General features: G+C 42.8%; 3 protein-coding genes across 26 annotated transcripts in view; 2 read left to right on the forward strand and 1 right to left on the reverse strand.

The window, feature by feature from the left end:
* Window positions 1-10171: 10171 nt before the first annotated feature.
* On the forward strand, window positions 10172-198237 carry ABLIM1 (actin binding LIM protein 1). 20 transcript variants are annotated; one of them, XM_032115907.1, is made up of 24 exons: window positions 10172-10318; window positions 102885-103019; window positions 114242-114425; window positions 115897-116006; window positions 129476-129602; window positions 130756-130849; window positions 152047-152134; window positions 157161-157219; window positions 159554-159616; window positions 166200-166277; window positions 168368-168523; window positions 173269-173304; window positions 174685-174814; window positions 182975-183079; window positions 185391-185438; window positions 187728-187874; window positions 189581-189672; window positions 189806-189902; window positions 191186-191247; window positions 191554-191614; window positions 192309-192316; window positions 193582-193656; window positions 196376-196456; window positions 197701-198237. In XM_032115907.1, exons 1-24 carry the CDS (start codon window positions 10306-10308, stop codon window positions 197812-197814), a joined length of 2163 nt encoding a protein of 720 aa, XP_031971798.1. In that variant the 5' UTR covers window positions 10172-10305; the 3' UTR covers window positions 197815-198237. The 20 variants fall into 20 exon arrangements, with proteins under 20 accessions (XP_031971798.1, XP_031971794.1, XP_031971780.1 ...); XM_032115903.1 differs by lacking the exon at window positions 10172-10318 and adding an exon at window positions 59274-59427; XM_032115889.1 differs by lacking the exon at window positions 10172-10318 and adding an exon at window positions 72722-73009.
* Window positions 198238-217139: 18902 nt separating this feature from the next.
* AFAP1L2 (actin filament associated protein 1 like 2) lies at window positions 217140-282995 on the forward strand. Of its 5 annotated transcripts, none has more exons than XM_032115684.1 (20): window positions 217140-217267; window positions 257434-257562; window positions 258090-258167; window positions 261193-261284; window positions 265405-265495; window positions 268983-269066; window positions 271172-271377; window positions 271956-272135; window positions 272711-272800; window positions 273559-273643; window positions 274299-274403; window positions 274870-275081; window positions 276740-276885; window positions 277434-277545; window positions 278215-278454; window positions 278538-278715; window positions 278929-279093; window positions 279367-279548; window positions 280156-280284; window positions 280634-282995. In XM_032115684.1, exons 1-20 carry the CDS (start codon window positions 217252-217254, stop codon window positions 280658-280660), a joined length of 2547 nt encoding a protein of 848 aa, XP_031971575.1. In that variant the 5' UTR covers window positions 217140-217251; the 3' UTR covers window positions 280661-282995. The 5 variants fall into 5 exon arrangements, with proteins under 5 accessions (XP_031971575.1, XP_031971573.1, XP_031971574.1 ...); XM_032115682.1 differs by having other exon boundaries at window positions 217141-217267; window positions 278926-279093; XM_032115683.1 differs by having other exon boundaries at window positions 217141-217267; window positions 271175-271377; window positions 278926-279093.
* Window positions 282996-286880: 3885 nt separating this feature from the next.
* The window catches only part of VWA2 (von Willebrand factor A domain containing 2), a 59391-nt gene continuing 57913 nt past the window's right edge, over window positions 286881-288358 (reverse strand). Inside the window, 2 exon segments of the mRNA XM_032115681.1 lie at window positions 286881-287188; window positions 287919-288041. Of these exon segments, the coding sequence (XP_031971572.1) occupies window positions 287055-287188; window positions 287919-288041 (257 nt within the window). The 3' untranslated portion in view covers window positions 286881-287054.

A 288358-nucleotide genomic window follows, 5' to 3' on the forward strand; every position in this document is an offset into this window, starting at 1 on the left:
TTCAATTGGAGATGATGCAGTTATGGATGGGCTACCAATGTCATGTCATGTGCAACAATACATCTTCACCTGCTCATGCTTGATGTTGTTTCCACTGAAATAAACACAAGTATTACTACCTATTTTAGTACCCTTGAGAACGCAGTTCTACTGGCTTGGGGTTGGGGTTGTTTTTTTTTTTTTGGCAAGGTAGTTCTTTTTTTGGAGTAGTACGTGCAGTGAGTTAGTGTTTTGCATGAATGTGAGAAGTGGAAGTGTGAAAATGAGACCATTCTAATTGATAGAGCTTTTGGGAACTCTCTTCTTTCTCACAAATTAATGAAATTGTCTAGATTAAATCAATTTAGATGGTATGTGACAGTGAGATAATGTGCTGGCCTTTCCATCTGAAAATCTCTCTGCTATTTGGATTGATGGCACCATGCCAGTGTCTAATGGATGCATTTGTCTACATTACAGAAGAAGTTCCTGCAGTCTGGACTTTTGCTTCAGAGAGCCTGAAGATTTGGGGAATTTTTTTACCCTAGGATTAAATTTTCCTGTTAGAGCTATGCCCAATATCTGTTGATATTCTGTGCAGGATTTTGTTGTGTTTACAATAATCAGATTGACATCTATGTTTGCAGTGACTACTTGGATGAAATAAAGAATGAAGTTTTAGCAGCTCAGCATGATCTCTGCTTTTGAGGAGGGCTAAGGAGATATTTAACATCATCTTCATAACCTTTCTGATGGTGGGCTTTATTACAGAAAGCAAGCATGCTGTGCATTGCATACTGAAGAGCATGCAGTGGAATTGAAATAATTTTCTGTCAGGAACTTTCTGGTTCTGTGCTCTCAGCTGTGTACATCACCTCCCTCCTTGCTGATTCGCTAGCAGCTCCATGTAATCAGCTCATGCAGTATTTCATAAATCCCATTTTCAGGCATTTCCTGGCCTGTGCATTCTGTTCCGCATCTGCACATCTGCTTCTTCTGTGGAGACATTAATTTGTCTTCTGCTGGGTTACAAACTTCCCAGTCGTTCATCTATTGTCTGCCTGCTTACCTGTCACATCTGCAAGAGTCTCCTGACACCAGCACTCATTGCTACTTTGGAGGACACAACACTGGGCAAATATTGCATGCCCAGCAGCTGCTCCTTGTTTGTGCTTCAATTACACTCTCTGTACCACCCTGCTTTGCCTTATGTAATGGCTTGTAAAGGAGACCACGAGGAAGTCAGAAGTACATGTTGTCAGTGAAATCAGACATTTCTTTTCCAATCACATAATGTTTTCCTCAAATATTTCTATTCCACTGAAAGCACCAAAATCCAGTCTTTCCTCTATAAGTAAATATATGGATGTTCTGCCAGTATCTGCAAGTGCTAGCATAACATAAATTATTGAAAGCAGATAAAATACACTCAGATGTGATCAGTTAGAGCTTAGCCAACTTCACTGCAGTCTGCAGGCTGGCAGGAGCACGAGGATATTTTTCTTGTGGTAGTGGAAGCTGAAGAAGGAGATTAAAGATAAACTACTGGGTTTGTGGTATATTGCAACTGTAATGAATGCAAGGGTCTGAATGTGGTATAAATAAACACAAAACTGGATTTTGCCCTAAAATACTGGGAAAAAATTGAGTGGTCTACCTGATATAAACTGGTTCCCTCAATCTTTCGTCTGAGTACTTGCAGAGAGGGAAGTCTGGAAACCAGAATCTGTGTGTGTTTCTGGGGACAATTTAGGTGCTTAGCCTTGACCCTACTAAGAGATTTCTGAGTCATTTTCAGATCAGCTCTGACTGCATTGTTTGTTTTCTAATGCATAATAAGATTTCATTGTTACTTACATCTTTGGATTAAGGACTATAATCTGTTGATCCCTAAAATGTCATCAGATAATCTGTTTAATCATAAGCAAAAGCTGATCTTGATAGTCCATATGAGTTATGCAAATTAATTCAGGCACATTACTACCGTGCAAGTATAGAAGCTTTCAGCAGAGCTCTCTTTCTCATTAATTCATAATTAAAAGTAGGTTTTTGTCAGACTTTAAATTCACATATCTTTGTCTTGCGGTATAATTGAAATATCTCGTGGAGCCTGACATTAAATTTTGGCATTGTAAAACATCATAATTTTGAAGCAAGTGTCTAAAATATTTATGACGCAAGGCACTCGGTAGTGGCTTCATGATTAATTTTAAATTACTGATAGCACAATTATCTAGGCAGGCCCAAACTGTAGTGCCACAACGCGCTCCAGCGTTCACAATCCATGGAGTTGCATGAGAGAATTCCAGCGATGTTCTCCATGGGTTACACCGGGAAGAGGCCACTGCCTCCCGCCAGTTCCAGCTCTCGACAGCAGAGGGCGCAGCTGACCCGGCCTCACCTCTGGGACACGCAGCAGGAGGATTCAGAGCGAATCCCTCGCGGGATTTTTGGGGAAAAATATCCCTGTGTATTCCGCATGGAAGGAATTGGTATGCCAGCGAGTAATGTTACCTCTGGGCTTAAGTGCTGCGTATTACTTGGCTTGTAAAAGCTTTGGCACCTGGCAGCCCATCATCTTAGCAATTCACTTGTTCTGCTTGGCTCTCAAATGATGTTATTTGAGGCTACAGGACTGGTTTGAGTTTACAAAAACACTAACTAACCCCTGTGGCTGTCGCATCCCACGTGATATTTGCGTCATCTTTACAACAACTAAACCCCAATGAATTTAAGACGGGTCCTGTATTTAAAGACCGGCCCTTCTTGACAACTAGCTGAATTCTCCTGTGGTTCCCACAGAGGAGAGAGTGACCGTGAATATCACCATCGCATTATTTTACCTGTGGGTGGGGGAGCACCGGAACACTTCCTGTTAGAATTTCATGTTCAGAAGCTATACTCTGAGCCAAACTCTCATTTCCAGAAAAATTATGTACAGCTTAATCCTTTGTAATTTCTTTCTGAGTCATCAGCCCTGTAGGAACGAGTGTCTGTACTTGGATGAGGCCTTTAAGGAACTGAGCTGGAGGCACTACTGGCAATAAGCAAAGAAAATGAAGTCTGTAGTAGACCCAGCATCATGTAGGAATATTTTTGTTGCTCATCCCTGTTCTCTCGCCTCAGGCTGCTTTGGACTAGTTTGACATTCAGGCCTCATGTTGTGAAATGCTGAAGTAAGCAGACCTGTGTCTGCAATATAGCTAATACAAAGGAACCTGTACCAGATTAGATCTTGGGGTGGTGCTGTAATACGCTGTACGTGATTCCTGCCTGGCAGCTCATGTGCCAAGTGAAGTATTTCCAAGCGTTTAGTTTCTCTGGTTTTATGTTCAGAAGCTGTTATCCTCTGGGTCTCCCAGGAATTCCCAGGTGGTGTATATTGAGCTGTTGTTTGTACCTGGAGTGCTTGACTGCTGCATCAGACACCTGCAGTCTGCATTTCCTTTTTCCTCTCCAGCAGCAGCAACCAGGCAGCAGAGAGCAATTGCTATATTGGCATTACGTGTACATCATAAATCAAAATTCTGTGTTCAGATGTAGAAATCCTGTACTCACATTAATTAGTTTCTGTGAGGTGTTGCAAAACAGTTTGTCCGAGATCCAGATCCCAGCCCGCAGAGGGCAGCCTGACCCCGTGTTTCACTCCAGTGATGTGCTTAACTTGGGAATTCAGTCATCTGCTGGCATCTCTACCGGTGTGACTTGCTGTGGAATAAACAACTGAATGTTGTGGAGAATTGGAATCTGCTTTAAGCTCAAACAGATTCAAAAGTGAACTAAAAAAAAAAAAAGCATGACTGAATTAAACCTTCTGGTTTGTTGGTTTTTTTGTAACATATTGGAAGAGAAATATTGCATGAGAAAACTCATCTAGGTCTGAGCTTTAAATACATTACATGTATAACAGATAGATTTATTGGTATACGTCAATAGGCAAGAGAAAGAAAATACCCAGAACCTGTTTATATGAACATATTGAGCAAGACCAACAGGAAAAGAAAAATGCTCCTTTTTTATCCAAATATTTTCAGGAATCTTTCAGGATTTGAGTTTATCGTTGCCATGACTGTGCTTTTGGCTGGTTGGCCCATGTTCTTTCCCAAGTATGTCCTGAGCCGTTGTGGAGCAGCCAGCACAATTTCCAGGAGATTTTGTCTAGGAGGGTGTGTCTATGTGCAGGCATTTGCCTTGGCTGTAAAACTGATCAGTGCCAGGTCAGGTACCAGGGGCTGATATCTTGACTTAGTATGACAAGGAAAAAGGCATTCAGTTCCTGAAAAGGAGCCAGTACTTCGTGCTCTCAAATCAAATTGCCTCCACCAGCTAATTAAGGAGTGATCTTGATATGCTCTGAAGGGAGGCCTGTCCAATTCTATCCTTCTCAGCCAGAGGGCCCTGCAATACAGAGCTCAGGATAGAAAGTATGTATAAAGAAAATAACTTGTGAGAAATTAAGACAGTGATGTGTGAATTCCAGGAGTACAGGGAGATATCTTATGATCAGACATCAAATTACACATGGAGGTATTTTCATGATGATTTAGATAATTAATTTTTTTTGGCCCCAGACTTTCTATCCCACACAAGCCTAGCTGTTCACAGCAGAATGTAATGTATACATTTTTCAGAGTTTGGCTCATTGGAATTGCAACCACAGGTGTATTTTCCCTTCTGATTCACCAAACTTTGACTGTATTTAGCAGTGTGGAGAGATTTTGACTCTAGCTTATTCAGAATATTCTTTGCTATTCTTGCCATGTTATTCATAAACATCTTTGCTAAAGTGAACTTTGACCAAGGAAATGCCTGCCATGTTTTACATGATGTAAGAGTTACTCTATGTAAAAACACTTACACATTTAACCAATTCCATCTGCATAATTTAATTCAGTTTGGCCACAGCAAGTTCTTTAGGGTAAAGGGTAAAGCAGGGCACACAGTGAGATAATGCTTTACTTGATGCAGATCTGAAAAGAGTATAATTACCAAAAAAGGCAGTTTGTGGGGTTGTCTCTGTCTCTCCTGAAGGCAGCCACTGATGCAGGTACTCCATTGTAAAAGGCCACTGGGTTGGTCAGGCAGGACCTGCCCTTGGTGAAGCCGTGTTGTCTTTCTGAAATCACCTCCCTGTTCTCCTTGTGCCTTAGCAGAGCTGCTGGGAGGATCTGTTCCCAGGCACAGAGGTGAGGCTGATGGCTCAGTGGTTCCCAGGGTCCTCATTTCTAGCCTTTTTAAAAACTGGAGCAACCTTTCCCTTTTTCCAGTCACCAGGGACTTCACTTGACTTCTATGACTTTCAAATATCATGGAGAGTGGCCTGGCAACTGTATCAGGCAATTCCCTCAGGACTCTGGGATGCATCTCATTACCTCCCATGGACTTGTGTTCACAGCTCTTATTGACAACACATAGTTCATATGTGACCTTGGGAGAACCTGGTGCAAAACCTGATTAAGTTTCTGACTCTCAGCTCTTTGTTGGGATCTTCCTGGTAAGGTTCACACATGTGGGTGATGCTGAAGTTCTTCAGCAGTAAATGCTGCCCAACATTTAGATGATGTTTCCAAAGGTGACTCTCAGAAAATAATTTGGCATTTTGGCCCTTGTGTCCTAAGATCCTACAGGTACAGTGATCATTTTGATTGAAGAGCAATATAGAGTAGGTATTAACAGGCTTTTCCTTAGTTTGCCAGGATTGCCAGTATTTCTGGCTCATATAAAACCTATAGCATTTATGTGATAGCATGATCTTACATAATCTGTGTAAAACTTTCTGGGTTATTCAAGCCCAGTAGTCAGGACTGACTCAGGATAGCATAAGTTAAATATTGTAACTTTTGCCATAAAAGTACATATTCCACAGACAATATGGAGGGTGGAATAACATGCAGAAGAAAGAAATCTTTTAAGAAAACCTGAATAAGAAGAAACAAGAAAGAAGACTCTGGGATTTGTCTCACTCAGGAGAACTTTCTATCTTTTTGCATATTTTGTGGGGTTTTTTTTCTATAATTAAGTCTCTTTATATATATATGTGGGATATGTGGGAAAAAAATTAAGTAAAGATTTCTATTAATATTTGGTGTGAGCAATTTGGAGCTTAGTTCTCCTTTGAAATATATAAATGGGAACTTTCCTCCAGAAAGATTAGTGGGAACTGTCCTGGAAGCTCAGTGTAATCAGTGAAAGACCATGTATTTATTTGAATATCTTGTCCATTACTGACTAATTGCAAATTCTAGTAAGAGTCTTATATTGAAAGTAAGAGAGTTGTCTTCCTTTCTTGTCATTCATGTCAGAGAAAACTATTTATTCTGAGCTTATTAAAATTCTGATTAAATTATCAGGCTTAGTAATGCTCTAGATTTTGTTCCTTTCTAGTATAACTGCTATAGGTCTGATTTCCCTAAAAAACAAGCCAGTGGAATTATGGTGGAATATATGGGAAAATTTATAGAAAAATCCAATCGTTTCCATCATTATTCAGGCCAATCCTGGCCATCCTTGCCCACAGAAGTTGTTATTGGAAACCTATTCTGTAAGAATTTGTCTGTTGTTCCAAAAAAAACTCTGATTTTTCTCACAATGATTTTCAAGAGGAAAGATCCTGCATTGTGCAGAAATAGATATATTCTAACTGATGAGTTATCTGCATCAGACAAAGATGCAATGCTGACTTTTACCTTTTTTATTACTCCCTATGTTATTCTATCTTGATTTTCATGGAAAAAAAATAGATTTACATACAACTGATGGGATCATACTTATTTTTAAAAATACTACTACTTTATACAAGACATACTGGTTCAAAAGTGATGAAAGGAGAACTTTCTGTTTTATACTCACACAATGGCTAAGTGACAGCAAGGTATGCTGCACAGAGAACACAGTTCAGTATTTGGGATACTTTTCTTTGAAGATGCAGGTTCTATGCTTTGCTCTGACACAGATTTTCTCTGTGACCTTGGAGAACGCACTTAGGTCCTCAAGGGCGTTGAGACAGGACTTGGAAACACCTCTTGTTTTGTAATATATATTAATGTTTGGGCATCTCTAAAACATCATGAGGGCTCTCTTGAAGCATGAATACCTTTAAAAATTACCTTAATGGATCTTTTAACACTGTGAATTAGAAGCTTAGGCTGTCTATACAGTCAATAACAGAATGCAGGAGGTAGGTAGGATCCTACTTGCCAGCTGACTAATTCAGAAGCCTCAGGTAGATGCCTGAAATAAAACAATGTCAATCACTGCTCCTTAATGGACTTCTAAAGGAGTCAGGAAATGGCTCAATCAAATAGCTCAACAGCTGCTGCTGCTAGAAAGGATCATCTCTGTTGCCTCTAATGGTTCCTCACCCTCCCTGGCTGTGCAGTTCTGCACTTGCCTTCAGTCATGTTCCAGTGTTTATCTGAGCCTTTGGTTCAGAGAGCAAATGTAGGGAATTTGGATACAGAAAGTGAGCAACTCTTTGTTAATTAATGACCTAAAGTAGTTCTCTAAGGATCAAGCCAGTGCTGCAGTGAGGGAAGCAGGAGCACATGGGTTAGGACTGAAAGAGAAGAGGGAGTGCATAGGAGAGTGAGCAAGCCTTGGGTTGGCTTCCATCTTCTCTGACTCAGCTCCACCTGTAAAATAATGATAATGATAGTGGTGTCTCACTTCTCTGTACTTTCCTTTTCCACCCTCTTCAGCTTCCTTCCACATATTCCCTGGATACTGACAGGATCTCAGACAGCAACTACAGGAGCTGATTCAGCTGTCCACGTGCAGGTTGCCTGACTGGTACTCGTGGCTAATGAAGATGTGGCCTCCAGAACTGGTAATTGTCTCCACTGCAGGTTTTCTCCTTTATTTTAATTTTTCTTTTAAAGTGCTAATTACTACAAAACTTGTAGGGATGTAGAACTCGTTCTGAATTATACCTTTTAGTCAACCTGAATTGAAATTCTCCATATCCAAATCTGAAAATTCCTGGAGGCAACTTGATGGAGGGGACAGACAGGAAAATAAAACTCCATCAGCCTCAGTTCCTCAAGAAACCCAGCTAGAAAATTTGTTTTAATAAATGAGTGCTGTATCTGACCCATTTCAGCCAACATGTCAGTTGAACTTCTCTGCCACAGAGAGTTTACACAATGAATGGAATAAACTTCTTGTGTTCTATAGAATCCCAAGGTACAAATGCCTTTCCCTTCCTACTTCCTAGCAGTATAAAGAAAGGAAGTTCTTAATTAAAAAGCTAATTTCTGCATGTTCCCGAACCTCCTTTTAAAGCCATCTCTTAAGTACCACACAGGAGAACCTCTGATAGTGCTAGTAAGAAACTCACTGAAGGAAGTGCATAGGAAATGACTTAATTAAAAATACAAAATGCTGTCATACTACATTGACTGAGGAAAACCTTGGCTGTTTTGGACAAGAAAGAAAATTTGAGTTGTTTGCAAGTGGAAAATTCCTCTAATTTCAGAAAAGAAGCAGGGAAAGGAGCTGTTTTTCAAGGGATGTCAGATCACCAGCTAAGGTGTTTAGTTTAGAAAGAGAAGAAAAACTTAATATTCATCTTATTCCTGCTGCCAGATTCAGAAACTTTTGCAAGGGGCAAGAAAATAGAACGACTTAAGGAATATGATTGATTTGAAGTGTAGGGGACACTGGGGTAATTCATGGCAAATAGAGCTGGCTATGACTAAAAGTCTTTGCAGTGTGTGAGCATGAGCACAAATTCAGGCAAACAGATGTGCCAATTCAATTTTTGTGCCTGTATCACCTGATGAGAGGGCATGTGAGTGCTGTCCATCCTACTGCTGCTTCCATGCTTCCCTACACAAATGCCTCCCTAGTTGGCTGGCATGAGGGGGGAAGGTGAGCAGCGCCAGAGGGTGGATCTGACAGAGCAGAGGCACTGGCTGGGCTGAACTTGCAGACAGCAGGGGGAATGCTGATACATCTCTTACTGGCATCAATTCCTGACCTGCGGCCGCATGATAATGCAATGTTTACCACCTCTCTTAGATAAGATTCTGGTAATTGTGGGTTATTTTGATAGAAAAATTGTGTAGGCTTCTTGCTAGTATGAAGATGTATAGTGTATGGTAGATCAGAGTGGAGGAGTGTGATTCAGTCTCTCCTGTCATTTAGTTTGCATGTTGGCTCCTTGCTGAACATCACAGATTGGGCTTTCTGTTTTTTAGTTCATAATTGCCCATTCTGAAATTGATAAAAGTCTGCTCTAGTGTTTTAACTGCACTGTTCTGATGTGGTCTTCTAACCTGTAATTCTTGACAAACTAGATTGTTGCTTTGCTTAACTCTTGCCACCATCTAATAATCTGGTGGTGTAGGGGTTTTCCTTTTAGTGTGGCATGGGAATATTTGGCTTTACCAGGCTGGAGGCCAGGCTGCCATGGGTAAAGGTATCCACCAGATACTGATCTTGTTTTTCTGGCACGTTGCAGTTGGTCACCTAGTACTTTTATTAAGATGCCAGGAGGAAGCTGAGTGCTCTTTTCCGTGTGTTAACGCCAAGATCGCTCTGCAGACAACATTACCAGAAATTCTGTGTTTATATACAATTTACATAGAGTTATGCAGGTATATCTTTGCTGTCCGGTGCGTGAATTTCAAGTTGTGCCACAGACTTCAGCGCCAAGTCCCGAACGAGCAGAGCTGCTGTCGCACGGCGCTGTCAGTGACTCCGGGAGCAGACACGCCTATCCAGCACTCCAAGGAGCTGGGGCTCTGCCGCGCTGCTTTCCTTGGCGTTCGTGGCTTTTGCCGGCGGCGCGGCTGTCCCCGACTGTCGCCCTCTGCGGCACCGCGCCCCGCGCCCCGCCGTGCGCTCCTCGCCCCGCCGCACCCGAGCGCCGCCGGGCGCCGCTCCCCGCTCAGTCACCGCGCCCGGGAGCGGCTGCGGCCGCGGTGGCTCCGCCGGCGCTGCCCCGCCCCGCAGCCGCTCCGCGCCGGCACACGCGCACCCAGCCCCGCACACACGCACCGCACACACACCCCGCACACGCCGCGCAGACAGCCGCGCTCCCGCCCCGCAGGGCCGCCCGCGGCACCTCCCCGCAGCGCGGCGGGCAGAGCAGGGCAGGGCAGGGCAGGGCAGGGCGGGGACGGAGCGCGGCGGCGGCGCGGACCCGCCCGCCCCGGCCCGGCCCAGCATCGGCCGCCGCCCCCCGCATCGGCCGCCGCGGCGCGGAGGGCGCAGGGCGGTGCGGGCCGTGCGCTGCCGCCGCCGCAGCAGCAGCAGAAGCAGCAGCAGCAGCAGCAGCAGAAGCAGCAGCAGTAGTTCTGCGGCTGCCGAGCCCGAGCCTGAGCCATGTCTGCCAGAGGTGGGTTCTCCGCCGCGCCGGGGCAGCGCCGGGCTCGCGTCCCCGCGGGCGGCAGGGGCGCGGGCGGCAGAGCCGCGCTGACCTTGCTGCCCGGCCTCGCTGCAGTGCCCCGCACCCCGAGAGTGCGCCGACCATTTCGGGGCAGGGGGAGGCCAGGGGATGACCCCCCGCCGGCCGTCGCCTGTCCGGTACCCTTCTGCAGCTGGGCCGTGCGGGGGGCTCCGGCACGGGCTGCAGCGGGGCTGAGCGCCTCAGAGCATCCTTCGGGGCCGGGCAGCCGCCGCACCTGCCGGCGAGGCGGGGGATCCCGTTCCGCCTTTCCCGGTGCCCGGGGGAAGTGCGGTGGCTCGGTACGCGTTAAGTGACGGTGGGAATGTATAAATGTATGCAGTGAAAGGAGCATGGTGGTGAGGGTGGGTGTAGGGTCAGACCTCGGCGGGTGTTGCTGCTCAGGGAATGGTAACGGATTGGAACTGGGTGTCTAATGAGCGCAGTGAGGCATCCGGCTTGTCCTGTCATTGCAAGAGCTCCTGGTAGGGTGTGGTGGTAAATCCAATCGTCAGATTGTACCTCTGGTGGACATTTGTATCTGGCTTGAAATTAACGTTTTGAGTTTTACTTCAGATTTGAATTTTTTAAAATTATGGCCTAAACTTGAATAGCCTTTGTCTTTTGCATGCATTTGTGTGTAAACTCTGGCTGTGTGTTTGCCCATTTTGGGCTGGAGATGAACTGATCAACCTCATTGACTGCAGATCTCATCTTGTCACAAAGTTCTGCTTCCAGTATGAGAAACTGGCACAGATGTGGCACAAAGACTGATGCTTTAAGGTTTTTGTTGCAGTTAGTACAAATTAAAGGAATGGAAGCATAAGGTTAAGCATTTTCTGAATGTTGTCATAACAAAGCAGAAATACTTGTAAGCATCTCCTGAAGACAGACAATTGTCTGCACAATAAGGAGAAGTAAAACCACTCCCTGGCTATCTCTGAATTGAAACTGACTCTTTATAAAAATTGTGTTTTACAAATTGACAAACCCCTGAATGGAAGGATGCATCTTATTTGTTCATCCCTTGATCTCTCTGCATTTACGTGTATTGAATACTGCTCAGCATGGACCAGCTCTTTCATCTGCTTGGATTCCTGTTGACATCCAAAGGAGCTTCATGCACATTGAAGACATCATGTGACTGCTAAAAGGTTGTCGGCATTTTGTGGCTATGACCATACTCCTAAAGCATCACGCCCATTTTAGATATAAATAATAAATGGTGTTAGAGTGGCATAATTCTTCATGGAACAGTAGATTTCTTGCTTTAGGGAGAAATGGACTGTATTGGTCTCCAAAGAATCCATTTCTGGAAGAACACTAAGTATAGGAGCATCAGTGCTGTACTAAGGCTGCATTAGTACTTGTGGGGAACACCCAGCAAAGCTTTATAACCTGGAGTAGATTTGTTGTAATTGAAGGGGTACCTGGATTTGAGAAAGTGACATAAAAACTTTGCAATTTCAGCTTTGCAGATGACTCACAAAACCTGAACCGTACAGAATGGGAAGCCAGGGAACCTTTACACTGGCCATCTTCCCCTTCCTTCCCCCACCATCTCTCTTTCCCATTCATCTGCACAACACATGATGTTTGATGCCTGCTTAATTCTGCTGGAGAGCTGCCTGGAGAAGGAAAGAGAATTCTTTCTCAGTCCCTCTTGTGCCATCTAGTTTTTTCAAAGTAATTAATTGGAGAGAGAGAGCGAGAGCAAGACAGCCCATAGGACTTTAGGGAAGTAGTGAATAAGATTAATGAAACAGATGAAGATATTAATTTCTATCAATATATCCTTTAGAAGTTTAACAGGTAGATTTATGTGAAAAATATGTGAGTCTGGGCAAATAAATAGATTTATTCAGTGCTGACCAAAGGCTGTTTGTGTGTAAAAAATTATAGACCTTTGTTATTATTAATAATTTTAAACACTACTGCTGTTAAAATTCAACATAGAAACTTACACACTTAAAACTTTTACACACTTAAGTGCTATGACAGGTCTTAATGAGGTTACTCATGAGAATGTAGCACAAGTAAGAAGTGAGTCTTAAAGGAGTTAGGGCTTTGTTCAAATGCCAGATAGGGACCCTTTGCTTCATGAAGGCAGATTACCTCATGCATATGCAGTCTCATTAAAACCACGGTATCATTATGGTCTGCAAGCCCAACGAATATTGATTGTTAATATTTTATGTGGTGTTAGATGTCCAAAGGTGATCATTATTATTCTGAATGCATCAAGCACTTGGAGCTGTCTGCTTGTTGATTATATATCAAGCATAACTAGCATAGCAAGAGTTAAACATTCACCCTTGCCATTTTTCTTCTGCAGAAGATATTCAAGGAATAGTAAAAAACATCACAAAATTATCAGTGTTAAATCTGTGCAGCTCTCTATTCATCTCTTTTGCTCCAGGAGGCAGCATGGTGTAGTAAACTGACTGCAACAGATGACAGAAGAAACTCCTGAAATCCAGCAGTACCTCTCAACTTTTGGACCATTCCTTTTAACTCTTCTGCTTTAGTTCCCTGTTGTTATTTAACCAAAACTACCCACATAGTCACCGAAATTATGACAGATTATAAGTCAATACATAAAGTATAACTAATAGAACAAATTCATGTAATTTTGCCTTAAATAAAGCTCTGGATTAAAGTGTTTTATGCTTCCCTACTTGTACAATGGAAATAATGGTAGCTAAGTTTTTCAGAGGGGTTGATGTGAGGACTAATGGCTCACCTGTGCTGTAAGATGAATTTTCTGAAATTTTTCTTTTTTCCTTCCACTCTTCACAGACTATGTAGTTGCAGTCCTTCACACCTGTCCCTCACCTGCTGTTGTTATGTAAATGGAAGGTCTCTAACATTCTTCCACCATTTTCCTTGTAGTTTGGCTTGAGCAGATGTGTTGAACAAACGCCAGATGAAGCAGCACAGACAAGTATTCCCAGAAGCTTGAACAAATAATCATTTTGGAAATCTTGTGACTGAACTAGGAGCTGAAACAAACTTTGAAAAATCACTTTTCCCTCTCAAGTTGGAGTCCTTCCCAGGGCACTCTCACGTCCTACTCTATAGCCTGTTGGGATCAGTGGAGAGCTGCCATTGACGTCAGTCAGGCTTTTTAGTTTTGCAGTTTGCAAAAGGCTTAATATTCTACTTCCAGCTGTTGTTAAGTAGTTGCTGTTAGGACTCATACATGAGTGAATTTGGGTGTTGGAGTAAGCCTTATAGATTGTTGCTTACCTAAGGGCTTGCTTGCAAAGAGCTGTAAATTCCCTGGATGAAAGACATTTTTCTAAGGCCAAGTATAACTGTGACCTACTTGTGCATGTTATCTCACACTGCTTAAAAACTGTCAAAACTACTTGTTATCATGAAGGTCTAAGTTAATGGAAAGATGGCTATTTTTAACTATTATAATCTTCAGTTACGCTACAGCAAACAGGCACAAATGGGAGTGTTTGGTGTGATCAAATACAAAGATCTTTGCTAATTTTTTTTCTTAAATGTTGAAAGAATTAGCAGGAGCTGTATTTAGTCCAGTAAGCAACTACTTCAGGAAAATGAAGACATGTGAAATAGGAGGTTTATCAAAAGCATTGTGTTTTTTTCATGAAAAAGTCACTGAATTTTTACAGAAGCTAGTGTTGAAGAAATATTATTGCTGTCCAGCAATAACAGGTTGTAACGTGCCACTCTGATGTTGCAAATGTGGATATTGTAGAGAAGGCAGGTGCAGTTTTTAGCCTGCTCAACAGTCAAAGTAGTAGAGTTGTTTAGCTTAAGAACTTATTTTATACGGTAATCCTTGTTTTTTCCTAAATGATTTTTTAACAAATGTAGATCAAGCACTTCTCATTTCAGACAAATAAATCACCATGACAGTGGTGAGAGAGAGGCTTTGTCCTCATTTTACAGGTGAGAAAAGTCCTGAACTTTTTTTTCTTTTCCCTGAATCTGAGGGTCAGGTCAGAACAGGGGAATTTTTGCCTTCTGGGCCTCTTCTCAGGCGCCTCATTTGTTCTTACACTAGTGGATAATAGAGTTCTAACAGCAGATGATAAACTTTGACTCATTATGTTGTGGTCTGGTAGCAGTTCTTTCTCCATGGACACTGTGCACGTTGCTTGGTTGATCTATCTCACAGTTGGGAACTTTTGTGTGAAGAAAACAGATTTTTCAATGAGAAATTTACATACTAAATCTTGAGTTCCTACCATTAACAGTCTTTATTTTTCTTCTCCTCAGATAGCTGTAGACATAGCTGCTGTTGCTGGCAGCGATGGTTTTGATTGAAATCTATGCTGAGTGATTTAAAACTTGCTGCTGGGAGCTTCTGGTCAATGTTTTATTATGGTCTGTGATTTTCAGGGTAATATTGCTCATATCTAAAGGAACCAGCCACTTAAGAGGTGGCTGCTGTATCCTTTCTGAAATCTAGTGCTGTGTTTTTCTATGTGTTGTCAGGGGTATTTCTTTCAGGCATGTCATAATGTCCCTAATTCGTGATGTGACTAGTTCGTGGCTGTCACCAAACACTCTCAGGCCAAGTGACCTGGAGAGTGGGACAGTGGGAGCTGCCTGGACATTTCCTTCATTTTCTAAGTGGAGAATTTTCGTATGTTTATAGTAGTTAAGTATTGTAGTTTTACTGCTTCCAGTCCTAGTGATTTTCCCCATTTTCCTTGGTACAAGGCTCCATAGCCTGAAGGAAGACATTCTTGGCAGGGTTTGGGGCTCTGCAGCACTACCTGAGGCAGGCTGTGTGTGCAGTCATGCCGACACAGCTGTTTCCCTTTCAGAATACCTATGCAGGGCAGGATTTGGAACTGGCTCTGAGAGCTTTTCTCTCCTCAGCTTTTGCCCTGAATTTCTTCTATACTGATTTCATACTGTTACTTAATCCTGTCTGTACTTTCTATTTATTTCTTCTAAATACATGTAATGACTTATGCTTTTTTCACTAGTTACTCATTTTAGGATTTGAAACTCAATTTAATGGTTTAAGTAGCTCAGAATCAGCACCTGGATCATCAAATCACTGAAAGCAGTACGTGTCTGTACATGAGAACCAGTAGCTGCACTTGAATCTTTAGGCCTTGTAGAGCTTTTGTTTCAAGGGGAAAGAAGAATATTTTACAGAGGTATCTGATTTAAACAGCAGTATCTCTTTTAAGCTGGTAATTTTTAAGGTTTGATGCCTTGTCCCATCTTTTTTCCCCCTCCACAAAGCTTAGTGTGTGCTGTTTAGCCTTTGAGATTAATGAAAATTAGTCCTGAATGCATGGAAAAAGTTGCATAGACTAATGGCAACAACAAGAGGAAACTGGGACAATGAGGTAGAGTCTATTTTAGATGCATGGCTTTGAAAGGAATTGCAAAGAAGGAAAATAAGCATCAGCTTATGGAAGGAAAAGCCAGCAAAATTGCTTTTAGTGAAGAACACCAGAACCTCATGTTTTTCACAGTCTCTGAAAGCAATCTTTTGGGGATTTATTTTTTTTATTTTAATAGGTTTGAATTGAATATTTAAAATTATTTTTTAATCTAATCTGTTAGTAATTGAAGATGAAAACCACACATGGTTAGTTCATGTGACTGGTGTAGTATTTCTTAGTTTTGCAGTGCTAAGGCAGAATCACACTGTGGAAAGCAGACTTTTGCCTGTGAGTTCTGAGACCAGCAAGTAGCCTTTAATTCTTTTATCACATGGTGTTTAGGCAACAGTATCTTTATAATTAGGTGTTTTCCTTCATTAAAAGCTAAATAAAACTCCTAAACATTATACAGCAATAGCAGAGAAAAACTGTGAGACATGCTTTTATTTTCAAATACTCAGCCTTTATTGTGTCATGTTTTCAGAAAGAAATGAATTTTCAGAAGCTCACACCCAAATAAGAGTCCCAGTTATGTAAACATTCTTGTGCATTGCATTCTGTATTTTTAGTGGTCCCATATGTTGTGGAGAGAAATCCTTAGTTTGTAAACAAGGTTGGACCAGACAGGCTTCAACAAGGTACACTGGGTGATGGGGTTGTTTTATGTCCTTTTCCTATTTGCAATACAGAATTTAATCTTGAATTAGGGCTTTGGCAAGTCAGTTTGCTCCATGTAACTGATGAAATGCAGCCACATCACAGTGCAGTGCCTGCTGTTCACATGCACGTATTTGAGTTAAGGTGCAGAGCTTTGGTGAGAGCTGAATAGGAGCTTCCTCTGAGTACCTGCCCAAGTTCTTGCGTGGGTTCTGCAGCCTGTGTTGGCTTCTGTGCTGCTGCAAAGTTTGTTGTGGCCAACTTACTCATCCTTGGAGTTATTTCTTCATGGATAGAAAAGATCATATGCACTTCATGTTTGTTGAAAAACTATTACTCTGCTCCTCTGAACTCCACATTCTGAAGTGGAAGGAGAATCTGGTCTCATCATTGTAAAAAAGATTGGTGTGTAAAAAAGTGTGATGAGCCAGAGTGTTTTATGGCACCAATATGCCCTCTGCCTCCAGAGAGGAGGTTGCTGGCATTTTCCTGCTGTGCTGGTAGGATTGCAGGGAGAAATCCATGGGAGAGATGCCTGCTCTGTGCAGCTGTGACTGAGGGCACTCTGAACAGAAGCGTGAAATAGGAAGCATCGAGAAGATGATGTTCTCAAAGGTGAGGAAAAAGATACTTTTATCCCCTGTGGTGTATTTGCAGTTTCATCTTAGAGGGTGGTACAAGAAAACCAGTCCAAGCCAGCAAATTGTGAGGTTCTGACTCCCTGAAGCCTTTAGACCTGTGCTTAGCTCTCTTTGGAGCATGCTGAAGACTGCAGTATGTGTTACTGTTCATTGATGAAGCCAACAATGTCTTTTTCTATTTCTTACTCACAGACTTTTTTCCTGGTAACTTATTGCCATGGCACTAAGAAATTACCCTTTTGGAGGTCGGTCATAGAAGTGAGTGGCCTTAGCACAGTGGGCTCTACAGGAAGGGCATGATAAGAAGTTCTGGTTTACTGCTTCCTTACTAATAAAGGATTTTATTCTGTTTCTGGAATGGCAAAACAGGACATGTATCATCACAGAGATGGACACATTGTAATAAAAAGTGTGAAGCTGAAACAGTTTTTGCAACATTTTTTTAATACTTGTCATTCCCTTTGCTGTACCTCAGCTTAATAAACGGGCTCTTGTTTTAACTACTGTTTCCTCCAATATAAGTCTTATACAAGTAAGGACTCTGAGATTTCACTCAATGAAAGGATTCTGCTTTAATTACTGTTATTATAAATCTGATTTTGTTTCTATTACATCAGGCTCATATGAAGCATCTTTGATCAACAGAGAAGTCAGCAAAACTGCTGTTCAAATTACAGTTTCCTTTTAACTAGTGATGAAAGCTTTCAGTTTATTTTTGGCATTAGAAAGCCTGGGAGACAACCAGGTTATATAAGAGCTGAAACCTAGTTAATGATAAAGAAACATAACTAAGAGCCTTTAATAATAACAAGTCTGAAAAAGATGCTCCAGCTCTAACTCTTGGCCCTACTTAGAGAACATGCAAAACAGTTTATGCCAAAGTAATGGCTTTCTCTAGTGCCCTGCGTTGCCACTTATCTTAATCAACATTTGTGGGAGAGCTGACTCCAGAAAGACTGTGTAAGATGAATGAATTTCATACAATTAGGGTGTAAAAGAAGAGATGAATTTAGGACTTTCTGTGTCACTGAAAATAACAGTAAATACCTTGTTCAGTGGAACAGGAACACAGTTGAACCTGTGGCCAACAGGCAGTGTGGAAATCAATGGTTTTCTCAGAATGAAAACCCAAAGGAGAAAACCATTATTTTTCTGGACTGAAAGCACACTTGAGTGAAACACAAATCTAAGCACCTTTACGATTAAGTTTAGTTGCAAAAAGAATAGTGCTGAGTATTATCCATGTAGCAATATTTTATGCCTGCTAATGAAAGCCAACATAATGTGACTATACCGATTTTCTCTACCTAGGACGTTCCTTATGCCAGTCAGAAGGGCGTGTCAGGCATGGACAGGCTGTGCCAAGGTGTGTGTGAATGCCTCTGTCCCACAAGGGGAGATCTCCAGATGTCTTGACTGGTTTATAATGAGCAGAGATATAAAACCTACTACTTTTCACTGGAAGTGTGCCCAGTCTTCCTTTCCTAATTTTGGTTTCACCTCTTCTCATGAATGTCCTCTGCATATGAACGTAGATGCACAAGACACCATTTGAATGTTTCTGTGGCCTTCTGCCGATAAAATAATTAAATGATAAATGATAATCAGACAATCCACTAAAAACTTGTGGCATATGTAAATAAGAGCAAAACTTATTGCAAGAAGACAGTATTGTTATATAATAATGTGGTTATCCAAAACTGTTTATTCTACTTTATGAGCTGGAGATAATCCCAAAATTATTCAGTCCAGACTTTGATCTAAGAAAGAATAATAAAACTTTGATCATTGTTGAATTGGCAGCTGCTATAAAAAGCCTATGTTATATTTCTCTCTTAGTAACACTAGCTAAATCCAAAGTAACTGATAAAAGATTTTGATGATTGCAGCTTAAGGATGCTTTCGGACTTGACCTGAAGTAATCTCTGTCCAAAAATGTCTATAAATACATTTTTCTATTTTCTGTTGCCAGATGTTTTGATATTTGGGATGAATGACAAAAATGTTTTGTGTACTTAGATGTGCAGTGCACATTTGGAGTCTTATGTTTTAAAGAAAAAGGTTCTGGTTAGCTGATTATGTTCATATATGATTCGATTAATTTGCAACAAAATTCCAATACCTTTGTCTTTATTTCTATCTTTTTGAAAACGCCATTTAAAATTTTCAATTGCCAGTATCTGTGACTGCATTATAGTGGCCACAGTGATGCCATATTTGTTTTCATGCTTGCAACATAGTAAGTGTTTTCCTACATGTTTATGCAGGAAACAGCACTTACGACACCCTTGCTTTAGAGCTGCAGCTGGACAGGGGAAAAATTTCTAGCTTTATTTTTATAAAACTTATAAGAAAATGTAAAAAACCCAAAAAGCCATCTAGCATTTTTTTTCATCTTACATTGGGATTTTTTGAATATTTGGAATTATAGGTGTCAGCAAAGCTTGCAGACTACTGGACTTTCATTGGAACTTTTGAATTTCTACCTTAATACATTCAATTAGGAAAATGGCTGAAAACTTAAACTCAAATGGCAGTTGATTTTAGGTTCCTTAACATATTTTTTATTTTCAGATATAGCATGACCTCAGTCCTTAGGTAGTGCAGGGGTTTTTCAAATCTGTGTGGCAGGGGTCTAGAGAGGTTCATGTAGCGTTTGCTTAATTGTTTCAAGAGTCAAGTGGCATGAAAGGGCTGTGTCCTGCTCTTCCTTCTGCCAGGCTGGCCTGGCACTGTGCATTTGGCTTGTTCTGTACAGCTTGTGGTGGTACAAAAGTTCAGCAGGGCAAGAGCCAGCCTTTCCCTTCCTTTGAGTTTTCCTGCTGCCTGGCTCCCTGCTTGACGCAGGTACCCTGCAGATCTAAGGTTTTCTTTAGGAACATTGGTCTTGTGGTTTGGCCAATAAATCCTATTGAATTAAAAATATTCAAAATTTAGGTTTGGGAGACTTTGTGACTTCTTGCAATAGAAATCTTCCCCTCTTTCTCTTGTCCTCTGCTGACAGCATTTGTGGATAGTGGGAGTCCTCATTTTTCCTTTCTGCAAGGCACAGGCCAAGCAGACCAGTACTGTAAGATGCATTTTATTCTCTGTCCATTGTTGCCACTCCGTATTTATCAAAAGCAAAAAGACTACGTGCCTGAAGGGGGATTAAGAATCCTACCATCTTGCTATTTATGATGCTCAGGAGGTATTTTTAGTAAAGGTTGTTGGTGCTGCTGCTCAAGGGAATGGCTGGGGAGAGGGTAGGTCAGGAGCAGCCAGCCGGAACTAACGGGTCCAGTGGCTGGAACTGCAGGGAAGGGCTAACCCCAGCAGAGATCCCCGTGGTGGCTGTGTGCATGCGCAGGGACATGCACACAGACAGGTGGGGAGTCTGTGTGTGGAGGACAGCTAAAGAAACTGGAACCACCTGTGCAGCCAATTGAAGGAGGGGAGGAGATTAGTTCATGCTCCCTTCCACACAATTTCTCTTCCTGAATGATTATCAGAGTTACGTGAAATGGTTTTTCTGTGATACTCAGCTTCCACAGCTGAACCTTTCCTCCAAATTTACAGATCCAGCAAGATCTGTACGTTGCTATTAGATTATGACTCAGTTTTCCAAGGAAGCAAGGTCAAGATTGAGCCTTCTACCCTTATTAAATTTGCTTCCTGCCCTTTCCTCTGGAGGTTGAGAAGCTGTGAGTGCAGTGGGTGAAGGAGATTGCATGAGCTGTGGAGAGTGGAAGAGCTCACCCAAGAATGCTGAGGAAAGAGACATATTTAAAGCAAAAGAGGCAAGAGAGTGTGCATAGAAATCCTTCAAGCTGGTAGAGAAGCAGAACTGACACAGATAGAATGGCCCTGAATCTAAAAAATATTAAAAGAAATGGGAATAGAGAACATTTAGAGTTACAAAAAGGAATTATAAGCGCCCTAGTGTCAAAAAGCTTTTTGTTTTTATTTCTTTATTTTTTGGGCCCCCCAAGTATCCTAGCAGTCAGTCAAGGGGAGTGTGTGCTGGAGCAACTGTCTTTGGAATTGCTGCAAATATTTTTGTGATTTTCTGAAGGGAGTGGAGGGAAGTATTGGAATGTAATAGCCTGAGGAAAAACTCTTTGCTGCCTAAAACCTCTGAACGCTTCACAGACTGATCTAGGAGCTGATGCTCTGCCAGATCCTATTTTAAGCAATTAAGTTTATGAAGTTATGCTTCTCCAGCAGTATCACACAAGCATAGGGCCTGGAAAGGGAGTGGGGAACATGTGTGCAAGCATATGACTTTTGGGGGGAAAAATAAAAAATTAGGTGCCATGTTTCCATGTTTCCTAGCAAAGGGCTAATTTTAAGTGAGACTCAGCAGCTCCAGCCCTGGTGTGTTTCCATCCTGCCGAATTACACGGTCTACTTAAAAGTAGGATCTGCTGCTTTCCCTGAATACATACTTAATTTTTTTTCTACTAATGCTTTCATTGCACTGCAAGTTGGTGTTTCAAACAGAAGTATTAGTAGATTTCCTAGGGCAATGAGGAAACCCCATCAGCTGGGGCCTGTAAAGAAACCAGAAAATATGCCAACTGAAGTCCTGTGTTTACTCACTGGGAATGGGTTAATTATGATGTACTTTAGATTTCTGACCTGTCTAAAGGCACCCAGATGTGCAGGCAAAACTGATCAAAAATGTTTCCATGAAGGTAACAGTAGTTTTTCTGTTTACAAAATACACTTAATGAAATTGGGGAGACAGAAAAAATAACAGGAAGAGAAAATAAATTCCACAGGGCTCACTGCTGCTGCCTAAACACCAGTAATATCGTTAACAGTTCAAAATTTAACAGTTTTAGACAGAATCTATCTTCCTTCTGGCTGGAAATTTCAGTTTACGTAGTGTGTTCTCATTTTCTGATTTCCAGCAACAAATGTTGTTTGTCTGAGATTTTTCCAAATTCTAGGATAAAAAAATAATGTTTTGACGCCACTCTGGGAGAGCATTGCTGCATTTATAGTGTGTGTTACTGTGCCTACTGAGAATTTCTTTAAAGTGTGGAGTCCTTAGTAAAAGATTAATTGATGTTTCTTCCCCAGATTGAATTCCAGAAACAATACTCATCATGGACTGAAATAGTTTTTGGACTCTATTAAGTTTAATTTTCTGCCCCACCCTTCTTAATTTCTGTAATGCAGAATAATCCAGTAGGAAATCTTTCATTCATCTTTTCATTCTGTCCAACATTATTCACCACCAGTATTTATGGGTTCTCTAAACATTCTATTCTTAAGAGTTGGTCTTGGGACCACAAATGTTTATTATCAAATTCATTTTCCACTAGGAACTGGAAGTTAAAAACCTTTCTAAAATGGTTATTTTCCTGTTCTGAAAATGTCCAGCAGTACTGTGCTTACACTTGAGCATACTCTGCAGTATCAGAGGGTGAGGCAGGCATAGAAATTTGATCTTTCCTGAGAGTTACAAAAAATAATCAGCATGTCTTTTATTTCTGGTCTGTTTCTTGCCTGAACAACTGTTTAGAAACTGCAGTGTTTATTTTATGGGCAAAGAATATATTGGCAAAAAGTAATTTTTGGTAGTGGAACTCTTGGAAGACAAGCTGTATTCTCTTTGATTGTGTAAATCTGGAATGACTGGAGGCCAGCAGAATAATTCCAGATTTGTGCCAGTCAGAGAGAGGAATTGGTCCGATTTTTGGTGTGATCTGAAGCAGAGGAAGATACTGAGCATAGGACTGGTTGTAAGGACACAGCCTTTTCAAGGCACTTTCACCATCAGCAGTTTGTAACTGCTGTGGTTTAACCACAGCCAGCAGCTCATCCCCACTCATCCACTCACTCTCTGCCTTCCGAGTGGGATGGGGAGAGAGTCGGAAGAGGGAAAGTGAGAAAACTCGTGGGTTGAGATAAAGACTGTTTAATAGGGAAAGCAAAAGCCACACACACAAGCAAAGCAAAACAAGGAATTATTCAGTGCTTCCCCTGGGCAGGCAGGTGTTCAACCATCCCCGGGGAAGCAGGGCTCTATCATGCGCAATGGTGACTTGGGAAGGCATCACGCCACCACTCCAAACATCTGCCTCTTCCTTCTTTCCTTCTTCCTCCTCAGTTTTCTGTACTGCACATGATGCTGCACGGGCTGGACTGTGCCTGTGTTGGGGTCAGCTGTCCTGGCTGTGTCCCTCCCAGCTCCTTGTGCCCCCCCCAGACTGCTCACTGGTGGGGTGGGGTGAGGAGCAGAAAAGGCCCTGATTCTGTGTAGGCACTGTTCAGCAATAATGAAAACATCACTCTGTTATCAACACTACTTCCAGACCAAATCCAAAACAGAGTCTCCTCCTAGATACCATGAAGAAAATGAACTTTACCCCAGCCAAAACCAGCTACACAGGGTTCTGTGCTGTAGGACACACAGTTTTGTTCAGGTGTGTTTAGTCTGAACCCCTGTTTTGGAGACTTCAAAACAAGGGGAGTTTGCACATTCATTATATATGTAAGCAGAACAGAGAGCCCCAAGAATACATAGTTCTTACGAAATTTAGCTGATAATGAAGATAGTTATACTTTGGCATGTTTAAAATAATTTTAATTGTATACAGTGATTCATAAGCTACATTAAGCTGAATAAGCATTCCCCTATTTGAAAGAACAACAGTGGGCATTGTGATCTTTGGGGAATCATTCATCCTGGCAGTTACAGGAGTCTAGGTAAAATCTGTATTTCATATAGAATCTGCTTTATCTGATCTAGGACATGATGTCCTAGAAGGAAGGTGTGAAAATTAAGCTGTTTCTGGAGTGTCATGACTGATGTCAGATGTAGGTTAGTGCAGAGAAAAGATGCTGTATAAAACTTGGAAATTGATCCTAATCTTAATGAATTCCATTTCTGTATAGTAACCAAAATATTGCTGTCCCTTCCTCCCTCTCTCCTTTCCTCTCTCCAGGCTAAACACTGCATTGAACTGAGTAGCTCCAATGAATTCTTTTGGCAACCTGGCATACTGGAAAACTGCTAAAACCATGAGGAACTCCCCAAATTGTATATAGATGCTTTTATTCACTTGACTAAACCACGGGAAACTCCTTTTTTGTAGTGCATAGTTCTCTTTGTAGTCGGCCTCAGCTTCTTTAAAGAAAGCAGAGTATCTGAATGTAGTTGTTATTTAGGTTTAATACTTTAGAATTTCTTGTGTGCCAGTAGGGGCATGGAGGTCTTACCCCTAATGTAGAGCATGGTGGCTTTTTGTCTTGGAGGACATAAACACTGTCAGCAGGATGAAGAGAGCTGAGATGCTGTTCAGTAGCCAGGGGTAGGGATTTATTGCAGGTTTTCATGACCTTTGCATCTTTTCATTACCTTTTACAAAGTAAATACCTTGAGCTACAAAATAGAAGACAGCACGTTGCATTATGTTTTCTGATGCTGAATTAGTGATCCCTCTTTGATTTCTTCTGTATATATATATATATTTTTTTTTTTTTTTTTTTCCAGCAGAGATTTGGCAATCACTGTTTTTCTATTTCTTTGACGTTTGGCCATCTGGAGCTGAGCAGAACTTTAGTCACACAAGTTAGCTGTGTGAAGTGGAGCAATGTAGCATCTAGGGGACAGATTCAACTCTAAAGTCAGCACAGTGGAATAAGCAAAGTTACATCAGGGTTGCACTGGGTCAATCAGGTGTCTGTTTGCCATGCAGGTGACTGAGAAATGCCACGGTGTTTTCTCAGCACTGAGGGAGCTTGGTGTGAAGATGCCTGGGGTAAATCACTGCATGCCAGTCAAATAATTTCCAGTTTTGTTTCAATCCTGGTTAAACCAAATAATAAGTATTTCTCTCTTAGTAATGCTCTGTAGGGCATTTGGGACCTGCAAATGGCCCAGAGCTAGTGCTGATTGAGCCTATACTTTTAGGCTGCGTTTAGGGTACATTTTATTCCTTAGATATCTCTCCAAGCATTCCTGTAGCTCTCTGCCCCAGCTTTTCGACACAGGATAGCTCCAAAAGCAGAAGTTAGTGAATACAGTGGCATTAGGTGATTGTTTGATTCACTTGGTTTGTGTGATTACTTTAATTGTGTCCTGAGTACAGGGGATGGCATTACATTCAGTGGATAGGTTTCCTTGTGTAACAGTACCTTTTTTTCCTTGAAAATGAGGCTTCACTTCTGACAGAAGTGTGAGAACACACTTCTGGACAAAAGCATATATTCCACAACATTATTGTTGGTGAGATTGCCTTCTTCCATGACCGTGATGTCCAGCTTTTCTCTGGGTCACATGAACAGCCCAGAAGTGCTTTTTGTACCTCCTGGAATAAGGCAGCAATGGGCCTGTGTCTCCAGTCTGCTGACTCTAAAGAATCTTGTATTCTTCTCCATTTTGAGTTTGAGTTGGGCTGAACTATTTGCGATCACTGCTGTGTTTCAGTTGTATCTCCATGTAAGGCGGAACATTACTTTCACTGTGCTTTACCTCTACTATTAAGTTGTCCTCATGAGTGTTTTGATAGAACCAGAAAGAGGCTGTTGGGGTTTCTTGAACGTAGAGTCTGATTAGGAGGCTGGGAATGGTGCCATTTACGGGAGTGTGAGGTACATTTCTATTGCTGAAGTCCAGGTATGCAGGAATCAAAGCCTTCTGTTGCTGCTGTCTACACATCAAGGGTGTGATTGTAGCTTACCATATGTCATATGACATAACATCTTTAATTGGGATAGTTCAGGGAACAGTACAAGGGAAGTCACAGTGGCTCGACTGCCAGCAAAGAACCTGTGTGTTTTGGTGAATAGACTGAGATGAAACCTCTATCACCATGACCTAATTGCTGTTATTTCCCAGGCTCCTTAGAAGTTTGGGTATGGCTACTGCTGCCATGGTTATGCCTTTGATGTGGTTTTAGACAAGCCCCTGAGATTAATTTCAGAATTCCTCTATCCTTCTTGGTTACATTCTTGCAAATTGCTACCCAGTGTGCTGTCCAGCCTGTCATCAAACATTTTCTTCATGTGTGGCATAGCTGTACAGAATGAAAACCAGCAGGATTATAAATGTATACAGTGTCAGGTGTTACCTCATTTTTGTTAACATGTAGTTTAGCTAACACCTGGTGACTTTCTTTACTCTTGGCTTTTGGTTTCCCTGCTGAAGACAGCTGCTCACAAACATCTGTGTTAGTCCATTTTACAGAGCTTTGAGGATTAATGACTTTAATGCACAATACAGTAAAGGGACTTTGTTAAATCAATGTCCCCACATTTGGCGACCAGGCTCTTTAATAATTAAAATGATTGCCCATAGTGGTTTTCTGCCTTTCCTGATGTCCAAAAGAGCCATTCTTGACTTGACACAGGTGCTTCTATTATTGTGCAGATGATCTGAGGGCTGAGTTTAACCACTGCCATATGGTGGGGTCAGGAGCTGTGGAAAAACTTCCCTTTTCAACTGCTCTGAGAAATGTTCAGGGACATCACACAGGCTGCTCTGCAAAATCACCTCCCTGCTATTTTCAAGATTTTCAGGTTTGCTATAGGAGAAATGTTAAGAAGTGCAAATTATGGGAGATGAAGAATCCCAGAGGTAGTCCACATACAAAATCAGAAAGAAAACATGCTGACACTTGTGCTCCTGTTAGAGAAATCCATTGTAAAGTATCTGGTCAGCAGGCATTTCCTGAGACTTTTGTGTACCATCACAAATACTATTGTCAGACTGGGTAATGGTAATGACCTCAGTAAGTTGGGGAATGAAAATAATTTGAGACAGCAGTCGTGGAACACATTTTGAGCATGGTCTCTCCCCATTACTGCCATCTGTTGTCACCTGTAAGTTGGCCTTTTCCTTTTGAGTGTGAAGTGTCAAGCCCATCCAGTGAACAGAACTGCCTGCTGAGCATGTGGCACAAATGAGGTGGCTGAAGGCCTTGTCTGGCAGCATTTACTCTCATGGTTTAAACTCATACTGGAGCTTGCTGTGTGAAGTGGCTTGCATCACTGGATTTTGGGGATTTTATTTGAGAAGCATTTATTACTTAGTTCTGTCCACTTCCTAAGTGAGCCTGAATTTGTGGTTTACTAAGTAAGTAGGCAATTTAAGATAGTGAGGTCTTTATAGCAAGTCATTGTGAATGTGTTTAACAGGATTCAGAGCACCACAATTAGGAAGTTTTGTCTGTGTAGCCACTGATGCCAGTCAGAGCTGACCCTAGTTCTGTGATGCTCCTCTCCTAAGTACAGGCCAACTTAGCCTTTCCTCAATGCTACAGCTTCTCTCCTGCTCTGGGATTCAACATTCCAGATTCCAATGGTTAGCATGATCTATGAGGGCAGGTGCAGGCCACGATGTAGGAGAGGTTATATAAGAAGACAGTGGTGTATCCAAGGGGGTTAGAAACCACAGGTGATAGCATAATCTAGTAATGCTATGTTGTTCCTTCTCTGTCATTTAGACCAGCATACTAAGCATGTCTCCCATTACCTAATCCAGAGTGGTGTTGTCTTATTTATGTAAGAAGAATGTTAATGATATTTTGAATAGGCTTAAGTAGGATTGAAGTGTCATACAGATGTGGGCTGATCCTTTGCATGGGGTTTTAGTCAGTTTTTTATGCAAACACATAGGGAGCCTTTTTGCTCAAATGTAGATAGGTATAATAACCTACACTTTTGAATTAGAAGTACAAATTCTTCTAAGTCCACTTATTAGCCTAGGGAATGTCACGGTGTCTCTAACACACTGTCCTGAAAAGATACGACAGATATTTAACCACAGCATTTCATGATATAAGTCTATTTCTAGCAAAGTGCCATGTGGTTATAGGGAAGAAGAGATTTTATTTTTTCTTTGAACAGTGTAAGTTAAAAGACAAAATTGAGTTTTCCACATTTACTGCTTTAAATGGAGACATAATTAGGAAAATCTCTGTGAAAGTATTTTTGCTCTTATCCACCCAGTCATAAATTGATATACCAGATGATCAACTTGGAGGAAAAGAGCCTACTAAGGATAACTTACAACCAGACACTTGTATGGAGGCTACGTTAGGGAGCAAAATAGAGCAGGTTTAAAGCTGTGTTTGGATGACCTTCAAATCCCATCTGCAGCTTCAAGTTTCAAATGTCAGCTGCAAGTAGATCATTGCACCAGAAACACTTAGGCAATAAAAGATCAAGGATGTCCTCTCTTTGCATTTGTTTCAGAAGAGAGAGAACTGTGTTGCCTCATTAGAAGCTGCTGTCTGTGGATAGACTGATGTCTCTGGGAAGAATTGGGAAATCTTGCACTCTGGGTCAGTGCATTAATCAAGGGTGGAAAAGGGAGTATCTCCACTAGATAAGACAAAAATATTAAAATCCACTATGTTAATATAACTGCTTCAGTCTGGTGTTTGGGTTTCATGCCATGAGGTGTGAATATCCACAGCTCAGAGCTATGAAGTTTTAGAGAGTGGCAGAAGAAAGCCAAAACTCCACTGGGGTAAAGCTAAGTATAATCAGACAGCTTTATGGCTTCTTGCCTCCTTGAACTAGAGCAGCAAATCCAAAAGACAGGCTGAAGAGAGAAATCTGCCTCCAATTCCCGTTTCAGTTGTGCACTTTCCTCTTGTGCTTTCATTGCTTACATGAAAGAAATGGGGATAAAGGGGAAGTATAATAAGGCACTGTTACTTTAGAAGCAAAACCTTAGGTCAGAGGTTTCTGCTGGCCAGAATGATCTTTGACTCGAGTGAAAACAAACTGAGCCGTAGCTGCCTCCAAGAGGCATTTGGCAGAACTGAACGGTTGCTCAGAGAAGAATAAGCTGCTCTGAAGTGCTGTAAATCTTCAGGAGCTTTTAATTGTTACTACTGATGTCATTCAAGCCTGATTCCCACTGGAACTTCCTCTGCGTTAATTATGGTCCTGAGGATGATAACTTGGCAAACGCAGCTGCAGCATTGCTGTTGCATCAGTTAATTAATCATCCAGGCTGGATTGGAAAGATGTGTTCCTTTACTCTCATTATAAACAGCTGTAGAGAAATGGAAAGGTTTTGAGGACTGAAAAGTCCCTTCCAGCTGTTTCACAGTGTGGGGGCTGCTGGATCCTCAGACTAATGTGCAGGTCTTGTATGTCCATGTTTTCAAAGGCATCGTGGTGCTTGTTCCCAAAAAAGAAACATGAAACACATCAAACCCTGCAAAAGCAGGTCATCTTTGTCTCATCAGTACAGCTGTAAGAAAAGGCCTTATGAGTTAAATTAATAAAGCTTTAATAACATTTTTTAATAACTTTCACAGGTGGAGCAGACAGATTCTGTTAGGAATAAATTGAAGATACCCAGAGTGGCTTTCTTAGGCAAATGTAGAGGGATTATTTCTGGGCTGGTTTGGGGAATAGCTTGCACACTCTGGTGATGCTGATTTCACTGTAGGTTATTAGCCTTTCCTTAGTGCCTCTTGCTGACCTGCTGCTTGAAGCCATGCAGACATCTGAAATACAGCTCACAGGATTCCCTAGCAAAGCCTCAGCTATAAGAACGAGGCCTTTGGAGTGACCTCTGTCAGTTCACCCTTGCAGTGATCTGACTGTCAGAACTCTACCCCAGCCAAAACCAGCACACTGTCTCTTTATCTGGTCCTGTTAATCATAGGGAATATTTATGGACTTTGCTGTCTGAAGTGCAGGCTGCAGCATCTGAACATTATTTCAGCTACACTTTGAAAGCCAGTGAGGTGTACTTACGTTGCTGAACTGGGTCACTCTTTTTCTTAGTTTCTTTGTAATTTGCTTCTGAACATGCTTGGGAGCAGAAAAGACACCTTTCTAACACCATTATTTGGTTGTTTAGGCAGATAAAAGCCTCAAGCTGTTATGTGTAATGTGCTTCACAGATCCTCATGGTGACGTTTTAAGGCAAAAATAACTTCTAGAAATGTCAATAGAGGTGAGAAATTATTATTTTTGAGCTTGTAAATTAAACTAACTGCACTAAAGACATGTTCTTTGTATGTGGTGACAGGAAACAGTGATAAATATGCTGACATATTCGTAGGGATAAAGATACCCTACAATCTTGTAATTATGTTCTTCCTCATTTGTTAATTATCTGATTTCCATGGAATTCTTGTGGGAAGGGGAGAGCTGTGTTTTATTAGTAGGGCATTGCAGAATTTGGTTTATGTCCAGTGATTTTTCATGACAGGCTTGTGGCTAAAATAGCTGCCTGCATTGTCTGTACTTGGGAGCACACCTGAGTCTGGAATGACCTTCCTGGTCTGACTTGGCAAAAGCTCTTGCAGTGCCCTGTGCTTGGAATATTCCCCAAGATGTACTTAACCATGCTACAGATGACCTGCATTTGTAGTGAAAAATTAAAATAGAAAGTGACCTGGCCTCCTGCCTTGTAGGCTGCTGTGGTATCTGCTGGAAGGGCCCTGGTGTCTGTTGTTGCAAACCCAGTAATATTTGTAGATCTTAGTAAGTTCAGACTTCCAAAAAGATATTGGAGACAACTGGTGCTGCATTTCCTGAGCCTCTCGTAATCCAGAGCTATCTTCCTTTGCAGCTGTATTGCTTTAGATATGTCTTTCCTTCTAAACAGTAATTTCACTTTATTAATATGAACATGATCAAGGTCAAGAGATTAAAAATAAAAAAAAACCCCAAATTTCCAAACCATTGTCCCTTCTTTGACAATAATCTGATCCATGAAGGCAGTGATTTTCTCAGTACTGCCTTTTTGGGCTTGTTTGGTTGCATCCAGTTTAGGCCACATACAGTGAAATTGTACTTTATGCCTGAAGGAAACCTGACTCATAATGTCATGGGGATTTTGATGGTGAGAGAGCACTTGCCCAGCAGGTGAAGACACTGAAGATTCACACAGTGTGAAAATGCTGCCCAGATACTTCCTTTGCAGCCAGACCACCTCAAGAGCCTGTGTCTGGCTGTGCTCTATGGCAGTGCTTTGTCTGAGCAGAGCAGGGGACCACTGGCCATGGCCAAAAATGTGCTGCCAATCTGCCTTGATTCCTACAATTGTTTTTTTATCCCACCTGCTGTAGTGTGGTAGTGAGAATTAAAGATAAAATGCTTTTCCCTTTGCTCCTTGTTTTAATCTTTTACTGTAGACTGCTTTATGGTGTGTTCTCATTCTCTGCATTAAAGTTTGAAAATGTCAGTTGCTGAAGGGAGGAACAATTTTAGTCATGAAAGTAATAATTGCAGGCTTTGTTAAAGATCTGGATTTTGATTATCAGAAATACACTTACCATGAAAAGTTTGCCATGTGAATTTAAGAACTCATTACAGAAAATTGGGTAAGAATAATACCTTTTTGGTAATGTCACAGGATTTCATTTTTGAGGAAGAAAAAAACATGATAAAAAGTCTCATTTATCCTAAAAGATATATTACAAGGCATATAAATTGTTTATAGGTAGTTTTTAATGTTAATTGGAGAGAAAGCTTTGATGATTTAGTGTGGAGGAGATGCTTATCTTTTGTGCAACTACTGATAGATAAGGTGAATCTTGCTCTAAAAAAAGCCTTTATATTATTAGATTTGCATTGGGAAGCCCAGCAAGGCTGGGGTGAACAATGGGCATTGTATCAAGCAACATTTACCCACTGTGAAAGATCAGTGCCTGCAGCCTTGCTAACCTAAATAGCAGAAACAGAGAAACAGTTTGTAGCCTTTATTTCTTTACTTATATTAATAAAGCAAGCTATATAAAGCCTTTTTACTAATTTGGACTCCAAGAGGTTGTTGTAAAAGATGTGTACTGGCAGGCAAATTGCCAAGAGTTCATCAGAGAAGCACAAATAAACACAGTCCATCAAATGGATTAACCATGACATATATTATAGGTACATGTAAGATGTTGAAAAGTGAGTGACAGACTCTGAATCGAGTTAATCAAATTCACTTTTCATGGCAGAGTAGTTGGCTCTTTGTTGCAGATAAATGGAGCTGTGCATACTTCAGGGAGTGCTTTTAATCAGAGGTATGTGCTGGTGGTGTGCTGCACCAGAAGGGTTGTGAGATACACCTTAATATGTCTGTCACGTTTTTAATTTTGGCTATTACAGCCTGGTACATAGAGAATCCATGTAAAACCAGCATTTAAATACATTTCTTTGGTTTATTCAGATCACAGTGTTGAAATAAAACTGCACTTTGCCTGATTTTAGCGCTAATGCTCCTGCTGATCTTTAGCAAAAGAGTCAGAATCACTTAGAACATCAGTATCTATCAGTCTATTGATCTATCTATATTTACCTCAAAAACTGAAAGTAGAAACTGATGTATGGAGGCCATTTGCCATCCTCAGATGGTGGCTGTGAATTTAGGTCAATTCTGAGTGTAAGTACTAAGGCTGTCAGATCTTAAATATGACTTAGCCGCTGGCAGAACGCGTCGAGGCAGGTACGTCTGAACAGAGAGCCCCACAAACAAGCCCCCCTCGTCCTCAGGCACAACTGCTGGTGGACCTGGGGCAAAAGTCACACTGGCATTCATAGAACCATGGTATGTGAGGCTGGGAATTACCTATAAGATCATCAACCCAGCACTGCCACACCAATCACTAAGCTGTGTCCTCAAGTGCCGCTTCCACTGGGATTTTAAATCCCTCCAGGGATGGTGACTCCACCACTGCCCTGGGCGGCCTGTTCAAGTGGTTGACAACCCTTTCAGTGAAGAAATTGTGCCTAATATCCCGTGTAAACCTCCACCGCTGCAACTTGAGGCCATTCCCTGTCGTCCTGTGAATTGTTACTGGGTAGAAGAGCCCGACCCCCATCTGGCTACAGCCTCCTGTCAGGGACTTGTAGAGAGCGATCAGGTCCCTCCTGAGCCTCGTTGTCTCCGTGCTCAGCACCTCCAGCTCCCTCACCACTCCTCCTCAGACTGCAGCCCCTTTCCCAGCCCGTTCCCGTCTCTCCAGCCCTCCGGGTCCCTCTCGCAGGGCCCGGCCCGGGGCGGTGCCCGCTGCTGGCGGGGGCGGGCGCTGCGCTGGAGCGGTCCCCGTGTCCTCCCGGGAGCGCTCGGCCGTCCCGGACTGGGATGCTCCCACAGAGAGCTGACCGGAGCCGTGCCCTGCCTGGGAAAGGGAAAGGGAAAGGAAAAGGGAAAGGAAAAGGGGAGGTTCAGCGCTCCCCGGCGCTCCAGGCAGTGCCCCGGCCCCGGAGCCTCCCGCTCCCGTTCCCCTTCAGCCATCACCGCTCATGTTCTCTGCGCCCAGAACTGCAGCCAGAAGGGTCGCAGCTTTTCGTTGCCGTTCATCTCGCGCACCCCTCTTTTGTGGAACCTCTTGTTCTTCTCTTGTAATCGATTCCTTTTTCACCTGCAATTTTCCCATCGTCTCCAAATTCACTCATAGTTTCCTTTGTGGCCTCATACAAAATGTTATTGCTAAACTGCATGTACTGAATTTTCCTCACCTAAAATTAATTTTCCAAAAGAATACAGGGCTACAGTCTATTTTTTATAAACTTTTTTCAAAAAGATTCTGCATTTAGATCCGAAACCAGGGTTTAGAATTGCTTGGATCTCTGTTTTCTGTTAAGAATAACCACAGTTAGGATGTTTCTTCTTTCATATTCTTATGATACATCTCATACTGAATAGATTATTAATGGGGGAGATTCAAGGTAGTTAGGGATTTTGATGTGCTAGTGCTTTCATTGTTCTAAGATCACTGAGTTCTTCTAGTTTGAGTGCATGCATTGAATGTAATGTGCCCTGGTTGGTGGGAGTTTCCCATTTTGTAGCCGTATCCTGCTCAGAGCTTTTCCTGTGTTGCCTGTGTGTTCAGCAGTGGATATCAGTGACAACTGACGTGAAGGATTCATGTGGATATGGGACTGCACACACTGACCTCTCAGAGTGTTGTACCAAACTTTCTGAGCCCTCTTTGCTGGTTCTCTCTGATTACTCTGAACAGCCATTCAGGGTGAGTGTTTACCAGGGTAAGGTGTGGAGCCTGCCCACATCACTGCAGAAAGCTTTTGCATTGAATCTCAGCCTCCTCTGTGTCAATCTGCAACGTTTTTGGATCTCTGGACATCTGTAGGTACTGGTTCACCAGGTTTGAACTTGTGTCACTAAATAGTTGCAGTCCTATGGTTGTATTTTCACTCAGTTTAATCACCCTGCTTTCATGCTGTTCTTGTGTGTAATCACTGCACCCCTTGGTAACAAAATAATGTCTTTTGTGACTTGTTTGTAGATACTGATTTGATTGGCAGTAGCCATCCCCAAACTCCTGCTAATTTTCCGTTCCTAGCTATAAAATGGGTTTGAGTGATAGAAAGGTGAGGTGATGGCCACTGTCAGACATTCTTGTGTCCAGAGGAACTTGCTGCCTGTGATTCAGTTTCTGAAGTCTTTTGGAGCTGTATCTACAAGTGGCCTAGCCCTGGAGCAGGTAAGCTTTGGTCTTTTTTGACTCCAGACATCACAGGATTTTAATTGCTCTGTGTGAGCTCCTTTGAGCACCTCTGTTCTTCCAGCTGATGTCTCTGGAATTACAGGCTTCACCTGTAAAAGAAACAGGCAAGTCAGTTCTAGCAATAGGCTGATTTTATTTCACAGTGTAGTAGATATAAGCAAGAAGTTTAGGCTCTACAGATCTCTGCACAGTTTTTCACAAATTCAGTTTAGTCTTGGAGTGGGGAATCCACATCCCAGCTATTTTTTCAGCATTGTGCTTTTCTTTGACTCTCCCAACTCATTTAATCCCTTTTCCTTTCCCTTGGTGAAGAGGGTCAGTGTCCCAGCATAGGAGTCATTTTCTACAGCATCTGTGTTTCTTCCCAGTTAACACTGAGGTGTCAACGGTGAGTGTCTGCCTGGCTGGGCTGGGCTGGTGCCCTCACTCTTCCCCTCTGTTATGAAATTGCTCACGATTCCAGCGGAGAGAGTAAGGAAGCTGCAATGGAAATTAAACACTGATACTTTGCTGGACTTCCCTATCCTTTACCCATTGAGTTAGGCTTTCCTTTGCTGAAATTGTTCTGAGATACCAGATAGTGACATACTGAAGCAATAGGATGGGGAGGGTATCAAAGTACTCGTGTCTCTGTTGCTACAGTGGTATTTTTTTTCCTTGTTATATTTCCTTTTTCCTGTTACTATTCTTTGGTGTAATAAAAGCAGAAGAGAAAAAAATTCAGAGTTTCAATAAATAATTTATAACAGTTACAGGGGTTCTAAGTGCATCCTGTTTCTATGCTTGTGGCGGAGAATAGTGTGAGAGGGCTGGTTAAAATCACTTATATTGCTTTTCCTGTTGTCAGTGTGAGTTGGTGGCCTGCTGAGATCCTTCTTCCTGTGCCCTCAGTTCTATGTTAACAGGAGAGAAACAAGCAGTATTTTTTTGGATCTCTTGGTTTGGTTAAACACTCTGGCATGGATGGTATCCCTTTGCTCTGTCGTGCAGCCATTTAACAGTAAATTGTTCTTTCATTCCTCTCAGCAGTGCAGTCTGGAAACCTCCAACTGATTTGTTCTATTTTCCTGCCAGTGCACAATTTCAGTGGCAGTAAGGGAGCAGGTCCCTTTTTGTTTTGGGTAGAGAAATTTAAACTGCAAGACAGTTTCACAGCAATATGTTACATAATACTGCGCAAAGTGAAAAGTAATTAATGTGGAGGTGGAAAAGATACCCTTACTACTCAGTGCAAAGCTGGGTTGCCTTTCTGACGAAGATAGTTACCTCCTACCTCTTCATTTCCATGAGAGGCTCTCTCAGAATACCAACAATAAGAAAAAAATAATTGGAAAATTGTCTCTAATCTTTAGCAGAATCTGGCAATGCAAGCAAAAGATTGAAGCTACGTTATTCTGTCATCTCAGCTGCTTGATGTTTGGAAAGAGTAAGGAAATAAACAAGTGAGAAAATACCCAATACCCCCTCCTCAAAGCTGCAGAATTCTGCATTTTTCCTCAGACCAGCCACATTCTCATCTCATGCTGCACTGGAGAAAATTTGACATAGCCTTGTGAAACTAATGAATTTTTCCAGTATGTCTAAAATATCAGTGTTAGAGTTTATGGAACATCAGTCCATCTATCTGCAGTTACTATTGAGTTACTGTTATTACTGAAGGGTAAAAGAGATGAAACTCTGCTGAAGATGTTTCCTGCCCAAGAAGTTGCAGGACTGCTTAATTTTCTCTGTTACACACTTTCTTAAGCAGCCTTTCATACAGATTTGGTTTGAAGTCATCTCAGGTTATATGAGGGTATAACAACAAGAACAGAGTCTGGCTAAACCTCCTAACTGATGCTGATCTGACTTAGACAATGTATAATCATAGATTAAAAATACTCTCAGCTTGATTACATCCTAAGAATACTCTTCAAAGTTCTTAGCAGCTGTTACTAGAATTAGTTTACTATTGCCTAGGCGGTGCAGTAGATAGACTAAGCTGAAAATATAAAAACTAGGATTCTTTTTTTCTCTTAAATATTCATCATGACTTGAATACTCTGTGTTCAGATTAATATCTTTCAAGTCCTTTCTTCTTAGGCTGCTTAGAAGGACCAAAGTGCCAGGTGAAAGGGAATAGGGAATATGACATACAAAAAGTGCTGTTCATTTCTATTGGTTGGTGGTACATATTTTCCTGGAATATTTTGCAGTTCCAATTCCTGTGACTCAAACCAGAGAGTTCAGAAAAGGCAGGCTAACATGATCTATGCTGGAAACCCATGATGCAAGCTTAAACCCCCTGGGATTATTGTCTTAGGCACCATTCTTCATCCTCTTTCTGTGTCATATCAGTTGCTAAAATTATAAATGGTATAGGTGAGATAGATAAGTAGCACCTATTTTTTTCCTCTTAAAATTATCAGGGCACTCAGTTAAATACAAATAATGGGAAACCTGTAGAAGGGAAAATAAGAGTGCTCGGTTAGACTTTTAAACTCCTTGCAACATGCTTTTGATAAAATCACTAAATTAATGAAGTGAATGAAGAAATTGAGTTTGTGACACTAATCCATCCAAATTCCTAGTTCTAGTGAAATTAGAAAATTATTGGTTCTGATGTCCTGTATATAAGGTGAGAGGGTTATGCTTACTCACTATCCTGAGACCATTGTAAGACTGAGGAAAGTAAGGGAAGGTGCTCTACCTAGATATGGTATTGCACCACATATATGTAGGTTTTTTTAAAATTAAAGCAGTATGTCCTAGCAAACAGATTTTTGATTCCTGCACCATTACCAGCCTTGGGTATGGCACCTCAGCTTCTAGGACTGTCCAAACCTGAGGTGCATTTCTTTCTGAAATAAACACCAGTCCATAATCTCCCCTTGGGTAGTCTTCAAATCAGCTTTCTTTGTGGAACCCTGAAAACTATGTAACTGTCTGTGTCATCAGGAATGCTGTCCTAGGAGTTTGCTTTTCTGCAGAAACACTTGTGGTGTCCTGTTAAAAATTAAAAGCATTATCATTAGAGAATATTAACATCAGTGCAGTGTTTTTTGGTCTGAAGAATTCTGTACATCTCTTGCTGTTCTTCCTAAAGTTGGAGGCTTTCCTTTTCATTGTAAGAATTTACTGTAAAATCCAGAAAGGCTAAACATTATGTATTTATATAATATTTACATTTATAAAGCAGCATTTTTCTTCTTTTATTGTTCCCCTAACACCAAATTAGTGTACATGGTTTGGAAATGTCATTTACACAATTTTTGCCTTATAACACATCTTTTAAGATATCATTCTTTTCACAGGCATGCATTCCAAACACAAATCCAATTCACTGCTAGGCATCCCATAATCCTCTCATTCACCAGCCCTCTAAATTCACTAAAATAAACTGCATTTTATGGAAGTCTCTGTGAAAAAAAAAAATCCCTGTAGTATACAGTAAGAGCAGATGATGGCCATCATGTTAATCACCTCTAGAACACATTGCTCAGTCTGTGGTTTTGGGGTATTCCCAAGGAACAGCAGCATTGATTTTGTTACCATCTTCCAAGTACATTCACCCTTTGCCTGTGGAAAAGATAGTTCTGTTTGCAGAGCACAGACATTTTGTGGACATGCCTGCACATGTGGGTGGACATGAATGTGGCATCCCTGGCATGAGGCCCCGAGTGGCTAAATGTGCTGTGACTGCAGCTGCCACTGCCTTGTGTGCAGGGGCTGGCAGAGTGTTGGTCTAGCAAGTGCCTAGGAGTGGGATGCACAGGGCACTTGCTGGAGGTCTGAAGTGTCTTGGCAGTGTGAATTCTTCAGTCCCCTCCTGTCTCTCATTTCTGTTTAGGTGTTCTGGGCTACATGAGACCTTTAACTTGTATTGCCTGCATTCTTTTAGTAGGGTTTAAAATTTTTCCATGTAGGGTTTCTAAGCTTGCAAACATCATGAAGAATAACTGTGAGCAGAGAAGAGGAAAATGCAAAGTGTGTTTCATTTACTTATATGTTCTTCTAGAGGTTAAATCTTCATGGAATTCTCTTGTGTGAAACAATTTTGGAAACTTCCTTTAGCTGTTGATCTGTACATATGATAATGTCTGTGTCAAATAATTGATGTTGACAATACTAGAAGTGAAATGAACAGGCAACAATGTGAACAATGTTGGCTTGCCTTTGATTTTGAAAGTAATTTTAATTACACAAATTAATTTAATTAATACTATTATTCTTTTATTACTACTATTTATTACTATTTATCTAAGGGGCCTCAAATTACAGGCATGTAGAGCGAGAATACATTTTCTGTAACCTCTTATTGACCTTTGTCTGATAGAAGGGAGAAGAGTGTTCTTTTCTGGAGTATTTCTGATGCATAACTATTTATATATTCTTTTCAATTCTCTTCCCTAAATACTGTCCAGTGTTCTGATTGATTTTTTTTAAATTTACTTTTATATATAAACCATAAGTACAGCTTGCCATACTGCTCTAGCCCAGGGAGAGCTGCCTGTAGTAGCAGTAGCATCTTTGCCAAGAGATGACTTCCCTGCTAGCAAAATATTTGTAAGATTTGGGACACTTTACAAATAATTAGTGAAGTTTGTAATGCTCTCTGGGATTCAGTGGAGTGAAAGAGTATAAACATTACATCTGCCATTTGCATCTGCTTCTTCTCATTGCAGTCTAAGTTTGCAGCTTCTAAGTAGAAGCTTCATGAGACTTGGTACCATGGTAGACACACCTCACTACAAGTAGCTGCAGTTGTTCTCTAAAATATACAGTACATTAGGTGATCAATAATATCTGATGTGTTCCTATTTTTAAAAATATTGAGATTCTGTTTTCCTAAACCATTGTGTTATATTTCATATTCAAATGAGAGTAAGAAGCTTACCTTCTTTATTTTTGCAGCTGTATGCAAATGAATAGCATTTCCTTTAGTAGTTATAAAAGGGATTTGGCAAAAGGCAGACTGTACAGAAGCTGCATGGTTAGGTGGTAGATGAGACTGACATTAGGAAGGTATTTTATCTTTTGAAAGTGTTTTTTTTGTTTTAGATCTTGCATCACTTCTGCCCTCTTTATTTTATGCTTCTGAGTAATCATCAAAGTCATACCTGAAAGAGGCCCAGACTTTTCTAGATTCTTTGCAGCAAGGACTCCATAGCCCTACAAATTAAAAAAACAACAACAACTTGCTTATTTAAAAGAGAGTAATCTTCATGCAGTATTTTTTTAAATGGAAGATTTACTGCAGAAAATCTTCTTTTCCATTTTGAAAGTTCAAAAGCCTGAGAGTTACAGGAATGATGTGTTTAATAATTTAATCTTTTTGTTTTGAAACCTATAAAGTGTTACTGCCATTTAAAAATCAAACAGAAAGAGTAGACATCTGTGTTTTGCTACACAATTAAGTTTTTAAAAATGGCAGAAGAAGCCAAGGTAAAACTTTACAATTTTTATAGGAGAAAGAGGTGGTAAATAGGCAAGTTGATGGGGTCAGCTAAGAAACAGAAAACCAGAAGGATTTAGGAGAATTCCCCTGCTCTCAGCTGTCAAGTAAAATTGGGCAGATAGTCCTTATGAGGCTTTGTGTGTGTAGTGCCTAATGTTATTTTATCATGTCTGGAAAACTCACCTGATGAGCGAAGATTTACAAGTCTAATGCCAGATTTATAAGACTTTACTTTCTGCTGTTATAATTCCCTTGCTGTTGCCCTGCAGAGTTCCCAGGATGCCTGTAACAGGGAGGAGGATTAGATGGTTGTTAGCATCACTTTTCTTCCATTCACAACTAACTTACCATTGTTGATGGCTCTGACTTCTCTCTCATTTTAAAAATTGTGTCTTTTAATTAGAAGAAATGCAACTTGCTTTAATCCACTGCTACTGAAGCACGTAGCTGCCATCAAGTGTGTGGCTCTGATATGTGTATAATAGTACAGCATGGGGCTGGGACAATATGGATAAGCCTGTGTCTATTTTCTCCAGAGATTTCAGGGTATTTCTCAGGATTTAGATTATACTACTGAAAGCTGGTTTAAACAAATTTGGGTACTCTGGTAATTGGATCCTTCAGTGACAGTGCTATATGAAGTTGTAAGGGAGTAGAGTGGCATTTTACAAATGAAAAAGATGGAGTACTGAAGTGTTTAAGTAAATACTCTCAAATTATTTTTCTGTCCAAATGTGAGGCTTTTATCTTGAGTGTTGATTTAACAGGAATGGAATGGGGAGGGTGAGTCCTTTCTGTTCCTTAAAAAAGACTTTGAAAAATATTTGGCTAATTTTTTTAGGGTACCTAGTAAATTTGAGTACTGTATTTTTTGGGTGCAAATTTCAGATAGTTAGAATTTGGTTTTTGAGAGATTACACAGAGACCGTCTTTAATCAGATAAAGCAAGAGATTCAGTTATTTGCCTGGTAATTCTGTTTTCCATTTCTGTTGCTGTCCCTGTCTTGTTCCTTTACCACACTGCCTTGTCTGTTTTGAGCAGTATCATGAAGAGCCTCAGAAATGTGAATATGGTGTTTGACTCGGTGAGCTTTCTAGGCACACTTCTCATCCAGTCCTGTAAAAAGGTTGATTTACAGAAAAAGCAGTTTAAACCAAATACTTTAAAGAGGTATGGACTATGTATCTGTTCTGGTCAGTCTTTGACACTAACTTTGCCGTAATTATGCCTCTCCTGATGGGAGTGATCTTTCAAAGTCCTTGCCAGGAGTTCGAGAGACAAACGGGACTCTCAGCCTTCGCTGCTTCCAGATAGTTGTTTATGAGGTCTTATCAGAGAAACAGAGTCACTAGTGTGACCCAGACATAGCACAAAGCAGAGAATGCAGGAGAAAGCAGAATTATCAAGATTACATCGCCTTTTTAAAGGTAAATCAACCAATGGTTGCTAAAAACGTACATTATTTTTACTTTTCTACCAATTATTTAGTAACACAGCCAGGAACTGCGGAATTCTTTGTCCAATCATCCCAAACTACTTTTACGGCAGAATATGGAGTAGTAGAAGAAGAAGAAGAAGAAGAAGAAGAAGAAGAAGAAGAAGAAGAAGAAGGTTTGGAGAAAACAACAATCCTCCATTTTGATGTTTTTGCTTTTATCTATTTACTACATTAACAAACCCAAAACCCCTAAAATTTTCAACCTGTGACAATCTTAAAAAGTAGTCTACCACCTAATTTACACCAGTGTAGTTTCTAATTCTTCTCTAAGAGTAGGCAGTTTTTTCCAAGGACAGAGGTCAAAACCAGTGTTGTTCAGGGGGGTGAAATCCTTCAAAACAGGCAGAGAAATATTCTCTGCACTCTGGGTTCCCACAAGCCTTTTTTATCTGAATAAATAATTCCTATTCAACTGAAACTGTCTCTCAGAAATATCCTAAAATGAATCTGTACCCTTGAGCAGGGTTCCTTATCAGCTTTACCTGAACACTTGCTGCCTGCTGATAAGGTGAAAGGAGGAGCACTGTCACATGTCTTTTCCTTAATGCAGATGTACCCCACCACCTCCCTTTTTTCCAGTGAAGGTGATAAGTATGTGCTTAGAAGAGCTTTTAGAGTTTGAGACTTCTAGCAAATTACTGATGGAACAGAGTAGAAGAAAATAAAACTGTTTTCTCTTGAGGCCCCATGGTGACAAATAGCATTTTACTTTCCCCAGGCTTGCTTCTTTCCTTCCTTGTTTAGTCTTTTCAAGAGGAGAAAGTTATGGTAAAGTAGTGGTGTACCAAAGCCAGTCAGTCTGGAAGCAGCACTTGTAACAAGTGTTTGCTTGCCCGTTGACAATGTAGAAACACACACTTATGTACAGGAATAAACAGATGTGGTAGGGAAAGGAAGACATAAAATTCATTCCATTACACAGAATATATTACTTTTAGCTTTTTGTTTCCAGCTCTCATCAGGGAAGTTCTGTGAGGAAGGAATATGACAGATTCTTGGCCTATCAATTATATTGGCATTGGATATTTGTCAATTATACATTGCAGTGCAGCAGTGAGCTCCTTGGGAAGGTGCTGGTTAATACCATGTGAAATCAAGATTCTGACTGCATTGAAGTTCCTGAAACAATTTCAGAGATCCGAGATCAATTTATAATGCCTTAATTGTTTTTTGTCTTCATAATCCACATCTACCTGCTTGCTATATCTTTAGATGTATCAGTGAGTAAGTTACTTAATAGAGTTAATAGGCTGGTTACTTAATTATGGTACTTTCCACTTCTTGTCTCAGTGGTGCAAGAAGTTGTATCCCATGTAATAAACAGCTTCTAGTCTTAAGTGTTACAGTTTGCTTATACAGTTACTGCATTCACCAGTTTGTTTCCTGTTGTTTTTTTACAATTTTACTGGTAGAAGCCGTCCCGCACAAGGCTGCCTTCCTTGAGCCTGTCTTCATTAGGCTGTGGACTTGGAAGTAGAACACTCAGAAAACTGACAGGTCACTTCTGTTTTTACACCTCTTCAACTCTGCTTTTTCTCCCTGGTCTGTCTTCAGGTTTTTTTGTCTTGAAGAGGATAGGAGTACAGACATGTTTCTGAAAGTCAGTATTGGACCTCTTTCCATTCTATTACAAAACGTAGATGGACAGTAAAACAAAGCGAATAAGTTGTTCACAGTTAAAAGTAATTCTTTTAATCACAGGATGAAGTTCACAGGCTTCAGATAATCTGCTGTGCTCTCAAAGTCTGGATTTGCCTCTGGCAATACTGCGTTGGCAAGTCCTATCCAACAGTCTGAATGTGGAACCCCTCCTGCTCACCAAAGTGGGAGTTCTGTGTGTCAGGACTTTGTGCCAGCCTACTTCATAGTCCTCTAAAGGTTGTAAAGTTCTTTGAATTGTTTGGGACAAATGGTGTTATATGCATAATGCAGAGGACAGTGTGGATGGCTGGCATGTATTCTGTAAGGCAGCATAAAGTCTGGTCTGTTCCTCTTCCATCTCCTGCATGAGTGTTACATAAGAGCTTTCAGGAAACCTACAATTAAAGAAGACAAAGCACTTTAAGTATTTATAGGTTTTTGTCAGTCTTAGTGTTAGACCTAAGGCAACTAGAAACAACCATTATTTTCCAGTGCACATTCATTTTAACATTTTTTCATGGTGTGCCCAAGATTCTTCAAGAATTCTGACACAGGTGGGATTTGAGCTCAGACATCTTGGATGTCACTGCAGGCATTTCATTACCGCCTCCTCCTTGCTCTTTCCTACTTCACTCCTGCTGCCTTTCTGCTTGTAGCTGTGTGCTGGTAATGTTGGCACTTCCACAACAACACGTAGTGAGCAATGCTAAAGACACACAGAGAGAATCGTGGTAACCCCCTCCCCTCACACACCCTCCTCGTGCATGCATATTGCAAACCCATAGTAACTGAATAGGTGGCAACACAGGGACAAACTCGCCTCGGTTTGTGCTGTTTCAGGTTTCACTGACAGTACAGCTCAGTCTCTGGAGTCCCAAAGGTTTATGCTCATCTGAATTTCAAAGTAACTGGTGAAGCCTTCAGTTAACACACTACCACTGGGCTGATTTTCTTTAGGAAGTCAATGTCACACTGGCTGGATCGGTGGAATGCTGCTCAGTTTCTCCAGTGCTCATTGCTTTAGGTACATAAGAGATAAATACAGAGTCTTGTCACATATAACAAAGCTCTTCCTCCAATTTGGCAAAAAGGTTGTCTGATTAATTCTGTTCATTTAGTAATGCAGTAAGAGAGTAGAAGGTGACTTAAAAATCGTGATCTTAGGGAAGATGTGACATTTGAGAAAGTGGGGAATACTGCTTACAGCTTGTTGTGGAAAATATTAGGAAGATGCTTGGCAAGCAGCATGAGTTTCTTTTCAGCTTGCTTCGCCTCCCATCTGTCTGACTTTGTTCCACTCTGCAAATGTAACTTCCTTGCATTGTCAACTCGTGAAAGGGTGTTTGAAGGAAATGGTTCATAAAAACTTCATTGAAGGTTTCAGGGGAAATGGCAAGAGCAGTAAATCTGTCAAAACAAGTTATTCCTGTCCACAAGTGAGGTAGTGGGTGACCCTGGTTATGAGGAAAAGCCTCAGTGCTCAGCGACTGCTACCAGATCCTTGAGCCTATTTCCAGCTCTGAAGACTTGTGTAAAATGCAGGGTGTTTTGGTTCATTGCTTTGAGCTCCTTCAGTAGTCTCTGTACATAATCTGCACTTGAGGAGAAGCTGAGGGCTGTCGAGTGCAGCTCAAATCACAGTTGGCAGCATCCACAGCATTCCGGCGCGATTGCCTTTGGAGCGAGGCCTGACAGATGCGTCATTTGCTTCTGCTGCTTTTTCTGATGCGAGGGAGTGGGACCCTGGCACTCCTGGCACCCTGTGTTCCTCATTGCTCGCTGACCTCCAGCCATAACCTAACCTCAGGGGACTGGGGGTGGGAGAAAAGCTGCCCCTAGCTATTCCAAGGGGTGCTTTTCTGGAGTACACAAGGCTTTAAAGCTGCCAAATATTTGTGGGAAATACTACACTTTTCTGTACCGCTGTAATTGCAGATGGTACCTGGCTGTGCTGTCCCACGTGCATCAGTATAGTCACCAATACAAAAACAGCTCTCTGGCAATGGGATTTGGGGAACAGTGAGGTGGGATGACAGAAGGATTTGAAATACGACAGATTTACCAGTTGTTTGCTACTCCTGTCATTGGCCTGAGTCCTTCTGGGGGAGTTATATGTGCTCAGAACTTTTGTGGATGTCAGGGCCCTAGAGAAGAAGCTAAAATATATGAATGAAACAATGCAAGTGGTGTGTCCAGACAATCAATGCCTATGTATCATTTTCAGATATTACTAGGATATTTTCCCTTTATCCAAAACAGTGAGTTTTACAGCCCACAGTTACTTTGGTGTTAGAAGCAAGAATGTAACAGCCTTATGTGGGAACATGTTATGTTACAGGGGGCTTAGTGTAATGACCAGGAAGATATTGCAGGAATGTTTGTTTCTTTCCATTTGTTCTCCAGCCTCATAGTTTGACACGGTCTGATGGAGAGACATAGGAACAATTAATCCAAATTAAATAAAGAAGTTAATTCAGAGTTAAAGGGCCTCTGATTGATCTTAATTTATTCTTGTAATGAGCTAACTGAAATTGATAAAGGTCACTCTTATTTATGAATGAGAGTGTCCACAAAAGGCTTTGAAGTAGTTTCTGTAATCCATTTCAGAAGTTAATTTGAATTAATTTTCTGAAATGTCTGCAGGCACAAAACCCATTACAGTCTGTGTGTAAAGACTGCCAGCATTCAAAAATAATTCTGCCTGTCTACATCCTCAGTGCCACGGTAGGTAATGATTGTGAAGAGGGACCCACTGCAGCATCCCAGTGGGCCATGTCCCCAGTGTCCAAGTTTCTCCTCTGTGGGAAACCATTGCCTCAAGCCTGCATCAGGGACTAAGGACTCATTCTAAATCTGGTACATTTTGCCTACCTCCTACTCCCAGTGCAGTAATTTACATTTGCTTTACCCTGGCTCTGATGTATGCCACCTTCACCCACAGCTGAGAGAGCAAGTCTTTAAACACTTTTTCCAACACTTAAGCCAGAATTATTCTGTGGTTCAGCTGCTGGGTGAGACTAATGCCAGGTTCCCCAAGGAACGAATGCACCACCTGGCCAGTGAGCTCCAGCTGTCTGGCTCTGTGCCTTGAGGGCCTCCTGTACTGCCAGATCTTGCCAGTTAGTCCCAGCGTGTAATTTTTTGTTGTTGCTGTTGTTCTTATTAGTGACTCAGCCAAGATTGTTTTAAAAAAAGCTGTGTCTCCCTTTAAATTCAGGAAGGCTGTAAAAAAGGAGGAAAGGATGAGTGCATGGGAACTGCTCTGAGCTGTTTGTTATGTTTGCTCTCTAAATTACAGCTTGAATACCACTCTTATGCTGTGCCTGTGCCACTCTGCCACATGGAAAAATTAAGAATATTCTGACAGGCTCCTTTCTCTGCTGGTTGAAGAAGGATTTTTGTTTGAACATCTCTTCAAATTCAGGGCCCTGTCATAGGGTATTTTTAAAGGCTTGTGCTGGTCACAGGCACTAATTCAGCATCATAGGAGATCTCTTTTATACTCAGAGCTGCCTGGAAAGGGCCTCTGCTTTTATGGGGTAGTTGTGAGGGATATGCAGAGGTGATTTTTTTTTTTTTTTTTGGCTTCTCTGTTGCTAAGTGCACTGACTTCCCAAGAGTCTTAGTCCCTTGCTATTGAATCGATTGTTTCCACAATAGTACTGCCGTGGATCTGAGAGATCTGAGGTCTGCTGCAATGAGATGGTGCATTAGGGTCACAACTAAAGAGCTGCTCTCTGTTGTCAGAGGCGCCACAAAGCCATCAAGTGCTCTGATACCTTGGTGCCTTGCTTGTGAAGCCAGGCTATGCCAGGCTAAAGGCTGAGCCCTTGCAGAGCTCTGTGTGGATGCTGTCCAGGAGCTGGAGTCGGTGCAGGCTGTGAAGCCGTTCCTGTGCCCGCGGTGCCCAGCTGTGGTGGCCAGCTGTCAGCAGCTGCTGTGTGCCAGCAGTGGGCCAGCCTGGCTCACGCCTCTCGTTTCCCAGAGTTCTCCTGGAGCATGGCAGGGCTTCTGGAGGTGATTCTCGTGCTGTTCTGAGGACACACAGATCTTCGCTCACGTGTTTGGAAGGCGGAGGCATTTGTCCCCAGTTCTGGAATAGATACCGTCACCAGGGAACACAGTGCTGTGTTCTAACCCCAGTGGGGCAACCAGGGACATAACCTGGAGGTCACTTGGACAGGCAACAATGCAGGTTTGTTTGTCAGTCTGTGGGTATTTGTCTGCAGAGACCTTACTGCTCCAGAGGGTAATGGGACTTACACAAGAAGTTTAAGTGAAAATTCATTTAAGGAAAGATTTGGAGCCATCCTCCCCTCAAGTAGATTTTTCCTTAAATAGAACTTCTTTATTCTGAGCTGCAAATAAGAGTTTCACTGCAGGCAGTTCTGAAATATTCATTTCAGCTTCTGTATTATTTAGTTCTAAGACAGGACAGTTAATTACCTCTCCAAGGCACTGGAGCTATTTAAAATATTTCCAAGGTATTCCCAACTTGTCTCCTGTCAGCTTGCCTTATGGTGGTTTTATTCATAATGTGTATTTAAATTTATGAGAAGATGCCTTCACATTTGGGTGTGTGTGTTTGTGTTGGAAAGGAGCATGTGCTCTGGTATGGCAGAATTGAGCAGGAAGCAGTCTCTTCTAGATATTCAGGATTTATCATCTGCTTTAACTGTATTATATGCTAGAAGTTTTTTATTTTTTAAACAACTTCAATGGGACAGAAACACTTAGGCTTTTTTTTCTCCTGATTTTGGTGTATCTTTACCCAAAAGAAACATCATTTGCATAGAAGAGCAGTGTTTTTTAATTTCTGACAATGTAAAATGCATACTGGGCTGGAGGTACTGCTGATTATTTCCAGGATTAGATTTTTGATTTTCTTATGTGGTTATAATTGAAGAACAGTAAGAATGACTTCTGTGATGACCCAACTCATTTGTTTAGTTTGGAAGCTGCTTGTACTCTCAAATTTGCTAAATGTGACTTTTTGGAAAATGAGACTTCCATCCTAGATTTCCAGGAATTTCTGCTTTGCAAATTAATTAATGATCATAGTGAAGAGTATGTCTATGTTTGCTGACACAGATGACTAGGAAATGTGGGGGGGGTTTGGTATGGCCAGATCAGAGGGAGATTTTAAAAGACAGTTCTTAACATATTGTGGTTCCTCTTAGAATAAGGTATGAGTGGCCTAGAGATGAGGAGAATGAAGTCTCATATCTTTGATATAAAATGACCTCTCTTAAGTGTGGAGTCCAAGACTATAGAACATTTAAGGGCTTTGATTTCTTTAGTTTTTGTTTTTATTCATTGTTAGATAACACCATAGTTTCTTATTATTTTAGTATTTTAGATTGATGAAAAAAGAATTGTAATAATAAATTTAGCCCAGATACCACCAGGATAATTTTCTTGCCAGGGTTTAAGTTTAAAAATAGCTTTTAATCTGAAGCTGAAAATAGTTCCAAGCTGGAAAAATTAGTGACAGTGTAATAAAGTTATCTGGAAACTGAGCTTCCGAGAATATGTGATCCATGTAAAGGTGTCTACATAAAAAGCACAGTTGCTCAGAGTGGAACAAAGGATTTATGTTTCCATTGCAGATGTCTTTAAGGAATGTGTGATCCAGCCTTTCCCACTGCTGATGGCAGACAGGTACTCCAGGTGGAATTTATTTTGAACTGCCTGCTTTGGCAGCACAGCTGACCTTGAGTGCGGCTTCTGATCCCTTTAGTGCACATAAACAGCCTGCTAAAAGGCCAGCTATTTGTTGGGTGGGGTTTTATTCACTTTTGATTTGTCATGGAGCAAATGTGAAACTCATGATAAAAATTAATAGAATTGGTGTGTGGGTGTCACCAGTGTACATAAACTGCTGACTAAGTGCTCAGTTAAATGCCATCTAAATTTCATTTGCTCATATTAATTTTTCTTCTTAATATTGTTCCAAGGGTTCTCAGAGGCTGAAGGGTAGAATTGTTTTCTGATTCATCTGGGATGGATGGCTGACTATAACAGTGCATTCTTTAAATGGAAAGAACAGACCACATCTTAGCTGCTTCTGTTCTTTGCAGGAGAGCAGATTAATTAATAACAGGAGAACGAGGTGTTAAAAGGCCTTGCTGGTATCCCTTCAGTGAATATAATAGGAAAAAGATGGACAGAAGGAGTAAGTTATTGTAGTAATACAGGGGACAGGGAGGAATTCTCAGCTGGTGACACAAGTGTAGATTGTTTCCATTTCTGCCTGGACTTTGGTGTGTAGCAGGGAGGCAAATTTGAGATGTGTGTTCACTATTCTCCCAGCCACTGCACAAAGAAATCGATATCACAGAGCATAATCATAGTCAAACTGGGGATTATGGACCAGATGGGTGGACTGCACAGTTTGTGGAAAACTGGTTAGACCTTCAGGCTTAAAGCATCAGTGTCCAGCTAACAGCCTGTGACAAGCAGGGTACTTAAGGGCATGATGCTGGAGCTGCTCTGTCCAACATTTTCATCAGTGGCCTCGGTGGTTGGGCAGAATGTCCCCTAAGCACGTTCACGTGTGACATCAGGTTGGGAGAAACAGTCAGGGCACTGCAGGAAGAGCAGGACTGCCGTTCTGAGGGACTTCAACAATCTGGAAGAATGGGCCAGCAAGGAATGTGTGATGGCAAAGACAGTGGCAGTCTTGCACATTGGATGTGGTTGCTGTTCTGGGAGCCGCTGGCCGGGTGGCATCTCTGCAGAAAAAGACTGGCAGGTCCTGAGGGGCAGGAATGTGAGTCAACAGTGTGTCCTGGTGACACTGAAAGCTTGCTGCAGAGTAGAGTAAGATTTACAAGATTTGGCAGAACATAGCTGGCAGATAGGGGAAGTGATTGCTCCTCTATGTTCAGCACTGAGGACTTCCTCTGGAATAGTTTCCAATTTTTTCCAGTTTTACACTCACCCTCCTATGCAAAAAAGATGCTGACAAATGAGCAACTGCAGCAGAGTGCTGATTAGGGATCTGGAGCTTGGGACCTACACGGAAAAGCTGAAGGCACTGGCTTTGTGTAGGCCTGGGGAAGAGAATGCTAAGGGCAGGTACAATTGATGGTTTCAACTACCAGAGTGGATCATGTTTTCTGTATAAACCCCTTCCCACACTCTCCTTGGGGCATAGTGGAAGGGTGGAAAACAGCAGTCACAAAGTGCACCAAGAGAAATTCCAACTAAATAGAAGGAAATCTTTGTTCACAATGCATGTGTCCAAATCCTTGATAAGATTGCACAGAAGAGCTGTACAATCTCTGCAGATTTTCAGACATCGATGGAAAAAGGCCCTGAGCAACCTCATCAAGTTTTGGAACTAGCCCTGCTTTGGGCAGAAGCTTGAGCTAGAGACTTCCAGAGGTCCCTTCCAGCTGGATTTACACTGTGATTCTCTTTTGAGGCTCTAGGAATCTGATGACAGTAGACTGCTGAATGCAGGGGCTCCTGCCCTTCAGCAATCCGACCTGCACACTGTGGTCTGCACTCAGTAGGCACAGGCTGTACTTTTTTTAGGCTGAAATCTTACCATTCTTGCTCATATCTTAAGTGACAGTAGGGCTATCAGTGGGCTGCTTGTAAAAGCAAGCACAAGCCATGAGGTAGGATCTCACATCACAGGAGTTTCAGCATTCACGTAAGCAATGATTCTCCTTCTCCATCCCCCTCCATTGCTCTTGCTTGTCAGGACTCTTCCTTTTAATCTCTGTCCTCCTTGTGGTGAATGGCCTGACAAATGAGTGATGGTCCACATGAATTTCAATATTTTTGGTCTCTTGTCCCACGTGTAAGTCCTTGACAGATTTCTGCTTGCTGTAGCAGAAAATTTGGGCAGAATGGAATAAGGAGTTGCACTCAGATGAGCTCTCTGTGCTCCGAGTGTGTGGTTTATAATGCATGGGGCACTGAGAAACAGGAATAGCAATGTGGAATTGCTGCTTAGATATGGCAGGTAACAGCGGACATGGTTCTCATTTGCTGTCCTTTGAAGCACAGGTGCTAAATAAATAAATAGAACCACTGAGTCTTTGAGGAGTCCCTTGTGTGTTTTAACTAGAAGCAACTGCCATTGCCCTACTTCTAAAGAAAACATGCAGGTATAAAAGCCTGTGAATGTGAGTTAAAAGTAGAATAAATCTTCCTTTCTTCTGCCTTAACAACCTCTATCAGTTTTAATTCTGCTATCAGTTTTCTTAATCCTGCATATTTCTACTGTTTAACTTTACTGCTTATTTGTTAAATAACTGAGTGCAGATACTCCTGAGGTCTGTTACATTCACATTTCCCGTTTTCTCTGCTTACCCTAGCAAAATAGGAGGAACAACCAAAATAAACAGACAACACTGCCCCCCAACATTATTTACTCACTACTGATATTTCCACTGAGCCTATTAATGAGACATATGTTAAATTTATGGTTGTAAAAACTCCTTTTGTTTAGGTTTCTTTATCACCTTGCTTTAATCCCACTGAAAGAAAGAAATTTCTTAGTCTAGAGTCACATCTCATATGTAGAAATACCAGTGGTGGTAAAAATTTAATGAAAACATTTTTAACATAATCCAACAGGCTGATATAAAAATTGCCTTGCAGCAAAGAAAAAAAAGTTATAAGGCATTATTTGAATTCTTCCAGTATTCTTATCTATTAACAGTGCTATATACTTAAAGCAAATGTAGGACTATAAAAACCTGTAACTGTTTGAGATGTTTCCCTTCTAGCACATTTTTGAGCCTTGGTCTTCAGATGTATTTGTGATCTATCTAAGCAATTCCAAGTTATTAAAGAGGCAACTTCTTTTTTCTGTTGGACTGTACTGTTCATTTGTTCTCATTTTTTAATTTTCCCAACATATTGCATCTGTACTTAAACCAAGCAAAAACTGTCTTGTGGATTCTAGCAATTGGTTGAAATTCAATTTTACCTAGAAAGAGACCTTTATGTGCTTGGGGACTAAGAAGAAGGATTTTTGCTGTAAAGTTTGAGTTTACTGGGGTGTGAATGACTGTAGAGAAGAATTCTGATGCCTTCGTTGATGACAGGATGGTGATGGGTAGGTCTCTAAACAGGGATGCGTTGCTTTAGTTTAGTCAAGGAGAAATACACCTGTCAGGCCATACATCAAAAAAGTGTATGATACTTGTGAAGGGAGAAGAAAGAGCTGTTTTAAATAATGAATGAAGTTGTGACAAAAGAAGTTTATGAACACCCCATAAATAAATTTAGTATAGGAGCTAGAGGAAAGTTAAATCCCTACACCAGCTTTCTCATGGAACTTGTAAACGTTACATAGAATCATAGAGTCATTTATGTTGGAAAGGACATTTAAGATCATCAAGTCCAGCTGTTAATCCAGCACTGGCACATCCACCACTAAACCACGTCCCCAGGTGCCACATCTACAGATCTGTTAAATACCTCCAGGGTCACTGACTGCACCCTTTCCCTGGGCAGCCTGTTCCAGTGCTTGACAACTCTGTCAGTGGAGAACCTTTTCCTAATCTCCAGCTGAAACCTTCCCTGGCACAGCTTGAGGCCATTTCCTCTTGTCCTATTGTCTGTTACTTGGGAGAAGAGTCCAGTTCCTACCTCACTATACAACGTCTTACAGAAGCTGATCAAGTTAAGCTGGAACTCCATCAGGTTCTGTAGGGAGTTGTGGGATGTTACAGTCTATGGTTGCTGACAGACAGATGTGATACACTGGGAAGTTGCATCCATTCCTTCCCTCTCGGTATGACACTTTTCTTCTCAGTCCCACACCTCATTTTCTTACACAAAAGAACAGTGAACTCTTCACTTTAGAGATTACATTAGCATACTCTTTTCATTCTTGCAAAGGATGTAATGTCACAGAGACACCGTTAAGTTAAATAAACTTCCATTTTTAAGACTCCTGCCATGCCATGTGGGAGGCTGACTGCTGAGGATGGGCACAGTCTCAGGAACCCACAACACTGAGTACTGCTCACCCCCTGGTGTATCATGTCACAGCCTGAGGAGCCCCTGAGCTGACAGTTGTGGGTGATGTATTGTACTAAAAATCCTGACACAGATTATGCCGCCTTTGTTAAGGCTGAAGAAGAACATTTGCAATATTGACTTTTGCCTATCGCTGCTTATGCCGTGGGCTAGAAATGTCTACATTTTCACAGAGGATTTATAGAGAAAGCCGGCTTTACTTCCCTGTTTTTCTGCATCTCTTTGCAGAGCATAAACAGAACCCTGCCTCACTCTTAACAATATTCAGGGCATAAGAAAAGTTTTCACTGACATTAAAGAAAACAGTGGAGGCACTGTTTAAATTGTCTTTTTCAAAACTATGCTGTGCTCATAGTGGTGTATACTAAAAGAAGTATTCAGCATTTCTGGTCTGGTTTAACTTGCTGTAGCAAATATTCACATGTGCAAAATACCTGTGGGAGCATCAGTAAGCTTTTTTTCATGGACAGTGCTTACAGACCTAGGCTTTATTTTAATGTAATAAAGACCAATTTTTTGTTGTCTGACGATCGTTACAGCTATTACTCATTGCGAATTAATCCCTCAGCCAGGCCTTTCATTTAGGTCTTAGCTGACTTCTTGAAAGGTTGAGTTCTCCTTGGAAAACAATTAAGGATGTAAACATTATTCTGCCACTGACAGAATCTGGATAATTTTATTTTCCAGGAGGATTGTTTGGCAAGTGGATCACAGTTGCAGCTAACATGTATCAAAGTTAGGAGCATTCAAAAAAATCTGCACTCAACTTTTTAAAAGCAATTAATGAAACAACAGATCATTTCAGTCTTGTAATAAATCATTTAGTAACTCCCTGAAGCTGAAGAAAAAAAGATGGCAGAAAATTAGGATTCAGATTGTGAGCTGATGTAAACTGATCCCTCCACTAACCTAATATTTTTCAAAAATAAAGGGGTTTGTTTTAGTATTAGGAAGCAAAATCAACTATAACTAGCTGAGGATCTGGCCCAAAGTTATTTATTGTAAAGATCTGTTAAATGCCAGCCTCTGATGTATTAAAAGTACCTGTTTAGGCTTCACACGCTTTCCTTCTGAAAGAAAAACCATTTGCTTAACCAACAAGATGCCAATAAAAAATAGAATTACAGAAAAGTTAATTAATGAGATAATTCTAATACATCCTGTTTTGTTTCTTGGCAACAGAAAGCGTGTGACAGTCGATTGTCTGCCAAATATTTTATCTTCATGTTATCCATTTGTGATCCGTTGCCTGGCGCCTGAATTAAAAGCCAGGTCAGGGGAAAGCAATCAGTATCAGCAAGTTTCCAAGCTACCTTTGAGCATGGAAAAGCAGAGGAAGGTTACATGTTACATGTTGTGGCTTTACAAACACTTAGCTTAACTTAGGAAAAGGCAAGTTGTTAAGGAAATCTTGAAATGAAATGTAATAGAAGGCTGCCATTTTAGTCTAGGAGCTATTTAAAGCTCAGTGTCTCCCGACTGGAATATCTGTATTTCTAACAAGCGTAGATTGAAATCCCAGTAGAATTGACTCAGTCTCCTTCCTTCCTGCGTGGATATGTTGGGGAGTGTGCAATTTACCCCTTCTCTTTGCCTTCTGATAATGACTGTGAGGAGAAGGATGCCTGGGCTTTTTCATCAGGGTTGTCACTGCCTCAGTTTGTGACCTCGGAAAATAACTTGGCATCTGTATGGGTGGAATTTTTAAAATGAGCTGCCTAAAATTAGGCATCTAAAAATAAGCAGCTTGTATTCTTGCAGATGTGAAGCCTTGTTTCAGATTATTTTGCTGGAAAAAAATTAGTTCCTATGTTTATTTACCTGTAAAACTGAGCACTGTTGAGAGACATGATAAAATATTGTAGAATCTTTGTGCAGAAAAAGCATGTTGAGAATTTTTGATTTTTTTTTCTTTTTCCTGAGGTTATAAGAATTTTGGCCTCAATCAAATCAAACCAAAAACTGTTTTGGAAGCATTTCTTCATACAGCACTAGAATACAGAATGGAGCTCACTGCTTCAGAGTGTAGATTAATAAAAAGCATGGACATATTCCAAAAGGAATTAGAAAAAATGTGGAAAATAGGTGCATTAGTAGCTGTTAAACACTGATCTGGAGGTAGTCGAAAGCTGAATCAGCATTTTTTTGCAATGTGAGAGAGAATCTAGAAGGATCTCTGAGTATTTGCCCTTGTTCTAAAGCTTTTTCCCTTAAGCACTTCCTGTTGCAGGTTTTAGATCTTTGTTTATGCCTTAACTAATTAAAATACTGTACAAGTTAATTAATGTTTTTAAAACATTGAGATCATCAAATGAAACTGATATGCAAGAATTTCAAATGATGTCTGAAGGGGGAGGGAGGGTCTTTATCTAACTACAGAGATTCAGTGTTCTGCCGTTGGCCCCAGTCTCTCTCATAATGAATTTATCTACAGGCTGCTGCACTGGATTCTAGAGATATCTGGCATGAGTAGCTCTGGGTTAATATAGGCCTCCTTTTAAAACCGTGTGACAGCTTACAAAATGCTCTGGGATACCCTAGGATGAAAGGTACATAAATGCATGTAAAATGCTATAATTAGGATGAAATTAGAAATGCACAAGAAAGGAGTGTTTGCTTGGCTACACTTTATATGTCTGTAAAGTTTCATTTTTCTGGAGCACAGGAGACATGGCATAATAGTTGTTCTAAGCAGTTACACTTGAAAATAATTGCTGTGTGCAAACACAGAGGAAGTTATTGTATATTTGTTTCTGCTGCAAGGCAGAGACAATGACGTTGATGTAATAATTTCAAAGAATGGAGCAAAAAATCTGGAGGAATCACTCCTGGAAACTGTAAATGAGAAGAATTACCAGCAATCAGGAGTGTCAGCCTATATTGGGAGGTGAGGGAAATTGTTTGCTGAAATAGTGAGGAAGAGTCTGCATGTGATTTTGCTCCAGTGATGTGTTGATTGTGGCGCTGCCACTTATGAACCAGCTCTGGTGAAAAGGCTGTGGCACCCACAGGGACTGTGTAAGGGCATTTTCCACTACATGGGGCTTGAAGTGAGAACATGTAAGGAGATAAGCTATGAGGGAACAGGGTAAGTTCATTTCCTTTGGTAAGAGCTTACTGGTACCCTTTAAAGTCCCTGGTTGTTTTGTGTTTTTTTCCCCTTCTGTGGTTTGTTTTTTTTAATAAATAATTTTCTTTAAACAGGAGGTGTGGTGGCTGGACCTTTGGGTTGGGATTCACGAGACCTCGATTCAGTCTCTAAGCTGGGCACAGAGATTTGTTGTCCTGGAAAGATCACTCAGTTTGCCCAGTGTTTCCTTCATCTGTAGCATGGAAAGAATATGTCAAGAGAGATAAAGTCTTCCAGGGAGCAGGCTGAGCTAACACGGTCCAATGTCATCTAGGAAGAACTCCTTTTGAATCTTGAAGGAAAAATTATGATGCCTTGCCTGTCTCCCACTAGATGCCATGGGAATGTGCCCATTCATGGATCTGTGGTTTTCTGAAGAGGCTGATAACATTCTTGATTAATAGTTTTTTCTGATAGTAGGTAGTTTATGAATGCAGGAGCTTCTGTTTGGATTACATGAAGTCTGGAGGGGAAAAAAAGGCAAGTAAAAAAATGGATACTGTACAAACAAACTTTTAAATTCAAGGAATGTCAGATTGATGGTTTGTGTGATGGAGTCATGGAGAACACTGTTGTCTTTTTTGTTTTTCTGGCACCAGTGTAGTTCTGTGTATCCCTTGCAGCACAGGGATTGATTATTCTCAATCACTTTGTAGGAATTACAATAAGCCTGAGAACTGTGTAGGATGGAATAAACTAAATCCGATGAAATTGATGGAGAACTAACAGCCAGAAAGTCTCAGCTGAGCTTTAATAGCCAACAAAAACATCTCTCTGCTGAGCATAATAGACTGCAGTATTTCCAAGTCTTGTCACTTGGCAAGATTTACATGTTCTTTTTTTCATGAGAACAACATACAGTGTTTATGGCAGCACACTGGCAGATTTCAAACAGTCTGAATTGCCTGGAGACTGAACCTTCAGCTTTAGGAAGAAGAAGGTCCTGAGATGGAACTCAGAGCTTGTACAATGAGAAGCAATCATGGTGTACAAAGCTACAAGGTATGGTCAGTTAACTGACATAAATGAAAGTGAATATGTAATCATATGTATTAGAGAGGTGATGTTTATGTACGTAAATGGCCATATAGATGACTTATATTTGTACCTGTCTTGAATATGGTGTCTAATGTTGTAGGTACTAATAATACTGAGCTACTGAGAACGTGATGACTTGTACAAAGTAGAGATGTATATTGAATCCTTTCATCTTCCTTCTTCACCTCTTCACCTAAGCAAAAAATACATAAATGTGGTCAACTGAAGAAACCACGCTGGTGAACTTGAGGAACTTGTCTTTTAAAGAGGACAGAAGGACTTATTTCTGGACCCATGGAGCTCCTTTTCACCATTTTATCTGGGACAGAAACACAATACTCAGTTGTATCTAGGATCAGAGTAAATAAAATAAATAAATTTTAGTGGTCAACACTTCCTGGGAATATAGTAGTTTAAGTTTTTGTCTGTAGAACAGGAATAATTGTATCTGCTTATCACGTCAGAGGATTAGTAATGTTAATTAAAGTGTGGAGTGCTTTGATTATTAAAAAGAAGAATGGGGATGGAAAGAAAAGAGTGTTTCTGATGAGCTATTCATTTTCAGTCAGGCATGTTAAAGTCTAAATGGAGTAAACACCCTGTCCTGCACTCCACTTAATTTGGCAGCAAATAAAATTTATAAAACCAAAGGAGAACAATGTCAGGCTGAGAATAAAGGTAGAGAGACCAGGTTCTGTGCCTGTGTTTACATTTGTGCATCTGAATGACTGTGTATTTTTAACAAGCTGGCTGAGAAGATGACAATTCATTGTGGGGAAAATGAAGTCAGGAGTCCAGGAAATGCAGGATTTAGTGTTTGAAGGAGGGAATAAAAGTACTTGGCCAAAATTTGGTCATATTTAGCAGTTCCCAACCAAGAACCCAAAAGTTTTTATATGTTTCTGGCATCTTTTCATTCATGTTTAGAGAAGTGATATTTTTTGGTCATGTAAAGTGAAATCTCAATGATAAAGTGGGATTTTGTTTCAGCAGCATCTCTCAGTCCCTAATAATATACAGAGGAGAGTAAGTGTGTTCTAGAGAGGCCTTCAGGTTGCAAGTTGTCCATTTCTGCACCTTGTGTTTGGCTGCTTTTCACTCAAATTTCCTAGGATGAGGATTAGACAATTTCTCTTTCAGTCTTCTCTCTCTCTTCCTTCCAGGGGAACAGAACTTTAAGGTACTAACCATTAGTATGGGTACAGGGGAAGAAGAGTGAAAGAAGAGAATGTGCGGCTCAGGAGGTGTAAGCAGAAATTAAAGAATCTGAAGCAGTTAAAGACGACAGCTTAAGGGTTCTATGGGTGATTTAATGGACATGGAAAGAACTGGGAAAGCAGACAAGTGGAAAGGAACTGGAAGTAATTCTGGGAATGGTATTGCCAAGAGGATGTTACAAGGAGGTACGGCAAACCCGGTGGGTGTTGAGGATGTTGGACGCAAATCAATCAAAGCAAAAAGATTCATTAATTCAGCTGCTCAAGGAACAGTTTGTCTCTGGGTATGTGCAACTGCGCAGAAGGAAATGCCTGGAAGTCTGCACTTACCAGTCAGCCTAATTGCCTCTGTCCGGGAGGGGTGTTGTGGGAACAGCGGGAAGATGCCTGGGACTTCAGCTTTCCCTGCTCCAAGTGTGTGTGAAAATGGATAACAGTGCTTCTTTCACAGGCTCTTCCTCCTTTGTTTAGGTGCAATATAGCCATGAAACAGCAGCAGTGCAGTGGAGATGAGATGCAGAGTAAAACAGACAGAAAAACAGTCTCAGGACAAAATCAACTCCGTTTGCAGTCAACCTTTAAGGCTTCTGGTTAGGATCCTTTTGTGTGAAAAAGAAAGTTATCAATAATATCACCTGCTTTGAGATGGTCAATACATTAAGACGTCACTGTTTGAAAGACAGCATACCAAGGTCTCAGTTAGTAATGGAATAATATCTAGAGGAAAATACTTACTCTTCCTTTAAACTTTTGGGAACACAGACACACCTATTCTGCTTGGGCCACTCCCTTTCATGCTGTTCAACCCAGGAAATAGTAGGAGTGGAGCCATAGAGTGAGCCACCCACCTCTGAAGGCTCTCACTTGTTCCTCCAGCTTGCCATCCGTTCTCTGCGAGGCTGTAGCTTTTGAGGTGCAGGAGCAATACTGCCTGCGAGCCCAAATGGAACTAGAAATACATCAGAGCTCTGCAAACGGCAAAGGTTTGTCCTGGGCTAATGCTCTGCTATGTAAATCTCTAATGATAAATGACAGGTTAAGCCATCTACAGGACAGTGGTTCTTGGATTTACAGAGGGAAATCAGGCTGAGGAACTTCTGTTGGACTGAAATTGGGATCTTTCTGATAAGAAAAGCAGTTTCTTTATTTCAGTTTCTTTTTCTTTACTGATTTAAGAGTTAAACTCCTCCCTCCAGCCTGGTGTGTTTTATGAACAGTGGACTTTGTTACTTGGCTGAACAGTGTGTGCATGTACCCATGTGCTGCTTCTCTGGAATGGATATCTGAATGTAGGGAGCAGAGCACAGCTCAGTGGAATTAAACAGGCATTTTATCCAGCTCTGGCTCCCTGTGTATTTTTGTAAGAGATAATTCACTGCTGTCTTTTGAAGTTTCCCATCTAGGTAAAGATGATGACAACATGCTGTTGCTGTGGGGTGAGTTCTGCAAAAAGAGGTTTTAGAGTTCTGTAGTGGCAGGTGGCAGAAGAGTTCAGAGTATTGCTAATTGATGCTTTGAATGAAAAGCTGATAACCTGTCAGTGCTAGGGTGCTTTTGAGGGGAGGTTTCTTTGGTGTTTAACCTGACGAAGCCTTTTGCAATCTGTGTGTTACTGACTGAGCACACCTACAAATTCTTGTCTGTCCTGCAGCCACCTGTCACTTCTGCTGTCCCTACACAGCAGACAGGTGGGGTGGGTGTTCAGTTCCTGTTGCTGGTGTGTGGTGCCTTTCCCTGGTGCAGAGGTGCTGCAGGTATGACTGTGCAGCACGGGGTGCCAACGTGTAGCAACCTGCAACGAGGTGAGACTCAAGGCACTTTGCTTCTACACACCGAAAGCACATTCAGCACAGTTTTGCTGGTGAGTGATACAAAGTGAATGCTCTTTGCATCCAAGAGGCATGCAACTCTTAGTTTGCTTAGTGAACATTCCTCTTTTTTTATACCACAGTCTCAAATAAAGGTGGGGGAGGGTGGCATAAATATAAAAAATATATTTAGCTTTCCTGGTAACTCAAGTGTGGGTAGTTGCTTTCTCTGTAATGCTTGGACAGATAAATAAACCCTTGAGGTGCCCATTTGATTTCAGGGGTTAGAAGTGGAAGAAGTAAAGTCCTGTTTTCTTCTTTGTATTGTTTAATCCAATACTTGTCTCTTAAAAACAGGTATCATCTACCTTTACGGGTCTGGAGATGAAAAAATGTACAGATAGACATATTGAAGAATTGTGTACACCTATCTATGAAAAGCATCACTTTACCTTAAATAAAACCCAACAAAACAACAGAAAAATACAACCCAAGTTTTCTACTAACTTTTTATAACAACAAAAAATTATGTTTTTTTCCATTACTAGTTAGTCTTCATAGACCAAACACTTAACCTAATGTTGATTTAGATATAGCAGTTTTATTTCTGTTCTTTCTCTCAATGGGTGCTGAATCAAGTGTGCAAAATTCTTTTTTCCTGCCTTATTTCTTTCTTACTTTGTTTTTAAAATCTAAAAAATATTTAAAAAATATTTTTTCTTTATTATATTCATATAAATTAATCCCAGCAGAGTATGCATTTGGTTAGCATTGAGCATTTGGTTAAAATCTGTTGTTTCTGTATATTCATATAGGCGGCACTTGGGGACATGGTTAGTGCTGAGTTAACAGTTGGACTCCATGATCCTGGAGGTCCTTTCCAACCTAAATGATTCTGTGTTTCTCTGATTCTATGATACTGCTGTGATGTGGGAAACCACCACATCATTATGTGAATGTAATCAAATGAATATTTGATCCCCTCGTCCTGTGGGGATTAATTAGAGTGAGGTTACACTGAATCTCTGGTTCTCCATTCCTGACCAGATACACTGAGAACTGGGAAAGCCTTGCTTGTACCTCTGCCTGCTTTGGTTGGTGCTGGTGATCTCCTGGATGGGGATGGAAATCTCCCTGCTGGCTCCTAGTAGATAAACTCTGATTGCCACACTGAGAAAGCACAGGGGAGACAATTGATTCTTCTCCCTGCTGCTCTGTAGGTGTTTGCACTTTCCCTTCCCTAGCGTTAGTAGGGGAGTCAAGCTGTCTTGAAATCTAATATACAGAGAGATAATTGTTTGTCATTTTATTAAAGTGGGTAATGAAAACAGGTTGTTTAGTTTGACTTCCATTTTTAATCAGTTTCACATGCTGGCTTTTCTCATTCTAGAAAAATGATCCCCTCATTCTCTTTGTAAGCTGTCTATTTTGAGGTGGAAGGCTTGACCTCATTCTGATGATAACCCAGTAAGCAGCAGGAGAACTGAAATTTTTTCCTTATTCAGAATCAATTAATTGACTCCAGGAACAGGACTGTGAGGATCTGGATTTCAAAGAAAGCATAAATGTTGGGGGGAAAACTCAATCAGAAAACCACTACAAAATGATGCATTATCTTCTAATTCATTCATAGTTAAAATGGAAATAACTGGGAGCTGCCAGCTAGTTTCAGTCTAAAAATATGCACAACATATGTTTACAACATAAGGTTTTCCACTGATAAACGCTGTTGTGATCAGCACCTGTTTTAACTGATTCATCTGAAAATTTTGCTTAGTGCTGCTTGAAGAAGTTCATCAATCAGTTTTTATTCACACAGCCTGACACGTTGGCTGGCTTGCCTAGTTTCTTTTAATTATTTTTATTGTTGCTTAGCTATTCTTAATTGCAGAACTATTTCTCAATCAAATCAAGGCAAAACTCTGACCAAAAAACTTGAAGATGCCTAGAGAGTGTTAATACCAGAAGGGATTTTGAAGCTGAGCTGCATGGAAAAGGGATTTTTTTTTTTTGGTCATTGATTTGTGTCAGTGGTAAATCTGTGTATTAAACAAATACCACAGTGGTAACGTCAACACAAATAAAAGGAAACTTAAGTTTTGCTCTAGGCTGAGGGAGTGTTTACACTTAAAAAACCCAAACCAACCATCCTCCTAGTATGTACTATTAATAGTTGTTTACATTCTACAGAAACTGAAGAATCAGGGATCTCATGAAGTAACTGTCTAGATGCAGTATTTAATGTATTTTTAATACCAGGAATTACAGAGTCTCCGTGTTGATGGCTAAAAATGCAGCAGAAGATCCTCAGAGATGGCCAGGGCCATCTTGACTTTACATTATGCTCTAGTTAATTTAAAATTAATTTAAATCCCACACTTGTGTTTAAAGTTCAGCTGCTGGAAAAATGACTTTTCTTAGTAGCCCATGACACGTAAGACCTTAAAAAAACCCCACCTTAATTTATGGCATTTGGTCATGAAGTAGAAAGATAAGATCAAGAAATTCTTGCTGAAGAAATACTGCTGTAGATCATTGCTGCAAATACAATATGGTAAATATCAGTCAAGCAGTCAAAATAGTGGTCTTAAATTCTTTGTAGGTGCTTCTTTTGACTCATTCACCATTCCAGTAGTTTATGATACCACTGGAATGATTTTTCCCGCTATTGTAAGACCTTATTTCCTACTTCCTCTTTCAAAATTGTAGCTTGCTAGACTGTGAGTGGCCTCCACTTCCACTGCAAGATCAAGACTCTTGATTTAATGCTATCTTTGAATAACTCTCAAAGGATTTGATAGGCACAGCTTCACAACGTGGTACATCAGGGAAGTATCCTAAACAGCTTGTCCTGAGTGGAGGGGCACTGGTAAAGAACAAACCCAGCTGTACCTGTTGTCAAATCAAGAGCGTGTTTCGCCTTTTCAGTGTACTGTCAGCTCTGGAAGTTTGCCGTGTTTCTCTGACTGATGCTTTTCCTGATGGTGCCGGATTACAGCTCTTGTTTGAGGAGATTCCACTAAACTGGCAGTAAAATACAAGCAAACTGTTTGTGCAGCTATGAAATACCCAAGGGGATTAAAACTTCTCTATCAAATACTAGTTGGCATATGCTATATGTAATATCCTGCCATTAATAAATGGAAACAAATTCCAAGTGTTTTGTCTGCACCATCAATGCATTTTCAGATGTGTCCTTGCCTCAGTTTTGCCTGTACAGAATGTGATCCCTGTGTGAGAAGTGAGCTGCTCACAGAGTGATAATTTTGCTTAACTGACAGTTTCTTGGTTTTTAACAGGGCTCTTGATCACTTGTGTGTGTGTGCAGCTGATTTAACCAGAAGATAGTGCTGACCACAAGAGGAAGGGTTCAACAGTGCAGTAGGATTTATTTAATTAGAAAACAAAGGTTAGCCAACACAGCATATTTGAAGCTGCTTTTATGAGGAATGTTGGCAGTGGATTAACTGATCTGATGTCATTTCTGGCATCCTGTAGCAGTGCCATACTTTCCACTATATAGAAAGGTAACCTCCTATTCTTAGTTGTGATGGACATTGACAAACAGTTTCTACTGGCGTCTGATAGGGGCTTAAATTAGTCTTTATAGTACAAAGAAGGAATCTCTTTTAGAGCTTCACTGATGCTAGAACAGGGCAGTGTGACTGCAGGAGTTATCCTTTTGGAGTTATGCCATGCTCTGAGAATGGCTATGATGTTGGAGAATTTGGGAGTTGGATGCAGCAAGAGAAATACTCAATTCTTATGATCACATGTGCTGATGCTACATCTACAGCAGAAGATGCAGTGTTAGGAGATAAGGGGTAATGTTAAACTAGGATGTTCAGGGAGCCCTGCAGTGATCTAGAGAAGACTTTCTTCTGGTGTAATTCTTTGTTCAGCATTTGAGTAAAGTTACAATGTATGTTTCTGTAATTATGTGACATTTCAGAAGAGAGTATAATGATATCCAGTTTATTTCAATATGTAACAAGAGGAGTGGTGCTTTCTTTGATGTCATGCTTGTAACACGTCACTCTTTACAAAGGTACAGGAAATAAACTGAGGACTGAAAGAACACCGAGGTTTCAACTTTGATCTCTTTGCTTCCCAACATATTTCTGTCTCACTTACTATGAAGTCTACATTGTAAAGAGGATGTTACAAGGGATTTCTTCACTCAGCTGGAAGAAAAATGTCAAAGTTCAAGAAAGGAAAAGTAAAGAAAAGAGTATGATTAAAGGAACTACATTTATCTTGAAAGTCTTTGCTCTTTTTAAATAAAAGACACCTAAACATTGCTGAGGAGTAGGAAAAAAGCTTCCTACTGAAGATCTGAAGGACTGCCAGCTTCTGCCAGGATCCTTTTGGCTAATTGTTCCCTAGAGTGGCTGAGGCACCTCTTTGACTTCAAGCATAGAGGTCAGCCCCACAGAAGTCATGGGATTATTTGTAAGCTTTAGGATAGGCAAGCACTTGGATTGTGTTGTTGAGTCAGTTGTTCAATCATACAGAGTCTTGGGGGTGCAGCAGTTTTGTATTTATATTTCATATAGCTTTCACTATATCTTGCTTATGAAATTGCATCAGTTGTCAGAAATTGCTCTTGTTTTTTTTCTACGTGTAAGTTAAAAGGATTGGGTTTGCTGTAAGAATCCATAGTGCAGTGTTCTTGACATTGTAGATCAATAGATTAGCCTTGTACTGCCAGGAAATAAAATGCTGAGCCACCTCATCTTCTAATAATGCAATAGACAGATCCATTAATGCATACACTGTTATTTTATGTCTGAAAATAGATGTGAACAGAGATATATTTTTCCATGACTATTCTGAAATAAACACTGGAATGGATAAAGTAAGGTAGATATCCTTTGGTTGAATCAGGCCGTTTGTCATAACCTGATAACTCTTCTATTCACAGCAACCACAGTAACAGTGATTTTGCTTATTTGGGGGAGAATAACTAAAAGTGGAATTTTCAGATCGGAGAAGATGTACAGAATTAACTCTTTGCCTTTTTTAGTAACGTGATTTTCCATGAAAAATAAGCACTTTTAGTGTTAAATAAGGGATGCTATCTATTGAAAAAGCATTGAAAAATATGGTAATGAAGTTGGAAGGTGATGAAGGTCAAAGAGAAGCACTCAGCTATGCTTTACATGACCTCTTTTTTTAATGCTGACCAGTTAGTCCCTAGTGTTATTCTCTGTGGTACTTCTATAGTTTCCATTATCACAGAATCTGAAAACTTCAGTCTTTAATGTACCTATTGTTACAAATCCCTTGTGAGGGGGAAAGTGATAGGGGGAAATACAATGGAAGAGATTAAGGGAATGGCTCAGGGTTGAACAGCAAGTCTGTGGGAGTGCAGAGACAGCATATTTCCCAAATCCCACGTTAAGGCTTCCAGAGGTAGTAGACAGTACTTCACTAGCTGACTTTATTAGGGCTTTTTTTCCCTAACGTCATTCAAATATTTCATTTGGTGATTGATTTTTCTATGTACTCTTTTTCTTTGTACTTTTTCAGCCCAGCTAATAATTCCACGTGGAGGTAGATGGCTGGTGTTGCTCTCCTTTGTCCAAGAAAATGATCATTAGATATAATCTCAAGCATATTGTTTAGATTTTTTTGTTTGTTTAATCTTTCTGCTCACTGCTTCACTGAAGGATAAACTTGGTGGTTGTTGGGGATTGGGGAAGTGAGTCAGATTCAGCTTCTGAGCATACAGCAAAGGGAAAAGCATTCCCAAGAGTTTGTTATGCTGCCTGTCCAGCGTTACAATGCACTGCAAAGCTGGGCTTTTGTTACCAAAGGCTCATGTGCCATGGAAGTTATCATACATAGTTGATAACAGGAAGCTGAGCACAATGCTTTAATTCAGCTGAAAGATTTTGCAAATGTCATCAGTTGGGAAAGGAAATTGTCACAGTGTGGTCTTAGTTAAGTCTGAGATAGAAATGCAGTTGTGTTTTCTCTTGCGTTTTTTCTCGGTTACAAATGGTAACAGGAGAATAAAGGGCAAAGTGATGTTTCATGTATGTTTTGGAATGAATACCAAGAAAGCAATACATAAAATAACATTTGCTTTCTTATTTCCAAGTTAGTTTAACAGAATGGCTTGTGCATGCAGATCTTGCTGTTGATGTATAAAACAGGTCTGATTTTCAGTGTGCCACCTCCAGAGATCCCCAGGTGGTTTTTCAAAGAAGTTTGACTCTGTATGATGATACAAACGTAGCTACACCCTATTCAGACTTGAACTTGATACTGTCCTTTCACACAGATATTCACAGACTTCATGGACTGGACAGACTTTGTAGCAGTGCTTCAATTTGCATGTGTGTGCTGCAGAAAGAGGCGTTTGATGGAGTTTGGCTAATGATTACTTAAAGGTCAGTTATAATAGCAGAGGAAAAAAAAATGTCACATGGCATGAGATAAGAGGCCTGTATGGGACACTCATGCTTAATTGTGTTGCTCAGCTGAGTTATAACACAAATCCTTTTACCTCTGATACCACTTTAACCTAAGTTAGCTCTTTTCAGTTAGTCACTCTTTTTGGTTTTTGCCAGCACAGAGAAGCCTTGTGGCTTTGTGGTCTTTCTGTTCCTCCTGCCATAGGCAGTAGTACAGCTTGCCTTAGAGAACCTTGTGTGGCTTTAAACCAGTAAACTAACTTGGTAGAGACCTGTGGACTGTAGAATTCCTACCTCTGCGAGTTCTTCATAGCCTTTATCTCAATAAAAGATACCAAAGTCCCATAGCTGTTTTTTAACTGTATCTTATGCTTTTCTAGACAGTAAAATGTTGAAGTAATATTAAATATTAGTATCTAGTAATATGAAATATGAATATCTAGGAAGTAATAATAAATATTAGTAACTAGGTTCTTCAATCTGTTGTGAATAAAATTTGCATCTAGATGTACTAACACAGGTCTCTTTGAAGTGCAGCAGTATCACTGCTGTACCAGTGCTTTAGATGGCCATCAGCCATCAGTACCTATATGAGCTCTACTAAATGTTTTTTCATGAGTGGGTATGGTCTCAGTGAGGAAGCAGCAACTATTAAGTGAATGGACAGAAAACAACGAAGCATATTTGCTTGTGAGGAACCCCTATTCTTCACTGGTCCTCACCACCTGAGGCAAGAGACTACAGCCAAAGCCACTCTGCAATATTTAGCTAAGCAGATGTCATTGACATCGGTGTGATTTGTAGTGGATTTTCTTAGATGAACAGAACAGAGACAGGTATGTGTGGCCACTGCAGCTGTCTGCCAGCAGGACTGCTGAGTCTGCTCTTGTGTGTTTTCTTCTCAGCCAGGATAACGACGAGATTAGATGGGCCTCATGCTCCAGTGAGAGTGCTGAGAAAATACCTTCTTCCTGTTGCTCCTGGCTGTGGTGCCTTAGTTCTTCTGAAATGTACCGTGCTGGAAGTTACCAGAAAACACCGTGGTGTTTGTAGCTGGGCTCTTTTGGGGTTTTCAGTCCCCAGAAAATGTATAGCATTGAGAAGTGGGGCATGGTAGTATGTGATGAACTAGTGGTGTTCTCATAGCAGTGGACGTGTCCACTTGCAGGAGTATCATGGAATCATAGCGTGGTTTGGGTTGGAAGGAACCTTTAAAGGCCCTCTAGTCAAACCCTTCTGCAATGAACAGGGGCATCTTCCACAAGATCAGGTTGCTCAGAGCCCCGTCCGACCTGGCCTTGAGTGTTTCCAGGGATGGGGCATCCACCACCTCTCTGGACAACCTGTGTTTCACCACCTTCACCGGGTGCACTTGATCCCACTGTCCATGTCATTGGTGAAAACCCTGAACATTACATAATGACACATTTTAGTAGTAGTGGTAATTCTCTTTCTGGCTTTGAGCTAGGGGAGTATTTAAATGTCTCACTGACCTGAGCATAATCCCCACAAAATTTCCTCTTGTGCAGCAAGGGAATGGATTTTGTTTCAATTTGAAAATACTTTCTGTAAACTATTGGAATATAATAGCTGAGACTTTTTAAGGACTAAAACATGATTACTTCAAAAGCCACAAAATAGCTTTGCACTACCGGTTTTTAAAGCTCAGCAAATTTTATGTAGTACCTGAATTATTAATGGAGATAAATTGGAAGAGGAAGATCTGTCGTCTTATCAGTCTTAAACAAGCAGTAGTTGGTTGACTTTGCAGAGAAAGGCAGCTCCTGCTGAAGCCATGAGTGAGCAGGTCCTGAGTGAGGAGCCCTATGGGGTGAAGGCCTTGTGTCAGTATGCCCAGAAGATGACTGCCTGTTTTGGACATTTAGGTAAAGAAATTAAGATGTACATGTGGATTTTTTTGGACTTCATTATAGGGATGAAGTGTTTCCTCAAGTTTACAGTAAATAACTGAGTGTTTGTACATCAGCCTGCAGTTTTGAGTAAGTAAGTAGTGGGTGTCAAAAGTGAAAAAGCTGCATGTGTGGAGTAATTTTACCACAAGTAAAGTTTTGCTTCTTTTTTTGTGTGTGTGAACTTGAATGTTGGATTTTTTTTTTCTTCTATCATTTGCTGGTTTAGTTGTTTTATTGCTTAGATAACTATGTTTCATGGTAAAAGAAGATAGAGTGCTTGCTCCTTTTTCATTTAGATTAAGGCCCTTTTTCTTCTCTCCTTACTCTCAATATCTTTGAGAATTCTTATATGGAGAAGGTAATCCTGATAATCCTGTTGCCTTGGACAGATGTGTGAAACATTATTTGGGGTTGTCTACCTGTGCAATAGATGTATTATCTTCTGAAGTGGTATGGTGAGGGAAAAGAAAAATTTCATTTTGTTTTACCTTGTTTCCTGTATTTTTGTTTTGATTATTTTTTGCAGCTAGGTTTTGCTGAACCTAGTGTGACTGACTTCAGTTTCTTGGGTTTCTGATTGGGCTTTTTGTTGCTTTCCATGTAAGACTAAAGTCACACTGAAATGCATTTGCAAGAAGTTTAACTCTGATGGCAGAAACAATTAAGACAGCATTAGTGCACTACACATTTCTGCTGAAGGGCAAGTCTAATCCTCAGTGTTTCTCTGAAACACAGAGGGATATTTCCTCTTCTATGTATTTAGCCCTTGATGTCTGGTTTTTACTATTATTCACTGCTTGCTATTCTGTTTTGTAATTTATTTGTGGATTGCAGTCCAATTTTTTTGTTACTTGTGTTCTCGGAGCATTAGTAGAGAAGCTTCTATTCCTGGTTGCATATGAAACATGCATGTATTTTTATCATCCAGGCAGCCAGTTGGTGTGGTGAATTCAGAGGGGATTGAATAGGAAATGGTCTTGAGATGGCTGGAAATACTTATAAATAAAATATTTATAAAGTTGGAAATGAGATAAAATATTTAAAGTAGTTATTCTGCATAATTCCTGTCTCCTATCCAGCCAGCCCCCTGTGAAAACTGTCAGCCTGGAAGGTGCCCATACCTCACACTGTGCTCTGTGAAGGCTCGAGATCCCAGCACTGACTACTTGGATTAGACACGGCTTTGAATTGGCAGTGATTTAAACAGGTTTTGCTACTTGGCAGATCCTGAGAATGTTTCCTCAACGGTAGTTCTGAGCTAAGCGCCCTGGATTCCTGAGACTTTCTTTCATGAAACATAAGGACAGAGTTGTGCCCCTGTGATTCGTGCCTTTTTCTTTTCTCTTCAGCAAGAACATCAGAAATCAATCTTTTCCACTTAATTGAGAGCTTGACTTAAGTGGTAGGAGATTGCCATTGTCTTTTTGATTCAGACTGAGGCTAAATCCCGGTGTTTAGTAACAATGTGTTGTTCAAGGCTGTCTCAGGCCTTGTCCTTTGCCTTGGACACAAGGATGTGCTCCAAACAGTCCTTTATCTGAGTCGGGAAGCCACTGTGATGCTTCCTGGACTTGTTTTGCTTGTTTCTACTGCTCGTCCCCTTATCTTATATATTGACAGGATCGAGGCTTTTGAAGACAAACAGTGTACTTAAAAAAATAAAACTATCCAAGAATCATATTGGTTTGTGTTATTAAGCAGCAGCTGGCATGTGGTCTTTGAAGGTGCAGTTCTCAGACAGTGACAGCAATAGCCAGGGCTGGAAAGGGGCAGCATTAAAAAAGTCTGTCTCAGGGGAAGGAGGATCTTATTTTTAATTAAGCAGGATGCTTCTGCTGTGACATGGTAGGGTCATTAAATCCTGGTTCATCGTCCCCCACCGGTCCCATGTGTTTTGGTGCTGGAAGGACACTGGATTGTGCTGTACTGTTTGATGTAACATCAGACTCTTCTACAGCGGGCACAGGCTGAGTGCTTCTGTAGTAGATATACAGGTCATACTGGTTTCGTTCTTACTGCAAGTGCTGGTGTAATGATTGTCTTGGTGAACAGAGCTGGAGGTTGGACTCAGCATGGACACAGCAGAAAATGGGGAGTCAGCCTTAAACCAGTGTTCAAACTTCAGTGAAGGACAGACTTTTCTTCTGGGTGTTAGGCAGCCAAGCTTTACCAAATGTTGCCACAGTTGGAACAGTTTCTGCAGGGCTCATTTTCTGCTCTCTGAGGATTAACTTCTGCAGCAGAGTTAATGCCTGGGCAATGTGTGCATTTGCCTCACCTTCCTCAAAGGGCGAAGTCCACCTTGACTGTGCCCCTGGGGCTGGATGGTTGGCACTGCTGTTGTCAGATGTCAACATCCTTCACCAATTATCCAGTAACAAGTGCCATTCTTAGCCTGAGAGATACTTGTGTTGACTCATCCAGTGTCTCCTGTGAGTCATCCCTCTGCTTCAAGCACTGAATGGGGATCCACCCTCAGTGGTAGAAGCTTTTGAAATTTCAGAGCTGTCTCTTCCACTGAGGGGCTGTGCTGTGCAGGTCAGTAGGTTGAGAAATCTGGGAGAGATTGAAAAATTGCTGCAAAGCTTCAAATCCTAGGAGGAATGCTTAAAACATGGCATTTGCTGAGATCCCTGATCTGATACAAGATACTCTAAGGCAGAACTGGAGTTGCTATATTTATTGAGCCAGCTCTTCTCAAATATACATTAGCATCACCCCATTAAAATTAGTACAGATTTATTCTAGCTTGTCCTACTGTGTCCTCTATTGATTAGAAAATCCAGGAATGTGGCTGTTTAAGGGGAACTTTGACTGCACACTTGTTTTCAAGATGATACAAAAGTCATACTACTTGAAAAATATGAAGTAATTGACCTCATAGAAGATGTGTAAAAATAGATGATCAAAGTCTGGATTTATGCAATGGTATTTTCTCTTTGAAACAGTAAATAAAGCAGTCTTCTCTTCAAAGCCTATCCCCATCTGGAGTTAGTACTTGAGCTCTGAGTTTTGAGGGAAGCATTAAGCGACAGTTTCTCACTGTGCTCAGTAAATCTATAGAGTTTTTTTCACCTTTTTCACCTTCTAATTTAGAAAAAAGCCTTCCTGGAAGCAGTGCAATGATTACACCAGGTCATTTTGCAGCTGTAGCTAACTTCTGTTATGGGGAGTTGAAAGCCTGGGCCAGACACTGGTTGCACAGTTGTCTCTGTGAGTTTCACTGAGTGGAGAGTCTGAAGTTGCCTCTGAGCATGTCCAGGTCTGGGGTCTACCTGTAACTTGCTCTTACAGATGATGAATCTTGTTAGTTTGGGGTTTTTTTATATCTTTCACTTTGGAATTTCCTGTGACTTTCCAGTGCCCTGTTGATGATTAACTCTGCCTTTACCCAGGGAGAAATATTCATTAGATGATTAGATTAGCAAGTCACTGGAATTGGATTAATGTAAATACTTCTTGTAAGTGAAGCAGGAGGGGTTGGCACAGTATCTGCAAAGCCTCTGCTGTCAGCTACACAGGAAGGTGGAGAGGAAGAGCAGAAGTGAACCAATCTTTAATGGTTAGGGGAAAGCTTAAGTGCTTTTGTTTGCAATAGGCAGTGAAAACTGCAGAAAGGATTTTTCCAAAGAAATCTGCTTATGAAGTAGTGCTGGCCAGTGCTTGTACATTCCTGAAAAAGGAGGACCAATGTGCTCTACCTTTGCTACAGCCTTTTCACCGTAGCACGTGGACAGACCTGGCATGGAAGAGGGCCATGCTAGATTAAATGCACAGATGTGCCTTTGTAGCTTATGATGATGATGATGATGATGATGACTTTTCTATAATATTTTTGACACAGCACTGTTTTTTGATGTTAAACTAATCCTCTTACGTAATTCAGTTACATTCTTTCTCTTGTCCTGAATATTAATCTGATTTTCAGATACTCTTTATGGTTTTGTTTCTGATTTTTGCATTCCCAGGGATGAGTTTCCACTGATTACAATAGTTTTAGATGGCAATCACCTGATCAAGCATACTGTTCTAATCTCTTGAAGATAATCACTAAAAATATATCTTCCTTAATCTCCTTTGCTGGATAAGAGAAAAAGAGAAGGATTGGAAAGGGCAGTGTGCCGTGAGTAGTAGACTGACTGCGTGCCCTACAGGTTGCTCTCCTTAGCTTCTTCTGAATAGAAATGCCATCTTTCCCCATCTTAAACAGCTTTGGGAAGCTGTGTGGCTCAGGTGAAGAACTGGTGCTGGAAAAAGTGAAATTTCGAAATTCAGTCAGAAGGATGTCAGTAATTGAGGGTGGAGATATTGCAGATGTCTTGTATCTCGTTCCCAAGCAAAGCTTGCTGAAGCAACTGCCCTACTTGAATCCAGATGACTACTACTTGTGTGAGCAGTTATTTGACACTCCTGAGCATCTGGGTAAGTGAGGACTGCCATCAGATCTTGATTTTTGATTGGTGAATAGGCTAAACTGCTTTACAGATACCTTGTTTAGTGTAGCGGCAAGATGCTGTATGACAGAAAGTGTGTTCAAGTGTGGAGAAATACTTTATCACTGACAGAGAGGAGGGAAAGAAGAATAAAAAGCCAAGTTAGAATCTGAAAGTAGTTGGTGGATATAGGTCCAGCTCTCTCTATATGTCCATTCTGGGACAAAGGGGACCTTAATCTTCAGAAGTAATCAAGCTGGAAAAGTACCTTTTGAAAGCACAGCGTCCTGTAAGTAGTGTGTTCAGAGCTTTCCAATGGGTTACATGAAACTGTGTCCCCTTCTGTTTGTTTTCATCCTATTGCCAAGGAGTATTATTTGAAGCTGCCTCATTCTTGGATTGGAAGAAGTGATTAAAAATCTTTCTATGTTCACGTCCTTGTCATTTGTGAATTTATTAGGCTTCTGTTGTATCTTTTATCCAGGTGCCTCCTTTTTCTGGATAAGAAGTCATAACTTATTTAGATTCTCTTTGTGCAGGAGCCAGTCCATGCCTTTGATTATCCTTTCCATTTATTTTGCTAATTCTACCATAACTCTTGAAAAATTGGGAAATAAAACTGCGTTCAATATGTAGCATAATGTGGTTATATGCACGGAGTCATAGCGATGCTCTTTGTACCTCCCAGTAGTTTCTAAAACTTGGTTTGTGTTTTAATTAACCTTAGTTTATTCCTTAATAGAGCTATCAGTGGTGGGAGAACTTATATCTGGAATTCACCAGCTTGTTACACTGATTTATTACAGTCCATTAAAATTTTTTTTAAAAAAAGTTTTCTGGAAACTCCTGTCTGTGAACGAGAAATTGGCAATGAATGTTAATCTCTTTCAGACAAATTTTAAAGATTTTATCTTCTAGGACTTGCTTTATAGACCTCAGTTTTGATAACCTGAAGTGCTTATGTGTTGGAATTTTGTCTGTACTAAGCAGATGAAGAAAGCTGATATATGCTTGTCACTCTGTCCAGCTCCTCAAAATGTTAGTACTGAGTGATTGTATTTGGTAGGCAAGTATTTTTCAAAGATCTGCTTTGGTATATAACACTTCTTCTTCTGTGCAAATAGCTTTTTGCTAGTCAGCTCTCTTACCTAATGAACGTCACCTTGTAAGAGAACTGTCCCAAACCCACATGCTGTTGCAGATAGTTACTGCCTCTGAGTAATCACTTATTTTAAAAGTAACATTTTAATGAAAGCGATGCTAAAACATGGGGCAAATGTGTAATATAGCTGTGAAATGGAAAAAGCAAATATCATTCTGCCTTGCCATCCCCTGCAGTGTTTCACATTGGTATTCTGGAGAAAAAAATCTACATACAATTAGGCATTTTTATAAATCACAATTTAGAATTGAAAATTATTTGGGTGAACAGTGACCAGCTATATGATCAATCCGTGCAGGACTGCAGTGAAATTCTTGCCATCATAGCAGGCTGGGAGCTGCCTTCTAATTTGTATGGGGCTTAAATCAATCTGGAAATCTGCAATTTTGCACCTCTTCAGTCATGTGTAAGCAATCACAAAGATAGTAAGACAGGTTCTGTTTAGCATTATGCTGCAATAGATAATGCAAATAACCACTATGGATTTTTTCCCTTCATCCTACAGTATGGGTGCTACTATTCAATAGGATGGGAATTGTGGTCCTGCTTTCCAGTGCCATGTATAATACAAACTGAAAGGTTGCAAGGTGTCTGATGCCTCAGCTTTACTTAAATTGCAACAATTGGGCTCAGAATCACACCCACTTAGAATAAAAGGAGTGGAATGCCTTTTGAAAACAGCCTGGGAGTAAATCTGTATGTGACTTTAAGATGCAAAACACGTAAGTCTGTCTCTTAGGCCATGTGCTGCTTGGGGATTATGGTCCCTCAAGTACTACAAGATTTAGCAGCTTATAAACCCTGCTGAAGGACAGTTTGCTGTTTCTATTTGGCCTTGCAAACAAAGATTAGAAATGACACTGTTCAAAGCATTTGGAAACTCAGTAATTATTTTCCTTGCTAATCATAAGTGGAATCATAAACATTAGGAAAGGCCCGTATTTACGTCAAGAATTATCAACAGGTACAGAGCTATTTAATATTCAGGAGGTGATCCTTTGGAGTATCATCCGTTTAACCCATGACTTGCTTTTACTTAGCACTTGCATCCTGAAATTCCATCCCTTTAATAATGGGAACGTGGGAGGTTAAACTTGTCTCACAAAGTTAAATGGTGGCATCATACTGACAGTTAAAAGCACCCTAAAAGCTGAAGAAAACTATTAAAAAAAAGGAGTTCAAAAGTGGCCTTGAATCTCTGAAAGGACCTTCATTCTGCATTTCTCTCGAGTTCATTTGGCCAAAGAATGATGAGCCACCTTTCCTTCTGTGTCTAGGGGAGGAGGTAAGGGTCCTTCCTTGGGAGAGAATGCCAGTCACATGGTTTGCTGCAACAAAATCTGTCTTAGCCTAAGTGGCCTGGTTCAGCACAGGGCTTTGATTCTCTCAGGCCAGCCCTGATATAAAGGGTTCTGTGGAAAAATGTCTGATATTCAGGACTAGCAAAACTCGAAAGTTGCTGGCGAAAGAGCACTGGAATTTTGAAGAGAAAACAGTCTTGGAACTGTGTGATGTTGCTTCTTGTATAAGATACTGTCGCCTGTGACTTGTACCAATGACACCTTATGCAACCTAGCAAAGTGGTCACTCTTTGGCTGTGACAGTGGCACACCTGAGGGAAAGGAGATAACGCTCTACATTACCTAAGTGACCTCTTGTATGAGGTTAGTAACTCTTTATGTAACCATATTTATTTAAAGCATCACTTGTGAGAGTGGCTGCTTCTGTTGCATCAGCTGGATGTAAAGGAAGGCAGAAGCAATCTAAGAGGATGAGAAAGGCATGGGGGGAAATGCTGAGAGCATAAAAACAGTCTAGTGATGAGACAGAAAGTAAATCAGACTGGTGGAGGAAAATTTATGAAGCACCAAGATCTTATTTACTCTTAACTGGGTAAAAGAACTGGCTGGGTAGCTGAGACTAACCAGCAGTGGTGAATGGACTTGAGTCCAGCTGGAGCCCGGTCACCAGTGGTGCTGCCAAGGGCTCAGTACTGGGCCCAATCCTGTTTAATAACTTTACCAATGATCTGGATGAGAGGATTGAGTGCACCCTCAATCAGTTTACTGACAACACCCAGTTGGGTGGGAGTGTTGATCTGCTGGAGGGCAGGAAGGCTCTGCAGAGGGATCTGGACAGGCTGGATCGACGGGCTGAGGCCATTTGTATGGGGCTCAACAGAATGCATGGAAATGGTTCCAAGCTGTGCTAGGGAAGTTTTAGACTGGACATTAGGAAGAATTTCTTCACTGACAGTGTGGTCAAACACTGGAACAGGCTTCCTAGGGAGGTGGTTGATCCCCAAAGCCTTTCGGTGTTTGAGACATGGACAGTGCCCTTAATAACTTGGTCAGCCCTGAATTGGTCAGGCAGCTGAATTAGATAATTAATTGTAGGTTCCTTCCAACTGAAAGAGTCTTTTCAATTTTATTCTGTGAGAAGTGGAGTTCTGAGGAAAAAAAGGTCTGATTTTTTTGTGTGTATGTTTGCAGAGAGGAGTCCAAGAGATCAACATGGTGATGTGAGGGAAGACACAGAGGTAGAGTCTTCTCGAGAGGAATGGGCTTTGCAGATTTGAAATGAAAGGTCCAGTTGTAAAATACTAGCTGCAGCATAAAACAGTTGAACTTTTGCCCACTGTTTTACATCTAAGTTCCCACACATCAGCTTCCTTGCATTAGTAAGGTTTTCTTGCTGTGCTGTGGCAAGAAAGGTAGAGCTTCCAGTTAGGGAAACAACCTCTTTGTATCCCATTGCCATTTTCCATTCTTACTACCCAGGAGTGCCCAAGATCACCCTGAAGGCTGCAGTTTCTTTAACACCAATCCCTGCTGTTACTTGGACAGAAAGAAGGAAAAATGGAAAAAAAAATAATGCCTGTTTTAATCTTGGGTCTTACCTGCTAATGGTGTTTGTAGTAGTTCCTCACAGAATGGATGCTTGATGTGGCTTACAGCCATAGGATTTTAATGGTGCTGTGTAAACTTATCAAGTGTCCAAAGCTAAGCAATCTCATATGTGACAAGTGGTGATAGGAGAGAGAAAAATCCAGGTTCTCTTTGGATTGTAGTAGGTGGTACTCCTTAGATGCTGAGAGGTGCTGATCAGACTGCTCCTGTCCTTCAGATAAGGTAAATCTTCCTTCTGATAGCTTTTCAAATTGATTCCTTCAAGTGAGCAATCTCTGCTGGCCTCAGTCCCTATATATATTTTTTAAAGATTTAATAGGGAACATACTTCTAAAATTTGTGAAAATCCAAGTTTAGAAGCATTATTTCATTCTTCTGCAGGACAATGTCTTAAATCAGAATAGTCCTGGTAAGTCAGCTATATGATTTGAAATTATGCAGTTGAATTTCAGAGTCTAGAAGTGTGAAGTCTGGACTTGCACAGATAAGAAGTGGGAACTAATACACACTGATCCTGAAAAGCACATGGAGAATAATGATACTTACTATAATGTAAATATAGATTGTATAATACTGCTGCCATTCTTTTTCTGGGATATGTTAGCAGGAGATACATACAGCATCTGGATAATTTTTCTCTGTTCCTGTTACTGAGGAGAACTCTGCTGGATATTGTCTCTAGCTTTGGACATTGTATTTTTGAAAAATACTGATAAATCGTGAGGGAAATTAGTAGAAGGCAGTGGGAATGGTATTAGGAAAAAAGCTTTATGAGAAAAGATTAATGGAATTAGGTTTGCTCAATCTAGAAGAGTGGTGATAATTGAGGGATTTAGACAATCTTCAGCTGAGTAAGGGATTCTCAAATGGAGATGTTTTTTGTATTGTCCTGAGAAGCAGAGAGAAGTATCCTTGTGGAAGATACTGAGTAGTGGTTTTGTGTCGAGTAAGAAATATAGCTGAAACTTCATCTGTGTTAGCTTGTAATAATCTTTGGTTCTCAAAGTATGAACAGTTAGCTTGATTTTTTGGTTTTTAATGAAATGTAAAATGAAGATTGGGTAGGATCAGTTAGGATCAGTTCAGCCCATTTTCAATATCTCTACTGTAATTTAGTCACTGCCACATTTTTACTTAAAATATTAGAACAATTAACAGCTTCATAGCCCTTGGCTCCTGTTTCAGAATTCTGGCAAGTGGTTGTCAATGTTCAGATCAATCTAAGCTAATTGGCTTAGTAGCAAATCAGTGGTTTAGCATTAATCTGCATTAAGGTAGCATCGTTTAGAGCAACTAAATTCACCTCTGTAGGGTTCCCTGCTCCTTCTCCTAAATTCTTTGTTATCTGTAATCCAATAAACAAGAATGAAATTGCAGTTCCTACTGTTAATAGGCGCTAGCAAGAAAGGTGAGCTAAATCAGCTGTAAATTCAAAGAAATAATGAAAATGTTGTCATTTCCTCTGTGGTGTGTAAATTGGCAATAGCAGCAGTGTGAAGATTGTAAGGGAAATTGAGGCAAAGATCTCCCCTGCTCTGTAACTCCATAATGCCAGTGGGTGCTCTGGCTGGAACGGGCACATTTTGGCTACTTCCCCTGTGTTGTTTATAGGGAGTCCTGCTTTTGTTCTGTATCTGATGGAGACTTCCTCTCTTGTGTCCGTCATCTGCAGTTGCATAACCTTGGTATTTTAATCAAACAACCCAGAGAGAAGTGCCCTCCCCTTCCTGGGCAGGGTTGCAGCAGGACAGCAGGGGTGGCTCCCCTCCAGATCTGCAAGGGGCAGGAGAGAGGGGTGCCCTCCTCCTGTGGTCTGGGGTGCTCAGAGCCAACACGGCCTCTTGCAGGCAGGACAGATTCAAGTCAATCTGAAATGGAAGCTGCCTCCAACCTGAAGAAGTTCTAGGCTTTCTGACAGTGGATAAAACACTGGCGGCACTGGGGTGGGAAAAAGAGAGGTGGAAATCGTTTCTTCTCATCTGAAAGCTGTTCCTTGGTCTTGCTCTGCTTATCCAAAAGGTGAAGTTGTGGCAAAATTTCTGAGCAGAGAGAAAGGTGTAGGAAATGGCTGTTCTCACTCACTGCAGCTTTGACTTTGCAGCATGGAGGGAGTGGAATAGGAGTGGGAGAGAGGCTTGGTATCTGGCTTCCCTTGCTTAATGCGCTCCCATACGTCCCTCATGCATGGGTTGAGGAAAAGATGAATGCTAATGGTTGTTGGCTCCTTCTTCTCCTTCATGCCTGAGAGGTGGGGTTGTCTCTTTGTATACAGAGATCTTAGAAGTGGCTCTTAGTTTGAGATGCTTGGTAGATCTCTGTGGTCAAATAGTTAATGGGAGGAGCAAGGAGGAAAGGGAATCAGGAATGTTCTTCACCCAGGTCATGCAGACAAAGGGCAGCTGAGAGGAAAAGAAAACAATATTAAACAAATAATTGTGATTACAGTTTTTGCGTTACCCTGCTCTAAATTTTTTGGGTTATTTTCCTTTAAAGAGTGAGTCTTTATGGTGGGATGCAGAAACATGTGGGACCAGGGGATGCTCATCGCTGATTTGTTACCATGTGAATTAGATGGTGCAGCTGTCTGTGGAGTTTTCAATGTAAAACATGGAAACATTAAACTGTAAAATGCAAAAACCACAAACCATACTAGCTTATCCGTATACATCGGTACTTGGAAGATGCCATATTGTTTATTTTTTAAGTTGGCAAACTCGTCTTTAAAATATGTGACTCTTTCCTATGAAGCAGCAGCAAAACAGCTTTTATAGTTGTCTCAGAAATTCCAGTTGGTGCAGAAGTTGGAATCAGTTATGCATACTCTCAATTTGTTGTATGTCTGCTTAATACTTTTATGATGATCCTACTATTGAAATGGCAACAAATAATTTAAGAGAAAAGTTCAAATATGTAAAGTTTTTCCATGCTGAAACAAGTCACCTCCCTAGCTAGCAGATAGAATCACAGCCACAAATAGAAAAATTCCAGAAGCTGGAGTAAGGTGATAAAAATTTATTTGGTGTAAAATTTTGTTGGAATATATTAATATTACACTATGTAGCCAAATTGTATTTACTTAGATAGCATCTTTTTAGTTTTCTCTGAGGTCCTTTGTTGTTCATTTGATAGGACACTGGACTGGCAAATCCTTGTTGGGAGAGATACATCTGCAGGGCAGATTCAGGTGCCTCTTTTGAGAGTCCTATTTATGGTTTAGTATGGAATCAGAAGAGGAGGAATTTGTCATTTGGCACAGTGACAATTGATGTAAGGGTGGTATGTCTCCAATGCCCACCTCGTGGGTTGCCTCATCCCAAGGCACCATGGACTTGTGGCCTGCTTTGCTGGATGTCATATAGTTGAGGCAAACACTAAAGGTTAGTGCTTAGTGGAGAGACTGTCACATCTCTCAGCACTGCAAAACAAAGAACTTGTTGCTTTACTCTGCAAATTAACTGATTGGCAGGAAGCTGCTTCGATCTGGTGTTGCATGGACCTCTCAGGGAGAAGTTCTTAAGACTAGAGAGTCTTTACAGCATTCCTGCTGATTTCACTGAGCCAAAAAATCCCAAGACAGGCTGTGGGGTTTGTTCTGCATGGTTAATCCAATTCTGAAGTGGATTTTCAATATCAATCTCCTTAACCTTAGACATGCACAGTAAAGGATGACACTTTCATGTGTGCTTTCCTGTTGGGGATTCCTGCCTTCGTGCAATTTTCAGCAGTAACTGTGGTGACTGTCAGTGAAGGTTATAATATTTTTATCAGCAAAAGTATTGGTTGTGATAATGATTTAGCTCAATAAATTCAGTTTATAGCAGGTGAATAGTGATGATTTTATATGGTAGTTTTAAAAAAATTACAAAGTTTAAACCACTGTCTGTACTCATCTTACTGTACCACATCTCAATTTAATTCCAGCTATGTCTGCATACTGTAAAAGTTCACAGAGGTGTGAAGAAAGCATGATCTTCTTTCTGAGCATTAGCAATAGCATAAGCTGTTTGGAAGCCAGTTGTTACATCAATAACATAAATGTATGTTCAGAGATAAATGTTTATACATACCTGCAGTCAGAAGATTTACCCATTTGCATATTTTTGGAGTATATTATATTATATATACTGGCAAAGCAGTATAATGTAACCATTTTTTTCTCATCTGTTTCTAAAGATAATGTGAAGGTTTCAGGTGCTTTTTTACATAACTGTTTGTGTTAAGCTTCTTATTATTTAGAACAGACAAGTATGCTAGTTTCTTATTTTGTTTTGCAACAGATTAGACTAGTTTTACTATTTATATTTTGCAGACTATTACTGTTCTACATAATAGCAGCCTATTAAGAAAATCCTGCTTTCAAGAATCTCAGAAAATCAGATTTTGTTTTAAGAGATCCAGACCTTTTAATAGATCACAACCTCACAAATGTTTTATTCCTGAGGAGTCTGATTTGAAAGAACACAAAATTATTCTATTTCTAAAAAAAGCACTAAACCCCCAAATCCTGGCAAATCAGAACGATTACACTATGCATTTTACTGAATCAAGTGATTGATGTATTTGCTGAATTTTAATTTTGTTTACTCTGAAAGAAAGATGATGTGATTTTAAACACCAATATTACCTACTGATGATGTTGAAAATGGCATGACACAGGTACAAGGAAAAGCCCAGCACAGCAGAAAGGTAGTGGTTAGAATCCAGGCCATCAGGCATTATTTGCTTGAAGATCAATCTTATCAGTAGGGACAATGTGATCCCAGGGTGTAGGATGGCAGGACCATAGTATGTGCTGAGAAAGAACCATATTCCTCTAGACTGTTTAAAACTTGTGATAGGGCAATGTAGAGGGTCTGTGGTGGGGAGGTCAATCTGTGGGGCCTTCACAGCTCCCTAACTTCCTGCTGGTTCCACACAGGGCAGTGTGATGATGGATGAGGGTGAGGAGGGCTTGGCAGCCTCAGGCCATTGCACAAGCTGCAGGATGAAGTTGTTACAGAGCAAAAACTGTGTGGAGGGTTGGAAAGGCTCAAGGATGACTTACAGAAGAACTTCTCCTGCAGGCTTGGAACACTCGGGGTACACCTGGTGTGGGGAACAGTTCTGTCAGGTACTGCCTGAATTCTGCTCACTGAGTTCTGGTGAATCTGGAGAACTCCACCAGCACCATCAGCTTTCCCAGTCAGTTGCCTGCCTGGTTCTTTGCTGCAATCCTGCAGGAGCACTGCTGCTCGAGCTGATTCCGAAAGATGGAAAATGGGCCAGCTGTCTGAGTGGCTGAAGGAGAGACATCAGGTCGCTGGAGGAGGGTGTGGCCAGGAGAAACAGAAGCCAGGAAATACTTAATATGTAGCTTTTGAGAATGCTGAAACTGGGATCTGTAGGCTTGCCCATTAAGGTACTGGGACCACTGCTGGGTCACAGGGCTTTTGCAAGAAATCCCATATTGACATTATTGGTTTTTGTCTGAGCAGGCACGGTAAGTCAGGGTAACAATTAGAGCAGGTCACAAGAGAGTGGCATTTCCTTCCTGGAGAAGGGAACATTTTGCAAAATGCTGTAATTGAGACTTCATAGAAGTGATGGTTCTCAGTTGACCTAGGCTGGACAGTGGTTAAGCTGTGGAAGCCTGGGGCAGCCTTTCTTGTCAAAACTGTTTGTTCCAGGCTTTTTGCTGGAAGCAAGGACATTAAACAGATAATATTTTCCTGGATATTATTTAATGGAGCAACTTCTCCCCTTTCCTGTTCTGTTTTCTACCTGCCTTTCCCCCTCATTTCTTTCTGAACAGGAGATATCAGTCAGTTTTGAAGAAATTATACAAAAACTGTGTGCTGATACTTCTAAGCCATGATCTCATCTGTGAAGAATGAATGCAAGATAAAAATATGAACACCAGCTTTTAAAATGAGAATAACAAACCTTAAATCGTAGCTAAACTGCTTAATATCTTACTCATACTTTTTCAATACTATCAAGGTACAATAAAAAGCAAAACAAATTGGTTTAACTCTTTCCCCTTGTGGAGTGATCTCCATATGGCTCTCATGCCTCTCGCTGAATGCACAAGATATTTTTCACCAGCAACATGAGCATGTTGTTTAGCTGTAGTGTACTCTTTGTGACTCTTCCACCCACACTGTGCTCAAGGGAGACTCTATTTAGCTTGTACAGCGCAAAAGGTATTTAAAGAAAAAGTTATTTTGCTTTCCTTTGAAATAGGCACTTCTAAATAACAATAAGTGCCAGGGGATTGTTTCTAGAATGCTGTCTATTCCTTTTTCATCTCTAGTTTAGGATATCTGAGTAGATTCTGAGTTGTACAGCAGGGTAAAAATTTTAGCCTTGACTTAAGACAATGAGATTAAAACCAAAAACCATCCTGGTGTAAAGAGATTTTATTCACAATACTAAGGTCTCCTCTTCATATGTCTTTACTCTGGAGTAGATTATATTTGACTCCTAAATCTCCAGCATAATTTACTGCAGCCTGTATTTTTAAATTTCATTTTATGTGCATGCTGCTGTAGTCTACCACTGCAGCTCTCCTGGCTGAACGATGTGAGATACAGCAGTGCTAATCTCTAGCACATGTGAAAAATGGAGGAATGTACTCAGAGAACAGAAAGTCCACATACCAACAAGCAGCTTCTGTGCCAGCAGCTGCTGGAACAGAAAAATGAATGATCATCATTGCAAGCCTGTTGAGAGTGTCTGAGGATCACAGGAAGGGGTTAACAGCATCCCTGGGTATGTGTCCATAGGCACACTCTGCACATCCAATCAAATATTTATGAATGAAGGTCAGATGTGCCCCTTTCAGGAGGCTGTCCCCTAACTGTTTACAAAATACAGCTTGAAAAAGAACACGGCCAGGTTGAGTTACAACCTGACATCTCTGATGTGTCAGAAATGTGACGTAACGGCTTATGCCTCCGTGTTGGTGGGGTTCAGCCCAGCTCCCCACTTGAGCCTCAAATGCTATTAATAGTAACACACTGAGTCATAGAAGCAAGAATGTCAGACTGCCTGTGCTGTGCTGCTCTTACACATTGGACTGCTAACAATAGAAATCCAGCCTAGATTTGTCAGAATAGAATAACTATTTTTTTCCATGCATGTGCCTGTATCTCTGGTGCTCTCTCTCTCTCACTCTCTTAGTGATTTATTTATTGAAGAATGTCACTGAATAAGAGATACCTTACGGATGAGGCAGACTGACTTGTTTAATTTGCTCCTGTTATTCTGGGTGGCATTTGTACAAAACATCTAGAATTTATTTACTGCAAATATTTTTAACACTGTGTGCATGGTCTGATTTTTTTGCAGCAGGTATCAGCCATCTGCTGCTCTGTCTGGCTGATGCCTACAGCTTGTTTCTTTACATTAATATCTCTCTCCCTACGTAGAGTAGCATGGAGAAGGAATTCCCTTGTGGAGGTGTGAGCACTGTAAATATAGAGTGCAGTATTAATGTAATTTCACTTCCATCATGTAACATAAAGCACATTTTGCACTGAGCTGTGGTCAAGTTGAAGCTTTTGCTCAATGAGTCTGTCCATAATTTAGCCCAAAATATCTTTATATTTGACCCAGTTCTCTGCTACTGAGATCACCTCTGTCTTTGACAAGTCAGTTCATTTCCATTTGCCATTTTCTCTGCCTTTAAACCACAAATACTAAAATTTACTCTCTAGGCAAAGGCATGAACGACATAGGTTTAGTTTGGGGAAGTCACTGGTGGCTAGCTAAAATGAGGAATTAATAGTAGTAGTGATAGAGGTTCTCCAAAATCTTGATGCTGACAGTATGTATGTGTCATTTTGTATTTATTTGTGGCTTTTAAGGGGTATTCAGGATTTTGATTAGTCATATTTCCAATCTTTTCTTCATAACTGGGAATAAAAGTATGCTTGTAAAAGAAAAGCTTTGTTTCTCCTGACTCTGACCTGCATCTTTTAATAGAAGGCAGAACCTTGCTGTATGATGATGAGACTTGACAATATTCTAAAGGGTTGGTTTGTTTGTTTTTCAGCATTAGTTTATTGACCAGTCTTTTCTCAGTAGAGTTTAGTGCCTGGAAAACCATAAATTGGAAGGTCAGTTTGATGCCCAGATTCAACACTGGTGCTTTGTCTTGTTGGGGATGTGTTGGGGGGTGAAATTCCCGTATCAGTGCTGCTGTTTACACTTCCATCTTCTGCCTTCTCAGTTCCATGAGTACCTGTGGCTATCATCTGCAAAGGAACAGCTTAGGAGGAGTTATAATTTACAATTATTTAGTTTTGCAGAATACAGCACTTAACTTTGACTCACAGCAAAAATTTGTCTGTGGCACTGCCTGGCTATGCTTCAGAACCCAGGTGCTCACTGAGCAGTGGCAGTTCTTTTTATTATTTTTATTGTTATTTGAAGTAGAGAATAGATAGGCATTCCCATCTTCCACAGGCTGTATGTTACCCTCATCTGTTCTATGGTCAGTAGGCATTGAGAGACCATTTATTAGCATGTTTTGTGGTCTAGTAATTGCTTTAAAGCTAAATCCGGGAGTGGATAAACTGCTCACCACAGAAAAGCCACTGTGCTGCAGCCTGCCTCAGCACTTGCCTGTGCTCATCTTTGTTTCCCCTCTTGATCCTGGCTTAGTTTGAGTAAATAAAATAATAGGAAACTCATAAATACCACTTTATCTTTGTGTGTGCGTTGGAACAGCTCTCCTGCTCTCCCTCACATCTCCCTTGCAGCCTCTTGCCAGTCATTCGGGAGCAAATTACAGCGGCAGCTCGGCTGTGCGAGGGCAGAGGAATGCAAGGTGGTGTCAGGGGCTGGAGATGAGGGACGCTGGAATCCAGCATTTGTTCCCCAGCGGCAGCTGTAGCTGGTTCTTTCAACACAAGGGGCAGAATGCACGGGCAGGGGATGAGCTGCCATTAGCCATCGGAACAGACCACAGTGGAAGATAAGAGGCACAAGAAGGAAGGAGACAGTGATGAGCAATCGGACCTGATCAGACCTTGTGGGAAATCTGACCAGGGGAGATTATTATCTGGAATAAGCTGCCTTTTTTCTTTTTCTTTTTTTTTTTTTTAAATCCACCTCAGCCAAACACTGCTGGAAAAGAGATTGTGTTTAAATTACTTAAGCTAATTCTTGCTGCTTCCACTACGAAGAAAAATTGTTTGCCATGGTGAAAGAAGAAGGTAATTATGTTTATTGATAGACTGGAGCTGAAAGCTAATGTGCCAGCCACAGTCACCTGAGGTTTAAACCTTCACATTTAAGATGTGCATGCTGTGATTGGCAGTTGTTGTTTTCCTTTCTATAAAAATGGTGTGTGAAACCCTGCAGTGGATTGCATTGGTTATCCCTGTACCTGCTTTAATAAGGGTAGAATCTGGAACACACCTAATTTAGTGTGTCTGCACAGCAGGCTCCCTTCTGTGTGTACATGTTTGTTTGGGGTTTTTTTTCTGTGATTTAACCCAAGTTGACAGTTCTTTACCTGTATTTGCTACAGTTCAAGTAGTTTTGAACACTGAGGCAGCTAGTTTAACATTTTAAAGATAAACATTGATATACTCAATTGTGGACTTCAGAGGGCATATTTTAAATTTTAATGGATAAATGGATTATATGAGATTTTGCAAAATGCTTGAATTTTGCAGCAGTAAATTAGGTATCAGTTTCAGTTGCCTGTAAGTAACATTTTAAGACTCCTACAGAAGAATTTGCTAGTTTAAAGAGTTTAGAAATGGTTGTGGGGTCTTTCCTTGCAGTAATACTGGTCTGTGTCATTTATTGTATTATTAAGATGTGAGATACATTCTGAGTTGTATTTGAGTGTACTGGATGTGGTTTGGGGGCATAACATTATCACAGATAGATTCAGACTCAGTCTCTTTTTCTGTGAAGAGGGGCGTCTCTGTTCTTTACTTTGGAGGACTCTCTAAAAATAATGTGGAGTAAATTCAAACCAGGGAAGAAACAGAAATAAGAAGTAGTAATGCTGAGTAAGAGTGAGCAGTTTTGCAGCTTTGAACACCCATGCTAAGACTTTTTTTTAATGTTGTAAATAAAAAGTGTGTGCAATTAGCTTCACAGATGTTTAGATTGAGGAGAGCAGGACAAATGCCTCGTATATGACAAATGCCTGCCACAGTGTGTTGTTCATATTAGGAGGATTGTGGTCATAACCATTGTCCAGTCTATTGATAATTTTTGTTGATGAAAGGCAGTGACCCAGCATAAATTTTATTGGCTACTTAGTAGGTTTGGGATCCCTTATTTCAGATTTACAGGATTATTTTTATAGTGTCAGTCATGAACTGATGACCCAGTATCAGTAAGCCACACCAGGGATGGTTTAAATAGGAATTTCACCCCAAATCCTGGAAAGTGCAGGTTTCAGAATCATTTGAATGAACTATGTCAGTCATCTTTTCAGAAAAATAAGTGTATTATCATTCAGTTTATCATAACTGGTGCTTGTTTTCTAAGATGCATTTTAAAACAGGACTGCTGGTTTTCTTGAAGTGTACATAAATCATGGGTAGCATGTGTTGGTTGGTCCTTTTATATGTTTCTGTCTCCTCCCCCAGCTGATGTTCAATTGGTTGTATTCCCTGTGTTACATGGGGCTGTACCTGAGGAATACTCAGTGAATTCAATTTTAGCATCTTACACCATGAGAGCTGTCATTTACCTGTAACAAAATTAAAACAAGCCCATCGTTTTTGTAAAAAATGGGAGACAAAAAAATTCATAGAATGGCAGGAAAAGTTGACAATGAATGGTTGAAAATCTGCAAAAGACTTGTGTTTAAATTGCTTCCTTTCCCCCTCCGCACCAAGTTTAATGCATTATTTACAATGGCTGTTTGTATTGACGTTGGATATAAATATTTTTTTTCCTGTTCACAGAGATAATGGACTAAAATAGCTAAATGCTCTCTCTAGTTTTGGAGTGCAATTACTGATATTTTGTATCTCATGCCTGCAGTGGGAGAAAGGATGGTATCTGTTAAATATTTTGATTTTACACATTATTACTTTCGTAATTTCCCCAACTATTTTTTTAACTCTTTTGTTTCTGCCTCAGTTTTCTTTTTCCTGTTTCTTGGTGGGCTTTTTTTGTTGCTTCGTTTCTTTCTTTGGGTTTTTGTTTTGTCTTGGTTCGTTTTTCTTTTTTTTTTTCTCCTCTGCTTTAGTCAGAAGGTCAGGAGTTATTGCTATAAAAGTCACTCTCTACGGTGATACTCTTGCAAAATGCAGTCAGTACAATACAGCTGGTACCCTCCCTTCCAGCCACTGCCTGAACTATGGTTTGAACAGGCTGAAAATGTAGTTCAGTCCAGTGTGATTTCATAGACATGTTAAGTAGGCACTGGAAGGGCTGGTTTCAGCTAGAAAAATGCAACTCCACTGAATTGCAAAACGGTTGGTAACAGTTTTTAGGAAATTAGCATGCTTCATTATGCTCATATTGTGTCTGCCTGGTTAGTTCATACACAAAAAAAATCCTGAGGCCAGGGTGTTTTCTGCTGACACCAAACGGCGCTTCCTAAATTATGTCTGATACCACATTTTCATGTCCCTGTGTACTTAGCTATTTCCAATTATGAGCCCTTATTATCTAGTTACTCAGCTAAATTATTATCACTGTGCTGCATCCAAGGGCGACTTTCTCTCTTCGTATCCTTTAACAGAAAGAAAGTTTACATGTGCATATGTGTGTCTTGTCATTAATTCTCTCTGGCAATTTAAAGCCTATGTTGGATAATCTGCATTCTTGCTGCTTCTATGTTGAGGTCAGTGTGTGGGTTGTGAGCCTGCAAGCCAGGTTTCTGTGTGATACAAGTGTTGCAGCTTCATTTTTGCCCCCATTAGTTCACATGAGCTGAGGATTTTGCGCTGATTCTTGATTTCTTGAGTAGTTAATGAGAAGGCTGTCCTGGCATTCAAGTGCTAGTCTGTGAAAGCATATTGGTAATCAGCTTTGTACCTGATGAGATCTTGGGCAGGATCGTCCATGGGCAAACCTATGAAAGTGGATTAGTAGCTGCTCATGCCATGCTGCTGCATGCTTGGAAGGATAAAAGGAGAAAAGATGAAGGGTTGAAGATTTTTTGCATTAAAGAAGGGGGCACAGAGGCTTAATGATTTCTGTTCTTCTTACACTGATTCTGCTGAAGGGAAGGTGCTGGCACCTACTGGGTACAAAGTTGCAGTGAGCTTGATCATGTCTCCATGTTCTCACAACTTCTCTGTAGGTGTTCACTGGTGCTGGCTTTCCCAGGAAGCCACACAGAAGGTGCAGGTCACCGAAATGGTATCATATTTCCTGTATCATTTGGCCCATGGTCTAGTTCAGGCTTGCAGAGAGATTTTGTCCTCTGTTGTTTTTATTTCGCTTTTGATAAAGCATGACAGTGATACATCTTCAGGTTGTGACCAAGAGGACTGGTTTTATGCTTCCAGTAGCTCCAACCTTCTTCTCTTCCATTTGCCAATACCAAGAGTTGTGAGTCCCCAAAGGAGCTTTTGGTCTTTTTCTTTTGTTGTAATGGAACTGCTTTAGATGGGATTTTCCTTGAAGAGTATACAAATGTTACCTGTCTGCTAATTTCAAGGTGTTCTCTCTTGGGAACTTTGTGTCTCCAGTGCTCTGTGTATTTGTAGGCTTAACATTTATTCCCTGTGTTAATCAAGAAAATGTTGAGTAATGGGACTTGGGTCCTAACACCGTCTCAGTGTCGTGGTTGATAAAGAAATGTAGTCTCGGTTTGAACTCATGACTTTGGAACTTTTTAACCCCAGGTGACCTGGGAAAGTCTCCAGGTTTGTTGCTTTTGGAGCACATGACAAGATTATGCAATCACACATTGGCAGGGGGAGGACTGGGGTTTTCTTTTTGCTTCAGTTTACTTAGTTTCAAATTTGGTTCTGCTTTGCAGTTTGCTTTTGGGGCTGGGCATTTGGGCTTTTTTTTTTTTTTTTTTTTTTGGTTAAGGGCATGTGCTGCCTTGTACAAGACGCAGAAAAGGCTTTTTTTAAATATACATAATAGTAGATGTTTAAAAAAAACCACTTGTAGTTAAAGTACTAAACAACAGAACAGTTTTGTGTTAGAGGCTCTTAAGGTGACCTTGGGGAGGTAATTTGATCTCTCCTTGTGTTAATCTGTAAAATGAGGGTAAGAACATTCCTCCTGTCTCCCTTGATTATTTGAATTAGAGGTCTTTGGAGCAGAGAGTTTCTTTTACCTTGTTTCACAGCTCTGACAAGGCAATCTTAGTGTTGTGATTTCACTACTTCAACTTGTAAAAAAAAAAAAAAAAAGAAAATCCAGTGTTATGTGATTATCTTGTAAACATCTTATTACTTTTTAAAGGCAACGGAATTGTAAAGGAATTATGTTTCTATTGGCACATTTATGGCATTGCTTTTCTGTACTTTCTCTTTCTAAATTTATTTTTAATATTAGGTTTCAAATTGCAGTTCTGGTGTGCAGCATTGATACTGAGAGAAACAAAAATAACCAGGGAGGTGCCAGCTCAGGCACTGCATGTTTACTGGAGATTTTACTTTTTTTTTTAAATAGTGCTTAGTTCACATGAGGGTACAAATACTCATATCCAAAGAGTTGGGCAAGCACAGTGTGCAGTCCTACCATGCCTGACCACTTCCAATGTTTCCCAGTAGCAGAATTCCATACATTCCTTGCATCCCAGCTGTGTGTAGGAGCCAGCTCTCTGAAGATGTGATGGCAGATATTTTATACTGAGAAATGGAAGAACTTTTGCTATTGATCTCACTGGAGGGGAGGGCTTAGAGGGTTTAGTCATTAAATTTGAGACCATGGGAGTTCATGGGTTCAGGGGGTGGTACAGGCAGCCCTTCCTCCAACTGAAACAGTGAGTGGTGTGAGAAAAAAACCCCAGTTTCGAGAAGGGGAGGTTCAATCAATTTCATTTTCTCACAATTAACAAAGTTCTTATCACTGATTCTGGTTTTGAAGATAAAAGCAAGCAAGCACATGCTCAGAGAAACACACCTGAGGTTCTCTGTGGAGAGTTCTCCTTCCCCTTGCTGGTCTCCAGTCCCTGTCACTCACTATCCTCAGCACCTTTGGTGAGGCGTGGGTGGTGCAGCAGACTGGTACCAGTCCATTGCTGCTCCTTTCATTGTGTTGCTCCTTTTTCCTTACCCAGTTATTTCCACATGGCCACAGTCCTTTTGGAGTTGTACTTCCTCCTGAGTCTCTTCTTGGGGCAGCTACTTTGCCTTGACATTTCTCCTGCCCTGCTGACCTTCCTGCCCCAGCATAATTTTTGTTTCTCTTCCCTGTGCTTTAGTGTCTTCTCTCTCCTGGGCAATCTGTGCCAGTGCACAGTGAAGTGCTCTGGTATCTCTCTCATGTCTCCTGCTGTTTGTCCTTTCAATCTTTACCACCTGTTGGTATGTCCGTGTTTTTGCAGAGGTTCTCTGGGCTCCTCTGGTTCTGTTTTGATGTGCAATGGATCAGTTTTATCGTTTGCTGAACTGGTTGGACCAACAGTGACCTGCACAATCCCATCCTTGGCCACCTCCTACACAAGTCATCACTGCAGCACCATCACTACCAAAGCCCTGCTGGTTATGGTGAATACAATTGAGTGGAATAAAAAATTGTATGGTTGCTTCCCTTGGATGAGAATTCAAAAGGCAATGCTTTTATAGATAGAGTCTTGGCATAGTAAAATTGTTTAAAAATACATTAAGCTAGGGCAGAGAAATGTTTTTCCAAAGGGGAGGTAGGAATCTTGGTAGAAAAGAATTTGCAAGGTAGGATGATAATTTGTCCTGCTACTGTAGGAGAGTCAATTATTTTTGTAGAAAAATTAATGGATGCCATGGGAAAAGAAGAAGTTCCACTAATCAAAATGTCTTGTGCCCTTTGGGTGGGAGAAGCCAGGGAACAGGATTTTTTTTTTTTTTTTCCTGGGGGCAATCCATAACTAATTTAAAAAGGATTATTTATAACAAAATTGGTTTTCCACCTAGAGGACAGTCAGTATCCCCAAAAGAATGATTAATCCTTGCCTTCGTTGAGCCTGGATAACTTTCAGGCTCACTAGGGATCTGTCTAAGGAGAACACTTAGGCATTGTCTTAAGCCTGTTCTGTTCAGCAGAGTGTCTTGTTAAGTCTAATTGAATCACTGGGATTTAAAGCTAAGTAAGTGCTTCAGTGTTGCCTCAAAGTTGGACCCAATTTTTGGAGGCTGTGTGACGTTTTTGAAAAAAAATCATGTATTTTATTAATGGTGGTCATTTTGTGTTGTGTGTTAGCTACACTGTTCTGTAAGATAAAACAATGAGAGGAATAATTCCAGATTTTATATGGGCTGATCATAAAGTGATATGAACCCAGCAATGATAGAAGCCTTGTGTCAATCAATCATGTACATTATCTGCTATTAATGCCAGCTGTTCAGAAGTGAAAGATTGTTGCTCTTATGCTATACAAGAGAATAACAGGCAAGGTTCTATAAACAGTGTCAGCAGGGTGGGTAACTCCGTAATTCCCACTCAGTGCTGTTAGTAGCACTTCAGTATCACACATGTCAGTATAATCTACATAGCAGTATTGTGGAACCTTGCTTTAGTTGAGGATCTGGTTCAGAAGCAGGATCTTAAGATGATATCAAATAAAGAAGTGATCCAAATAGAAATGAAGCCTTGCAGAACTTATTACTGCTGGATCGAACAAGAGTTGATGAATTACTTGTGTGTTCAAAGAAGCCGTTGCGTTTGTATTTTCTTTTCTCCAAAGGCACCTCAAAACAGGATTTGATGGATTTGAGGATTTGCTATCCAGCAGTTAAAATGCTAGCCAGAGGAACAGGCTATGTTTAGGGGTACTGTATTGGTCAGGGCTTTCCCTGTGATAGTCCTATTACCATATAATGGTGACACTTGATGGTCTTTAGGAGCACAGTTATTTATTGTTGAAATAACACACCTCAGAAACTGACTTCTATGCTGCAATGTTTTTAAGGTCTAGGTGCCAACATGGGCAATTCAGCACAGGGCAGTGCCTCTGAAATGTCTGGTTTATCAGCTCTGTACGTGGCAAACTAACCCGGGAGTCAGGAGCCCTGTGAAGACTTATGTTGCTCATTTCTGTGGCTGTCTAGTTTTAGTCTGAGGCTGTGCAGCTCAGTCTTTAGAAATGCCAGAAGTGAGGGTGGTACTGAATGATGAGCATTTACAAGATCCTTGATTGAAGGAGAGTTTCTAAGCACGGGGCACAGAGCTTCTGTGGTTTAAAGGGGTTGGCTGAGGACAGGTCTCTGCGAGGATCTTGTGCAAAACCCTTGGGGAGATTCCTGGTGGCAAGTGAGGGGAGATTTTACTACAGATTCTGTTTTGAAAGCATCTGGGAGACCACTGACTTAAGTAGGTCAGTGTTCCTCCTCAGATAATCTCGGGTAAACAGTGAGGGAATTGATTTTTTAAATTAGCATTTTTATATTGACTTACTTCAGAAGGGAATTTAATTCATTTTACTGTATGGAATACTCATGCAGCCTCAAAAAAGGATGCATAGGGGAACTGTGACAAGTTTATTGCTGGAATCCCTACATGGGATGCTGTTTGGGTAGCTGAGAGGCCTGACAGACATTCGAGTGCTATTGTGGGTAACCACCACTCATCAGTAAGCCAGAATTTCCATGTTGTCTGGAAAAAGCAATTGTTTTTTCTGCTAACTTCAGCAACTTGCTTTCATGTAGCCTTGAGGATCCTTAAGGATTTGCACTGAATAATTTGACACTTCTGTTTTATTCATTGTTGTGAGTAAGGTTTTGATATTGGACTTGATGATCTTTGTGGTTGCTTTCCACCTCAGACTATTCTGTGATATTTTTTTTAAGATAGAGACATCAAGTGATGGGTATGAGATGGTTGCTCAGAGTATGCTGAGGAGCTCTTGAATTTTTAATTACCTCTATCCTATGTTTGAAAAAAAATCACTCTTTTGAAATAGTGGATGATCCTCTTGTGTCTGTCAGATGTGTTGAAGGCATAACTCAGAATTTTCTGCCATTTAAAAGGCTTACAAACAGTTACTACATGTTAGAGACTTGCAGATGTTGGGTGTGAGAAGCAGATGTTTAGCATGATCTTCCAGCCCTTCAGAAAGGAGTTTCGAAGGGTCAGTTGGTTATCTTGAGATACTGTCCCTCAGTAAGTTGGTTCTGGAACCAAGTGCAGAGAACCTTTGTGGATGTGATGAAGATCAAGAAAAGCATTCTCAGAACATCAGATAAGAGAGTCTGAGCTCACTCCCTCTTTATCACCCAATTTTTATGGTGATCTGTCATGTGAAAAATTACTCTGTACTAATGTAGAAATATGGCAGACTAAATTCACTTTGTGCTTCTTCCCTTTGGCTTGCTAACCACTAATCAGCAATCCATCTGTTAACAATCATGTTGAGTAATGCAGGAATGCAGGTTTTGATTCAAAGACTGGCTTGGCTTAGTCAACATTTGTTTGATCATCATCTGTTTCTCAGCGTGTCTTAGTTTGCTGCATACTTCATTGCAAGATTAGTGCCTTTTCTTTACTGAAAAGAGTTTTAAAACTCCCTATTGCTTTTTCTGTTTGAGCTTAAAACAACTCCTGACCATACTCAGTTAAGAAGCTGTTAATGACTCTTCTTTGAAAGGATTATAGTTTTTCTTGAACAAATATAAATGTAATAATTTTGTCAAGTCCTTTTGTTCCTGCTAAGTATAGATGATGCTCTAGAATGTGCTTTTGTTCACCTGCCAAGTGATCAAAGGCAAACATGTGGACAGACATGGCAGAAGTTCCTCCTTGCTGCTATTTTAGAGAATGACAAACTCTTCTAAATAGGCTCTGGTGCTTTTGTGTTGAGAAGAGCGTCAATAAAGCTGCTGCAGTTTCACTGGATTGCAGAGCTGAGTTAGCACTAAGGTGTGTTTCCACCTGACAAGCTGAGAAAGTGCTCAGGCTCCTGGTGGGTCCAAAGCAAGAGTAGGATATCCCAAGGTTCCTATTCAGCCATAAGGGCCTACCCAGTCAGATTCATGCATTGTCATCAAGAAACTGTGAAAATTTTACACTAAGGCTATAGACTGTCAGAATCTGTGGTGAAATCCTCAGTGTGTCCAGGTAAGGATGTAATCCCTAAATAAACACGAGCAAATTTTCTTCATCTCTCAACCACTATCAAAGGCTTGGAAAACTGGATCCCCCAAACACATTTCTTTTAATTGCAGAACCATCACAGTTACACTGTTTTATTTTGTATATGTGGTAGAAGGTGATCCCTTTTCAGATAGGATCAAGCAGGTGCTGGTGTTAAATATTTCACTTAATACTGAACCATTCATATGCATAAATCTTTATGGGGCTGAGGCCTTAGGGCCTAATCTTGCATGCTGTTCTGTGGGGAATTAATTGCAGTATCAAAGCTCTAGACAGCAGAAGAGGGATGGGAGTAGGATAGGAAACAGCAGAGAAAATACAGAGAAAATGAGCATGTTTTGCACTTGTGTTCTGAAACAATGAAACAAATGTGATTTTTTTCATGCTGTATTTTAAAGCTCATTATTTCCTCACCTTTTTACACATTTGTGTGTGTGGCATAAAGCTTTTTATTTTTTTTTGTAAATAACGTAGGAGTTGTCTCACATTGATTTCAAATTACAGTTACTAATATTTTGAGTTTCTACCTAGCACTCATATCTCTAAATTTTTATATTTCATCCTGTTAGCTGCATTAGCTTTATCCATGGGTTATGTTACCTAAAAATAGGAAGGTATTTAAATACTGGTTTTCTTACTCAAAAATAATGTATGCTTCATCTTTTATTTTTAAAATTTGCTTTCTGGTGTTGAAGCCTTTACATCCTATTTTCATGCAATAAGTTTGATATCTTTGCTTAAAACATTTTCTCAATTTTTTTTTTAGGAACTACCCTAGGTTACCATTCTAATTTACTAGTTAAACTTGTAAATGTCTTTATAGGTTATTTTTCCTTTGAAAAATCTATTTTTCAAGGAAGCAACACACCTGTTTTCTAGGCTGGACATGGTGCCACATCTTCTGCTTAGCATTTTGTGAAAATCTTTTAGTTGCTGCAGAACCTGCCAAGAGATGTGGAGGATGGGGTGGAGGGAATGGATACCAATCTGTTCATTACTGTCTTGTAGTCAGCCCCACATCTGGCCTTGAGATGCTATTTTGAAGATCGATAGCTCTGGTGTACTTTGTTTATTGCAGCTGAAGAACTGAGGCTGAGAAGCATTGGTTGTGATGAGAATTGAATTGGACACATAAGAAAAGTGTCAGTTTTTCTTAGGTCTTCTCTTTATAGAAGAAGTAGAGAGTCAGACCAGAGACAGAGGACTGGGGGATTGGCAATAATTCTTTCTGGATCTAAACCAGAGCAGACTTGGGCTGCGCTATCCCTCTTTACATGACTTTCTCTCGTAATCCTTCTTCCCTGTGCTTCCCCTTTTCTGAGCTCTTAATTCTATCCTGCCAACACCCCCGAAGAAGGAGTGTGAGGTAAAATGGGGGAGAGTGTCTGGAGCCTTGTGCTGTCACTGGGCACACTGGGCAGCCCAGCGTGCTCTCACGTGGGTGTGAGTGCCACGCATCACCATGATCAGAGCACTGACTTCTGCAGAAAGAGCTGCTGTGCTGCCATGGTCCTATTTGCATCTGCTGTTTGCAGAAGCAGATGAATTGTAAGGGGAAAATGATAATACTTTTTAGGAAAATGTAAGAAAACATGGCAAAAAGCTACCAAGTTTAAGATTTTTTTTTTTTCTGCCTTGTTTTAAAAATAGCTATTCTGGATATCTATAGACAGCACAAATGGTTTTAAGACAAACTGGCACACTGTAGGAGTGATACAGATAAATTTGCAGGAAGAAAAGCTTTATAATGATTCTTCAGATCTGATTTGAATAGCAGTAGTATGAGCTATCTACAGCCTAGGATTTTCCCTTAGGCTTTCTCATACATGTGTAGGCAAGCAGCTCACAAGTATCTCTTTATGGGAGTGCCTCCTTCCAGGATTTCCTGGAATTCCTGAAGATCCCTGACAGATACCTGTGGCTAATGGCTGCAGTAATATCTTTATCAGTCCCTGGCAGCTGGGAGGTTTGATTTTCGTCTCAGTCACTGCTTGGTCACCTTACCTGATAGGATTCTTATAGATTTGAGATTCAAGAACTGAGTCTGCAGATAAGCAAAATGACACTGCATTTTTCACCCCTTCTTTTAAATAGGTATTTCAGCAACTCCTTGAGTCTCCACTGTGCTGGGGTTTTACAAAAGAGGAATTCCTTGGAGACTGTATGGGCTATAGACAGACAGGCTTTACAAACCAGGGGTTACAGACAGTTATCTCAGAGAGAAGCACAAAGGATGGGAGAAAATTACTTCTCCTCTCTTTACAACAGAGCATGGAGAAGAAGTGATAAGGCAGATTCCATTCTTGAACTTGATTCTTTGGTGTCCCTCCAGCATCTCTCAGCCCAGAACACACTTTTTCCCAGCTTGTCATCCTGTGCACAGTGCCCACCTGCCTGCCTCTATCCTGTCCCAAGCAAGGGGCTGCACAGTTGGATTAACAGTGGAGCTGCTTGGCAGCATCAGACAATGAGGAAATTTTATTTTTAAACTTTCAAGTTTTGAACTGCAAATCCTGTAAATTAGTTTAAGAAATAGTAGCCTCCAAGGCCATATCAGGTAATACAGAGGAGGGCAGAGAGAGAGTTGTCTTGTAGAAAGCTTTGATTGCATTTACTGCCTTGGCAATCTCTAGCACAGTCATCTTACTTTTATTCCTGAAAGCAGAAAGCAGTGAGGAAATTTTAAAACTAGGCTGGCAAAAAACTGTTTCACACCATTACATCTGTGCTTTATTTTTCCTCCTTAATAGTTCGGTGTTCAGCCAAGAAAACACAGCAGCCAGTTGAAAATAAGCATTTCAGAGCATGCTGTCTGTGTCAGGCCACTCTTAAAGATGTAAGGGACAAAGCTGTGACATTCTGAGAATCCCCCTGCCCAGGCTGCAATGGGCACAGACTGTTCTCAGTGCTCTGCAACAGAGCCCAGAGGCTGTGGAGCTACAAGTCATAGAGATTCTGTATCCTGGCACAAAGCTTGAAGTTACACATTCTACAGCATGGGTAGTGTTGACTGAGCATTGCTTCAGGTTTATTTGTGGAGGTATCTGTGCAAATGGAAAAATGATAAAAATTCCCTTTTAAAAGAGCAGTAGCCCATATCCTCTTATTTAAATAGAGGAAGCTCTTTTTTTTATTGCAGTTTAAAGTAGAACTGAACTAAAAATAATTTTTGTGACTCCACCTTGCAGCATTCCCATAGCAAGGTGTTTCCCAGAAGCTTTTCTGACTTCCAGTAAAAAGCCAAGGTACTTCCTGGCTTGCAGCAGATACGTGGAGTCTTGCCAGCAAGAATCTGCAGCTAAGAATCCCTTAGCCTGAGTCTTTGATTTCCTAACAGTTCTGTGTTCAGGGAGAGAATCATCAATAAAGGCTGCAGTATTTATTTTCATTGTTTTCTTTATTTCATTATTCAACTACATACTCTTCAGGTAGTTGCTGTAATTTCCATTTCAGAAAGGTTTGTTGAGGTCTAATTTCTAGCTGATGCAACAAAACATAATTGTTTTTAAACCCTCATACAATGATCTGCTCTACAGAAAACACCGTGACAGAACAGTTTTCAACTTTGCACAGTGAACTAAGTCTTTAGTTTTGCTCAGAAAATGCCTTTGGTTTCTCATTTGAATATTGGGTTGTGGTATTTTTATATCTCCTTTCCAATTATTTCTTTGCAGGTCTGGGATTATTTTGAGATGTTTAGATAAAATGCAGTAACAAGTACTCTCAAGCTGTTAGAGTTGCTTTGAATTTACATCAATACAGTGCAGTTGCAAAACGTAATGAAATCGACATTGCATGATTCACAAGGAAACATAAGGAATGACAAATATAATGTTGATATGTCTGCAGAGCGATGTGAGCACAAAGCAACACTCCAGTGACAAAGACTGTTTTCCTCACAGATGAAGGTGCTATTGATTTTTTTTTTCTATTCTTTTTATTTCTCCCTGACTTAAATTATGTAATCCAGACTGCCCAGTTGTCCCAGTCAGTGTATGTGTTACTCTGGGTAAATGGGATATTTAATGGGACATCGATTTGTCTTATTTGAAACCTAAATGAGTTTAAGAAAGCATTAATTATTCATTGATTATTCATTTAAGCTAGTCTTGAAAGCAGGAGTGGAAGTCAGCCTACCTTGTCTTGAAAAGTTCTTCTTTGTGTATCTCTGACCAGAGATTTTGTTCATTAATTTTAAAAAAAGTCTTCAGGCAGTTCCCAGCAGTCTTACACAAAAGCACCCATGCACCTTGTCCTACTGGTTGGGCTAAACTGGGATCTGACAGGCTTTGTGTGGAGACAGGTGTCAGTTCACATCCATGCATTGGAACTGGCAAACACTTAACCTGTGTTTATGTTCCACACCCATGCTGTGAGCATGCACTTTGTGGTGTGAAGACAATTCTGAGCCCTGGTACTGAACCAAGAACATGAGTGACTCTCTTCGGTGCTTCTGTGACTCTTTCCATCCCAGTACCTGGGAACCTTGTCACGGTATTTATTCTCACAGTAGGCTGAGGTTAACATTGCTGTTGCACCCAGTTTACAGTCACAGACACTGAAGACAGAGAGAAACTAAAACATTCAGATAACTTAATTTTAAGCTGCTAAGTCCCAGGCTCAGTGACTTAGCTGAACTCAACTGTATGGCTTCATTCCTTTCGGGTTAGGGGATGTCATCCAAAGAGCCCAGATATCTGTCGTGGAGCAGTCGTTGGACTCTGGGTTATCTGGATTCTTAATTAATGTCCTATCACTGATTATACTGTCTGGAGTTTGTTGTAATTGTCTTAGACATGATCTAGAGTTGCCTTATTGCATCATATGCAGTCCATGATGCCTGAGAAGATATCCTGTAGTTGATGTGGGGAGGGTTGGTGCAGGCAGAGCCTGAAATATGGACTCTCTCGAGGTGTGAAATCCCTGAACCCAGCTCCTGACTCACCTTTTCAGACCCAGAGCAGCTTACAGTTGACATGTCCAGTGAGCTGGCTGGACTTCAGTCAGAAACATTTCAATAAGCTGCTTGTAAAGGTATTTCTCTTTCTTTTTCTTTAATTCCCTGTTCTGTCCTCACTGGTAACTATAAAAGGTCACCTCTGCCACTGAAAAGCCTTGTGTGTATTGCATATATCCAAAGGAAAAAGCTTACAAGCAATTCCTTACAGGAGGGCCAAAGTCAATTACTCAGTTTTGACCTACAATGCCAAATGGAGGCCAGTAAGACAAGGCCCATAATTAGCTTCACTTAAGAGATCAGCCTGGAAACAGCAACTAACAGTATTTGTATTAATTTAAATGGCTTAAAAGGCAGAACTGGAAAGAAGGTGCATCATTGGACCAGTGTTGAAAACAGTTATTGACTGTCTTGTAAAGAGCAAAGGCTTTTGTTACAGATCAATACCAGAAGATCTGGAACTTGGTATGCAAAATGTCAGGGTGTCCTACACAAGTGAGGTGGAAAAAGCAGAATGTTGCAGGTACAGATTTCACATTGCACCGTATAAATCCTAGGCAACGTTTTCCCAAATCCTTGATCCAGTTCCTCTTGTGAGCAACTTTAAAAGTCCATACTGTGAACTTCTCTTCAGCTGACACCAGGCCCATTTCAGGGTGTCTGGATCTGAGAGGGAATTTTGCTCATAATAATTTAATTTGTTTGCACTTATCTCTATGTTTGTCTCTCATTCTTTCTTCCTTTCCTTCTTTCTTTCCTTCTTTCCTATGTGTGTCATTGGCTGCCAGTTAATAGTTTTGTTTGTAAGAATAATAACTGCCACTCCAGAAGTAGTATTGCATTGCAGACTATTAGATGAGGTTCACCCAAGGTAAGGCATTCAGTGAGCTTTTACTTCACTGGAGCTGCTAATTGAAATACTGGTTGGCATTACCGGCTGAATTCTGTTCACCAGGATGGGCTGAATAACTGCTCTGGGGAAATAGTTTAAGTGAGGCTACCAGAGAAGGAGATATTAAGAACTTTGAGCTTGAGTAGAGAAGAATTCAGCCATTTTCTTTGAAGTTTGGGGTGGGAGATGTGAGTGGTGACAGCAGGAACTAAATAACAGTTACCATATTAGTTTGGCTGGATGCATAAGAGAAATTGTTTAGAATATTTGCTATTCTCTGTTCTGATGCTGTTTCTCCCCTAAACACATATTTGGCTTTTTTATTATTAATCTTGTATTTATGTAATGCAAAATGATAGCAGCATTTCTTCAGTAAGGCATTTATAAAGGAGAGTAATATAAAAGGACTTCATGGAGAGTTGAGGCTTTTTCCTTAGAAATCCATTGAAGAAGGGGAGGAATCTGGTGCAGTGAATATGAGCAAGGTATCTGTTACACTGCTGCATAAGCGGTAATCTGGAAAATAGCGTAGTCCTGGCTGGAGTGATGCCAGGAACTGATCAGAAAAGGAAAAGATCTCGAGAAAACTCTGAGATAAAATAATGAAGATGTTTCCCAGTGACAGTGAGAGTGATGTATCAGCACTCAGTCCTTTGCAGGCCAGGAAAAGTAGGACAGGAATGGTAGGTAATGTAAAGACAGAGGCGTGGGTAGAGGTATGTTTTCTCTGAAATGTTCTGATGAGCACCACTAGTTTGAGAACAGTATTACAAGGAGGAAAGCTTTCTACTGCTAGAATGGGATGTGGGAGGGAGAATTGAAGGAACATAGGTTTGTTTGGGAACATTCTGGGTAATACTTTCCACTTCAAACAGTATAGTTGAGATTAAATCTTGCTCCAGCTTATACCTGTGCACTTCTATTAGGGCTCCAAGCTGCCACATCTGAAGAGAAAGCTAAACATGTTTTACAGAAGCCAAATGTGGAGCAATTAAACTTTTATTACGACAGCGAAATCCACAAACTTTTCCTGTTCCTATCCAAGCTCTGCTAAGGGTGGTGGGATAGCTGATTAACTCTACCTGGAATTGTGTCTCCCTGACAATATTGCAAATACATGGGTAGTTTCTGCCTACACATAGTATCTCTAATTTGCATGCAGAGAGTAATTTCTGCTAGAATTGATGGGAGTAGAGACAAATAATATTAGTGTCTTTTCTCTTCAGGAGTTCTTTCTCTGCATTAGGTATCTGCTGTAGCAAAAAGGAGATGTTTGTAGTTTATTTTTAGTGTAGTCATTTGCATACAGACTATCTTGTTCATCTGGTTTCCCAGAACTTGATTCAGAATTGCTTTCCTTCAATCCTTTTTGCTTGGATTATATTCTTTCTTGGATTAAATCAGCTCAGTTTTTGTTTCCTTGTGTGCTCATCCAGTGATTTGCACACACTCATGTACTTAGAAAGAAAATGGCAGGCACTCTGAAACACTTTGTGGGATGGACACTGTGGAGGGAGTTTTTCCTCCTCTTTCTGTAGCAGCCTCAGTGGAAAGACATAGTAGTTGATGTGAATGTCTTAAACTATTGGTTTATGAAAAGACTATTTAAATAAAATGGTGATAATAATTAGTATTGTGATGAAAAGTGTCTCAGAACACAGAGTTTTGTATAGGAGAAAATATTCTTTTTGTTTGGCTTGAAATATTTTTTGTTTGTTTGCTTTACAGTGGCCCATCCTCAGGAGCCCCACCACCCCTCTGAAAAGCCGGTCATCCACTGCCACAAGTGTGGGGAGCCTTGTAAAGGTGAAGTGCTCCGTGTTCAAGCCAGACACTTCCACATCAAATGCTTCACCTGCAAGGGTAAAACCTTCATAATTATCTGTTAGAAATTAGTCCATTTGTGCAAATGTGCCTTGAACCACTGACGGGAGGTTGTGCTTCCTGCCATCAACCGATTACTAATACTCTCTTTGCTCAGTACCTGAAGGTTTTGAAGATGGGAAGGGTAAAGAAAGGTGCTGATACTTAGGAAAATTCTGTCTTTTTGTAGTTTTTGTTCTAAGTGCTTTTTCAAGGATCTGGAAATTTTTTTAAAAACTCTTCATAGCAAGACTGCCTTTCATTAGGGATAGTTATGAAAATTAAGGTCGTTTGTTCTCAATTGACTGCTGAAAGTACCTGCTTTCAAAAAACCCACCAAAAAGGTTCTGCAAAGGTGTTCTAAGGCTTTATGCCATGGAGCTGCCTTGGGAATGGGGATAGTGCTGCCCATTCCACAGAGAGAGGATCTGAGGGGCTCTCGGCAACTCCAGCTCATGCCACTGAACCCTCTGTGACCACAACAAAGAACTCACTGTGGTTTTTTTACAAAACAGAGGTTTCATGAAGCGTTAAATAATTGTAAAACTATGCTTTGTGAATTCATTGCCTTTGAAGATGGGTGTTGTGGAGCAGGGGGCAACTGTGGCTCCTTCATAGAGTTTCTGTTTAATGAACAACAATGCAGAGTTGGCTGAATTGAGTAACCACAGAACGTAGGATGAAAGCTGAGAGTAAGTAGAAATACATAAGCCCATGTGCAAACAACTGTCTGCCAGAGTCAGTCCCAGCTTAGCACGGGGTGGATACAGCACAGAAAGGGATTCAGGCTCCAGGTGAATGTGGCAAAGCTGGTGGCAAACACGGAGAAAGGTGCTGGAATAAATCAGAGTAACTGGGCAACTAAAACACAGCAGCAGAATCAGTACCACTGATCAGTTTTTCATGTCTATTGAACCTAAGTTATCTCTTCTGAAAGCCCATATCTAGCATGTATACTGCAGATTCAGACTTTGAAAAGTGCTTCCAGCCCAGTTCCTGAGTTTCAGTTATATTTTTCATGTTCCAAATGTGGGTGGAATAGTTGTGTGGTTGCTCTGTTCTTCCGCTTCCTGAATATATGAAATATAGCAGAAAATAGAAAGAGTTGTTTTCCTATGTTACTAAAGGTTTTCTTTAAAAGGTCACTTATTTGTATGCTGAAAAATCAATGTCTAGAATCTAATAAATTCTGTTTGTTACCTGTGGTTTTTGGTTAAATACAGCTAGATAACTCAAAAAAATGCTTACTTTTCTCCTAGATGTTAACATTTTTTGTCTGTGCCAAACCCGGAGTGGCATCAGCCCATCCTACAGGGCAGCAAGGAGCACTATCTGCACTGTTTCTGGAATGCTTGGCGAAAGGCTTGTCTCTTTCTCTATTACAGTTGCTGTATTTCAAGCAGCACTTGATGCCATATAATCCCTGAGCAGTTTAAAACCAGCAACTATTTATTTATTTTCTTGTTCCTGTCCATAGTGAGTAGTGGTCTCAATTTACAGAAGGTACTGGATTAGGATATTTTCAGCATCAGGCTGCCTGGGACTCTTTGAGTCACGAAGGAGAATGGTAATTCAGACCAGGCAGCAAACAGTGTCCTCAGGACCTCCTGATAAAGAAGGTGGCAGATGGAGCAGGGGTTTGGAATTGTTGTCCTGATGAATGCACCACATTAATCTTGCTTTTTTTAGGAGGGGTGAGGTCTAGTTTCTGCTTTCACTGGTGTTTTAGTTACTTACTCATAAACTGCTTTTGTGCTTTGACTATTCTGTTGCAAGACTGGATTTACTATTACACTTTTTTGGTTTTTGCTTTTTCCTTCCCTAGAGGAATGTCTAAACTTACTGTGGCTTCTGTTTATGGAAATATTTCCAACCTGATGAGAGTTAAAGATTCTATAATGTTGTTGACCTTATGAGTGCTTGCATGAAGATCACCAGAAAAGGAAGAGCTGTAAAAATAACTCTTGCTGGGGGAAATGAAACTATGATTATTGCCATTAGCTTGTTAAGGAAACTGAGGAAAGTAAATCCAGTTTGAACTGAGAGGGCCAGAGCTGAATGTTAGAGACTTTTCTCATGCTGTTCATTCAGTCTGTGCCTTATTAGTTGGGTTTGCCAGCAAGTGAGTGTTATCTTTTTAGAGTTCATTTGTCTTTCACAGAGAGAGAAGAAAGGGGTGTGTTTGGGAGGTTGCTCCAAGTCCTGTTTTGAATCTTCTACCTGAGCTGCAGATCTTGTTTGCTGTTAGCATCTGTTATTTAAGTGAGTGCAGTTTTTGTTTAAGCCATATAGTTATTTACTCACATTGCCTGTTGTCTGACCATATGGTTTGTACAAGTGGGACACAGCTGTTAGAGTAAGTGGGTTTTTTCCCTCTTAGTCTGATGGGTTTTTAATTTGACATGACTGCAACTCTACAGAAGGTGGAGTTAGATCCCCCTCAGTTTATAAAGTATGTTGTTAGGAAGCAAAACCAACAGATACTGGAACCAGGATGTATCAGCTGCATCTACAGATGGCTTGGTTATTGTTTTCTTTTTTTGTGTACTAAACTTTGCTCTTGAGACTTCAACTCACATCTACATCGTGAAAGACTTGAACAAGCTCACACTTGTCTTTCTTCATACCTGCTGGAAGTGTTTAAACTTTTACCCATAGACTTAGAATATGTGGAAAAAATCCATTTCCTCATAAGGCTGTCACACGAGTTCTATAGTCAGAGTTTCACTGTGATCCTGTTCTTTGCTCTGTATGAGATTCCTTTTTATTATTGCCCTCCACACTCTCAAATTTGTGTTTACATCATACTGTTAAGTATATTTGATATGTTTGTAGTCCTGCTTCCCTAGGTTGTGTCAGAGGCTCTTAGGCACTCCATGACTGCTTGGCATGTGTGTCAGTGGTGGCTGTGGCACTGCAGGAACATGGTGACTTACGTCTCTATGTGCATCAGACGGCTCAGGACACGCTCATGCGTCATGTAATGTGATCAGACAATCATCCTCCCCAGGAGTTCGGTGCTCTGTCCCTCTCTGGAATCTTCCTACAAACAGAGGAACTGCTTCCTGCCAAAGATGACAAGTAAAACCTCCACTGACTGACGTGTTCCCATGCCCCTATGATAAGATGCAGCTAGCTGGGACTCTGCCTTGGAGAGCCACACGTCTCCAGCTGGTGTGTTCTATCTGCCTGGCAGGGCTGGCTGGTTCTATTTGTGGCTCCCGATAAGAGCTGATAGGAAAACAAAAAGCTGAAAATGGTGTGGCTGCCCCCAGGAAGGTGAGCTCTGCCGGCCTCCCGATAGGCAAAGAATTTCAGGCAGGCAGCAGCTGACTCAGAGCTGGAGTTAGCAGGGGAATGATGAACAGGGGAGGTATAAGAGACATTTAGGAGTGCAGCTCCAGGAACACCATTCAGAGCAGTTGTCTTTGGCTTTTTTATAACAAAGTCACTTACCTTGCTAGGCATTTACACTGGTTTGTGTTACAAATGCAAATCTAACAGAATTCTGCATTACCTCCAGGTGTAATAAATAAGCTTTAAGTTCTGTTTTAGCAGGAGTACACTACTCTTAGCATAGCAAACTGTTAATCTTTACCAGGCAATGGAAGCAGCAGGCTGAGAGGAGGGAAGCTTAGATGAGGAGGTTGAGCTGGAGACATCACTGGGTTTGTCTCAAATAAACATTAACATTAACAGGAATTAATTAATGGCTTATGAAGAAGTAAAAGTTTTTCCTGTAAGCATCTTTATACATGAATAGCTTTTCTGGGAAAACTAAGACTACTCACTGCAATGCTGTTCCATATGTAAATGTGTGTGGGATCAGGCCCTAAATTACAATGTGCATGAGCAGAGATTTTAATATCTCAATTTAAATTGTGATCTGATACAAATGATAATTTTATACCATTGTCAGTTGATTACAGTTCATTTTGCCCTATTGCATGTACTAGTAGAGGAAACTTTGAGGCCAGCAAAGTTGCTATAATAAGGCTTAATTATTAAGCCTGTGATTCATCTTTTGGGTTAGAGGGAAAAGCTGGTTTCAAGACACTTATTGCTTAACAGAAAAAGCTTTAAGCTTTCATAGTAACAATATAAAAGTTTACATAGCTTGATTTTGGTACATGTAGAGATTGGTTGAATTATCTTAGCAAGATAGTGCAGTATTTGTGGTAGGAGTGTTTCAAATAGTAGAGAGCGCCCCTGTTCATGATGTCGAACATGAACTGGAAAACTTAGGTTTTTTATGGTAATGTAGACTAAACAGAAATTTAATCTCATAAATCAGCAATCCTGCCATAAGAATATGGGTGCTGTCCTTAAGATTTTTAGTCCTCACTATCACAGAATCATGGAATGGTTTGGGGTGGAAGAGACCTTAAAATCATACAGTTCCAGCCCCTCTGTCATGGGCCAGGTTGCTGAATCACTAGACCACGTTTCTCAAAGCTCTCTCCAGTCTGGCCTTGAACACTTCCAGGAGTGGGGTATCCACAATTATGTGGCATAAAGGTCAGATGAAAATGTTTCACTGTGCATCAATGTTTCACAAGCTATAGTGATAGCAAATATCAAAAGGCTATTACCTGCTAATAGTCTTTCTAATTATAAGGCAAAACAAAGTCTTGGCATCCAGGAAGCATTCCACAAACCTAGAGTATTCCACAGAAAAAAAACTTTTAGCTTCCATTAAAATATTGTTATAAATCAACATAAAGCAGTTTCTTAATTATGGAATAAATGTGGCAGTTTTCCTCCCTTCAGTTGGATGTCTCTCGAGCTTAACTTGCAGAATCCTCTAGGGTACGTTTGGGTTCCAGGCACAGGTCTGCATTTTTCATGGGATGACTTTTCAAGGCTACATCGTCTGTAGTTTAATGAGCCTGACAGGGAAGGGGGAGGCTTCCTAAGTTTAGATTTTGGGATGCTCTGTAATCCTTTGACTTTGAACTGGATCTTCCTCCCTTGAAGAACTGGGAAGAAGTCAGGGTCATGTAAGCAGACACTATATCAACAGGTTGGAATGTGTTTTAAATCATTAGTTCTTTGACCTTTGATCTGTCATCAGATTCCTTCAGTGGCAGCAGGAGGAGGCTGCAAACAGGCTGCAGGGTAGTGCTATAAATAGTTCAGTGTCAGTGGATGGAAAGTTTAAATATGAGGCCATTCTTGTAGTAGATAGCCAGTGCAGTGTTTGAAAATATCTCTGCATTTCCACAAATTCTTCTGGAACAGAAAGTGATGTGTGGATGTGATAACATGTGTGGGTAGAATGTGCTCCTTCCTGAGCATCATGAAATTATATGAGGTCACTTGAAGCTCAGAATCACTGAACCAAGATCCAGCTAGAAACGGGAGTTTGTTGTTTCTGGGAAGCTAACAGAGGTTAAAATGTCTCCCATGATAAGGAATAGAATTCAGATGTGAATTCATGCATTCAGGTAGCTTGATGTGAAATCAAACCTCAGTTGCAGCTGTGAGACTAATTGCCATTTCTGCATTGACATAGCTGCTGTGTCTTTAAGACTGTTCTTCTTGCAGTGATTCCTACTGGTATTTCACTTCAGTATCTTCCCGTTCTGAAGTGGATCCTTACTTTTCTATTGGGGTTAGAATACTATTAATGACAAGTGATTGATACCAATCTTAGTTTAGTTGGGCTTGAGGTCTCTTCAGGGACCAAACATTTGACAGGAAATGAAATTAATTGCACTGCTTGGCTGATATTGATGAATGCTGACAAATGCCATGCCAGATTTTAAAAAGCTACCAGATCCCTTTGGAAGTAGAGGAGCAGCAGGATGCTTAACAGGTGCCTGATGAGTGGGTCAGAGCATCCTTACAAGAATACAGAAGGTTTCTTGGGTTTGTGGTCAGTGCATCCTTCATTTGCCTGACTTGGATGATGTTTGGTTTTGTTCCATCCTTAAATTCCTGGTTTGTTTATTTAAAATCCTTTTAGAGAAATCTTTCCTCTAGATAGTTACACTCAAGCCATCCGAGGCTAAACTTTGACATTTTTCCACTGATTGCATTTTCTTCAAGGTTCATTTCCCACAGACCTGTAAATGACTTTGATCTCCACCTTGTGCTTAGTTTAATGTGAAAGGTGTTTTAAATGCTTGAATGATTCCTGCCATTGTTTCCATCCTGGTGCACAAACCACTGATATTTCAGTGGGGAAGTGGGGAAGCTGTCACATTGCTACACTACATACAGCTGTTGTTTGCTTGCTGTTGAGCTCAGGTATGAGCTCTCGGCTGTTGGATTGCTAGAAAGACAGAAATTCATGCAAGTCAGGTGCAGACAGGAACAGCTCCCTGTGCAGCATTGTTTGTGTCTCCAGTGTTGGAGGACTGAAGGCAGTGTCATGGCATTGATTGGGAAGTTGATAAGTTAAAACTGAGCTCATCTGAGACTCAGAATTCAATTTTGGCTTCAGTTGAGTGAATGCTTGCATTAAATTCCCAGGGGTTTCACTCAAGTGCCCCATTGAGAATTACTTGTGTCACAATGACAGCAGCACTCAGCAGTGGTGCAGGCAGGATACCTGAAGTCAGGTTTTTTCATGGGAAGAGGAGAAAGGCCTGACTGGAGGCTAGGGATACTTCCCAAGAGGGATCTCAGACCAGTCCAGGAGAAGAGGGGAGAAATGCAATCTTGCCTTTTGCTGAGGAGGTGTTTTAGCTTCTAAACTTTTCTTCTTCCTGATGTCAAGATATCAAAGCAGATTTTAAGGTCACCAGTATTTGTTCCATATTTATGTGGTTTGACTTCCCAGCATTGTTTCTAATGTCAATCTGTTGAAATGAGAAGAGATTCCAGAACCACTGGGAATGCTGGATATGGTTCCAAATAGCTTCAATCAAAATGCATCTCTCATCAGTGTATGACAGAAAAAAATCTCCAGTGACAGGAGTGTGACAAATGGTCATCAGGATCTCTGTTACAGCTTTTGCAAATTGCTGTATGCATTTCTTACTGGTGCCTTGCAATCTCCCTGCCATGGCAGTGCTGCAGCACAGCTTCTGATATTTACTGTTCTTATGTGCTCTTCTGATGATACTTGGATGTATATTCCTTCTTTAAATGTCTTATGTCATCAAGAAAAGTGTTGGTAAGAGGAGTAAAAGACAGAGAGAGACTTGCTTCATTTGAAATGCAGAAACTTTAAAGTCTAATAAGAGCTTGAACCTTTCTTTCATCAATGTGGGATTTGTTGAACTCTTACATGAAAAGAAAAAAACTGATTTTCCCTGTATATTTGTTCGGATGTAGGTGATGAACTGAAACATTTCCAAATTCCTTTCTACCTTCAAACAAGAGATCCATTATGTCCTAAGAATAACTGTTGTATGACTATTTCCCTGCTTGAAAACAGCACCTTTATTCTATGAAGCTGAGAAATACAAGAAAGAAATAAAACCCCAACAGGAAATTGAATTTGCACCTTATTTAATGCACGGTGAAAAGGTAGATCATTAGCATTTTATTAATGAATAGCATTCACTTCTGCAGACTGAGAGCCCACATTCACAGACTCTCCTTGTGTGGTTTTTTCTTCAGTGCTGACACAATTTTTACTTAACATCAACATGGAGTTCAACTCTCCCTGAAAATAAAGCTATGGAAATCCTAAACAATGCTCAGTAGGATCAAAGCCTGCTTTCATTCTCTTTGAAAAACTCTGATCTCTTCATTTTTATCATCACCATTAAAAGCTTGGAAGTGACTCAGCTTAAGAATGGTCCTGGTCCCTTGGATGCATAGGGAGCTGTCTTGCTCTTGGACAGCCCAGGTTTCCATAAACAGACCCTGTAGCTTTGGGGGCTGACAGCAGCCCTGACAGTATCTCCAATCTTTTTGTGCTCCAAGGATGCAAAGTAGAAGGTCCAGAGAGTATTTGAAGACAGAAAAAGCTAGCAGGTGGGTGTTTTCAATACAGTGGGAGGTAGAACTGTATTCCAGCTTATTCTCTTCACAAGAGAGGCAGGATGGTTTATTTGGAATATGAAATTCTTTGATATACAGACTCTGAGAGAAAGGCTGAGTTCCTCCAGGAGCTTTTGAAGATAAAGGTTTTCTTTTATCATTTAAAGAAAAATAGTGACTTTTTTTGTCTCTATGCTTGTGGTACCTGAGGGAACAGAAATGCTCCCCAGTGTCTCCTGGTTCAGGGTTTTGGTCATGTAAAACAGAATTTCTTCCATCATATTGAGCAGGAAGGATCTTGGGGAAATGTTATTCTTCTGTAGAATTATTTCTGTGTGATGGATGTTTACAGACCTCTTGCTTTTTTCCCTCTGAAACACGATTTGTGCATCACTATTACCACAAAGTAATTCTTTCAAAGTCATTTTTCCGACCAGTATAGGAAAGAACCAATAGTTTCATGTTTACAGTTAACTGCCATCATTTAGGTATAAATTTTTCTTTGATGACATGGTATGTGCACCACAGCAGTTGCTTAGATGACACCATTAGAATATATTGTACATATGTAGAGGTCACAGCTGATTTCTCTTCATTGCCTCTGCTGCTTGTGGCAGGAACAGTGGTGGGCATATGGTGTTTCTTTTTAATAAAAGACAATCACAGTTTGTCCCATCTTTTTTGTGTTTTTTCTACAGTGGTCATAAATAAGTGTGCTAAGGCAATATGTGTCAGCTTGAGGGGATATCTTGTCAGAGCCGTAACTTCTGCACAGTTGCAAAAAGCAGAAAAGAGAAGAAAAAAGAGCTGTTCAAATCCCTGCCCTGTTACACACCACGTTGTACACCAAGTGTGGGTACAGTCATGTTCATCCTTTCTGATTTGATCTCTGACTCAAAGTGAAAGCAGCCGGCTGGAATAGCATTTTTCCAGCCATGGATGTTAACAGTCTGGGTGACCCTTGTTTTTCCCATGTAGCTTAAAGCTGTGATTAGTGATAGGAACACATGTGCTAAACTGACTGCAAAAATCCCTTGTAATGTGGGGTTGCCAGGGCTTGTTTCTAATTCTTGCAGATTGGTGTGTGCTTCCTGCTGTGCGTACGCCAAAGATGATGAATCTGCTGGGGGCTCACATCATGAGCAGTTCTGCTTGGGCCTGAATTCATGGCTTGCCAGTGTGAGAGAATTTAACTCAGACATTCTGGGTTATTTGCAAAATGAATTAGAGATTGGAGAGAAAGAAGACTTCATAAGGAAAAGGGCAGTAGAGGGAGTTTCTTTTCAACAATAGCAATTACTGTCTCTAAAAGACTTGCCAAATATTTTTAGCCCCCATTTTTGTTGATAGGCTTGAATCCCTGTGGCCATGCATGCCAAGGGAGTAGACCTTTATCAGCTGTGAGTGCATGAACCCTTTCCTTCAAAGTCTGTAGTAGTTTTTGCAAACGATGATCTGCCACCTCTTTATGATATGCTGAAGTTGGATTTTCAGAGTAAGATAGAATAGAGGTGGTGTTGAAAGTGAGTTTTGATCATCCCAGCTTATTAGATCCTTGCCTAGGCAGGTAAAGGGGGCTGCAATGGCCAAATGAGTTCTTCAAAAAGTGACTCTTTGGTAGGACTGGGGATCATAGTAAAGAGCCAGAGAGTTCATATATGCAGCTTCTGAGGCAGACCCAGCAGCGTACTGAGCACCTTCAGTTTGAGACTGAAAAATATATGTACTGGGATGTTTGAGCTACAAGGTAAATTACAGACTATAATTTAAATAATCCAACAGACACATGAGTAGTCCATGGCTCTTTAGGAAATTTAGCATCTTCTAAAGCATCTCTTAAGACATTAAAGCAGAATTCTCAATTTCTACATGATTTAATTGTAAGGATCTGCCCAAAGTACTTAGAGAAGCAAACTTATTGTAAGTAGGCTGAAGTTTTGCCTCTGGACCTTCAGTGGAAAATTACTCCGTGGTCCCCAACCCAGGAAGGGTCTAAGGGGCTGTGGTGTAGAGGTCACCTGTATTTTCTGCCTAACAGGATATTGTACTATTAGTTTGAAAAAAAATATTTTAAACAAAATGGAGATCAATAGAATAAAAAGAAGGAATGAAAGAGTTCGTTTTTTTCTGGAGGTGTACCTAAAAACCAGCCTGGAACATTTTGCAGCACTATAACAGAGCCTTAACAGTAGTTCTTTGTAATTCTCCTCAGTCACTGATAATTGAGTTTTGGCTGCTTGTGGATTTAATGCCACTATGAAATTTAATTTGTTTGCACATGGAATATTATCACTGTTCTATGCAGAAATGTGAAACCGGAAAAATGCTGGTACTGATACTGCTTTCCTTCTAAGCTGCATTGTAGTACTGTTTATTACTGTTCTATTAATTATTGTTACAGCAGCCATCATTAGACCTCCAGGACTGGGCAAGAGACAAAGAAAAATTGCAATCCCTGCCCCAAATGCCTTGCAATTTTAATTTTTAAGGCAGGTAACTAAAAGGATATTAGCCCATTTTAACAGGGGCAAGAATGAATGTTGAGCAGAGTACTGTGCTTGGGTCTCATGGCAGAAAGATGAATTGAACCCAGTTCCCCTGACAATCTTGCTGTATTTCATATTTTAATTTTTCAAGGATTGTGTAACTGCAGGGACCTAGTTTGCTGCTTATTTGTTTTTCCTTAATAATCAGAATTTCTGATATTCAATATTTCTGATATTTGATCTGAACATACTTGAATCTTATGAAGGGGGATGAGATGGAATTGCTTGCAGAGTTAGGTTAATGTGCTAGACTGCTGTGAAGAGTGGTTTCTCTTACTGAATTACACACATACAGCAATATACAGAGGAGCAGGAGGAGTGGCTGAAACCAAAGTGCCTGGGAGCAGCTGGGTATAAATTTTTGTTGATATGGGGGAACACTAAATAGGTAGTTTCAAGTTCTTTGTTCAATCCAAGCTAAAGGCACAGTGTGAAATTCAATCTCCCATCTCCCATAGCACTTTCTCTTCATGGAGTTTGGCTGTTAGAGGTAGAATTGCTTTCTGTCTCTGTGTTGACCAGAAATGCCAATGCAGGACTCTGAATATTTCCTCAAAGCAAAAAAGGCACCTGGTTGTGATGTGTTCTGGTTTGGGTGAATAGGCATTTTACAGTGGAAAACTGCCAAGTCACAGAAATCTTTGGCTGGCTCTTCCCCCTTTTACTGATACAATTGATCAGCTAACATCCTTAGTAGTGATATTTTTCTGATCTGTGTGGTTTGTTTTTTTCTGCCAGTGTGTGGCTGTGACCTGGCACAAGGAGGTTTTTTCATTAAGAATGGCGAGTATCTCTGCACCTTGGACTACCAGCGCATGTATGGCACCCGCTGCAATGGCTGTGGGGAGTTCGTGGAAGGCGAAGTAGTGACAGCCCTGGGGAAAACTTACCATCCAAGCTGCTTTGCCTGTACTGTTTGCAAGTAAGTCAACCCTTTAGATAACATGGTGGGAACCCAGTTCAAGGCAAACATGAAGAAAGGTATCACCATGAGACGCAAGTCTCAAGATGTATTTCTCTTGAGGATGCATTTATTTGGTCATAAAAGATCTGCTGCAGGTCTGCCTTGAAGAGTCTTGAAAATGCCACTCATTTATTTGAGGGACACAGCTTTTGTACCACATGTAGTTCCCTGTTCTCAGAAAGTAACTTTCATATCTGAAAGAATTAAGTGTGAGGCTTACACGTTGAGATAATGGACATGAGTTGAGTTCAGGTGATCAGCCCACCTTGGTGGGAGAAATGAAGTAAAGCAAAATTCTGGATGCTACATTTGGGTTCTGAGGACAGTCAAACAATCATGTAAGAGCATGTAACTTTGGGACTACTGGGACTACCCCTCTTCCCAAATACTCTTTCTTGCCCTCAGTAAGAGAACTAGTCTTCAGTTCTACAGCAAGTAAAAAGAAGTTGGCTAAGGCTCTGTGGATAGGAGAAAGGTAGCATTTTAAACTCCTATCTCTGATGAGTAGTTGAGGTACTTTGTCCTTTAGCCTGGTACATTTTTCAAGCCCTTTTCTATTGAAAGAATTTTAATTGTTTTCTGTTTTTAAATAGTGTATGAATTTACTGCATGTTGGTAATCATATAATGTGCATGTTGTAGTTTTATTTCCCAGGGACAGTGTGAAACATGACATCAATTTTCTGTACATTGACTTGCATCAATTTTTTTATGTTGAATGAACAAAAGATGAGTCATTGGAATAGGTTAATGAAATTCAGTATTGCTGCTGATTTATTTTTGGCCCACTTAGAGATGGCAGTGGAAAGGAAACAATGCCTGAAACATTTTGTTTTGTTGAAATCAGCAGTTGTTCATTTGCTAAGCAGTTTTGGAGTGAGGTGGGGTGTGGCAGGGGTCTGCGCTCAGCAGCTAACACTCCTTATTAAAGATTTGGAGTTACAGAATGTTGCTTATCCTCTGGTTCAAGCACCAAATAAGAGTTAACAGCAATGTCAACTTCTGCCTAACACACATTCTTAACATTTACGAGTGACTAGCTCCACATTCCTTCACCAGCCTCAAGAACAGTTCTGATTCTTTGAGTTCTCTTCTGTATCCTGTGCTGTCCACAACATCACGCTGAGACCATCATAAATGTAGCTGTTGTGTCTTGGCAGATTTCACTGTCTCTACTATTTAGATATGTTTGATAATCTTTTTAAAATGAAAATACAAGGCAAGTCTAACCTCTGCTCTGCTTGCATCCATGGATTGGATTTCTTCCAGTGCCTGGCTTTGCCAAGGCCACATTGCAGAAACTATTTGGCCTGAGTTTCAGTAAAATATTGATTGCACTGGAGGAAGGCAGGAAGCTCAAGGCATGGGGAACAGAGGAAAATTTCTGGCATAACCTTTGCAAAAGTAAATTTTTCTCTTTAACTTTCCAGGCGTCCATTTCCACCAGGAGATCGAGTTACCTTTAATGGAAGGGACTGTCTCTGTCAGATGTGTGCTCAGCCGATGTCCTCCAGCCCAAGAGAACTGTCTGCCTCAAGCAGTAAGTTGCCATCTCATTTCTGAAGCCTCTCACTTTTCCAGGCTCACTAACATTTGATTGAAACTAACACAATGCAATCTTCTGGTGTTTTTATTCACATTTGGAAAAGTGAACTATCTCTGGGATTTTCTTTGGTTCTTTTTTTCTTCATTAAAATGCCTGTTACTGCCGGTGGGAAGAGACACTTAGGCATTTCAATGTGGAAAAATGACTTTTCCCCAATGACTGGATTTTTTAGAAGTTTTATTTTTTTTTTTTATTTTGCTTTGGTAGGCACTGGAAAGCTATATAATTGATAAAACCTGAGGTTTCAAAGTCGATAGATTTCATTTCTTTAATGTATAATTGTGCAGGTTTAAGTATTCAAAAGGGGACGAGGTCAGAGGAAATTAATTTTCTTCTACTATTTAAGAATTCAATTAAATTATCCTTTATAAGGAGTATTCCCAGGATTATGCTTCCAGTAGACTGATGCCACAATGATACTGTGATTAGAACCTCAGGAAACCATTACAAAAGACACAGAAAGCATGTTAAAGGGAAAGAGAGAGAATAAAGAAAGTTTGGGAGGGAAATTAAGTTGGCTTGCTGTTGGGTTTTAACACTTTTAAAAGGTAATTTGTAAATCACTGATATTAATCTCTGCCTTTGGTAGTTAATTCTTTCAATCTCTGGGGGTTTCTTTCTCTGACTGCTGGATTGTACTCAGCACTCCCCTAGTGTAGTTTTTATACATCAAAATGGCTACAGCTTTCCTTGTGACACCGGGGAGTTTTCCTTTAGGGAGACACTCTGTATTTTGTCCTGGTACTTGGCTCTGAGATCCTGGGATTATGAAGTGCTATGGAAGGCAAAGATGGATAATGTTTGTGCTTAGCAAATGACTGAAGTGAATCTCAGGTTATCTGATTTGCCTGAGAACATGTAATCAAACCTTTAGACAAAGGGAAAATAAGAGACTTTTTTTGTTTTCATGCCTCTCTGTCTGGGAAGCGCTGCTTTTCCACTATAATTGTAGATTTGCAGCTGAAAATGCACAGGCCTAATCAGTTAAGGAAGAATTTAGGAACCTGAAAAACACCTCATAAGACTTCAAAAAGCAACATAAAATTTATGAGGGACTTCAGGCACCCAGAGAATCCTTCTGGGACAGAGAAATTATGTGGAAATTGATATTTAGGAGGCATAATTGGCAAGGAACTGCAAGACATAGGGACCTTGGACAGTACTGACATTCTTTTTCTAAGCATGCCAGAGCATAGAAGAATCTGGATCTGGCTCTCCAAAGGTGGCACACCTGTCCAGCAGTGTGGCACTCGCCACATGCCTGACTCCAGGTGCCAAAATGCCCCTAGAAAATGACAGGTGAAACTTGTTTGATACTGAGCAAGCCAAAGAGCTGGATAGTCACTTCCCCACAGCCATGGTCTCTATTGGAATTGGTTCTTGGCTTCCACAGTGAAGCCACAGGTAGCAAGGATTATAAAGCAACGTTTCATATCTCTTGTGATGAGATTTGTTGGGTTTTTAAGTCACAATTGGGTCCTGCTGACAAGCTGCTTTACCATTACACACAGCTCCTGCTCTCAACAGCTTAGAGTGCACTACTTCAAAATCTTTAGGCACCTGCCATGGTGCATCTTGTTCTTTTATGGACAAAGACTTGTAGAAATGTATAGTATAGAGTTTTAGGTCATTTTAGTGCAATAATCTCCAAAACAGACAAATAAAAATGAGAACAGTTTATAAGTTCAGAACTAATCAATAAAAAAAAAAATCAATGAAGCATCCTCTGTCTTCAAAGATACTCCAGTTGATGCTTTAGCTTTGTGCAAAAGTTGACTTAGATACAGAAAAGTCTTTCTTGCTGGCACCAAAGAGTTAATTTTAATTAGTGTAAAGTGTTTCAGATTACTTCCAGGTTTCTCCTGCTGGCTAATACACATATAATTTTTTTTTTCCAAATGCTTTGCCATTTTTTGAAAGGATTTTTTTTAATACAAGTTCTTTTAGGAGAGACTGATTCACACTATGCATCTATTTTATATCCTATACTGCTGTCAGCTTCCCCTGGTCACTTTCAAGTAGGTCACTAGAGGAGACCTTCCTTAGAACAAAGAAAGTTTGTGGGACTTCAGTAGACTGCAAATGTATCAGGTTTGATTGGCTTGTGTAATGTAAAAGGAAGCTTTCTATCCTAGAATGTCTGCATTAATGCTGACATGCCATTTTCTGGTGTCTGTTACTTCATACAAATGAAAACCTACCGACAACTTTGCTTGGATGATTACAAGGAAAATCAAATGCCTCCAAGTACAGGGGTTAACATCTCAAATAACATGGACCTGAATATTGTTACACTCTATTGTAGTGTACACCAGTGAAAATAAGATGGGAAAATACTAAATAATTCATTTTCCTTTTTTTCTTTAGTATTAGTTGGGTCCATAGTACTTATTTACCTTATTTATATTAATATTTCTTTCATTGCACATGTGTTACCTGGAGTTACAGCTATTTTCTTGAAGAACCAATTCAGTGACTCCATTTTTATTCTAAATTTTTAAAACAGTCTCCTTCAGTATTCAGATGCTATAGAGTAATCATAATTTATAATTTAATCAATCCTATTCCTTGGCCACTGCTAGGAATACACAGTGCACAAATTTTGGGATCTTCCTTCATTCAGCAGGAAATCTAATATCAAATACGTGTAAATAACTTTGCAGACAAATGAAATGAGTGGTGTTTGTTTTCTTATTGTTTTATTTCGTATGACAGCTTGATAAATGGCATGTGAACTGTAAAGCAAAGTGACTGGGACAGATGTAGAGCAGCACAGAAACAGGGGACAAGTAGATAACACCAACTAAAAGTGTGGTGTTGATGCCTTGGATGGTTTAGAATTTTCAAGATTCTGTCAAAGACATAAAGTTTTTTCTTTGGACCTGATAAAGGAGTAATGCAATAATGTATCCCAGTAATTGCTATTTATGTTTTAAACAGTGTCCAGGTTTTGTATTCAGCATCATGATTGCCTGGTTTTTACTGTCTGAAGCTTTTTCTACGCTCTGTTGTGTTCTGGCTGCATGGTAACACACTGTGTTTAAGGTCCACGTTGTCTCTCCAGAAAAGCAGTTGTGCAGGCACCTGTTATTTCTTAATTTTGGGCAAAGCTGCAACTGTGCAGTTGCATAGTTGTATAAAATGCCCTCCATTAGGGCATTTTATCAGTGAATTCTCCCCAAAGCAGCTGGTAAATGAACTGATGCAGACTTTGAATAAAAATCTCTAGTTCAGTCAGACCTTCATTTTAAAGAAGTACCACACTCTCTTGCATTTCTTCTTGAACTCACAAGAGGTGGCGTGAACAGTCCAGCTGAGAGCAGAGCAGGTGTACAGAGATCCCCCCACTTGGGACAGGCACAGGAGGTGGTGCCAGCAGGCTGTGGAACTCGAGCCAGAGCTCTTCTGGCTCAGGCATCATCTCTGAAATTCAGAAGAGACTACATGTCTTTGAATATAGTTTAGTCCTTCTTCCTTAAGCAGAGATTTTTTTTCCTTGGGTAATTCACTGTTTCCACAATAAAGCACTTCAGTAATAAGAATGTTACACCATTTTCTACCTGACATTGAGCCCTTTCTCTGTTGGTTCCTTGTCTGTATGCTGGTCTGGAAGTTTTAATTATTTCTGATTACCTTTTTGCTGAAAGGTTGGATCATTTTAGTGATGTACATTAACTAGTTGAGAAATTGCATTTCCAGTGAAAAGTGGGTTTTCTGGGACAAACCTCTCTATCCAAAAGAAACTTAAGCATTACAATCACCTAACAGGAGTTTTCATTTTGAAAAATTCATCTTCTGAAATGGTGATGAAGACTTTCACTATAGTTTCTTTTCAGTGAAATAGATCCTTGTGTCCTATAAATGCCGAGGTACCCAGTGGTGATACAGTTTGGAAAGAAGCAGAGGGAAAATATTTCAACTTCCCTTTCTTTGTAACAGTCTCTCCTGGGAGTTAAGAGCATTACAGTACAGCCAAGACGTGGACCAGAGTTTTCAAACTGACCAACAAAGTGTTCCATGTGCATGAATAATCCTTGTGCAGCTGTTCCCCAACCAGCCAGCGTCCACGTGGAGATTTCACATCATGTTTTGTGTGCTTGCCCTTGTCTGTTTTGCACATTGTGTTCTGGCTCAAAGAATGTCAGTTTTGTGGGACAAATGCTTTCATGCCTATCAGCACAGAGTCTAACAGGGTTGGATTTTGTCTTGCAACTGGGGATCTTTGCTCTATTGTGATATAAATAATAAGCTTAATGCTTAATGAACTTGTGGGAGAAAGATATCTTTGTTAATTATTCAATAGCCTTATCTCTTCGAAAAAGATGCAGGCAGTAAATCTCCCAGTAAATATTTGAAATTTCCAATAAGGTTCTGGTCATACTGAAGTAAAGCAGAGCCAACATACCATACCTGCTGAAGAAGGAGGAGGTGGGAAGGTAAAAATAGGAGTCATCTTTTGCCTCACTGCCCAGGAAGTGTCAGAAAAGTGAGGTTGTGTTTCAAACAACAGAGCATCAAAATGGAGAAGAAGCAAATTTACTTTGCAGTCCTCCTTTAAAGGCTCTCTAATTCTCAGTGCAGTCCTATAGACAGGACATAACTGTCCTTTCATTAGATAAAAATATAGGTGATTGCTGCCAATATTCAGAAATGTCAGAGCTGATGTATAAACATGACAGACTTCTCCATTAGAAATTAGCTAAAATGGATGCAAAATTCTTTTTTATCATAGTTCTTGGAAAAGTCTGCAGCTTGGATTTGTAACTGTTCAGCCACATTTGACTAATTTTTCATTATTTTGTTCTTTATAATTTTTTTCCATAGCTCTCTGAAAACTCCTTCAATTCCATAGGGAATGTAAAAGTGAAGGGGAAAGTTGGCTGGCTGTTAGTAAGCAAGATATCTGCAGTGATTTGTGGCTTTAAAGAGTGTTGAGCAACATCCAACACATGATTTTGAGCTTATTCTTAGGAAATATTCTCCAATTTCACACTGTGTCAAAGCTATGCAGGTACTTGGCACAGATGGAGATGGGCCTTGTGTGCGAGACACTGAGTTTGTCTTAAGGAATATTCACCCACAATATCCATAACTTCAGTGAATGCCCTGGGGAACTTAGAGAGACTCAACAGTTTTGGTTTTAAACATGCATTTTTAAAATTTTAAGTTTTTAAAACTTTGAGCCTTAAGGGTTTAATATTTTTTGTGTGCTGTAACACTAAGATTTTCTCATTTCATTCTTGGCTTGTCTGCTTGCATAAGCAGAAACACTCCCATATCTCTGTGGCATTCAAGCCCGTGTTTAGCTGCTGGAGATTCAGTTGAGGGTTTTGAGAATTTGGCAGAATGGGCTCACGTAGTCCTGTATCCCTTCTTTTTTTAAATTTAACATAGAATAAAGGCATACCATGGACATCACTGCTGATTGATTTCAAATACTGTGATTTAAATCATTGATTTTAATCATGGTTTGTTCAATAACTCAGGAAACCTTGATTAGTCTGACTGATTGTAACCTTGGTTTACATTTAGATTTTTAATTATAAAATACTAATTGATAAACATGAGGGTACTTCATAACTGGACACATCTACTTAAACTAATATAGCTTTGCATAAAGTCATCATATTATTTAACATCTATATTTTTCCCTAACAACTGTTTTTGCTAATGAGTTGTCAAGCTCTATTTGAATGAAAGTTGAAATTTTATTTAGAATGCATGAAGTATCTGTGGATATTTTTTACTTTCAGAAATATGCTAGACATATGAAGAATGTAAATGCATTAAAATACACTTCAATTTTGGAATTTACATTTTTCAAAGTCTGTAGCTTATAAAACTATTTACTTTGGATCACCATGTCTTTAAAAATTTTAAAAGTGGTACATCTTATCATACCTACTTTTTCTCATAGATGGGAAAAGGAAAGCAAGTTTATTCCCGGTGTTTTCAGATCCCATGATTTAATTAAAACTTTAAATTCTGATTATAAATGAAATCCTTTATTTTTTAATTGTCACTATTTAATTCTCAATTTCTTTAGTCTGAATTTGATTGTAATAACCTTGCAGGGCAGCTACATTTATGACTTAATATATTGAGCATACAGTGGGTCTAAAATTTTACCATACCCCCCTTTTTAAGAATAAAAGAAGCAAATCAATGTTCATGACATGATAAAAGTTCAAAGAAATTATGCAAATCCAAGCAGAGTTCCTTTCTGGCAAAAGCCATTAGACTGTGCCTAAGAATGTGCAATTCTTCCAATGACACTGGCCCATTTGTATGATTGTTTCAAGATGATTCATTCTTTTCAATAATGCTTGCAGTTTTTGAGGCATTTTTGTAATTTGAATTACTTTCTAGGATTAATTTTAGTCCTCATTTATGTCCTCACTCATAAAAAAGGGTAAATTACTCAAGCAGCTTCCATTTGCTCAGCTATTTCCTATTTTAAGAGGACTGGTATTTTAATGCTGCTTTATAAATTGCCTTAGCTCCTTCTCTAGAGGTGTAGAAGCTTTGTTAGAAACTTCTGGGTGATAGAGCAGCAACTGGATTTAAAATACAGTTGTGGCAGGGCAGGAAGTTTCTGATTTATGAGTTTTCTGTCAGAAAATTCCTTTTAAAAAATAACTGTTCTCCAGGAAGGTGTTTCCAGTCTGGTTTCCCCATTTCTTTTGGATACTTTTGTGTTACAGTAAATTGGACAAAAACATTGTGAATGGACTATACAAGAGTACTAAATATGTATCAGTTCTTATTTGCTTAAGTGTAACCCCATCTTGAACTTGGAAATCAAAACATGTCCGTCTCCTTAGCTTTTACTGGAGGAGTGCTACTCAAAAGCTGATTCCAAAGGAAGTTCTGGGGGAGGTGCAAGGAATTCCTCAGTAAATGGGTGTTGCATGAGGAGGCATCACTAGCTTGGAAAACACAACTATAGAGGAGATCCCCAGGGACAGGAGTATCTGGGAATTGTCATGTTCAGAAAGCCTGCCAGGTAGTAAGTCAGGAATCAGAGGTCACTTCAAAAGAATGTGAAAAGTGAATTAGCTGTTAGCAAGACCTTAGTTTGCCATATGTTATCCAGGCATAAAAACCTTCCTAAAGGTTGTCATAAGTTTCATTCCTATTTTGAGGAGGTTTTACCCTGTTGGAATTGCTTGTTTTCCAAGAGTAACAGTTGAAAATTATCCAAAATAGTCTGCAAATGAAGAGACACAATGTGCTATCCATGAGCTGGGTATTAAACAATGAAGCTCTGAGCTAACGATGCAATCCTTGGGGTACTGTGAGTGGGAACTGTGACTTTGAATTCAGCTGGAACTACCTGAGTACTGAAATATGGTAAAAGAAATGAAAGGATAAAAGACTGACCTCAGCTTAGATGTACCTGGCCCTGGTTTATGCTTCAGAGTATTTTTACAGGTGGGACTCTGGGAGTGCTGGGATGGGAAGAAACCCAAAAACTTTATACATCTTTTGTAGGACAATTAAAAACTCTTCTCTTACATAGTAGGTAGTACATTTGCTCTTTCTTCCTCCTCCTATTTCATTCACTCTCTTGTTCTCAGTTCAGACACCTGTATAAAAGATTGGGTTGAAGAAGGGACTGGGATTGATGTAATGGAAAAAGGTTAACTTGGTGATATGATTTTTGCAGGGACAGTTTGCAGGAGTGAGGTGCCAGAAGGTCATTTGGTTTGGTCTCCTTTGGGAATAAGGTGTAGAAAGATGTGGAAATAAGGAATTGCCTTTCTCTGTTAAAGACTTAAATCAATACAGACCAAACTGGAGGTGGGGAAGAGCATTCATCCTTCCGAATCACTTTAAATTAAATCAGGTGATGAAAGAGCAATTTACAGTAATCGCAGAATCACAGAATCATTTAGGTTGGAAAAGATCTCTGAGACCACAGAGTCCAGCCTATGCCCCAACACCACTGTGCCAACCACAGCACAGCACTGAGTGCCACGTTCAGGCTTTCCTTGAACAGCTCCAGGGATGGTGACTCCAGCACCTCCCTGAGAAGCCCATTCCAATGTCTAATCACCCTTTCTCCAAGGAAATTCTTCCTCACGTCCAACCTAAACCTCCCATGGTGGAGTTTAGAGCATGAATAAAGATATTAAACAGGACTGGGCCCCACACTGGTCCCTGAGGGACACCACTAGTGATGGGTCTAATGATATAGTCAAGATGTACAATAACCTTTTTCTTAAAAAGGCAAGTCAGTTTTGGGCACTCAGATGGTTACAGGGACTTGTGCTGCAAGTAAAGAATGCCAGTTCATGCCATTGTGATTTCTTTCCCTATTTTATCAACTAAAATAGTTTTACTTTCTTTACTTATTTGTTTTGAAAATATCAGTTTTTCCCAACTTGCCATTTATAATAAACTATCAAAGCTATACTGCACTTCCCATGGGAAATTTATTTCCCTCCATTGTATGCGCCCAGCCTCTTATTGTTAGATTTCGGGAGCACAAGGCTGCCTGTGTGGGTTTGTTTTGCCTTCAGCAAAAGGGCAATAGCGAATTTGTTCTGACAAACATTTCCCATCCTTGCAGTGGCAAAGAGAAGGGGGTTGGCAGCAAATTTCTTGAGTTACATGCTCAGATTTAAATCCTGCATGTAAAATTCCCAATATTGTATGTCCTTCTCTGACTTCCAGAACTTATCACGGTCTCAATGACCAAGTGGTTATGCTTTAAACTTTGAAAACATTTGTCATGCTGTGAACATAGTGAGTTTGTATTTTTAGCTTTGTCAGAAATATCCTGAAGATCTGGAAAAGCCTGCATGATATCATCAAACCTTTCAATTTTAAAGCAAGGCTTTAGAAGGCGTTGCCTGATCTGTGGTTAAAGGGTGACTGAGAAAAACCTCTGGTCTCTCCACCTCTATGAGAAATTGTAATTGCACAGCCTTCAAATTGCCACAGAAGAATTACTGGGATATAAGTTCTTTTTCAAGGTGACTAAGAGCTATTTATACTTACAGATTTCTTGACCTTGACTCCAGTGATAATATTTGCCTCTTTCATCACTTCCAAATCACTTGCTGTTTAGGTCCAGCTATGTTTGACAATGTATTTCTTTGTAATTCCAATGAAAACTTGTTGTTTCTTTTAAGTATTAAAATAATAACAAAAATTCCCCCCAGTTCTGCCCTGCTTTTCCTGTTTCAGAGCAGAAGCCTACTGGTGCTGTCTTTGTAAAACTCACATATCAGTGTTTTATGAGGAGGGGAAATAGTTACAAAAGGAGTGTAATAAGAGTACAAAATACCTGTGACTCGTGGGGGTTGTGGCAGCTTCAGACTTTATCTATTAGACATGTGCTTCTGATGGCCATCAGGATTGAAATGAACTCTTTGGTGACTTAATTATTAATCATTAAATCAGACTGCTATTAGCTTTGTTCACAGAGCTAACCCTGCATGGAGCAGAGTTGGTGTAATCATTCACATGACTTTGCATAACCCTGTTTATTAGGACAAAAGCACATAGAGATGGTTTCTCTTTCATAAATCATATGGGATGAGCAGAGAATGTGGGATAAAGGTATATTTGCTATTAAATTTTCAAAGCAATCCAAATGGGAGTGGGTAAAAGTCGTACTCTGTGTGCTGAGGGTTAATCCAGCTGTATCAGCCCTGAGCTCACCTGTGCACTATTGGCTGAGAGCAGGGGAGGGAGGCAAAGGCAGAAAATCAGCTGCTTAATTTAGACAGTGACAAATGGCTTGCTGTGCAGGATGCTTCACTCCTGGATGTCTGGGGTGATGCAGATGCTAAAAAGGGAAACACATTTTCTCGTATCTTTACAAGCAAGGTGTCATGGGTGGCAGCTCAGCCTGACCTGCATCTTTTAGTGGGGCTGCTAAAAGTGGTTGGAGGTCTAAATCATATATTGTATTATAGTGCCATGCTCTGTCCCCCCCCTTTTCCCATGCTTTTGGGCTGGCTGGCTCCACATCATAGTCCTTTTGTCCAGGCATTTTCTTTTGTACCCAGACATGTCAAATACGACATATTTGTAAGTGCGTAGGGGAGCTGTACTGCTCACTCTGCATTTTAACCAGCACACTGCACTGTCCGCCTCCTCCTCTTTGTTATCTTGGCACTGCTGAATGTGTGATGTGCAAGGAATGGGACTAAGAAAGAATCCAGGTTATATGGCAGAAAGAAAATTCAAGGAAGCTCAATTTCAAGGGCTGCAGTCTGCTAGACCCAGGTATGAAGCCAGAGAGAACCATGGTGAGAATCATTGTACACAAATTTGGAAAGGATTTTCAGATTTTTCAGTCTGCTCTGGCATATGGTTGTGGACTGCAACTCTTACGTCCCAGCCCTTTTATTTGCAGCATGTGCTGGTTATAGGTTAGACAGATACAGATTGTGCTTAATGTGATACTGAGATCCTGCCTGCATACACTGATGACATTCAGCCAAAGGCTTAAATGTGCCTGATGCAGGCCTGAGATCATAATGGCTTTTATTTGTAGAATTTGGATGAACAAATGGTCTTTTCTTAGCCCAGCCCAGCCCTATTCACTTTCTATTTTAGGAGATAATGATAATTGCTAGCTTTTCATGTATATACCCAACAGTTTTTCCAGAATTAAAATCAGGTTTATTTAAAAGCCATCTCAGCCTAACACAACAGTACTGGGCTATTAGTTTCCTTTGATTCTAGACATTCCATGTGTCTGTTGTATTAGCAGAATGGAAATGATGTTAATTTCCTTTTGCAAAACACTTCAAGGAGCCCAGGAAGAGTGTAGATGTCATTGGTGCTATGGAATAATAAAAGGGTGTTGCCAGCCCCTTGTATTAAACATGAGCGCAATAGTAAGTCTGGTGCTCAGACTTACTGTGACTTTGGCTTACAAAGAAGCTATTAAACAGTCAGAGGTACTTCATGGATCCCTATTTCCCCGCGTATCTGGTTTTGGCATCACTAAAGATAAAGATGCTGGGCTAGGTAGACCTTTTGTGTAAAGCAGTTTCTCTATTCCCACTGCCTTGGAAATTAAGTGTTTTAAAAATCTCTTTATTGATTCCATTTCCGAGAAACTTCAGCTTCACAGAAGTTTCCCAGATAAAAATGAAAAAAACATGGAAAATATAGCAGGGAATGTATCACAGTGTGACTGGCCCCAGGTCAGGGTTGTGGAAGCTGGCACACTAGGAAGAAGCAGGAGTGCTAGGGAGCTGGGAAATCTGGGAAATGGGCTGTTTTAATGCGCTGTTTTAAAACTGCTGTTCAGCACACACTGGGACTGGGGGGAGGATCTCATTCGTTCTCACAAAGTCACGTTGCATGGCTTCAGATTTAGCTTTAAGACGGCTGGAAGGGACCTCAAGAGATGATGTAGTATCCTCCCCAAACCAAAGGCAAGATCAGCATGCCAAAGCCACCCTGACACGTGTCTGTCCCTTCTTCAGCCCTGTGCTGAAAATTCCAGAGCCTCCCTTGGTGACCTGTTCCAGCCTTTGCTGTCATCACAGACTGGCATGGAGCCTTCAGCTGTCATGGCAGAGCAGAGGGATACATTACATGGTGTCACTCCTTGTCATTTCATGATTTCAGCTTGTAACATATGTCCTCTAGAGCAAAGTCCTGGTATGAGGACATCTCAGGGCTGCTTTTCAAGTCCAAGTTGTGTCAACCGTCTGTGACTTGCATTTTGTCACAAGATACCATGGTGCTTAGTCCCCCTCCCCTCCTTTTTTAAGGGATTTGAGAAGAAGAAGAATACTGATAGAAAGAGGGACATACAAATGGTGGATTCCTGGATAGCAGGAATGTGCAGCACATACTTGGGGTTCTTTTGGCCCATTATCCAACAAACAAAAGTCATGCCCTTTAGTCAATAGGACTGACTCTGCTCTCATTATCAGTTGTGATAATAAACTTGCACTTGCCCTTTTGCAAGGCATGGTGTTGCCTGGCTTAAACCCATGAGGAGATGAAGGTTTTTGGGCTGTACCTGTTCAGTCAGCTTGAGTGTTGGAGCCAGGCTCATCTTTTCCCCGCTGCCTGGGCTTTAACAGCTTGGATTGCTCAGTTCTGTTTGTCTCTATTTGTTGTTATCTGTTGATGTTTCAGGCATTCACCAAAGGAACACCAAGTCTGGGGATAATAAAATCTGGAAAATCCTTTGTTCGAGGCTGTCTCCTCTGTGGCTTCCCTGTGTGCCTCAGCTGATGGGCATTCCTTTTCCACTTCACTGGGTTTCCAGGCCCTCCCCTCCCTCAGTGCTTCTGTCCCCTGAGGCTGGGCACAGAAGCACAACCCTTGCAGTTCAATGTTGTCTGCCACATCAGTCTCTTCAGATCCTACCATGTGCTGGATTGCCCCTTAACAGGAAATCTTTTTGAGTATTTTATGTTTGAAGGGAGAGGACTGGAAGCTTGGGGCTGAGCTAGAGATTTCTGATGTAACATGAGATATTGTGCCACCCCCTGGGACAGAGTGCTCCTGGCTTCTGGTTTCCATTCTGCCATCAGAGTCCTCCAGGACTGGGGTGAGAAGTGAGTGTTGACGACCAGGGAGGTACCAAAATTCCTGAGCGAGAGTCCCTTTGCCGATTAGAGACCAGGAGAACTTCAGTTTCCCACACCTGCAGGTGGGAGACAATATGCGGTCGCTGCAGCCTTCACCGCAGTCCCAGGGCTGTCCCTGGAGAAAGGTCTCGGCAGTCACCGGGCTGTCACGGCTGCGCCGGGCTGTCCCTGGAGAAAGGTCTCGGCAGTCACAGGGCTGTCACGGCTGCTCTGGGCTGTCCCTGGAGAAAGGTCTCGGCAGTCACCGGGCTGTCACGGCTGCGCCGGGCTGTCCCTGGAGAAAGGTCTCGGCAGTCACAGGGCTGTCACGGCTGCTCTGGGCTGTCCCTGGAGAAAGGTCCGTGCCCTGCTGCTCCGGGCTGTGCCACTCGCGGGGCTCTGCTGCCGCCCAACGGGGACGTGCAGCGCCCTTGCTGCTGCTCGCTCGCCTCGCTCAGCTCCGTGAAGCGCTCAGGGTCTTGCTGAAAGCAAAACGAGGAACGCCGATTGCTTTGGAAGACAGGAGCTTTCTACAGTGAGGGTTTTTTGTAGCTTGTTCCTAACAAAATCTGAAGTTTTTACAGAGTTTGCCAGGCGGTCTTTGAATCATAAGCAGCATGAAAAACAGGAGAAATACTTTCCCTCTTCTACTGAGTATGTCTGTAATGCCAAAGATTGAGTCTTTGTAGAGGACCCAGGAAGGCTTTAAGGAAAGGAAGATGTATCTTTGCACTGCTGTGTAGTTCATCCCTTTGGCTACCAAGTGTTGTGATGGGGGGCAGTTAATGAAGGGTAATGAACCAAGTAGCTAACAACAAATGCATCTGTTTGTTTGCTTGTTTGCAGATTGTGCTGGCTGTGGAAGAGACATAAAAAATGGACAAGCATTGCTGGCCCTGGATAAGCAGTGGCACCTGGGGTGCTTTAAGTGCAAGGCCTGTGGGAAGGTCCTAACCGGGGAATACATCAGCAAGTGAGTATTCTCTTCTGAATACATCAGCAAGTGAGTATTCTCTTCTGAATACTCTTCTCTGCTTCTCTTCTGAACTCCTGGCACAGTTTTAGCTGCTAGCAGAGAAGAGCTTGCAGCAAAATTCACATCTAGAAGTCCTGTTTTGACCACCTTTTCATATACACCAAGATCTTTGTTCCCAGTGAGAGCTGAGCTGGGAAAGTGAACTGCAAAGTGTAACTGAAAGGTGATGTTTAATATTGAAAGGGGTATAAGTCCGTGTTCCCACAGAGGATTAGGTGGATTGTTGCATATGTTTTCTGTAGTAGCTGAATAAAGCATTGTGTCATTTTGCTTTCCACATGTGATTTTGAGAAAAAAAAGTAGGAATTCATTCATTTCTTACCTTTGCTAGAAAACAGAATAAACATGATGATGTGATTGACCTGACACTGTATTTCTCATCTCCATATAAGAAACTAATGAAGAGGGTTTTGAGTGGAAGAAAGTGTAGAGAAAGGGAATAGGGAAATTATAAAAGAGAGAGAATGAAGATACAATCTCTTTTTCCCCCTTCAAGCATATAGCAAAAAAAAAAAATAGGGAAACAATGCATGTTTTGTAAACCTTCCATTTGGGTATGTATAATATTTATAAGAAGTAGCATCTGTAATTTCTCAAGAAAAAATCCAGTGCCTGAGGCTGACTAGTGTTTCCACTTTTACTGTATGTTCCTTGTTCATACCAAAAAAATACATTATCTTACACTTAAAAGTAACTGCTTATAGTCTTGCAGACTATATAAGGGTTTTTTTTCTGAAGTGAGCAAAAACTGTCTGCCTGTGATAGACTGTGATCTCCTCTCCTCCCCAGAGACAGTGACACTGATTCCCTGGAACTGCACCACCTGTAGGTGTAGAGAGTCTGCTCTAAAGAAGGAGGTTTAGTGGTTTGTACTGGATGCCTTGTCTTGATGGGAATTTAAGGAATAATTCTAAGAGGCATTAGTGAGAATATGATTTTTGTTTCTACAAAGTGTTTCCCTTGAACTCTCCCCATTTACCTCTGTCTGTGTGTAGTTCCAAACTGAAGACAAAGGAAGAGAGTAACTCATGCTGTAACCTGTTTAATAAGAAGTGGTTTGTAATTTGTGAATTTGTTAATTGTTTTTCAGAGATGGTGCTCCTTACTGTGAAAAGGACTACCAAGTTCTTTTTGGAGTCAAGTGTGAAGCATGTCACCAGTTCATTACTGGGAAAGTCCTAGAGGTAGGTGTTGTGTAAACTAGAGTTTATGAAAAATTGAGCCATGTCCCATTATGTCCTCATGTAACTGCAGAGAATACAAAAATTCTCACAGAAAGGCTTCCTGCTGATTTTAGAACAAAGTTGCTGATTTTCAGAATTATTTTCAGTGTTTTAGTTTTGCAGTCATCAGGAAAAGTATCTGATATAGAATTAATTGGACTAGTTTCTATGGATCTGTGGTTTCTATTTTTCTCTTTCCGTGGTGATCTGCAAAGTCTATTGCACTGCTTATTCTGTGTCAGATTTAATATATTTACAGAAGTAATTTGAGTACTGGAATCACCTTTGACAACCATAAGTTTGTCAGAACTTGCCACGTGAGATTTACACGTGATCTGAATGATGCTGAGGAGGTGAGAGGGAGAAATGTGCTGGAGAAGTAAATTATATGTTCAGAAGTGAGAAGGCAGAAACCATCTGCATAATCTCCTTTGCTGACTCTTACCTGGAGTCCTCAACATTCTCATTGAAACCAGTCAAATCTTTTTAGAGATGTCAGTACCAACCTCCATCTCTCATGGCTCTGGTAAGTCCCCTTTGAGCTGGAATCCTTGAACTGTGCATGGATTCCTCTGTGTCATTATTGAATTGTTTAAGGGGCAAAAATGCAGAGGACCTTCCTTGTTACTGAGATATGAGAAGCAAAACTGTTATCTCTTGTCCCTGTAGGAAACTGTTCAGTGGAAAGAACCTAAGCTGTGAGCTCAGGTCAGCAGCTGGACTGTATGTTTTTCAGTGAATAACTGAAAATAAACCTGAAAGTGTCACAGAAAATAAAAGCAGCTGGAAGTTGCTAGTGAAAGTGTGTTACAGCTTTCCTTCTTTTTGTCCCATCTACTACAAATGTAAGACTGTGTCAGCCCTCCTGTGAGAAGGTTCGGGTTTGGCATGAAGTGGTATTGTGGTTTTAGTTGTGGAGGTTTCTCTGGTCCAGCATTCAGAATATTAACCAGTCACCATAAGAGACTCAGAGCTCGTGTGGACACCTGGTGCATTTGTCACTGCATGCACTGGAAGGATGTACAGTTCTTTCATTAGCCAGACTCATAGCCTGCCTCCTTTGAAATGTGTATCTAATTCCTTTGGAGACCTGCACAGATAATTACTGCGAGCAGCCTGAGTTTTCCCTTGAGTAGGAAGGCTGTGTCTCTTCTTGCTTCTTCTGGTCTGCCACCATCTGCTTATCTGTTCCTCTCCACTGATGAGTTTTGCAATTTAGCATTATGTATTGGAGACACCTTAGTTGCCATGGAAGTTGCCACAGGAAGCACTTAGGAGAGAAATAATTGGATTTGTGAGATTGGGTAACATAAAATAATTCTAAAATTATTTTAGGTGTACATGACAGTTGGCTCTAACCTATAAGCAATGCAACCTATTCAGATGAAAATGACGGAAGAGAGGGTTATTAGAGTCTGTGGAGAGCTGGATGGAAATAAACTATTTCTATCTGGAGCATTTTGTGTAGTAGCTGTGAATATGGCAAGGTTGCACTCATGTTACACTTCCTAGCATCAGTGAGGAAGAAACCTAGCTGTTCAAGGGGTCATGAGCTGTGTCCTATCAGAACTGGATAAACTGAGACTAAGGAAAGATTGGTTCAATTGACCTGGAACTTGCCTGTCCATCATCATTTAAGCTAAAGTTCATGTTATCAGAGATGTATCCTGGGCAGAACCTTGGTGCTCATTCTGGCCCCAAGGTGAGTTTCTCACTTCACAGTTCTTATTCTTCTATGGTTGTTTATTATCAGAAGATGAGACAACACTTGCTGCAGAAAGGAAGCATGTCCAAACTCTTGCAATGATCTCCCTCTTCTAGAGTCAAAATCAGATAAAAAAGATCGTTTTTTCTCTTTGACCTGGCCCCTGCAGCATCAGACTTTGCTGATGAATTAGAAACAGAGCTTTTGAATGATCTTGTCAGCAATGGAAACATTAAGCATGCTAAGTTCTGGTTGAGACTAGAAATTTTGCTTGAATATTTGTGGCTCTCACTGGTTATCAGAGACACAACCCAAAGTACTGCAGCAGAGGGCAGCAGTGGTTCTCAGTACATAAGTGACACCAAACTCCTCGAAGGCCTGTAGAAGTTGTGTTGCTCTGACTGCTGTCTGTAAGGTGTAGGCTGGCCAAATTGTTAGAAATTTTCACCAAAAAAATTAGCATTGTGTAGCCAGGGAGGCCATTCAGACATTGGCTTAACTGAATTGCAGTGTATTAGCAGCTTGGATAGCCCATGGTTGAAGTTCTCCGGGTGTCTGGGAATGCAGATGCAGGAGAGACATTCCAACACTCTGTGTCTTTTACGTGGTGCTGGAAAAGTTTGGAAGATACAGGTGAGCAGCTGCTGTTCAACAATCAGAGCAGTTTATCAGAACTGTGGGCTTGTTTTGTGGCTGTCACTGTCAGAGCTGCACAGTTCCAAAGGGAGAGTACTGATGCCTCTAAATATGACTCAAGGAACTAATAAGTTGAAAGCTAGTATGAGAAAATCATGTGTCAGCACGTGTGTCCCCTCTGGGCAGGAGAGGTCGTCTGAAGGATGGGGTCAGAGCATGACATAAATCCTCTGGTAATAACAGAGACAAGAGATCGGAAGCAGCCACAGGGCCACAGGAGATAATTCACAGAACAGGATGCCACAGTTCAGAGAGGGCTGCAGACCTGTTTGAGGCAGGACGATGAACAATCTCCTTATCCCGTACTGGGAATCACCCACAACCTTTCAGTTCACCTGAAGTTTTAATTTAGATGAAGCTTGAGATTCTCACAGGAGGATTACTGTCTTCCCTCTTCGTTTTCTTTGGCAATATTTCTTTGGAAAATGTGGGTATTTTTGATGATTTTTATCATGTAGGTTGTCTCTTGTCCTGCTGTTTCCCCCTTGGGAAGGAAACCACATTCCTGGTGTGAAGTAGCACACTTACAGGAATTGTTTAGGTAGAGGTTATAACTGCCCAGCCCAAATTATACCTACTAACATGCAGAGGGAAAAAACCTCAAAACACTTTGTATTTTGCCTTTGTTAATAAAAACGATTGTAGCAAATGCCCTGTAGTAAATATACTGATCAGTACATTCCATTTTATTTGTCATTAAAGTAATTCATTATGTCAGAAGCAGAGTATACTATCTCATCATCTTCATCCAAAGAAATTATTAGAAGAGATTGAAGGGAATTTTATGGTACATTGTGTACAAACACTTCCCTCTAATGGATCAGAAGTGATTAGCAGCAGTCCATTTTGGTGCTATTTTTTTTTCTGCTTCTTCTTATTACATCTAGGGCAGACTGTAGAAAAACTGAAGGGAGACGAAAGCATGAAACTTATGTTTGGGTTCACAGAGGCTGGTGCTGTCTATTTTACCAGTAAAAGCCTATTTTACTTATTTATTTTTATTTAAAGAGAGATTGAGATTCTTTGCAACATTCCAGACTTGCAGCTCCTGCTTATGTTGTCCCCCAGTATGGCTTTAGCACCTCTGAGAAAGTCAGATTTTTCAGTCTCCTACAATCAACAGCCAGCAAGAGAGACAGCCAGTCCTAAAGTGGACCTGAGAGTCTTCATCTCAGAAACAGCCATGCTGTGGCCCTGGTAGCACCCTCAACAAAACCTTTCAGAAATGCCAAGGTTTGGGTTCAAACCTTGAGATCCAAGGACAGACTTCCTCCAGTCAGTAGAGGTGACCCCTTTGCTCAATTAAGAAATGCACTAATAGAAAGACAGGACTTATTTTGCTAATATCCACAAATCATGGAAGAATGCTCTTTTTTTCTAGGCCATAGATCTAAGAACTTTCAGTAGCCATGGAAATATTCAAGAAAAATCCCATGCGCATTTAAGTCAGCTCAGATATTTCTGATGTATTATTTGGCACATTGCTCTCTGTGACAGATACTCACAGATGATAGATGAGTGCATGCCAACACAATAAATGTGGTAAATGTCCAATATGAAATAGATATTGCAGCTTTCCTGAGCATACTGGATACTTTAATGCTTGAGTGTTTCGGGAAATGTTGTCAAGGCAACAGAGATCACTGTCTTCCTTGGGCTTCTCCAGCAGAAAGGAATCTTTAGTTATGAAAAATTATTCATTTCCCATTAACTCTGGTAAAAAACGTTTTTAGCAGGCAATAACAGCATAGTGAGAGTGAGGACTTCTACACAGACTTTCCACTAAGCAATGGTTTTCATAGCTTCAGGGCTTGCCTATTGAAACATGCCCTTCTGGTCCTAAAACTCCAAATTTCTGTGCAGACATGTGCAACTTCACAAATGTAAGTAAACTTCAGCATATATTTAGCCATTTGAAAGATGTCGACCGAAATGATTTTTGTCTAATGTGTTTTTCATACACAGTATAACTACTGCTCCAGGGCTTAATTCAAAATATGTTAAATCATTGAGAAGCTTCCAGCTGACTTCAGAGAATGGTGGATCATGCCTGTACCCATGTATTTCATCTTTGCTTATCTAAAATGTGTTACAATACTCCTAAGCAGTATCCTTTTAGATCGGCACAAAAAAGACATGAGGGCAGAAACGGGTGAATATTTTGCATGAAATCATATGAAAAGCCTGAGAATAAGATCCAGGTCTTAAAATTTTCACCCTTTTTTGGCTGTAACTGATTGAACAGGATTTGATCTCATGATCTAGAGATGTATATACCTGTTCTCAAGTGCCTTAACCATCTTGCTACTCCACACATTTATTTTTATAATGCTATTTGCTTAATATTAATTGGCAAAACAAACAAACAAAAAAGCCATTGTGTGATTTCTCCTGGCTGTGCATAGCTCTAGTTCATGTTTGAGGGGCTGCTGCCTGCCCTGGGTTTGTTTCCTGTGCACTGTTGAATCTTGCACCCCACCTTGTAAGCAGTGGCACAGTGCCATTTTCACAGATGGACCTGAAAAGGGAAATGCCAGGCCACCAGAAGGTTCCCTTGATTTCAGATTGCAAGGTCAGGTCAAGTTCTAGATATGTTTGTGATGTTGTAATTTATGCTGAGCTTCCCCTGATTTTAAAGAGGAGTATTAATTCAAGATGTGGTACTTAACCTAGATGAAGTTTAGTACTTGTAAATACTGTTACTTTAATTGCCAGAATTTTAAGATTCTCATCTGTGCTGTAGCTAATTCTGAAAGATGTCAACTCTGAGACACCTTGACTTCTGAAGATAGAAGGAAATAGCAATAATTATGAGAGGGAAACAGCAAACAAACAGTGAAAGCTGCTACATTTGTCTAAGAAAATTGTATCCATATTTAAGAGGCAAGGCATGTAACCCAGAAGAGCCTTTAAGTTTCTTCAGATGTTTTCAGAGCTAGATTTAGAAACCTGTGCTGTGAGGGGTTCATAGGAGTTTCTGCTGATTCTTTAGATGTGAATGGTTCTGTTCTAAATAATAAATAAACAAATAAATATCATGACAGAACAACCTTGCTGGTTCCCATACAAACTGTAAGTGAATTATTTGAACAATGCCTGTCAATGTTGTTCATGTGTTGCCTTATGCAAACACTCACCCATGTGAGCAGCTTTGCTCATGTGAGTATTAGCATTCAGATGCTTCAATTGATTGACTTTCAGAGAAACTCAGCAGCCTGCATGTTTAACTAATCTATTTTAAGGAGACTTAGGCTCATAGCTTATGTGAAAACATCACCCTTCTCTGCAAAGGCCCATGCAGTACAGAGTTTAGTTAGGTACTGCAGTACCGTTATGCATCTGGTCCTGTGTTCTTAAAACACTTTCTAGACTGAGGAGCCATGTAGAGAATCTCTTAACCTGAGATTTATTTCAATTCTGTTCAGAAATGTTAAATGAAAGAGTAGCATATATTCTTCTACCTAATGAGGTATTTAGGAAGACTGTTTTCATAGGAATTATTCAGGAAGTTATCACAAAATATGTAATTTACTGGATTTTAATGATGCAGCCTGTACTGATAATATAGGTTGATGTGAAGTAAAATTTCAAACACTTTTATAAATGAAGCAATTAATGAACCGAACAGAGACTGATGATAGGATGGATCCAAACAGGTTTGGTGCTATGTTGAAGTTGTGGTAAAATAATATCCCTGAAGAATGCACTACCATTCAGTTTTCATAGCACTAAGTATCCACTGCTTTATGTGTCTTACAGGCTTGGGAGAGACTTTGCTCTCAACCAGTATCTCCCAGTCACTGCTGTAAATCTTACACACCCCACAATAATCCAGAGGAAAAGGCCACAGAGCATATGAGAAGCAGCAGTGGAGTTCAGTGCATGCTTTGATACTCCTGTGATTTGCTTTGTTTGTGTTTAATTTTACTGCCTTTAGAATAAAGGAGAAAACATGACCATGTTGCTTGAACGTCCCAGGTAGATGATAACAAAAGCAGAAGCACATACTATGGTTGGTTGTCAGACAGGTACATACAGAAGAGCACAGGACCTTTTTGATTATGGAAGATACCTGGGAGAGATCAAATAGGCTCGGAGCACAGAGCCCATTGAAGACTCATCCAGTGTTCCTAGGGTGTGACTGAAGCATGATCTTGCTCCAAAATGTGCAAACAGGATAACAGGATACAGGTGCCGGTGTGAGAAGTGGCTGCAGCACTTTGGCTGCATCAGTCTGAATTAGGCTAGAATACCATCTCGGTGAAACTGTTTCTAACAAAACTAGACTAGCACCCAGGAGGCTGTATAAATTCTTCAGAAGCTGGAGAAGTAATATTTAATAACTTCCAGAGGAGGAGAGTGCCGAGTTCATACTCAGCAGACGCCTCTCCCCACGGGAAAAATGTTCTGAATTGTGTCGACATCAAATAGTGACACACAAACGTGATGAGAATGGTCCTGCCCCTGCCTGGGCCGGTGCTCTTCCCCTTTTCCTTTCCCAGAATGGGATGGCCGGGTTGCTGCCCGAGTGGGTTTAATGTGCAGGGAGGGTTATTTGCTGGTTTTGGTGGGTGTGTGCAGGAGAGGGCTGAGGGAGGAGGAGGAGGAGTGAGGCTCCGGGCTGGCTGTGCAGCTCCAGGCACAGCCGGGCGGGTTCGGAGAGAACAGAACCAGCGGCACAGCGCTGCTGCTCCTGCCTGAGCCTCAGCGGAGCTGAGGAGGAAATGGACTTGGACTGAAAAATCCCTATCAGAAGGTAAACCCCTTCCTGTGAAAGCAGAGCTGAACTGGAAAGGGTCATGGCTTTCCTGGAGGAGGGAGAGGGGGGTGCAGCTTTGTGAAGTGACTGAATAGCTTGCCAGTGGGATCATAATAGGGTACTTGTACTTTTGTTCCTGTGCACCAGAAGGAGGTTTTTTTTAAAGGCTGTGTGTAATTCTGTGGTTTAGATAAAGAGAGTGCAGCTACACATGTTTTTAAACTGCCAGGAAGAGAGGAGAATGGCACAGAGCTTGGGCTGTTTCTGATTGCGACTGATTGCTGCTGTATGGAGGAACAATACAATTCTCTATCTTAAATAATTCTTGATAGAGTTTCTTGGTTCTTTTGATCACTTTGGAGATTTGTACAGAGAAATATGGTTAGCATATGTTTCCAGTTTCCCTGCCTTTTTGCTGAGAAATGTGTTTTATCAGTTAACATGGAATGCTAATTTTTTTTTCTTAATGTGGGGTTTTTTGGATAAACACAGGGAAACGAAAAGTTTAACAATAACTCAGGATATGGGTGAATGGTTCAGACAGGTTGCCTATGTAGCTGAGTAGCACCATAGATTTAATTTAATTTAGACTACATTTCCCTAATGAAAAATACCCTGCTGTAATTGCTGAGAACACCACACCAGAGACAAGATCAAAAATCTAGAATAAATATACCTGCAGAAAAAGAACATAAAATGCTTGGTTTAAAGATCTTTCTAACAGGATTTTAGTGATTTCCCCCCTTCAAAAGACAGAATTTGGCAGGAGGGGTATCTGTAGTTGGGTAAGAGTTGATATATAAAGATGACAAAAGAGTATCTGAAGTTGACAGAGCCCTAACAGAAGTTCAGTTGCTATGGCAGCATAATCACAAGGCATTAACTTCTCAGCAGTGGTTTGGAAACCATCCTTCAGTCAATTTGAACATCAATAGGAAGGGGAGGAATGTTAAGAGGATGTAAAGATGGTGAACAATACGAGCAGGTTGCAACAAGTAATTTGAAAAAATAACCAATTAAATCCTCCTTATTGCCACAAAGGGATTTGTGAAATCTCTCAGGTGCTTATAAAATTATGGCTTATCTCTATAAATTGCTTTTGTGAGTACAATCTTGCTGATTAGGATCTATGTTTCCTAGCAAAACATCTTCAGTGTTTATCTTTTTAATTTAGTTAAATATTCTCTAGTGTGCTTCTTGAACTAAATATTACCAAAAAAACTTCAGCAGACAGGTCAAAATTATTTAAAATGACATTTCAGTAGAGGCATTTGTATTAGCACAAAGTTTCTTGCCACCACCAACAGCCTTTGTGACAAATAGCCATTGCATTTATTCCAGTAGGATGGAACAGACAAAATAAGTAGCTTTTTCATGTCTTAGAGGTGCACAGAACACATAGCAGCTTTTAGCAGAAGAGTAATTTAGCTAGATTAATGTATTATTAGTGTTAGTTAATTGGATTAAGAATTCAGTTTCTTGGTTGTAGGGCAGAACACATCTTGTTCTCTTGGAGCAGACTCCTTTAGGGAAAACATAATTCTCTAGTTTTATTTTGTAGCCCCCATTGCTTCTTCTGTCCATCTCTCAAACCTTTGCATTGTTCTGGTGCTACCTGCCACAATCACCCACAAGAGAGAGATGAAACCAATCATGATCCCTGCACCAAAATGCTTAGACTGAACCCAGGAGTTCCTCCAGTGTTGCAGCCCCACTGGCAGGTGGGATGTGGTGACAGGGGAATGTGGCTGTGCACTCTGCAACAATATGAAATTATTTCAGGCAGTTACTTTTTGCTTCTCCTGGACAGAGATCACACTGAAAAATGGATTAAATGGTAAAATATTTTTTTGCAGGAATCTGAGGTTTCATTTTTAAGTCTTCCTATCAGTGAAGACTTTATGACCGACTTCTGGAAGACATGGGTAGAACTTATACCTATCTCCCATAAAAAATAATTGTTGAGAAGAATGCAGCAATAACGTGTTTGAAACTTGAGAAGTGGAGAAGAGCCTGTTGGGACAAGTCTGTAGCTGTCACCTGCTTGCAACAGGCTCCATCCGGGTATTGTGCTCAGCACTCACTTTGTGAGGACTCAGCCACCTCTCTCTTTTGTCTGCTTTGTCAGGGTGTTTTCCTGAGGGGGGAAAAAAAGTTAAGAAAAACAAATACTAGCCCAAAAGACATGTTTGGAATCTCTAGGGACTTTGAATTCCACAGAATTAACACCTGTCTTTATTGAGCAGGTGGTTTTACAGATGAAGAAATATGATCATATGAGTATTTTATGGGTATTAAATGTTTGAAATGACCACCTGAAGTGCAAGATGGGTAGATTTTAATTACATGCTCATGCTACATTAGAAGATCATACAGGTCTTGTAGCTCTTTGGATAGATATCTGGGATGTGTGACATTTATTACAAGTCTTTTTAAGAGGGGAAAATAGCACACAGTAAGAGATGCATCTTTTCATCACTAGAAATGCAGATACTCTGGCATTTAAACTGTCTGTGAAACTAGTTTGGGATTTTTTGTGGTTTGCAGAGGTCAAGGAAATACTGTTGTAAATCATTTAAGCATAAGTTAAAATGTTAAGCAATTGACTTTTACATGTAGGATTTGGAGAGAGAGATCTGTTATGCATAAAGATGGATTTGCTGTTGCTTAGCGTTCTGTAAAGCAGTTGCATCTTGGCTGGGTAATGTTTTTTCCTAGCAGTGAGGAGAGTAAAGAGTGAGGCAGTAAGAAACTTTTAGCAGATTTATCTCACCATCACCCTTGAGCTACTGGCGTTGAGGCAAAATCACGGAGATGCTGTAGTCAGTTGAAGATCAAATGGCAGCAAATGTTGTTAGATATCCTTTTCTGCTTTATGTCCACCAGCTCTTTCCTGCTCATCACTACATTAATATGTGGGAATAGTTTCTCTGTGGTAACGAGAAATCTTGATTTTTATATGGAGCTGAAGTAAACAAGACAGGGAGTAAAATCCCTGTGTCTTGGCTCCAACATGCATACTCTGATTGGATATTCATGCCAGCAAGGATTCAAAAACGTACTTGCATAGTTTTGCCGCTGTAATTGGAAATCATGTATATCAGCAGTTAGAAGACTGACAAATAGAAAAAAAAAAAAAAGGACTTCTGCCAAAAAGCAAAGGCTCTGCTTCTAGCAGAGTACATGTTGATGGTCTGACATCTATTCAAAGTTGTTCTTTTTGAAAAAGAGACAACAATTTCTTTACACTAACTATCCGCTGGTTACCCTGATGTCCTTTCTTATTTCCATTTTAAGTTTAGTGTAACATAAACACTTTGGCTGGAATCACAAAACAAGGATTCCTTAGAAATGTCTGTATGTAGTCAAATACAGGCTCATAACTGATATGGATGACTGTGGAGTGACTGGGAAGAAAAGTATTTGAAGCAAATTTGTCCTTTCCCTAGGTTGTCGTCTGTTGTTTGTTGTGACCTCTTGCTTTAAGAGATTTCCAAAGGTAGTAGGTAGCATTGCAGTTACTCAAGGATAAAACCCATTCTTTAGACTTTTTGAAGCATTATCAGATCAGACTGGTTTCAATAGGATCATTTTCCTACACGAGCAGGCTCTAGTCACTAATAGAAAAAAGTATTCCCTGGACAATTCCCACGTTTCCCTATCAGGACAATCCATGAGTCTCCATGGTACAAACTGGCATAAATTGAGTGTTGCATGTCTACTTTGTTTCTTACACGCTACTTTTGTTTTATGTTCTCTGGTTATTTTCTATGGATGTACTGAGTCTGACCTCATGCATAGTTGCCTTCTCCCCTCCTTTGGCCCTTGCAACTCTTGTTTCTCTGTTGTTTTTGGGACACTCCCTCTGAAATGAATGCAGATACCAGAATGGAGCCCAGGCTTTGCTAAATCACATGCCAAAGCTTGCATGGCTCCTGGATCAGCCTTCTGACAGACAACAGGAAAGGCTTTTCTGCGTGAGATGAACAAGAAAATTGGCTACAGTTACTTAGATCTAGCGCCGGGCTACACGGAGGTCCAGCAGTGCTGGGACTCTGAGGATTTGAGTTCTCTGCTTGGCTGTGCTGCAAGCATTAATTTTGGTCCAGGGTGAGTTGCTTAAACTTCCAAGCTCTCACTTGTTTCATCAGCTGGAAAGTGGTTTGCACTTGCCCACTGAACAGTTTAACATGAGTTTTATCTTGAGCTGTTCTCCCAGCCTTCCCCATAGCACCAAGCCCTGTCACAGTGCTGGGCTCTCTGGGTCAATAGAAATTTTGGGGCCGATGCAGCTCACCCAACCCCAGAATTTCTGCTGGTCTTGCACTTGTACTGTCTCAGTGAACCACAGGTCAGATCAACCAAAGCTGCCTTCTAGCTGCAAGGCCCCTGCTGTACCAGGAATTTTGCTGCTTAGCCAAGACAGGTCTCAGTAAACTGATTTAACTCTGTTGGAAATTTTTCCAGTATAACCCGTGCTCCCTAGGAGCTGCCTGATGCATTTGTGAAATCTTCTTTCTTTGTCATGTCCATTGGAATGGTTTTTAAGGTCAGAAGAACTGCTAAAGTCATTTTGCTTGACCTTCTCTTTTCAAAATCAGAGCTTTTCCCTAGAAGCCAAATGAAAGCTTATCCTTTGGGAAATTACCCAGTCATGAAAACTGCAGAATGATTGCAAGGCCAAACGTTTTCCCTCATGCTGCTTAAATTACCTTTGCTTTTTAGAAACTTCACCTTGTTTTGAGGTTAAATTTGTCTAATTCCAGCTTTTTGATGTCACAGAGTTTTCAATGGGATTGAAAAGCTTCTGCTCTTTCCTGCTATTACCTCCTTTCTCGGCTTTAATCACCTGTCATTGTGATCTAGTCCCCTCTGAAGCCTTTATCTAAGTAATGATTTGACTTTGAGTCCTTCAGGATCACAGCTAAAAGCTCACCTTGTGTTGATGTTCTTCACTGAGTTCCCTTCTGCAAATCCACCTGTATGCACACACCAGGGTTATAAATTTTTTTCTCCTTTTCCTTTATATTCTTTGTATACATTAAATGATCAGAAGAGCCAGCCCTTTCAGGTCCTCTGTGACAACCTTTTCTGGGAGATTTTGATGATGTTCCCCAACTGCCTCTGTCAATTGCTCTTGCCCAGAACATGGCTCTCAGTCTCACAGGCCCTTGCCTTCTCGATTTGCAGGCATTTTACATCAGTCTGTTAGAACACACTTGGTTGGTTTAGATGGCTTAAACAAGCATTGCCTATGAGTCACCAGCACATTCACCAGGGAAGGTTTTATATTCTTGTCTTGGCCAGCGGTACCTCATGCTGTGGGTTGCAGGAAGTAATCTCTGAGGTATCTGGCTCAGCAGAGCCTCCCCTGCTATCAGGGCCATCTGTCTGAGCAATGCCTAGATACAGTTTTCTTAAGCCTCTTTGAGTTCAAATTATTCAGGTCTTGAATAACTTGTAAATCTTGGTTCATGAAAAACACTATTAAAAAAAATCTAGCTCAATAAACAGTATCAAACAAGAAATTGGCATCATCAAATACAGACCCTAAAGATACACATCCTGAATACTCCTGCCTTTTCTATGTCATCTTTCATCATTTTTCATCTACAGCTCGCAAGGGAGCTTTGCCTGATCTGCTTTTGGTTTTTTTATATCATGCTCTAATAAAGATTTTTATTGTCTTTAAACATACTGTTTCTAGTTATTTCTTTGGTAAATTTATCTTTCTTATTAGTTGTGTTTATTTATAATGTAATGACTTAGTCATTGCCTTTTTTTTTTCTCTTTAGTTAATATTATCTCAGTTCTTATGATTGGGACATGCAGCAGAATGTCTTAAAGATTGTTGAGTTTTCCTTTTATGGTTGCTTTAAGATCTAGGAATATGTATGTTCCTTCTAAAAGCCACATGCATGTATAATTATATATCCGTATCTAACACTGCTTGCTATTTTTGTTTGTCCATGCATGCAAACAAATCATGATTGGAGATAATTGCTAATTCTTGAAAATGATGAAAAGCTTTTTATATTAGGATGAGGTCCAGTACTTATTACCTGCTGTCAGGTGCAAAACTTTCTGATTTACGAAATAATTGTACTGCGGTTTTTTTAAGATACAAAGGAAGTTTGTTACTGGCTTTTCTAGCTAAACTTCAGCAGGTTGGAGTCAGCTGTATTTCTACTGTCTGAGGAAGTTATTTCCAGTTCAAGTTACTTCCCATTGTTTCAGAGCTATTGTTGCAGCATTGCAAGTACAGCTGCAGTGGATGTGACCTGCTAATGCACAAACATCAGCTCTGTTACTCGAGGTCCAGCCAGAGGAAGAGGTCGAGGGACCAGCAGTCACTTCATGTGAAGAGCTAAAAGGAGAAACAGGGTCGTGTCTCACTCCTGAACTCCCATATTCCTGATAGCTCAGTGGTTCTGTCATCCCCTAATGAAGGAAAACACGAGGATGACTTGGAAAGTGGGAGATTCCCGGTGTTGCGGAAGATCGGCTCTTGTGTGTATCCGGTACAAAATCCATTCCCAGGGCTCCCTGCTGTCCCTTCTCTTGTGCCACGGAACGGGCACTCGGCACTGAACCAAGCCAAGGGCTTTGCTCTGCTCTCAGCAGGCTGGAAGCTGGGGCTGGAATGGCTTTCCCACCATGCTGCAGACATGGGTCACTCAGTACAGCTCAGCACACCTACACTGCACTCTTGCAGTCAGCACAGGCTTTTCTCTGGCTGCTGGAGTCAAAATTGCAGTTATTCCAGCATTAGGCTGTTTGAAAAGGCCCTTGGCACTGTGGTGGAGTTACTGTAAAGTAGCTTTCCTGGTTAATTCTAATTGCAAACTAATCCAGAAATATGAATGTGGCTGTAAGCAGATCCCTCAGTTTCTGAAGTATCTTTTCATGTCAAAAATCGTGCTGGACAAAATGTATACAACATAAAGGAATATTTAGTTATCTAACTCTTTCTGAAGCTTATAGATTACAGAAGATATAGGAAGCCCACACCTATACTTGTAAACTGGACCTGTTCCAGCATTGTTGAGAAACAGAGAAGGGATTTGTGTCAGATACTTGCTGCTGAGGAGTTCAAAATTTAAAAAAATCTTTGCAATAAATGGGGTTTAAAAGAAAATTAAATGGCGGGTGCTGGATTTTACCTTCATATGCACCTAAAATAAGGATAATGAAGGCAGTGAATCACAGATTCATATTACAGTTAGATAGAAATGTAACTTAATAAAGTATAGTACATATATTTCTGCTGGATTGCTTCTGATTAACTACATATTCGGTTAGTGGGATTAGATTTCTCTGTACATAAATCTAACATAAGATCCTAACAGAGGTGATGCTGAAATCCTGGCACTAGGCCATAAACCTGTGTTTGCAGTTGCTTTGCTCCTTTTTACTGCCCACAAGATCCTAGAGAGCCACTTTGGCTCCTGTGGGTACTTCTCTTAGTTGAGTGGAATTCCCTTTTTTGTACTGACCTCCTTCTGTTAACTGTGTAGGTAACACAAATTCTCAGCTTTGATCCTGTGTGTAGCAATAGGTGGATTTGCCCCTTAAAGACAGAATGAACAGCTCCATAAAGACCATAATTGATAGTTAAACATCTCACCTGTGTGTGCACCTTGCTCAACTTTGGGTGTTGCAGGAAAGTGAGAACTCAAAGCAGAGCTGACAGGGCAATCACAAGTGACTCCTAGGATCTTACTAAAGCAAGTCCAGTTGGTGTTCAGCTGCCACGAGGGCTGTTTCTTCATGCCAGCAGAGCAGTTGCACAGCTGGGGATTTAGACTGAATGATTACTCACATCTCTGCTATAAGGAAAAACTGTATTCCATGCAGTGAATAACTGCACTGCTGTCAGCAGCAGCTGATGGCTATAACAATATTGTGTGTCGATAGAATTAACATTAATAAGTTACAAAGTTTTTTACAGTCCATCTATTAAGGAATACACTGGCATGACATTGTCAGTCACTGTTGTAATGCCGAGAAGTATTTTTGTATAAAATCAGACACTGGGCATGAATTAACAGTGCAAGTGTTCATAACAGCAGAGCAGCTGGGGTTTTGTCTCACCCAAGGCAGCACAGCAATCAGTGGAAGACTCTGAGGGTCTCCCATGTCTCTTCCATGCATATTGTCATTCAGATTTACAGTCACAGCCTCACGCTCCATTTCCCACTTTTCCCCAGTCCTGTGTATTGCAGCTCCATCAGCTTGGGAACTGCCAGTGTGAGCTCTGCTTCCTGCTGCTCCATCCTCTCGCAGGTTGAACAGAGGCAGAAGCTGTGCTGAGAGCTGTTTCTATTGAGATGTTGTGACAGTAGTGTAAAAAACAGCTTTAGAGGGTCCAAATTTTAAAGATGTGTATTAAACAAGAATTAATTAAAAAAAAGTTTATTACACTTTCCTTCCATCAGTAGTAATAAAGAAACTTATCATAGATTCTGAAATCCTTTGGAAGCAAAGAAACTGCACTTTTTTTTTTTTTTTTTTCTGAGCACAGATATTTGTAGTGACTTGCTAAACAGATAAGAGCCTGGGAAAAATGAGTGGACAGTTTAGGTCAGGATGTTATTAGAAGCAAATTTTGGTCTTCTCAGTGTTTATGCTGTTCCAGCCGCTTGTGAGATCACAGAAGCCTGCAGAGAAGGAAACAATGGAATTTGGTGTTACACCGAACATCAAACAGGGTTGAAGGTTCTGTGACCTCTGCAAGTAATTAAAATAAAGCTTCACTGGAAAATGGTAGGCTACTGCCACAGTTCCTGTTTTACAATTCATGACATTCCTTAAGGGGTTTAAAAGATGAGTCTGGATTATTCTTGTGCTGCTCCTTAGTCCTTAAGAGAGTTAAGAAATCAAGTCATTCTCCTCAGTTGTGGTAGGAGTAAATATTGGATAGGTTTGTCCATCAAATGGGCCTATTATAACTGTTCATAAAAACTTTAAAAAAAGGGAAAAGGGGAAGTGCTTTTACTCTCAAATGTACTCTTTCAACTACATAATAGTTTTTGTAGTATTTAAATAGAGAAGTTAAGCTTTCTACATGTTTAATAGCTCTCTGTCAGGTGACTGCTAGGTTATCTCTGAAAGGAGAGTGAGCGAATGCAGCTGTGCAAATGTAACACAACAAATATGCACTTAATTGTGTCCTTTGGCCAGCAGAACATGTCTGTTGGTAATTAGTTCTTCCTCTACCAGACCCACTGGCATGTGAGCTCTCCTGGTGGGATTCTTGTTATTGTTCTCTCTGGCTCTTGTTCACTGTTGTTCTGGAAGGAAGGACAGAGCTGAAGGCATGAGTAATAGGAAATCTTAAGCTCTCACGTTCACCAAAGAGGAAAACATTTATTTAATCAGCCTAGAGCTTTACAAGCACTCAGAGAATAGAAGTTAAGTCTTGTGGGAAGTGGGGGCAGAGGGGTTGGACTCAGAAAATACAGCCCTTGGCTTTTGAAGTGCTGTTACCCTGGGGTTAATGCTGTACATGAGCTCAGTGCAGGTACTTTTTCAGCTGGGTTTTTGGGACATGTTGTGTCAGCTTGTCTGCAGCTGCATTTGCAGCTCCTGGGTTGGAAATATTTCTTCCAATACCCACCACTGCCTTCCTTGACAGCTAGGTGTGACAGTACATTTCTGGCTTCAGGAGGTCCCCAAACAAGTGACGTTGAAAAAGTGAAGGTAAATGAGTGTGGTGCACGTTGTGAAGAGGTTGGAGCATCAGCAGGGTGAGAAGGTTGGACACGACCTCAGAGAACGGTGTTCAGCTGGTGCTTCAAATACCTCCCAGCCCTTTAGTTTACCTTTTAAACTGGTAAAGGTCTCTAAACTGGGTGCACACAGTGTGTAACCCAGTGCCTCTGTTCTGCCACCTCTCTCGTTCTGGACAACTGAGCAGGGTCATTACCCCCCCCATTAGAAGGAGCCTTCAAAGCCCTCTGTAAACAGCCCACAGAGGCTTTTCAAATGGCTTAATCAGCTAAGGAGGATTTGTAACGTCCAAGTCGAAGTCATTCGGGAGAACAGCATGCTGGAAAAAGGCTGGAAATTTATAGCTTCTGAGTCTGAAAAGGTGATCTTTGAAAAATCTGGTATGAAAAATGTGGTTTCTCATTGTCAACTGTTATTATAGGTCTTGGTATTGTCATAATACATAATAGCATTTGTACTTTTGCTTGTGTCACCTGGGACATGTCCTCTGCAGAATAAACACATCCAGCTCCCCTCCGTAGCCCATCATCCATGAATCCTGGTCATTGAGCCTCTGACAGTCCTTCATAAGCATTAGAGATGTGATAACATGATTTTATTTTTCAGACTGGTTATGAAGAATACATTTCTATAATGGTTTTCCTTGGCAGTGTTTCTCCAAAGTACTTCATGTAGGACACTAAATGTAATTTAACCTGCTTTGTAGACTGGGAAACTGAAGGTCAGTGTTGATACAGACTTGATTCCGGTTTAAGTCTTGAAATTACCAGAATAAATAGAGCCTTAATACTACTTAAAATAATGTTGTATCTATTTCATTAACATGAACATGCATATAATGTGTATATTATGTATAGTATATTTCTTCAGTAGTATATAGAAAATAACTAAAACTCTTATATCATTGATTAGTCACCAATCAGTGAGATTTGCAGAGCCATAGAAAGCCACTCAAATTTAGCATCCATATATTTATGTTTATAATTATGCTTATAGAATTCCTTTGGTGACTGTTTCTTCACTCTGCAATTTGAAGGTTCTGGAAGTATTTGGTAAATGAGAACATACTTCTACTTTTTTAAATTTAATTTTTTCTGTCTACTGTGTTCAAATGGGATTTAATCTGAGAACCTATTTTAGATTTGTCAGTGTGGGTAGAAGATAAATAGGCAAGTCAGAAGAGGTTGTATGTTGTCATAAATTGATAACTGATGTGCTTTGCTTTTAGGGCAAATGCAAGTGCCTGATGATTTAACAGAGACTTTACAGGCAGTGACAGCAACACATAGGTTTAATGTTTCATTTGACAATAAATTGCTGTCAATTCATTCAATTCCATTTAAGAATTTGTATGTGTAGTAAAAATGTTAAATATTATTTTGGTTGGTTTTAGCACTTCTAGCTAAGCAAACCAAGGTATTTACAGCAATTAATTTAGCTTACTCCGTCTTACTTTAGGGAGAGTCCTCTAAGATATGGGTCACAGTTTGTACTTGGTGGTTTGGATGGTCCTGACTACTCAATCAAAGTGAAATAATTCAGAAGGGAGCATAAGCAGTGTGGTTTATCAAAACCCAGTGGCTGCATAGCACAGAGAACTGCAAAGGATTTCTGGATGTGAACTTGGGAAGGGGCAAGGAGAACTCAGCATAGTGAGAAGAAGAAAGCCTTTAACCCTCTCTCACCTTGACTGAAGAATGTTTGGGGCAAATGTGCACTTAATCAATGTTACCTCTTACTGCCATGAGGATTGAGATGCAAACCTTTTAATGCACGGCACAGTAGCATAAGATCCCAGGAAGCTGCACACTGAACATACTGAATGAGGATTTAATAGCCCTAAAAGGGCAAAAGCAGATGTCTAAGAAGTGTGAATATTACATTGACTTGCAGATGCAAAAGGTTTTCCTAATGCATTATAAATGACTGATTTTTAGCAACCATTTTCCCAGATGATCACAGCAAGTCAGGCACATTAAGATGAGTCCTGAATTAGTTGAGATTCAGAATGTTTTCCAGCAGATACTCGCTGTAGAAAGGATCCCACTCATGAGTTGTAGAAACATTACAGAGGCAGAAAACTCAAACTGTTTTGGAAGTGTTTAACAACAACAACTGCAGCTGCTCTGGTATGTGACTTCCCCAAAACCTCTCCAGTGCAGGGTGTGTTCACACTTCAACTTTGCAGGGTTGTGTTATCATCTGGGGTGTGGTGTTCATTCATCATCACTCACACCAGGCTAAAATTTGGCCAGTTGTTTCAGTCTCGGGGAAAGACCTGATAAACTTGAAGTCCATCCCTTTGGCTGTTTTGAAGAGGCAGGTGTACATGGTTTAAACTATATTCCCTTGACAGTAGCTTATCAGAAGTTTGTCCAGGAAAATGAAACTTCAGAGAAGCCACAGGTCTATGCATAATAATGTGATGAATTCTGGATTTCTTTATCCTATAAATTCCAGTCTTGAATGAAACTAGTGGGATACCTCAGAGGTTAAATAATTGCTAGAGAGAGTCAGAGATGAAGAAGACAGCCAGTAATGAAAATGATAGAAAATGAGCATTAACTGTGTTTTTCTCTCTCAGTTCAATATTGGCTTTGTTGCTGCAAGTCAAACATCAGTTCTGCGTTTTCTCCCTCATTAGCTTTTCTTTCTTGAGTAGACATATTTTGTAGTGACTTTTCATTTTCCCCATTAGAAGAGACCCTGTTTTGCCTGATGGCTCTAAATCTGCTGTACTAAAAACCCCTAAATCCCATTACTCTCTCTGTTTGGAGGATTTTGCCCCTAAAGAGCAAGAATCAACAGTAAATGCAGGATCTGATTAAGAGAAGTGCAGGTTTTTTGCAACTGAACAGTAAAATATATAACTAAACTAACAGCACACCGAGTCGTCTTCTGTGGACTTGTATTGCTGAAATTCCTGGATGGGAGTTGTTCAAATTGAATGGTGCAACTTTACCTCTAGAAGATCTGGGTGGTAGAGCTGGTTTTCTGGTAGCTGTCAGGTACTTTAATCCATGTACTTCATCATCTCTTTTAAATAGAAAGCCTGTGTGATGAATGTCAAATGTGAACCAAAAAAATGTTATTATTCTTCTCAACAGACAAAAGGAAAGGTTGGATTTATTAATGTTACGGTCTTAAGTATAATGAGGTAGGAAATGCTTTTGATGACATTTTACAAGTCAGCTATAAACAGGTACTCTATGCATATAACATCTCAGTGGATGGGGAATATTTGTGAAAAAGGACTTGAGGTTAATTGGTTTGGAAAGCCAGATACAAATTTAAAGACTTTGAGAATTCTTTACTTGTCACTATGAAGGGTCATTTTCTAGGATTAATTATTTTTCTATTTAAAAGCCTGATGTGGACACTGTGTGCTTAGTTTATGATGTAAGGAAGCTAATGCACTGATTGCTTCTCCTAAGGAGAAGAAATTGCATTAATATTTGTGCCTTGATCTTTCCTGTCCTTATAGTCCTGAAATCTGATCAGCTTTGCCTATTATGGGTATCAATGTATTTAAGAGAATGAGTGACTCAGTGGATTTGGATTTGGGAAACAGGATCTAGGGTACTTAGGACCTTTACATCAGTACAAATTCAGCTGAAGCTGTCTTTGCTGGTGTAGCTTCTGAAGTCAGGCATCTGTGAATTGAATTAATGGTCCCAGAAGTGGCTCTAGAAAGCTCTCTCCACTAACGCCCGTATCAGCAGTGTAGGGAAGAAGGCCAAGGAATGAAATGGCAGGTTGAAAACTCATTCATTGACTAAATCCTTCCTTAACAATGGATCAGTTGAGAAAAAGGTGTTGCTTGGCAAAATGAGGAGGTAGCAGGTTTACACAAATTAACTGCAGTGTGACATTCATTGCCTTGGACTGTTAGATAGATGAAGATTTAAAAAGATGTTTGTCAAATCTTGGGGAACAGATACATTATGATGTAGCTCCTGGCCAGGAAGACACTGATTACTTGGGTGGGAAGGTGTGAAGAGGAAGGGCTGTTCTGCATTGTCTTTCCTCTTGCAGACTTTTCCCCAAGCAGTCACTGCTGGCCTCTGTTGAGGACAGGATAGACCTCAGGACTGAAGCAATGTGGCAGAACTTACATTCTCCATGCTACTGTCACATCATGAGGGCAGTGTTGCATCATAACAGGTGAACTAGAAGAAAAAGGGCAACGGTCAGTCAGCATATGATGAGTGCTCACAAGCAGTGCAATGCATTTGTCCCTCATGTCCCTTTTTTGTTTTTGTGTAGGCAGGTGACAAGCATTATCATCCAAGCTGTGCACGATGCAGCAGATGCAACCAAATGTTCACAGAAGGAGAAGAAATGTATCTGCAAGGTAAGGATATCTCCATTCCTAAACAAGAAAATCAGATGTGATTTTTCTGTCACAGACCTCAGGATATAAATCATCCCCATGTAATATGGCCAAGGAGGACTACAGTCATCCTGTCTTCAGTAGTGTTCTCATATTTTTTCACTTGATTCTTTTTTGCTCTATTAGGTGGCCATAACTGGCTCTGCAGGGATTCTGCACCCTTGCTGAGGCAGCCTGTGCTTGCTAAAAAATGAAATTTATTTACCCGTGAGATGCCTCTGAATTTGGCATCTCATGGGCGGCTTAGCCCCAGAATGGTGTATGAGATACCAGACAAAGTGAAGGGATTTCCCCTGATTTCTGCTGATCAGTTTCTCTGCTCTTCTGGACCACGCTCCAAACTGTAAAAGGCAAGGGAAAATCTTCCAGAACCTGCAGTGAGTTTGTTTTGAACCATGTAGACCTCATTCTTCATGCACACTGGCAGAGTCTCTCCTCTGGTTCTTAATCATATTTTCTTCCCTTGCCTACTTCCCTTTTATCTGATCACATCTCTCTTTTTATTCCCATTTGCTTTATTTTTATATCTTTCTATAGTCACCTCTTTCTTGTAGGTTTATTTTTATCTCCCCTTTCTTGTTGACAGTCTAGCGCTCCCAAGAATTGCCAGGCTTGTTTTTTTCATTATCTTTTCACATAAAAAAGAATATGCTCTTTTCTTTGATTAAAAGTAGCCTTGATCTGAATCCCACCTACTCTCTGAGAGGGTAGCATACTAACTATTAAATTATTTTAATTACTTGCTGTAGTATTACTGTTGGTAGAAGGACGTATAATACCCATTTATGTAAGCCAGAAATAAAAGTGAAAAAGGCAGATACATGTTGTGATTTTATATATTGCACTTAGGTTAGAAAACTTGATGTACTTGAAAGGAATGTAGAAGAATAGGGAAAAAATTATCAAAGTGTGGTAACAGCCATCTCTTGAAATCCTGAGGAGAAGTTCTTACTGGAGGAGTTCCAAAATAAGATAATATTGTTAAGGCATTCCTTTGAAGCTAGCTTGTTTTATTTTGTAGTTTGTCCTTCCTTGCAGTCCCTCTCTCATCTCTCACTGACCTTATACCTCAGTCATCTTATTCCAGCTGTGCACAGAACGGGATGTGAAATTGTGTAGCAGCTCTGCGTTGCAGGAGCAGGGAGAGGCTGGAAGAGGGCTGGGTGGGAGGTGCTGCTTTCTGATGGCAAATTGGAAGGACTAACAGGAAAGCAGCAGTTAGAGCATCTGGCATATCTTAGTTTCCTCACATCATGGTGTGATGAAGTACAGGCAGAGTTCAAGATGAGCATCAGTTTGTCCTTTGCTGTCATTAATTAATAACGACCATTTCCAACTGGTGCCATTTGCACCAGTCTAGCAGAGAGTGGGATTTTGGGTTGATTGAGCAGGCTTTGGTGTAAATTTCTGCAGATCAAAATAAGACAGAAGGTATCACTTCTACTTAAACTAGGCAGGACTTTATCCTGGACAAGTTCAGGTGATATGAAAGAGGAGAGGAGAGAAATCTGGCTGCTTGATCTGCTGTTCTCAATGTATTTCTCTTTCTGTGGTTATGAATCAATGTTCCTTGTGTTTACTCTGTCTCAAGGGAGGAGCACCTCAAATTGCATTGCTTTATTGTTCATAAGCTGCTTTCTGACTAAATAATGTAATTGCTGAGTGTGCTCCAGACTGTCCTGCCAAAGCTTTCCTTGCTGAATTCAGTGTGCTTGCAAGAGTGAAGACCTAAAAGCCTTTCCTGTGCAAAGCTCTCAGCTGAAATGCATACCCTGACTCCATCCAAATCACTGACCCTAGGGTGCAGAATAACAGCATTCCAAGCATTTCTCTGAAAATAAAAATACACCGCAACAATAAAGCTAGAACAAAAATCAGTTGTTGATAAAATATACGAAAATAGGCAGCTTCCATCTCACTTGTAATTGTCCTCTCCCTAGGATATGAAAGCAGTCTTGGTGTTACTTTGTATAATAGAGGAGCCTGGCAGGATTGTGGTAGAAACTTGTATTAGAAATGTGTGGGAAACCTGCAAAAGGAGAACATGGACAAACAAGCTGTCTGTCTTGGGGCTTTCTATGTTAGGGATGGTTGGAATAATGCTAGCAGAAGCACTCTGGCTTGGCACTGCTCCAACAGATGAAAATGAAAAGGAAGCAGCACCAGAAACTGTCTCTTTCCCACTGACTTCCTGGTAATACATTATTATATGGGCTTCCCCAGAAGGCTGTTGCTGAGCTATGATTGCCCAGTATTTAGAGGGATGCTGATGTTGAAATAATGGTATGTGCAAAGTGTAAAGCTGAATAAATGAGCATGCTAGTTGGTGTTTGCCAAGTGAGCAAACATACATATGTTAAGAATGGGAATAATCACAATTTGCTGAACTGTCCCCAGCAGTAAAAGAGAGGAGTGATGCAGCTTGGGAATTTGCACCCTTAAAAGCATTTCAAAATAGATTGGTCTCAAAGGCCATGATTTAGTAACACATCACCATAACTGCAGACAGTCATGAGTTTCAGAGTTACATCGCAATTTATAACTTTTTGATCCAATAAGCAATTAACACAAAACTTTGTTTTGACTTTATAACCTATCACCTTTGGTACTTTTTACTGCATTGTGTCTGTTCCACAACCAATAACTTGCTAGCTCACATACACACATATACTTCTATTATAACACCTAAATTCTTAACTATAAAATCACATTACTATACTTAAAAAACCCTTCACCATATTACCCAACATATTTTCATACTTATAACTATAGAAATTTAGGTTTATAATTCTTCTGCTTAAAGTCTGTATAGCTTTGCTACTACATCAACCCAAGCTCTTTCCTGGGCTGTAAATCAAATTCCTTAATGCCTGTGGAAGTTTCTTCTTCTCTGTTTCCCACAGATTGGCATGTTTGGATGAATAGTATCAACAAAATATAGGTGGCTTGGAGTTCAAGATCACAACAAATATTTCCATTTAATTTCTTAAGCCTGCTGTGTCTGATCAGGATTTATAAATGTCACATCTTTCAAATCTCTTATCGTTTTGTGAAAGAAAACCCACAACCCTTAGCTAAGTTTCACCATGAAAATGGCATCCTGCATCTCTTGTTCACTTTCAGCATTCTCACAGGCTGTCCCTAAAATTGTGCCAGTTTGTGATAAATACTGCCCCAAATACAGTGATACCTTTCTGTTTGATGGTAGGGAAAGTTTAATAGAAAAGAATCACAGAATTGTTAAGGTTGGAAAGACCCCTGAGATCATCAACTCCTATCATTAAACTAACAGTGAGGTCCAGAGGAATAGGGATCATTTTTCTCAGGGCCACACAGGAAGGAAGCTCACAGCTGGATTTGAGACTTGAACCAAAATCTTCTGAGTCTTAGATCATCCTTGAGCAGTAAGTGTCATATTCAGAGAAGTACTACTCAGCTCACTTCTTTTAACATGAACTTACAGCCTTATAACCTGAACTTTCTTCCTCCTGCATGATGGACAGGGCACGGCTCCCTCCTGATCTCGCAGGCTCTGTGGGGTCCTGGCTCTGAGGCTGCTGTTTGTTTACAGAGAAGGCTGTTGGTGCACTTCCCCTGTTGTCTGATGGTTTCCCTCTGCCAAATGCACAGTTTCTTCTTCCTCGGCTTAGACTCACAGCCAAACATCTCAGACCCTTGATCCAGAGTCACAGCATTCTGTCCTGTCTCCTGATGATGACTGTGCTGCGTACTGCTGGGAAGTGAAATGATTCCTGCAGGTCTTTACTTCTGTACCAAGCCATGTAAGGGCTTGTTAGAAGAAAGTTTCCTGGGGCCCTGACCCATCCTTCTCCTGGGCTCTGAGGGTGGGTTTCCTCTGGCTGCTCTTGAGCTAATAGTCACCAGCAGGAGATCTGGACTTGGCTCTGTTTGGTTTCTTTGTGGACAGAGTGAAGAGGTGATGTTCCCCCCTGCAGATAGTCAGGGCTCTGGATTGGCTTTGTGGTGACTGGAATGAAGGATGAATTTGGCTGCAGCTGCAGTCAGTGTTAAAAATCAGTGTTAGTTTCTGCTCTGTTTCAACTTGGCCAATACCTGCCAGCAGCTTTCCAGCAGTGACCACAGTTTACACTCCGTTTCAAAGGACAGCTGAAATGGGATGGAAATTCTCCTTGCCCCTGACATTGCTCAGTCCTTGAGGACAGCAGGCTATTCCTACTTTACAGCATAAGAAAGAATATCGTATTTTGGGAAACAAACAGCAGAGGACTTGACTTTCTTAGTAGAATGCGTAGCTGGAATAGGCCATGTGGAAACACCAGTGCCACGCATCAGAGCACGGGGTGGAAGTGCAGTGTGTGCCAATGGCAGGTACAGTGTGCTGGGATCCAGGGAGAGGCTCTCTCACATGCTGCTTTGCACCACCTGTCATCCTGGCCTCTCACCCACTGCCAGTGGGTCACACACAGCCCTGGCTCTTGCACTGTCAATTTTAAAATTTTGCTTTTCCTTTTGCATTTTGCATGAGGGAGGATGTGATCTGAGTAGTACTTTACCGTAACTGAGTATGACACCTATTGCTCAATCGACTTATCATCAGAGCTTCCTTTCTATGTGCAGGGCTGTACGTAAGGGGAGAACAGATCAGGTAACCACGGCCCAGTTCCTTTGCTCTTACCCTCCATCCTGCCAGAGGAACCCTCTCTCTTTCAGTTCCTCCAGCTGGTGCTCGCTGACTCTGTTGCTGCTTGAGGCTGCTTGAGTTTTAATTAAGAATGTGTGCAAAGTGCTTTGGCAGCCTCAGGACAAAGCTGAAGATACACCAAGGATTTGAATACTTTTTTGTTTCCCTTGTATTTCCCATGAGCTAGACTTCAATGTGAATACTCTCATAGTTCATACAGATTCACCATCTGATGCAATGTAGAGATTCTCTTTAATAACTGACTTGTCATGACCAGAAGTCATCTGCTTTGCTCTGAATAAAGATGTGTTTTTCCTCCCTCAGGTTCCACTGTCTGGCATCCCGACTGTAAGCAATCCACTAAGACTGAAGAGAAGCTCCGGGTAAGCTGAACTCCTGGCTCAATGACACACCATACATTTTGCACACACAGTAATTGAATGTTGTTTTTAAAAGAGTGACTTTTTCCATGTTTTTTTCGCATAGCTGTCACAACTCTGGCAGAATATACAGTGGAGGCACTTCAGAGGTATTGCTCTGATTTTTAGGCTTACCACCTTCACATACCTGTCTCAGTGCACTGCCTTAAAGATAGTGTCATTTACTGACATACAGACGTGGCCAAGTATCTAAGACACTTCATTTCATATCTCAGTTGTTGTGAGAGAGACTCTTAAGGAGAAGATATGAACAGGGCAAATGCTATCATATATTTTAGTGGTTTTGCACATCTGTGTAATTGCTCTATAGTTATCCCCTGTTCTGCGTGGTTATTTGCAGCATTTAGACAAGATGAACTCTTCTTTCTTTGCCATCCAAGTAAGCCTCAACCTAAAGTGATCCTGATTTGAATGCCAAAAAGAGCCACAGTTATCCTTGGAGTCACATCAACATATTCAGACAATCTTTCTGGGTCAAACCCTCAGTGATAATAATGCTGCACTGATAAATGCTAGAGCCTGGCTTTTTGCATGAGCCAGGCAATTCTAAGCCCTTATTCACTGATTCATCCTCTGGACAATTTTCTCTTTTTGATGTCCCTTGAATTTTGCTAATTTGCCAGGATATTAATATTAGAGACTGAATACAAATAAATTGTCTTTCGGATAAGGAAACTAAGAGGTACTGGTATGAAGATACCTATGACATCCTATGGGTTGTATTCTATGTGGGTCTCATTCACAGGAAGCCACATCCTTTAGCATTTATTCCAGTACACTGGTCTGTAAAACATCCCCCCCAGAGAATTTATTATGGTCATAGGTAATGTGCAGATAAATTCTTGTTGAGGGGAGTTCATGTTAGTGTGGGCAAAAACATAACTGGCCCTAGATGGGCATGTGGTCTAGAATGGCCAAACCTCAGTGCAGGTACCATCCAGCATTCACACATTGTTCTGTCCTGACTTTTTGTAAGAAAACAGAAAATGATGCCAGACTGGATTTTCTTCCTCATTTAACAGTGTGAATGTAAGACAGTATTTTGGCCATGCTTAAGTGTCAGAATGCTTGTGCCTTCTAGTACTTGGTTTCAGTACAATACTTCCCTTTCACTTGGACCCAGGAGTCTTATCAAAGCACTCCTGACTGACTACACTGTGGCCCTTATTAGCCTTCTCCAGCTGACCTTATAAATCAGTTGGCTGATTTCCATTCCCCATGGAAATGGCTCTAGTCCTCTTCAAGTATTTCCCTTTTTGTCAGCATTTTCCCCCCTCAGCTAATTTTAATTGAAGTGAGAGAAGTAAATGGATTCACTCACCTGCAAGGCTTTGCCTAAGTGAGTTTTTGCAGGAAGATGAAGTGAAGCTCAAGAAGGCATTGAGGGAGCATCTGAGCAATGTCACAGCACAGCTATCCGGCAGGACCGTGCTCCTGGAGGAGAGCTGCTATGCAGAGGTTTAATATGGCCTTAAAAGGCATTGATAAATGCACCATACTGAAGCTGGCTGAGAGATGCACCATTCTTAGCTTCTATGGTACATCATAGATAGTCTCTGTCTGCTCTGGTGCAAAGTCAGGCACCTTATTCTAAAATCAGCTGGAGTTCACTTTGATGACTTTGACACATGCTTCATCTTGTTGACCCAAATGAAGGCAGTAGCAAACAGGTAGGTACAGAAACAAACAAAACTGGGGGAACTATGTGCTATTTGAGCATGTCAGCACTCAATTGGGATCTGTACTTTGATTGAATTTCAGTTTTTTATTCAGGGTCAGGCCTAGATTTTCTGGTGGTTCTGCAAAAAGCCAGTGCCATTGCCTATTTGCTTGCTGGGTTTCCTTTCCCTATAGAACAAGAGAAAACAAAAAGCCCTTTTATCACTGAAGTCACTTCAGAAGTTTTCAGCAACTTCTATTTTCTCTCAGTAACTGAATTGTGATATAAACTAATCAGCATTCGAGCTGGTCAGGATCTGAGAGGGAGTTCATAAAAGCAATGGTTGCTTTAGATCTTTTCCCTACGGATATTTGTGGAAGTTTACAAAGACAAAACAAGCAGAAAACAAAGCAACCATATGCATGTTACAAAAATATATATTATTTAGGTGTTTATTTACAACTGTCTGGCTGTTCGTGATTCTGCAGCAGTCAGTAAGTAACAGATATTGTAACACAAGTAGATGATAATAACTTGATTGAAAAAAGAGCTTAACCACTGAACTGGGGAAACTGCTTTCCTTTTCACTCATTTTTCCCTTTTGTGTTTCATGACAGCATTCCTCATCTGAGTTCTTTTATCCAAAGAGTCTGGTTCTGCGCAGGCCACGCTCTGCAGAGGTTTGCTGTTGTGTTTTCATAGTGTTGATAATGATCTTCTTTACTGAGAAGATTCTTTATTATTGTCATTTGCTGCGCTTGCTACTACTCCTGCCACACAGCTTTCCTGCTATCACTTGCCACCATGGGCACTGACGCTGTATTTTGCATCACTTGTTTCAGTGTTGCTTGTTAATTCTCACATTTTTTATTTTGTTTAATGAAATGCTTAAAATTAACTTTTTTATTTTAGATTCAGATGAGCTTTTGGGGGCTGTAGTATTGGTCTTGCAGTATTCCAGAAAGTTTTCCTTCTGAAACAAAAAAATTAGAGAGCAAATATGAAGCAAATTAAAATGGTGAAAAATATCTGACTTTAAAGTGATGGTTAAAAAGAAATAGTTTTCCATGAACAATGACTTATGTTTTTAGAAAAAAAAAATGCCATCAGTTAAGTCACTTCCTTTTTTGTTTATATTGACCAACCACCCATGAATACTTTAGTTGAGAAAATGCTTACAAAATCCCAGGTTTGGATATATTCTATGTGCTGCCTGAGTGCATTTGCCTCTCTAATCTGGTGCACATCCACATGTGAGTTGCAAGGTCCTCTCTGTCCTCTTGACCCTGGAGTAGCCTTCTACTTTCAGATTTTACGGAGTTTGCTTTGCACCTACAAATACCACCCACTTCCACTTCTTCTCCTTCAGGGCAGTGTTTATTTGTTGGTTGTGTCTGCTGTGGGACGTGTGGCTGTGCTGATGCAGGTGCACCTGAGGTAGTTTTCAGCTGGTGATGAAGTCAGAGCGCACTGGTGTGGACCTGGTCCAGGCTGGCAGCAGGCAGACAGGCTGAGAGCCCGTGCCACTGGATTTCCTTGGTGTTGGTTTGTGCAGCCTTCTCATCTCTAATGGCAGAGTAGATGCAGCCATATGTCAGCCAGGGCAGGGTGTCTGTGTTAGATCCAGCCTGCAGGATGGGGTTGGATGGTGGAACCCAAAGCTGTGATTCAGTGAGGGTTAGCACAAGCCCTCTACCCTTTGTCCTGCACAGCAGTTTAGTTACTTAACTTCTCTTGAACACCTCTCTCTCTGTTGGCTACAGATCTGTGTATCAAGAAAATGCAGCATAAAGATGTGTTATCAGCACTCCTAAGGAGAGCAGTGTCTCTTCAGTCCTAAGCTTTATGGAATAAAATGTTGGAGTCTGAGAACAGCAAACTGTGGGCCATATCACTCATCTTTTAGGCCAGTGTAGTGACCTTTTGCATTTAGCTTAGCAGGCACGAGTCTGAGTTTCCAGTGTTGAAATCCAGAAGCCTTAGGATTAAAAAACCAAATCCTATTCAATGTATTGGAAAAATACGCAGGGCAAAATAGGAGCGGCCCACATTAAAATAAAGGTATGTTCTCCTTCTTGCTTTGTAGACTGTGTAGAATACAAATAGCTTAGGTTGAGATGAATATCCTCTTGCATAAATTTGGTCAGTACTAAATTCTGTTTAGATTTACATGTTGGTTCTACAAAGTGTAACTCAAGGCAGATTTTGGCTTCAAGGCTTTTTCTACAGAGTAGACACAAAGGTACTGTCATTGGTGTTGCTATAAAAGTGGGCCTTGAATCTACATGACAATTGTAGTTTGAAAATGGTTGGGTGAAATCCTCTGAATTCTCTGAGAAGCTTGTGTTGAATTCAGTGTGTTCTGGACTTCCCACTTTATTTTCTTGTTCTTCCCACTTGCTCTTGATGAAGGCTTAGTTTGCATGAGTAGTACTGTAGAAGTTCTTTTGGTACCAACATACCTTCAGTCATTATGTGCTGAAAATTCATTCTCCCGTCTGGCCTTTGTGTCCAGAAAGGAAAGAAAAATTAGTTGTAACCTATTAATATCTGTGTCTGTGTGAGTTTGAACTAAACCTTTTCACTAGTTTTGTCTTCATGCATATTTAGTGCAGAGAAATAAGGAATGCATGCATTTGAAGGAAACACTCTTGTAAGGAGAAGGGTACAGTTAAACCAGCAGAGAGGCATAAAGAATGCTGACATTGAGGGGCTTTGTTGGTCTTGTACAGCCATTGAAAATTACAAAAATCCATAGGAAATCCACACTTTATGAACCCTGGTTCCGAATCCTAATTAACTGTAAAACCTCCCAATTGATAGAGCAGATAGTCAGTGTAACAAGTGTTGTACCGAGAAAGTCAAATCCCTTACTGTTGGAAAGTCTGCCCAGTAGAAGAAATTCCATCCTAATCTTCTATTAGTTTATTTATAAACATGCTTCACTTAAAGTAGCTTCTGAGGTTTAAAGAATTTGCTTAAGCTCTAATGTTAAATGTTATTAAGTGAAAACATATTCATTCTTCTGCAGCTATTATCACCGCCTTGCATAACGAACTCTATCAAAAAATTAAGGCAGGTACTGTAAATGGTGACGATGCCTTTGTTAAACGATAGTGCATCCATTTGGCCAGATGTTCTTGGGATCAGTTTTGATCTGGTTGCCTGCACCTGTAAGTTTTTACAGAGCATGATGGTGAACATCTGTACTTGAGAATGCCAGAGCCACCACATTGTAGCAGCACCTGGATGATGTGAATGGCTCTAGTGGGGATTCTTTTATTTTTTTAAGAAGTTATTTATTTAGATGATGTACCATGCATGATGACATGATAAACAGGGGTAAATGCAGATGAACATCTTAAGCTTTGTAGTCTAATATTAAAATACCAAGTTAATCAGTTTGGGGCATCTGCATGGGTGATGTGATAACTGAGCACTCAATTCACGGTGAACCTAAGAGGATGAGCATGACAGTTGGTATTACCTCTATCAGTCTGCAGATTAAACTGGTAAAGAACTTTTGTGTTGAAGGCAAATGCATGGAATGAAGAACAAAAACATGAAAATAAGAAGTCTGTGATAAAGTGGGAAATACTGAGAAGCCTTGCAAATACTTTAGATGCTTTGTGATCTTTTTTTTCCTTTGGCTCCTTTAATGACATGCATGAATTTTACTTGACTCAATTTCTATTGATTTTTTTTTCATATACTTCATAGACTTTCTGTATTTGGTACAGACATCCTATATTGATATATTTACTACCGTTACATCCATTTGCGGGGAAGAGGAAAGGAAAAAAGCGATGACTCTTCTACTGTCAGAAAATGTGGAGAAGCCATGTACCACCAGAAAAGAAAAAAACTATTAGCTCTTCATAGAAATTTCCTTTAAATTTCTCTGCACAAAGATGGCTTTATATAAAGCTGTATTTGAATCCTTCATGGAAAAGAACAATCATATAAAAAATGTTTCAGATCTGTTTGCAGAAGAAGTAAGGCAGCTTAACTTGTTTTGTTGCTCGGAGTGTACAACAAGTGTTGCAGGACTATTGTGATGGAATTAAATACCTCTAAATTAGTGCATTCATATTAAATACTGTGCCCTTTTTCTTCACCTGTTTTCTTTGAACAACGTGTGAAAGAGATGCTCTCGTGTTATCTCCGCATCTCCAATGTTAAAGGTTACATCAGGGCCATTCCTATTCCTGTTTTAGCTGTGCTCTGATCAGCTCCCCTCTAAGGTGGAATTTACACCCCAGTGCAGGTACATCAATAGAGAACTTGACCTCCAGTGTGTCTCTTGCCACCTGTTTAAGATACAGAGTCACAGTGGTGTTACACAGGGTCAGGGATGAAAGTGGAACATTCAATCTAATAAAAGCCATACCAGGTCACAGATTTTCAAATGGGAGCTATTAGAGGTCTCTTAGGAGAGGAGCCAACCATAGCAACTAAAAGTATGCCAGAGGAACAGCTTATATCAAGGAATCTTTGGTTTGTTAAAGCAAGCAGCATGAATGTTTTTAAGTGGAATGCAATTGTCTTTAGGGGAAAGTGCAAAGCTGTGAAGGATTCCAGACCATATGGGAAGAAGCAGAGTAGGAAAGAGCCATCTGTGATGGAAACAGCCTGGGTAACTCAAAATAAGAAATAGGGCAAAGTGAGGCAGGAAGGGTGAGAGTAGATGTACGAGTCCTTTCCATGCACTGTCTTCAAGGGTATGTTTAGACATAAGCAAGGTACAGGCCTGGGAGCTGCTAGAGGAGCCTCAGAGTTCCAGGTCTGCTTGGATTCAGCTCCTCAGGAAAGGAGCAGCGTGTGCTCAGGCCGTGGCTGGCAGCAGGGCATCCTGCCCAGGCAGCAGGGAGCTTTGCAATAGGCAGAAGGTAAAATTGATGTACGCAGAAAGAGTTACAGAAAATACAAAACTGGTTTAAAGGGTGTCATATCTGGCTCATGGCCTTGTTAATGGGATGGTAAAGAGGAACTTGGAACAGAAACACAGTGAGGAAATGAAGAACAGGTGCTACAACTTACCAGTCCATCTGACAACTCCTCCTGTACTCCAGGGCTAAGAGCACCTAAGAAATTTATTATCAGGATATGGCTGAAACTATCTTCTTAACGTATCTAACTAATAAATTCACTGAAGTGATAAATGCAAGTGAATTTTCCTTAAATGATAAGATTTTTAGCAGTGACACTAAGAGATAAGTCTAAGGAGCTGGAGTGAGGACTAAGAATTCCTTGTTTTCTGAGGCAATTATAAAAGATCCAAAGGGCCTGCCAAGTGGGAATAAGCCATAACTGCCTCTAACACTTGTTTTCCTACAACAGGGAAAATTGAGCAGACTAAACTCTCAAAGTATGTCTGCCAAAAGCCAAAGGTAACAGAAAAACCCCTAACAGTACCTCAAGTACTTCATACTGTTCCCTATGTTGTAATGAAAACAGTTGCTTTCCATAGTAACTGCAGCAACATGTGACATGTGTCTCCACTCAAACAGAGTGAAATGGAGGAATAGAAGGGAGAATAAAGTGTTTCTCAACAGCAGCTAGATTTTCCAGCTCAATTCTTGTAACATTTCCATGAAACAAGTGCTTGTTGTTGGGTTTTTTGGTTTGGGAGGAGCTTAAGGGCAGATGAGAAATTTCTGTTCCCTTTTGAGATGTAGGAATTTGCAGCTACAGAGTGAAAAGCAAAGAAACATGTAAAGGTCCAGCTGAGAAAGTGTTCTCAAACATGCTCTGGAGAGGATTTGTGAAGGTGTCAGTCCACAGCTACATCTGCTCTCTGTTTGATCCGAATCTTACATTTTTTGGTGGAACATATTTGAAGCCTTTTGTTTCTCTGACTCTCCCTGAATGTGGTGACTTCATTTTCAAAAGCGAAGTCAGAGAAAGCCCACTGTATGATCCATGACTAGTTTTCAGCATTTTAATTACAGATGGTTCCAATAGCTTCTCTGGCTTTGAAATTAAAAGTAGAAAGTCTCTGGGGTCAGTTGAAGGGTTCTTCAGGAAATGTATGCTGAGAGATTAGATAGGTCCAGTAGCCTTTTTGTGTTCACTCCAGTATTTCCTAAGAAATAGTGAGCCAGGCTGTCAAGCCTTGTTTCTCTTCAGGTGTGCCTGAAGGTCCCTTAGTCCAGGGGGCCTAATGTCACAAGCTGATGAGGTAAGGACTGTTACCAGGGTTTAATTTTAAGTGACTTGGAAGTATCCCACTGCGCTGGTGTCATCAGAGTCATCCTGCTAACATGAGGCTTTGTGATGGGATTTGGTTCTTTGCAGTCAATGAGGCAGCAAAAACTGTTCATGGTTTCTCAGTTGCAACTGGGATATGGTTGACTACCTTTGTGTGTCTGCTGCGTGCCAAGTTTAGGAGTAATCTTCAAAACAGCCAGGGTGACTTTTGATCAAATAGAATACTTTTCAAATGCATCAGGTTTTCAGGATCCCCACATCCTGGTCATCAGTTATTTTGTCTCCTCTCACAAAACTTCCTCCAGGGCATCAGTGTCTATTTAGTCCTAACAAGTGTTGGAAAATGTACTGAATGGAGCAGCTCTGGTTCTGTAGGGGTGAGAGTGTTCTCATGAGTTTTGGTTTGCAGGACATTGTCATTAAACATCATGACTTTTGCAGTGTGAGGAACTATGACATTTCAGCCAACATTTGACTTCCCTGCTGCATCTTGGTTGTGCTGTGCAGATGTAGGGAACAGCTCCAGTCAAAGGACTTCAGGTCCTTCTACGTAGGAAGGCTGAATTCAGTTCTGATGATTTCATTCCTAATGGAAATCCAGGGATTGAACACGTGGAAAGAGATAACATGTGTGCTGTGCTCCTCACAACGGTTTTGTCTGCTGGACTGCTGATCCCTACAGTGGTTTGTGAACTAATGTGTTGCTAAAATGACCAGCAGGACTATCCTGGATGGTTCTTTGTATGGCTCCTACAGTGTCTCTGGCAGGTGCTGTTTGATTTTGTTCATTATTGTTGTCAGTCTAGTCTTTTACACTGTATGATTTAGAAAACTCTCTTCCCCTCTCACACCACTCCTTCCCCTACCAAAAAAAAAAAAAAAAAAAAAGCCCACTTGCCTCACAAGATTGTGGAATTTGCCAGAATGCTTGCATTTGTGTTGACATTTTTTCCTAAATTCAGTTATTTTCAAGATGTGTGAAGATTTCTTCACTTAAAATTGCCAATGTTAATGGCTTCAGATTGCTCTCAAAAGTTCCCTTTTGTTTTTCAGCCTACAAGAACATCATCAGAAAGCATTTATTCCAGACCTGGTTCCAGTATACCTGGCTCTCCAGGCCACACTATCTATGTAAGTATTCCTTCTGATGAATAAGCTGCTGAGCCTTTGCTTGCACATGAACTGCTCATGTTGAAATAAATCACTTTTATACTGCTGCTTTATTTTAGTGCTTAAATTGTTAAAACTGTTGCCATGTAGCTTTTATAACTACAGGATTTGAAGAGCAGGGTAGGCCTTTTCCAGGTCACATTTCTCTTGGAAAGGTACAGTAAATCTTTTGATGTGACTTGGTGGTGTGAAGAGGGACAGAGAGCAGAAGGGTCATTCAACTTTGTAAGGATTTTGTGAGGAGATCTGTGCACTTTGATACTCAATTTTTGAGAGATCTGCTCTCTGCACTTGGGGAACGTGGGGAGCAGGATCAGCTACACTGAAAGAAGCCTGCCTGATCCAACACCTTCCATTTTGAAAGTCGGATTTTTTGGTTGTGAAAGGAAAGGTGTTTTTAATTTAGGACAAAACTGTTATTAAGCATAATGCTGAATCACTGATTTTATAGATAACCTTGAGATTATATAGATGAAAATAGAGAGTAAAACACAGAAATTTGGCAGTTACAATAATGCAGGAAAAATGTCCAAAACTATGAATCTCACGTCCTGAGTTAAACTCTAGTTCTTCTGTGCATTTCAACAATCACAAAAATAAGCTGATATGTGGAAAGTGTTGACACTGCAGATATCAAAAGACAAAGCACGTCCTGAGAACTACCATTCTGTGGGTAATATCAACTTCATAAACTGTAGTTTATGAAATTTAATTACTGCTCAAAATCACCATCTGTAGAGCAACGTGGTGGCCTAGATCAGGGTCTACAAAAATATCTGTAGTAATTTATATTGGATTAAGAGTATCCAGACATATTTGCAGCTCATTAACAGACCGTGGTAAAAATACTACGTCATATATTAATATACCTAAATATTTTAAAGGTTAAAATGGCTTAAGGCATTTTGTTTTATCTGGTAATTAAAAGCTAAACAGATTTGAGTCTATTTTTAGACAGTGATTGTCCTAACTATTTCAAACCTTTCTTCTCTAGCAGGAAATGTTTTGTATTGTTTCTAGTTTAAGGCATTGCTTAAGAACCACCAAGACCAGTGTTTGTTAGAGACCTTAGGAAGGCAAATGCATGTTAATCTGAAGTTACTAGGTGCTAGCACTCAGCAAGAACAGAACTGAATGTGAGTTCCCTTATGCAATCTACTATGAATAAATAAGGTATCTAGTAGAAGTGTTGGAAAACAATTTGAGTATCTTCTTTCACTTTTAGTCAGCAGTGTATTTCAGTAAGGTAGGTAAAAAAGCATGCTGATAACTTTTAAAATCTTTCTGTAACTGAAGACATATATTAGTTATCTAAACTGATTGTAAGACCTCTTTCTATCTCCCTCTAATGGGTGCAGCTGACTTTGGAATTTATTTCCTACTTCCTTTTTTTAACTAGTCAAGATCTCCTTGCAGTCTTATTGGAAAAAATAGTCCATGCTTGCACCATATAGCTGGTAAGGAATGGATGCTTTAGTCAGAAGCTTGGGTATAGGATGAGTGAGGAATGCAGTGTAATAATTTCATTTGGGAGTTTAGAAACCCAGTCCTGACAGTCCTCCTTGTCTTTTTATTTCCTTCTAGTAAGTTCTGTTTCCTCTTGTGTGCACAGTTATAAATTGAGTATATGTCTGTGGTCTTCAGCATGAAATCCTTTTGTAATCTCTGTAATCTGCAAACTAAATTGATGTTATCACCCATTTTACATATGGGAAAACAAGAGCAGAAAGGTGAAAATACTTGCCTGAGGCCACAAAATGAGTCATTTGCAGAGCTGAAGTTTCCAGCTCACTACTGGGGATAAGAAACTTTTGTAAATAGATCTATATATGCCATGTTCTTTCTTCCCTAAGAGAAGAGAAAACACTGTGAGCTGCTGTAGAGGAGGCCTGCTGAAGAAGAACAAGAAGCATTCACTGCACATGTAGGGTGCCTAAAAGGGGTTTCCATAGCAACAGTGTGACAACAAATACACAAAATCGTAAATTGTGTAAAACAGAAATTGCCAGTGCATTTTTTAAGTTAATTTGTCTTCTGTCTTTGACCTTTAGGCAAAAGTAGACAATGAAATCCTTGATTACAAGGATTTAGCAGCCATTCCCAAAGTCAAGGCCATTTATGACATTGAACGTCCAGACCTAATTACTTATGAGCCATTCTACACCTCCGCCTACGAGGACAGACAGGAGAGACAGAGTCTTGGAGAGGTAATGACCCACCAGCACCTCATTCCGCTGTGCACTGCATCCAGAGCCCGCTCTGCTTCCCATCGCACTCCTGGAGATCCTTGCTGCTGCTGTTCACACTGCTTTGTGTCTGTCTGATCTGGGGGTACTGGGAACGCTCATGCTGCTGCCTCAGTGTGAAACTGCAGCATTAGACACCTGCACTGACACCAGCAGAGGAATGGCAGGGGGGAGGCTTGCAGGCTTGCATCTCTGTGTGCTTCCTCGTAACTCCCAGGGGTATCCTAATCTTTGGGAATGGCAAAGTCCAGAAAGTGAGGCAAAAGCCAATGTGCTGCTGTGCTGTGCAGCACCAATATTCACAAGAGAATAGGAAGAATACCATGATGTTCTATGGACTAAGATAGCAGCAGGATACTTATCTCACAGATACTGAAGGGAAGTATATATCACCAGAGCACTTTGCCAGACATACTGGATAAAACCGTGTGAGGCTGAAGTGCTCTTCCACCTGGGAAAGCAGGTTAATTATGTTATAGACATACCTGCCTCACATTTTAACCTGCTGGCATTTATTAAGAATTCTTGTATCATGCAGCAATAAGAAAAAGCTATGTCATTTATTCTTCTAAACTTGTGCATAAAGGTATCTTTTAGATTGTCGGTCCCCAGTTTCCTCAGGTGAATTTCCATAGGTGCAATTACTATTTACATGATTCCAGTGCAGTCTGTGAAGCAGGTTTTGTCATCTAATACCATCTGTCTGTGAATCAGCCTTCCTGAATGCAAATCTAAATGGATGTGGAAATGGATTTACTGCTGCAATCTCAGTGACCTTACTGACTGTAACTGAATTGAGTATGAAGATAAGTTGAAGAAAAAAAAATTACAGCAAATCATTCAGGCACCAGTGGTCTGTAGATGACCAGATCAGTGTGACTGATAATCTGCTTTCTTCTCAATGTTCTGCCCACCAGCAGGTCAGAACTGCATCAGTTTTTCTCCTTTGTTCTTTAATGTTTTATAGAGTTATTTTAAATCATGAATTGAAAATTCAGCTCAGGAATAAAATAAGAGATTAACAGGTCAGAACATTACAGAATTTCTCCCCTGCAATTTATGTTGGTAGCAAATCCAGCTTGCATCTGGTTCAAAACCACTGTGAGATGCATTGGGGACCTCTGACCAGTTCCAACAGGCCTGACCCATTCCACAAAACCTGCTACAAACACAAGTCTCTTGTTGGTCACACAGAGGGAGCTAATCTCACTAGAGAAAGTGAACCATTTGTTAATCCTTAAAGGGAAGCTTCTTACTGACAAGGAAGCATGTTGGAAGCTGATAAAGCAATATGGTGTAAGTTGTCTGCTTTTATGCTTGTTCTGGGAATAAGCAAAAGCCTTTGGGATTTTCTTACACTGTATTTTCACCAACATTAAATTCAGTTAATTTCCAGTGACTACAGAAATTTGTTCTGGAAACAGACGGGGCTCTCACTTTCTTTTTAGAAGGTCTTGGGTTTTCACCCAATGCTGCTGCTGACTTCTGTCACCTTGGGCAAGTTACCTCACCTCTTTGTATCTGTTTCTCGTCCCTTCCCTTGCCCTAATGAGAACACAAGCCCATTGGGGTGGACTGATCCCTTACCCTGTGTTTGTTTTGTGGTAATCGAGTGACAGCAACCCTGGCACAACATACATCAGTCCCCATCATCTTTAAAAAGCAAAGAAGGTGACATGTTTAATCTTGCAGACAGTGATTTATCCTGCATTCTCTTTGCAAAAGGTGTGTATGTGGTGGTGTTAAATAAAAGGGTACCCTCAGTTTACCCTTGTACACTAGAAATGCCCCTCACGATGATTTAAAGAGAACAAGAAAAAAAAAAAAAAAAAAGCAACCCAGTCTCAGCAGAGAAGGATTTTTGGGTGTACAAGGGGACAGGTGCAAGAGGCACCGAACTTTATCCAGAGATGGACACAAACCGTAATTCTAGGGGATGGGCTACAAGAGAACAGTACACTTTAGCCGCAGAAAGCGAGAAACCTGCATGGCAGTGAGCAGAGCCGGCGTGAGGCTGCTCTCAGTGCAGGGCCAGGGCAGTGCCCGGGCGGGTTTCCCACTCGCGATCCCGCCGGGCTCGATCCCGGCGCTGGAGCCGCGCTGTCCCGGCGCCCTCTCGCGGGGAGCGCGGGCTGGCTCCGCCTGCCATCGGCCTCCAAAGAGACAAACGAGATTGGAAATTAATTTTCTGCTACCGAGGCTAGCCCGCAACAGAGTGAGAAAGTTTCCAGAAACTGTCAGGTACTCAGGTTCTTCAGGACCTGTCAGTTCTGCCCTGTGAGCAGCAACCTGATGAGCACTGAAGTATTTTCTCAGCTCCAACTTTTGTTGGGTATATATTGAGAAGCAGCACTTTACCTCTATGTCCTTTATTTCAAGTATTCTGTTTGTTGAAAGCACTCTTAAACACCTTTCTCTAAACAAACGGATATAAATTGAGAAAAGGATTTTTCCAAGTATGATGGATGCTTCAAAATGGAGCAGAGATCCCACCTGGTAGTTCAGTTAAAAGACAGCTAAAATGGCATCAGGGTGAAATGCTGGAACTTGTGTTGCAGAATGACACCTGTAAAAATTAGCAGAAGTTCCCCAGATGACAAAATGACCTGTGTGGCTTCAGGTATTAAAGCAGACTCTCAGATCTCAAAGCAATAGAGAATTGAGCCTGTTGTGGTAGAAAATTTTATGTAAGTTTGGTCAGAACGAGCCCTCTTCCCCTTCCTCTTTCTCTTCCCCTTCCTCTTCCCCGTCCCCTTCTCCTTCCTTTTCCTTTCCCTCTTCCTCTTCCTTTCCCCCTTCCCCTTCCCCTTCCCCTTCCCCTTCCCCTTCCCCTTCCCCATCTGGAGTCATCACTGTATTTCCACTGGCTTGCTGTTCTGGAATGGAGCTGCCTTTCTCAGTCACCTGCACAGTGTGTTTCAAACGGACCATAGTGTGGCTGTCTGTAATAAACCAGGTTTTAAAATACCCGGAGAACCTAATATTCCTTGGCAGCCTCAGAGTTTGAGATCTGACAGTTCACCTGTGCATGATGAAACAGTAACTTGGCTGCAGAGTGAGGTTCCATTTCCCAAAAAGCAGTGAGATGATGTCAGCTAGTGATGGAGTAAAAATACATGAAAGGAAAAATACCTGGATTCAGCGCGCTGCATTTTAGGCTGCCTTGCCAGTCTTAGATTCCTATGACCACCTTTTACTGTAACTGCTACCTCAGCATCCAGGTAACCCCAGCAGATGATAGAAATTCATCTATTTAGAGTAACACATGAATTGCTAGTAGAAAAAGTGTGGGAATGCACCTCACAACATCTGCTTCTTTCATTCATACTGAGAGTTTTAGGTTAGCTCTCAGTTTTTGTAGAGAATGTTGTTCCAAAGCACTGTGTATGGCATGTTTCATGTGGAGCAAAGTTTTTACAGCTGCTGCTGTTAGATGATAGGAATTAGGAAAACACGAATATAAAAGACTTTCCAAGGCTTTGATGGAAAGTAACAAAAGCAGTCTTTAACAGCACTATGGAAACTTGATGAAAAGGAGACGTCCTGTATCCAATAAAAAACATTGCTCCTTTGTTTGGATACTTTGCATTCCCAGTGTCACCATCTCCATGAGAGTGAATGGTGTCTCAATCCAAAATGTATGGATATTTACCAGCTGGATATTTATTACCAGAAACTCTGTGCACATTTTACACTACTGATGTTGTACATTAGTGTAGTAGTTAGACCAGAATCAGCAGTTTTGCTTCTGAGATATTATCTTAATAGCTGTATCATTCTATAATTGTGGTCTTATTTAAAAGCATAATCTCTTGCCCATTTTATTATGACAAATAATATTGAAGTTTTGTGCACAAAGGAAATAATTAAATCCTGCTCTCCCAGCTTCAAATTGTCTGGTGGTTAAAGAGCACATAACTGGTAATTACACATAGCCTTTATTCTTGTTTGTACCATCAGCATATGCATAATCATATGTTTCTTCTAAAGGTATTTCTTGCCTCAGTTTCCCTATCTGTGTTGCAGAAACTTTTCATAATATTGTGCATATTTCTGCCCACTGGCCTTTGTGCAGTTCTTTCACTACACATGCTTGTAATTCCTGTCTGTTCTCCTTACATCACCAAGGAGCAACACAGAGATTTAAAGGAGGTTATATCAAAGAAATGTTGATGACGACTACGTGCTCCTTTGCATGGGTATGACATGTAAGGCCTTGGGGAGAAACACATTTTTGCCAGTGTGTGCGCATTGGAGGGAAACCAGGCTTCATCCTGAAAGATATTCTGTATTTTGATTTTCCATGCAAAGCTCTGAGTTAAGTTTATTTACTTTTGATTTCCATTTTAAAGATTTCTTCATAACAGGCATGGTTGTTAAATTAATAACTCTTTCTGATTTTGATCTTTACAGCTATGATTTAATTACCACAATGATTAGATGGCTGATGATCTTGCATGATATTGACTGAATTATTCACACTTATAAAGATTCTCCCAGAAACTTTAAACTTCAATGATTCATGGACCGGTCCCTGAGCGATGTGGAAAAAGCAGGTTCCGGTGCTGGGATGGCCTCAGTAATTTCTGCATTGCCACTTTACATTGCCATTATCAGAGTATCTGCAGCAATGTTTAGATTACCTTTTTCTGTCCCAGTATATGCAATGGTATGATTTCATAACCTTATTTTTTATGTCTTTGCAGTCTCCAAGGACATTATCACCTACCCCTTCTGCAGAAGTAAGTTTGGTGGAACCTTTGGGGGCAGTATCCTACTGTAATTAGAATTATTCCCTCGAGCCAATGCAGGCATTGAGTTTGTTATCAGTCAGATCCATCTCTGTTTGCCACACAGGCATGTTTTCTTGATGTTGAAACTTAACAAAAATTATTTCTAAGAAGGAAAAATGAAGCCCTTATTGAGCAATTGTACAAAAAGTGGAGCTACCACTCCTCCTGATTGCTGTCTGTAAAGCAGAGCCCTGTGTCCAGCAGGCGTCACTTCTGGTACATTCCTGCTCCTTGTGGCACAGGCGGATTCAGATCTCGAGAGCTGCAGGATTTACAGGAGATAAAATGCTGCTCTAAGCATCTAAATAATAAACCGTGTTTGCTACTGAAACATTTGCAGTTTTGTCTTGAAGAAAACAAAACTATGGTCTGCTTTGGTTTTGCTTTGCCAGAGGAGTTAATTTGAACATCATAATAACAGGAAACATTTGTGACATCATTTGTCAGGATACAAGAGATGCTCTTGCAGAATCATCATCGTTGCATTATCATGTTGCTTATTTGCAGTGTAAAAGTTGTACTGATTGCTACTAGTCAAAAATTAAGGGACTATAAAATTTCTTGTAAATCTTCATGCATTAACATCAGTCCTTTCCCTTTTGTCCTGGTTTAGTTTGCTTCATGGGGGGGATTGGAGGGGGGGGAGTGTGTGAAGGTGTTGTCTGTTTTGAGGTTTTTTGTCTGTTTCTTTTACTGACTTTTTTTACCCCCAGGAAACCAAGTAAATTGAATTTTGCTATACAAGGAGGTGTCATGTTTTCAGATGCACGGGGAATCTGATTTGGATATAAATATCTGCTGATGTAGCTGGTTGTGACACATGGTAAATTTAGCCACAGAGAGCTCTGTGCTACACCTTTTGAATTCTTGCTGGTCTCCAGGTTAGCTCACTGATGGCCAGCTCATGTATCTGTCTTGTGCAGGTCACTACTGGACACACACACTCTGGATGCAGCTTCCCTTATGGAGTCAGGGACTGTGGGCAAATCTAGGATTATATAGAGTTAAATAATGGAGTCAGGGACTGTTGGCAACTCTAGGATTATATAGAGTTAAATAGTGGAGTCAGGGACTGTGGGCAACTCTAGGATTATATAGAGTTAAATAGAAATTACTGGTGGTGTTGGAACCTTCCAAGACTGAACTCTGACTATAAAAATGGGTTGGAGCAGATCCTTGGAGAACAGTGCTAATAAAGTAGGTTGAAAGCTTAAGGGATGTTACTATTTCAGTCGCTTCTGCTGATGCCTTCAGATCCATGGAAGTTAAGTGCTGCTAAGAATGTGTAATGTGCATTTACATTTATCAGTGGATGCCTCTGTCCTGCAGGGCTATCAGGATGTTCGGGACCGCATGATTCACAGGTCTACCAGCCAGGGCTCCATTAACTCTCCCGTGTACAGTCGGCACAGCTACACCCCCACCGTGTCACGTTCCCCCCAGCATTTCCACAGACCTGGTAAGGGCAGCTGCATTACAAACACATGAAAAAATATTCTTTCTGTATTATGCCACTCAGTGGTGCAGTGAAGCACTTGTTTCTCTTAGAAGTTTAGGATTGAAAAATTGTGTATTTTAATGTCTCATTTTCTACCTGTTTTCTTGTTCTGGATTGACATAGTCTTCTGCACTAGGCTGGCTGTTTCTTGCATCATAAATATAAATCTTCTGGTTTTGTTTCCAATCAATTCTTTTTAAAATACTTGTATGTTTCTGAAAGCAAGGGAGAATTTGCAGCAGTGAATCGCAAACTTCCTTCTGGAATTTGGGAAAAGTATCACATATTGGAAACAAAAATTACAGCTTGCTGTACAGAAATTAGTAATGTAAGCTAACTCCCTTGGAAAAAATTCCTTTAAAGCTTGGTGCAGCCATAGAATCTCACATTCAGAAGCAAAACACCCATATGCTTCAAATTGCTAGTAATTTTTTAAGACATGGACTCAGAAGGTATCTTTTTAATTAAAGCCATAGGCAATTGCCTGGGAACACTTGAAAACACAAACTTTACTTTTTAGCAGTGATGTACAAGTTCTGTGTGCAATATAGAAAATGTACAGGTCATTCAGGTTCCCAGTGCCTCCAAAATTACTGGTTATGTATATAAAAGCAAGATATGAAAATGAGCTATTCATCCACACCCAAACTGCATAAAAATGTATTGCTAAATGCTATTCATTGAAGACTCTTCAAGACTGATTTTATTGTGTATGGTAATGAATTAAATCTTTGTGATCTGTTTTTAAATTAAGTGATACAATCGCACGGTTTCATCTTCCTTGGTGATTACAGCTGAACAGTTGGGATGCCAAAAGCCCATATGCAATAGGAGCTGCATTTTTAAAATTAAAGATTTATAATAGAGCCACCACTGTGGAACTTGAATGCTGTAGCCATTTCCTAGTGGGGGTGGGCTGAAAGCAGCCAATTGTGTCTGTCAGTGAATGCCTTATTTAAGGGACCCAAGAGAGGTGGGACAGAAGCAAATTGTGTCTGATACTTAGTGCTGACAACATGACTGTGTTTTAAGATAACGTTACAACTGAAACTGAAAGAGACTTGAAAACGTGAAAAAGCTGCAAACTTCTGTCCCTTGATTCTCCAGTTCTGAGGGGATTTTTCCATTTTTATCTGTTGTCTCAGGCATATGAACAAATCCAGGCCCTATTCCAGACTTGACTGTGATTGAGTTTTACTGTCTGTGTTCAGTCAAAGACCTTCCCCAGAAGCAATCTCTGTTTATGTAACTCTTGTGATGGGCAGATGGGCTCAAGCCAGAGTTTGGATCCAAATGTAAAATCTTCCAAAGTCCATAGCCTGAATGATTTTCTGAGAAGATATTTGTTCAAACTTACCTCTGTTCAGATAATCTCATCTTGGGCTCACCTGTTACTGATCCTCATGTGACACAGAAGTAATTCTGTACAATTCATCATTTGATGTTTCCTATGCTGTTTTGGGGTAGCTGTTAAAGCTACTTCAATAATTTTCCTACGGTAATTATTTTCCTACAGTGATTACTCATGTTGAATAATAGCAGTTGTATATGTTCGGTTTTTTCCTCCTAATGGCACTTCTTTTCACCACGTTATTTTGCAAGAATAATTTCTCTCTGAATAAACCCAGTGGCCCCAGATAACTTCTTTTTTGCTCCCAGCTAGCCCTTGAGAGAGAAGTGAACTGCTGCACTGACGTTGTCAGTATAAGGTTCTTCAAAAATCAAGTGCTACAAGTTCTGAAAAAGTTTGCAGCCTTTTCTTCCCGCAGTGCCCTAGCTGATGTTGGCAGCATTTTTGGAATGTCTTAAAACAATAGAAAACAGCTTGCATGCCTCTTGACTGACATTTTTTGGTCAGGCACTTTTCAAACCAGCTGCTTTCTTAACTAATTGGGCGTCAATGTTTGTGATGTTTGCATGCTGGTAGCAGGCTACTTTCTGGTAACAAGGCATAGGTCAGAAGCTCATTAAGCCAATGATGTTATGCTAAATTAGCGATGCAGTTCAAAGCTAAGCCTCTCTTCTAATACTTCCTGTAATTTTGTCTTAACATTTACGGACCCTTTGGTGCATCTTTAACCGTTCTGTTTTCTTCTCCTTCCTTCTTTCCAGAATCCTAATTGTTCAATGCCTTTTTTTTCTCCTTCCTTCGAAGCCTCCTTCCCTGCCTGTCTCTTATTGCTTTTCTTTGTCTCCGTTCTGTCCTGCCCCCCGCCTCCCCGCTGCCGCAGAGCTGCTGGCTCTGGGTGCGCAGCGCGTGGCACCCCCGCGCACGAGCAGCCGCGGCCCCGCTCTCCATGACTCCCGCCCCAACTCCCCCTTCCGACACCACTTCATCCCCCATGTCAAAGGTAAGGAGCCAGGCCTCTCTCCAAGGAGTATCCTCCATGCTGGAGATCTGTTAGCGTTCTGGCAGAGCTGATAAGGCGTGTCTCCGGGAGGTTGCCTATGGCTGTGTAGCTGAGCATGCCTCGAAATGTGCTGTTGCACTCGAAACTACAGTAGAATAGACATAATGTCCTTTTTTCTGGAGGAAATATGTCATTTCTAAGGGCCCTAGTTGAAGAGTCACCAAGCATTTACCTGGTAGAAACACACAGAAAAGCATTGTCATTTATTGCCTAGAACCTGCATGTGCCTAATTTAGCTTCTTTCTAAAGCAGTACACAACAATCCCTCCAGCAGTTAGCTTATCAAATTTAATTACTGCCATGTTCTTAAAGCATGCATTGAAAAAATTGATTACAGTATTGCCTGAATGAGAACAAGGTGATCAAAAATACGGAGAAGAAAAAAAAGAGATGATATAAAGATCAATGGCAACAAGGAAGTTAATCTTTGTTATTCATATTGGCAATAATTAGGGCTGAACAAAGTAAAATTAAAATCTCTAGGCCTCTCCTCAACTAATGCAAATTGGCAGGCTCTGCTGAAAGCAGTAGCATTGCAAGGATTTACATTATTTGAGGATCTGGTCCTTTTTTCAGTCTTTTATTTTCCATGGTTTGATTTGGAGGAGGATTATTCTTTCACTGTGTCTCTTCAAGGAACTCACTTAGCTCAATGAGCTTTTAGTTTTGTTTCTTGCTTTTTGTGAATGTTTGATTTCTGTTGTAGCACTTGGCTGGGCCGTCTCTTCTCTTGGGGAGAAGGTCATAGCTTATATCACCTGCAAGAGCTCAAAAAGAGAGAGCTGAGTAAATTGAACATAGATCACAATCTGGCACCATTGATTAATGTAGATAATCTGGAGATAATCAAAATCAGTTGCAAGAAAGTTGTTGCCATGAAATTTCAAGAAATGTTAATAGATCTCAACATCATGGCTCTTTAAGCATTCAGATCACCAATTCTAATTTTATATTCTTGCCTTTTTTAGATGATTTTTGATAATCTGCACTGTCCACTTTCCTGCTATGTCACTGTTTTAAAAAAAAATCTCACTTAAAAAGATTGGGACCCTTAAAAATAGATATACTGCTCATTTCAGCATGCAGTTAATTCATAGTCCTTGCAATTTCAACATTTCTTTGCTGTAAATCCAAATTAATGCTCACACTCTTTCAAGTGGCATTTTCATTCTTTTTTCTGTTGAGAAAATAGCTTCTTCAACAGAGAAATGAGAAGAACTATTGGAAATCCATGCTTATTGTTTTCAGATTTCAAAGAATCACCTGGCATGTAGATCAGGTATTTTTTTCAGTTATTGGTAAAAAAGGCCAAGTGGGATTTCAAGTGCTGTAGACAGAGGGGTGGGTATGGTTTTTATCAGATATGTCCTGGAAGATGTTGTAAGAATCCTCAGTTTTCTGAAGGCCTGGACATCATTTATGTGTCATTACTCAGCAAAGCTCCTGAAAGCTCGAATACATATCACTGTGACAGAAGAGGCACCATGTGATCTTTTTACTGACTCAGCCTTTCTCGCTTGTACTTTTAGCAAGAAGGTGAACTTGATGTTGTTTTGTAAGAAAGATTTCACAAAACTATAATTTTGGGGTTTTTTTCCTTTAAGAGTCAGAAAATACAGATGGTGTCTCAACTGCTTTGGTAAAGGGACATGATTTCTCAGCAGCATAATGATAACTGAAGTGTCATGTGGCACATTACACCTGTGGTTTTTTGTATGCTCAAGTCAGAAAGACAGACATTTAGACCAGTTTCAGTGTGTTTTCATACAACATAAGGCTTAAAGAAGCATAATGATTAAATCTCATAGACATAGCCAAAAGTAAAGAAATTGGAGGAGTGAAAGGGGCTAAATACGCCTCAGAAAGTCTTAGTGAGAGGTTGTTGCTGTAACATATAGGTTGAAAAAGCTGGAAGGGTATGTAATATGCATCAGCCTAGGCTTAATTTAACCTAATTTCCATTGAATTTGGTCTTGTCTCAATAAAGTACTGTCTTTTCTATGAAAGAATCAAAACAAGTCCACGAATGAAAGAAACCTTGACCCTTCTGAAATCAGAGACAAAACTCCCATTGAGAGCCAGGATTTCATCTCACATGCCTAGAATTTTTCAGAGGCATTCAAGAATATTGCAAAGCCCCCGTAAGAATTCCATGTAAGAAGAGTTTCAAAGTAGTGTGTATTCCTTTGCTCACAGACCTTCCCAAGAGGAATCTACCCACCTTCATAGAGAATTTGGACCTTGCTTATCACAGGCTCCCACTTTCCTTCCCTGAGGCAGGTCTCTGAAATCAAATGCTTTCTGTACCTGGTAACTATTTACAGGGTTTTGTGGATGCAGATGAAAGTTCTGCTCTGGAAAACAGTTGTGTTTTGGCTGTTTCATGATTTTCAGTTTTGTGTGTGAAATAAGGGCTACACATCTGGACAAGAGGATGAAGGATTGTTTGACAAAACCTGATTAGGAGTAAGGGTTTTAGGTACTGTTGAGCTTGTTTTCCTGTGTCTACTCAGAAATAGAGCAAGTAAACTGGAAGCTGACAGAAGGCTCGGTGTTGGTTGCACATGGGTTTTTGGCTTGATTCTGTGAGCTGAGCTTGTGAATCCCACTGAGCCCAGTGGTGAGCACTTCAGAAGGCAGCAGGAACCTGCATTACACTGGGCTGTGTGTGGGCAAGCAATTCTATTCCTGGCTGCTAGGGCAACCTGCCTAACAAATTCAGCTGTAGAAAACAACTACCCGACGGAGCAAAGAGAAGGGAAGGAAAAAAAAGCCTCTGAATTTCCCTTCTGCTGCGCTCTAGTGATGATTTTTAGATTAAGCTTGTTCCATTATCTCTTAACATCCCCCCACCTACACACAGACATATTCATCTTCATGCCAAGGGTGTGAGAATTAGTTCTTTCTACAGTGTTGGTTAACCGGAGTGCTCTTGTTGCTTTGGGGAGTTAACAGTAGTTACAGCATATCTGACACAGTAAGAGAGACTTTTCTGTGCAGGCAAGGAACCCAAATTTAATGGGTTTTTATGTAAAGCTGCAAGCAGGCCGGCCATGAGGCCCTGGGAGACAGGTACAGGCAGCCAGGAGCTCTGCTGTCCTCTGTGCGTGTGCACATTCCACAGATGTTGGCACTGCTTCCATAAATTGTGGGTGGTTTTGCAGCTGCATCCCCAAGCACTTAAGCCTCGTTATGAGAGTGGGCTCCTCAGGGATGGCCTAATGGGAATCTAAGTAGATGTACCATTCCCTCTTGCAGAGGTTGGAGGTAATGAGGCTGCCATCCTAGGAAGTGTAAAGGGGAGTTATTTGTCACTACTAGCAGGAGTCATTAGGTACCCCAGGAAATAGAAGCCAGCAGAGACATCTGTAAAGCATCACATGCAGGATGATACCACAGTAATTACCTGCCTGGTAGTGGGTGCATTATACATCACCAGTTCTCTCTAAACAAATTATCTGTGTCCCAGATGCAAGACCAGCCAGCATACATTTATGGGTGTGAGCACACTTAGTTGTGTCTGGAGGTGGAGAGGGCTCTAAGAAGGGTTTCTTCCCTGTATTTGTTGTGTTGGTGACAGAAGCACTGCAAATTGAACACACCCACATTTAGACTACCAGTTCCCAACAGTTAAAATGTATTTGTGACTCCTCTGTTGTGACAAGTCCACAGGTCAATAAATCCCCTTTTTTTTTTTCTCTTTTATTGAGTGTAATTGCTAAGGGAAGCAGAAAAACAAAGTGACATGTTCTGTATAAACAATTAACTGTATCTCGAGACCTATCAATATTAATGGCGTTTTTTTCCTTATAAAACAATGATTTTGCTGAAAAGTAACTCATGATTTCTCAATAGGAACAAAAGACATAAGTAAAATAAAGTGAGGTGTTCCGCCATCACAATATCTCAAAGGCTGGAGAAGTAGAACACGATATTGGAATTGCTAAGTAAAGAGCCATAGCTTGAAATATGACAATAATGTTTAACTAATCATTCATGCTGCTTTTCAGAGTTAGCAAAACTAGCCCTTACTGTTACCTTGCAAGAAGCTCAGCATCGCTGCACCCTAAATAGAAAACCACCATCAACTCATGTGGTTGAAAGAGCATCATGTCATTTAGGGCTGAAATGTCAAAGGGCTAAATATAGAATTTTGCACATGCATTCTTCTGGACAAATTTTGTACAGCCAAGGCCCCTGAACTGTGCATGTAATTTTTGAAACATTCATATGCAGTGGGTTAACTTGTATACTGGCTGAAGCCTCTGTGGCACATCTCAGCAAGGTTTGTAAAGAGCATTTTTTTTTCCCTTTTAGTGCCTTTTAGATTGGCAGATGACTGTTCAAGTAAAAGAGGATTTTTTGTGTAAATTGTAAAGAAGACTTCTTTTTTCCTTCTCCCACACCTATCTCCCCATCCCAAATATATAAATAGCATGCTGAGTCTAAGATTTTGGGTCCTCTAACAGGACATAAGAAACAGGTCTGCAATTTATTTTTTCTTATGTTTTATAACCCTCCTGTATTTGTTATCATTCCCTCCTCCACCTTCCATTTTTTTTCTTGCTTCCTTAATCAGCATTTATAGGGTTTTTTAAGCCATTGTGCATTCTTTAAAAATGGAAGGGGTTTGATGCTCCCCTACTTTTCACTTCTGGGGTCACTCTCCCCCCCCATGTAAAATAAGCATGTGTGGATGGTTTTGCCTTGTGGGAGTTTGCTCTAGTGTGAAGAATGGTACAATAAAAGAGGCAGCTGCATTCCTTTAAGGTACACACACAGACATGTGAATGGATATCTGGCTGTTAAATGTTGATTCTTGGGGATCCACCAAGGGCTGTGCAGCAGCCCTCTCTCCCTGACAAGACACAGGAACTTTCAGGGCCGTTGGATTGCTGTGGAGCATTGTCAGGAGGCAAAGGGCTAGTCCCACCAAGAGTAATCCTACAAATAGAACAAACTGTGTGTGCAAACTAGAACTAAGGGTTTTAGGTATTAGATTCAGATTTGCTAAATCGGCAGTGAAGTATTGTCATCAGAGCCAAATTTGGCATTGACAGAGATTTGGAGCGGCACGAATAATGTGGGTGCAGCCGCCTGATGGGCTGCACTGCTTTACAAATTATTTTGCCATATCAGAATTTTCCTAAACCAATGAAAGAGTGTGTAAGGAACAGTTATGCCTCTTGATATGGGCCAAGTGACCTAACAGCTGTTTTCTGTTTCTGGTTTCTGTACACTTTTGGTTTAGTGAACTGTAGTAACTGCCAGCATCTGCTTCTATCTGCTTTGGGTTTGCATATCAACTACTCTGCTCCGTGTTGGTGCCTTTTACTTACAAATATCAATCTCCATACTAAAACATCATTGCCAAGTAACCTTCCATTCTTCTTTTCTATACTGCCCATCTAATCACCAGCTACGAACACACAGCTCCTGCCTGCATGCCGTCAGAATGAGTCTGAGCTGCTCAAACCTCAACTCCAGCCTGAACATGAATTTTTGTCTCTGCAGGAATAGCAGGGGGGAAAAAAGTCACCAGGGCTACTACCAGTCCTCCTCATTGTTTGTATTTATATTTTGGTTCAACTTCTTTTCTCCCTGGAGATTTTGATTCCACCAGTTTTGTTTGGGTTTGATTGGGCTTGCTTTTTTTTTTTTTAATTGCTGTCCCTCTTCTCATTTTGTTTTCTCCATTCTTTCATTGGAGGCAATGAGCCGTCCAGCGGTCGGAACTCCCCTGTCCCCTATCGGCCTGACAGTCGCCCTCTCACTCCAACTTACGCTCAGGCCCCTAAACATTTCCATGTTCCAGGTAGGAGCTGGCACTGTGTGTGTCTCACTGTCCTGTCACAGTGTAGAATGTAGCCTTTAATGTAACTCCTGTCTTGTCTCCATCGTTTCACACCGTTTACCATGGGTTGCACCCTCAGGGTTTGGAACTGCTTCTGGGCTCGCTGAGAGGAGTAGTGCCTTAAGAACGTGGGGGTTCATTGTGATTTTTACCTATTCTCTTGGTCAGGTGTTTCACTGTAAGACTGCTTCATTTTGCAGGGTCGGTTGATGGTCTGTGAGCTGTATATGAGCTATGTAGGGCTTGGTTTTTCTCCCAGTTGCACCAGCTGAGCACCAGCGTAGCTCTGCTAATTTTAGAGGAGTTGGTTTTGATTCACATGCAGAAAAGAGGTTGAGTGATGTAATGGCCAGTGAGCCATTACATGTGTTGTTCATTCAGATTGTTGTGACTTGTTTCAGTCTTGAACCCAACAATTCTAGTTTAGTGTTCCTTTCTTTTTAAAGCATATGAGCTTGTTTCTTGTTTTGTGCAATGGCTTGGTGTCCTCAGAGAGATCTGCAGATCCACAAGAACATGTGTGCCTTAGGATGTCCTTTCTGTAGAGGGCAGTTTCTGTTTTGAAGTCAGCTGCACAGTTGTTCCAGCATCTGAGAAGCCCATGTGTCTTGAATTTTGATGGGATGAGCTGTGTGTCCCTAGGGTTTGGACATGCATCTGGCTGCTTCAGCACTAGCTGAAAGCCTTGTTCTATCCAGTTATTTTCAGATTCCCTTCAGCCTAGTGTTCCTCCACAGTGCAAGAGGTTACTGCCCTTCCTGGTCTCCTCAAATCTGGCAGATAAACATTTTGTGCACACCCCCTTTCCTTCAGGGTGACCTGGCTTGGCTGAGGTCAGCTCTTTAACTGCTTAAGCTCACCTGGCTCTCGGTGCCTCGCCTAAACTCAAGCCTAATTGCATGAATAGCTATGAGAAATGACCTGGAGCATGGTGGGGGAGCTCTCCTCTCCAGCTGGCATGGTGCAGCCACAGAAGGAGCTGTGCTCCCATTCTCCCTGGAGCTTTCTGGTGTCCATGTGCGCAAGAGGACTGCATGACTACCCTTGTAATGTTCATGCCTGTTTGCTGGTCAAGTGGCCATAACAAATCACACACAGGAATGAAAGACCACAGTGTCTTTGTGTGCACTGAGTTTGCCTGTTTATGTAAGGATGTAGGGTTCTGCAGGGTACGATTTGCCTCTGTTTCAGTAGGTTTTTAGGTTTAGCTTTCCTTCACGCCAAAGGCAAAGTTGTCCTGTAGCACTTTAATTGGATCTGTGATACAGTGCATGTGTTTCTGAAATTCCTTTTCATCTTTCATTCTAATGTAACTGAAAACTTTTTTCAGGCAGAATAAAGTAGCAAAATGGGTTTCTGTCATTAATTTTCTAGCTCCCTGCAGCTCAATTTGCTCTTCTAATAAGATTTTGGCACATTTTTGCACTGTAGTGCTGATTTTGGATTAGCTTTTGTATTTGTAGCTGTGCCGAATACACGAAGTGTTGGCTGGGGTGGGAAGGTAGTTTAGAACAAAATGGTTCCTGTCTTAGATTATTATTTGTAAAAATATGGTATCACTTAGACATGCTGTAGATTTACTGCATTCGAGTTCTGGGGAGTGTTTTTATTCTGATTTACTTAGGTAATATGCAATATGGTGAGCCTTGCATAAAAAAATGACCAAAAAAAGAAAGAAAAACTGTCCTTGTGGTTTGAGAATTAGTAGCATATCAGTGAACACTGCATAAAGAATCCCTTTGACTCACTGAAGTGTGGCTGTTGTTGCCTGTTGAAAGCAGTGTCCTAGGTGTCTATGTTGTTCTCTGGGTTTTGAAGTGAATTGTAGGCTCGATGCATTCTCCTCTGTTCCATCCAGCCAGTCAGCTGGAAAGAAAATTGAGCTGTTCTGACTGAAGCACAGTTTTCTCCAGAAGTCATTTGGGGTGGTTTTCCCCAAATGGCTTGTATCTTCACCATTGAAATGTCTTGCCTGCTTACATTTCCTCTCTTTTATCCCACTTAAAAATTAATGGTTCATGAGTTGGTGCATCCACATGTTACAGAATCAGCTCCAAAGGACTTCATACCACACGTCTTTGACTTTTCACTTGTTCTTATGTTTTCTTTTCTTTAAATAATCTGGTTTTGTATAATACTAGAAATAGCTTTCTGGCTTTTTCTTGTGCTATATCCTTGATTTGGTCTGTCTATTGCTTTGGTGGTGGAGTTATCTTTATCTAAAACTGAAGCAGTTTTCACATCCCCTTTTTTCTGTTTCTTAATATCACAGATCAAGGTGTCAACATTTACAGGAAACCGCCCATCTACAAACAACACGGTAAATGACCTTTCCCTTTTTATTTCAACATTGGAGTGTCAACTGAATTAAAAGGTGTACAATTAGTGAAAAGCATTCAATTTTTACTTTGTAAGCCTAAAAATTCAGTAGTCCAAGCTTGAAGTGGCTGTAATTGCATGTCCTGGAAAGTGATTATGTTTTAAAGCATGTTGTTGTGTTTGGATTATAGGGCTTAATCTTGCCATGTGGATATTAATGGCAAAATTGCCATTATCTGAGATTTTGCTGTTTGCATTATGATACCTTCCAGCATTTCTCTTCTTTAAGTCTATATTTTAAGAGTATAGGTACTGGTCATGTTAAAGTGGATTAACAGTAGACTGATCTCTGACAGGGACTTCGTGAAATATCCTTATTTTAAACAGACACAGTACAATAATTTATTTCAACAGCAAAGATGGAGATGTTATAATCAGACTGGAATTCCACATGTACCTGTGGCTTTAAATAAGAATCTTTAATTAGTGAAGATACTGTAGGTGACTTATCACTGAGAGGGCTAATTTGACTCTCAACCCTATGATACAGCTCAGGTAGTTTGCTGTACTTGTTTTTCCTGGTGTTTGGGTTCTGAGTTGGACAGCAGTGTTAGTGCTCTAAGCTTTTTGGTGTTGGTGTTGTTATAGCAAGTCTGAAATGACAGTGATGGCAGGAGCCCATGGCCTTGCCTGTCTGTAATCCCACGGGGAAGGCTGCATTGTAAAGGAGTGTGTTCACTTCCCTCCTGCTGTGAACAGAAAGCTGTGCATAGGAGATGTTTTTTATTTACCTTGGTGAAAGACAGATTACTCCACTATTTATAGACTGAACTTGCATCCCTTTCCAGATGTTTTATCCAGTGGAATGTGTTTAGGGTTAAGTAGCAAATCAGCAGCACTACAGGGCTTACATGAACAGTTGGCTGAGAGCCATTGAGCTGGGATGAGCAGGAAAGCACACAAGTCCATTCTGTAGTCAGGAGTGAGCGCTGCAAATTACACTGCTTCAGTATCACATCAGGGTTTTCCCTCTGTCTTTTTTAAGTTTCAAGCCATATGCTCATTTTGGAAAAAGTCTTAACATTGTTTCTGTTTATTTTTATGGTTTTAATGTATCTCCTCACCTTCCATTAACATGTGAATGTTTAACCACTGACATCACCAATTCTAATACGTAAGTACTGTTTGAAGTCATGCTTTCGTAAACTCTGACCAGCTTCCTCCATGCCTGCAATTATGCTTAGAGTTTTCCAATTACCAAATGCTCAGAATTCCCAATGATATCTAACACTGATGTTGCTTAACTACCTGGAACATGTTGGATGAGCAACACAGTGCATCACTTTGTTAAAAGATATCTTTCTGTGTAAAAAAAAAAAAGAGAAAAGGAAAGAAGGGTCCAGAACCCTTGCTTCTAATACCATAGTCTCATATAGCAAAGGTGATTTGAACTAATGTTTTCCAGCTCAGAGGTAGTTAAGGCTGGGTTTAATGTAGACTGAATCCTATCAGATTTTTTTTTTTTTCTTTTTTTAATGTCGAGAAGAGAAAGCCATAATGCACAACCTCACATGCTTTTACAAGGCTTTGGCTTAAAATGGAATTTAAGTGGAAGCACCACTACTGAGCTATTTTATTGGTGAGGTTCATTGCTTTGCAAGTGCCTTGCCCTGCAGAGGTGATCTTAATGGAGTTTAGTATTTATTAATAAGTTCAAGTCTGTTTTTTCTACTACTGCATGCTCCAAGCAAGGGCATGCAGCATGAAAAAAATCCCCTAGTTAAACATATTTGTTTCAGGTTTCTTTTCTTCTTTGTTTTGCAGCTTTTCACAGATAAAATAAGAAATAATTAGCATCAGTAGTGTTAGAATTTGTACTGTTATTCTAAATTATTTATTTTCTTGCCCTAGAAGGAAAACATAGTAGTACATAAATATGAGTTCATCTTCATAAATAATCAGCTGTCCTTAGGAGATATTGGCAAATACTGTTAGGCTGCATTTTCTTACTCTTGCCTAATCATTCTTACACCGTGAAACCCTAGTAAAATCCAAAGCTGATTTGGGGTTATTTTGGAGTGGGGTTGCGGGAGGAGAGGAAGGTTTGATTCCAGCCTATTGGCAAGAGAAAGGCATTGCTTTCCTTCAAACTGCAATTGAAAAAGCAAAACATGAAAATGTTTGCTTTTGAAAACTAACTTCTTGTAAAGTATAAAATTTTGCCAGTTTAGGGCTGACCTTTGTACTGCTCCAGATTATTACATAGCTAAGTTCCCTGATTGCCATCTAGATGCAGCTGCCTTGGCAGCACAGAGCAAGTCCTCCGAGGATATCATCAAGTCCTCCAAGTTCCCAGCAGCTCATGCACCAGCACCCAACGAGATACCAAAGATTGAGACTGACCACTGGCCAGGCCCTCCCTCCCTGGCTGCCGTAGGTATGCAAACACAAACCATTCAACTCTGCGGCTCGAAAGGTACCGGTGCCCAAGGACATGAACAGTGCAGCTGGAAAAACGTGTAGGAAAGGTGGTGTCCACAAAGGTGGTGTCCAGATGCTCACCATCAAGTGCAGTTCTCCTGATGAGACCACTGAGTGTCTGAATCTAAAACTATTGAATTGCACTGAGAATAAGGGGTTTTGCTAAAGGACTTTGGGATTGATCACACAGATATTAACCCATAAGCAAATTTTTTGAACTCTAGTGCGGTAGCTTAAAAAGTGTGGTGTGTCACACAAGCCTGACTTCTTTCAGTTATTCTATTTAATCTTTTAGTCCTAAAGTAATAGCAAAAATTGCACAGAAAATATGATTGTCTCCAACCACATGACTAATTTCATGGCAAGAAGCAACAACTGAATTGGAGCTATTAACAGACTAAATAATTCCTGATTTTCAGAGTTACTGTTTCTACAGACTTTGTAGTTTTCTTCTGTGTTTTAGCACTACACATATCTTATTTTCTTTTCTTTAATCCATGTGCATCATCAATTAAATTTTTTTTTCTTTGTATTTTTTTCCTCTGTTATTTTTTTTATTGACCCCTATAGCATAAAATAAGCTATCTAGCCCGGTTCATTCCTGAAGTCATGTCTGAAGCACTGAGGTGTTGCTTGTTTCAGGTCTCTGTGAGGGAATGTATGGCTTTCCTAACAGTGGGATCTTCACAGAAGTTCTGGGAGAGGAGACACAGGGTGGGAGAACTCAGAAACCAATTGAAGGGGCTGCACATTCAGCAGCAATTTTTGGAAAATGTCCTTTAATTGGGATTGCAACCTGACAAACATGTAGAGTCCCTGAGTCACAGGGATAACATCAACATACTTGAAGCTCTCTCATCTACATACTTGAAATGTGCACATACTTTAAACACTGAGTTTGTCTAGCACAGGGTTGGTAAATAACTATATCAGATAAAGCCCTGTGCAGAAAAAAATAAAACTGCTGTCTAAATGCTTGCAGGAATAGCACATCCTGTGTATTCATGGAATTGTCCTGGCATCCAGACTGGGTTATTTCTTAAGAATATTTAAAAAAAAAAATTATTCAATAAAACTAAAGAACTAAAATGTACAACACCTGTGCCTTAATTTATTTTAGCTTTATCCAGTGGATTAAATTAGTTTATGTCATTTTAGACTAAGCCAATGCCTTGTTTATTCCAAATACGAGCGTTCATTTAGGAGACAAATGTAGTTTAATTTTCCATTTGAAATGTTAATTCAGATTTGCTTCTCTGGGTCTAGATAAAAGTGTAAATGTAAATCAGACTTTAGGTTTTCAGCTGTGATCCAACTGCTGGTGTTATTAAACCCCATGTTTCCAGAACCAGCAACATGAACTCCTTTCCCTATTACATGGAATCCCGGCTTTTGTATGCAGGACAGCTGCTTGTTTTGGAACTCATGTGCAGTTTAAGTTCTTGTTTAGTTTATAACAAGCCTGATAACCATAGGGTAGGCTACCCAAGTGAGTTTTATTAAGAGGGAGTTATGAAAAAGTCTTTTGAGTTTGTGGGAAAATGTTGCTTTGTTTATTCAGCAAATAAAACTGACCAGTACTTTGAACTAGCATTGAGATCTTTGAGCTGCAGTTGAACTGATGCCCAAAGCTCTCTCTGTGCTGTGGTTTTGTGGAAGCAGGAGCTGACATGAGACGCAGATCAAGTGGAAGGGAGGAAGATGATGAGGAGCTACAGAGACGCCGACAGCTGCAGGAGGAGCAGCTCATGAAGGTGGTTATAAGCTTGTCCTCATGCTGTTTCTGAACACCATCCAAAAAGTGCCCCTTTGCTTTCTGTAAGCAATTTCTACCACTGTCTTGGTCAGCTTTGTTTTATTGATATGATTTTTAATTCCCATTTGTAGCTCAACTCTGGTCTGGGACAGTTAATACTGAAGGAAGAGATGGAAAAGGAGAGTCGCGGTAGGTCAGCCCTTTCTGCCAGTCGTTACGATTCTCCAGGTAATTCATGGAGACAATAAAGCTAATCATGAACAATGAATAGTAAACTCCACGAATACACATATCAAGCAGTGTCTCAGAAGAGAGACAGCTGGGAAGACTGCTGGATATGTCTGTATGTGGTGATCTGCCCTGAAAGAGTGGCCTAATTCGTCACCTGGTTTTGGTGAAGGGAGGACTGTTGTGGTTGTTCTTAAATTAGAAGAAATACAAGGCTGACGATTTTCAGGCAATTTTGAGGAGAGAGCTGTTTTAATATGGATGAGGAGTGGGGTGAAGTGTTCAACTATGACATCACACACATGCTAATAGGCTGGGTTATTAAATTACAACAACACATTTTGCTTAAAATGGTGGTTCCTATCCCTGTTTAGCCTCTTCTCCTAGGGAAAGAAATTCAGCAGTATTGACCAATGGGGCTACATATTCCAAACACAGCCAGTGTTTTGATCTGGGCTGACATTTTGATTGTATTTTGTTCCAGAGCAAAAGCACAAAAGTTAACTTTGGTTAATTGGTGACTTAGATTCTTTGCCTCATTGCACATTTTGATGTACAGCTGTGGCCTTCTCACATGTCCAGAGAACGGTTTGGGGGTTTTATTTCACTCTGTTCATTCAGCAGCCATTGTAACACAGAAGCTGTACTTTGAGCCAAGAAGGGACAAGATGGGTCTCTCTGGAGTCATCCACTGGAGCAGCTGCCAAGCAAACTAAGATTTCCTTGTGTTCCCTGTTTTATAAGTGTGTTGCCTTGATGGCCTTGGAGAGGATTCCTGTGGCTCTCCCTCACTGTCTGTAATTTTTATGGGGTGAGAGTCTACCTGCTCAACTCAGAGCTTATGATTTTTTTATTAACCTTGTAGCAGGTTGGAGAACTTTATTTGAGATGTGTCCATCCCTCTTTGCAAGGATGATCAGTGCAGTCATCAACTGCCTTTTGGAATCTGGGGTGTCTTTCCCAAATCTGATGTCATGGCTGATCAATGAGCTTTTTTTTTAAATCCAGTGGAGACCACCTTGATTTTGAGCCTAGAAAAATCAGTGTCCCTTATTAATGGCCTGCCACCATGGCACGAGAAAGCTGTTTGTAATTTACAGAATGTGTGGAAGTTTCTGTTGAGTTTGGGACTGAGTTTCTTGAAGTCAGTGTGTCTCAGTTAGTTGTGTATATGCCTGGCTCTTTTAACTGTGTATTTTGTACTAGGTGATTCCTCAAGTGTTCAGGTTTTTAGTTTCCATGGGATTTTTTGAGTAAAATATTTTCCCTTCCTCATTCAACAGCACATGCTTCAGCCTCCAAAACCTCTTCTCTCCCTGGGTATGGAAAAAATGGACTTCACAGGGTAAGAAGATGGTGATTTTGAGAAGTGAAAGGTGGCTTTAATTATCCATGGTATTTATTTCCATATCAACTGTATTGGATTTTCAGTTTGATAAATGTTTCTTATAAAACCACCTGAACCCAGACCAAACCTATTTTCCCCTCCCACAAACTACTTTGCTAAAAAGGCAAGAAAGCAATGCAAGAAATGTTGTAAAATTGAGGGGGAAATTAAAAAATTAAAGCAATTTATTTCTCCCCATGTACCAACCTGCTTGTAAAGTCATGAAGTGTGAATTTATGTGCTGTCCCTCTTTTCCTGTTACAGCCGGTCTCTACGGATTTTGGTCAGTACAACAGTTATGGAGATGTGAGTGGTGCTGTAAGAGGTAAGGATGAGGAGCCTTTTATAGTCTATAAATGTAAAAATGTTATGATGTTTGATCATTTCTGCTGTTTTATATTAAGGCTGTGGATGTGATTACTTTGTATTTGCTCAGTACTTTTTAATTTTCTCCTCAATAAACTCAAAACATTTCAAATACCTGCTAAAAATGTTGGGTTTATTTTGCTAAATCTGCCATGTGGAACTAATCCTTGTTTATGCCAAGGGACTGCTTTAGCACTGGATCAAATGGAAAGCAAGTAATGTGTATATTATCAGGAATAAGACCTTCTGTGACAGTGTTTCCTTTCTCTGAAAATGACCATTCACTGTGCAGTCTGAAAGAATGTGCCACAGTGAAGAAAGGGAGATCATGCCCTCTAATCCCCATTGCTGCTCATGATCTTCATTATGACTTTGAGCTGGATGTGATAACAGTCACTGCTAAATAAAAATTGACAATATTATTTATGAAAGTTACGAAACTTGGGAGAGTTAAGGAAAAGGTCTGCAATACTTGGAGACTTGACTCTACAAACTAAGTCCAAAATTAGAAATGTTGCTGGCCTTAGAGAATCAGATGGGATTTTGGAAAAATCAGGTAGACAAGAAAACAGAGAAGGATTCTCTGGTAGATTGTGACTGATTCCTGTCCCTCCACACTCTAAACCTGATGAGATTTCTCTTTTGCTTTTCAGATTTCCAGGTAGAGTACGGGTTTTCATCAATCAACTGACAACAGAACTTAAAGCAGCTACTTGTTGAACTCTGAGTTTCTGCTACAGGGAAGGGTTTCCTAAGACAATAGCTTTGATTTTCCTGCATGTTTATGCATAATCACCAATGTAGAATCTTATCAACAAAAAACAGGCACAGCCTCGGATTCCTCCTTGTTACCTCCCCAGAGCTGAGTTGAGACAGCTCACACCAGTTCTGTGACTTGCTCTGTAAAATCCACTGTCTGTTCATATATGAGTTATCTGTAATAGTCTCCTCTGGACACGTGAGGGGTGGATTTATTTCCAGCCTCTCTAGTACTGTCCCCAGAGACACATAGAAAGTCTCTTCTGGAGGCAATTTTCTCTCATACCAGGAGTTTTGAACTCCTCAATTTCACCCTGGAATTTGCTGTCCAGACAAGATGGCTGATCAGTAGTTTTCTACAGTGCTGCCATCACAGATGAGCCAGAAAGAAGTGTGCTTGCAAATACAAACCTTTTAACTTCAATTACTGCTTGCAGGCGTTTTTTCACAATGGTTTGAGTCTGCCTGGCTCCTCAGCATAGTCACAATATGAAATGGCAATTTAAGAAAGAGTTTCATTACTTGGATAATTTTGTTAATGGCATATCAAAATCATGATGATTGGAAAGAGAATAAGATTATGGGAAGGGAGCAGAACTGTCCATGTATTGTGCTCCAAATGTTATTTCCTTAGATATAGTACCTGTGTCAAAACAGCACCTTTTTATCCTATCCCTGTTTGTGTTCATAGTAAAAATTTCTCATTGTACAGACAAAAAAAAAAAGAAGAAATCCCTCAGCTGATACAGTAAATTACAAGAAGGAAAGCCCAGAGGTGCAAGACTGTTTCTGTGCTGTTGGATGGGATCTGAATTAATGCTAGGGAAGATTTAGAGAAGAACTTTACCTAGTCACTGGGTTGGGAGAGGGCCCAGCAGTCTCTTGGAGTGGCCAGGTGCCCCTGGAAAGTGATACTGGTGAGCTCAGTGTAGGGCTGTCACCAGCCTTAGCAGGGACAGGAGCTGTGGTGGCTGAGAGGACTGAAGGATCCCTGCCTCAGAGGTGTAGTGAACAGTAGCCATGGCAATGATCAGTACAGTAAGACCAAGAATTAAGGCTTGAAGGAAGTCTCAGGGCAAATTCACCTTTGTCTTCACCACTACTTGAGTGCCTTTACCCTCTGTGTGTGTAACCTTTGTGTCTGATGTATACCTGTATCCGATGCAGTCCCTCCCGGATGGTCATGTCCCTGGAATGAGAATGGACAGAGGAGTATCTATGCCTAACATGTTGGAGCCAAAGGCAAGTGCAGATGTTATTCGCTTTCCTTCAAGACACTGAAGGTTTTACTGTGAAATGCAGATAAAATATGGGAAATGTCTTAGTTCCCTTGTTTTCCTTTACTTCACCTCAGTCCCTGCTCCTTATGTGCCAATCCTCTCCCTTTGTTTTGGGCTTTGTTCTGCAGGTGTTGGTACTCAGGCAGGCTGAGGGCAGCCCAGGTGTGCTTCCCGAGTTAAGGAAGCCTTTCTAGGGACAAAGTGACAGATATGGAAGGTGCTCCATAGCTGGTTCTCTGTCAGGCTTTCACCAGCCAAAGCACCAGGCCAAACTCAGTGGGAAGGTCTCAGATCTGCCCAGTTTGAAAAGGGCTGCAGAATATTGTGGCTCACAACACGCTGCTGAGGCTGTCTTAATGTAACAATTATGGAAATACATGGATCTTTGACTGGAAGTAAGGTACCTAGATGTCTGTCTGGATCTGTTCCTTAGCTCTCAGCACTGTTAACCTGAGACCTGTCCATAATGTTGAATTCCCTATACGAGAAACTCTTCAGGAGATTTATTGGAAAAAGAGACAATGTCTGCTAATTATAATTTAAGATACAAATTAAAATGCTTTTACAGCTATGTCTGAAGACACCTGAGTCAAAAATGAATATAATATGTAGAGGGAATTCAAGCAGGGCTGTGTTTTAAATCTTACAACTTATTGCTGGTGAACCTTCCATGAAATCATGATTTTGCCAAAGTTACAAGGATCAGAATTCCTGCAGTTAAGTGAGGAGCTCACTTTGCAAACCAGATTACTTCTTGTGCTTCCAAGTCACCTCCAGACAAACTGTACAAGGCAATAACCCTGGCTTTATAAGCTGAGACCCCAGTGCGCTGTGCAGTTACAAGTGGTTTTATATATTATATAAATAAGACCTTGGGGACTCCTGAGATACTACTTTTTATTCCAATTAATTTCTCTTTCAGTGCAATAGAAATTCTTACAGTCACCACTGCTGTTGATGTACCCAGTGATTTGGGATGCTATTTTGGGTGACAAATTCTGTCAGTATTATTAATGACAAAATTTAATTATTATTTATTAATTATTATTTTAATGATAAAATTTATGGGAAATTTCCTGAGATAATATGTGATCACTTTCTGTTAATATTTAAAAAGGTGATGCCAGACACTCAGCATGTGTGAATTGGCACTGTTTTTATTCATGTCAGTGGTTCAACACTTACTTAAACCTGATAAAGCAAAATAAGCCAATTCAGAGTCAGCATGAAACACATGAAAAGTAAATAATAATCCTAAGAATGACCAAATCTTACCAAATGGTTCTCCAGAAAGGACAGAATTTGTGCATCTTGCCAGCCCAGATTGAGACATGCCTTGTTATGAATATTTAAATATAAAATGTACTTATGACCATAGATCTTGACTTAAACTCTGCCTGTTTAAATATGAAAAGTTACGTTTTAGTTTCCTATAATGCTGTTTACGGTAGCCATTTCCAGTATCAAACATAAACAGTGTAATTCCAAGTATAGACTTAATTGTACAATTGTGACAATGTCAGAACCTCATATAAGAATCATATCTTACAGTTGGTATGTAAGCATACATTATTTAAATTATTATTACTTACAATAAACTCAGTGGTGTGTTCATTGATGCCTGAATGTTATTTATTATGTTTTTGAAAAGTTCATTGGGATAATTGTTAACAATGGAATGAACTTAATTGCTGAGTACTGCACAAAAGTTGATTAAGTCAGACTTCTTCTGATGTTGAAATAATGTAATTAATAGCACTTGATAATAGCTCAGCTCTCTCCAGGAGAGCTTTGATGGTCTCACTCGTGTTCCCAGTGGGCAACTAAGACGAGACCCATAAATGACAGTAAAGGCTGAGCCAGTTACCACTGAAGTTTTCAGAAAAACTTCATTGACTTCAGTAGGGCTTGGATGAGGGGTCTGGGAATGCTGCTTTCCTGCTCTGCAGAGACATGCAATGAGAAGGGCTCTAGAGACGCTCTGGCAGACAGAACATGAGCTCTCCTAAGTCATTCCAGGCATGGAAGTGTCTATCCAAGGAAAAAAAAACCTTAGAACAGACTTTTATTTGCCAGGGATGATTCTGGAAACTGATTTTGAGATTTTCTAAAATCCTTTCCAAGCAGCACTGTTTCTGTTAGTTGTTCGAATTCTTTAACTGTCTAAAAAGGCAAGGAAAGTCATGTGATAAATTCTACTGAATGCAGTGGCCCCCACTAATTAATATCTTGCTTATTCAGAGATGCTGCTTTTTTCACATACTTTCATGTTTTAGAAGTCCACTCGCTAACTGTGTGTCCTTAGGGCCATCCACACTCTGGCAACCATTAGTCAGACCAATGAGTGACGAATGCAATTACCTTAATAAATTTATACATTGATGGATGAGGAAGTATATTGCCTAGAAAGGACTCTGCCTGACCAAAGCCAGCTGATGTGTTATATACACAATAAAAACTGTGGCTTTAAAATACAACGCAGTTCAACGCTAAACAAGTTCTGGCTCTGTCCAGATCAGCCTGTCTTCCATATAAATGGTAAGAAAAAAAAACCCTGATATTTGCTTTGAAAAAGAAAATGAATATTTGTGTGTTTATGAAAATTAGACACATTTTGTTCTGTCTGCTTTAGAATATAAATATAAATATCTCTTTTTCCCCCTTTTATACATTGTTAACAGATTTTTCCATATGAAATACTCATGGTGACCAACAGAGGGCGAAATAAAATACTAAAAGATGTAGACAGAACCAGGCTGGAGGTAAGAGAAGCAAGTTCCTAAATGCTCTTTCCTGCTGAAGTTGTTTGTTGTTTGTGAAAGCTGAAACACTGAAATGCGGGTCCTGAGAAATGTGGGACGATTTCTCAGCACTAATCAGGGAAAGGTGAACCAGACATTGGGAGGAAGCAGCTGCATCTCCTCGAACGATCTCCCACACCTCTGTCTCCCTGCTCATAGACTGAGCTTTTCACAATCCCCTTAGGTTTTCAGGCATTTCATTATATACTGCTGGATTTGCTAAAAGCCCCAAATTGCACAAGTTTCACAGGATCCATATTGGAATGGAGCAATACTTTGTTCGATCTTGGATCATCTCTTAGCTAAGAGTCTGTGTCAGCCATCCTTGAGGATCAAAAGTCTAACTTTCTTTACCTCATCATGAGTCCTGTGACTTAGACTGGCTGATATCCAAAAATACGAGGATCTAAATCTCTGCCAACAAACAAATATAGTTTACAACTTTGTGGATTAGGAAGACTTAAGCAGCCCAGTGGAATGCTGGGGACGCTTATGTTGTTTGTAGTCAGTTAATCTTCTGTGGAGATGAATGGGAGGAGCCACAAAAATGTGGGTAATTTGGGTAATAATTTGGGTTTATGCCCATTTTTATTATTAGGTATGTGGTCACTAATCAGAATTCAGTGCTGCATTAGATTAGTGCCGCAGGGAGACACTTTCCCCATCCAGTGCACTCCAAAGTGGCTGAACAAGAAGTAACTTGTGCACAGGACAGCACCAAAAAGTGTTTCATTAGCAGTAGAGAAGTGTGCTGAACAGTTAGGCTGGCCAGACATCTTCCTTCTCAGAACTTGGAGCATGTCAACCTTCAGCCCCTCTGCAGAGCTCTCCTGAAAAACCCGGGTCTGTTCGGATTTCCATAGGCAGAGGGGACTTGCTAAAGCTGGGATGGGAGTGCAGGAGCTGGTCCTGTTCTCTGGTCTATCACTGCTTCTTGGATGGCTTCAGACCAATCATTTCTCTGTCTCTTGCTTATTCAGCAAGTGAAATAGTTCCCTGGTTGATTCCTTGGGCACCCAGGTCCATGAGGACTTGGATATATGTATTGCCAAAGCATTATTTTTTTCCAGCAATGGCTCTTACACAGCGACATTAAATCCCTAAGGCACTCCAACCTCCTGTTGTGTCTCTTTGGCTTTGACTGACCATTGCCTTTTCTCCTTTCTTTTTTTTTTTTCTTCCCTCCTTTTTTTTGTTTTTTAAAGCGTCACTTAGCACCTGAAGTTTTTCAAGAAATATTTGGCATGACAATACAGGAGTTTGACAAGTTACCTCTCTGGAGACGCAACGACATGAAGAAAAAAGCAAAACTCTTTTAATCTCCCTTTAAACAAACCAACAACAAATGATGCATAGAATATTGTATCACACAGTCCAAACTGTTTGGAAGCAACTACTTATCCACCAAAAAGGGAAAATCAACATAGTGGCACCTCTGTACACATCAGTTGAACAAGATGAACAATTGCCCTCCTGGAATGCAGGGAGAAAATACCTGGGCTCAGAAACAGCAATGATAGTTTTCAGAGGTGTCAACCTGTTACCTGTTATTATACAAGATAGAAAACTGTTCTGTTCTTCTCCCTCAATGATACTCCCTTTACTTCTCTCCGCAATGCGATGGACTTTATTGCTAGAGCCAGGAAGTGCCCTTAGGATGCCTTGTAGACTAAAGTAGTTGTAACCACTCCAAGAACTGGAAGAGAATATATACATATATAAATATATATATATATATGTATGCGTGTTTGCCTGTGTGCGCACATGTATTTATATCTCTCCATCTATCTCTGTGTGTGTATGTGTGTATGTGTGTATATGTGTGTATACATGGAGAGGGACATAGGTAGGTCTGTAGAGAAGGAGAAGCCCCTTGTAACTTATCCACGTGGTCACATTAAGGCTTTCACCCAACTGTTTCTTACTTGGCACTCTTTTGACACTTCTTCATGTAACACAACCTGCAATGGTGGGTGCTCTGCTCACCTGCAGGACATACCACTTGGATTTCTGGAAAATGGACTCCTTGTAAATATTTGCTAGGGTAGAGGAAGTGAATTGCTGTGTGCGTTGTCAGTCTTCCCTCTTCCACACTTTCTGCTTGAATTAATAAGGCTGGAGCTTAACCAGTCCTTTGAATAATTTAAAATCATTTAAGTAATGGGAATGGTGGAGAAGAGTCAGTTTTCTTGTAATTTACTCCAGGAGGTGGGTGGATGGGCGTGGGAGTGACAGAGTGAGAAAATGCTATTTTAAGTGTACCCTGGTTTGCACCCAGAGATTTTAGGACAAACTCCCTGCTAGTAATTACTAGTACAGCTCATCAGACTGCAGTGGAGTTGTAGGATTTTACAACGGCAGGGAGGATGGTTCTCTGCAAGCTAACATGCAAATTCATCCCTCTTAGGGAGGAATGTTTATGAATTAAAAGGTACCATCAAGGTGCCAAGCTCTGCCAATAGAGGCTTTTTGATTAAACTGCAGTAGCTGTTCTCAATATGGCACAGTGCATGGGGCCAAGCACTCATTTTAGTTAATTTAGGTTTTCACTTGTGCTTGGAAAAGAGGGCACAGACTTTTTTTTTTTCTTTTCCTCTGTTGAAGCATAAAAGCTCCAGCCTTGGTTATTTTTATTTCCCTTTGTGCCTGACTTGGTTTTTGAAGACAGAGTAATCATGCAAGACAGTTTCTGAGCTGCATTGAACTCCTTATTGCTTTCAGTCTTCTTCCAATATGCTGGAGCTTGAAAAACTGCCTGTATATATCTTAACTGCTTCTGGGCAAGTCCTATACAGAGGAGGACATGAGCACCAAAGTAATTGAATGGATGCATTGTGACTGCCAGGTCAGCTTTTTCTCTTCCTTGGTGCTTAACTGCCAATGCGTAACTGCACTAATGAGCCTGTCTCCTGATAGGAGAGGGACATTGAGGTTCTGTGTCTGTCAAAGAATATCAAGGTTTCCTTTTTAATGCAGAAACTTCAGGCACTGGAGACATCAGAACCTTTGTATTTTCTGTTATATGAGACATTGGTGTTAAAATGTGGAAGTCAGGAAGGGGAAACAGTCCCGTGTAGTTCTGAGATTCAGTATCACTGTGTTGAGTTCTCTGTATCACCAAATTACATTTCATCATGAACTGTGCAGGACAGCCCAAACCCTGCCTCTTCTTTGCTGGTTTAGGAAGTCCTGTTGTGACAGATCACTGTGGTTCCTTTGATAAAATCTGAGATGAAGATTCAGTGTGTGAGAGACAGAGACTAGGGCACAGCACCTGCTCCATGTCCCTAGAGCTAAGGGAATTTGGGTCTGTGGGACAAGCTGGAGAACATGCCACCATGGAGATCTGGCATCATCCCCACTGAACAGAAGTCCCTGGGGACACTGTGACACACACACTTGTGAGTGAGCTCTCTGGGTGGTACGAGGTTGCAGCAGGGATCAGTGTAAGATGTTTCACTCCATTTTTCAGAACATGCATTTGAAAGGTTTTTAGAGGAGCTCTGAGAAGTAAATGGGAGTGTTAGGGGCTTGGGCAGGTTGAGATGCATTTCTGAGTGACTGCTGAAGCCAAATCCATATGATGAAAGAACAGCAGTGTTTTACACTCACAGACTTCCTGAATGCTGTGGTCTCAGAAATTCAGTGTTTGGTCACCTGCAAAGTGTGGCTTAACTTTGAGATGAACATTTGTTTTAGTGCATTTAACCTATTAAAATTCTCCACATTGTCATCCCACATCCTATAGACACTGAAACTATTAGGCATCACAGGTATTTTAGTCCAAGTCACCTTGACCATACCCCTTTTAGACCTGAAGAGTTGCTCTCTCAAGGATGTGAGCTGCCAGTCTGCATTTTTCTGTCCCCATCTCTAGGTTACTACTGAACTTCTCATAGCACATCCAAACACACTACCCAGTCATTTCAGAAATGACTAAGCCAGGTTGTTTTCTTACCTCTCCCTCCTATGCAAAAAAAAAAAAAAAAAAAAAAAAAAAAAAGGGATGAAAAAAAAAAAAAAAAAAAAAAAAAAATAAAAAAAAGGAAATTAAAAAAAAAAGGTAAAAAAAACCCCTCAGCTTCTTAGGCTGTGAAGGATGGCATGGTAATTTGGATCTGCCTCATCAACTGAGAATTTAAAACTGCAGCTGAATCTTGGGAAGGAATGAAGAGAAGCCAGCTTAGATGTTGCAGAAACAATTCATCTCTGACTGGATTTTTGGGCCACTGCTGGCTCCCATCTCACTGGTGTGGAGCAGTCAGTCAGTTCACAGCCCTCTATGCTAGACTTACTACTGCTTTATTCCTCACTGAGAACATGAAGGGTTTTCTGAGCTTCAGTTTCATGCCTACAGTTAATTCCCAACCACCTACATGTAGACACACCCCAACAGATCATCTGTCCACAAAACCCACAGCTGCAGCCAGCCATGGGGCAGGGAAGATTTCTGCAGTGGGCTCTTAGTGATTGTCACTGCAACATTTTCTGTTCCTTCCTCTGGTCTTCCCACCTAAAAACAAAATGTAGCCCTAGGGAGAATTTTCTTTGTAGGCAATTAATCATTCTCCTGGTATCCATTGAGTAGCAGTTCTTAGTAATTCGCCTCTTTGATGTTCCCTTGAGACATGTCAGGAGTTGGACTAGATGGTCTTTAAAGGTCCCTTCCAACCCAAATCATTCTGTGATTCTATGAATATGCCTTAAGTACATGCTTGTGTTCTTCTATCTCCTGCAAAGCATTTAAGCTTCTGACAAATTCCCATCCCATCAATGCTATCAACAGAATGTCATTACCAAGATGACTGAAAACTGTTTGCTTTTGTCTCCTTCTTTCTCCTTTTCTGCTTTAGGAGCAATGTAAGAGCAAGGCCCAGTCAAAGTGTTGCAGAATAACCCCACGTGTACACATGGGATGATGTACACATGGGATTATGTACACATGCAGGTCCTTGAGCACAGGTGCACGTGTGGCACACGCCCTCCCCATTTGGAGCCCATTAAATATCGAGTGTGGTGTGTTGTGGATGTACTGCAGTGTGCTGTGAAAGGTTAGGCTGGCAGAACTCAATAGCTGTATTTGGGGTAAGACATCTCTGTGGCTCCAGTAGTGCTTTTACTTCTGTGAAGATAGATGTCATCTCTCCTTACGAAGTCCTATAGTCCCAAGTCTGTGGGCCAGGCACTGAAGTGCTTGCTGCCCTTTTCCTGTTGTAGTTGGGAAATCGCTTCTCAGCCATGTAGTTCATATGTCCTGCTGCTCAAGGGAGGTCATCAGCAGCCTCTTTCATAAGTTTGCTACACTGAAGTTAGACATATTTTGAAGTGAATCCCTTTCCACAATCCGTTTGTCTCTCACAGGGTAATATTGATGGACAGAGAAGGGTTAAGGTCTGGGAAGGAGGAGGGCTGGCATAAGCTTGATTTCTCCAGGGCTTGCCAGGGTGATGTTTGGCAGGATTAAAGGAAAACACTGGCATGAGCCTGTAGTACCTGTTTCAGACTGTGGGGAAGTCAAGTTTGGAGTTCATAGCGTGTGAGCACCCACACTGAAATTAATGGTATGAAGCTGTTAGAACAAGCAACAGGAAAATTAGGCCCCAGAATGGTAAAAATATGAACATCCTCTAAACTCATCTTGGAATGACTTATTTTGGCTCACCCTGACTTAGGAGGAGATGTTGGCATATTTGGACCATAGCCTCGTAGAGCAGACAGATGAAAACCACCCTTTCTCTCTCTCTGTGATTCATTGCTTTCCTCTGGAATGTGTTTGTGGAGGAGGATGTCCACATCCTGAATGTTACCTACAGCAGTGAGGAACACCAGTCAGTGATAATGACAATTCAATAAAACACTTGCAGGAAACCAGAATTAAGCTAATCTGTCCCAAAATGCCACTCATCTTTCCATGCCAGAGGGACGCTTAGGGCTTGTCTCCACTGCCCCCTTCCCCATTCAGTTCTCCCCAGGTCATGGTCTGGTTTGTGGCCCTGTCAACACACCCACTAGAGTCCAGCACAGTCTTCAGGGTAGATGCTTAGCAAGGGCTGGTCTTGACAATATGTGGTACATTTTTACCCCATTGCTGCAAAATGAAGAGCAGGAGAGAGCTCCTGAGCACTGTGACAGTAGCACAATGCGCCTTTTCCCTTTAGTGTAGAAACACTCCTATCACTATGGGCTGCACCACTGCTCTGGCTGATCGGTTTTGCCTTGTGATTTCTCCCACACACCTTTTTTGTGCTTAATAAAAAAAAGAAACAACAAAAAATCCATTACAATGCAAAGATACCGAGTTTTCAGTGAGACAACTCTGCTGGCAGGAGCTTTGTGATGCCCACATTTGGCAGAAGTGTTATTAATTTTAATGTAAGCATCAGTGCAGGAAGTGGGAATGTAATTGGCCATTAATGTTGTTTGCCTGTATGCAAAATAAATTATTTGTTGCCCGAAGGGCTTCTAATAGGGAAATAGATTTCTGCTAATGAGTTGCTCAGAAATGCTCGTCTTTGTGAAGAGGGAGTACTTCCATGTGCACTGTGGTCCTTCTTTTGAGGTAAAACAGAGATGACAAAGGCAAACAGTAACCTGTTCTGTCAGGATCACCACAGTTAGTACAGGTGTTGCTCCCAGGACTTGCAGAACCGAGGCCCACAGGATCTTGCCCCTGGGCGTTAGGAAATGCAGCATTTCAGCAGCAGAAGCAGCTGTGGGAATCCCAGCGGTGCCTTACCAGGCTGAGTCTCTAGCTCCCTTAGGATGCTTTGACAGGTCCCACTGGACATTTGCCTGGGCTTTTGTCACGGAACACCTACAGAATGCACTTCCCCCCAGATGCAAACCCGCTGGCAGCGGTGGAGCCTCTCGCTGGCACCGCACCCCTGGAGCCAGGGAAGCCTCTGGCTGCTGTGTGTGCCCACAGCGAGGAGCTCAGTGTGTCGCTCCCAGATCAGCCCTGTCCAAGCAGTGAGGCTTGGTCGTTGTGGACAACTCTTCCTGTAAGGGGGCCTTACAGCTGGGGGCTTTTTTTAAGCTTTGGAAACTGAAACTAATTTTTTAAAGGTATACTTTCCTTTAAATCAGTAGATTTTGGCAATAGAATTTTTTTATTGTTTTATTTTTCTTTTCTCCTCCCTCCACATGTTACAAACCAGCGTTTTGGGGAGGTGTACCTGTGTTTTCCATTCATCTGTCTCTTTTTCTGAGTCTCTGTAAAAGTGAATCAATGTCTTGTCTGTACAGTAAGTCTGCTTGTATGCATAATGAGAAGTTGAGCTGGGTTGCTGTTCCGTACAATTAGTGTTTCCACTGTCATACTGCAAACAGCACATACTGCACTCCTGTGCCACTGTAATCTGCATCACTGTTGTACTCAAGTCAATGAATAAAGTTTGGAGCTTTATTCTTAATTTCTGGATTCATGTTGCCTCATTTATTTTGGTTTTCCTTTTTTCATTTTGCAGAGTTATAGCAAAGTTCTCTTACAAAATAGGATGTATGCTCAAGAAGAGAGCTCTCAGGTGAGATATGAGTGATCAGAGCAAGACAGATGACAGTTACAGGTTTGAAATTTGTCACAAGGCTTCTTGTAGCTAATCCACTAGAAATAGATACTCAGTAGAAATAGATATTCATGCAAACCACATAGAAGTGTTACTTGTGTTGTCAGTTGTGGTTTAAAATGACCTGAGATACCAGCAAGGTCAAATAGGCCATGCTGTTGTGTCAGCTTCAAAGGCTAAATGGTTTCCTTTCTTGACCTTTGCAAATTCAGCTACAATGTTAGTCCCCATCTTGAAAATGGTTTATATTTAAAGTGAGGTGTTTGCTCAATCATCTGGAGTTTAAACCTGCCTACCCTTGGTGTGGGGTGGAAGGTGGGGGATGATGCCATCCAAGGAAATCGGGCGTTTATCACACCCATGATGTGCCGAACACCTGGGCCCAGCAGACCATCGTGGCAGCACAGTTAAGCGCGTGGTGCTTCTGAGGATGTGATGCAGCACAAACCCTGCACAGTCCTTGAGCCTCCAGAAAGCCCCTGCAGCAGCAGGATCCATGCCCTGCAGATACCAGGTTCTCCATCTTCTCTCCTACTCCTCAGCCCTCTGAGACTCCCCCCCTTGCCCTACCTTGATGCTCTCCACAGGTTCTCTCTCATGTCAAAGGTAAAGCTTCCCCAGGGTTTTACTTCAATGTACTGTGTTGAGAGTGTTTAAGGACTGAGTCTCCGATGAGATGAGGACTCAGGTTCCTGCTTGGAGAGCAACAGCTGGAGGATTCAACACCACCAAGGAGTTACTCTTTAGGAAGGTTCATATCTGCCTGGATTTTTGCTGTGTTGTGTGTGTGCTGAGACTTGCACAAGAGAAACTTCTCTGTGAACAAATCCAGCAGAGCAACCTGGTGGCAGTTAGAAATGTCCTTTCTTTGGATTGCATCTCGGGGCATCTCCTGTTAACCTCCCTGGGCATCTTCACTCCTTTAGGAAGTAAGGAAGGTCTGTGCATGAAGTACCTGCTTAAAAAAACACAAGTGAAAGTCTATGATTTGGCCTTGGGACTTTTCTAGACAGTTTCGCAAACATAGAAAAAACTCAAAACCCAAAGTCTCCCTTTAGAATCACTCTGTCTCTTGAAAATCCACCAGCTGGCAGTCAGCTCCCTCCCTCAGCAGTTACAGTGCAGTGCCAGCCCTGGGACATGTCCTGCCAGCCCAAGCTCTGGAGATCCCAAGCAGCAATCCCAGCTGGGGATCATTGACCTGGCAGTGTCATGGAGCAGTTGCTCCATTACAGCCTCCCCCAGACCAGGGAACATTATCCCTGACTGCACTTCTGTGTGTCCAGCAAATTCACAAAGATCCATTCCAGTCATCGGTCCCACGGTGTGACAGTGCCAGCCCGCCTAAGCACATTTTAAATTTCCCTCTGGTTAAATACACAAGCCCACTGAAATCTAAGTCTAGGATTGCTTTTTTTTTTTAAATTGTTAGCCCATTTCCCCCTGCTCCCCTCCTCCCCACAAGTAATGTGAAGTTTATGACCCCTGAGTAATGACTGTGGAATGCTCTGCATCCTACAGCCATGGCGAGGCATCTGGCAATGGGAATCTTCACAGCATGTAAAAAATACACAGATAATACCATTGTAAATAACTCAGATCAAAACAAGTCAAATGTCAATGCTAATTTGCTGTCAAGTATAGCCCAAGACCACTTCCTCCTGCAAGAGGAGAGACCCAGTTCCCAAGTGTGACTTGCTCCCCACCTAAAGAAGCTTATTCTCCACCAAAAATCTCTCCAAACTTAACAAGAGTGGAGTTTTTTCTCCTTAATGTTTTATTTTTTCTGTAGCTTTTGTGCCTGTCTGCTGTGGAGTCCAAGGCTGGGAAATGAAACTTCAGTTTTGCCTGACATTTTTCTATTGTTAAAAAGGACTCTTGGGAGAGATATTTACTGTTTTCCATGGCTCAGTCAGAGGGCAAGGGAGAAAAGTTGTTCCAGGAGTCCCCATTACAAAGCATTTTTTCACATAGGCTCACTTTTATTTTTTAAAGGCTGGGAGATTAAAGAGCCGGCAGCCCTGGAACAGGAAGTTTGCTGTACATCCAAAGGTCAGGTGGGTCTCAGACAGCCTCTGCTTCCAGCTCTTTTATATACACACTGCAGATTAAAATGTACATCCCAGGCTGGATGTAGCCATGGCAGTGATGGGGGCCCAGGGGTTTGGGGGAAAGGAAGAGAGGGGAAGCAGGAAAACAGCAGAGTGCAGCCTCTCCTCGGGCTGGGATTTCATAAGACAAAGCACTGGGTGGCTGTTCAGCCAGCTTAAGGTATTCCCACGCCCCCACAGCTTTTTCCTGCCATCAGATATGTCAGCATGACTGCTTGTGGGGTCGCTCTCAGTGACATTCAGGAACTAATCCTGCTTAAAAAAACATTTTTTACTTTTTATTTCATTGCATAGCATCGTTGGGGTTTTTTTGTCTTCTTAAACCGAGTCAGTTCCCTGCTTTGAGTTAACCTCCCAAAATAGTTGTGCTGGGCATGAAAAATGGGGTGGCCACAAGTGAACAGTGGGATCTGAAGGAAGAGCAGACCACATTAAACTGCCAGTGATACCACACTCTGTGTGTCATGAAAGCTGTCTCAAGTCCATGGCAGAGAGGGCAGCTGGTGGCATTCCTTCAATTCCAGCAGTACCACCACACCTCCTGTGACTGTCAGTTTAAAAGGGTAGCGTTGTCTCCAAGATGTTTGAGGGTCACACTGCTAGAGTTAGGTACTTGTACAAGGTGAGGAGTGTTTCAGCTGCCACCCCAGTATGAAAGAGGGAGGCGAGGGGGTGGACTAAATCTCATCTCCAACGTGCACCTTCTGGAGGAGGTGGCTGTTCTGCTGGCAGAGGAAGCCAGGTGCAGACCCTGAGAGCTCTGTGGTCTGTGTGAGGTTGGGTGTTTCGGGGCACAAGCTGGGACAGAGCCCTGCCAGGCACTCTTGTTTGGTATTGTAATGTCTTTGCTAAAACTATGGCAATACTGTTTGGACCTAAGTCAGGAGAAGATGATCTCTACAGAGTTGAGCTCCTCTTAGTGAAATTCCTGGCCTTCCAAGTTGGCAAGAGCAAAGGTCTGGATGTAAATTATCAGTGCATCCCTGGGCAGCCAGTGAAGAAGCATCAAAAAGTGAGCCAGGTCTGCCAGGAACAGACTGACAGATCTGGAGGCTGATTTTGCTGCTTGGGGTCTGCCACACCTGGGAGTCATCTATTTCCCTTAATTTGGGCTATCCCAGCCCCCACAACTCCAGGCTGTGGAGGGAAGAGTCAATGATAGAACCAAACCTCTTTGTAGGAATAGCCCAGTAAAGCTGCCAGAGGGAAACAGGGCTCCCCCTTGGCTGCCTCTCCTGGATTTAGGCTGGATGCTGCAGAGGAGACAAAATGCAGCTGACTCCATTCAAGGAATTCATTGACAAAGGCTCTGAGGCTTTATGTGAACCAAAGCATTTGCTGTGAAACAAGAGACAAGGTAATAATTGAATCAGGGTTCACAATGAATGAACTGCTGCTGAGAAATGCCTGCTTCACAGCTTTGATATAGTCAGGATGTTCAATGACTGCCAGGGGCAAACTCTGTGGTATCTCAGTTAGCTCTTACCCTAATTACCGTTTACAGAGAAGTTGCTGCTAGATGAATGAGGACTGCAATATAAAGGACTTTAGTAAGATTTATTGATGAGACTACATGAATAATTTCCCTTGCAATGATGCATTTAAGACCACAGATACTGTGGGAGGAGGAAAGCCAGTGTTTGATATTTTGAATGATTTTAAAGTGTGTGTTTTATTTTTATGTTTCAGCTATTGCTGTTCCCTCTAACTGTTCTCTTTCAAAAAAAAAATTAATCCTCCTGCCACCTAGGTTTGTGAAACAATAGTAGATAATTGAAAATAAGCTTCTTCTGAGGCCAATAAATATTGGATAAATGACTCTATGATAACTGGTCTGCCATGGTGCTCAGGCAGCCCAGAATATAACGCTTCAGCACTCTGATGTTGCTCTGATCTCTTGGCACTCAAAGTTTGGGTTTTCCGTAACTAACTAATTGTTCAGCTTCCTGAAAATTACATTTGTGCTCTTTCTCCCTTGGGAGCAATCCCAACAGAGGACCCTTTGGAGAATTTTCCTGGGCCTAGCCAGTTTGAGTGACAAGGGAGGTACCACCAGGGCAGGCAGATAACCTGGGGGGAAAAGCTGGCTGAAAACTTGACCCTGTGAGGAAAAAATGAGTAACTTTTAATCATATCAGCAAGCCTGTCAGCCTCGACAGGCAGCCAACCCATTGCCAGTGCTGAGATAAAGGAAGGGATGAGAGAAGGCATTACCACTCAGTGGCAAGTTTCAGCAAAGCAGAATTGACCCTCTGCCCAGGTCCCAGGATTTGACTTCTTCTCCACATGGGGACACTCAGGAAAGTTCACTCCTAATTAACTAAACTTAAACCAAATTTACTAATCATCACCCCAAATGTCTTTAGTTAGATTAGCTCACTGTGGAATGGAGTAAACCAAAACAAATTTAAGGCACTTGAAGTCTGAAGGTTTTGTAGGATGTTCTGCAAGTCCCTTGTGAGATACTAAAGCTGCTGTAGCTCACCAGTTCATCACCACTCCTCTGCTGCATGTCACCTCCTAAAGCTGCAGCACTGAAGCCTCTGAAGGGGTGAACACTGCATGCAAACACCTGCAGGTTACTTCAAGAGATGTTCCTTGGTGGTGCCATGGCTTTGTGCTGAAAACTAAGTGCCACAACAACAATAGTGCTTGGTGAGTGGCCAGTGAGAAGCAAGCAGGGGACAGAACAGGCAACATTTCTTGAAACAGCTTCAGTTCTGAGAATTGCCTATCAGCAGAAACCTCTTCCTGTAGCAGGAACTCACTTGTGACCTGTGGCCTGTCTGTGGGGAGACCAGAAAGGTGCATCCAGGCTGGACCACGTGCAACTGTACAGTCCCCTTCTGCCCACACAGTCTGTTGTGGCTGCAGCTCTTTGCTCCCTAGGGATGGGCAGATGATGGATTGAGTGTGCAGGGGCCTCAGGCACTGCAGGACACTCTTCCCTCGTGCCACTTGTACACGAGGTGATGCACACACCATTCCCCAGTGTAGCCGGTGGCAGCCCTAATGGCCCATGGTCCTGGGCGACTCTCCCAGTTGCTCCTCTCCTCCAAAAAAACCATTTCTGGGCACCTGGCCTGCAGTGTGAAACAGCCTTTGTGTGATATTTTGTCAGCTACAAATAATTGAAAAAGGCCTACATAAAGTCCTAATTGTGTCACAGAACAGGCTCTTCAGTCATCCATCTTCCTATTAAACTTGTGAATTTCAGCTACTCAGCCCTGTTGGAGTTATTTTCCCCTTCCCCTCCTTCTTCTTTTAAGCTTCTATTTATATTCTCTCAGTTGTCTCTGCCAGAAGATCTCATGTGGATACATTAGGCCTTTTCAAAAGGAAAGTTGGATTACAGCGATTTTTCTCCCCGTAGGACACAACAGCTTCATCATTCATAACAGAGCAATACACTATAACTTCATTATAGATGGCATGAAGCTGGCCTATTTAAACAGAATACTTAATGATGGTTAGGAAGGCAGGAGAAATTCAGCTCCACAGCTCTGTGTGTGAAAAGAGAAACAGCATTTTTTGGTTTTTACTGAGGCGGATTTCTTGATTCTTAATTAAATCTCTTTTCACAGGAACAAAAAAAAAAAAAAAACAAGTGGAAGATTCAACTGACATAGGTGAGACCTATTACCTGGCAGTTAATTCCACTTTGGCAGGTAGTTTGGCATACTCTAACGTATAATATTTATAGCAGGGAAGGAAACTTGGACTCCTCCGTAGTACTCAGCCTCCACTGAAACAAGCTGCAGTTTATTGGTGCCGTATGACCACAGGTTCTCATTCTTTCCCCTTGCCCACCTCAGCAGTGCTGACCACAGAAGCTCTGCTCCTTGACTTCGACTGAGTAGAACTGGTTAAGGCCTAAAGAAAAACTGCAGGCTGAAAACCACTCTTTTTGGGAAAATGCCAGAATAAATAGCCTTTTGCGAGCTCACAGCTGACATGAGACCACAGTTTGCAGTGATGACGGGGGAGGCTTAAAAAAATCCCAGTGAAAATGTAGCAAGATGTAAAAATTAATGTTTTCCCATATTTTGATAAAATTAGTTTTTCTTCTCACCCGGGTAAGCTTTCTTGGTGCTGAAAGGTGCCAAGAGTTCAGCTCTGTTCAGGCAAGTCCTCCATTTACAGCTTGAGAATCCACACAGATTTTTTTCTTCTAACTTGGGAGAAATTTTGTTCAATGCTGGTTTACTGGTAAAATCTGTAAGAGAGGATGAAATTTCTAATATTTTCTCAGCTGTCCTTAATGGGAAAGCCATGATTTCCTATCCTATCCCCTCAAAAATAGTACCATGTTGTCATGAATGAGTGTTTAGGTCACTTAAAGAATTACCAGCAAAGGCATCAGCAAAAGCAGGTTTAATATGGAAGAGAAAGTGCAACAAAGTTCACTGGCAATGTTTATTCTACTAGTTCCTAGGTGATTAAAGCACACGGAGAAAAAAGCAAACTAAAATCTAAAATCAATTCATCTAAAACCAAAATCAATTCCAAAATTATCCATGTGGAGCCTGGGAGGAGGGATTGGGGAAAGTGTAAGGATAGGAAAGAGTAAAAAGGAATAAGGGACACCCTTCCCAGGTTCACAGTGGACTCCCTTGCCAAACTGAGCCCCAGAACTCACCAGTGGTTTAGGTCTAGAGGTTTAACAGCCCTTAAACTTAAGAGCACTTAATCAATAGCTTAAGTTAAACAATTTAACAAAGCATTCATATAGAATTTACTATAAGCACAACAGCAACTCACAGGCCTAGCTTATTTGAAAATCTAAAGTACTTAAGAGTCGAGGAGAGCAACATTCCCAGTACATTTGGTATGGCATATTCACACTTAAACACACGTGCATCTAAAGGAGCCAGTACAAGGCGTATATACCCATGAAAAATTCCCCTTGAATTCAGGGAAGCACTCATGTTGGATGCCTTTACATCTTCTCAAGAGGTGACGGGTTGAGCCTAGAAGATTTGGGGGTATCAGCCCAGGATCTGTCAGTGTTTGGCGCTGGTCCTCCCGAGAACAGCAAATGTGGGAGTTTGTGGCTCTGAGAGGCCCCACTCCGAGGGGGGTGCTGGGGCAGCCACTGCACTCCAGGAGACCTCAAAGGGCCTCTCTTTGGACTGCTGTTTATAGGGTCACAAGAGAGTTGGCTTCAGCCATATAATATTCCATCCTGGCTGCAATTCAGGTCAGTGGCTTTCTTTGAAAGTTCAATTACAAAAATGCTGTTCCGCTTGGGCTGTTATTCAGGCAAGAAAAATAAGTTTCCAAGGCTGTTTGTAAAAAACAGGAGCATGTTAGACAGCACTAATTCCTGGGAGCAGACAGTGTTTCTGATAAGCTTGAAAGTAGCTCAGCCCAGCTGTTCTTCAAGGCCAAGACCTAAGGAACATCGCTGAGATCATAGGCCAGGAGGTTCATGGGGGGATGATGCACCACCACACAGGGCTAACTACGCATCAGGACTTTGTATCAGAAACTCAGGAAGTTGATGGCCACGTCCTGTGGTGCCTGTGAGTGTTACAAGCTGCAGTACAGTGCACGGATAACCGGTGAGGTCTGCTGGTGTGAGCATCCCCATGTGGAGTTTGCAGGGAAGGGGAACAAAGAATGCCTGGGACTCCTTTAACTGATACTGAACGTTGTCAAAGGAAAGCTGAGGGGCTTCTCGGGAGGGGATAGTGGGTCTGGGGTGAAAAAAAAAATACAAGGAAGAAATGACTCCAGGAGGAACAAACGCTGTGGCTGTTGAGCACACTGTCTGGTCAGCATGCCTCATACTTTGGCCACAAGAAGGTATTCTATCTGTCAAGGGAAAGAAAACAATTCAAGCTATTAGGACTCCCTGTAATTTGGCCTACAAGCAGTTTGGACTTAACAACTGAAAAGGAAATGTTAAAGAATGGGAAGCCAAGAGAAGCTCATCAGAAAGACATCTGGTCCTGCTGTCCTTAATGGGAAATCCCCCCCTCCCTCCAGCCACCCTCTTCCTAGCCACGCTCTTTTGAAACAGTTAATGTCTGAGAGAATCCAAAACATTGCTGGAATGTATCAGTGATGAAGCTTTTGTATAGCTGAGCAGCTAAACAGCTTGGTTTTGTTTGTGTTAGGGTTGATTGTCTTGCCTTTCATCGGTGAAAGTCAGAAATGGCTGGACAGAAGTTAATGGAGCAATAGTGGTCGAAGGCCAGCTTCAGCTGGGGGAGAATCTGGTCACCTCTTTTATGGCTAGAACCATGAAATGTTTCACAGGGAAGCAAAAAGACCTCAAAAGAGGCACCCATAGACAGCATACTTGCAAATCACCCGAGATGAAGGGTTCATGCTCTCCAACAGAGCATTTAGTTCTCTTCCAGTGAGCAGCTTTGCTTGGAACAACTATTCTGTCCCAGTGACCCATCTGCCTCTCTGTTTCTTCTGGCCCTTTCTTCACTGACTGAACCCTGGCAGGCTCCCAGTGCCTTTCTGGAACCAAGGAACTCATCTGGTCTGCTATAAAGCACCCACAGAGATTAGTTATGGGGAAGGATTGCTGCTCATGCTCCTGAGTGGGTAGCCCAGGATCTTTAACATGTTTCTGCACTCAGCCACGTGGCAATGCCATTTATCACAGCCTCTCACAGAAAGTTGTGTTCCCAGGGCCTGGGTGGCTCAGAGTTTCTGCACAGGATGCAGAGTGTTTGATCACATGAATCAGGACAGCTGGCAGAGTCCAGCTATTTAGACCTCCTTAAGGAATGAGCAGAGGACTCTGTTCACAAATTCCCAAAACCAACCATATTCCCTTCATCCCTTAAATCAGAAAATCTGGAAGACCAGTGGGATTCAGCAGATCAGCATTCAAAGACATTGATGAAAGCTCTATAAACGTCCTGAACTCCCACCAGTACTCCCACCCAGAAGGAAGATCAGGGGGACTTTCAAGGAGACAGCTGAGCTGTGACTGATGATTGCTCTTATCCAGTCCCAGCTGTGTGTTCCCACCTGCTCAGTGGTCTCCTCCTTCCATCCAGCTGCAAGTGCTTGCCATTTACCTGGTACTGTCCCAATCCTGCCTGGCTCTACTGCAACCCAACTCAGGTTCTCAGGTGGCAGAAGAATATGCCATTTTAGTTTTCTGTCATTTCAGCATGGAAGTTGGTCCAATAGCTGTGAAGTGACGCTAGGAAGAGAGATCATTTGGCCAGAAGCAGGGAGAGGACAGACTTCTCCCTGTCAGAGACAGCAATGTTGTTTTGCTGGCTCAGATGTCCATAGGTCCCCAGGCTTTGTTGTTGTTCAGAGGGATCCACCAATAGACAAAAGGAATTCTCCCACCTCAGATTATCGGCAGCATTACAGCCCAGCACTGCAGACAGGGACCCCAAAGTGAAGAAGTCTTTGGCTTCCTCATTTCTTGGCATTTTGCAGGACACACCTCAGCTTTAAGCTCAGCTCAGGTCTGCCACAAAACCCACCTCTGCTCAAATCTCTCTGAAAAAGTTTTATGTCTGCTTGACCACAACTGTCCACAGAGATAACACACCCTTATCTAAGTAGGTACCCAAGATGATGTTTGGAAGGAAAGAGGACACAAGTGCAACACCACTGATCTAAGCAGATCTCCCTGCTAATCCCAGTCTGCCAAGCCATCTTATTCCTCCATCTGTCCTCCAGGTGCCTGTACAAGGGGAGTATTTGACACAACTTCCCATCTTTCAGGAGCTGAACAAAACCCAGTTAACTTTACCTCTGACTGAACTTGGTCTTGCTGAGTAAACTCCTGAACTAGGCTTTTACAGCATTGATAAGTGCATGGGGAAGAGAGAAAGAAAAGCCTCGTGAAACAACAGACAAACTTATGTGTGGAGGAAATTTCTAGCATTTGTTCTGCCAGATGGACTATTTTCCCTGAAGAAAGGAAGAAGTCTGACCACTAGGGACTGCTGCAACTGGAATGAGCAAAGTCTGGGACAAAGTACCCCAGAGAGCAGCTCTGCACTATCCAGGTCAGGTGTGGTTCTTCCTGACAGTCTCCATCAAGCACAACTCCCCTGAAGTCAGTGGAGGGCACCTGCACACAAGTTCTCATGGCAGGGTTCCCTCTGGCTTTCACCACAGAGAGGTCAATAACTTTCACCACACTTTGAGTTATTCTTAAACCAGAGGTAAAGCAAAATAAATGCAAGCAAAGAGAAAAAATTCATAGCAACGATTTAGACAAACAGACATTAAAGACTTTGCTGATGCAAAAGGTAGGTGTAACAATCAATAATACTAATCAAAAACATTAATGAAACAATGCACACCTGCTTAGTCTACTTAGGGACAAATGAAAAGTGTTTAGCATTGCCAGGGGAGAAAAGAGAGGATCAGGATTATGCTACTGCGCAAGGTATTTAGCAAATTGTTGTAATTGTTAATAGGTTTTGTTTAGGCTTCTAAATTTCTCTGTTTCACAGGAAGCAAAAGAGCTTAAAGGCAGTAAGTCCGGAGAAGCAGAATGACATCAGTTGACACCACAGAACAGTACAGGAAAACTTTAGCCAAAAGTGCCAGTTTCACTAGCCACCAGACTGCCTATCAATACAGCATGAATATGCAGGGAAAAAAGAATTAAAACATGTCAACGATAGTATGAACCTCTGCACTGAAGGACAGGATGTCAGCTGCATAAAAAAGGAATTAAAGAAGATGAGCTTGGCCCTCCAGGCTTTTCACACCTGAGTCATCATTAATAACAATAATAATAATCATCAATAATAATCATAATCATAATTAATAAGCATTACTAATAATAAGAAGGAAAAAAGCAAGGAATACATGGGTGTACAGGTAGATGGCTGTTATTTTATTGGCTCCAAGAAGCTCCACCAGGAAAACCAGTTTGCAAGTGTTTTGCTCTACCTGAGCACAGTGGCAAAACATCTAGATTTCAGCACCAACACTGGGAACATTAATTCCTCATGCCAAGCAGGGTCTGAGTATTTCCCAGTTTTATTAAACCCCAGAACACAACAGCCGGTTGGAAATAGAATACTCCAAAGTATTTTAGGTACTTCCTACTGCAAGAGGAAGAAAAAAAAAAAAAAAAAAAGGAAGGGGGCAAACAGGAAGAACTTGTATTCCTCTGGCATTACTATTTGTCCCATTGTCACCTGTCCAGCAATTGCCATGGGTCTAACCAGCAGTCCTGGAATTCCAGAGCATCCTTATCATGGCAGGGGAAGGAAGGGACAACCAGGGAATGTAAAGGCTCTGGGTCCTGAAGACAGGAATCACAGGTATCTGATGTTTTGATCTTTCAAATCATCTTTAATTAGTTTGTGTAACTGGTATTATCCTTAATTAGCCTTGCTCAGTTCAGAATGCCTGCTCACCTGCTTCAAGATAGAGGCACACCTCAAAGGTTTGCAAGACCAAGGCCTACCCTTCTAGATTTTGAAAGCTATAGCCAAGAAGCAGCTGGGAAGAGCTCTAAGAGAAATATTCCTCCATGGCAGGCATAGTTATTTATTTATTTGTTTTTCTCCAGTCATTGCAGACTGCTATCTGCTTTCTGGATTTGATGGTTCAGGCACCTGGCTTGCCTGTCTCTTTGTGTGGTGGGTATGCACTGGCAAGAGGTGAGAGATGCTCCAGCCTCAGCTTCCTTGAGTGGCAATAGCTCCTTAGCCAACCTTGTTCTTGCATGGAGAGTTCCCACGTGGCACAGGTCACTTTCTGGTTCCACAGAGATCCTCTGAGAGGTGTCACCCCTGCCAAGCACTGCCTGGGAGGGTGGGGACAGGAGGGACACACAGGGACCCAATGAGTGTCAGGACAGTGCTCTTCCAGCCCAGCTGCTTGCATTCCATGTGACCCAAGAGAACCTGCTTATGGCTATTTTCAGAAAATGTAAGGAGGCCATATGATGGAGGCTTGGAGTTTTTCTACACAAACAGCAGTGACATTTCCCAGGCTACCTTGGACCATGGATGTCAATGGACTGTGGGCTGACAGCTCCAAACCCTGGGAAATACAGATCCTGTGAGCCCTCTGTTGGCTTTGTCTAACAGGTCCCAAGGAGAGCAGTTCATTTTCTAGGTTTATGGTTGGGTATTTTTCCACCCGCACACCCAGGTCAGGCACTCAGCCTCACCTCTTGCTATAAAGGACCTGTAATAGGAAGGTATGGTTCCCTTGTCCCCACACCAATGTTACTTTTGAAAATTTCCCCTATAACCCTCGGAGACTTTGCCTACTGTTACTTTCAATGCTCTCATTATTGATAAACATTAAATCCCTGCAGTGTCTCCAAAACTTTAGCCTGAGGACAGATTCTCGTATTGAGGCCAGACTTCTCCATGTGTTATTATTTGTGCACTTTGGACATGATAGTTCTGGCTGCCGTGACAGAAGTCAGGCAAAAATGTCACTGGGACTCAGGGAGAGGAACACATTCCTGTGAGATTGGTTCTGTCCAGGAGCCCGGTTCTATCAGGAAGCCTCGCTGAAATCACTGGAAAGAAGAGTGCAAATTCAGGGGCTGCGGGATACAGCTACCCCGGGGTGGAAGGAGAACCCAACTCACCAAGAGCAGGGAGGAGGTGGGTCTCTGGTAGGCTCCCACCTGGGCTCATAGCACCGGGACCACACACGGCTATCCCGGGATAACCAGGGCCGTTCTCTGAACGTGCCCAAAGCCCCACTGCAGCCAGAGGTCACCATCCCAAACACGGGGCACCCCTCAGGAGCCCCAGGAACCATCCCACGGTCTCATCCCCCCGGCGCCTTCCTCTCCTGCCCGAGGCTCCAGCCCGGCGCTTCTCCCCGGGGACCGGCCGCCGAGGGGCCCCACGCCCGCGGGGAGGGTCTGCTCCGCGGTCCCAGCTCCCCATCGCCGAGCCAGGTCTCGCTCGCAGCCCGGGGCGCCGATCCCGGCCAGCTCCGCGGCTCCGGGGCGGGGCGGGCGGCGCGGGCGGGGCGGCCCGGGCCGGCCGGGGGAGCCGGCGCTGCTGGGATCAGAGGCTGCGGAGCGAGCCGGGTGCGGGCAGCGTCGTGTCCCGGAGCCCTCGGCAGTCGCAGGGCTGCGGCCCCGCTCATCGCCATGGAGAAATACAAAGGTGAGGTGAGGTGAGGGGGGCGTCACGCGTGTCCGTGTCCCGCGGCAGCCCCGCTCGGGGACCGCCGAGGGGGCACTGGGGACCTGCGGGGACGGCGTTGGGGGGTGGCAGAGCCGCTGACACGGGCCCCTGCGGAATGCCGTCCGCCCGCGTGGGAAGGCGGCGGTGGGATGGGGGGGCAGCTCCCGAGGCGATGTTTCCCGAGAGTGGGACCGGGATCAGCTGCGCTGAAGGGGTCCCTGCGAGTGGGGCTCGAGCCCAGTTCCTGGCGCCGGGAGGGCTTATCCCGCGAGTGGGACCGGGCGGGGAGGGCGGCGTCCAGCTCCGCGGAGAAGGCGGACGGATAGTGGGGACGGGAAGTGGCTCCTGGGGGAGGCGATCTCCGCGAGTGGGGCAAGCGATCGGGGTCCCCGCGAGTGGGGCCGGGGTCGGCTCGGGGATGGAGGGGAAGCGGTGCCCGCGAGTGGGGCCGGAGCGATGGGAAAGGTGCGGGGCGGCGCGGACAGGTCCCACCCGGGGATGTGAAGTCCCTGCTTACCTGCCCCGGGTACTGGGTAGGAAGGGCAGGAGAAGGAGGAAGAGGTAGGGAAATTTCATGTTTTACCCGATCCAGAGATCGGGACCTTTTTTTGCCACTTAAAAGCAGCGTCTTGTTGCGTTTTCTGCAGCCGCTCAATTGTCTGACATTGCCTGCTCCGTCTTTGGTTCTAAACCGCACATCTGCGTGGACTTCCCACCCTGCCAGGCTGAACAGGCACGGCATTGAGTGTCCTGTTTTCTAAGCGCAATTAGTTTTGGTGGTTAGGGAGAGGGTAGGTGAGCAGCTCCCGGCTTTCTCCCTGGCAGGTCTCATCCGGGCTGGCTGTCACCCACGGCCCATTTATTTCCTGTCAATCAATGGCTCTGGCGCTTCCTGTGTGTTGCTGCTTGGTCATGAACACCGAGACTGGCACATCTCGGGTCCGTGCTGCTATGGGCGCTCCAGGACACTTTTCAAACACGAGCTCTCCTTTCCAGCTGAGGAGGGAGGAGGTGGGATGAGGTGCCCAGGCATGGGGCATTTGGATATGTGCGGGTACTCTGATTTCTGCTCCTGCTGGTGTGTAGAAACCTCCCCTGGAGGAGGTGGATCCAGCATTTGTGTAGCACGGAGTAAGTCTGCAGTAAATTTTACCTGTTGAGAGGAAATGTGACTCTCCCTGTAACTGCTGTCCTCCTCATTGAGCTTGAACATTTAAGTGGGGAACTTGGTACTTAACAAATGTATTCCTGCCAGACCCCATTTGTACTTATTACTGTCAAACCAGAAAGGTTTGCCTAGACCTCAGTAGATGCATTTTAGCTAATAGCTCTCATTCTCTAATCCTGCTTTGGTGAGGACTCCATATGTTGAAGTATCATATTGTGTGAAGTTAACTTTTGCCAGGACTGTGTATTTGTTTCACTGTGCAATACTTTAGCATTCTGACAGGGCTGGCACTGTGCTGCCTGTTGCATTTTGATCCTTTTCCTCCTTACAACTGATGCTTTACAGGCCTGATAAGCACAATAATAACACACTGCAAAAGCGATCTTAAGGATTATATTACAAATCAAATATTGTGTAGTTGGGTTTTTTTTTTTTCCATCCTGGCAGGGTCTGCACAATTCTGTTCAGTTCCAGTAGCAAAGCAGTAGATTCATTAAGATTCAGCTATGTTTTGTATATTGTCTTTTTAAATATGCACACTGCTCCCTCAGAGCAGCAGGGATGTTCTGCACATGTGTGGTGAATAAATAGCGAGCGCAACTGATCGCGGAGCCCTGCCAGTGCTTTTTGTGTTGGTGCTGACGAGAGTGGGAGCGGGGGTGGTAATGAGGCACTGCCAGCCCTGCGGGGCAGCCACAGGGGATGGCACAGCTGGGGCAGTGCCTGGGGGGTGTCCCCAGTGTGGGGGGTAACTGGACTCACCTGGGGCTGGTGAGATGCGGGGGGGGGGGGGAGGGGGGGGAAGGGCTGGGCTGGAGGAGAACCTGTGGGAGTTGGGAGCCTTGAGGAGCAGCTGGAGAAGGCAGACAAGTGAGTTTTTATTAATAAGCACGGGGATATGTGCCCGTTCTGGTGGGGATAACTTGTTGATGCCTTGCTATGGGAAGTCTTCATCCTTTTCACTGGCCAGGCAGAGTGCTTGTGCAGGGAAATCCTGTAATGATAGAGATGGATGGACTCAAAGAGGGCTGTTGAGCAATGAATTGGTGTTCTGGGAAAAGGAATTTGACTACAGGATCTGTCCTATTACTTACGAAATTAAGTTTGCAAGCATCAGCAAACAGGAGCATTTCTTCCCTTTAAACATGGGCAGGGATGTGCACTAATCCAGACTCTAAGATGGCATGTGCAAGAGGTGTCTCTCGTGTTTCAATGACAGGTGAAGCAGCCACAGAAATCTGGCTGGGTGGAGCGTGCAGAGCCGGGTGGGGTGGGAGGCTGGGGCTGGTGGCTGGCAGGGTGGCACTGATGGAGTGGGAAGAGCTTGGGCTGCTGGACTCACATGGTGGGAAGTGAAGGAGGGATTGTGAAACTCTCCTGGGAATGGGTTTCCTTTCCCAGCCACTGCAAATGAGGTTGCAAGGCCAGCTGCCTCTTGACTCCTCTTGGGCTGTTGAAGCTCTGAAGGATAATCTTGATGTGCACTAGGGTTTTTTTTTTCTGCCAGGCTGCCCTAAAGAATGTCTGCTGTTGGTGAAGATGCTGTTTAAAAAGGCACCTTCTCCCTGTGATTAGGAAGTGTGTGTGAGGCATAGAGAGCAGCAGTCCCAACAGCCCAAGGGAACAAGAGGGAGACCTGCAGAGAGCAGGTGTGACCAAGGGTGGTCACTGTACCACAGTTGTGTGGTGACAAGGACAGAGCTGCTGGTCTCTTGCTCTTGCTCCTCCTGTTTCCTTCGAGTGCTCTTTCACCCCCTTCTCATGTGTTTTGCCTTTGAATATGGCAACTGTCCCAACCTGTGCTCCCTGTCCTAGGCGCATTATGGCTTCTTGCCTACTCCTTGCCACACTTATCAGATATGGCTGGTTTGTCTGTGACCAACCATCTGCAGACCCTGGGAGGGGAAGAGGTGCTGAGTGCACTGTTACTGATGAGGGATGTGTTGGTGACACCTTTATTCACCTGCCATTTCTGTCAAGTCCTCTCAGACTGACACCCTTGTCACCGCAGTCACGGCTGATGCAGCCCTATGCTCATAGTCTAAAATGTCAAGTGAAGTGAGCCTGGAGAAGTTTTTAAGATTATTACTGTATTTTTAATGTATTAGAGGTCTGTAATGGAAATCAGAGTAACTTCCAGCCCAGTTCTTCAAAGAGAAGTGTTTGGCATTCATGTTTTACTGTCTCTGTTGAGCAAAGATTCAAGCTTCACATTTCTTATCAGAGGGTCCTTGGAAGTGTTTGTAGTGCTCCCCCAAGGAGATGAACATTGTTTGCCCATGGAGGAGAGGTTGTCATCTTAACAGAAGCTAACAGGTTGGTGTTGATAAGGAGTAAAACAGTGACTTGGTAGAAAGAAGTGTTTGGTTGCTAACTTAACATGTTTTAATTGGGAGGGGAAGGGGGGTGCGTCTGTTTAGGACTAAGGCACGTGTTCTTTTCCACGTGTTCTTGCACATACAAAGGGATATGCTTGGGGTTAGACTGCGAAGTGGAGACATGAATGAAAGACATGAACCCTGGTAACAATCTGAGGCCCTGTATAATAATCAGAGTTGGAAATGGATTGATTCATATGAGCAAGATCTGGGCTCCATGCAGACGTATGTGGTTTTTCCTCAGCTGATTGTGCACGCAGCTGTTGTGTTTAACTCATTGTCTTGATGTGGCAACTGGAGAAAGCAGGGCAATGTGCTGCTCTGTGACAAATCCAATACAACTTTCAGCTGCTGGGCTGAGCTTTCTTTTAAATGCAGATGAAAATTAGTGTCATGCGTAACCTCAGAACATACACAGTAACTCTCACTTATGTGAGAGGAGCCCTGGTTGGTTTCGGAGAATGGAATGGCCTTGGTTGGGGAATAGGCAGCAAGAGTGCAGAGTTATTTACTCTGCAGGGATTGAGGACATGAAACCTTTTTTTCTGCAACTGAAACCACAGCCTTTCTCAAACATCTGCCATGCCCACCCTTCTAAGCCATCCCACACTGTCACCTGTGCCAGTACAGTACTTCTGTCTCTTCTAGTTCAGATGCATTTCTTGTTTAAACAGGGCACATGAGGATGCTCTGAGTTGTGTTAAGCAAACACAGGGCTCTCCAGTGCCTTCCACACCAGGACAGGCTCTCTGCAGATGGGCTGTAGGGATGCTGGCTTCAGCCCCATTTCATAAGCAGTGATGGCTCTTGGGAAGTGTGCATGTAGCTGCCAGGTTTGGGGTGCTCCTTTTGCTACCCCTGAAATGATCACTGGGGCTGGCTCCATCTTTTGAGAGTAAGGCCAGGGGAGCAGTACCCCTGTAGCCCTGCTGCTCTGGCTTCTGTGCCCCATCTGTGTCACTACCAAAATTGCCAAGAGCCCTGCTCCTAAAGCCAAGAGAGAAGCTTTCTTCCTAAAATAAGAAAAAAAAGAGAATAAAAGCTAGTTCACAAGCTCTGAGCCTTTGGGCATCTGCTTTTGGAATGTTCCAGACAGGGCACGAGCCCTTCCTTTACCTTTGTGTGTGAGCAAGTCTCATTCCCTTTCCTCCCCACACCTTCACCTCTCCTCGAAGTGGGCCCTGTGTACCCTGCTGGGGACTGGAGACACTGCCTGAATGAGTTTATTGTTCCTGGGTTTTCACTGATGGCTTTCACTGAACGCCCACAGCCAGGAACACAGGGAGTGTCTATGCAAAAATGCTTGTACTGCTTTATTCTGGAGCATGGCTGGCTCTTCCAGCTCCCAGCAGCGGCAGTGGGCTGGGGGCAAGCAGGGAACTGGGCAGCTCGTGTCACCCAGGCTGTGCAGGGCTGTGCACCAAAGCAACACAGGCTTTAAAATCTGAATTCTGGACACCTGCTCAGCTGCATACTTGCTCCTCAGTGTTCCCATCTCAACATACAGCCCATATGAAGGATTCAGTGACTTGACTGAATCCCTAAAGATTTCATGGCAAATTCAGGACCTGAATGCCAAGCTCCCTAACTAGTGGCCAATGCTGTCCTTGCAACCATCCTGCCTGGTTCAAGGGAAATTAGGGATGCTGTTCTCTTGAGAAGTCTTTGTAAACTCTAATTTGCTGTACCCTCTGGAGAGGCAGGATTCACCTAAGGCAGGGAAGTGCATCTTCAGGCAATAGCAACCAGAGAGCCCAGAGCTGTAGGGGACATCTTGGGGAACCAAAACTAAGAGGTGCACCGATCATCAAAGGGGATGCAGAGCATGTGCACCCAGGGCATAGGTGTTCCTCTCTGAAGCTGTCTGGCTGAAGCACAGATACAGACCCAACAAGTGTATTGGGATCCTACAGTCACACAGCCAGTTTGATGACCTGCATATTATTGTTTACCTCATCTGGGAAGTTGAGTCATTTGTACTTTTCTTTTGGGTCAACAGACAAGACAGACTGGTCCAGTCTGTGCTGCAGCCTGTCAGCACAGCTCTGTGGGTCAGAGATGTGTCTGACAGGGCCTTGCTCTGAGGAACTGCTGGTGCAGGTGTCGATACAGCCACTTTCTGGGATGGAGCTGCTTATTTGGTGTTGGTTTGGTGGTGAATAGGGAAGTGAACAGGCGAGTTCCCTGGCAGTAGCTGAGAGAAGGCAGTTCCATTGTAAGAGCTATGCTGCACTGTGAAAAAGAGGGGTTAAATTTGGGAACTTCTTGCTGTGTGCTACGGTGCATGGCTAAAAGCCTTGTGTGAACTGGAGGAATGACTGTAGAAGTTCACAAAAGAAAAATCCATTTAGAAGCGTTCAGTAGAAAGCCACCGATCTCCTGGTACCCAAAGTTCTTTTTTTTTTTTTTTTTTTTAATAAAATTACTAAACTTACTTGAATCCAGGGAGCAGAGCTTTAGGAGGGGAAAGCCTCCAAAACAAACACGAGTTGCTAAGGGTGGCCAGAGGAGCCGAGCCCTTTGCGAAGCTCAGCGGTGCTGGCGCTGTGCCCACCCGCGCCCCTTCTGCAGGGCCAAGCCTTCGCTCTGAACCCGGCTCCTCGCTCCAGCCACAGCCTGGACAGGCAACAACCAGGCCTGGAGCCACCCAGAGTGGTTTGGCTTGGGGCTGGTGGGCCAGGCTGGGAGAGCAGCCCTTGCTTGAGGAGGTGAGAGCGGGGCAGCTCCTGCCACAGGAGGGATTGTGTCCCCATCCAGAGGACCTGTGCTGTATCTGGGTTGTGGAGGGGAGGCCTGGGAAATGTGCTGGGTTGGTCTGAAGTTCAAAGGACAAGGGCTGGGACTTACTAAAATACATTTCCCCTCTGCCCCACCGCTGACCTGTCGCTTTCTCCATGGGCAAAATTCCATAGAAAGCAAGCCTGAGGATGGTTTGGAGCATGGCAGTATTGTGTTTGGTTGTAAACAGCTCTGTCTGGAAGTAAATATCTCAGAATTATGCGATCAGACTTAAACTCCCACGTAACATACAGACTTGGCCGCTTGCAATTTAATAAAAGTATTTCCCTCCTTGGGTGGACTGTGCTCTGTGTTGCATAGAGATTTTCTGATTTTTTTTTTTTTTCTTTTTTACCCTTTGCATCTGCTTAGGATAAAAGTATAGCACAAAGCTTACAAAAAGCCTGGGAAATAGGGATTCACAAGTCTTAGATGGCAGTTTAGCCTGTGGGCTTCATATTTCTGAGTGTAGGAATCTCTTCCAGGGATAACCAGGAGCAGTAGCTACCCCCAGCACTGGTGTGATGTACGTGTTTTTTTTACTTCCTTTTGTGCTGTAGGAGACTGAATCTTTTGAAAACTATCTTTAGATTCCCAACCTTGCTAATAATTAATGAGGCTTTCAGAGCTGGCACTGAGGTTGGGGTGTAGAGGTGGGCAGCTAAGCAGTTGGGATGCTTTTTGAAGAAGTTTGCCTAACACTTTGGCAGCAGTGATTTGAAAGATGTGGGTCTGAGCCAGGAGATTCTTATAGTTTGTGCTCAAGTTGTGGCTGGAGCCCTTCCCTCTTGGACTGAGTGACGTGGGGAGAAGGTCTTGGTCTGCTACAAAGAAGGGATCTCTGTCCCACAGCCTGCCTGTGTTCTGAGGTAGCCAGCCCAAGCAGGTGGTGAGGGGAAGCATGTGTGCAGCTCTTGTGAGATGAGATAAGGTATCTGCAAAGAGATCTCTGATCCAAAGTTGCTCTGCAGATCTCATCATTGCTATTTGTCACTGCAAAGTATGACAACTATTAAGGCTGGGAAGAAAGAGCTGGCTCGCGGAGAGCCCGAGTTGCACAAGGTTACGTGATGTCACAAGTAGCTTTTGCTGAAAGTCCTCCATCAGTGTGTGTGAAGTTTGGGGCTTTCTTCTGCTGAGGAATGCAACCAAGCCAGCTGCAGCCCCACAGCCTTCCAGTAGCACTGTCAGTTTGTCATCTCTGGAAGGAACCCGTGTATTTGTTCAGACGGTCCCCGTGCCAAACAGCTCTGACTCCTGATAGTCCTGCTGTGAACGAGCTGAAATCAGTAGAATGCAGAGATGCTTTTTGGTGCCTGCTGGTAACAGGTACGTGGTTGCAGCAGTTAGGGGGCCAACACTTGTGGTAGCAAAATATCACAAGTCTGGAAATTGGGGCTGACTTTAAAAGTGGAGATGTGGCCAGCCCAGACTTTTGCAGTGGCTTGTGATAGCTGGAGGCCATCCATCCCATCAGCAGCTTCATCCAGGCTGCTTGGCTGGGGAGCACGTCCTGTCTCCTTTGTATAATCCAGCATCTCCAAAGTTCTTTTGTGTTCTGCTGCAGTCTCTAAATATGTGCCACGTAGTCTTGAATGGTGGGAACGTCTGCTGTTTTTATTGTCGTACTTTTCAGACTTCTCTATGGCTCTGGGGAATGGAGAATCAGCCAGAGAGCTGGGATTGTAGTGTACAGTTCCACATCTGCTAAAGGGTTGCCTGATCTTGGTAGCTGCTGAAATGTGATAAAGAAGAAGAGGGCACTCAGACTAAATGAGCTCAGTTGGCAAAGCAGCTGAGCTGTCTTTACCTCGCTGTGGTTACCTGGGCAGAGGGGTGGGATGTGCATTCATATCACCCAGTCACAGCCAGGGTTTTGGTCCCTGTTGGGAATTCAGTACACATGCACATGGATGGAGGCAGTTCTCTTTGCTAAGAGATGAGCTGTGCGTGAAGTTGTATAAGCTAGGTCTGAGTGGAGGTGCCAGGCAAAGGCAGGCAAGCCTGGCTGCTTCCTGTGGTCCAGAGCCCTCCTCCCCAAGCCTTAGGTCACAGACAGCTGGGGGCACACTGGGCAGGGTGGCTCTGGCTTCACCATCCACTGCTGCAGGGGTCTGGAATCTGCTGGGTGGCATGGTGGCTACGTGCTTTTTCTCCTGGATTTTTTCAGCCCATATGGGTTGTTTACCTCATCTGGGGCACGGTGCACTTGGTGCCTGGGGCTCTAGGTGTAGCCAGTGCTGGGCCTGCAGGTACTTTTGGAGTTCAGCAACCTCGCCTCTCTTGTTGGAAGATGGTCACAAGTGCCCCAGAGCCGTGCAGTCACCAGTGAAATGTGCGTGTGACAGTTTGGGGTGGTTTTGGTTTTCTCCCATGCCAGTGCTTGTCCTCCACACTTATTTGTGTCTTGCTTCTCTGAGCAGCAGTGTCAGAGCTGAATGTGGTTGTTGGTGATGCTCAGCCTGTGTGGGGTCACAGTGACCTAAAAGCCAGTGACCTCTGGAACCAAGTCAGTCATGTCTGTAGAGCAGCTTCTTCACCCTTCGCCCACCAGTTCGTCCAGTGACGCCTCCTTTGGCCGGGCTGTGAGAAAGCTGTAGGAAGACATGAGGACTAAACTTCTCTTGATGGTCCTAATCAAGTGTTACTGGATTCTGTCTATAACTTAATTAATCATAACACTGAGGAGTTAATAATATAATCATTTTCTGCTAGCAAGGGCCTGTCTTGTTTCAACAGAAGTCAGCTACCAAACTATTTAGCAAAGCAACTCTTGTAAATGATTTACTCTTGAGTTAAGCATGGTATTATTTTATATAAACACAGGTTTTCATTACTGCTTCAGCTTTATTCCATTTTCTCTCTTCTAAGCATGTTACAGGATACACACACGTATCCATGCACAGAGTCTCTCGCCTTTCTCTAGTGAGCAATGCTAGCGGATGATATTACCTAGTTGCCTATGTGCCACATCAGTTTAACTTGCTACAGCTAGAGCTTTGAAATTGTCCCCCTCAAGAGATGATGCTTCTTGGAAGCTAGGTTGTCTTCCAGGTGTTGAAAGGAGTTATTGACTTGTTTGGTGCTGGCTGGCCTAATGCAGTTCTGTACAGACCCTGTAACTGATTAAAGCGTGTCAGAAAATTATCAATGCTCCAAGTGTGGTTTGGCTCACGTTTGAGTCCATGTGAATTCCAAGGTCTGGTTCTAGGAAAATTCACCAGTAAATCAATCACGAAGTGTATTCATTATGCCAACATATACTCTTGATTTCTGGGATATTGAACTGTAATTCTGTCTCTGACCGTGATCCGCAGCTCTGGAGACACTGCTGATGTGGCCTGTCATCTGAGCACTTGGATCGTGGTAGCTTGTCACACTTTCAGCTCAGTGGGCTCTTGCTTTAATCACCTGTATATGCCAAAATACCGATTGAATCTGTTTATATGGGTTACACTGGTCTATACTGAGCCAGTGTAAACTGGCAGTGTGTGAAGCAGAGCAGACCTGGGCGAGGATGCAGTTGCTTGAAGCCTGTGCCTGTTGGCATCCTGCACTAGTTAACTTCACTGAGTGTAGTTTTCCTATCAGGTTGTTCAAACAGATGCTCTCTGAGTGTAGAAGAGATTTATTTCTGGAAATTGAAGTGGGAGTTGACAGAGTGGGGGGAAGTGAAATGGCAGTCAAAATTCCCATACTTTATCCTAAAGGCTGAATTCCCACGTCTGGCTGAGAAGAGAAACAAATGCTTCCTAGACCCAGGAGGCTTAGCATTCCCCGAAACAGAATGATTTATTTTTAATTCTTATAGTTCACTGGAGCTCTTAAACCAAAAGAGCAGTGACAGCTTTACTGTACTACTTAGAAATAAAGGCAGCAAGCTTTGGGTGATGCTGATGTTGAAAAACCTGGAATGCTGTAGGAAAGGAGGGCAGGTTCATCCAGACATTTGACCCCTGCCGAGTCCAGCCCAGCCAGAGCATGGCCTGAATTGCAGGGGCAGCACCCAGAGGCAAGGTTTGACTCTGGCTGGAAATCTGTGTTGAACAGCACGGGATTTCACATTGGTGTTTCTTTGGACTGGCTACGTCAGCCTTCCTTCAATTCTTTGGCCTAAATAATGACATCCCCTAGGCTTATATGCTGGGGTTTTTTTCATTTGCTGCTGATACCATTTCAGCTGTGGTCAGTCTTTTATTCTTGTGGTGGTTGGCTACAGCTCCCACAGGAATGCCAAAGCCATGGGGACTGACAGGAGCACAGAGGGGTTGAGCACAGAGAAGGGTACTCGTGTGAGACGGATTGAAGATCATAAATAGGGTGTCCTATTAGTGCTGTGCAGGGGTTAAAATGGACTATCCTTGCAGTTAATGTAGGCTGTTGGCTGTCCCTTTGAAACTGGTGTTGCCCCGAAACCAGGGTAAGAGCCGAGGACTTTGAGTACTATTTCCAGATCACACATTCCTACGCCTTTGACTGCTCGGTGTCTCCGTTAAGAAATGTGTAGGTCTGGGTGAGCTCCAATGCTTTCTTTAAGATATTCTTCTAACATTTAACTCTGAGCAGACAACCTCACACTGACACTCCTGGTTAGCTATGAGATCTTTGCAGTTTGCTTTTGCTCCCATGCTGGATTGAGGCTTTTGTTAGAAGTGCTCTGTTTGCAGCATATGTTCTTGTTTTTCCTGATAAACATGCATGTCTGTTGGCCCACATTTAGATGAGGTGGGAAGGGCCAAATTAGTTCCTCGTGTCATTCCAGCATAGTCAATGGGCTGACCACAAGGATCAGACTGGGTCTAAGATTTACACTGCCTTGACTGCAAGTTTTACCAACTTTTATTGATACATTACTTACCCGTATTTCTGGTGCAATTGATAAAGATGCCTTTGAATTTAATATAATAAAAGCTGATTTGTGATAGAGGAGGGATGTAGAGCTGACAACTCCTTAGCCAAGCAGACTTGCTCACAGTTCCAGGTGCTAATAGCAGTGACGTGGCTGACCCTTGCTCCAGACCAGGGTCTGGACTGCGTTAGTTATTTGGACCATGAAAGATGAGGAGATTCTACCACACTGGAGACGTGCTTTATGAAAATGCAGCCAAATCATCTGTGGACACTTCAGCAAGGACATCTTCACCTTCTCTGATCCTCTAGGCTGAAGCCTCTCCAGCTGCTGATGAAATGGTGCTCCTGGGAATGCTGGCTTATCCCAGATTCTGGGATGGAATTTCAAATTTTCTTTCACCCGTTGATTGTACGATTGCCTTTCCTCATTCATACAGTTGCTTTCTGTTGGTTATTCACAAATGTGCAGGACTGCTCTGCCGTCATACTGACAGAAGGAAGGAAAATGTTCCGTTTTGAATATGGAAAAGGAGTTGCTGCTTAGCACAGATGGAACTGGCTTCTAGATGAAAGAGTCTAGATGAAAGTACCAAACTGTTATGTTTCAGTTTGAGCAGGGCAAGCTTTGATCTAGAGGAGATGACTCAGTCAGTAGCAGGGAACAATTAGTTATAGTAAGTTTAGAAATAAACCCTGAAGATTTAGGCTATGATGGCTTTGACACGTCAGTCATAGCGTATATTACATGAAAATGAAAACCATAAACATCTGAAATTAAGTGTGGAGGCTTTTCTGAACAGAGAAAAAAAAAATTTCTGATATTGGTTACCAAGAGTTTTCCTCAAGTCAGAAAGAACTCGGGGTGGGGTAAGATCATTCCTATTGAGATAGGAATAATGAGCAATGTGGACAAAGCAGGAAGGGGAAAGACTTCCTGCAGCGCAGCTTAAGCCAGAGGTGGGGCTAGGATGAAAATTGGGATCTTCTGGCCTCAAGTCAGGCTCCATAATCCATCTCTGCTGCCCACTGTTCACCCTGCCTCAATGCATCATCCCCTTTGTCACCTCTCACAGCACTCTGGATCAGAAGGCGGCCGCGGTCAGGCCCTGCTCGGTCACTGGGCTGGCTCCAGTTGCACAGAGCAGGGATGGCCAGATTCCTGCTACTGAGCTGCTTTTATCTGGAGCCAGGTGACCGGCCCTGATCAATGCAGCTGTGTTTTGTGGCACTGCAGCTGGCCAAACAAACACAGCTGGAGCACTGCTGGGTCCCTGCGCCTGCCGTACTCACATCCATGGACTGAGAGCTGTGTGCCATGTCCTGGGGACGTGGTGAAACACATCTGGCTTCACACAATGGGCTGTTGGCAGTCCCCAGTGTGGAAGGAAAGTGTCACTGGTGCTCATTATTTCTGCAGCTTTATGCCACATCCAGCCCCCAACCTTTGTTTTATTCTGTGCCACTGTCCTATGTAGGCTAAGAACAAATGGGTATCTACCTGAAGAATGTTTCTTGGTTCCTTTTGGTGGCTGCATGCAGGAGGTGATGGGGGCTTCTTTGGCACAGTTGCCTTGTGAAGTATCCTGCTACTAAGTTTGTTTCTCCTCAGTCTCACAATCCCACCTCCTTGCCTCCACCATTTCTGGCATTAGTTCTCCTTCTCACCAGCTGACAGCTCCTGACTTTTCACAAGGTTACTATTCTGCTGGCTTGGCTTGATAGTCTGGACAGTGATGGGAGCAGGGTGCTGGGGCAGGGAATCAGTCTGTTGGGTAGCAAAGCTCTGTCAAGTGGGCTCCCTTGGGATGCTGAAGATGTGCAGGTCCTTCAGGGATGCCTGGCAGCAGGACTCACCTGGTCTGTCTTGTAGCCCTGGTCACAGAATTTGTTAGAAAATAGAAGGCTGGTTAGCTGGTCCAGGCTATACAGGTTTGGAGGTGACATGCCTCCTCATAGAGAGGGAAAAGATCCTTTATGTCATCTAGTTCATCCCATGGCCTGGAGAGTGTTCATCTCCTGGGGTTCTCCCCGTCTAAATGCAAAATATTCCCAGTGAGGTGACTTGCCTCAGTTCTCCTAAGGATTATTGCATGGTCAGGAAGGTCCTGTTACTCTTATGGCTGTGATGTATAAGGGCATCAGATGACTCATATTGGATGTGTATAATGGAAGAATCAGATGGTTTCCTTGCTTGGCATGGCAAACAAAAAGCCATTTTCACTGATGCCAAAGAACAGCCAGTGTTGTGATGTGAGAACTGGAGACAGCGTGTCTGTATCAGTGGATGTGCTGAGGATGCAGCTACGCACATTCCATGCTGTCACCAAATCAGAGCTGTCCTGGCTCTGGGTCGCAGCCAGACTGCATTCAGCAGGCAGTGCCTGTCCCACTGTAATGTCACCATGCAATTTGTCAGACTGGTGAGAGTGTGAGAGCAGAGGTTGTGCTTGGAGAGGGGTCAGAAGCTCAAGGCTTGCAAACAGAAAGTGTTGAGAGTATGGCTGGAGGGCAGCAAGGTGCTGGCCAGGCACTGGCCGAGCTGCAGGCAGGCACCAGGGACCATCCATGATGGGAGGGCTCCCTGCTCCTTCTGGGGATACATCCAGGGCAGCCCCACTGGCCTCTGGCAGGGTGTGCAGGTGAGGGACTGACCTCTGGCAGGTGGGGAACAGGGCTGAAGGATTGTGTCCCCTCCTCAAGGAGAAAGGGTCACAGGTGCTTTCATCCTGGGCTGTGTGGGAGGGGGATGGCACCTGCTGTCCATCCTACAGCAGAGAGGGCTGAGAGCTGCCAGATGTCTTCACATTCTTCTCTTCCTCTTCCAACTTCCCTTTGTGCATACCATTATGATGATTTGTTTTGCTGATGCATTTCCAGGAACTAACACCCATTTTCAAAGACCTGCAGAGGCAGAAGGAGTTCCTTTCTGTGAAGGAGCAGATGGTTAATTTTATTTTTTTTATGGTTTCACTATGGGCAGTGGCTCTCCTGCCACAGAAAAGACTTCTTCAACCCAGGGATCCTTCTTTTAGATTGTCTTTCCCCTAAATCCCAGTTTTTTGAGTAGAGTAGTTTTAAATGTGTTTTTGATGTTCGCATGCTCCAGTTTACTCCTGTCTTGAGGGCACAGAACTGCCTTTGCTTTAAAAGAGAATTGTGAAAATGAATGTCTTTACCCAGTGGCATCGCATGAATGTTAAAGGAGAAACATTTTCTTGTGAGTAGCACTGGAAATGTGTATGTTCTCAAACAGAAATGTGGGCTCCAGTCGTCCGGGAAATGGCCCAAAGGACTGAACCAGGGGTGGTACCGAGTGTTTTCTGAGTGAAGCTGCTGAGAGACCATGATAGTTTTACAGATTCCTGTCTGTTGGGTGGGACACATGCAGTGAGAATTTTCGTCTGCAGCCATAAAACTACAACCTTTACAATCAGCTTGGGTTTTTGGATGACTTTCAGATTTCATAAAATTGATGTTTATGAATGATAAATAACAGTTAATGTACCTAAAGACTTGGGTGTCATAATGATTATTAGCTACTCTTAATGTATGTTGTAACAAAATGTAACTTTACTCCAGAATTGGTGGCAATCCTCAAAGCTTTGGGGGTGTCCATACTGCAGGATGGTCGTGGAGGTCTCTTAGATGGAAGGAAATTGATGCGATAAACATATCAGGAAACAAACAAAAAGTCTGTAGAAATTTCTGCTTCAGCAAAGGCCATACTTTTTAAGCATAGGACAAAGAGATAATAAATTATAAATTCAGCAGGGAACAAGGAAGTCATGTAGCAACTGCAAAAGATCCAAACATATGGAAAATTCAATTCTGTGGAGAATTAAGTCAGTATTATGTAATCAGGATCAATGGAAATGAGCTGATGTCAGTATTGGACTGGCTTAATGCATGGATGGAAAATTGTGTTGTCTCAGAGAGACCTGCTAATAGGAGTGGAAGCTCAATGTATGTTGCATGTCCATTAGCTGTTGGGTTTTTTTACCTAGGAGGGGTCTGATCCAACCCCAGCAGAAGTAAATAAGCTTTCCACTGACCTGAAACTCATTTGGGGTCTGAAGGTAGAAGATCTGTATGAGGTGGCAAACAGTAAGAGCCCGGGATGCACGTGTACCTCATACTGGTTGTTCAGGGTGAAACTTAGCTTTTTTTCCATCTGTCTGAACCTTTTGCACTACAGGTTACCTGTTTGTCCCTCCAGGCAGGGCCACAGTGGCCTTGGAAAGGCCCTGCCCAGGTAGGGGCCCAAACCCCCCAGCCGTGGACTGGAAGGGGCTGTACCTGGCACAAGGAGAGAAGGGTGTCGCCTGTGCCCAGGGCAGGGAACTCCAGCAGTGTTGTACACTGATAGCGTTGCAAAAGTGCCCAAAGACTTTCCTGGCCTTCCAATGGCATGACTGTGATCCCATGAGACACAGCATGTGGTGGGGAAGGGATGCAGAGCAGAAGAAAAGCTCCTGGAGAAGGGCAGGCAGCCGAAGCACCTGGCAGGGTCCTGTGTTTGGTGTTACGTTGTGACAGGGCTTGGCAGCAGCAGCAGTCTTGGAGTTTGTCCCTGAAAAAAAGCCATCGTTAGCCTGGCAGCTGTGCAGGGAACAGCAGAACCTGCTCCTTGGCATGAGCCTGCTCTAGTTGGTGTTCCTGTCCTTGGGAAGGAGGGGCAGTAGTGCATCGTCCTGGGTGTGCACATGTGTGCTCTGGCCAGTGTGAGGGAGTTGGCAGCACAGGAGTGCACTGTGCCAGAGCCTCCCTGCTGGAAAAGCTGCCTGGGTTCAGCAGCAGCAGTTCTTCTTTGGCCACTGGCTGTCAGGCACTTTGCTGGTCCTGAGAATCCAGCCAAGTTTCCTTGCTGCTGGTTTTAGAGCCAGGAGGAAGTTTTGGGGAGGTTCTAGAGCATGGTGGTTTTGTGGGGATTTTTTTTATGGTTGGTTAGTTGGATTTTGATGGCTTTCTTTTCAGGCTTGTAAGTAAGGATAATGAGGAGAATACAGCATGTAAGGGCTCAGTGAGAAATGCGTGCTCTGGGTACCTTGGACACTGTGACAGTGATCAGGATGCTGCACTGGGACTTACTGAAGCTGTGTTCGCGTGATGAGCACCAGGCACATACTAACTAGAAGAGACCTTCTGGTGGGAAGCAAAGGGCTTAATGAGAGAATTTTCCCCACATGAAATAGGTCTGATGTTCTGGAGTTTTACTGTGCATCAAAACATGCCTCTGAATCAACAAATTAGGGGAAAATGTCAGCTGTTACATGTTAGTGGATGGAGCTGTCACATGAACTGAGCGTGTGGGTGGTTTTGAATTAAGAGATACCAGAGGTAGGGAGAGTAATGAGATAAAAAGTGGTGGGAAAGTCTGACCTTGACAGTTTCCAGTCCAGTGAGACCCCAAAGGGCAGGTTGAAGTGAGTGAGGTTTCTAAGTGGGTCATCACAGTGGAGGACCTGAGTTGCTAAACACTTCTCAGGCACTGGAAAGGGGAGCTGCATACCTGCTCTTCCCTAGCCAGGCACTTCTGCTGGCTCTGACAGTCACACCACCCTCTGAACTGATTCATCTGACCAACCTAATGGGGACAAAACACCCACAAAACAAATACCAAATCCTTTTGTTGCTGCACGTGTCTTCCCCTGAATGAGAATTGATGCGGCTCATCACCAGCTCACGGTGGACACCATTGTAGGTGCAGGGAAGGGCTGAATCTGTGTAACCAAAGGCAGGGAAAAGGAAGAGGACAGAGGATCTCAGTAGCTCTGTGGGTTCCTTGTTTGAAAGGTTTGTGGATCTGTGAAAAAGCTTTGATGTTTCCCAAAGTGAATTTATTGAAAAGATACAGAGGGGACTGTACGACACGAAGAGATCAGACAGTTCCTTAGACATTTCTTTTACATTTTTAGAAAGCCTGTGTATCTTAACTCAGGAAATATTCTCTGTGAAATGGAATAATCCCTCTTAAAATTATGTTAGAGAGGTGAAGACACCCCTGGCTTTGTGAGCAATGTTAAAGTGATTGTGTCTCCTTCCTGCCCAGCAGCTTTGCAGATTCACTGAAAGCTGGCCAGTGTCTTTCCTGAGAAACAGCTGCTCAGAAATTTGGGAGGAAAAATATTTTGTTCCTCGCATTCTGGTGGATTTGAGGCTCACCAGCTGTTTGAGAAGCCTGCCAAAGCTCCACACTGTTGTGGAAATATACAGTAACTGGGCATAAGTAGCTCTAAGCCCTTTATGGACTTAGGGGTGAAAATATCTTAATGCTGGGAAGCTGTTGAATGTCTTTTTCAATGTAGAAATAAATCAGAAGGGAATTGTACTGTCTTTGCCAACAAATAAACTAATTTTGGGGAGTTTATTGTCCTTGTTTCCACAGGACCTCTTATGCTCTGCCTGTTAGCTGGAGCTGCCCAAGCCCTCCAAGGCCCTCATGATGTTAATGTCTGTATTTGAAATACAATTTTCAATGTTTTTTTTTTCCTGAAACACTGCTTCTTAAATTACAGTTTTTACTGATTGTATACATAATCTGTGTTATTTCCATCTGAGAACCAAATTCTCACTATATTGGTGAAAGTATCCGACTGACTTCAAGGAAACTAGGCCCTAGATCTGGCAGGCTGGGTTAAACCAGGAAAGACAAACAGAAGACCTCTGTCAAAATGACTTTGTGCTAGCAAATGCAATTTCTGTGTTTCCCTGAGTAAACTATTCTGATTTGCTTTTTTCCAGCTCTCTTCCCATCCACAACATGGAGAAAAGTTTACATGAAGTATTTTGACTGCTGTAAAGCAAGGATTTTGTTAGCTCTAAATTGAAAAGAAATATGTTTGCCCCGTTATTAAAGCCTGTCTCTGGATGAGAAACTGGATATTTCCCAGCTTAGGATGCAGTGGGGGTACTTGGCCATGGGGATAGTCTTGTCCAGCTCAAATGTGTGCCCAGGTTGGGATGTTAGGGTCCAAGGGGGTGGGCTGTGGATGGGTGAGCTAGCAGATAGGTAAAGAACTGGCTAAATTTTGGGGCTGAAGAAGAAAAATATTGTGGTTCATGCTCTACCTGAACTCCTGCCTTTGGGGTGTGCAGAGAGGGCCCTTGCCCAGGGGGAATGGTTGAAGGCCATGTGAGCTGTTTTGTGAGTCCTGCATGCATGTCAGGATAGAAAGTCCAAGACTGCTCTAATTTGTCGCCAGGAGCTGCTTGTGTGTGGCTTTTACAGTGGGATAAAGACTGTGGGAGCTGTCAGTATAGCAAGGGTTCTCCAAGCTGGCTTCCTTCCTCTGGCTGGAATAGGTCGGTCTGCTTGTAGCAACCCTGTCCATCGGTGAAACTCAGATCAAGGCTTCTTTAATGTGGAGTGAATTGTTCTCTTGGGATGAAGCTCAGGCAAGAGGCCAAGAGCCCAAGATTTTAACAAAGAAGCATCAACCTGTTTGTATGATTTTTGTATACACTATACAAATCTCCTGAACAAGATGTTCTTCTAACCCCATGGAAAGGAAGGCCAAGAGAGAAAGTCTGATGCATTAGTGGGAGGCATTCAGATGCTGCCAAAATGATGTGATGTAACTTGACACAGTGCCAGCATTTCTGCTGTAAACCGAATGCAGGTGAATACTGATTAAAATGAGCCTGCACAGTATCTATCTACCGCATCTGTTGTGTGGTTTGAGGCAGCATCTAGAAATACAGGTGAGGGAACCAGATTCTGTCTGGCTGATGATATATGGGTATTCTAATCTCTGTATTTTCATCCAGAAACAGAAATACAAACAACCCATAGATACACAGTGTTGCTCGCTCTAAATAGCCCCAAACACACCTTACTACTTACGTTTGGGTTTTGATGATCAGACAGCTTGGGAAAATATTGGCTTTGTTTATTACACCCTATCCTGTCAGTCTTGGTGTGTGTAAAACTCCAACAACAAGCTTGGCAAATGGAGAGAGAGCAGTGGGTGTTTACTGACTTTCTTTCAACACTCTCCTGTAACATCCTCCTAGGCAAACTGCTGAAGTACAAGCCCAAGAAGTGGATGGTGAAGTAAGGCAAAAACTGGTTGAACTGCCATGCTCAATAGATTGTCACTAGAGACACAAAATCCAGCTGGAGGCCAGTCACTTCTTCATCTGCATTAGTGACCTGGTTGAAGGGACAGTTTTGTAGATAACACCAAAGCAGGAGGAGTGGCTGATGCAGCAGATGGCTGTGCGGCTGTTAGGAAGGGCCTCTCTAGGCTGAAGGAATGAGCCAGCAGGGATCTCCTGAAGTTCAAGAAAGAAGGGCAAAGTCCTGCCCTTGGGGAGGGATAACCCCAGGGAGGGATAAACACGCTGGGCCAACCAGCTGGAATGCACCTGTGCAAAAAGCCTCACGGTGGACACTGAGTTGAGCATGAGCCAGCAGCGTGCCCTCGTGGCAGCAGGCCAGCAGCCTCGGGGGAGCATGCATTAGTGTGGGAGCACACATTAGTCCAGTCCTAACACGTGCTGGTGTTGGATACACCCTGGGTAACAGAGGAGGAATTTTTAAACAAAAGAGCACACAAACCATCCTGTGATGCTTCTCCATGGTGGCACAATCTGTGTCAGTCAGGGGAGTTTTATCTTCTTGGAGCAAGGCCTGTGTTCCCGTAACACGTGGCACACCCGTCCCGTTCCGCTGGATCTGCTTTTGAAACGCTCCAGGTATCTGTGAATTTTTGGCTCTAAAGCTATTCTACAGATGAAAATCTTGAGTGTTGACAGTGTGCTGTCAGGGCTGGAAGATGAGGCTTTTCTGTGCTAATGGGTTTAATGCCTCCCTGATTTCCTCGAAGCACTGCTAAATGTGTCATGCAGAAAGATGGTTTCATTAGCAGTTCTGCTTGACTGGGGGAAAAACACTCTCATTATTTATTTGATTGGTTCAGCATGAAGTCTCTCTTGGCAGGTCAGTCACTTCCCAGGCCCTCCCAAGCTGCTCTTTGCCAGTCCTGTGCTGTGAAGGAAAGGTGAGCTCCCAACCCTGGCCAGCTGTGGTTGATGTGGGTAGAGCTGCTGGCCGGGTCACCCTCCAGTCTAGCCAAGCACAGTGTTTGCCATGTTGATCCTCCTTGGCTGCCCTCTACTTTTGTAGGTCTGGAAGTATCCCTGGGATGCTCCTTACCAGAGGATCTGGCACATTAGGTCTCCTACATGCTCTGGAGTTCAGCTGGGCAGGAAGGACTTCTAGGGGAAAGGAACATCTGTTACTCCTTAAGTGTGACCACTGTCAAGGTTTCCATCCCTTCAGCAAACCAGTTCTTAGCCAAAGGCCTGGTAACCTCTGATTTTTTTCAGGAGGAGAGGGAAAGGGAGTAAATCTTCAGGATGATTCTTTTTTTTAACTGAAGAGATTAGTTTTGTTTTAAATTACAGTGTATTGAGTCAGTGTCTTTGACACCCACAGCTGTGTTGGTGGAAAGCTGCTGAAGGGCCTGGCCCGGCAGGATCCCATGTGTCTGCTGTAGCTCTGTGCAGGTTGCACCTTGCAAGGGGCCTTGCCCAGCCTCTCTTGGAGGATGGTCCGTGCTCAGCTTCGCTTCTCCAGCTGGAGCATTCCTGCTGGAGGGTGTGACTGTGCCCAGCAAAACAAATGACATTGTTTTCACATGGTGTAAAACCACTCCCTGCACCTTCCCCTGCACCACTGCCTGTGTCCTGGCCGTAAATCCTGAGGGGAAGCAGCGCTGAGTAATCTGGCTGAGTGTGTATTTATAAAACAGAAAGGCTGGAGCGCTTCGGAGGCCGGGAGGAGAGGCCGGCACTCGGAAGATCTTGGCCAGCGATGGTGGGTTCCCCCACGCCCAGTTCCTATCTGCGGGCTTGGTTATTGACCCAGATCACCAGGTGTTGGCTGTGAGGTGATCAGTAGGAGCTGATTCAAGGAAACCATCGATGAGGCATCAGACTGCTGGGCTAATTTGCTTTATTTTTCCTTACAAAACCTCACACATGAGCTCAAGGCAGAAACATAAGCATGGAAAAAGGCTTGCAGCGGGGAAGAGCTTTGAAGCTTTGTGGTGCTCACAGCTAAGTTGAGCTGGCTGGTTGCACTCACCCCACAGCACCCAAGGGGCTGGTGGGGGATGCCTGTGCAGTTCTGGCCGTTTTGGCTGCTTCTTGCCTTGGTTACAGCCTGCAGCAAGATAACTTTGATCTCACTTGCATAAGGGTAAGCAAGAGGGAGCACCAGGGCTGCTCCTGGGAGCACTTTGGAGTGGAGTAGCCTGTTCTGCGGCACAGAGGAGCTCAGCCTAGCCTGGTTCTGTGCTCAGGGTTATGTGGTTGTTTTGCAGCCTCCTCACTTTCCCTTCCATCTCCTTTCCTCCCAGAATAACAAAATCAGAGCAAGGAGGTTTGGTTTATTGTGCTGAGTCTCTCCTTCCTCCACCTGCTCTGGCGGCTGATCTCTTAATGAGCAAAGTTGCCTGGGGATGCCGTTTACCCAGGGGGAGCAGTTCCCCCTGCACTGTTGGATTGATTTTTTTTTTTTTTTTGTGCAAACTACATGTCCAGCCTTGCTTGCGGGTGCTGTTAATTCTGTCCATGCTTTCTCTGGAAAAACTGGTTTTCAGCAGGACTGTGTTTGCAAATCTTCCTCCTTCCTGGAAGGAGCAGGGTGAAACAGTTGATGATCCTGATACTGTGTGATGGAGAAGTAGAGACAGTGGAGGGGAGACGTACAGGGTCTTGGTTGAGGATTTGAGGCCAGGGGATTTCTGTTTGTTTGTTTAAGAATGTTTTATTCATTTATTCCTAATTGCATACAGTTCTCATAATTGCTTAGGCCGTGGCTTTCAGCTATCTTGAAATGAAAAGAAAATACATGTTTGTCTTCCAGCACCTTGGGAGCCAAGGGAAGCCTTAACCAGAGCCAAGATGTAACGTGGCAGTACAAACACTAATATCCGATGCTCCCCCAGATTTGTAATTAAAAGCTGATGATTTTCCCAAGGTTACCAGAAGGACACCAGCCTCCAGGACCCAGTTGTCTGGCTGCTATAACACTAAACCTATTCCTGTGGCAATGAGCTGATTGCTGTTGGGCTTTGTGCTGATTTTAGGCCTTTTTTTCAGAGTGTTTTTTGGTTTTTGGTTTGGGTTTTTTGTTTGTTTTTTTTTTTAAATGAGTGCTGCTGCACATCTCCCTTCTTCCTGATGCAACCAGGATCTCAGCACAATTTCTTGGCACTGCAGCATCCTGTAAGGGCTGTGGGCAGTGCCAGGCACTCTGCAGGGATGTCGTGAGAAGCAGCCCTGTTGCCAGGGGTCCCTGAGTGCCGATACCATCCCGGAGAGGAACAGGGCCAGTGCAGCTCCAGTGGCTTCTGCAGGGGCCTGGTGCTGCCTCTAGGTCGTTTTTTCTCATAGTATTTTTGTCGGAGGAATGCACCTCCTGACCCACTGCTCGCAGCGCTGCCTGGGAGAGCAGAGTGCCGGGAGGGGGGGGCCGGCCCTGCTCCAGCTGTGAGTCGCCAAGCTGCTCCTATTTTGGGAATGGCTGGGTGTTTCCAGGTCCGCTGGGTACGTGCTGAGTTTGCCTTCTTGCCTTTGTTAGTGCTGCTTGGACAATAAGGAGGACCTGGAAACCAGCTGTGATTTATGATCTTTTTATTAGGTAAGCGAGAGACAAAATACAAGCATGAGACCCAGCTCTCCCCTTTTTGCAGACGGGATGCCTGTTTGAATAGGAAGTGTGCAGGGCGGGCTGTGTTGGTGCAAGTACCAGCCATTTTTTTCATCTGGTTGGTGCTCCTAAGCCACACTTTGTGTAACAAGGGAAAGAAAAGATATTCTTGCCCCATTGAAAATTTGGGTCCTACTTCCTGCTTGTACTGGAAGGTGAAATATCTTAGGAGTGAGCACTGTGTACATCTCAGGAGCTCCTCTCCTCTCTGTAGCTGGGTTGGATGCTTTGGGAGGTTTTAAACTGGCTAAGCACAGGCATGCTCCTGCCTGCTCTGCTGTGGAGACATCCTTCCCCCAGCCCGAGCATAGACTCAGAACCCTCAACAGACTTGCTTCAGAGTGAGCTGTGACTGCAAGGATGTGCTGTGAGGGGATGGAGGTAACCATGTGCTTGACATCTTTAGTTGGACCAGGGCCATCAATAAGTCACACCAGTGCTTTGTACAGGTCTGCCCTTCCACGTTGCCAAAAGATGGGCTTGTGCTTGATGGATTAGGGGAAATAGATTAATTGAACACAGCCTTCACGTCACCCACCCACTGTACTTGGTACATGCAGGGACTAGAGGACTTTGCTTCAAGTTATGTCCAAGTCCCCGCTGAGCAGGCATAGCCATGGGAATTGTCCCCTTGGGGCTCTTTAACTCCAAGTCCTCCTCTTGCTGAATGACTGTCCCATGCTCCTCGTTTCCCACTTCTCATGGCATCCTGAAAAGTTTTAGTCTGGCACAGCTCCCAGCTGAAGTCCTTCTGGAAACCAGATGTGTCAGCTCAGCAAGACATCCTGCCTAAATATTTCCAAACAGAAGTTCAAGGTTGCCTTGTGATTCTTGGTCTGGGTGTTGTTTGTTTTTCAACATTGGTTTTCAGTCTTGTGGCTACTCCTGGTAATTCCCAGCTGCTTTGGGTTTTTTGGGCTAATGCAAAAGGGCCATAAACTCAGTCTGCGAGTGCAGTTCACAGGAGCTGTAAGGGCTTTGTAGCACCCCTCTGGGATGGAGTCACTGGAGGTGCCCTGATGAGTCTGGCCCAGGGGAACTCTACTGGCATGAAGAAGTCTGATCCTGGTATTCTCTTAAATGACAAGTAGAAGGTTTTTCTGCATCCTGACCCATCAGGACAGCGATGGGGTTTTTTTTATTTTTTCATTGTGAAGCTGCACAAAAGTATCTTTCATGAAAGTTCCTTGGGTCTTGGCTGGTATTTCTGATCGAAACCAGCCTTTGTTGTGATGGTAGTGCACAGGAATCCCAGGTCCCCAGGCCTGAGCCTCACAGGTCGCTGCCTGTGTTTTGCAGGGGCTCCTACCCCAAGGAATAGTAGCAGCATGTATACATGTGTAGGGGAATGACTTCAGTGGGAGAGAGCAGCTCCAGAGGAACTGGTGTTAAGTGTGCAGAGGAGTTGTCTGTGGTGCTGCACAATGTGAGCTTGATTTTGGTCCCTCAGTCCCTCCCACCCTTGAGGAGGGCTCCCCTAACCTGGTGGGGTTTATTGTTCAAAACAAACAGAATCCCAAAGTTTGGGCTTCCCACTGAACATGGAGTGGTTTTTGGTTTCCTGTTTCAATAAAGTGCAGCTTGCATTTGTTTCACTTTCATCTTGGTTTTTCTCTGGTGTTTTGGAATCCCCAGAGCTGGACATCTGCATCTAATGTGAACTGGGAAATTTCTGCACTGTCCATTTGTGCCTGCATAAACCTGGAGTTTCCTGATAAAAAGAGTATCCTTCTCTGGGCATAAATTCAAATTTGGTAGGCCTCAGTGGGGCTGCATAGATCTGTATTGAGATGAAGGTACAGCTCCAGTTGACATCTGTGGTGATTGCACAGCAGTGCAGTGATACTTGTGTGCCCTCCAAGCATTTCTGTGCTCTCAGATGAGTGTTCCTTTCATATGTAAACGATTCTAAACACAACCTTCGAGCTTCTAGTGCAAGTCCAAGAGTCCAGGCAGACCAGCTCAGCCCATTGAGCTGACACCCAAATCCTGGCACTGACTACAGAGGTGAGCAGGGGGAGCTGCGTGTCCAATTGCCTTTGATTAATGGCTCAAACACCCACGGGGCTACCTCTGTAAGGGTCAGTGTTTATGGTGACTTATGGTACCATTGATACCTCCTGGAGCAAGTTTTGAAGTCTTCACTTCCATAGCAAGATGCTTTGCCAGTCTGCCACTGTGTCCCCAAAATGTGGCAGCCTGTGTAGACCTTCTTGTGAGGAGTAGCTGCATTTGTACAAAGATTGTTCTTTTTCCCTCAAAATTGAGTCAGGAGCTTGGGAAGGAAAGTCCCCATGAGACTTGTGGGCATAAGTGACATCATAGGGTGAAAACTTTTATTCCTTTGAGATTATGGTTGCACCCACAAGCCTGAGGCAGATGGAATCCAACACAGCTTGAACTAAATACATAAAGAACATTTGAATGCCAAGACAATTTTCAGTAAATACTTTGTGTTATGACATCCTGTGAGCTTCCTTGGAGTATTACTGGAAGCTTGTTTAAGCTCGCCAAACTCCCAGCAATCTTTTTTTCTTGCCCACTTGACAGATGAGCAATTTGAGAGCCTTAACTGCAGTGACCCACTGAGCTGGGAGCAGGGTGGTCGGGAGGGACCAGCTGTGCCAGGTGCTGCTCCTGGAGCTCATTCCTCCAACCTGACTCACCCTATCTCACCTGTACCTGGTGAGACAACAGAGCCCTGTTTGGCTTTGGAGAGCTGTTGACTCATTTTAGTTGCCTCTGTCACTGTCTGAATATGAACTGTGGAGTCTCTACTGTAGGGAAGAAAGAAAATGGGCGTTAATGTCTTCAGGTAGAGAACAGATGTTGGGAACAAATGGCCCTGGTGGAACACCAACTTTGGCTTCACTCCAAAGCTGTACTTCTTCTGCCCTTGGATTTTATTGCAGACCTCTAGCTTTGGCCTTTGCTTTCCCAGAAGTGTTGAGACCTCTTGGTGGAAGGGGCTAAATGCTGGGTTTGTTGTGAACTGCTTCAGCTTGCTGGGGAAAACCAGAACAGACATTTCTGCTGTGGTTTTGCTGTTGCAGCCTCACGTTTGTTTGAATTACCGGTTTAAAGCCTCCATAGCAGAGATCTCAAAGCAGCAGAAATTTAGCAATGATCCTTGGTGACTGGAAACCACTGAGTTTTGCGTGCAGTTTGATCTCCTGACCAACATCACACCTCTCGAATTGGAGTAGTGCTCTTGACCTGGCAGGTCACTCACTGGCAGAGCAAACATCAGTGCTCACCGACCCTGCAAGCCTTTGAAGGCTTTGCTTCCAAAAAAAAACCCCAACCCTGCTCTGAAGGAAGATAAACTGTGGTGTATACAAAACCCCTTGTCTAAGAAATGTCTTATCTCTGAGGGGTTTGCAGAAACCCTCTCCTCTTTGGGAATGATGAAGGCAAGACAGCTATTAATAAGCTGAAAAGAGAAATGGGAGCAGGAGGCATCTAGCTTTTGATGGTGGCATCTTTCTCATGTTTTCAACAGCTGCAAGTGTTTTCTGTAAAAATGTTCTGAGACAGACATTCATGAAACTGCATTTCTAACGTGGGCTAGAGAGAGCTGGGAAAGCTAAAGAAACTTTTTTGGCAGCAGTTCATCTTTCTTAGCCTAATGTACTTGTCCAATCTGTGTCCCTTTTAAATGCTAATTACTTCCTCAGGCACGGCAAACACTCTCTCCTTGTCACTTCTCCTTTTGAAGTTTGCTTCTCATAATGCAGCCTCTTCTGAAGCGCTCATGCTGTCGGTCAGCTAACTAGTCCAAAACATTCCCCTGCTTCAAAATCACTTAATTCTTTTTCAAGTACAAAGAACGGCTTTTCTGTTGCTGCCTGCTGACTCATGCGAGAAAGGTACTGTGCCTTGTATCAGCCAGGAGAGCAAGTTCCTGCAGGCACCTCAAATAGGGCGGAAAATCTGAAAAGGGTGATGGCTGAGGTGGGAAGCAGAGGTCTGGATACAGTGAGGTTTGTTAAGGTGAAACCAGAGTCTGAGCAGCAGTGAGTGCTGGGTGTGTATCTTTGCCAAGGTTATGTTATCAGCCCCATCGCTGGAATCATGTGCTTTGACCTGAAACGCTGCCTGTGATGAAGGACCAATGAAGAAAGTGGACTTTTGCAAAATCCTTCAAATATTTAACTGCACAGTAGCCTTTTTCAGGTCTGCAGGACAAACTTATCAAGCATTCCCAAAGCTGTCTGTGCAGTTTGGTGGAGATGCTTACAGTAGCAGAGAGGCAGAGCTCGTGAGCCCTGTGCTGTCCTGAGATGCTGTTTCCAGCACCGGAGCGTGGTCTCTGCGTGCTGCTGCATTGTGTGAGCACACCAGCCAGCCCAGGGCAAGGTGGAGATGATGTGGCATTGAGGGATATGCCTGTCACAGGTGTTTTTCTTGCCTGACTTTCCTTCCACTCCCTTTATCCCCCACTACATCTGCCTGCACCTAGCTAGGGATGGGCTCCCTGCTCCTCACTGAAGGCTCTTTGCCTGCACCAGGGATTTAACTTTTGCTGCTTTACACCAACACTCAACACTGAGCCTCAAATGCCCCTTTGATGTGCTACTCTGAGACAGGCACACAGAGGATGTGAGTGAAATGTGCTGGAGCACTGACTCCAAACAACTCTGGATAAGGATGGATAACCATGGGTAGGGAAAGTGAAATGTATTATTTTGTTGCTGAGAGGTTCCTATAGGTTCAGTTTCTCTTCTACATCTCTGAAACAGTTTCCTGCACTTTCCTTGCCCCACAGGAGGGGGAATTTGTAGAAGCCTAAGTTGGCATCTCCCACATGGGAATTTCAGACAGGTGTTACTCAAAATTGAGAGGAAATTCAGAGTGTACATTTCTTGAATGCCATGACAAAGGAATCTGATGGCCTGAACAGCCCTTGAGAGCTTGGCAGCTCTTTGTGTCTGTGGTTTTGGTCTGCAATTTGTACAGTGTGACCTGCTTAGCAGTTTACCCAGGTGGCTGTGACAGATGTCCCTGCTGAAGGCTGGGATGGAGCTAATCGCTGCTCCCTGCCCTTTCCACCTGGCTGCCAGGCCAAGCACTTCTCCCCTTTGGGTAGTTACGCACACAGGTAACTGTAGGGAGGCAGCAAACTCCTCCAGGTGTCAGTGTGAGAGAAATCACTGTCCTGGGATGACTGCCTGAAAGAAACGTTTTTTGGGGACAAACAAAAGATTGTCTGTTTTCCTTTGTAACCAAAGGTAAGTGTTGAAGGACTAGGCCCCACAACATGTAGAAGCTTTTCAGTGGAACCGAAGGAGACACGTGGTAGTTACATCCCCATTGCTATTTGAGGTGGGACTCTGGGTGGGAGAGCTGGTGCTTCTCACCCTCTGTAGCAGCACAGTAGATGAAGCAGCCTCCAGAGAAGGTGAATTCAAATCCCTTCAGTTATGGGAGGGATCTGAATCCACCTCACCACTTTGGAAGTAAGGATGAGAGGACAACTGCACCAGGGATTTAGCCTCCTCCTGCCCACTCTATTTTTTGTCTCTTTTCCCTGAAACAAACGAGTAAAATCATAGTTATTGTTACTTTATCTTATAAATGCCTGCACTTTTTATTGTTTTCAATGTCTTCTGCAACAAAATATGCCTAGTCCTAGAAATGGGGAGTGTTTTCCCAGTCATTTGTCTTTCCTTTCCTTCACCTGCCCGTTTCTTTCTTAGGCTGGGCAAACAGATAGCAATAAAGCAAAGAAATTGCAACAAACCACAACAGAAGCAATCCTTGTGTTTTCTTAACCTGAGAAGATTGAAAGGCTCCGTGGCTTTGCCTTGGGGCTGGGGCTTAAGCTCAGAATTGGTGTAAGGAAAGACGAAAGGTTGAGTAGAGGTTGGCAGTGGCAGCCTGTGATCGCTCTTAAGCCATGTCCAAGATGTGCTGCTCCCTAAACAGGTAGGCAAAGCAACATCTCTGCCTCCTCTTTTGCTCTGGGCCCTCAAGTTGAATAGCCAGCAGTTTTCTCTGCAAAGCAGGAAGGCTGCTGGGCTGGCTGTGGCTTACCAGCTGGCACTGGTGAGGATATGCATCTCTTTATGCCTGTGAGTACTAGAAAACTGTCTCGAGGGCAGTTCCTGCATGCAGGATGCTCCTCGTGTCCTGACTGAATTGCTTCCAGCACTGCAGGCGGAGTGGTAGCCTAGCCAGGCTGCACTTAGCACTGAGTAAACAGAGAGTTCCTTCAAGTTTTTACTTTCATTAAAGGTTATTAATTCACTAGCTCCAACGCTGAACTGTATTGCATTCATCTTCTGGATGGGGAAAGCACAGCAGTGTGGTTTGGAGTGAGGGTGGTGTGGCCTGCCCCAACCGCAGGGAGCCAGGCATGAGCTGCTGATCCCAAACCACTGCTCCACAAATGATCCTCGGGTACCAAGGATGACATAAGTGTTTATTAGCATGTAATGCTGAGAAAAGAGAAATTCCAGGCTGGATAGGTTATAGCCAAGCTACAGGGATGCCTCCAAAGTATGTTAAGAGGGAGATGAAAGAGTCAAAAGTGCATTTAGAAAAGCTCCACGGGAGCTGAATTTGCTGGAAAGGCTTGAACTCATTCATCAGCAGTTCCTTGTCACAAATTTTCTGCTGAAATGGTAAATGAAAATAACGATCTAACTTTTAATCTGTGATAGGATTAGTGATACCTTTGGCATATTTATGTAATGGGTTTCAGAGGTTTAATTCAGAGTATTGTTCCCAGTCTGGATAACTGGCTCTCATTCATGAAAACAAAGTGCAAGACAGACAAAGTAAGATAATCTTTTTTATCCGGTAAATGGTTGTTTTTCTGGTTTAAGAGCTGTCTTTCATTTCCCATGCCTCACAGTCAGGATAGAAAGGGAGAAGTTTTCCAATTCACGTGGAAAAAAAAGAAATACCGGTCTTTGTCCTGGTTTTCCACTGCATCAGCCCCCCCTGGGCTACTGCCAGGCCCTGCTGGGGAGGGTGGCAAAGGTGCCATGGGGTTGTCTTGTCCTGAGCCTCCTGTTCCCCCAGGGCATCTCTGTGAGCCTGACTTTGCTGCTGCTCAGAGATGAGCTCAAGCTCAGGGTGCAAGTGATAAATCAAGGTCTATTTCTTGGTCTTTGCAGAATTTTGGGTGCTTTACCTTATGCAGTAAAGCATCCATGGGCAGTGGGGCAGGGCTGTCACTGTGAGTCAAGCCAGGAGCCGTCCATTCGGTCAGATGTTGTTTATCTCAGTAGGTTCATGTCCGCCGTGGCTTCTCTGATCCTTGCTCCATGAGTCAGATCACGCCGTGTGGGGCCTGGATCTGTAGGCAGACAAACGGGAGCTCGTGTGTCTCTTCCTGCCACTTGTGGTGTGCAGCTCCAGCAATGCCACCTGTGTTTTAGCAGGACACGTTTCTGTCACGTGGATGGACCTGTGCTGGAAGATTAATGTGTGTGCAGCCATGGCATAAATTGGGTGGCCTGGGAGAGGTTCTCTTCTGAGCATCTTCCCCATGAGGGACACTTGTTTTTCCCAAGGCCACCAATACTTGTTTTTATGAGTATTGGACAAAGAAGCTCCACTAAGAAAATACATTTGGGAGTTTCTTGGCAACATGAATTAGTAACAGAGATGACAAATGGCACCAAAGACTTGAATCCTATTTGAAACCTGTTGAGTGATGAAAGCCTTGTTTGGGGTGTGAAGCAGGGCAGAGCCTCTCTTTCTCTGGGCATCACTGCAGCGTTAGGACAAGACTGGTGTTTCCTCACAGGGCACATGTGTCTTGAAGCAGCTCATGTGGTGCCCAGCTGCCTTGGTAATCCATAGCAAACAGGGGAGCTGCCTGCTCCTGGGAGGCTGCTCTGCCTCCCTGACTTCAGGGAAATGTCATTTTGGAGGCGTGGGAGAGGAATAAAGGTGGCATTGCTTGAATAGGAGAGTGAGGAATGTCCTCAGGTCACCTGGCAGCAGTGCCTTCCCCTCACATGTGGGAGAGTGGTGGGTTGGTGGTGGCCTCCTTTGGTGGCAGATGTTGGATGGCTGTTGGGAGGTACTCAGTGAGCAGTGGTGACTCATGGCAGGAGAGGGTTTGTAATTTGACCTTTTTGTAATATTCTTAAAGTTTCTATGCTTCTTAACCCTAAACTGAAGTGTAGTGAATGCTGGTTTGCTTTGAATCTTGTTAGTAAGCAGTGTGAACTTTGGTCCTTAGTGATGTCTATAGATGGAGGAATTTTGGGATGAAATTCTTTTGGGAGGGGTGGGAGGAGGATGTATATTGGGGTTGGGGTTTTTAGCACATTTCTCTGCTGATGATTAGACACTGGGTTTCCAGAGGGAAAGAATCTCTGGTTTGCACGTTGCTGCATCAACACTGCTCAGTGCCTCAGCTGCATGATCCTCCCTCCTGGTGTTCAGGCTTCCAAATTACCTTGAGGAGGGTGGATAAGGACTGCATGCAGTGTCTGGACAAGGGATTGAGCAAGATTATTAAGAAAGAAATCTAGCAATCAATAATGATGTTGCTGCAGGCTCTGCCAGCCTACCCTGATACACTCAGGACACTTTAAAAACCTGATCTCTCCCTGCATTAGTGCAATAGCCTGGTGTGGTCATTCTGCTTTTCAGCTGTGGGCACAGAGGCGCAGCCCTGGCTCTTGTGGGCGGCGTGGCTCGAAAAGCCCTTTCTGCGGAGGAAACAGCAAGGAAGACTGGGGACTCCAGGGCTGTGTGTCTGTCTTTCTCTCTGACCCCAGAGCTCTTGCTTTTGCTTTCTCAAACATAATTGCTTTCCCCTTCTGCTATGTTCCTATTGTTCATTGGAGAAATGATGCCATTAAATCAACAGAGAATGATGGGAAAACGCTTTGATATGGGGCCTTAGGAGGGTGTGTGCATGTGTATGTGTGTGCTCGTCCTCTCTCAAAAAAATAACACAACCCTATGTGTATCTGGCAGCTTCCTTTAATTTGTGTCTTGCCTGCGAGAGAAAAATCCATCTCGAAATATATTTGGCAGTTAACCTCCTTTATTTGTATTGAAGTGGCACAAACTGCAGATGTTGTTCCAGGGCTGTCGTTCACCATCACTGTGATAGTTAATCTCTCCAGGACCTTGCATTTTCTCACTCGCTGTTTTGGGAACGAGGTATCCCAGGCTTCCTTTTTCCATGGGAAAGAGAGCGTCCTGTGGCTGTGGGCTCAGCAGGCATTAGGGACTGTTGTGTGCCTCTGTTGTGCTGCTGCTCTGTAATGTGGACAGGGGTGGAAACGTGACGTGCTTTCCTCTGGATGCAGCCATGCAGAGTGATGAGCAGGGATGATGCAAAGTCTGCCGCTGCATTTTGACTACAACCATGCTCCAGGAGCCTTAGCAAAGACTTTAGCTGAGGTCCAGGGAGCATGTTGCCCCATTCATGGAGCAAAGACTGCATTAAGGCAGAGGAGAGCAAGGCTGTGCTGAGCAGGCAGCTGTGGGATGCCTTCTTGCATAGGTTCCAGCAGTAGAGCCCTGTGTGTTTGTGGCATTTGGTTGAGGGTTTTTGCGTGTTTCTTTTCCTTGAAGGCAGCTGTTCTATTTGATCAGCCACCTCTTAGTAGCCCCTTCCTGGGTACAGCTGTGCATTACATTAGACAGCAAACAGCAGATGTGCTTCAAGTTGCAGGTCAGATGGCCACAACCCCCCCAGTGAAGTCAGCCTCATAGAGTGATGGAGAGGAAAGCAACACTTCACAAGGCAAAAAAAACGCAAACCAACCAACCACCAATCTTAGCTGGAAACTGAAGGAGTAAGGGGGAAAAGCAGCAGGAAAGACTATGGGGACAGAAGGGAATCAGTGGTGGCAGCTTCAGAGGAAATGATGTCTCTGCCACGCCACTGTGGGATTCAGTCTTGGGCTTGGCAACAGATGTGATTTCTGCTTTGTACAAATTGTTGGGATTGTTTTCCTCCCCATGGGGAAAGGAGCCCACCAGGCCCTGCTCTTGGAGGCATTTACCTTAAAAACAGTGTCATCTTTAATGTCCTGCCCTGCCTGACTTGGTCCAACTTTTTTAGCTGACAGGTATGTTGATTTGTACTGACATTACTTACCCTCTTGACTACTGCACTGATGTTTCTTTCATTGCTTCCCTGCTGTTTTCCTAGCTGGGATCTGCCCCAGGAGGAGTTGCTGTGTTACACAACTTGTCTGTGACCTGGTTCCCTGCCCAGTGAGGATGTGGCACTTCTCAGGGGGACAGTCTGATCCACCCCAGGTCCCAGCATGGTTTTCCATGGCCCTTTGTGATATGTTCCCACCTGCTGAGGTTAGGAGCATCACTAAGCACCTGAGCACAGACCTGCAGTTTGTAGCCTAGTACAGCTTTGGGGATCTTGTGACTTTGATGGGCAGTCTGCTAATGGGGCATGCTCCAAAGGGAAGAGGTGCCAGCATCTCTCGGTTGTCATCCAGCAAATTTGTTTGGCAGTGAGGGACCTCCAGTGACTCACCAGTTGCTCTGTCATGGAAAGGCTGAGACCCTTTGCAAAGAAAGACATCACTATGTTGCCCATGAAATGTCATACACACACCCTCCTTGCATACCAGATGATTGTTAAGGTCCCTTCTTCCAACCCGAACCTTTCTCTGTGTGATACAGTGAAGCAATATGGCACTAAAATGCAAGAGTGCTCAGTAAAATCTCCTTGTGACACGGTAAGTTTCATGTTTTGCTTCTCTTCTCTCTTCCTTTTTTTTTTTTTTTCTTAATTTTTCTTGGATGCTGTTTCCCACCTTCCAGTGGAGGGAAGAGGAGTCTGTTGTTTGCTCAGCTAACTGAAAAAAGCTTTGTGTGCATTTTCTGCTGCCGTTTTGTTAAAGTTCAGAGTTCCTGGGTTGGAGCTGCCACTTCTCAATACAAGTCTTGTTCAAACTTCCAGAGCAGCCCACGCAGAGCTGCTTGGGTTCATCTGTGCAGTTCACAGCCCACAGCCAGCCAAACACATTGTTTGCCTCTGTCCTTCCATGAATCATACTTTGCAACAAAGACCAGCCTAGTGCTCCCAACGAGAGTGTGAATCCAGGCAGTGCTGGATTTTAGGTACATCAATAGAACAGTCTGGGTGGGTTTTTTTTTCTTTCTTTCTTCCCTGTGAGCACTCATTGTGTCTAAAAATCAGACTGCTTTGTGACAGTGGTCATAACTGTCTGACACTTGTCTGGCTTATTAGGAAAACTCTGATAGGAGTTCTCCAGCTTTACAGTTTTCTTATTTTGCGGGATTTTAGCTTGTCTCAGGATTATGAATTTCGCCTTTTGTTTTGCTTAATCTAGCAGTGATTCTCCAATGAGAAAGTTCATTGTTTACCAGAAGCTTAGAGGGTTTTTTGTGGGTTTTCCTTCAATAAACACAGCACTTCTCATTTTTCTGTGGGGAGATTTCTTTTTTCTACAAATATTTATATATTCATAATTATTTTTCTGTGGGTAAAAAAAATCCTTTCAACTGGACAACAGTGGGATGGGCTTTTTATTCACTTCCCATGAAAAGCAAGACGATGGAAGGCTGCCCAGTCATTGCAGGTGCAAGTGTGAGAAGTAAAGCATTGTTTCTGATGGTTAAAACCAAGGTGGTAAACTTTAGTCTGCACTCGCCTGGGTTATTCTGCTCATCACCCTGGGTGAATGCTGGTGGGGTTTCAGTGTGATGGGGATGCTTCTCAGGGGAGCAGCTTTCCGGGATTCAACAGAGATGTTGCTTCTTCTCAGTGTATTTGGATGAACCATTTACCTCCTGTCCTTCCCTGTGCTGCATTGCCAAAGCCAGCAGCATCCAGAGCTTGGCAGAGGAGCTGCAACCACTGCAGAGGGGCCGAAGCATTGCTGTTCCCTTTTCTTCACTGCTCCTCTGCACGACCCTGGAACCGGCAGGGTGAGGAGGGTTGGTTTGTCTGAGGATTTGTCTGATCAGCTTTGCTATTTTGGAAGGTGGCCCGGTGTAGGGGTCATCCAGCTGTTACAGCTGTCACCATCCACACATCTGCCTTTCCTCACAGCTGTGGAGAATGGCCTTCTCTAGCTGTAACCGTGGGTGACTTTTCCCTCTTGCAAAGCCCAACTGTTACTGTAAGACTCCAAATTAGCCAAGGAGGCCTGGGCTGGGTCCTCCTGCTCTTCTGACAGCACTTGCTATTCAGCAGCCTGAATGCTGCCTCTGTGCCTGCCTGTCCTCTCTGCACGCTCCTCAGCTGCCCTATTCATTTTATGCAGCGAAGGAAAAAAAGAAACCAGGGCTAGAAAGGAACTGCTTTCTGCCAAACCAAACCCTGGGGAATCCCAGTGCTGCCAGCAGGGCTGGTCAGTGGGAAATGGGGGCTGAAAGGCTGCCATGGGATGTAGTGCATGGAGGGAGGCAGTCTGGGGAGGCTGTGCCTGAGCAGGTACCTCAAGATATTCCTCAGGATCCCCTCTGCTCCCGGGGACTGGCTCCTTCATGAATTGCAATGCAGTTGTCAGTTCTACTATCTCTGGAATTTCCAAGGTTTTTGAAGCAAAAAGCTTGGCATGGCACAGGCTGCAGGTGCTTGAATGGAGCTGTTTGTCAGCTGCTTAGCCCAGCTCCTTCTAGGAAAGAAGGGTGAAGCCAAAAGTACCAAACCCAGAGTCTGCTTTGGGCAGGAGGGTGGAACATCTCCCAGCACTTTGGGATCTATTGATGTGGGGTTGGAAACAAAATCTGCAGGCTGGGACTTGGGAAAGCTATTTTATATTCCTGGTGTGCTGAAGAATATGCCCATATCCTTGGACAAATCACTTAATCTCCCAATGCCTTAGTTTCCTGTTAGCAGATGATACTCCTTATCTTTCACCTCTCATCTCAGCAGAGGAAAGAGTTTGTCTTTTAGTATATATCTCATTACAGTTCTTTGTCCGGTGGCTGGGGCCCCTCTACCTTGATGAAATAAGTAATTGAATTTAGATTAAATGGTCTAATACAATCCTGCCCGGTGGTTACTGAAACACTTGAATGAAAGTTCATTCAGAGCCTGTCTTTCCATTTCCTCATAAGGCCAAGACATGAAGTAATTAGATGTAGATGTAGGTTGTTATTGTAGCACAATGACAGAGATCAGTGGTTATTGGTAGGAGTGGCTTCTATAATCTAGTTTAATGGTCATTTACCTTTCAGTGACCTTGGTGTCAGGCAAAATTGGCAGCTCTTTTGCAAGGAATGTGCTTCCTCAATGAAGGCTTTGCAAGCTGTTTGATTTTTGGCTCTAGCTTCACATGAGCTGGGATAGACACTGCTGCAATGCAAGAGACTTTCAGCCTGCGAAGAACGGCACAGACTCCTGCCAAAAGAAGCCCTTTTCAGCGCTGTCCTGCTGCCACTGAATTGCTGTTGGAACAGATCAGTCGTGTTTAAAGCATCTCTTTGCTTATTGCTGCGACCAGAGTTGCAGCCTTCAAACTGAGAGAGCCTGTGGTGGTCAGGGGCAGCCCAGGAGTTTCTGTAAAAAGGGTTGCATTGTTTTGGAATAAAAGAAGGGAGAACATATCTCATCATCCAGTTAAGTGCATGCAAGAAGAAAGAGCTGGTAATTCTGACTGTAACCCCCACCCTGAAAGTCCTTATTACACCAGTAAAGATGTGATATTTCTATATGCTTTAAATTACCGTCCTTTCAGTGATGATCATCCACTCACTGCAGATACAAATCAAGTTTCCCATTGACTGTGTTGCTCCTACACCTCCTTCCATCGTGTGCTGAGAAATTCCTACAGGTTTTATCCAGTTACTGATGTCTGTTGCCATGGAGAAGAACATGACGTGAGCTGTGCTGTGATTTCTCATGGTGCCCCCAGGTCTGTGGCCATGCTTTATAGGGAGCTAGAGTAGGTCATATCATGGTGCTTGAGAGGACTGGATTCAGTGCAGGTATTCACAGTGACCTTGGCCAAGCCTCTTAATTCTTCTGACAATCTTAACCTTAGAGGCACTCCCCTGTTTTCTGTGAAGGGGACTGAATTTTTGTAAGATCTATGAAGGTCTTTATTTGAGGTGGTGCCAGAAATATGACTTGAGTCACAAAGAAGTGCTATGAGAGTTGAGAAGAGCGATGTAGCAGTAGAAGAAGGTTTAAAAAATCATCTGCGAATTTCTCTGCCTTGGGACTTGGGTTTCTGTCTACTTCTGATCTCTCATCCTGCTGCTCACAGCCATATGATTTGCAAATACATTCCTTGCATCTGTAACTATTGCCCTGCAGATCAGGAATCATCTCTTTATGTGCTCTCATTTCTAAGCTGCTAAGATAGGGAGAGCAAAACCATGCAGCTTGCAGGGAGAACCATTTGTTTCAGGCTGCTTTGAAAAGCCACCCACCTGGTTTTACCATGAGTGTGTTCCATACATCACCACCACAGCATGAAAGGTCTTCAGCTGAGATCAAACAGTGACTTCCAGCACTCAAAATCCTGAGATGGCTTAGTGTACAAGGGCTCTCAATTGTTTTTAGTCCTATTGACCGGCTGGGACCTGCTGTGATAGTGGCTTGCACAGAGGATCTTACAGACCCTTGTCGTATGAATTCATTTTACTTCTCATGTTCCTCAGTCTCTGATGAGTATTGGCTTGTTCGCCCTCTGATAGGAGAGAATGAACAGTCAATGGAGTTTATTTTTTAGGTATCAGGTTTAGGTTGGGAATGTCCAGCTGAGATCAGAGAGATACTTACATAGAAGCAGATGGTTTATATGCTGCTTCTTGCAGAAGAAGAGCAAAATTAATCTCTCTTGAGTCCCTGAAGTCTGAATCCATTGAGGTCTGACAGAATCTTTCCACTGACCTCTGTGGCCCCAGGATCACATCCTAAATGAGCTGCTTTGAGTCACTGGAAGCCTGAGTTCAGCTTTGGTGGGCTGGAAAATGTAACCTACTATATGGGCTGTGCTATTCATAAGTGCTCAGCCCTGTGTGTCTGTTAGCTGTGGATGCCTGGGAGAAGAATAAAGTCATTTTCTGCAGTCTGGGGGTGGAGGAGGGAATGGGAATTGTATCCCCTTCCCTGCAGACCCACTGTTGTGACATCCATGTGGGCAGCTGCTGGGAGCTGACCCGCTTCTGAAGCTTCAGATTAAGGTTAGGTGTTCTCTCTCTCTTCTGATATCATCCCTGACACATAAATGTCCTGTCCAGCTGGCCTGACCAGCAGGACCTGACCTCAATTTGAATTTTTTGAAGTGGGCCACTGAAGCAGGTGAGTGTAGCAAGGCTGTGACTTATCCTGGGGTTTCCTTAAACTTGGAAGGAACAGGGTTTCTGGAGCTTGAGAGAAACCAGTTGTGAGTAGGTATGACACCATTCATTGCTTAATGGCATCCAGTATTATTATCAGCAAATGCTACCTGTTTTCTCACAGCTTATGGAAAAAAAAGCTGCTGTTTCTTGAAGTGATTCTTGTTTTCTCTGGGCAAAACAGCAGCTAGCAAAGACATTTGAGTTAACACAGCATGATTCCCTACTGCTCCTAAATCAGACCAGATGAGAATTAATTTGGTGTAGAGGCTATAGAATGAAATGTCAATAACTACAGGTTGGTTGGTTCCTCTGGAGCTGTTATTGATTGATCTGGAGTCATTAGACTATTTTACAGTCAGTCTGGTGGAGATTAATTCAGTTTGAGAGCAGTAGCAAGTTTTTTCAATTAATGGCTAGCAACATAAACCTTTAATTATTTATCGATCTTCTAATATGTGCTTACTCCAGGACGGTTGCCTGGTGGCTAAAGATAGGTGAGTAAGAAGGTGATGGCTTTCTCCTGCCCTTAAACAAACGTTCTGACTTTAAATGTGGCAGCTCTTTAACTAGCAATGCTCAGATGCTTTGCATTTATGAAACCAGAACATTAGCACTTTTCTAGTTCATGGGTGTGAACTGCGACTCGCAAGGGTTCCATGGGATCACCCAGTGTGGAAATGCTGTAAGCAAAGGGACAGGAGCATTGCCCCGCTGGAGTTATCCCTAAATTCCCTGGTGGAGAGCTGAGGAGTCACTGCCTGGCTTGCAGGGCGGTTGGTGGTGGCAAACCCAAGTTTCACTGCCCATCTCTGCAGATCCTTAGCACCAGGGAGCGATGGAGACGGGTACCAGGAGAGCCTCCAGAGGGGAGCAACAGTCCCGGCTGGCTTTGGCACGTTTTTCCCACATACTGTCGTTCTTGCACAGTGCTTCCTCTCTACATAATACTCTGTTATTTCCTCCTCCTGCCCCTGCTGCTAATTAGCCCACGATAAACTTTGGTGTGAACAAAAGCAAGCAATTAAGCGTCTGTTGCTTCAGCGTGAGCCCTGTCAGAGCAGTGATTTGTTGGTGGCAGGGCTTTGCAGCACCTCCTCGGGAGGAAAACAAACCCATTAGCTTGGCTCAGCCGCTGGTGCCGGGGAGTGGCGTGTCCAAGGTGCTGGTTTTGGGTGTGCAGGGATGTCTTGGGTACAGCAGGGCTTCCTGAGGCTCTGAGAGATGCTGCTGAGTCTTTTGTCTTCAGTTTCATGTGATACAATGATGTCTGTGGTCACTGCCCAAGCAAGGTGGCTCGAGAAGTTACTGAATTGTGATTTATGTGTATGGAGCAGTGGGGATCTTTTTTCTTTTCTTTTTGGAATACACATATAAACATTTTCAAATTAATACAGACAGAGAAATAATAGTAGAATGAAGCATAGAATTGTTGAGTGGTTTGTGCTGGAGGGGACCTTAATGATCATCTAGTTCCGACACCCTTACCATGGGCAAGGACACCTCCCACTAGACCAGGTTGCCAGGGCCCCATCTCTCCCAAATAAGGAGGAGGCTTAGGAAGAGGAAGCAAAAAGCAGGACCTTTGGTAGATCCCAAGCCAAATGAGGTTTGAATGATGTTTTCCAGGACTCAAGGTGCATGTATCAAGACCTTGCAAGCTGCTTTTGTGTAATCTCTGCCCTAATGCTCAAAATCTCTCCGGGTTTTGTTTTCTTGAGCAAAAAGTCCTAATGGAAGAAGAATAGGTATTTACATGGGATTTCACTGATGTGTGAACAGACTAAGGGAAGTTGGAAATTTTTTGGTTTGGGACCCCCTTTCTTTCCAAAGCTAGAGGCAGAGTTCAAGCTGGGAAATTAAATATGAACTGTTCCTGGGCAGAAAAAAGCCAAGGATCTTGGAAAGCATGGAATTAACATATGTCCTCTTTTGACACACCACCCAGCTGCTTTGCCAACAGTTGTCTCTGTTTCTGTTATAGCTCTCGAGCAACTGCTCACAGAACTTGAAGATTTTCTGAGGATACTGGACAAGGAGAACTTGAGCAGCACTGCTGTGGTGAAGAAGAGCTTCCTCTCTGACCTTCTGAAAGTCTACACCAAGTCCAGTGGTACAGATGAGGAAAACCAAGGATGGGGTGGTGGGCTGTCATGGGAATTGCTACATGGTCTTGGAGCAACATTTTCCTGGCGGCTGGTGGGAAGAAGAGGCATGAAAATTAGAAGGAGAAAATGAAACTGAGTTTATTTTTGCAGTGACCTCTAATTGTTTATGTAAAATTACTATAGTTATGTGTCCAGCTTTACAAGCAAAGGATTCCCAGGATTCCTGATCCTTTCTGTTTTCCTTATTAAACCTTAAGTTTATTTAATCCACTTTGTAAGATACACAGGATGTACTGTTTGGCCAAGTTAATGTTTAAGTAGAAGTTTTAACTTTTGGAATTTCCTGACTATAAAGCACTAATTTTTCTGCTTTTTATTACTACTTGGGGTTTTTCCTGCACATTGCCTCAACCAATGTGCTCTCCCCAAATGTGCTCAGCAGAGACACTTTTTACATCTGCCTTTGTGGAAAAACTTAGCAGCGTGAAAGCAACATTGTGGATTAAGAGTTCACTTTTCCCTTTGTTTGCAGGTGGCGATGAGGAGTATATTTATATGAACAAAGTGACAGTCCATAAACAACAGGGCGACCAAGAGAAACAAGACAAAGGTAGGGAGCTGAAGATGAATGGTCTAATGGGGTGATGAAGGCACACGAGGTTAGAGCCTTGCTCTGGCAGCTCTGAGGGCTGAAGCAGCTGCTGGTGTGGAAGGGCATTTTCATAACATTCCCTTGGAAATAGTGGTCCTTGCCAACACTGCGAGGTTATTCCTGGAAGTAGCACTTTGGAGGTCGTTATTTTGGGATAAAAATGTTGCCTTCTAAGGCTTGAAGTTCCAGTGCCTGAAATATTTAAGGAAGGCTTCATGCTTTCTTTGGCCACAAAACAAATCACTTTTTGCATCTTTGAGACCTTGAAAGTGTACTTCTTGTTTGCTGTTTTGCTCTGCTCTGGCCCAGAGGGTCTGTGTTGTCAGAGCCTTGAGAGGAGAGTTCTCAGGGCTCAGCCCTTGCCATTTACACAGGCAGAGCACCTTCACCTCTCAGGGATGTGAGAGTCCTGCAGAGTAAAAGCCAAGAAATTAAACCTAGATAAAATATTCATTTCCAAGTTAGATTTCCCAGGTTCTGAATTTGTAACACGGCAAAGAACATAATTGTCTAAAAATGTTCCTCCTCTTTGAAGTTCACCATGAAAGAGGTTCCTGATAATTGCATGGAGTGAGAGTATTAGTGAGACACATTTCTGTAATGCACACCTACTCAGGGGCTGATCCTACCCCAGAGTTTCCAGTCAAAAGGGATGAGACAGGGACTCATCAGTGCAGCCTGCTGCTGATGTGCTGGTCCTGCAATAGTTGGGATTGCTCCACTTCCACAGTTGTTTGTTTTGGTTTTGCTGCTTTGTGGTGGGGTTTTTTGTTTATTTGGTTTGATTTTTTTCTTTAAACTACCTGCAGCCGAACTTGGGCTAACTTCAAATGCCTCTGAAGACAGGATATCCTCCCAGATTACACATGCAGTCCCAGTGTGATCTCCAGACAGGGCCCTCTGGGTGATGCTGTAATGCTCTATAATAGGATCACACAGCCTCTCAGTAGCTCCCAGCAGCTGAGCAGCAACAGAAACATATCTTTATATAAGTTCTCATTTGGGTGGATAAAGGAAAGCTTGCACTGCTCCACCATGCTCAAACACAGGGAAGATTTCAGACAAATTATTTTTAGAGGTGGTTCTTTTATTTCAGACTTTTCCCTATCAAGGCCATGACCCTGCCCACTCAGTCACTCCCTGCGGGACATGGCACTTCTCTCTTTCTGTTTTCAACAACTTCCCTATTTCAAGTAAAACTGAGTTATTTGGAAGTGCTGAAGTCAGTGAGACACATGTATGGGATCTTAGCCACAGCTGCAGCTGGATGTAGAGCTCTGATCCTGCTCTGTAACTGGATGGAGAGGTACCTGCAGGTTCAGGTTTAGCAGATGGAGGGGGCCCAAGTGCCCACTGGTGTGGTATCAATCTTCCAGTGGTTGTGCAACTCCCTCTATCCCTTTTATCTACTGCAATTCCATGCCTGTAATGGGACTGGGGACCACACTTTTGTGGCTGAGGCCGACAAGACCTCTTGTGCTCTGCAGAGTTTCTTCTCCACAGCAGCTGTGCACAGTCATGTTCCAGCAGCACAGGGTGTAATGCTTTCCAAACTGATAGCACATCAGCTCCAGAAGTCCCCCCTCCAAACTTTAAAATATGCAATTTCTGCACAAAAATGTGTTTCCCTGCTCCATGTATCTACTTGCAATTTCATCAGTAAGGATTTAAGCAGAACAGACACTGCTTTTGAGATGCCTTTGTGTGGCACAGTAATTGAATTCCCTGCACTGGGTAATGAAGGCACCATCATTTTCTGGATCTCATTTACCTGAGAAACACAGCAAGTCTCTACCCTGTGGGTCCATGGGGCTCTTAAGTGAGCCAAATGCCTTCTCTCTCTGGAAGTCGGCACAAAGGGGCAGGAGTCTGGGAGGTGGGACTGATGTGAAGGGCTCCTGGTGTGGACACTCTGATCCTCTGAGCTCAAATACCAGGTGGCATTCACTTGTACAAGGAACATAGAGCACAGATAAGTAATAGTTAGTACAGATGTAAATTTTAGCAGGATTTTGGATGGTTTTTCTTTTTCCTTCCCTCTTCTAAACCCTCTTCAAACTGCAGGTTTTAGAGAGACATCTTTATCAGAGGACACCAGCAAAATGTTAGTGCTTGTCTAGGGAAAAATATTCCTTCCCTCCCACTCCAGTAAGGAAGCAGTCTGTGATTTGTGATGCTGGTGGGTGTAGCTGGAGAAGGAAGGGGTATGTCCATTATTGCACTATCTCAGAGGTCATGGGATTTGGGCACTTGTTTAAGGCCACCCAGGAGTTCTGTGGTAGGAGAAGAGGGACTGAACACAAGTTTTCTGAGCCTTCAATGTACCCTCCAGATACTGAATCACTCTGCTTTCAGCTGCTTGGAAAATCTGACTTTGCAGAGGCAGACACGGATTGCCTGGAGCAGTTCTGCCATGTGCCCATACATGTGTTTGGCCTGGGCTGCTTCAAGAGCAGCCCTCCCTTGAGCAGCGATTACACTGCTGATCATGGCTGGCTTTGATAAACCACTGTGCACTCAGCCAGGCAGCCACCTCTGCAGTTCGCCCTGGGAGGGCTGGTGTTAGATCCATTTCTTTGGAAAGGTAGCAGAGGAGCAGACAGTCACCAACCTGTCTGCTCGCAGCTGCAGGGATCAGAGCTAGCAAGGACTAAAGTGCCATGGGTTTCCAAATACTGTGTAGTGTCTGCCTGTGCTGCTTCTCAAGACCCTTTAAAGTCTCAGCAGTGGGTCTGGCCTTCACAGTTTTCCCTCCAGAAGGAAAAACATGCCCTAAAACCAGAGGTCAGTTCTTTTGCTGGGTCTCCTAGTGCCACATTCCTGGCTGTGGCCTGAAATGACATGGTGGCCCTGCAGCCCTCTCTGTAATTGTCGCTCTGCTTCTCACTGAAATAGCATCTTGCTGCTGCAGCACAGCCCAGGGTAGCAAGTGCTCTGCTGGGAGATGCCACATGTCATCTTTGTAATTGTTTCTGCCTTGCAGTGCTGGACCGGAAAAACTCCCTGACCAATGGAGACTCGGGACTGCATTTGTCACCTCCTCAGAAGAGCCTGCCAGACCTCCCCCCTCCAAAGGTAAGTTTTTCACACCCTTTGCTTTTTGCTGCCTCAGCCTGGGACTCTGAACCCCTTGAGGCTTCACTTTTGTCGTGTCCTGTGCAGCATGGCTGGGTGGAAAGACCTCTGCCTGTGTATGTTAGTGAGACAAAGAGTCCTGGTGAGCTTTATTTAAAAAATAATAAAACATTGAACTAGGGATTTGCAGCTGTATGTTTCATGTTTACAAAGGCTGTGGGTCAGTGTGTGGCTGGTGCAGGTGTTGCAGCTGGATGGTGGCCTGGAGTGGCTGGACACCCAGAGACTGCTGTGGTTCCCGAAGCTTGTGCACAGATGGAGCAGGAGCTGTGGGATTTCCCCGTGAGTGTGCAGGAGCACTGTGCAAATTGGGCTATGCTCCCTGCCAGGGAGACCCACACCCACTGCATGGCACTCCAGGCTCAAGGAAGAAGTGAGGTTTTCCAAGAAACAGAGGTCGTGATGACTCTCAGCTGTTGCTTTGGAAATCTCTCCTGAGCTATGAATCAGCTGTGCCTGGGCTGCTGACATGATTTTAGAAAAGCCAGAAATCCTTCAGCTGCAGGATGGTGGGGTGGTCCCTGGGCAGTACTGGGACGTCCCTTGCTGGCAGAGCCTTTCTCAGTTTGGCCACTACCAGAGGTTTGCTCACAGCTGGAGCACCTGGTGGTGTCTGTGCATTGGCTGCTGGTGTTGTTCTGGTTGTGCAGCCCACAGGTCTGTGAGGGGGAGTTGCTGGCACTGTGGATTTTTCTGCAGGGCAGCTATAAGTCAGTTAAACACCATCAGCTCTCAGTGAGATGTTGTCTCTGTGCCAGCAAGCCAGCCCAGCTGTCCTAGACACAGGTCATCCTCGAGACCTTGGATGTCGCTGTTCAGTAGTTGATGCAATGTGGGAATTGCTGTTAGCTGGGATTTCAGGATGTGAAAGGAAAGGAGGGCAGGGAGCATGCATGGGGAGGAGGAGGAGGAGGCATGGAGGAGGATGGGGTAGTGCATCCATCAACCACAAAGGAGGATCTGTTCCTTTCCCAGGAAGGAGGATGCAGGGTGAGGCCCCAGGACTTTTGCCCAGGGATCTGTGTAGCTCGGCTGGAGTTAGCTGGAGGAGCTGGGAAAACAAGGAGTAGGATGGGATGCAGCTGACAAACCCTCGGATGCAGCGTGATTGCCTGCTGGGAGCTGCTCCAGCCCCAGAGGGCTCTGCCCACACAGATGGCTGGAGCTGGAGTGCCTGGGAGCAGTGGCCAGAGCAGGAATCTCTGTTTAGCCCTGTATTTCACGGTGGGCAGGAGGTGGAATGAAGGCACCACTGGGGAAGCAGCAGCCGGGTGTCCCCTGGGCATTTCTCTTGAGCTTGGTGCAGCCCAGCTTTCTGACTGGGCAATCTGGAAGTTAAGAGGGAATTAGAAAAAAACAGTCTTTGATTTTAGCTGAGAAGGGCACTTGTCTTCTCCCAGACCTGTGCTGGGAATTACCTTCTCCCACCTACTTACTACTGGAGCTAACCTCTCTTGGATGCAGCAGTCAAATGCTGCTGACATTTGACATTTGAACATCTGAGTGTCAGTGAGCTTTGGCAGCAAAGCTATCTGAGTGTCCTTCAAGGAGAGGGGCTGGGGAGAGCTTTAATTAGTGGAAATTGCTGTTAGGGGGAAATAGATCTTCCCTGTCTGTGTTTGCAGCTCAGTGCAGGCAGGAGCCACAGCCACCTGGGTGGTGGAGGGTGGAGCACAGCTCCTTACACAGAACCTGGGAGGTTAGCAGAGGAATTCAGATTAGATCTATTTTAGCTCTGCAGAGTTTTCTGTGGTTTGGTGACACTCAGGCACCCTGTGGTGTTGCTCTACACTTGCCTTTTGAGGCATGGAAGAAATATGGTGATAAAGCTCTGCACAGCAGATTGTCCCTGCTACCCACTGACACCAGCAGTCATTAGGCAACCCAACAGGGGTGGCCCACTTGGATCCCACTGATTTCTTTGGATTTGTCCCAAAACAACCTTTAAACAATGAGTTCTGCCGGCCATGGCTCAGACATTGGTGACCTCTGCTCTGCTGCAGCCCTGGCAGCTCTGCCTCTTCCCACAGCCATCTGCAGGGAAAGTCCTGTGGTGCAGATGCAGACACCCAAGGTGGTTATATTTGCATATTCATGGTGCCATAATGCAACAGGCAAATGTTCTGCAAGGGCCAGCATGGTTAAATAACACAATATATGCCCTTTGACTTAAGTTAGAGAGTAAACAACTCCATGCCCCTAGGGAAAGAGGAGACAAAACAAATACCTTCTGGGGCAGCCAAGGTGCAGTCCCACCTATTCTCTGTTGGCTTCCATTGTCTGTGGGAAACAAAACGGAGCAGCCCCTTCCCTGACAGTTGTGGGATGGAGTCAAAAAAACCCCACAGCATTTCTTTGTGTAGACAATTTGTTTATGGCCAGCACAAAGCTGTGAGCTGGCTACACACAGGAGACCACCACAGATGGCAATTACAGACACATTTCCTAGCCAGGGAAGGGATTAAGTAAAGCCTTGGAGTGGCTGGGTTTGTTTTTTTTCTTTAATGTAACACATTAGGACAAGAAGTTCCTAAACCTTTTAAGTGTTTGGAGGGCAAGTGTTTTCCAGCAGTGTTCTACGTGGCTCTGGAAGGAAAGTTCAGTCTGCTCACAGCATCTGGCAGACCCATGTAAGAAGGAGTTTTAGCACTGGAGGAGTTTGGGAGGTTGGTGGAGCCACGGGCAGCTCGCCCACGTGGGAACAGACGTGTGACTTTGGTGTGGTCAGGGTTCCTTGCTCCCACAGACTCAGCAGCTTCCCTTTGTGGGCAGCTGCTGGCCAGAAAATCCTTTCCTTCAAAGCTTCCTTTCTGCTTCTGGGCACCAGTAGCTGCTGGTGGAAACATCCGGGGCAGGATGGGCAGCTTTGCACCTGCATTTGATGACATTGGCATGACCTGCAAAGGACTGATCTTGCCTTAGCTGTGCCCTGCAATGCTGATGCACAGCTGGCCCCTCTTCCCTAAGCCCCCAGGAGCAATCATGTGGGCTGGCACAATGCATTATTCTGACCTTCAACCTTGCTCTCTCTGCAGAGAGAGCTGCTTTTGTGGTCCTCCTCCTGGGGAGAGTGGGGCTTTAACCCTGAGCATCCCATCAGGGTTTGCACAGCCTCAGTCGGGTCAGCTGAAGCATTGTGAGCCAGAGCAACCTGTTGTCACATGTCTGGGGGTGGTTTGACCTCGGTGAGGAGTAGGGACACCTCGTTGAGAACAGGGGGATGCTCCTGTCAGGTCAGGGTGGGAGATAGGATGCCAGGTATTTGGGAAGAGAATAAGCTCTGTGCTCATCCTACTGATCTGTTCTTGCTGCTGCTCTGCTGTCTCATGTCCAACATCTGTGTGAATCACCTGAAAAGTAAAAAGTTTGTTTTGTAGCTTTTTTTTCCCCCTCACATATTGGTATTTCTAAGGGATCAAGGCATGTGTTTCCTGCCAGCCCTTGCTTGTGTTTAGGGAGGGGTTTGGCAGGCACCACAGGGATTTTCCAGTACTTGGACTCTTTTCAAAGGCTTATTTTCCATTGGTGTTGTTTATCCATTTCCTTCATTTTTTGTTAAGAGCACAATTAAAGATTCACAATATAGTTCCTAAAGCAGAGATTTTTAACTGTTGGTTTCTATCAGTCAGAGACTTGGAGACATGACCAGAGACTGCTCAGTTTAAGCTTTCAGTGTAAAGCCAGGGTTGCACCAATTGTCCTCCCTTCTGGTTCCCTGATAAGATAATCCATAGAACAGAGGGCCATCCCCAGCTATGATGGGGAGCTTAGGGGGGTCAGTGCAGCAGGCAGAAATCTCAGTTGAGGGACAGGCCGATGGGTTGCAACAGCTACTATGAGTTGATCTTCCCAGGGCTTTTAGCAATGTGAAAGAAAGTAACATTTGTGATGCAATTAGAGAGTAATTTCAATTTATATTCGAGTTAACTGTACCACATCTAAAAGATCTCATCCACTGGGATGCACTTGAGTGCTAAAATTAAAGGAAAAAGGATGCCCCATTGTTTTCAAGGATTTGTTTTACCTTAAATAATGTTTTTTTAATGTGTTTATTCTGCAGATTCTCGAAACAAAACAACCTCCGGTCCCCAAGATTGAATCCCCAGAGGGATATTACGAAGAGGCTGAGCCCTATGACATCTCTGTAAATGGTATATCCCAGCTAACCCTTGGGAGGGGGTTCATGTGGGAGATGGAGGACTTGAGGTTTATGAGAATCAGTAAATGAAAGCACAGATATTTCATACAGCTTTTGGGAAAAAAATTGTTTTCTGCTGCTCATCGAACTTGATATTATAGACTTAATGCTAGCTGGAAAGCAAAGACTACTGAATCACTCCAATTTTTAACTTTCCTGTAGAAGTAAGTAATATGCTTGGGTCAGGATAACGTCACTGTAAAATGTTACAAACCATTGCAGGTTCTCTTTGTCTTGGTGGCTTTCTGGCAGATAGGCTGCAGTCAAACCCAAGTCTGTGCTCAGGACTGAGTGGTGAAGCTGTGGTGGCTTGCATTCGTGTCCTAGTGCTCTAATTGTCCCCTTGGGGCTCAAAATCCGTGGCTCTGCTGGTCTGTTGGGAGTGATAACCATTTTTATAATTGGCTCTTTATTCAGCTCTGTCTCTTGTGGCAGTTTAACCATCTGTAAACTTGATTAGAAAGCCACACTTCATGTGAGGGGACAGCGTGTGGGTTCCCTTGCACACGCTCACCGCCTGGGACAGCACCCCCAGCCATGTCCTGGAGCAGTGCCACCCATGCCTGTCCCTTGCGGGCTCCCCACCCCTCCAGGAGGAGGCTGCTGCATTCAGGCTGAGCTCCAACATTCTCACTTTTTACGATGCATTCCTGCATCCTTTCGGTGAACACCCTTCACTGAGAGATTGCCTTCCTCTGATCTGATAGCAGGGCTGATCTTGTCATGGCTTTATAATCCCTTTAAGCCCTTATGAGATAGATTATATCACCCTGCTGCAGAAGCAGATCTCTGCTCATCAGCCTTGGCTGCAGCAGAGTGTATGGCATGGGCAGAGCTGAGCAGGGAGGGTTGAGGCAAGCCAAGAAGTGAGAGTTAAGGGTGAAAGATTTGGGTCTAAACCCTTGGCTGTTGAATCTGAGCTTAACCTGAGAGAAGCTGGGTCCTCTCCAGCCTCAGTGCGAACTCCTGGGCTTTGGAGCTCCATGTCAGTGAACAGGAAGATGGTGCCCAGCTCAGATGAGAAAAGGTGCAGGCTCATCATGTCTGGGGTGAAAGATGCTGTTTGGTGCCGAGGAGAGGCCCCTCCACCTCTGCCGTGCGTTTTGCTGAAAGTCTCTGTGTTGATTGGCTGAGGTGAGGGCTGTGATGCCCTGTGAAGCCCTCCTGCATCTGGGGCCTCATCCTCAAGGCAGGGGGATTCCAATTGCCTGCAGTGTAAGATAAAGGAGCTTTTTTTTGCCCCCTGGTGAACACTGGGGAATTGGATAACATGTTAAGAGCTATGGCATAAAAAGGCACATGCCAGATTAGCTGGAGTACAGCCATGGATTGATGTGCTGGGATACCCAGCTTGTGTTACCTGGACAGTTCCATGAACTCGCCCTCAGTTCAGAGACTTGGCTGGCAGGAATCAAATGCACACCCAGCTCCCACCTCTGCTTTTCCTTGGTAACCTGCTGCTCAGGGACACAAATACACCCAGAACCCACCCATCGAAATCTAGGCCAGTCAGATGCCGAAGGAAATGAGAGACCAGAGCTCTGCAAAAAGAGAGAAAAGCTCAGATGATGGGAGCAGTGTCAAAATGAGGCAGCTCTGCGTGGCTGGCTGTGGCTGCTGTGAACAGCTGTTGCACCAGCAGGCTCCGTGTTTTACTGAGCCCTTCCACAGCTGTAAGTGGACATTGGAGCCTGTGAAGCCAGCAGAGATGGAACAGAGGATTCCAGTGATTCCTCACCACTGAGGTGTGTGGTGCCTTTGCATCCTGTGACTGCTCATCCACTGGTCCCCTCTGCAGGCCCCACCATGTCCCTTCTACCCAAACCTCCTGGTGTGCTACAAAAGTATGTTTTGCATGAGAAGGAGGGCAGCCTCATGAGAATCTCTGTGCTCTTTGGCAACCTCATGTTGGAGGTGGTTCCTTGGGGGGTGAGCCAGAAGGAGGAGCAGGGAGAGATGTGGAGCAGCAGGTATGTGGCAGGAGGGGGCTGCAGGGGCTCAGGAGAAGTGTGGTGTGCTGTGCAGGTGGGAGGCTGGGCAGCAATGCTGGTGCTCTGGTTTGCCTCAAGAGATCAGGCTGAAGCATGTGGGCAAACCTACAGGTCCCTGTCCTGCCCTTTGTTTCAACCAGCACAAAGCTCCTCATCCCTTCCCCCTGCCCCACCCCGTGCCCTATCAGATGTCACTGGTACTTTGTACCTGTCCTACACAGAGTGATGCTCACTGCTAGCAAATGATTTGGGACCTTGGTGTGACTGCAGTTGTGAAAGGGCAGTCTGGACATGCATGGCTTTGCCCTGGCCAAAGATGGTAAAGCCTGGCACCAGTAACCCCCCAAGGCCTCTGTGCCCACCCCCTTTCCCCACAGGCTGGATAGGGAGGAGGATGGCAGTCCAGGGAGCTGCTGGTGGTGTTTCATAGAATCACAGAATGGCCTGGGCTGGAAGGGACCTTAAAGATCATCTCATTCCAACCTCCCTGCCATGTACAGGAACACCTTTCACTAGACCAGGTTGCTCAGAGCTCCAGCCAGCCTTGCCTTGAACATTTACAGGGATAGCCATCCACAGCTTCTCTGAGCAACCTGTGCCAGTTCCTCATCACACTTGCAGTGAAGAATTTTTTCCTAAAATCTAAGTTAAACCTATTCCCTTTCAGTTTGAATCCATTCTCCCTTGACCTGTCACTGTAAGCTCTTGTGAAAAGGCCCTCTGCAATACTGTTTCTGACAGCGTTACAGCATGGGCCTTGGAAGACACCCATGTGTCCCCAGACAAATGGGCGTAGTGAAATCAGACAAAAATAGGAACACCACTAAAATAAGTGGGTGCACTGCCAAGAAAGGACATCAAAGCAAGCCTCCAGATGGGCTGAGGAGATAGAGGTTTCACGCAGCATCGGGGTGGGACTGCGAGGCACTGTAGCAAACTGTGGATGAATTAATTAAAATGAAGCAGGGTGAGTCCGCTGGGTCTCGGGGTCCATCTTTCATCAGCAGCGCTCCCGCCCCTCCGTTGGGGACGCTCTGCCTTTCATTTCCCAGCTTCGGCAAAGGCTGCTGCTTCCCTTCCCTCTTGGGCTGAAATGTGTTAAACCCTTATCAGCAGCCTTTGCATAATTGGAGGGTGCAATAAGGAGTGGGGTGAAAACGGGAGAGGGGCTACGAGGCTGCCAACTGAGCAATAATTATTCTGGCTGAAACAGCTCATCGGCCCTGCCTGCTTTTAATTACGATGACGATGATTGTGTTTTAAAGGGAATTGCCTTGTTTGAGGGGATGGGTTGAAAACGCTGTCCCTGTTTGAAGTCTCGGCCTACCTATGGCGTGCAGGGATGGGACAGCCCCACTGGCCGAGGGGATGGATGCCCTTGTTCTCTGCATTTGCTTATCTGTGGCTTTCTCTCTTTGTCTCCTTTTCTCTTTCTTTTTGACTGTGCAGGTCTTTTTGGTAGGCTTGCTGCGGCTGGACCCAGGCCAGGGTTGCAGGTTACTGAGGGAGTTATTTATGCCACAATAACAATGGGTATGGCATGCTTTCCAAACCTGAAGTGCCTTTTTTTAACAACAGCAACAAAAAAACCCAAAAAAAACCCCAAAAACTCAGTTTTAGCAAAGATTATCAGGTACCTCCCCCTGGATTTGCCTGTTACATGCATGGAGGGTAACCACCTCTCCCTGTCTGTTATGCAGAAGGCATTATTTTTTGTGGCTTTCCCTGTGCTCAGGATGACAATGAAGAGAACTTCCCTAGATTTTATTCCCCTGGTTCTGTCACTGGTGTGGAGCTGATGTGTGGTAATGCTGGCTGTACTGGCGAGTAGCTGTTTGGTGAATGATTGAAGGTGCTCCGCTGGGGCAAAGCCGGATTGGGAGTGTAAGATGGTTGGAGCTTCCTGCATCATGGCATTGATTTAGCTCCCTGGGAGCTCATGGGAAGACCCACAGGAAAGCACAGGTGGATTTAGATAAAGACATCGAAGATTGTGGCTGCCACCGATGCCTGAGCTGTATGACTCAGGACTCAGTGAGCCTTAGTAGTGACCACAGGGTTGTCACAAGCCACCAGGCAAGGCTTGGCCCAGTTTGCCAGCTGCCCAGCCTGGTAAATGCCTTTCCTTCATGAGGCTGTAGCACTGTCACCAGGCCAGCAGTGGCTGCAGTGCTCTTCCCTACTTGAAGAGCTCATCTCATGAGGAACCATACGTGTGGTTGTGGTTGATGCACAAAAGAGCATCCAGGTCTTCTCAGGAGGAAGGTGGCAGCCTGAGACCTACTGCTTAGGTGGGGGGCACCAGAAACTTCCAGAAAGGGCCAGAGGGGTGGTTAGTGATAGCCCCATGTGGATAAGGAGGGAGATTTGGAAGATGAGGTTCCCTTTGGCATCGTTGCTGCTGCTGCATATGGAAAGATCCCTTAGCAGTGCAGAGGTTCAGCTGCTTGGTGTTTGTAGGGTTGAGAAACCTCTACACTTTTACTCCACCTGAATTTCTGCAGAGGGTGCCTGTGGACCCTTTTAGCTTTGTTACTGCGTCTCAGTTCCTTTTATTTAAAGAACAAATAAACCCAACTGAAATGTTCTTCAGTGAACCTCCTAATGGCTTTTTCTTTCTCTTTTCTCACTGCTTTTCTTCTTTTAATCTGCACCGATCTGATAACGTTATTTTTATGTAGATAGTAAGATCTGGTGAGAATCCAAATTAGATTAAATTCTAGTGAGAGAAACTTAACAATACCTCTCCATGCTGTTTGATAGGACAAGAATGCAAAACCCTGCACAGATGCTGCCCAAATCTTACCATCTTGCTCTGTGAGCTTATCTTGTGACTTAGAGCTGTAAATGCCAGCAGAGCACTGCAAATCCCCCTGCAGTCAGGGGAAACATTTTCCATGTTTCTGATGAGCCTGGTACCAATGATTAGCTTGAAAACTCCAATAATCTGCAATGCATTAGAGCTGAGTACTGAAAATTCCAAATCATCCTAGTAACAGCAATCCATTTAAGAATGGACATAAAAAATGTTGTTACTGCGCCTGACATTTGCCACTTATGACTAATTTTTGGTCCTGCAACAGTGTGTTACTTCAAAGCCCCTTGCTGTCCCTTTAGATGCTGAGGAGAGAGAGAGGGACCTGTTAGACCAGAGAGGGAAAGTGAATGACATCTCAAATACAAGAGATCATTGCTTGCTGCATGGCCTTGCAAATACCATTTTTACTTCTGGCATTTAGAGGACAAGGGCTGATTGTAGCTTGCTGTTGCCTTAAAAATTATGCATATTTGGCTTGAAGTGGAAAGTAGTGAAAGCATCTTTGGGGAGAAAGCAGCAAACATCAGGAAATGTCTAAGGGAATGTTCTCAAATTTGTTGTCAACTGAGAAGTGTCTTTTGAGTGTTTGCTAACAGAGGCTATTAGGCACAAAATACTGCAATGCAATTCATACTGGGCTAGAAAGAAAAAAGGATCTATGAGGATAATTTTCCTATTAATTATCCTTCTGTAGGAGAGCCTCAAAAGACACGTCCCTGCACTGGAAGCTTGTGCATGTGTGAGCATGGCTGAGGGAAGCATTTGACTCAAGAGTTATTCTAAAAATGGATTTAATGATAGAGCTTTGCTTTTGTTATAGAAGATGGTGAAGCCGTTAGTAGTTCCTACGAATCTTATGATGAGGAGGAGAGCAGCAAAGGCAAGTCAGCAACCCATCAGTGGCCATCCCCAGAGGCCACCATTGAGTTGATGAAGGATGCCCGCATCTGTGCCTTCCTGTGGAGAAAGAAGTGGCTGGGACAGTGGGCAAAACAGCTGTGTGTTATCAAGGACACCAGGTTGCTGGTGAGTAGATCCTCTACTCTCTGTCTAAAATAATCTGGTTTTATGAGCTGGGGAAGGAAGTGGCACCTCAGACCATGTTAACGAGCTGGCAAAAAAAGAAGTACCCTTAGAAGCAATGCTTCAAAAACCATGTCCTGGAGATTTGGGGATCTTATTCCATTTTCAGAAGGAACATGGGAATGGGATTGCTGAAGGGGGCACAAGGACACATTTGTGGCCAAAATCCCAATCCCCAAAAATGTCTAGGGGTACTTTTTGAGGGAAACTTTTTGAGGTGGTTGAGCAGAAGGGATACTTATCCCAGAGGCTAACAACATGCTTAATCCTGTGTCAGTAAAAGGTATTTCAGACTTTATATGCATGCGCTCAGATGTATGCGTATCTGTGCACACAGGGGTGTCCTGTGTGTAGTCTGTGCAGACTTTTTAGGACACAGCTTTGTAGAGCTGTAGGATGTCCTTGTGTTCAGTGTACTCAATGCATGAGGCTGCACTGAGTCACTTACGGGGTTGAGTTCGTACCAGTGAGCAGGAAGGTTCCTCCTCTGCCTCTCACCTGCTCCCATCTTCCTTCCCCAGTGCTACAAGAGCTCCAAAGACCACAACCCTCAACTCGACGTGAATTTGCTGGGCTGCACTGTCATTCACAAGGAAAAGCAAGTGAGGAAGAAAGAGCACAAGCTGAAGATCATCCCCACGAACGCTGATGTCATCGTGCTGGGGCTGCAGAGTAAAGACCAGGCGGAGCAGTGGCTCAGGGTCAGTGACACCTTCAGGACTTGTCCCACCCGTGCTCCCATGCTTTGCTGGGAGATCAGATCTTATCTCAGCCCAGTGCTTTCGTGCTCTGGCTCCCTTCCTCACTGCAAGCCTTTATACAAATACACCACTTCATTTTCATATCATAGGACAGATTCTTCCTGCAGCTCCCTGCCGCCTTCAGTGTGCTGGAGGCCATGTGGATACCTCCCAGCCCAGCTGCTGTGGCAGGGGGGATGTCTGGGGTGGGTGCCCATCATGAATTGACTGAGGACATGGGTAAATGTGGCCCTTCCCCTGAGACAGCAGCAGGAGGAGGAGCCTTCCTGGAGCCCAGGACAGCCACGGGGCTGTGAGACGCCAGGGCTGCCTTTGCTGGCAGCCTCTCCCAGCGACTGGGATCCAGCAATTTCTGCTAGATGCCTGATGCAACCCCAGGACAGTCTGCAGGGTCACAGGGACAGTAAACTGTGGACTTCTCAGGCTGCTGTGGTTTTGCCTGTCCTAGTTGGAGGAGATTAATTGATCCTGTTACTGCAGCTTTCTCACAGGCTTTGGCTTCCCCTTCTGCACAGGTAATCCAGGAGACCAGTGGTCTGCTCTGTGAAGGAGGCAGTGAAGGCAACCAGTACATCCCAGACTCGCAGCGTCTCAGTTACCCAAAGGTACATCTTGTCTCTACAGACAGAACGAGCACTTAGGCTTTTCAGCCCTATTCCTTTAATAGATGGTAGTGTAGGTGCCTTAATTTTAGCTAAGAAAAGACTGATACCAGTGTAACCAGACCCCTGTACTGCTGAAAAGGAGCATTCTTGGAGCCATCCTAATTTTCATTTGCTTCTTAATTTTGTTGCCATATCTCCCCTCCCAGACTAACTCAGTGTTTGGCTCTCCACTATCTAGGGCAGCAGCTGCTATCTCATCCAATGGGATGGTTGTGTTCCCCAAGAGCTTTGGGAGGGACATAGACCCTTGGATGCCAGGGCTTGGGCCATCTCTGCTCCAGGTTTAGGTGACACTCCCCTGGGAGCAGTTTGTTCCAAAACAGTGGGAGGACAAAGAAACTTTCATAAGTCTCTGGTGGACACCCAAAATGGACCTGTTTGGGCACCTGGCTGGTTCCTCTGCCCATGCCCCCTATAGGGACTGTCAAATGCCCCCACCAGCCAGGCTGCAGTGCAGGAGGCCATAGAGTGGCCCCATTGGTGCCACTGTGTCTCTTCAGAGGTGGGACATGCTCAGGAGCAATGGGAAGGGCACAGTGTGAGTGAGCTGGCTGGGGATGTCTGGGTGAAAGCATCTGCTACAGAGAGAGTGGGACCTCTTCATATGGGAGAAGGGGAAAAAGGTCCTTGCAGCACGTTCTGGCTGGAAGAACGGGTCACCTGCATGTGTGGAGCTTGTGCCTGGTGCTTGTTGACAGGTGGAGGTGTCCGAGAGATACTCTGCAGCCTCCGAGAGCGGGAGCAGCACTGATGGCCACCCAGAGACAGCTGAGACAAAAGATGGTAAAACCTCATCCTGGGAATGACAGGGAAAACGGGCCCTTGACCCTGCATGGGACCAGCGCTTCTGTAGCTTCTGCCACTGCCACCTCAAACAGACCTGATGAAAGCCATGTGTGCATTCACTGCCTGGGAATTTGATATTCCTACCAGCATTACCTGTTGATTCCACAGCCTTATTCACACACTGACTGGTGTGCTCAGCAGGAAAATGCTGAAGAGGCTCTTTGGAAATAAACATTTTCCCTCCCCACCTTGCATCCCTGTTTTAGAGAGGAAAACACTTGAATACAGTAAATGCTTATGGGTAAGGGTTCTTAATTAAATTCTTTGTGGTGTAGGAAAGTGAAGGGAGGTGGGAATCTGCACAGCAAGAGCTGTGCAAACACTTCCCACTGCTGCTGCAGCAACTGGCCTTTGGTCAGAGCTAACCCACATGTAAAGCAATACAGACTAGCATCTTCCACAAATCCCTAACTGAGCTTACTGGGGCCATCTTGCCCCTGAACTCCCTGGGCTTTGGACTTTTCCAGCCTGTCCCTGAGTCTCAGGTTTGCCCTCTGCAAGGGATGTGTGTGAGGTGGGGGCAGGACCCCCAGCTGGGACAGTGGGCTGGGAGCTGGGAAAGCCACACATGTGTCTTTTCCATTTCTGGTAGTTAAGAAGAAGGGCACAACTGGCCTGAAACTGAGCAACTTGATGAACCTCGGGAGGAAGAAGTCCAGCTCCCTGGAGAGCCCAGAGAGATCCCTGGAGACTTCGAGTAAGTGGCAGCATGAGTCCCTCTGCAGGGACTTGTCTCAGGGCTGGATCTCAGTGTGCAGGGTAGATGAGCACCAGGCATTATCCTCCTCAAATGTGTCTGTGCCAGGTGGTCCTGCCAGTAAATCCATGCAGATTATGGTGCCTGTGGCTCACAGGGTGACCCAAGAGGAAGGGTGGGTAATATCAGACATGCACTGGGACCAACTTTGTCCAACCATCTGCAGCTAACTTGCAGCTCCAAACCTATCCTGAATTTCAAGGGTCTAATTTTCAAGATTTTTACCCTTTTCACCCTGTTTTGTATGGATAGGACAGCTTGTCTTTGTGCTTCTGCTCTTTTTTTGGTGCCTCTGGCTTTGTGTTGTGTGGTGATCTCGTAACTTATGCATTAGATATCCCCATGCCTATAAATTAATATGGATTAAATGGAAAATGTGTCTTAAGTAAGCTGTGCTTGCTTGCAGGTTACCTGAATGTGCTGGTGAACAGCCAGTGGAAGTCACGGTGGTGTCAGATAAAAGATGGGCACCTCCACTTTTACCAGGACAAGAACCGAAGCAAACTGGCTCAGCAGCCCCTGAGTTTGGCAGGCTGTGAAATCATCCCAGAGCCAAGCCCTGATCACCTTTACTCCTTCCGCATCCTGCACAATGGGGAAGAACGGGTTGTTTTGGAGGTAGGGTGTACATTTCCAAGAAAGCTCCACTTAAAGTCATCAGCTTGTGTACCTTGGGAGGTTTAAATGCCAGTGAGTTCCTCCAGAGGAACCCTCAGTCCAACAGAACAGAGCCTGAAGAGCAGGACTTTGGTTCATCTGCCTGTGGTCACCTGGAGTGTGTCCCACCCCACTGGTAATCCGGGCTGTGTCCAGAGGACCATAGAGCCTTCATCTTAGGCACTCATCTTAGGGTGGGATGTGGGGTCCTCTGCAGGATCCCATCTCTCTCCACCAACTGCAGGATAACCTTGGATAATTGAGTTCTGTGGAGTGCATTGCAGATGGTTAATGTTAGATGAGAAGAATGCCACTAGGGATTTAAGGCTGTGCTTAGGAGGAACAGAGAACTTCATCTTTTGACAACAGAGCCCCAAAGCCATGGGTCACGCATTCCAAGTAAGCCTGTCACAGATCTGCCCCTGAAAGTGCAAGTGAATTCATCACCATCTGTTACTTTCCTTTGCCTGCATCCAGGAGTGTTTATCTCTAATCTTACTTCTCTCTGACGACAGCATGATTATAGTAGGAGGTGGACAATGTGAGCAATTTCCTGTATTTTTCCAGTGGGTGGAATATTTATAGCTAAACAACTGACTTCGAGGGCATGCCATGAAATTGGAAGATGTTTTTGTTGAGTTTCTGGTTCAGGGTATGTCTTTATCTAAGAAATTTTGCCCAATTGCAGATGTGAAGAAGAGGTGCTGGGAAAATTTACATTTTGTGAATGGAAGAATCTGTATTCTGTTGGGATGTCAGACTCAATGTACAGACTGGCTGGCTGGCAGGCTTCCCAGGGACTGAAGTCTCTGCTAAATAAAACAGACTGGAAGCTTAAAATATACTTTCCAGTTTGGAAAGTGTATATATATTCACTTACCCTGAATTTTACTTCGTGGTTACTGCTCTGACTCCTCAAATCAATGCAATAGGTGGCTCAATCAGCCAACTTCTTGATTCAGTTGGAGTCCCCTGCACTGGGGGTGCATGTGGCTATTTGCTAGAGCTGACTTCATGGCACAGAATTTAACTCTACGTGTTGCAAAATGCCAGACTGCTCACTGCAGCCGGGAATTTGATACTGACCACGTTAAAGCAACTCTGACTCTGATGCTTTAAACTCTTCCCTTCCCCTCTCCCCTCTGCAAAGAGCCCTGGAAGGGGTTTCTGCTCTGGCAACGGGACCTCCTAGGCTCGGGTCTCCTTGCCTCTGTTCTAGCAATCCCATTGCTGCACTCTGCTGGTGCAAAATAAAACCCGCAGGCTTTCCTCACCCAAAGGTGCTCCCTGGTAGCATCTCCAGCCCCAGAGACTTCTTGTGCTCTTGTGCACAGCCGAGTTGATCACCACTGAAAGGAAAATGCAGACTGACTAGAAATTTTAGGAAGGAGCAGAGCAAAGAGCTGCATTTATGTAGCTGCCAAATTTTTGAATCAATCCATACACAGAGCTGTATTTTTAATGGAGCCTCAGCTTTATTATAAATACCCAGCAGTTCATCTCTCCCCTTGGAAGCCCAGGGGATTGCCAGCATGCTTCCCTACCCAATCTAAGCCCACATCTGTGAGTGCAGAGAAACTGCTGCTGCAGCTTGTCCTGTCTGTCTGATCACCCTGCAGGCCAAGTCCTCGGAGGAAATGGGCCACTGGCTGGGCCTCCTCTTGTCGGAGTCGGGCTCGAAAACAGACCCGGAGGAATTTACCTACGATTACGTGGATGCTGACAGGGTTTCCTGCATTGTGAGCGCTGCGAAGAATTCCTTCTTGTATGTCAGGGGTAATGGGCTGGGGCTGAGTGGGGCTGGTAGAGGGGAAGCAAGCCAGAGCAGGGGCTCTCCCCTTGTGGGATGTTGGCTGCCATGGAAATAGGTGGTAAATTCACAGCTGCAGCTCAGTCACTTTCTCTTGGGACAGGAGAGCACTTACTGTCCCACCAGGGTGCATCTGGCCTGAGCTGCAGCTTGCCATGGGCCACGTGGCTGGGCGGCTATTGCAAAGGCAGGTTGGGCTCTCAGCCACCCAGCCCATCGTGCCACTGGGGCAGAGTGACTGGGCTGCTGTGGCTGAGGGCTGGGCAGGAAAGGAGAGAGCTGAGGGGAAATACAGCTCCACTCTGGTGGGTGCTGCTTAATGGGCAACAGCAGCAGTGATCACACTGCTTTGTGTGGCTCTGCCATCTCCTCTGCTGCACCTGGCTGCCTGGCCTTGCCCAGACCTCAGGACTGGTGTTCTCAGATGTCCAAAAATGCAGCACTGCAGAGCCACGCAGCAAATCCGATCCCTCCTGATGGGATGTCCTGCTGCTTGTTCACAGCCTCATGCAGAGGAAATACTCGGAGCCCAACGCCTACATCGACAACCTGCCCAAGGGCAGGATGCAGCAGGATGAGCTGTACGACGATGTGGATCTGCCAGACCTGCCTGTGGTAAGACAGAGGCCCTGCTGCAGGGAGCTCTGGGGGGACCATGGCAAACATCTGGCCACAGAAAGTCTCCAGCAGTGAAAGGGGGGTTTTCCAACAGTGGTGAAGGGGATTCGCAGCCCCTGGGGAAATCCTGGCTTTTGCAATGGAGCAGAACCAAGTGCTGGAGAGGAGTTGCTAAGGAATGGGAGAGAGGTTTCCAGAAAGGAGCTGTAGGGATCCTCAGGCAGCTGGGATAAAATTCCCCATAAAATTTCATCAGCAAACAGCATGGATTATTTGGTGATAGTGGGCTTTTTGGAGCCTGGTATTTCAAAATTCCTTTTTATGCCTGTAAGAGCAAGTCCTGTGTGTAAGGGCAAGAACAATGGGTCATGCTGGGACTGGGACTGTTACCTCAGGAAAGGCAAAGAACATGGCAGGGGTTGCTGGATGTACAACAGTGTGATACCCTTGCATGGGGCTGCTGCTACCATCAGAGAGACCTATTGAAGGAAAACAGGAGGAGCCTTTCCTTCAGTACATCAAAAAGCCCTCTGTGCAATGACTCAGAGACTGGGCCTTTAGTTCCTCCAAGACTTTTGGAAAATACTCCAGATTGCCTGAGATAGTGCTGCTCTGCAGCGAGATGTTTCTTGTGCTTCTGGTTGCAGCAGATGGTCTCTTTTGCAGGAAGAAGTACCCAAGAGTGAGAGCAAATTGGAGGGGGACCAAGACAGAGTGTATCTGGATCTCACTCCAGTGAAGTCCTTCCTACACTGTGCTGGCAAGATGTCATGCCAGTCTTCACCCCTCAGCTCACCATCTTTAGAAAGGGCTGCCAACAAGGCTGCCTCAGAGAGCACAGCCGAGACAGCCCCCACGGCTAAGGAAGCTGAGCCCTGTACTAAGGCAGCAGAGACCTTGGAGCAGGTACTGTCCAAACTGTGGGGCCAGGCGTAATCAGTGAGCCAGTTCCCTACACTTCATCATCTCACTTTGTTTCTCCTTTCCAGAAACACCCAGAGAAGCCAGAACCCGAGGAGGCTCTGCCACGGGTGCCTGCTGTCAAAATCCAGACCCAGCAGCAGAACGTCGCCTTCCCCCAGGCAGCCCCCGAGGTGCCAGTGGGCACAGTTCCAGTGGGCAGTCCCCAGCTGGTGCCTGCACACCGGCCCAAGATGCCACTGCCAGGTGAGTGGGCTGCTCAGATGGCCCAAGGGTGCTAAAAGAGAGGTGGTGCCCTGTGCTTTGACTAACATCTGCTCCACGGCAGTCTGTGTGCTGAGTCTCGTGGTTGGTGACTTTCCAGACCCTCACTTTTGTTTTCAAGCACCTGAAAAGGTTTTGTCCCTCCTGCTTTCTTCCTGTGACTGAGCTTGTTTTGGTGGGCTGTGTTTCCAGCAGCAGCAGTGGAAACCAAACTGGGCAAGAACAGGACGGAGGCAGAGGTGAAACGGTTCACGGAGGAGAAGGAACGGCTGGAGAAGGAGAAGGATGAAATCCGGGCTCAGCTCACGCAGCTGCGCAAGGAGAGACGGGAGCTGAAGGAAATGCTTGGGGGCAGCACAGGTACAGCAGGGCAAGGTGGGATGTGTGGAAATGAGCCAGGGTGGGACTGTGGGGAAAGAGGGAGCAATGAACCTGGCCCTCCTGGGATCAGAAGGGATGGGGGGAACCTGGTGCTTTGAGCCAAACCACATAACCCAGATTGCACTAGAGCAAGAGCCACAGTCCCTCTTGGGGCAAAACACAAGGAAAATGTACAGGACATGCCGTGATCCCTACTCCCCTCAGGAGCTCCCCAGGTTCCCAGCAGGCACCAAGATTCCTCTCCCTTCACAGACAAGAGCCTGGAGCAGAGGCTGAAGGAGATAGATGAAGAATGCAAAAGGAAGGAGAGCCAGAGGGTGGACCTGGAGCTGAGCCTGGTGGAAGTGAAAGAGAACCTGAAGAAGGCAGAGTCTGGCCCAGTGACACTGGGCACGGCTGTGGACACCACCCACCTGGAGAACACAGCCCCGCGGGTACGTGGGGCACCCCTGGGATGCACAGCAGGGTCCTGGCCTCTAGGCAGTCACGCTGCTTAAAAATGTAATAATTAACAATAGCATCATTGGTGTAATATGCAATCTTGTATAAATGTATAGCTTATATGTATGTATTAATTATTATATATAATACACATAATATAATAATAACCTAATGAGGTAACAGCAGTAATGGGGAAGTGAAAGGGAGCAGAGGCTCAGGAGACTGGCTGTATGTTCCTGTGGGACCTTGAGCAACACCCTCCAGAGCTATGCAGGTCTGCACTCAGCTCCTTCTGAACTTGGCTGAGCTAAGGGATGGTTTTTGCAGGAGGAGATTCAGGCATCTAAATTCCTTCTTGGGAACTTGTTTCCCGTGAAATGGAGATCTTCACCACCTGGACCCTGCTCTGTACTTCTACTTAAGTCCTCAAAACTCAAACACACCACAAACCCCCCTGGTATTTCTTTGAAATTGGCATGTCACTGAAACAATGCTTTTCAGTGCAAATGGGATGATTCTGTGACTAGGAGATGGTGGGAGAGGGCAGCAATCTCTCTCAGTAGTCTCTAGTCATAACCATTTCTATGATTTTTATTGTAGGTTCAGGCAAAAAGTGCCAGTCCAGCAAACAGCGCAGAGAACTCACCGGTCAACTCAGCAACAGCTTTAAAAAACCGGCCTTTATCTGTTATGGTCACGGGGAAGGGAACAGTCCTACAGAAAGCTAAGGTAAGGTACAGCAGAAAAATCCATCTGGGACGGCCACTGCTCTTCCCTTCTGGCAGTAGAGCAAACTGGCTGTGGTGGGATGGGGTTGTGGGGGGTCTCACGTCCGGGAAACACCCCAGACCAGCACAGTTCAGAGCACGTCAGCCTGGTTTTCCTCCAGTCTTTTCACCTGGGTTTGTCTTGCCTACAATTTAAATGAGTAAATATATGTATTGTTTGTAACTTAGAGACATCCCTGACCCACCCTGCAGCCAAAACCACCCGGGGACCAGATGATCATGTTGCACTTTATGGCTACTGTGGCTTGCCTGATTTGCATTTCAACTAATTTGCCTTTATTCCTTGGCAGGAATGGGAGAAAAAGGGAGCTAGTTAGAAGCACATTGTTCAGAGATGGACTAAAGACTCGAATTGCCCACGCATGGCCCAGGGGATTCAACCATCTGTCGGTGGAGGTTGGGTGTTCCACACCACCACACACCAAGTGCCTCCTCCACGTCGCGCCAAGGGCTCAGACGCAGCACTGGAGTCAGCAGCTGCTGCTAACGAGTTATCCCAAATGAACTTGCTCTTTCCAGACAAATCCCAATCACGTAGCTAAAACAATAACAACCAGTGGCAATCCTTCCATCAAAGTCCTAACCCAGCTGATGTAAACAAGAATGTTACTGTACATAGGGGTGTTTTGTGTATTTCTACTCTGAAGGTTTATCAATGAGTTATTAAGGTTTCTATATTAGTGACTGTAGTGGATTCAGAAGGGGCCTCTACTATTCCTCAGCCTGGTGGGTTTCAACCTGTCCTGATAAATTGGAGTCAACTAAAGTCTCACCTGTCTTGCTGCCAGTCATCACTCAGCTGCATTTCATCCAGCCTTCAGTCAAGGGCTAGCCCCACATGTGAGCAATGCTTCAAACATGAAGGAGAAGCACACAGCAGCTTGTCCAGGGCATTTTTTATCAGTGTCCTGATGCATTCCAGCATCTCCTACCAGCTGCAGATTTGCTAGAATATTGAGCTACTCACCTTCTCATGCTGTAAGCTGTGTTACAGACTGGCCAGCACCAAGAGCTCTGGGCAAAGAAGATCTGCCAGGCAGATCTGCCAGGCAGATTCAGTTAATTTTCTTGAAGATCTTACTTCACCTCAGGAGTTAGTTCTGGGGGGGAAAAAAAAAAAAAAAAGAAAAGAAGTATTTGAGGGCTTGCTCAGCTGTTTTATGGGAAAGCTGGATCCCAGTGTATCCTTCAGGGCTTGCCCTTTCCCAAGAGAGGGGAGGTAAAGCTGTCCCCATGCTCCTGCCCCAGCTGTGATGGTGTCTGTTCCTCACAGAGCTGCAGCTGTTGAATGTGCTGAAGATATCCCTGTGCCCCTGAGTCCCTCCACACTGGAGGGCTGAGCAGCCTTCCCTGCAGTAAGGCTGCACTGCCAGGGCTCTGCTGAGCTGCTGGCCACCTTGGTGCTGTCACCCTTATTTCCTAATCATTAATACTGTCTTTGGGCCCTGGCAGTATGGCCCACAAAGCCCACCCCTCTCTATCCTACCCAAGCTTTCTAATGAAAGATGTTGGATATTTGGAACTGCTAAACATAGAGACAGTGAAATTTGAAGGGTGGTAGTGGGTTGGCAGAAATCTATGCACTCCTCTCCTCCCTGTCACCTGCTGACATGGCTGATGGCCTGGAGACGCCTCTCCCTGTCTCCTCTGATGGCCCTTCAGCCTTGGAACCCAGGCTCAGTAACTGGGTTGACTCTATGGGGCTGGAGCTGTTTTCCAACCCTACAAAGTTAAAGCAGCACCAGTTCCCTGGACGGGTTGTCCCTGGGGTGCTGTGGCTACACCAGAGCCAGGGTAAAGGCAGACAGGAAAGATGTACTTTCCTCACCCTTGAGAATATTTGACAGGCCTGAGACCACCATAAAGGGCTGTTCTTTCTTCATGCAAAGGCCAAACAGCCAGTGGGATGAACAGGGCTGTGATGTCCAGGGCTGGTGGTGTCACTGGGGTGCGTGAGAGAATGTGCTGACAAGGGGTTCTGGGCTTGCTTGCCCTCATCACAGAGCCAGGGTGCAACAAAACATTTGGTCAGGGTATCCTGCAAGCAAGAAAGGCAACCTTGCTCCCATTTTTTTTACTCTTTAGTTTCCACTCTGGTGCAGATGGAGGAACTGCTAATCCCAGGCCTCAGGAGCCTCAGCTGTCAGGTTGCCTCTGTGCAAGGTTTTCCACGTAGGAAAAATTCATGCAAATAAACAGCTGACTCTTCTGGTTCAGGACCATGGGGACTTCCTTCTCCAGAAGGCCACAGGCTCCATGAAGCTTTTTTTTTTGACCCATGATGAGCTGGCAAGAGACCCTCTCTATACCCTAAATATCCATGTAGTGCTGTGCCCTCACCATACAGCCTGCTGTCATCCTCCAGAAGTTGTCCAGACATTTCACAGTGGTACTGAGACAGCGATGGACAAGAGCAGCTCTGCTTTCCCCTTCACAGCCCAGTCAGCTTCAGTGGTCCTTCTGGGATGTCTCCATGAGGGAATGGTAAACATAGGCAAGTCCTGAACAGCACACTTTCCCCAAACAAGAAATGTTAAACAATGTCCCTGTGTCCCCATTGTTTTCCTAACTCAAGGCATTTCCTTTGTTGTAACTGTGACCTATAAAGTGGCGCTTTAGAGGGTTTTATAATAAAATGTTGAGTATATTATGTTACCAGTGTTTTTCTCAGTAACGGGGCTTGTCCCTGCTCTACTTTCCAGTAGATTTCAAGTACATCAAATACCCAACACCATTAGTTACTACAAATCCTTAGCTATGCAGTCTACAACTGCAAAGAACTATAGCTTAAATAGTAGTGACTGCACTGTCAAGTAAAACAATTTTTGGAGATCTAACCCACTGTAGAACAGCAGTAGCCCCGACAATTTACATGAATACACATAATAAACTGCTGCCGGTATCTCTGTAGCTCAGTCCTCTTGCACAGAACAGCAGTGAAAAACCTTCCACTACCTTCCTCTGGCCACTAGATAGCAACTGTGTACAGGCTTAGTGCCTGCTGTAGTCTCTGAGGGGAAGCTGGAAAGGGAGGAAAAAAGTTACAAAAGAAAACAGTTTGAGGCCTTTACAGAACACACACCGAAACAGACACATCTGTGAAATATCTCCTGGTGGCTCCACTCCCACAGAAAGCTTGGGGAGGCACTGTAGCTACAGCACGAAGTCCTGGGGAAGGTCCCACTCCCTGGCCTCTCCTATCCCACCCCTTGACACAAGCCTGCCAATGAGCTCCTTAGTGTCCTGTCAGTCTCTGAGCCCAGGAATCCCCAAATAACTCTGGGGGATTGCTTTTGTGCACTGAATGGACAGCAGCAGCAGTTGCTTTTGTCCTTCCCCAGCATTGCTGCCCCATCACCTATAGCTGCTTTAGAACACCCCTGTATCAGCTCCAGCTGATGAAGTTACTGCTTTGTTAGTCATTCCAGTGCGATTCTCACCTGTGCACACTGCAGCCAGGCCACCGGGGGGCCTGAAGTGTCCCAAGCAGAATTCCATATTCTTCTGGAGGGAGATTTCCTGCTATAAACCATTTTCCTTAGCAAGTTTCTCACTTAAGTACCTCCACAGTTCTTGCTTTGGATACACAGAACAACCCCACAACAGCTCCTGGGGGTTCCTGACTAGCACATGATTTTCCACTAAGACAGAAGTGATAGATTTTAAAGGAAAAAAAATTACCTGCTATCAGTGGAGAATTTGGCCTGAATGTTTATATAAGATGTCTCAGATATGAATCAAATTAATTTACTTTTACTGCAGAGTAAGATTGCAGGGGTTTTTGAAGCTGAAGAAGCCAGCTGGCTTTACAGGGAGCATCAGCAGACCTCCTGCAGGCTGGCCTCAGCTTTTGGTATGCAGGGAGAATGGCACAGTGGGGTCAAACCCCAGCTTCCCTCTGCAGCCTTTACAATACAGGCACCACACAACATTACTTACCACAAACAGGCATGGTTTTGCTTGCTGAGGGAAGGTAAGACTAAAGGGAGTGAAAATCATGGCACTTACTTAAATCCCATTTTTCTAAAGGAGAAACAGGCTCTCTCTTGAGATCAGCATGTGGCCCAACACCATCCAAGGCTCACCCAGCAATCATCCAGAGCAAGAGTAATTCACAGCTCCATTACAACAGCCCAGACATCTAGTGACAACCTGGCACGGGCAGCAGCCTCTGAGCTCCTCTGATGCCAGACGGGATTAGTGCTGCCTTTGCAGGGGATCCCTCAGTGCCCATGCCAGCCTCAAATACTGACTCAGCCTTAGGGAATGAGCTCAAATCAGGCAAATCAGGTAAAGTCTCATTAAATATTTCTGATTGAATCAAAGCAAGTCTTTGAGAGTGAATTTAATAAGGGAACATGTCAGAGACCCCAGCCACTTACCTATTCACGCTTTTTTATTAAAATTTACAAGAGAAAGGGCCTAGAAACTAGCCAGGATCGTCAACACAAATTTTTAGAAAGAAAACAGCTCCAAAAACTGCTCAGCAGTGTCCTCCTTGCCTGTGGGATCAGCAGGTCTCTTCAAGACCATATATCCTAATTATCAGCCTGGCTTTTCCCATCCCCTCCCAATGCCCCACAATCTTATTACCTTGCAGAGTGCTTTGTCCCATACAAAGGAGAGCTGGTGGGTGCTGCTGCTGCCAGAAAATGTCTGAGCATCTACCCAAGGCTTCAGGAACCACCTACTTTCAGGAGGAGTGTCAGGAGGAAGGTCACAGTCACAACACATGTAGATCCCTGACCATGTGGGGATCCCTGGGGCACTCTGGGCACTGAGCCCTCAGCCAGGCATACTCAGAGCCCAAAAACTGGGTTTAGAAACCAGCTTTCCTGAGCTGCTCCATGAGTTTCCAATCTCTCACATCATTTCTACTTGAGAAACTGATGCACAGAGATAGATTCGTCCTGTCCAGTGTTAAAATGTCTCCAGCATGAGATTTTGCAGTCTGTGCTTCCCGAAAACCACAGAGATATCTGTGTACCTGTGGTGCTTAAAACCAGCAGGATGGTAAAAATGCAGGGTTTCCCCAGCTCAGGACCCAGGCAAGCCTGCTTCATCCCCCATACAACCCATGCATGCTAAACACTTACTTAATACCTGTGCATTAAAACAAAGAGCTCACAAAGATTACACCACATGGCATTTGCTGCAAGGCAAAGTGCTCAGCAGCAGTACTGTACAAACTGTACAAGCACAAGGAAAAGGCTTTAAGCACTTGTAGAAGGCCAGGAAAGCATGTCCCAGCTCCAGAGCTGCATGCCAGGCAATGTAAATACACTGCTGTTTGAGAGGATAGACTGATCCCTGTGAGGAGTGAGCTAATGATGCTGTTAGGCAAACGATGGAACAGAAAACCCCAGGGAGCTGCAGACCCACCAGGGCAGTGGGGTGAGATTGGGGGGGGGGGGGGTCCCTCGGACCCTTCACACAAACGAGGATGCACAAGGAGGATGCACAAGGAGGTCAGGGAGACTTTTGAGAGCAGTCTGGCTGGAATCCAGCCAGCTCCACAGGCACTTCTGCACCATACCACGAACCACGTCTTTGGTGTGAGTCTGATCAAGCCCACTCTCCCCACATGAAGAGAAGACTGGCAGGTTAATAGCAGAGGCAATGCTGAGCTACAGCCATGCTGAAATAACATTAATAGATTAGCTTCCCTTTGTATCCCAAATGTCAGCCCTTCAACTAAGCCTCTATTCTGCTGTGCCTTAGGACACAGACAATCTACCAAAGTGACAGGGACAAGAAAGGAGAATTTCCTCTTTCTCCCAGCCTGGTTTCTCCCACAACGCACAACAGTGCTTCTCCTGTCTCAGTGCCAGCTTTCATCCCTGAGAGTGCTTTCAGACCATTCTTCTTTTGACAACAAACCTGCTGAGCAATTTGTGTCTCTCTTTGTCCGTCCAATGTTACTATTCAAACTCGGGGCCAGGACATCTGGGTAGAGGGATTTTTCTTCTTCTGGGAACAATAGACACTATTCTCACGAGCACTGGCAGTCACAGTTAATATCTCTGCCTTGACTCTGTGCAGACCTGATTGCACTCTCCTGAGGTGACAGACACCATGGGAAAACCAGCAGAGAACAATCCAATGCTGGGAACCATGGGCGCTGGGGGAGCAGTTACGTAAATTTTACAGGTTTGTGGGCGAAGTGATCTAGTGATGCAGGGAGGCTGATGCTCCAAAGGATGTGGCCAAACTGTCTCTGGAGATATGTGAACCATCACAGCCCAATAAATTCAGAGAAGAAAGCAGCATGGACAACATATGAAACAGAATAGAGGCTTGTAATCAGTTCTCCTTCCTCTTCCTCTGTCTTCCTGCATGTAACAAGCCATTCACTCCAGCACCTGGCTGCAAGTGCATTCTCTGTGTTATACTCCTTCAGCAGGAGCTCCAGAATTGCTCAGACTTCTACATATTTTTTTGCTAACTCGAAGATCTCTCAAAATCTGTTAAAAAAAAACCCCAAAACAATCACACGACCTTAAGACCCGGATGAGGGAATGCAAAATGCCAGAAAGAAATACTTAAACACAAGTATTTACTTCAATTATAAAAGAAAGAGAGCACTGGGAAGCCCAGTTTGTGCAATACAGGAACTGGGAATAGCCTCAACACAGTCCCTGTGCTGGACAATGCCTGTGAGTGGCAGAAAGTGTTCCTGGACAGAGAACTGGAGCCCTCGGCACATCTGTGTTAGTGCCTCTGATCCATTTGCCTTCTGCTGTGCTGGAGGGCTCTGGAGAAGTGCTGCAAACCCCTTGGACTCCACTTCACATGGGAATGCAGAGGAAGGGCTGGAGATCTCGGAGCGTCACCCCGGAGAACTCCTGTTGCAGAAGACAAGCACAGATGTGGGATGGGGGCTTTAGGACCAAGGGATAAGGTCACACTCAGTCCACAACAACCAAACAAGCATTCCCCTAGCCTTAGCTGACAGATATTAGAGGCCACTGGAAGTCAGAATTTCTGGGTTCAGGTAAAAAGCAAAATACTGGGCAAGGGGAAAACCCACTTAAATTGAGAACTTCATGCTATGGGCACAGGACCAGAGACTCCCCCACCCCTCTAGAGAGCCAGAGACTCCCCACCTCCTGGCCATTGCTCCTCTGCTGAACAGAAGGAAGGCAATGGGGAAGCTTTTACACCATAAACAGCACTGAAAGTAATAGGGAGGGGGTCCAACAGAAACAGCTCCCTCTCATTAAAAGGGAGTCAAGTCTTTTCACCTGGGGAGCCTAGGAAAGATTCTTTCTTGTAGCAAGGCAGAGGGAAAAGGGGAACAGAACAGAGTGGAAGGCTACCAAAATTATTAGATCTTCTTGAGGTCCCCTCACAGTCAACTCACTTAGTGGATGTGTAAAAATGCACAGCTTCTTGAGAGAAGCCCTTGCTCCCCTCAGCACCCCAAACCTCTCCACTTTCCGTAAGATAGAGACCACCTCAGCACCAAGACCTGGCCACCCAACAGCTGTCCAAGAGTTACAGCCACTTCTGTGCTTCAGGGAGAGGCGGAGATGTGGGATCAGTTCGGAGGGGCTGCTGCCAGCTGATCCTTACTGGTCTCGCAGTGGGGTCCTTCCCAGCCGTGGCACTTGCAGCGGTAGCTCCCTGGCCCAAGGATGCACACGCCCTGGTTCATGCACGGGTTGGGCTTGCACAGGTTCACGGGGCTTCTTGCTTCTGCAACAGACATAAGCAGAGGAGTAGGCTCAGGCATCTCTGGAGTGTTACTAGCTAGGACCCACATCCATCAGGAATGCTGCAAAACATGATATCAAGGGCTAATGGGACTGGAAAAACATTAACATGGCAGAGGGTGCAAGCCACAACCCTGTCTTGACACTTTAACCTAGAGAGCAGAATGGCTTTGCTAGGTGTCCTAATCTGGAGGAGAATATTCCTAGTAAAGTCTAAAAGAGTGACATCATGATAGGCTGCATACCACAGAAAAGCAAAATGGAGCATCTTCAGAGCTGTGAGCACCCCCAAACTCCCCA

This window comes from Corvus moneduloides, chromosome 8 (assembly GCF_009650955.1).
Source record: "Corvus moneduloides isolate bCorMon1 chromosome 8, bCorMon1.pri, whole genome shotgun sequence".
NCBI classification, from domain to species: Eukaryota; Metazoa; Chordata; class Aves; order Passeriformes; family Corvidae; genus Corvus; species Corvus moneduloides.

What these genes read in the sequence shown, in the direction of transcription:
- AFAP1L2 (XM_032115682.1), top strand. An exon ending in TCAAGGACACCAGGTTGCTG is followed by an intron (nt 271,378 to 271,955) that starts GTGAGTAGATCC and finishes TTCCTTCCCCAG; the next exon opens with TGCTACAAGAGCTCCAAAGA. An exon ending in CAGTCCTACAGAAAGCTAAG is followed by an intron (nt 280,285 to 280,633) that starts GTAAGGTACAGC and finishes ATTCCTTGGCAG; the next exon opens with GAATGGGAGAAAAAGGGAGC.
- ABLIM1 (XM_032115889.1), top strand. Translation starts at nt 72,772, where the DNA reads ATGCCATCTTTCCCCATCTTAAACAGCTTTGGGAAGCTGTGTGGCTCA. An exon ending in TTTGCCTGTACTGTTTGCAA is followed by an intron (nt 114,426 to 115,896) that starts GTAAGTCAACCC and finishes TTAACTTTCCAG; the next exon opens with GCGTCCATTTCCACCAGGAG. An exon ending in CACCTACCCCTTCTGCAGAA is followed by an intron (nt 173,305 to 174,684) that starts GTAAGTTTGGTG and finishes TCTGTCCTGCAG; the next exon opens with GGCTATCAGGATGTTCGGGA.